Source organism: Argiope bruennichi, chromosome 6 (assembly GCF_947563725.1).
Source record: "Argiope bruennichi chromosome 6, qqArgBrue1.1, whole genome shotgun sequence".
In the NCBI taxonomy this organism is placed as follows: Eukaryota; Metazoa; Arthropoda; class Arachnida; order Araneae; family Araneidae; genus Argiope; species Argiope bruennichi.
The window spans coordinates 85439103-85681827 of NC_079156.1; the positions used below are offsets into that span (position 1 = coordinate 85439103).

The 242725-nt window shown below is 29.6% G+C and overlaps 2 protein-coding genes across 4 annotated transcripts; both read right to left on the minus strand.

Annotated features, from left to right (window-relative positions):
* Window positions 1-14972: 14972 nt before the first annotated feature.
* On the minus strand, window positions 14973-95178 carry LOC129971597 (extracellular serine/threonine protein CG31145-like). 3 transcript variants are annotated; one of them, XM_056085514.1, is made up of 11 exons: window positions 59823-59994; window positions 50697-51032; window positions 50103-50340; window positions 43575-43817; window positions 39212-39336; window positions 38550-38628; window positions 30384-30476; window positions 25172-25284; window positions 22108-22398; window positions 18918-18999; window positions 14973-16057 (listed from the first exon to the last, which is right to left on the minus strand). In XM_056085514.1, exons 3-11 carry the CDS (start codon window positions 50312-50314, stop codon window positions 15733-15735), a joined length of 1563 nt encoding a protein of 520 aa, XP_055941489.1. In that variant the 5' UTR covers window positions 50315-50340; window positions 50697-51032; window positions 59823-59994; the 3' UTR covers window positions 14973-15732. The 3 variants fall into 3 exon arrangements, with proteins under 3 accessions (XP_055941489.1, XP_055941488.1, XP_055941487.1); XM_056085513.1 differs by lacking the exon at window positions 59823-59994 and adding an exon at window positions 94891-95178 and having other exon boundaries at window positions 50103-51032; XM_056085512.1 differs by having other exon boundaries at window positions 50103-51032.
* Window positions 95179-98850: 3672 nt separating this feature from the next.
* Window positions 98851-212676, minus strand: LOC129971110 (putative ammonium transporter 2). Its single transcript, XM_056084592.1, has 9 exons — window positions 212326-212676; window positions 173014-173169; window positions 170626-170814; window positions 163003-163210; window positions 134769-134840; window positions 124117-124176; window positions 114434-114510; window positions 100987-101303; window positions 98851-100297 (listed from the first exon to the last, which is right to left on the minus strand). Exons 1-9 carry the CDS (start codon window positions 212453-212455, stop codon window positions 99905-99907), a joined length of 1602 nt encoding a protein of 533 aa, XP_055940567.1. The 5' UTR covers window positions 212456-212676; the 3' UTR covers window positions 98851-99904.
* Window positions 212677-242725: the final 30049 nt, after the last annotated feature.

Genomic DNA, 242725 nt, shown 5'->3' on the forward strand with positions numbered 1-242725 from the left:
TTATTGAGTAATATATATTGTATGAATAAAACATTAAAAGTATAGTCAGTTTAACTGTAAAAAAGAACATATTCAAATTTTATAACATTTTACACATTTTTGTTTTTCTTCAGCACTTAATTGCTGCAAATATTAGACATAAATTTTTATATGATACATATAGACAAAGAGAACAGTCAATGTAAAAATTTAGAAACAAAACAATAAGTAAGAACTGTATGTAACATAAAGTTAAATATAAAATTGTGATTTGCACATACTTAAATAACAAATATCAATTCAAAATTCATTGCAAATATTAGAAAAATTACTACTTAATAGTAAAATTACTACTGATAAAAAGTACTTTATGTATTATATATATATTATTGAAAATTATGATTTGAAAGACTGAAAAATTTATATAACATTTCTTTTAAAATGTAAATTCTTACTTCGAATAATCTTGGAGGAATTTCTTCAGGAGGAATTTTCCGTTTTTTAGCTGGTGACAACATTTTATTTTTTGAAGATTTCAATAACTTTTCTTGTGCGTGAGGTATACGCATATTAAAAGCCTTTTTCTGGTGTCTTTTTCTATCCATTGTGAATAAAAACAATAAAAAAAACACTTCTGTTTATCACAATTTGAACATGAAAAAGTATAAACTCATAGACATTTCGTTTACAAGCTTAAATAAAAATAATTTATTCTGTTTCAAATGAATTGACAGATGAATAAACAATCAAAAGCACAATATTACATTTTTAAGATGTTCAATTAAGTTAATTATTTCATTATGTGAAATTCGATTGTCCAAGCAAATTCATAATACAAAGTTAAAATCAAAAAGTAAATAAGAACTTCGCGCGGACAAGAAAACAAAAGCAGATAAAGAAACTTTAACAAACGTTACCATAGTAACAAGTAATCAAAGTTATAGTAGTTTTTAATGCATCTTAGCATGATATCTGTTCGATTTAGCAGCGTACCTTGGACAGATTTTTTTTTTTTTTTTTTTTTTTTTTTGTAAAAAAAGTAGAAGTTGAAAGACAAAATACACTAATTGAAAATGTAAAATCTTATATGTTTTTCGGAACATTATCGAAATAAGTCGATTCCCCAATAAATTCCAAAACAAATCAGATTTTTTTTTGAGATACCCTAACGCTGCTGCGTTTAGAGATGCATAATCCACGATTTTTTGAATAACAAATAATTTTGCAATTGTTACTTTTAAATATTCGTTCCAAATATCTGTTATTTCGATCATATTATTAATAAAAAATTATTATTTAGTATTAAATTTTAAACCTATTAATTATAATTAATACTTAATTTACTATTTTAAGTAACGTGTGATTGAATTAATTAATCTATTTCAACTTACTTTTTAATTTTGATTTTTTTCAAAATTATTTATTTATTGGAATAAAGCATTTTCTGAAAAGCTGAATTAAAAAAAGACAGTCATTTCTTTAAAATGTTCACTTTAGTTCTATATTCTGCCAATAGATGGTGCCAGCAAAGTGAACAGAATGTATGCTTTTAGAATGTCATGTCGCAAGCAATTAGAAATGATCTTCATGGGGTAGTGCATTGTCAAATGCGAATATCAGTAAGTCAAGCAGAGCGGTGACTTCATACTTATGAATAGGGATGACGAATATTTTAAGAGCGGTTATTACGTAACCAATATCAAAAAGTCACAAATATAAGTGATCAATACTTTTCAAAGAGGGGTGTGATTCAAATCCTTGATACGATCTTACTGATGATATTTCGATTACAGGTTTTGGATCACGATAGAAAGTAACAATCGATGCGATATCACTGAAATTTGCAGGAGCGTTGACTTCACTGGAAAGTAACAATCGATACGATCTGTTCAATGGAAGCTCTCGAAAGAAATCTGTGATTGGATTGAAAAGTGAACGGACCGGTTATTAGAATTATCGTATCCTATCATTGAATTGCATATCACTGAAATTTATCGGAGCGGTGATTTCACCGGAAAGTGCGAGGCTTCACTGGAAAGTGCGAAGTTTCCAGTGAACTTTACTCCACTTTACGGGAGTGACCGATATTCGTATTTGATGATGCACTATTCCATACAGATCATTTTTAATTGCTCATGATATGATTGACTTTGATTACATGTACTCTGTTTACTGCTGGCGCCATCTATTGGTGGAATATAGGACTAAAGTAAACATTTTAAAGAAATGACATATATTTTTAACTCATCTTTTCCAGAAAATGGTTCACTCTAATAAATAAATTAAATAAATAGTTTTGAGAAAAAAAATTAAGAAGTAAGCTGAAACAGATAAATTAATTCAATCACACGTTACTTAAATTAGTAAATTAAGTATTAATTACAATTAATAAATTTTATATTTAATATTAAATAATAATTTTTAATTAATAATATGATTGAAATAACAGATATTTGGAACGCATATTTAAAAATAACAACAGCAATATTATTTGTTATTCAAAAAATCATGGATTATGCATCTCTACTTATGAACACTTTCCTGTTATAACTCCCCTTTCAGTGATATGCGATACAATGATACGATAGTTCCAAGAATAACCGGTCCGTTCACTTTGCAACCCATTCACAGATTTCTGCTTTTCTCTTTACGACTTCAGTTAAGGGGATGAGACATTCCCTGAGAACACATGAGAAGAATCCTTTGTGTTTCTGGCGTTTCCTCTGTTTCCCCGGAAGGGTTGGGGATCAATCGTTACCCCTTCTTTTCTTTCAGAGGTGTCGGCTGAGGTTGCGTAATGTCAAAACGGGAAGTTCTTTTGCTGTTTTAGGTTGAAGGAAATCCGCGACTCTTTTTATTCCTTTTCCACTTACAACATATTTGCCTATTGCAGACTTTAAGATTTTACATTCCATATCGTACATAAAATTGAAATCGATTGATTCCTTTGATGTCTTTCCCAGCCACCCAAAAGCAGTGTCAGGACACCGGTTACTTATCGCGTCGAATTTCCGCTTTGAGTGTTCTTTTTTTTTTTTTTTTTTTTTTTTTTTTTCTTTTCGATTTCTGAGAAAAATTGAAATTGTCTTGTAGTTTCAAAACGCAGCAAATTTGTGTGCGAATTGGTAATCGTTCTTTTGTTTTCTATAACACTGCATAAAACTTATCTAAAAAAGCAAATGTTTATAATTTTTGCTTTGATAAGGGTCAAGTTATTACAAATTAAATCTTTTAATTTTTTAAAAAAATGTTTAAAATTACGAAAACATTTTTATTATATTGAATTATAAGATAATTTCTCGAAATGAGGGAGAAAGATTTACTTCTTGAAACAAAAAAACAAAAAAAAGTATATATTTGTATATTTTTTATATGGGGTGAATTTATTTCTTCTTCCGCTATTAAAATATTCGTATCTGTGTTTTTTTTTTGTGTGTGTGTGTGTGTGTGTATGTTCATTTTTAAGAATCAGTAGAACTGATTTGATTTCATAGTATCCAAAAAATAGTATTGTTACATTTTTTATAACCATTAATGAATTAAAATATTACTTATTTACTCTGCATTTTTATTAATTTTTATTATACCACATTTCTTTATGGTATTCACTAAAATGTTACGAGTACTATGTTTGCTTCTCCATAAACATGATTTTTACCGTATTAAAATTTTTCATTTTTTTTTTTCACTAATAGTCTTATTTTACTACACTATTCTGTAAGTTTACCGTAGAAGGACTTGGGATGTGAACTTTTTGCAAAATTTTTCTATTGGTTAAATTTACTGCTGCATTGCCATTCAATGAATGTGTATACTCTTTTGTGTACATAAAAATAAAGAAGAGACTAATTTGATTTTACAATACAATAATAATTAAGTAAGAATTTTATATGATGTGCACCTACATTAAAATTCAAATTATAAGAAATGGTATTATATAATAAGCAACAAATTTAATAATATTATTAATATTACTACCTGGAATGGTTTTCAAACAAATAAAAAATCCCTAGTGCCTATTCAATTGTCATTTAAACACATTTTTTAAGAATGCTTTATTAACTTTTTTTTTTGCATAAAATCCTAGTCTCCAGCAAACTTGCGTTTACCTTTATTTTTTTACATAAAGTCAGCTAAATTATATTTTAAAAACAATTTAAATTTAAATCGACAATAATTGCAATCAAGATTAGTAAATCAAATTTATTCGCCAAAAGAGATTCTTAAAAAATTATCAATTTAAAATTTGGACAACAATAAAATAAAATTATTCTGAGTAAACTTTTTATTTAAAATAAAAATTTGAAAAGATGTAAGAAGCTGAAAACAAAATAAAACAGAAAGAGTGGTGAAGAAAATATCAGAAAGAGTGGTGAAGAAAAAAACATATTCAAGTCTCCACATGTGTTTAGTAATTGCCTATTTAAATGAAAGATATTGATCCTCTTTTTCAGATAGAGTTTTTTTTTTCCCAGAAGTCGAAGCATGAAAGGTGGTAAAGGGCCGAGTAAACTCAGGAAGAGGGCGAATAAAGGACAGACCTCCCAAGTACAAAACATCTGCTGATTTTCCGTAAACAATATACCCACGTGCCGATTTCAATCAGTAAGCCTTTTGAAGGCTTTGTTTCATATTTAACACACTTAGAAAAACAGAGGGGAAAGTATCTGGGCGAAATTTCATTTGAAATAATACTTTTCTAATGCTTTCAAGTTTTAAATCTCAATTCTTATAGAAAAATTGGCATGTTTTGAAGAAAATTGATTTTAAAAAGATTTTTTTTTCTATGCCATTTACAAAATCATATATATATATATATATATATATATATATATATATATATATATATATATATATATATATATATATATATATATATATATATATATATATATATATATATATATATATATATATATATATATATATATATATATATATATATATATATATAAAAATTAAATATACAGGCTGTTGCCGAATTCGACCGACAAATTCAGAGGCGTGATAGTAGGCATCAGGAGGATAAAGAATCACCATACAACATGGGGTCCCAAACAACGCTTAGTTGTCGGTTCTGGTTTCAACGATTTAAGATAGTGATTTCGATGTCAATGACAAAAAAACAGCCCGAAAGACCAAGACTTATTCTACGAAAATGGTAAAAAATTGTAGAAATTTCATATTTTAAAGTTTTAATCGAAAAAACTTTTTTCAAAAGCACTATCTACAAATTTTTCTTCATTTTCTGAAGCTATTTTGTATCAATTAACTGTGATCTATGACTGGTATTAAGGGATAACAGCCTTTGCTTTTAGAAATCCCAATTTATACATTTCAATAATAATATAATAAAGAAGCAAGTACTTGAAAAGCCATGGCACTGGTGAATAATAGTTACGAATTATCATTATTACGAAATATATGTATAATCACGAAATATCTCTGACATGAATCTAGCAAATTTCCTCCGTTGTAGCTCAAAACGTTTTTAAATTATTGATAGACAGGTAGACATAACGAACATTCTTTTTATGCATTATAAAAGACAAATAGTAGACATAACGAACATTCTTTTTATGCTTTATAAAAAACAGACAGATTGATACACAGGTAGACATAACGAACATTCTTTTCATGCTTTATAAAAAACAGACAGATTGATACACAGGTAGACATAACGAACATTCTTTTCATGCTTTATAAAAGACAGACAGATTGATAGATAGGTAAACATAACGAACATTCTTTTCATGCTTTATATGGCAGGCAGATTGATAGACAGGTAATTAAAAAAATTGTTTTTCGTGCTGAGGGAGGTTTAAACAGTGAAGATTGCTCAAAATTTGGAATTTTTTTAGGATTGATGAGAAAGTAAAAATAAATAAATAAAATTTAAAAAAAATGAATGAATGAAAAGAGCCAAAATGAAGAGTAAGAGAAAATAAATACTGACGAAAATATAGATTAAAAATCAAGTAAATAAATAACTTTAAAAGCAATGATATTTAGATAGTTTCTAAAATAGAGTGATTAGAAATGGTTTTAAAAATTAAATAACTATATTATTAATGCAATACTATTTTTTAATCTTAAAGTATATAAAAAAAATTGCAATCAGTCTCTTTTTTTATCCAATAAAAGAAAGAAATTTTGACAATAATCATTTACATCAATCTTTGTTTTCCAATCCTTGGAAATGATCGAAAGGCTTTTTTGTCTGAATCAAGGTTGCCAGTATTGGGGAGCGGAAGAGAGTATGTCTTTTTTTTTTTTCAGAGGTGTATTCAAGTCGGGTACATCAGCTTTCAATAATATATGATCCTTTAAAATACTAAGAATAAGATTTTGTAGAATATTTCTATATAAATAAAAAAAAAAAAAAAACTCTAAATGCCATGAGTTGACCTCAATGACAGCGATTCTGTCTTTCAAACGAAACTTACCACACTTCATGAAGATCAGTGAATGAAATACACAACTTTTTTGTATGTTCGTAAAATAAAGCGGTGTATTATTTTATGTCTATTTATTAGTAGTAAGCAATGGCGATAAGAATAGTATGCACTGATAAAGAAATACAGGAATAGAATGCAAAAAGAATAAAAAACAGGTAATTTTTTCTCTCTCATTGTTAATATTAATTTTAACCCTAAAATTTTCATTTCTAAAAAATAAAAAAATAAGTTTAATTTTATATCTACATACAACAAAACTTGCCATTTTGGTTCTTATAGCGCAACGGCCAATCAGGGTCAAATGTAATTTAACAGAACTTTCAACGCTCTTGAATAATTAACAGAAAATAATCACAAAATTTTACAAAATTTTTCACTATGAATATTTCATCGTGAATGAAATAGCAATCGATTTTAAAGTGAGGATTGTAGCTTTGCAAATGCTTTTAAAGTGCAAGGAAGTAATAATAATGAAAAATATTATTACCTACGCGCAGAGAATATCTAAATCTTACGCATCTAAATATGGAAACAACCCCCTTGACATAAAATGTCAAATATCTCTCGATTTAATCATAGTAAATTAATCAAAAGTTGTACTTGGGGCAATTTTTCATGAAGAATCTATTAATGATATAAAAAAAAAGGTGTCCCCATAAGAAATTTCAAAGTTTATACAAATTTAAATATTTAGACTGCCCCCTACCAAAATTTTAGGCATATCATATTTTAGACTCATTACTATCTTTAAAAATAGTACTTATAATTTTCACGTAGGATGACCAATTGCAAAACAAATCTGGGTGGCTCTTTTTTAATTTTTTTTTCTGAGATGCTATAAATAAAGTTGTCCGAGCCACAAATAAAAGACCTCTTCCAGAAAAACATGTTTGAGGAACGGTTAAAGATCCTAGAGCAAAGGTGATATAAGCAGAGTTTTTTTTAATATCCTTCCCTCAAATAAACTTCATCTCATAAACAAGGATCCGAGAGGATATTAGTTTCCTTTCTGAAATTAACCAAAAATGCAATCATTATGAAATTCAATTAAAAATAATTTTTTTCTGAACCAAACTAATAAAAGATTCATTGTATTTAGAGAGCGCTAATGCTGCTACCACTAAAAAACAGATGAATTTAACCAAATTAGAAATAAATATTGTTTAATGCAAAAAGAATCAAAAAGAAAGAAATGATGGAAAAAAAATCCCTTTTTTTGAATCCTTGCCTGAGGGTGACCCTTGAGAAAGTCTTCAGACCGGATTAATCATTTTTGTAAGATGATTAATTCCTTTCGATTCTTTTTTGCATTAAATTTAATATTTATTTTTAATTTATTTCTTTATTTCTTTTCTGAACTGTTCTTCCGCCTACCTCAAAGAATTCATCCTCTCTGACAGTGATCAGAGCAGATGAGATAGGATTGACTCGCCACTTCATTAGGTTACAAAGTGCACCTTCGCAGTTTCATGGCACACAGAGAAACTAACGTAAATTTTCTAATAAAAACTGTAACATAGTCACCAACAACTTCCTTACCAGGCAAAAAGTTTACAGGATAATTAAATCCATCAGTGAAAATAGAGATATCTTCTTGCTCCTTTAGACTTGCTTGATGCTCCTCACATTTTATAACCAAGGAAAGAAAAGACCACGAGTTTGCCATGCTTATTTATATTTATTATTATTTTTAAAGAATTTCCACTCTCTTATTAGACTCTTTTTATTGCTTATTTATATTTATTATTATTTTTTAAAGAATTTCCACTCTCTTATTAGACTCTTTTTATTGCTTATTTATATTTATTATTATTTTTTAAAGAATTTCCACTCTCTTATTAGACTCTTTTTATTGCTTATTTATATTTATTATTATTTTTTAAAGAATTTCCACTCTCTTATTAGACTCTTTTTATTGCTTATTTATATTTATTATTATTTTTTAAAGAATTTCCACTCTCTTATTAGACTCTTTTTATTGCTTTTTAATCCAGAATTTTATAATAATAAGAGCAGTAAGCACATGATGAATTCTGAATTCTGGTTACTGGATTTTTGATTTTTTTTATAGTCATAGAACAGATATATTTATTATTGTTCCAGTTGTATTTTTCTTCCACTGTTACGTAGTAGAAATGATTTAATCATTCATAAGTATTTTATTATTACTGTTCCTTATTATATAAATTTGTAATTTCTGAGAATATTTTTCTGCAATTTTATTTGTAAATTTTTTTAGTTAAAATAAAACTTCTGTCATATGCTTATCATAATCAAGCTATTCAATGACAGGAATGACCGGTACGGAGATATTAGATGGCATTCTATTCTGATGTAGTTATTTTTACATCGTTACTTTTCACTAATATATGAACATTAATTTTTAAAGAATCTTGTAAACATCTTTGTAGGATTAAATTGTATTTCGTTCGTTTTTTTTTTTCTGTTTTCATATACGTACTATAGAGAAAGTATTTAAATCGTCAGAAAATTCGAATTCGAAATTTTGAAGAATCTTCACGTTTCATACCTCCATGAGATCGAAAAACACATTTTGAAAAATTTCCGTCTGCGTGTCTGTGACAAAAATAATTCAAAAACTTTTTGAGCTAGACGGGTGAAACTTGGTATGCAGTTTACGTATCAAATTTGAACTTCCTTTCAGAAAAAGCCTGTCTGTCCGGCTTTTCGAATATAAATTAACACGATAACTAAAAAAACGAAGGGAGAAAAATAGATAAAATTCGGTACATAGAAATAATATATATAGCATAGAACACCTATCAAATTTTGAGCCAAATTCAAACAGGGGGTTAACCGTCTGCCAGTCTGTTGTTTTAGAAACACGTAAACGTGATAACTCAAAAACGCAGTGACTTAAATATATCAAATTTGGTATGGGATTTTGTGACTACAAGTATAGTTTTGTGTCAAATTTTTGTTTTAATCGGCTTAGTAAAAAGCGTCTAAAACCGGAATTCGATTTTTCGGTACTATTAACTGTATGCCAGGGATTAATTGCTAAAAATACTCGCCAAGGATAACTCGATAGATTCAGTAAAAATGCTAAATTCACGCCAAAGGTTAATATTTTGTAACTATTGTACGCCAATGTTATCCCAGGCATTGTCTGAGATAACACCATTATTAGAGAGTATGCGAGGAAGTTTTGGGATGACAACTTCCGCTGGTTGTTTCGTGCTATCGGACTTGTCCAGATGTAAATATAAGCAATGAAAAATGAAGCATGAGCGCATTTTTTAACCACCAAAAGTATTCTTATACTTCTGCGGCATACCGAATTGACCGATATATTTTAAAATTTGGCACAGATTTACATATCAATACTGAAAAGGTATCAATAGTGAACTTCTTCTGGTTTGTTGCGTTTCTGTTCTATCGAAGCCGGCCTAGAGGGATTTGATTCAAAGTCGGAAACAATAAACAATTCTGATGATATTGTATACTAAATTTCCTTAATATAGCTCCTTCCTAATTTGAATCCTCTTGTTCATGAATAGACAAATGGCTTTCTGTAAGCCGATTTCGTTTAAGTGTACTTATAATTATACAGTTATTTATCGTCCCGCGGAGGACACCTCGTAATTGAGGAAGAGAAGCCCCCGGCATGGTATTTGGTTCTCGCCACCCTTATGGATACACAAAAAGGTGGAGGTCTGGTTCCTTCCATCGATGACGTACTTCCATAGGGAAAGGCTGTACCGTGGCCGGTGATGGCCCTTAGGACTCAACCACAGTTCCCGCCAGTGTTGCTGTTGCGGCGGTCAGGTCATTCAAGTTTTTCCGTATGCCTTCCGGAGTGGTCGGAGTAGCCAGTATGTGGTTACACATATTGATAATTTTGGTGTTAAGAACATAAGTGAAATTTTATTAATATATAGCTTGTTATATTTTTTCAAAAAAAATGACGCTTTTAATGCTTACAATATTTACTACAGGATTATAGCGAAAAAATTTATGTCATTCAATAAAGCAGTACAGAATCATTTGCAAAGAATTAGATGGCAAATCATATTATAATTAAAACCACATAAATAGAAAGGAATATTATTTACATTTTATTCCATAATAACTTGTTTCCTTAATGCAGATTGTTAATTATTTTACTTAAAGAAAGAACCACATGTTTGCACAGGGTGTAATGCTGAGATTCCGCAAGAAAAATATTTTTCCGAACTGAAATGTCCCCATTGATAAATATTACATAGATATAGCGCTTTCCCGAATCAAGTGTTCTCATTAATTCCATATTTGAACAACTGTTACATATTTATTTAATCGCATCTGACCCGAATGAGTTGGGTTTTCGATTAATTGGATAGGAAAGTTTGTTAAAATGGAGGTATGTCTAATTACTGATTTTTTCTAGATGTTTCACTTAGATCGCAAATGTTTTTTATTTAATCAGGCGTGATCAATTACATCGACAAATGAAACACTTCCCGTTTTTAAAGGTATAATTTGATGTTATTAAGCAAGGTTATTAAAATTTTCTCGTGCAGTTTTTTGATAAACAACATGGTATTTTTACGTTTTCGTATACGTAGTGTAAAGAAAGTATAGTAATCGTCAAAAAACTCGAACTCGAGATTTTGATGAATCTTGGAACACATTTTGGAAAGTGTCTTGGAACACATTTTGGAAAGTGTCTGTCTGTGACAAAGACAGACAAGATGACACAAAAACGCTTTAACCCTTTAAAGGGCCATTTTTTTCCTAGTCATATTATGTTAAAATATTTTTAGGCTTGAAATTAGAATAAGAAAAGGGATTCATTTAGCTTATTAGATAAATTTAATTTGATTAATTAATTAATTAGGTTCACTAATAATTAAGTAACAAATCAAGACACATCATTTTGTGTAAGATAAAGAACTGAAGTATCTTAGTTTTTGTTTTACTAAAAAAATTTGTCAGAACTGATGCCAACCTACATAAATTCATACAAAGATTGATAAATTTGGTGGGAAGCATACTTCCCACGGCCCTAGAAAGGGTTAAGCTAGACTGTTGGAATTTGTTATACAGTCTTTACAATTAATCTGCAAATTTCTGTCAAATTTTGAGTAAAATCTGTTCCGAGGACGTTCGTCCGTCTGGCTGTTCCAACATAAGTTGACACAATAACTACAAAACGAAAAGAGCTAGGCAGATAAAGTTAGGGACACAGATTTAACATCTATAGTGTAGAAACCTGTCAAAGTGCAAGCCAAATCCATTTATAGATCGACCGTCTGTCGGTCTGTACTTCCAGAAACTTATAAATTCGATTACTCATAAACGCAGTGAGTTAAATATATTAAATTTGGTTTGTAATTACAACTGTAGCTTTTTGTCAAATTTTGGTTTCAATCGGTGGGGAGAAACAAATCTTAAGAGACCACATGATGATGATGTCGTGTCCGCGTTACCACGGAAAGGGGGTGCATTAGCTTCTGAGGGTAAAGACCCCTGAGCACCCGAGGGCAGAAGTCTGACTTCTAGCTCATATGAAGATGAAACTCACACATTCGCGTGCACAACCCCTGTTTACAGGGGGGCACATTCACATACCTCACAGATAAAACACAGATGAAGAACAGCCATGCCCGAACCGGAATTCGAACCCAGGACGCCCAGATCACGGGGAAGATGCGCTACCCCTATGCCAGTAGCCGGCTTCGGATCACATGGTGATGATTAATTGCCAAATAACTCGCCAAAGATGACACGATAAATTCAATAAAAGTGCCAAATTCACGCCAAAGGTTAATATTTCATAACTATTGTAAGCTACTGCCATGTAAGGCGCCTTTAACACCTTTATTAGAGAGTATACGAGGAAATTGTGAAGAGACCACTCCCACTGGTTAATACACAAAGCAAGTTTTATTTGTGCAGTAGATGTTTGAATAAAATTATGCAATGTCAAAGAAAAACAATTCAGCCGAATATATAATGATAATAACTAACTAATGGGAGACTTTTCTCCTAGATTTCGTCGTACAATTCCTCAATTAGGGTCATTATTATCAAATAGGTAATTTCTTGAAGTACATTCAGTTTTGCGTACTCCGAAATTATGGTTTTATGGTGTTTTCATGGTTAGCTAATTGTGGACTTTCATTTTATTTACAGGGCACCATGAACTTGAACATAATTCAGATTAAAATCAAATAGCATTTAAATTTAAAACACATTTCTATGGGTTATTTTTCATGTTTTTAAATCCGCATATAAATAACTAACTAAATTTATTCCAATTCTTTTACGTTTGAAATATTGGCTTACAATGCAACAATCCTGGAAGAGTTTTGGAGTTTAGAAAGCCCTAACCTTCAAGTACGGCTAGGCGACGATTTCATGTCCCCAATATTCAGGATGTTTTTTATAAATATATTTTTATGCATCAAAATATATTACTGTTTATATTGCATCCGTAATAAAATGCTTTTTAGATAATAAACAAATAATCTAAATAGGGGTTTTTCTTTTTCTTTCTTTCTTTTTTTTTTTTTTTTTTTTTTTTTTTTTGCTCTTCAAAATGCATATAACCTGGTTCGTACAATTGCAGTTTACATGATTTTCCAAATTAAAACTGCGCAAGTTTCTTTTTATATTATTATATGAAAAGATATTATTATATAAATAGTTCATATAATCATAGATTCAGATATTCAACCAAGATATTTAATATAATTGTACATTATTATATGAAAATATATTAAATTAGTGAAAATAGGGATCTAATAGGATCCCTATTAGAATAGAACTAATAGGATTACTAATAAGACCACTATTTAGTGAAAATAGGGATCTCAGTTGAACATGATAAATATTATTCATATCAATTTTCATCCATCCTTCTGAATCGAACGAATAATTCCGAATACATCCTTATTAAAATTATCGGTTTCATTTCCAAATAACTATAATCACCATGTTTCAGATTTGTAAAATATTGAATCACTAGGATTCAAGATTTTAATGATGTGATAACACTGTCTTTATCGTCAAAATATTTCTTTTAATATTTTAGTCAGATTCATGTCTTTTACAAAGTGTAAATCAGATATAAAAGCATAAGCAATTGCATCTCAGATATAAAAATGAATGAGCAGGAAAATGAATTGGAAGTAGTTCCAAACATTTACAGAATTTCCATGCAAGGGATTGGACCCTGTATAGCCCTCTAGGGTCAAAACTAAATTTGAAATAATGCATATTAAAGTATATTTTTATTTGCACGGAGAAAGAACGGAATCGTAAGAAAAACTTTGTCTGCGCGAACCGTTTTAACGGACAGATATAGTACATCCATAGAAATTGTGGAAGCAGTATGCAAAGGATTTAAAAGTCTCATGAAATTTTTTGTATCTTTTTGGTTAAAATTGATTTTAAATTTGAATTAAATTTTCTTTATACATGGAATTTTGAAGCTAACTTTCTTAAAACAACTAAATGTTTCATTATCATAATTTTTTATAATATAAGCTGTTTATGTAAATTTTTTAAATTAAAATCCTTAAAAAAATCTTATTTTGTAAGAAAGGGGGAGAGACTGCTAAAATTTTCTAAAAATTCCTATTAAGATTAACTTGGTCCTACTCATACTATGGCGTGTTTTGTTTTTAACATCGTCATATGAAGAAGAAAATCATACTGTAGCACCTCTTTTCCCCCTTGAGAAAAGCGCCCCCTTGTGGCGTTTTACAGAAGCCTCTTGTGGCGTTTACAAACAGTTAAACGGGAGACTTGCATTCTGAGGTCGACTTTTTCCTATGCGCAACCCTTGCGCTAAAGCCGAATGCTTTCGGTTGGAAACGGTGGAGTCCCTCCACCATACTGTTTACTTTAACCTAATTGTTTATGTGTGTTTGTAAATTTTGTAGTGTAGCTGTGTTTGTGTAGATTAAAAATATTATATTTAAAACCGGGCAGTTCATCAGAAAATCGCAACACACTCACTATAATATACATTTTGGACTTTCCCTCTGTGACTATTGAGCTTTAAAATTTCATACGAATTCAAAATTTTGATGGCAAGATACCAGACTAAACTTAATTCCATTTTGATTCATACTGTAAACGTCAATTTAATATATTTAAAAGTCTACTGTAATATGAAATTTATGATTTTTTTTTCAAGTGTGCGTTGGCAACTATCAAAGCATAATTCTAAAACTTACTTATATCATAGTCTGCTGTGTTTATCTAGTTTGAAAAATATATTGATTAAATATACACAATATCATTTATTGACGTATAAATTGTCTTGTTTTACTTCATCAGATTTCCTAAAACAGAGGCTGTTGTGTTTCATTAGATTTCAAACTTTTGATTCTTTGTTCAAAAACTAATAACAGATTTTTGATGGTATATATTGATTTTTAAATGCTCAGAGGGTTCATAATTTAATATTCTATAAACATAATTAAAAATCTTAACAAATTTTCAGTAAAGAATACATTTTTACACTCATGTATAAAAAATAGCTTACAATATATTTAATTGGTGATTTTTATTATGATTAAATTTTTATTATAAATTCCCAACATGGAAAATAAGCAAAACATACGAGTATTATTAGATTCAATTCATTTTTACAATTGAAATGTGCCATTCTATTTTTAAAAAAATACAATTGGACATTTTGCAACATTTACTATACGATTGTGAAGTTTTGTAAATTAGTTTCATTTCTAATTTAGAGCAAACGATTTTTTTTCTCTTCAAATATTTACTGTAACTCCATTTTACTTTAATCATATGGTGACAGTCTAAATACATTTTGTGACAAACGTTATCTTTTTTTATTTCATAAAATTTATTCTTCACAACTATATACGAAATAATGCAACTTCTAAATTCATTATATTCAGCTTGGCATATAAGTATTAATTTTAAAACTTTACACATACATTATGCAAAATTATATTGCGTCAATTATATGATTATTCATTTCTTTACTTTAATCGATTTTGATAAATATATTCTTGCAAACGATTTCCATGCATTTTTGTCAAATAGAAATTATTGCAAACGATTTTTGTTTCGTATAAACTTATGAAACATATGTAATAAATTATATATTATTTTTTATAAAATTTAACAAACTCTTTAATATTTTTTGGAATGCGATCATTTAACATTTTAAGTTAATTAATTTGTATAGAAGTGCAAGAAAACTATAAAAAAAGTGATATCTTTAAATACAAGAATATGCCATTGCTCTTTTTATATTGTTCGTCTTCTGTTCGATTGTTCATCGTTTTCACTTAACGAGAATCATAGTTCATAAAGAGTTCAATTCACTGTAAGCATCTTTTTCTTCCTCTGAATATTCTTCATAATAGAACACTTCACTTGCTTCGTGATTGCTAAAACAGTCTCTGAGAACTCCGAGGACTGTCTCTAGCCTCCTATCCAAAGCATCTAGATGAGGATCGAGTAATATCGGGTTGAGTGGATCTCTGTACAGAGAACAGCGCATCAGATTTGATAATTTCATTGGATTCAGTTGAAGTTGCAGAAGGCGATAGAAGGTCGTGATATGTATGAAGCAGCATTGGATTAATGGGGCCAAAATAGATAATTCGTCATGTTTTGCTTTACCAAACCTATTAAAAACAAATACAGGTTAAATTAGATACATTAAAGGAAGAAGAAATCAATTCATTGTTTTGATATTAAATAATGACACCTATTTCATTTGATTTTCAGGCAGATAATTTATTTAAATACGAAATTATTTTTTGAAATTTTTTAAAAAAATATCTATCAATCTTTCTTTGCATTAAATTTAATTTTTAATCAGTAATGTATATCGCCAATTTATTAAATCTCCAAAATTATAAGCACATTTTAAAAATGGCAATTTTGAAACAGTTTAATTTGGAAAAATTTTTTGATGGCTTTTTCTTATAGATGAAATAATATGTTTTTTTTAAAAATCAAATCTATGTAAATATTAAAGCTTGAAAAATTGAATTAAAAAAATTAAATTATGGACAACATATTAAAAAATCTCATAACATATTTGAACACTCAAGAAAAAGAATGCAAATTACTTTAACTTCATTTAATCTGAATTTTTTTGAACAAATTAAAATTTATTAAATTTTATTAAATTTCCCGTCAAATTTCATATTGGAATTCAAATCTTGGATAAGTAGAGCATAGTTATTTTCAAAATTATTCGGATTTAAAAATTATCTCATTTTTTTCCCGATATTTTGGATAACTTATTGTTTTTTAGGTATACTTTTATGTTTCTTTTTTGTGACTTATTTAAATGGCTCCAAAGTGATTATATATTTCCACTTTTTATATTTCGTAGTTAATACTACACTCTTTTTGTTAGATAAATTAGTTATACTAAGATTTTTCCTATATTAAATTTTGATATTGAATACATTGAGAGTTCTATAACTTAATTTACATGTGGAGTAATATATTTTCCAAATGATATCATCATTTAGGCATAAGAGCAGCACAGTGCCCTTTCTTATCTAATGTCAAAAAAATTAATTTTGAAAAATACCATAAATGGATGAACATTTTTAACTAATTTGACCTAAAGAAGAATTTATAAGCTTTCTTTTTCATGATGCATTTTCCTGATGAATATCTCTACGTTTCATAGTACAGTTTTGCGTCATTTAATTACACAATTTCTATCAAGTTGAAAAACATTTCTCTATTAATCATCAATAAAATTTATGGAAGCTTTAATAATCTATCGAAACTACTAATTATAATGCGAAGATTTTATTCATTATTTCTCTAATATCATTTATATTTATTTATTAAAATACCATTTACATGTTTCTCCTTACACGCGGTATCATCCCAGTCTGAATTCCTTCGTAATCCTTATAATGACAAAATTTTTCATTTATATGACGCAAAGCATGAAAATCGTAATTATGCATCGTTTTTAGGATAAAGAAAACTGAAATCTTCTGAAAACAGAGATCACTTTTGACAACTATATGAAATGTACTATTGGTATAATGTTTTTGGAATTATTTACAAATAATGAACTAAAACAAATTTTCTGATGCTAATTTAAATGATGTCAAAGATGGACGTGAAAAAAATTATTTCACCTTGATTTAGCTAAGCAATGGGATATCATTAAAAAATTTCAAATTAAACTTTTGTCAAAAAGCTAATGAGAAAATATCATTGGAGACAATTCGATTCATGATGCTGTATTTAATATTCAAAGGCAATCTGATGCAAAAAGAATAAGATTCTTTTTATTTAGAGTATACTTGTATGCATATAAATTGTGTAAAATGAAAAAAAAAAATGTGTAATTTGTCTCAAGATATCCAATAAAGGAATTATTTTAAAAAAAACTTTTATTAAAAACACTGATTAAATTTTAAATTTAATTATTACTTTCAATAATATGCAGCAATATATAGTAATCTTTAAGTTTTAATATTGCTTTTTTTAAATATTAATATTAAACTTACAAAAATCAATTTTTTAAAATTAAAGCTTTGGTTATACGATTTTTCTAGCAATACGTCATTTTACATCAATCCTTCGTCGGCGTCCTGGCGTAGGGGAGCGCGTCATCCCCGTGATCTGGGTGTTCCGGGTTCGAGTCCCAGTGCTCGGGCATAGTTATACTTCATCTATGAGGTGTATGGATGTGTCTCTCTGTAAAAAGGGTTGTGCAAGCGAATGAGATGCGTGAGTAGCTAAGATATACTCTTGACCTTTGATGACGCTACTGAAACAAGAACCACTATCTTGGTTTAAAATCTCTGAATTCGTCAGCGGGTTTGTCTATGACAAGTGCTATAAGAAACAACAACATCAACCCTTTAAAACACATACTTTATTTTAATAGTTTTATAACAGAGGTCTTACTGTGTTTAATAGTTTTATACTGTATTTAATTTGTATTTTTATTGTATTTAATAGCCTTACTGTATTTTAATAATTTTATAACAGAACTCTTATAAAATGAGTTTTATATTTCTAATTTATATATAAATACCAAAATTCTTAAAGTTTTCTATAAAGTGCATTTAATATTCTTATATATATCGTATCGAAGTAGCAAGTGAATAGCAACTGCAAAGAATATTTGAGCGGTGGTAGGGTCAACAAAATTTATCTAAGGATCTGCGATTTGTAATCCCAAACGTGTGTTGCTTTAAGTAGACATCGTGTTTCAATGATTCTGTAACCGCATAATTTATGCTTACACTCGAATATCGTTCTTGCGTTTTATTTATTCAGTGGGCAACTTGTACTCTAACATTCCCCCAGAAAATCGACGCAATACGTTTTGCGATTCCTTACAGTTTTGTACATGGATTCGAAATAATCGTCATTGGTTTATTAGGATATTTAATGCGTTGTGATCTTTCCATGGAATATTAAGTTCTCAATAAGCTCAGTTGCTGATTTAATTTTTAAAAAGGAAAAAAAAAAAAGTGAAAAACAGTAATTTACCCTCTTCCATGGTCTAGATGCAAAATAAAGCTGTCATTTCCAAAAATTTTAAAGGTTTCATAGTGATGTCGATCCATATTACCTGAAAAAAATTAAGTGAATTAAATGACATTTGATAAATTATTATCAAAAGTAACCGATATATTTATGTATATTACAAGCCATTACAGACCTTGAAAACTTGAGAAATAATGATCTCTAAATTAATCGAAGTTAGATGGATACTTTAAAATGTTAATGTTGATAGAGATATAAAAATTTGTTGGTTTGAAAAAATCACTGACATACTTTTATTATAAGGTGAAATATCTCTATGCAAAGTAATGTCAAACATCTGTAATACTCAAAATATTTGAATTCATTCTGTTTACTGACCTTTCTGAGTTTCCATTTATCAGGCAATATGATTTGGATTTAAAACGGGCTAGAATCGCACGTTTATTGATTATAATAATTTCACTCGCCCATCGAAAGTGATTTTTATTGTTCAATCAACTTAATCTGATATTATAAGAAGAAATTAAAATGTTAAGCTTAATGTCATTTTTCCTTCAGAATTCGCCAAATTCGCCAATTTCATTAGTCTCTAATCTAATGGCATTTGTTCTATCCCTTTTCCAATCAGAGATGTTCTTAACTGAGTGCATTACAATTCACTCAGAAAGTTGATACCACTTTTCGTAATTATTCTATTTAATATTTGCCATTTTATATTTTCTAATGAGGATGTAACAAAAATTAAAAAAGACAGCATTCATCTGACTGTTGATATCTAAAGAGTTATTAATTCCAATTAAGCAAATAACTAAAATACAATCATTTATACGTCATCACAAATTTTATTAAAACTTTAAGAGTAAATTGAACACACGTCACACTTTGGCGCGCTCTCTCCGAGAGAATTAAAACGATCACTACATATCTTTGGAAAGCTTATTGTTTTTGGTAAGTTAATAACATGCGCGTCTAAAATATTTCGTTTGTATTTAATTATTTCCTATTTTATTTGTTCTCCTTAACATTGTTTATTCTAATCACTGTTGCACTTGATACTTTATATCATCAATCAATAAGGAAAATTAGGTATTTTTATTGATAGCATGACAGCTGGTGCTTTAAGGAGCTGGCGACCTGGCATAGAGGTAGCGCGTCTTCCCCGTGATCTGGGCGTCCTGGGTTCGAGTCCCGGTTGGTTGGCATGGTTGTTCTTCATCTGTTCTATCTGTGAGACGTGTGAATGTGCCCCCCTGTAAAAAGGGGTTGTGCAAGCGAATGTGATGCGTGAGTAGCTAAGACGTACTCTTGTCCCTAATTGGTGCTACTAAAACAAGAGACGCTCTCTTGGCTTAAAATTGCTACCATCGTCAGCGAGCTTGTTCATAATAAGTGCCATTAGAAACAACACAAAGATAGAGGAAGTGCTTAAGGTAAGAGACTTAGAATGCATTTTCCTAACATTTATTTCAGCCAAATTAACTAGTTATCCTTAACAGCTAAAGTAAGCAGTTCCGAAATAATAAACACTTTGTTATTTTCTTTTCATTGTATTTTTTATGTAAAATTCCAGTGTATACAACAGTTATTATATGACGTGGAATTGATATATATTCCACGAGTAGTAAGTATCAAGAATCAGATTATTCTGAAATAGAAAACTGATCAGAAGTCCCACAATTTTGGAATGCCTTCCGAGACTTTTCTGCAATATATTTATCATAATTTAATATTGCACTTGTAATTTTTATACTTTTTCATTACAAGGATAGTGTACTCGAACGAAATTTTAATTGAAATCAAGTATTTAGCATATTAATCAAAGATTTTTTTACATGCTTCCAATTTCGTTTGCAGATTAATTTGTTCCATTTTTAGTGAAGTTTACTGACTGAGTTATAAAATTCAACATAGATGACTAACTTTTGCATCAGAATATTTTAATTGTCTTCAAAATTATATATATATTTTTTGCTGTACTGTTTAAAATTAATTTGAATTCTTATATATCATATTCTGAAGCCAACTCTTTCGAAAGTGACCCACAATTACATGCTTTGCTATTTCAGCTTGTCCATTTTAAATTAAAATCAATAAAAATTATTTTACCTAGTGATTATTTAACAGAAATCATTATGTAAAGAAAATAGAAAAATTAAAAGGAAATCTACGATTGCAAATTTCAAGTTAATCATGTGAGAACATTATTATTTTTCAAGCCATTGTTTGTCTTAATTTATTTAAGTTAATTAACCAGTTTAAACCGATTTGAAACACGAGACTTCTCTATCGGTCTTTCCTCTCTCCCTCTCTCTCTCTCTCTATATATATATATATAAAATTTTTAAACTTTCATTTTCAATTTTTTTTTAGTTGTCAAACAAAGTTTTGGAGCTAGACCGATTTTGAGTTGAAATAACAGCTATGATGTCATAGTTCTTTTAAAAACGCATCTGCCGTCAAAGAAGCATACGTAATGATAAAGCAATACTGGTAAAAGCAGGTCAACCTTCTAAAAACGCGTTTGCTTTCAAAGAAGCATACATAATAATAATAATGCAATACTGGTAAAAGCAGGTAAAAAAATATATGCGATTAAAAGATGATGATGAAAATTGTCATTTATGCTTTATTCGTTGCTTACGCGATTTCTAACTTCAATATTCATTGCCTACGAGATTTCGAGTTTCAAAACCCCCTAACCAAAACAACATCATGTTCTCAGATGATAATAAAGAAATGTATGCAACTTTTTTTTGTTGTAAATTTTAATGTTGCTGCTGTGATAATGCATGTGAAGCGCGCGCGCGCGCATACACACACACACACAACCAAACAAACGATCACAATATTAAGTGAATCGTGCAAGTAGAAAAACCATAAAGCTTATGGAATTACATATTTTTAAATATAGCTGATAAAATATTAACCAGTTGATGAAAACAGATTTGAATAAGGGGAAAAGAAAAATTATTATTTCAATCTTTTAGAAATATGGGAAAGAACGAACCATAAAATTAAAAGATAATAATGCAACTTAAATCTAAACATAAGCATAAGAAAAAAAGAGAAAATATCAGAAACATGAACATCAATCTATTACATGAAGCATATTTCTCGATTGTTGATTATGTCACTGACATAGAGTCATTGACCCACATTTTATTAATCTCTGCTTTCTCAAACCACAACTTACCGATCATAAAATCCAATATGGAAGTGTCAATGAGATCTGCCAAGCGTTTAGTGTTGTCGTACAAGGGATGTTGCCGAACTGTCTGGCAATAATCATTGTTGAGTTCCCATTCTGCTTTTCGTCGCTTGTGGTACGTCCTTTTCCACGGATTCTTCCACGATTTCCTGCCACTCAGAGAATCGGGTGGCAGAAAGGCAGCCAAACTGCCTTCGATGGCGTCTGGCTTCCCGCAAATAGCATGACTGGTGTCACAGTAGTAGCTGCAGTGACCATGGAAGCATATATTCTGTGCTAAAAAAATAGTTGTTCATAATATTTTATTATTGAAATGTAATAAAGAATTAAAAGCAATTGTGTGAAAATAAAAAAGTTAGTTTAAAAATTTCTTATATTAGCACTTCCAATTTTAAAAGAATTAAACATTTTTTAGTGTAATATCTACCTATGGTTCTTTGAGATATCATTATCTCAAAGCTCCATATATGTACATATCTATGTGCGTGTTGGAGAAAGAGAGACTTTCTTTTTTAAAAAAATACTTCTTGAACATTACAAGGGCTATTTATTGGTGAATTTTTTTTAGATAACCTTGCATACATTATAAAAATAAAATAAAAAAATAGAAAATAAAGTCCTTAAATCCGGAGTTTTGTTATACACTTTACAAAATTTCGACTTAAAACTTGCTGCATTTATGGAGCATAGTATGTAAATTTTTTCCATAGTAAGTCATTTAATCATTATTTTTTTTCAATTTAGTATGGTGCAATCTACCTTTGGAAACTCAGAGAGCGTTTCCATATAGTTAGGATTCAAATAAATGATTAAAAAAATTAAATTGTTGTCTTTAATTGTTAATGTTTCGACAACAAAAATATTTTAAATCCTCTACTGACTTTTTCCTAAGGATAGTTTCAGAATAAATATTGTCACGAAGATGCAACGAATAACAGGTCACAAAGTGACACTAAAGTTTATTAGCTTTAAGCAACTCGTAACATGCAGGCGAAGAACTGATTTCACTGCTTGGGGAACTCAGAATTTATACTTTTACAGAATAAACTAGAATTATAAAAAAGGTTATAGAAAGTTCTAAAAACTTCTATAACATTAACAAATGAATAATAAAAATTCAAATAAAAGTTCAGCCTTTAAATTAATAAGACATGGTTTGGATTCGATCCCCCGCCCTTGTGCGTTCCAACCGCGTACTTTACTTCTGAGCCACACTTACTACGTGCAGATCTTCCTTTTGTGACAGTATTAATCTATAAATCAAATAGTTTTTGAAAAGTTTTAAATAAGATTACTTTTTCTATTAGCAAATTATAACAGGATAATAGGCATGTAAATAAAATGATATTTCCTTTCCTGACCAACGCAAAAATATAAAGGATAATCAATGCATTCCTGAATTGCGATCAGAAGACCAAGATGACAGAAATACTCCCTTATCCACCTGGGCCTTTTGGCCCAGCTGCCTTTTTGGTCCCAGGGCCTTTTTGGCCAAAACTGCTCTTTGTACCATTAAAATCTAAACAAACAAAGAATTCATGCGTCGCCTTAGTTTTCTGATCCTAGCTCACTGATCATCAATAAAACGGATACAATTTAATACAATTACATGGTAAATTTTATAGATGACTAATGAATCTTCTTTATTGTTATTGGGAAGGAAATTCCTACTTCTATATAAAAGCCGATGCCGTACTTCTTCCGTGCTCCTCTCATTAACAAAGTGAGATCGCCATTTTATTGTCGAAATAATTTCAACAACTAGTATTCAAAATCTTAATGAAACAAATAACAACACGAAATAAAAAAAGGTTAGGAACACCCAATTTATTAGTCCCTTTTTCTACAGAAGTAAGCTTGCATACACAGGCTTTTTTTTTAAATATTATACAAGTATTTTAAGAACACTAAATTAAAATTTAGCCTGTTTTCAACATTGCTAAATTGAGTAATTATTTTTATGCATATCTTCACTGCATATTTTTGTTCCTGTAATAAAAGATTTTCTTTACATATCAAAGCAAGACTCAAGAAAAGTGATTATGAGCGCTTGAATACTGCATTATTTTCAGTTATATTTACAAACTCATTTTTATTTTTATAAAAAAATATGATTCAATGGATTTGCCATAAAATTATGAACATTTCTATAAACAAATGGTAACAATTGACGTGTCTCTAGTACAATAGGTAATTACATAATTTTATGTACATATAGAAAAATCAATTAAACCATTTATTTTTATGTTGTTAAAGGCTCAAGAGCAGATATCTATGTATATTTTTTACATAAAACGGAAATTTCAATTTAAAAAAATTGCAGTTTTTCTATTTTTTTAAAAATTTACTCTCTTTTTTCCTTTTCTTCTTCTTAGAATTCAGTGGTTTATAAGTTAGCAAATATAATTCTTTCGTAGATGTTATTCTAAGAATAAATACTTATTTTGATATATTTTTAAGGAAATTTAAATATTTTTTTTTTGGAGATTCCAAAAATTAATGAAATATGATTCAATTTATATTTACGTTTAGTTATATATGCAATGACAATAATGTATGCATCTTTTTGGTTTCTGTGGTATTATAGCCATTCTATCTTTTATAGGTACGATAATATATTTTCTTCAAATTTTCGATGTAATTTTTATTTATAAGAAATTCAGAAAAGTATCTGCAAAAAATTTAGAGAACATAAACGACACTAATTAGTATGTATATAATTGCCATAATATCATTTCATAACTCATGTATAACTGTATAAAAATTCACTTTGCTCAAAATATTATAAATATCGTTTTCGCCATATTTTTACAATATTATACAATAACATTAGGCTACATATTTGTGATTAAATATTCCTGAGAATTCCTAACTGATAGCATGTATTCGATAGCTGCACCTAAATTCTGAAACAAAAATATTCGCAATTCGATTTCTTCCGCAACGGAGCTGTTCTTCAACCATTTTGCTAATTGCACTTAATTTTCTGTTGATAAAACCGAAGTCTCGAGCAAAAGTAGGTCTAAAGCAAAATTATGTTGCAACTTACCAGGCGAGATGAAAAATGTCTTGAGCAATTCATCATCAGCTACAGCATATATTTCAGTCGTAATGTTGAGTTTTCTTCCAACTACTGGAGGACATCGTCGGAAGCCAAGAATCCTAAAATGACAGGTAATTGATGATTGCTAATTATGATTAAACGTAGGCGGAAAAAATTCAACGCAGAAAATTAAATTAAATATTCAAAATTCAACTTGTTTTATTCTTTTGCGAGCTTGTAGAGGAGCACTTTCCACATGATGCATTAAACCACACGATGCATGATATATGGTTTTGTATTATATATCTTTAATAGTAAGCAAGTAGTATAGCAAAGCTAAAATCACTAACATTTTGTCTGCTGAGCACATGGCTGTCTTGTAATGCCAAGCACATACTTTTATTTGAAAACAAGCATATTTATAGAAAATATAAAATGACAAAAGAAATTATTTATTTAAAATGCAATTTCTTTTTATTTCTTTCTGTAGTTTAAGGCATAATATCCGATATTCTGATAGATAAATATATTTTCTCATATAATCTTTGCATGATAAAATGTTCTCACTAATAATGCTCATATAAACAAGTGCGTTCATTTTTATTGTTTCAAAATTAGATTTTATTTCTCTATTATGCAACATATTCATAAAATAGCGTGGTGTATATTATCTAATAGATGTACGTCTGCATTATTAACCGTATGCCATTGGTGATTATCTGCGAAAGAGCCTGTAAACATGCGATCATGTTAATTTTTTTAGCGATTGATCGTTAGGTTGTGATTAATACACAAATACCAGAAAACTGAATATGTATCTTGGATATCTATTTTTCATTAATTTTAAATGCCATACGTTTAAAATTTGATATTGTACTTTCAAATCGAATAGTATACTTTCAATTTATTTCTTTTTAGTATTTCTTTGAATGGATGTTACCATTGTATAATGTTCTTTTGAACAAAAGTTTAAAAAAAAAAACGTCAGCAGTCAGAATTGTTCAAATAATATGACATTTCGTTTTAGCGCCGTACTGAACGAGTGACATATTTTTAAAAAAAAGTTTAACGGAATAAATCTTTGACGCATTTCATTTTGCCGAAAAATGAAAATACTTTTGAAGTAGGTGAGTATTTTACTATAATATAATTATTTTTGGAAAGGGATTGTTTTCTTGAAGAATTGATACCTGCTTAAAAAACTGACACCTGCAATTTTTTGAAATACATATTATAATATAAACGTGTATTGTAATTTTTTAAAATTATTTTTCCCTTTATTATTATTATTTTAATTCTTGTAATAATATAAAGATACTGTAAATGTTGAAGATTTTTTAACTGATTTCTGAATTTTAATTACTTAATATTTTCCCTTCACTGCAGATTGAAAATTAAAAATTCAATAATTTGATACACAAGTTATACTCGCTATTTATGTGAAGGGGTTAATATCCTACTAAAATTAATTTAAGTTTTTTATTAGATTCCTTTTTTTGCTATCATCTTATTCATAATACAAAGCGACACTTCAAAACTATATCTCATATCTATCGTCAATTAGATAAATAATTCATTCTTTGACAAACAGCCACATTTCTATTCAATAATATTTCGCACACTTTTTAAACAATTCGCGTTTCTGTAATTTTTCTTCGAGCCAACAACAACTACTTTAGAACATTTGCTTAATATGAAGCGAATATCCTCCATTACCGGATATTACTGAAGTGGTTTGGGGGAAAACAAAATGTGAAATTTTAATAAATGATGAGATATTTATCTGATGCCCCAAACGCCCTGCCCAAACTACGTGGTATTTAGGTCGAGATGTCTCTAACTTATTTCACGTTTTCCCTTTATTTATTGCGTTTGATCAGATTAACAGCTGTTGTCAGTTGACTGATAAAACAGATGTTTTTTTCCAAACAGGAAATAAAGCTCTCTTTCACGGAAAAGTTTGTAGAATCATGAGATATTCTTTGTTATAATATAACTTAACGTCGCAATTTTTTAAAAAAAGTATAGGTCATGTAACATAATATAAACAACTCTAAGTGTTTCCTTTAATAAAATGAGTAGTTTCTGAGCTAAATTTTATTTACGTTACAAATTTTACTATCGGTTTAAAGCAAAATGTTAGCTTAGTAAAACGATTTTAATCATTCGTCTTAATTTTATAAGCCTTTATTTAAAATAGCAAGTTATCTCTAAAATTTGAACTTTAATGCAACTGTGGAAGGCTACAAATACTTTAATAACTATAAATTTCAACTCGCTTATAAAAAATTAATTCTTATTTTATTATATGAGTAAATTAAGGAACCAGAAAAAAAAAATTAATATTTATATTGATAAATAACCGCCACAATTTACTTCATTTTAGTGGAATATAAACTAGTTGATATACTAAGAATTGTTAGAGAATAATTAAATTAATTTTTTTCACTAATTGAAAATGAATTGCAATTAAACCTCGTTTATCAAGCACCTTGTATAAAGAGTACTTCACATAACAAACAAAGCGAAATAATAATAAAAAAAAAGTGACTCATTATCGTGTGACGTTTTGCAAAACGAGTGGGAAGAGGACAGTACGGCGTTACAGGTGACAATTGGGTTGTATCAGTTTCTGTTGTTTGAAGAGAGCTACATGGAAGTTCTGGATGGATTACGTTGTCGAACGCGACTCTGAGGCTGATTGAGCAGAGTATTTGTGAGGATTATTAATGGACCAGATTTTGTATCTGGCCAAGATTAAAGGTTTAAACGTGGATAGCAACAATACCGATGAGCTGATGGAAGAAGATAGCCCGAAATACGGAAGAACTTATGTAGCTACATTTTGTGCCACAGTAAAAAGCTGCGGAGGAGATTTGGCGAAGAGAGGAAGTTGTAGTAGGTACCACAAAGCAACAACCTTCCAATGAAATAAAGATGCTGAAAGTATGAAAATTATTGTATCGTACGCTGAGAAGCATCACCCTGGTAAAGAATAGCTACATACACCGCAAATTCATTTAAAGATAATGCTCTGTCTCATTTCGTCAAATATTGAAATTGATGCAAACACAAATGTCTTTAGAAGACATCTTTCAAAAAAAAAAAAATCTTGAATAATAAGTAATAAATTTCGTTTCTATGTATATGTATATTTATTTTTTCCAAATGGAATGCATTATCTTATTTTACATGAAATTCTATGGTAAAAAATTGTTTCGCTTATCGAATGCTTCGCATTATGACTAAGATTCAAGAACGAATTATGTTCCCTAAGCGAAATTCCATTGTGTTTAAATAATTGCCGCAATATATTTCTTATTCTTTAATAAAAAAAAGCAAAATATAAAATACTTACTACACGTATTTACACATATATTACACTTATTATAAGGTAGTATAAGTTATAAGTACTTACTACATGTATTATAAATTATTACTTAATAAACTAACAGCTGAATGCTGCATTGGTGTAAACTTTTATGCGAGAAAGAATAAATATATTTAATTTCCGCATTTGATGGAAACCTAGCGGGTCTTTAAATAAACGCAATTTAAATAATATGTAATTTTTAATAATAAAGAAGTTTTTATATGATATATTGTAAAGCATTCTTTTGTTGCCAGAAACTTTAGTTTTATTTAAAGTGAGATAATCTAACGTTCTAAAAATTGTTAGATACTTACAGTTCTCGGAAAAATTGCTAATTGCCAAAAGCGATTTCTAACAATAGCAATCTGCTAAAAATGCCAATATTTGCTATAAATTTTTAATAATTTTTAAAGAATTATATGAAAATTAATTGAACATTCCGAATGACAATATAAATACATATAGTTACAGCATAGAATAGGTCGAGAGTTATTTAAGATAGTTTATTTACATATTTATAGAAAGTTAAAAGCAAGCAATTCAGTTTTGAATCAACTTTGAAATAACAGTAAATCTTAAAACAGTTTTTAAGTAAAGATACATTTTAATGTATCATTAAAGAAATCTCATTTGAAGTCTTTTTTTCTTCATAATTTGGATATTTAAATTTTAGTTTGCTAAACAAACCTCAAAGATCGGCAAGCTGATTACGTATGCAAAGGAAACATTGTTTTTAAATAATCAAAATAACTTTAATTAATTGTTACTCAAATTTCATTAAAATCTTCCTTATGTTTCATTGCTTATTTGTAAACCAAACGATTTGTAAAAAAAACAAAGCTTATTTGTAAACAACAAGCAAACTTTGTAGAAAAGTTTAGATTTCTATAAAATACATAAAAAAACATAGCATTTTTATTCTATTTATGACGGAAAAATGTAGTTCTTGATGCGTGAGATAAATTGCCATAATGGTTAAAATAATCAATTTTTGAATTACATTCTGAATCGTCAGAATTCAGAGATTCTTTACGTTTGTGTGCCTCTAATAACAATGCAATATTTTCAAAACTTAATTGTCAATTAATCAATCAATTTCATTTCATTTTGATACATTATGAGAGAGAATCTGGCAGAGAATTTCAGAAAAAAAAGATTAAACATTCTAAAATAATGATATATAATAAAGGCTGAAATCTAAAAAAATAAAATGCCACTGAAAAGCCTGCTTTCATTAATGTTCTAAAATACTGAAAATAATGTTTTCGATTAGAAATTTAGAGGTTAAAACAAAAATTACAAAAACGTGAATTCACTGAAAATAATAAGATAAAAGAAACTAACTAAAAACAATAGGCATCAAATAAAAGAAAACTCTTAAACATTTACTAAAGATTAAAGTATATTAAATATGCTTAAATTATGATTTAAAGTATTTATAACAGCAAACCATATTTTTACAATTTTTGCAATGAATAAATTTTTGATAAAAATCTATTTCATACATTTTGATCCACTAATAACGGGTTTCTTAAAAACTTTTCTCGTATTTATTATTATAGAAGTTCCACATTGCAAATACTAAAATTTGTTGAAATATTTAAAAAAAAAATTCTTGTAAAATATAAGTAACGTGGGACTTTTATTTATCGATATCGATATCAAACGTTTTCCTTTTATTTAATTAATTTGCTTAATCTGAAATATTTTGAAAATATTTTAATTTTTTAATTCTTGTGTAATGATTTTTAAAGTTTTTTTCAGTGATACTTGTTCTTGCTTAAAAAATTTAATACGCAATTTTTAAGTAGTTATTCTGTAAAAAAGAATTCGAAATAATCTTACCTGTCTAAATGGAAAGCTGCGATTTCACTGACGTGCCTTTCATAATCAACAAAATAGAAGTGATTAGGTTCTGTCTCCTTCTGACGATCAAATCTAACTGACAGAAGAAATAAATTATCTTGATATATTTTGAATTATCTTGATTTTCGCAATCATGTCACAACATTGAAACAAAATATTTAAATATATCCAATTATTAGTATTTTTTTTTTAAATATTTTTTCAGTAAAGAAAAAATGTAAAGCAATTTTATGTATACTTATAAGAGTATGCATTTGTGAGCAGGCATATATTCTATGATCAGACGAATCTATCTCAATTACAACCGTAGAATCTGACGCACATTTGATCGTAATGGAGACTCAAAAGTACCACGAAGTTCGAATTTTGAAATTCTGAATAGAAAGTTTTTAATTTAATATTTTTGGCTGTTTTAGTTGAATTTTAGAAAATATTTATACACAGAATAACTGTTATCTAAGATAATAATAAATATGAAGCCATTTGTGTGAGTGTTTGTGTTCTACAAGCCAGACCGTTTGCCCTACAGCTAGTAAATTTAGCACATGTATAACCATGTATACCTTGGAGATCAGAATTGTGCCCTTCGGGTGCTTTTTTTGAAGTTTTAGTTAATTAAAAATTAAGCTGAATTTCGGCGCTTTTCTTCGATAAATTCCGAAAATATTCCCGCTAAAAATAAGTTTTATACAGCTTCAAAGTATAAAGAATTATTTTTTTTTCTTAATGCCAATTTAATAGTTATGCGAATTTTCGTTAAGAGTTGGCAATTTAAAAAAAAAATATTTTTTGTCTAATTTTTTTCAATAGATTGTATTGTTGCTCTGAAGAAATCATTTTCATTATTTCATCCACTATCTGATTGCTTGATATTTTTACACTGTTGAAAGATAAAGGACAAGTTTCCTATTTCATATCTGTGTAGTATGAATGGTATAAAAATGAAATTACAATATTGCAAAATTTATAAAATAGATGAATCGAATATTTATATTTTTAATTGCGTCATGATGTCATGGGACTGATCTCCATTAGAAAAAATTCAGCCGACGTCCTGGCGTAGGATTAGCGCGTCTTCCCCGTGATCTGGGCGTCGTAGATTCGAGTCCCCGTTTGGGCATGGTTGTTCTTCCGTTGTTCGATGTGTGAGATGTGTGAATGTGCCCTCCTGTAAAAAGGGGTTGTGCAAGCGAATGAGTGATGCGTGAGTAGCAAAGTCGTACTCTTGGCCCTAGTTGGCGCTACTCTAAAAACAAGAGACGCTCCCCCACGGGCTTAAATCGCTGTCTTCGTAACATCGGACTTGTCCATGGCAAGGGCCATAAGAAACGACAAACAGCAACATATTGATAGCTATACATACTTATCAATTTTGGTTCAAGTTAGGTTTTCTTCAAATTTATTATTCGCTAAATAATATACGCTAAAAAAAATTCATGTATGCAATAAACAGAACTTAAGACAGAAGTTAATTAAAATAAAGAGGTTTTAATGCGTGATAATTTGGCGGAATCTTGAGCATGAAGTAATATCTACTCGATTCAAACAAACTTATGTGTTTGATGGTCATAAAATAACTTTCCCAGTTTGGCGGCATCTGCAACTAAAACGAATAAACGCAATGGAAACACATTTCATATACAGTCTGTGGAAGGCATGGAAAAAAAAATTCCGCAGAAAAAAAAATAGTATCAAAATTTGCCGATAGGAGAAATATTGGCGCTGTGGGAGTACTGTTATGAATGAATTCCAGAAACGCACAGAAAATAATCTTTTATTCATCAGTATTAAGGTCCCCTGGACGCCGTGCAATATTCTGATCTTCTCTGCGTACTACATATTGTATACGGTGTATGATGTTTTAGCCGATTGGGATGAGCTTTGGTTGTGGGTAGATGGCGCCACAACAGCTGTACGAAGGTTCATCTTCCGAGGTCACCATGTAGCGATATGAGATTGAGTGAGGTCAGAACCTGGGACCTTGCGGTTCGAGTCCAGTAACATAACCAGGATACAAAAGCGTACGCTCTTGTAGCGTACTTTTTAACTGGCTTATATGCTATTCACCACAATGTTCTCTACTACATGTAAACTGTCAGTTTTGACGTTTATAACAGCCAGTTTCGTGTTCCGTTTTAAGACATGCAGGTTTGCTTAAGAGCACCCACTTCATTACACAGTCTAGTGTAGAACAGTTGTACCAGTAAAACATGTTGTGTTAAGGCAGATCCCATATTAAGCACACATCAACAGTCAAGGAACACTTCAATAGTTAAGAACGAACTGCTAACAGGTCATTAGTTCTTCCCTTTTTACAAGGAATGCATGACGCCGTTGTCACGCATGCAGTAAGAATTTTACATAATCCATCTCGATATGCAAATTTCTTCGTTCGTACGTGACAGCTGCGCCAATATTTCTCCTATCGACAACTATTAGTACTCTTTTTTGCGGAATTTATTTTTCTATGCTTTCTAAAGTCTGTATATGAAATGTGTTTTCATTTCGTTCAGTCGTTTTAGCTGTAAAAGCCCTTAAACAGGGAAAATTATTTTATGGACACTTTGTATAATCAATATACTCAGCGAACCAACTGGTCATCGGAGACGAATGATTTCAAATAAAAAGAACAGGAATTTTTCAAGCCATTCATTGACCGTGTCCCATAAATGAACTTTCATAATATTCAAATTTTCACTGGAAAGTTCCAATAAGACCACCTTTTTACCAAATCAAGGATCAAAATCGTTCTGACTGGCTGAGAGAACAGTGTTGAATGGGTATGGAAAAAGAAAAGATAAAAAGATTGACAAAAGGATATGGGGACAGAGATTGGGAAAGAATAAGCGCATGAATAACTAGACATTGGTCAGTATGACTGAATTTTATGTTATCCAGATTGATTAAATAAATGTATTTCATGTATATCGAGCGATTAATATGAGTTTTGACGAAGCTACCATTAGTGAACGCAACTTCGTTTGAGGAAGCTTTGACTGTGCTTTAAAGATTCACAGATAAAACACAGATAACACGGAAATTTAAAAGATCTTAAAACTAAAAGATTCTCATTGCTTCTGTTTTGGATCCTGAAGTTTTCTTGTAAGAATCAAAATCAGCTAAAATATAGTCCTTGATGAATAAAAGAAAAGCAACTAGAAAGGCCCCAAAAGTTTTTTCATTAAAATTATATTATTTTATTCAAAAGAAATTAATCAAAGTAAGGAATAGAATGTGCGAAACATAAAACGTATAGTAATAGGGACGAACGTTGTACCAGTGTTGCCTACATTACACATTTACAATTATTAATGTAGGAATTCTTTTTTCATGAAATATCAGAGACGTAAAAAACAACAACAACGGAAGTTGTCTCCCCAAATTTTCTCTAATAAATTTGTCATGCCAGAGAATGCCTTAAATGATTTTGGCGTACAACAGTTACGAAATATTTACCTTGACGTGAATTTAGCATTTTTACTGAATCTATCTTTGACATCCTTGGTGAGTGTTTTGGCAATTAATCACTCGCATGATGTAATAGTATCCGAAAATAGAATTTGTGCTTTAAACGCGTTTTTCGCAACTGATTGAAACAAAAATTTGATATAAAACTGCACTTACAAAATAAAAATCCCATACAAAACTTGACATATTTAAGTCACTGCATTTTTGAGTGATCGCGTTTACATATTTCTGAAAGTACAGGCAGGGAGACAGTCAATTTCTCATTGGATTTGGATCCAAATTCAATAGGTGTCTACATTATGGAGTTTAAATCTGTATATCGAATCTTATCTATCTAGCTCTCTTCATTTTATAGTTATAGTGCTAACTTATATTCGAACTGCCGGACAGACAGATTTCCTCTGAACGAATCTTGATCAAAATTTAATAGAAATCTATAAAATTTATTGTCAAGGCTGTATACCATCCTTGACAAATTTCATCCGTCTAGAGGAAAGCGTTTTTGAATTATCTTTGTCACAGACAGACGGACATTTAAAAAATTTTTGTTTTCGAACTCAGGTAGGTCTGAAACATGGAGATTCGTCAAAGTCTCGAGTTCGCATGTTTTTGATGAGTACTATACTTTCTTTCTCTATACTACATATACGAGAAAGTAATTCATTTCTGATCTTTATAAAAAGACGTGTGGCAATTCGATTTCTGTTTCCTAACTTTTTCTTTCCTCTTTTGCACCTGGTTTGTTCAGTTGTGTATGATTTACTCAATATTTAGATGGGGTTATTTCAATACAAGCGTTTCATAACCAATTTTAAAAGGAAAAAAAATTTCTTCTTTAGTATATATATTAAATGAATGACAAGCTTATTTGAGTAACACAGGTTCGGTGTCGAAAATATTTAAATTCAAGACAGATGTGGTGAATGCACAGAATGTTGACATTGAGTGTATTCATTGTCTCGAATCGGTTATTTTATTTCTAGGATTATAGAATTTTAAGATTAAATAGTGACATTTTTCTGTTTTCAATATTATATTTTCCAGAGGTCATGATATCATTATATATGCATAGTTGTAATAATAGTTGATTTTTTCATATTTGCATCTTTTCCGCCATTTGGTTGAGATATTTTCATATGTATCCTCATAATTAATTAAGATTTAATTAAACAAACACATAAAATCTAATGGATTTACAAAATATCACTCTCTGCCTAAATGGAATCATTCCATGTAAATTCCAAGTTTAGTTTAGTTTAGTTATATTAACGTCCCGTTGTAAAGCAACACTAGGGCTATTTTGGGACGGACCTGGTAATTTTGAACCACTGTCAGATGACGAGGACGAAACCTGAGCTGGCACCCCCCCCTTTTAAATGAATAATAATTTCATTTAAATTTAAATGAATAATAATTTTCATAAAATGTTGAAATAGATTTTAATAATATTCTTGTTTATTGATAAATAAAACTAGACTAAATCCGAGCACTTTGATTCCCTTATTAACCTTTAACCGTCGGATCTGTATACATATGGGAATCAGATAATTACTTTTCTAAGTTAAAAGTTGAAATTTCATCACTCAAAGGTGCCATTATTTCACGTAATGCACAAAAATCTCAAGTATTCGGTGGATTCATATATGAATACATGACTCAGTACATTCCACAAATGGAAAGTGTCTTTTAATTAGATTATGGAATAAATAAGACAGTTAATGGGTTAAGGCATTTTTCAGAAAATGTCATGTTAGTAATAATTAATTAAGTTCATCAAATTTTCGTGCATTTTAATGCTTTAAATGCCCTGTAGACTTGATAAAAAATGATACATAGGGATTCAAGTCCATATCCTTTTATTTTTATTATAATTTGATCCTATATTTTCAGTCGTTATTCTTTGCAACTATTATAATTGAAATTCCCTCAAAGCTTATCTGCTCAAGCTGAAAACTGACCTACAGATCCTACAAAAATATCAATTATTCAATAGATTCAAATAAGCATGATATATATCAAACTTATTAAACTGTAAAACACGTAACTCACTCTGCAGAAAATCGTGAAATCGGCAACAACAGAGTTCAGCACTTAATGAAATAATAGAAAACACAAATAACTCTAGTTATAAGATTTGGAATTTACATGTCCTCCCGCTGGTGTAGTGCGGTGTGGATAGGTGGTGGGGGGGGGTGCCAGCTCAGGTTTCGTCCTCGTCATCTGACAGTGGTTCAAAATTACCAGGTCAAAATTACCAGTGGTTCAAAATTACCAATATTTAGATGGGGTTATTTCAATACAAGCGTTTCATAACCAATTTTAAAAGGAAAAAAATTTCTTCTTTAGTATATATATTAAATAAATGACAAGCTTATTTGAGTAACACAGGTTCGGTGTCGAAAATATTTAAATTCAAGACAGATGTGGTGAATGCACAGAATGTTGACATTGAGTGTATTCATTGTCTCGAATCGGTTATTTTATTTCTAGGATTATAGAATTTTAAGATTAAATAGTGACATTTTTCTGTTTTAAATATTATATTTTCCAGAGGTCATGATATCATTATATATGCATAGTTGTAATAATAGTTGATTTTTTCATATTTGCATCTTTTCCGCCATTTGGTTGAGATATTTTCATATGTATCTTCATAATTAATTAAGATTTAATTAAACAAACACATAAAATCTAATGGATTTATAAAATATCACTCTCTGCCTAAATGGAATCATTCCATGTAAATTCCAAGTTTAGTTTAGTTTAGTTATATTAACGTCCCGTTGTAAAGCAACACTAGGGCTATTTTGGGACGGACCTGGTAATTTTGAACCACTGTCAGATGACGAGGACGAAACCTGAGCTGGCACCCCCCCCCACCACCTATCCACACCGCACTACACCAGCGGGAGGACATGTAAATTCTAAATCTTATAACTAGAGTTATTTGTGTTTTCTATTATTTCATTAAGTGCTGAACTCTGTTGTTGCCGATTTCACGATTTTCTGCAGAGTGAGTTACGTGTTTTACAGTTTAATAAGTTTGATATATATCATGCTTATTTGAATCTATTGAATAATTGATATTTTTGTAGGATCTGTAGGTCAGTTTTCAGCTTGAGCAGATAAGCTTTGAGGGAATTTCAATTATAATAGTTGCAAAGAATAACGACTGAAAATATAGGATCAAATTATAATAAAAATAAAAGGATATGGACTTGAATCCCTATGTATCATTTTTTATCAAGTCTACAGGGCATTTAAAGCATTAAAATGCACGAAAATTTGATGAACTTAATTAATTATTACTAACATGACATTTTCTGAAAAATGCCTTAACCCATTAACTGTCTTATTTATTCCATAATCTAATTAAAAGACACTTTCCATTTGTGGAATGTACTGAGTCATGTATTCATATATGAATCCACCGAATACTTGCGACTTTTGTGCATTACGTGAAATAATGGCACCTTTGAGTGATGAAATTTCAACTTTTAACTTAGAAAAGTAATTATCTGATTCCCATATGTATACAGATCCGACGGTTAAAGGTTAATAATGGAATCAAAGTGCTCAGATTTAGTCTAGTTTTATTTATCAATAAACAAGAATATTATTAAAATCTATTTCAACATTTTATGAAAATTATTATTCATTTAAATGAAAATTCTATCCCTAAATATTAATAATGATAATAATCAGAAAATTATTTGTACATAATTGAAGCAGTAAAAATCGACAAATTAATATTATCGATTTGTGAAAAAGAGAAAATTTTCTATTCCACAGTATGCTTTAAAATAAGGATAAATAAATTAATATTCGTAAAAAAGTGAATTATGGTGTAATTTAAAGTATGTCAGAAGCTCTTAGTCTTTATATCCAGCTTTTTTTCTAATTAATTAAACATAGTACACGCGAAATTTAACTTCAGTTTTTTTGAAAAACTGTAATTAAAATTCTATCCCATGGTTCGTTTAAGGCGTTAAGTGAAATTTAATGGAATAATAAACGCGGGATCGAACATGAAAAAAACAATGCTTGGGAGCCCGAGACCTTAACCACGATTCCATCTCTGACACACATGCGCCATTTATGTACAGCCCCATGCTGATATTTAGTTATAATTTTTTTTTCTTTTGAGAAAAATTGCGTTTTTTTTAGCAAAATACCTAAACTAAAAAAGGAAAAATATTAAATATAAATACATAAGTAAAAAAATATAAAGCCAAATGCGTGACTCGAAACGTGGACCGCACACGTGTCATTCATGTTGTTTTGACCTGTATACTGCACTGCCCACGCTTCGAAGCGGAACTTTAATATACTTATTCTAATAGTTAGTTATAAAAAGAAAATTTGCGTGTAAAATCGCGTTTTTGTTAAAGGAAAGACACTAACATAGTTAAATTTAAAAAGAAAAACCTTATTTAAATATAAAATTTGATCCAAATCGTTACTGCCATTTCCGACACACACACGCACACAAGACATTATTAAAAAAAAAAAAAAACTTTGCATAAATGTATATATGGGAAGTAAGAAATCTAAATTAACTAAATTAGACTTCTTTTAAAACATTTAATTCTATTTATGTGTAGAATTCTACAAACAAATCGTATTGATCACTTGGATGAAACTTATCAAATAAAATAGGTATGTTTTGTTGCTTACCTCATTGGTTTAAACATCGCTTGATTTCCGTCTTGGAAGGTTATCAGCAATTTCAATTGAGTCCCTCCTACTTTCTCTTCTGCAGTAGGTAGAAACATTGAACAAAAAAGTAAATGATTCAGCAATTAATAACGACAAACACAACATTTTATGAAGTCATATGTAAAAAAATATGCTTCAAAAGTTATTTTTAGTTGAAGAAGCCGTTGAAATTATTACGAAACTCAGTTGCTGAAATCCACAATTGCTGTGAAAATTGATAATTTCACCAAAGTATTGCCATTATAAAGAAATGTCAGTTTTTTTTAATCGCTTGCATTCAGTTTTGGATTAAAATTTAACATATTTTGATAGTAACATTTATTTTAAAAATGATCGTTTGGCTACTACAGTTCAATTTTTGCCCATGCATTTTTATAAGCATTTCTCGGAAAAAAAGGATTTTACTTTCTATTTTTTTATATTAATCTAATAGAAAAGTTTATTTATGGCTGTAATTTAAAATTATTAAATGTGGAATAACATCATATCTTCATAAAATATTTATAAATATCTATCCAGATAGCCATCATTCCTCCATAACAAATGTTCTTGATTATCATAACTTCATCACACTATCATAACATGTTTGTGACTCTCATTGAAAAAAGAAATTAACTCACCTACATGGACAATCGGCATTGTGGCCATATCTTTTAGTAACTCATCAACATTTGCGTCATCTTCTGAATAGAGATCTAAATCACTGATTCTTAAATGGAATTGTTCCATCCGAGATAAATTTTGCCTGAAAAAATAAAAGTAAAATTCTCAAAATCTTCAATTCAAAGTTCTTGAAAAATGCAGAGTGCCCCACAAGATATGCAGCGTCTAATATTTACAGACTCGGACAGAACATGTCAAGATAAGTATTTTGATGTATAACATGTGGGGTCTCCGAATACAGCGTCATAGTCTAATTAAGGTAGGAAGCTTGTGTCATGGAAACTTGCATAAATGAGAACAAAACTAAGTGAGAATAAATATTTACTTATTACAATATATTTTTGGCATGTCGGCCGTTCGAACAAATAAAATGGCGAAGTTTGGAATCGAAGTTCTCAATTGTTTTCTGCAAAATATCTGTTCCAATTTCCTTGACCTTGGTTTCAATTGCTGCTTTCAAGTCAACCAATGTTGAGGGCTGTTTGTGTCTTTCAAACGTCCCCATAAAAAAGTTGCACGGGTTAAGATCCGGGGAGGAAGGCGGCCATTCTCTACTATTATTTGTTTCGTAATGCAATCCAACTAGATCAGTTTATCGTAGAAATGTTCAGCTAAGAGATCGAAGTTTCGAGAGTGCGATGAGGTCTAGCACTATCTTACACAAACCATTTGTCATTTATCTTGTCTATGCCATGTAAGAATGGAATGTATCTGCCATTCAAAAACATTCACTTTCTGAACATTAGATTCTGTTCTTGCACACATATTTTTCCCTTCACATTTTCGCTAGCACATTGTCCAACACAGTGCCATTTTCCTTAATTCCTTCGTTCATTTTTTTTATCGTTGTGATTGCCGAATTTTTTCTACCAGACTATAATATGATTGCAATTCAGGATAAGTCAGCACCATGAAAACTCGTTCAATTGAATATTTGCTCATTTTAGAAACACAAAGAATACTGACATTACACAGAAATTTTTTAGCGAATAACGCGCGACTCATTCTCATCAAAGCTATTTTCGAGCCTTATATGCCGCTGCTGGAATTTGCATATTCACTTGGAGTCACGCATTTTCCTCTCATTGATTGTCACGAATTTGCATAATCACCTAGGGAAGCTTCCATGTTGAGCAATCGTCACATTGCATCGTAATTTGGAATATAAATTACCGGATTCATAATGAACGTTCTTCATGTAATTAGACTATGACGCTATATTCGGGGACCCCGCATGTTTTATATCAAAATACTCGTTTTAACATGTTTTATCCAAATCTGTAAAAATTAGAACCCTTGTGGGACATCCTGTAATAAATATAAATACAATTACTAAATCTGTGACAGCCCTACAGGAATTTCAAATATACTCGATTGCTTCTGATGTTCATTTCTTTAAGGTAGGTGCCTACGTTGAAAAGTCATTTATTTTTTTTGTAAAAATATCAAATATTTACTTAAATTTGATTTTCAGAATTTAATTTCTGAACAATTTTCTTATTAAAACCTTTTGATTTTCTTTTCTATCTATATGCATTCTTTGGGAAATTACATTAATTTTTATACTTGCATAATGCATGTCTTAATGCTATTTCCTCAATTCTAAACTTTGGTAGAATTTTCTTACGGAAAATTTCTACATTAAAATCTCATACCTATTTTTTTATTCAAATTTGGTATGAAAATTATTCAATATGTTCTGCAGCTCCTGAACGAATGAATAAGAAATTTGCTCCTTTAGAAATATTCTATAATTGTCTTAATACTACAAACTGAGAAAAAATGAAACTTTTATGTTATTTATCAGTTGAACATTAATATTTAAACTAGAAATATAGCTTATTTTTTTCTCAAATTTTGTCTTTTCCCTTTATTCTGGAATTAAATTCCGCCAATTCCACATTTTGTGTTATTACATAAAATTAACCCTCAAGAATTGCTTTTCGTTGGTTGCGTTTCGATATTAATTATCTTCTAATTTATGGTAAATGGTATGCTTCACCAAAAAATCTGACATCATTCCAGATTTATTTTTAGGCACAGAAATTCTTATAAGATTAAACATCTGTGAATCTTAGAAGCAAAAAATAACACTCTAGTCGTCTTTAGAAATTTAATTGATTTAGTATAAAATTGGAAACAAAGACGGAAAGGGAATTCTCGCAAGAGTTGTAAATCGAAAATTCTAAACTACTTTTTAAGAATTATCTTAATATTAATAAAAGTCACTGTGACTATATGTGTATGTATGTTCCACATCTCCTCCTAAACAACCAAATTTTTAACAAAATTGGTTGAATATGTTTCTGAATTCAATAAAATTTTCTGCATTTATTATTTCAGACAAAAGCAAATATACTGTCAACATTTCAAAGTACAAAAATTAAATAATTATCCAATTAATAAGAATTTAATCAAAAGTTTGTTTTTCTTCACAATAATTTCTGAGAAAAATTTTCCAGGAAATATAGTTTTCCACCATTTAAAAATTCGATATTTTAGCTATTCAGTGATACTGATTACATTTTTGTACAATTTATTCTCTATCGTTGCTATTTTTTTAAATATCGTCTTTCAATTGTCGTTTTAAAATGTCGTCTGCGCACACATCAAACCATGTGCAATACATATTGTAAACTGGTAAGAAAAATTCTATAACAAAATAATGGGAACTAAAAGAAATATGCATGATTTTTCTTGCTACAGAAATGACATTGTAAAACAATAAGAATACACCGCTTTTCGTTTTCTTTTGATTTGGTAGCTTTTAACAGTATACAGACGATGTGCAAAAATACAAAAAAAAAACTTTTCCTTATTTTTTTATTAATATTTTCCTAATTTTATTAATATTTCCTTATTTTTTTATTAATTTTAATAATTATTATATATTCAAAAAATTAAATATTATTGATTATTTCTTTTAATTAAGTATTAATTATCTTGGATTGATCTTTAAAATTATTTATGACTTTTTATTTTTGCTCATATATTTAATAGTTTATGAAGTAAAACATATTTCTGACTTTGTCGATTCAGCATCTTTCAGAAAATGTGGCCATAGATATCAAAAACTGCATCATAAGCAAACAAAAATAGGCAACTCAAACATATTTGGAATTTCTATGTTAAAATATTTTTTTTTTTTTTTTGCATAAATAGAAATTTTAGGAGAGAATTCAATAAAGAAGATAAACAGGATTCAATAAGATCATTTTTTTTTTATTTATCATTCGCTTAAATCTCTTTCCTCCGAAATTTCATGACATTATTTTTCTTTTGATTTTATATTTTACTGTTAAATGATATTTCTACAATTATAAAGTTAACAATATAAAAGGAGATATTTTAAATTCATTGTACTTATGATGCTTAAAATCTTCTTGTATGATTAATAAATTAATATTAATAATGAATCAAAACTTTAGAATAAGGAATCAACATCTTAATAGAATAAATTAAAAAATTTAATGTCCAAATCTCGAGTGTTCTAAGATTGTATTGCCCTTGCCAAGCTGATACTTGCTAGAAATCGTACTCGATAAGGTAAAAAAACAACTATGAAATACATTTTTAAAAACATAATTCATCTTAGTAACATAACTTATTTCCCATTGGCGATAAAAATTAATACCTTTTCAAAGTACGATTTGAATTTCTAATTTTCATGAATATGATGAGTATTAAGCCATTTGCAGCAGAAAATGATAGATATTATTACATACGTTTGATATAAAAAATTTTGAAATTTTTATTTAGAATACTGAAAAATATTGAGCAATTATTCGGTCTTCACAAGCTATACCCATGCTGTAGTAGAAGACTTTTCATTGTTGCTTATGGAACGGTAAGTATACTTTACCAAAAGGTCTTACAAGATTTCATTCTCTTTGAGACACTAATACATATTCTTACTAATCACATAGCAGATTATATTTCTACCTTGTCCAACTACATGAATATATAATTGTAGATTGACTTATAATTTGCAAGATTAAGTTATCTCCAAAAGTTGTGTAAATGGATTATGGAACTCATCTTTCAATGTTTTGAATTGGCATAGATAAATCTGTTGTTTTTTGTCAACCCTCTTCGCCCATTTTAAGAAGAGAATTTTCCGATTTAAAGGCTAAAGGTTTTTTAATGAATCTATGAATCCATTTTAATGAATCTATACCAATAATTTTGTACTAGTTTGCTGTTATTATGACACTAATTTCCAAAATGCACAAGCATAAGACCTTCAATATTTTTGCTCATTATATGAACCAAATCTCTATTTTTAAAAATATCTAAATAACTACAAAAATGGCAGCTTACACTAATTCTATATTATGAACTTCCTGCAATGTGATGCGAGTTTGTCCAGCAAGAGTCTTTTGAAGTTTCTCTGCAAATTCTTCATCTTTCAGCAACTGTAGCAGATCACGAAACTCTTCCCTTTTGTCATCAGGATCGCGAAATTCTTTCTTCGTCAAACATTCTTGCTTATATCTCGCTTTAGAGAACGTTTCAGCTTGTGGACGGTCAGTTGTTTTAACAAAAGGATTTTCTGCCAGCGTTCTGAAAGGCAATATGAAGAGTTATGTTATTATAGAGAACAAATGAAGTTATTTATATATGAAGTTGTCGAAAATGTTTCATTACACATAATTAAATTCTATGATGTCTAGGATTTCGTTGGTAATTCGTCCGAAAACAATCAGTTCGAAACCGAAGAAAATCAGGACAATTATTTTCATATGAATCAATGTTATCTTTATAGAGAAAAGATGCAGTTAAATAGAAAGGAATGTAAAATTAATATACAAACATAATGCAAACAGTAAATGGGACCTTTTTGCTCCGTCGGGATTATTTGTATCTTAATAAAGGGTGCCCCAAATTAATTTGAATTTGCGACCATTTGTGCAGTAAAATGTTGGCAACCGTATTAAAAAAACGATTTGTTAGCTGGTAGTTTAAAGCTTTTAAAATGGAGCATTACACGATATAACAGCGTGTTTTCATTATCGAACAATATTTCAAAAATAATGGAAGTATGGTGGCCACAGATCTAAAATTTGAGAATTGGACCCCTAGATCGTGTGATTTAACCCCCTTGGATTTCTTTTTATGGGATTATTTTTAGTCAAAGGTCTATACCAACAAGTTTATAAGCACGTGTGCAACTTAGGATGAAATTCAATCATATTTATGCAAAATGATCAGGAAAAGTTTTCACAAAAAAGTGCGTATGTGCCAGCAGTTCTATGGAGGCCATTTGCCCAATGTGTTATTCCATACATAACCCTATACTGTGTACTTAATAATTCAATAAAAATATAATAATTTGAAGGAAATTTTTTTTATTTAATTCAAATCATGCGTTAACACGTTCTTCTAGCATGTAACGCTTCATTTGTACTGAACTTAAACTGTCAGTTGTCAGATTTTTTTATAGGGTTGCCAACACTTTACTGCATGAATGGTGACAAATTCAATTCTTGCGTTAATTTTGGAACACCTTTTATATGGTAAATGATGCGTGTGGCATAGTATGATTGTTTTTGTCTCTTATCATATTTAAGGCATAAATACACTAGAGTTGTGCCTCTATGATGCTTGGAGCATTAAATCTTTCCTTGCCACAAGATAACTATACCACTGGAGAATTCTTCTTCATAAGGAGTTTAAGCATTAACTACTATGTGAGGCTATTTCAAAAAACAAGATGCCGAAATAAGTTTTCCTCGGGAAAAATTGACAAAAATTAAAATTTTTGATAACCGAAGTATTATTACATATCTAAATATGTTTCTAATGCATTTAAAATTGATTGATAAATATATTAATTACATTAAAACGGAAAAAGTATTTTTACACAAGGAAAAGACAAATTTCGGTAAAATTCCTCATAGACATTTAATTGACAATAGATGGCAACTCATCTCAAACAAGTCAAAATTCACTTTTGGAATTTTACAGATGGTTTGAACAAAACGTTGCCATGGCGATTTTCAAATAAGCAAAATTCTCTCTGCTCACGATTGTTTTCCAGCATATCAGAAGATGTTTTTCAATGAAAGGGAAAATTGCGAATGCAATAAACACACAGGAAATGTGAGACACTATAAAACACATAAGTCGGCTTTTCAGGTATTTCAGATAAATATTTTCGAAAAGACCGAGTCTGAAAATTTCGGAATTACAGTGAATTAGAACTAATAAATATATTAGTTCATATGACGCAAAAGTATTGTTGAATACTGAAAACTAAAGATAAGAATAAAGTTAACGAATAATAAAGATTTCCTTTCCTGAAATATTAATTTTAGTGATTTATTTTGTAAATAATATAAATTTTAGATATATATTTATATAATTTATTTATTTTTTTGAATTTGCTGTCTCATTTCCTAGGTCAATTTGTAACAACTAGAAAATAAATTTCTAAGTTTGTGATCTTCATGGGACGGATTGCACGTACCACATGCTCATAACAAAACGGTGAGAACTCATTACTATACTAATTGATTAAATTGTTCCAAACGTATTTTCCGAATTTCAAAGGCTATATTATCGTAACCGCATAATTTATAGCATCATTTTTGCATATCATTATGGATGGATATCCTAAAATTACCTTTTTTTTTTTTTTTTTTTTGGCAAAATATACTTCTGAAGAGTCCTGTACGGATCTATGAAGGATTTTAAAAATATTTTTAGTTGGAGCTGAAGGGGTGACCATCAAATAAAAAAATTCTTCTTACTATTGAATTTTGTGAAAACTTACATATTAAATTATTCTACGTATGTATAGTCATTCGTCCAAGAAAATGAAGATATGTTGGTTTTATAAATGTAATAAACAACAATACCTTTGAGAAGGCTAAATTTCTGATTGGATAAAATGTTAAAAGAAAATTTGAAATGAATTCAGTAAACATCATCGCACAGTCCAATTAAATTTTCAATTTAATCTTAATAGTTTAATTAAATTTTAATGTGCTATCCGATTGTGGAATATGTACAATTATATTATATATCATCGGCTGAGTATATTATATGTGTACCGACGATATTACATATCATCGATGCAATAGTATTTTATATATCGTCGGCTCAAGAATATGTACAATCCGGTTGACTTGGATTGTACATATTCCTCAGCCGACGACATATAAAATCTAACGAATTATATGTAATCGCAGAGATTATAACAAGTATAATGTTCAAAATGCCTCACTGGGCTCACTGTGAAGTAAATATTGTTCAGTCCCTCGCTTCGGTCACACTAAGCATTGACTAACTTTTGATATTTATAACTACAATTCTTTATAGAAGTTATTAAAAACAACCAAAGTTGTGGTATTCTTCATATTGTTAATCTAAGTGGTATTCTCCATACTGTTAATCTAAGTGGTATTCTTCATACTGTTAATCTAAGTGGTATTCTTCATACTGTTAATCTAATCTTTCAAACTTCAGGTATTCAATTATAATCACCCTTTATTTTGATAAAATTTAATTTTAAACAGTAGTTATCGATATTCCCTTTTATAAATTTTGCAAAATATATTCTATATTTAAAAATTAAAAATTTCAAGTTTTTGAAAAAATTTAATTTTTAAATATACAATTTATTAATTTTTAATTTTTTAAATTTCAATCTAATCAAATTTAAATTTAAATTTCAATCCAAATTTTTCAATTCATCTCACTATTTTTGCGGCATGAAGGCATTTAGAAATATATATTATATCATTCAATTGTATATCAAGCACTTTTGACTCATTTTGTGTATTATCTACTCGATTTGTCAACATTTTTCATTAACGTACTACTGAACAATACTGTTTAAATCAAGTTTACTAGGAAAAAAAGTATTAGAATTCTTTAGAAGATCAGTCCACGACAAGCTAACAGAGAGAAAAACTTTATAATATAGTTCAAACCTCACTTTTCAAACACCTCACTTTACAGTCCAAACAGCTTTTTGCTGTGACACAGAATCCACCTCCACAAGTTCTTTAAAACACTAAGAAAGCTCTGTGTTTTAAATATTAATTATTTTTATTTTAAAAATTCTACCTATAAAATATTAAAATTGTTCGAATTATTTCTAAGCACTTTCCACATTTCTTTTTCATTTGAACACTCTCAAATGTAAACGTAACTCATTATTAACATTTTGGAAAAGTTTTCCTAGGCAAGAACACAGGAAATTATTTAAAAATTCTGGACTGTCTCTAATAAAAATATTTATCACCTTTAAATTTTTAGTGAGAAATAATTTTTGTTATTATACTGAATATATATTTTTAAAGACATTTACCACAAAGATAAAAACTCATTAAAAAAATCTATTCCATAATTTTATGTCTTCCAAAAGGCATTTACAAATTATAATCTTATTGTTCTGTAAATATTTCACGATGAAACGGTCACACATTGTTATTTTAATAACAGAAAATACACCTGAAATCGATACTGATAAAGGATACCTGACATTTCTTAATAAAAAATTTGTTTATTGTAATCGCATCTTATTGAAACCGTTTCTTTTATAACTTTTAGTATCTTAACGATAATGCCTAAAATAAATAATGCCTAATATAAAATCGTTTTCACAGAATAATAACTTTAAAAAAATCTATATGAGATTTTTATACGTTTATCTTTGAAAATTCAGATGTGAATATAAATTTTAAGCAAAGTTTAATTATAATTCTTCATTTCAAAGAAAACATATACATAATTAAACTTTGATATTCAAATTGAAATGATTGTGATATGAAAAAAATTTATTCTCAAATTTGCTTCACTAAAAGATATGAACATATTTTTTTTAAATTGTTGTGACCACATATTATAAATATAATGTTTTATAGTTATAAGAAAATGTTTTTTTTATATAAATGTTGCTTAGTTTAGAATCAATAAACCAATAGTTTTATAAATAATCAAACATAAAAACAATAATGGAGAAATATCAAAACATCTATTCATCAATTCAATCTTTCTTTTTCGTAACTGTGTCCTGAATTCTTTTCTTTTTAACTATAAAATTCCTTCTTTTTAAGTATCGATGATAGGCTGATTTTATTTTAAGCAGGAATGTGTTACACAGATTAGGCAACAAATTACAGTCTACCAATTATAGAATATTTTTTCTTGCGAGAAATTCAAGAGATCTGTCATCAGTTTGAACTGATAATTCTATTATCTTTCATAAGAGTGTTTTCGACAAATATACATAAAGCGAATTTTATCATTTCTATTAGAGCCTCAGCTGACGTTCGGAGCAAATGTTTTGTGTGCAAATAATCGTTTAAACTAGCTTGTTTTTAACGAAGATATAATAAAAATTCAATTCAAAACTATTTGCTTGGAATTTCCAAATTTAAGTGATTTTATGAAAATATTTTGGGAACTTTCTTTAATCATTTATTACGCAATTAACATTTTTGTGTGTTATTTGAATTCATTAAATGAGTCAAACAGAAAAGATATAATATTTTCAAAGATATAATACAAATTCGATGCATAACTATTTGCTTGGAATTTCCAAATTTAAGTGATTTTATGAAAATATTTTAGAAACTTTCTTCAATCATTTATTACGCAATTAACATTTTTGTGTGTTATTTGAATTCATTGAAATGAGTCAAACAATTAGTAAATACTTTCTGTTTTTTAAATAATTAATAAATCTATGAAGAAAATAACTACAACAATTATTGAATAAAACCGCCTATTTTAAATGCCACATCAAAATATATTCAATACTAAAGCAACATTTAACGATTAGTAAAAAATATCCAATCCTAAACGAATGTATAAAGCATGTTAGGAATTTAAATTTTCAACATGTTCGGAATTTAAAATGAATTATCAAGTCGTTATTAAACATTAAAGATATTTCTTATTAAAAAAACAAAAATGATTTACTGCGAAATCAAAATTTTTATTTATCTATTTTAAATGTTTCTAATTTTATTTTACAATTCAAGATTTGATAAATTATATGTGTTATAATTACTGTTTCTTATTTCAAGCATAAAAAATATATTTTCATGTCTTTATTTTTCTAGTTCAAGGTTTCTTGAATTATAAAAGAAATAAAAAAAATATTATATGTCACTTCAATTAAGGAAATTTAATAAGTTATAAATTTTGATCTAATATATCATATCATAAAATGTTTATTAAATCATATCATAAAATGTTTATTAAACTAGGCTACAAGATTTCCGTGGATAATTTTTTAACAACATTTTTAGAGATAACCAAGAACGTTATGGAAACAACAGATACAGATTATAGGAACTTTACAAACAAGGAATAAAATGCCCATTTCTCGTATAAACCATAACTGCGACTAGATTTAAATACCCAGTTTTTTTCATATAAATTCCTAATCAAGGTATTGCTTGATTATTTTTTATTAGAAGTTAAAGATAAGATGATTAAATGAAAGAGCAACTGCCAAATCTATAAGTTAATAATTTTTGGATTAAATGAATATTAAAAACATTTATTTGATGATGATAGTCATTTAAGTCATGAAAAAATAATTGTTTTGTCTTAGGTTTTTAATATAAATAAAATGTATTTAAGAGTCGGATAAATAAATTTTACGCAATTTTTTGATGGATATTCATATTTACAAAATTAAAAATGAGGAATATATAAAATATCTTTTATATAATATAAAATGTAATATATAAAATAATACTATTTAAAATGTGCAAATTTACTAACATAAAAAGAGATACAAATATAAATAAAAAAACATGAAAAATAAGCAGAAAAATTTGAAAAAAAAATGGAATATAAATTTGAATAAAATTAATATACAATTACCTTGGCAATATCTTATTTTTCTCAATTAAATATTCATATTCTTTATCACTAAGAACCACTTCTCCTGCATGGTTACTGTCATCAGTGGTCTCGTTAATAATCCCATTTGTACTTTGTTCTTTCTTTTCTCTATTTTCTTTCTTCAAAGATCGCCTCTTTGGAAAATCTTGGGAAATAGTTCGCTTAAAGAATAATCTCTCATTCTCCAACATATTACTTTCACTAGCATCATTTGGTTCTAATTCGGAATAATAGAATACAGATAATGTAAGCAACATTATCAACATGAATGTTGTCAGACCAACAGTTGCAATAACTAGTCGTTGCTTTAGTTTCATGGTTATGTTCAAAACATTTCAACAAGACAGTGATTCTTTATGAACAGGCAGCAATATGTTTTTTTGCTTTTGTCTCTATATTAAATTAATAAAAATCTTCTAGAAAATATAGAAAAATATGATATCTACTCAAACATTTAGAAGAAAATAAGGTTTATTTTGAAAACATTTTATGACGAAAAGATACCCTACAGGCAAAAATTTGTCTTCAAGATGAAATTATTTTTAAAAAAATATACTTTTAATAAATACTCACAGATATAGCTTGATAATTGCCATTATTTCACATCGGAGAAGAAAATAATTCTGATCTAAACCTAAAGGAAATCTTCTGAGAATCCTATGATCATATGAATAATATATATCTCTTGGATTTTACTAATATTGTTCAGTTTGCTTTAAAAATAATTATTCTTTCGTACGATATTGTAAAAGGCCATCTTTTAAGAAAATGTTGCAGTATGATTTTCATAAGCGTCCTGTTTAGTTTTCAAGTGAATCTTTGGAATATTTTTCAAATATAGAATGAATCAAAGCAGAAAAGCAGTTAGATACGTCGATTCTGACGCTTTAAACAGGATTCTGTGACCTACTGAAAGATGAATGAAACGTATTAACACATATTCATAAAAACATTATGCATTCACAAACAAAACATCACTTTCACACGTTTGTTCATTACATATACATAAGCGCAGACAATTTTTTAATAGGAAAGAATTATGGAAATCAATAAATAATAAAGATTAAAACATGAATTGAAATGAAGCAATTCATCACAGCTGCAAGAATCTTATATATGCAACATTTTACTATCCTGTGTATTCGTTGCCCACCGTCCTTTCATCCTTTGTTTTTTAGACTGTGATGGCAACGCTCTGACGCTCTTTTGCGATTCCAACTGAGAGAAAGAAGTCACGATTTCGAATGTAAATAGCCTCTTTCCGAAACAAAACGCATGCCTGAACAAACTTTCCAACTGCCTCCAGTTCCAAAGGCAAGTAGAAAATAAAACGTAGATTTTAAGTCAATTGATTCTCTTTCTAAAAATTGTAAGAGAAAAATGAAATATTACTTATTTATTTCCCTTCAGATATTACGTGACAAATTTTAATTGTGACATTAATTTAAATTACAAATCGTCTGCTCTTCATACAATTTCTCTCGCAACAATCTCAAACGATTTCTAATTTAAATTTATTTCTTATTTGGAACAATTTTTCCTTTCCCTCCTTATCTTCTTGAGTAATACAATCCATGTACTAACATTTCAGCTTTTACTGAATATCATGTACTTTTTTTATTAATTCTTAAGCGAGTAAAATTTTTTTAATCTACATTTCTAAGTATATTTTCAATAGATAAAGGAATCCTTCATGTTCGTTAACATAATAAAATAAATTGTAATCTATATTGCATTAGAGGCTTTTGATTGAATAATATATTCAATTAATAACATTAGAATTGTTTATTAGATTAAATTTTTCTATTTTTGATGTTAATTCATGAATACATACATCAAAATGAGGGAAAAATTTGACATCTAAAAGAAAGCTGAGTACAATATGAGAAATCTAGATAACTTCATTTCATTTTCAATTTTTTTTAGTCTAAAGTGTGATAATTGAGGATTTCTGAATGAATATCTGAAAATTTTATTATAATATAGCAATCATTTTTACAGCCAAAATTTGAATACAGACACGTTTTTCTCAAAAGGATTGTGATATACAGTGGCTCAAAAAATTGAGAGTACACCTTACTTTTACTTCATAAATCCGACTTTCAATATAAATAAAACATTACCGGGAAGTGCAAACATGGTTTTATTTTTACACATAACAAATGGTTTAATTTAAAGTAAAAATAAAGAAAAATCAACGAAAAACATATAAATTGAAAAGTTTCAGAAGCATTTTAAATAAACATACTCAGAATTTTGCCTCAAAAAATTGAGAATACACCAATGAAATGTTTGCAATATCACGCATAGAAACAAGGTGTCACTATTAAGTTGCATGTCTTTTGGCTCTTATAATGGCCTCTAAACGTCATGGTACTGATTCAACCAATTTTTAATGGTATCTGATGATAATTTACCCCATTCTTTTTGCACCACTTGTTATAAATGGGTTTTGTTTCTAATTTTGTGTTTTTGAACCCCTTTTTCGGGTATGGCCCACGAATATTCAATGGCATTGATGTCGGGGTACTGTGTTGGTGTGTGTAACTGCTATTTACAATGAAAAAGACACCATATTTTGAAGTTACGTGTCTTCTGTTTGGGGTCCTTTTCTTACTGGAAAATGAAATTTCCATCTAAACCCAAATTTTTAGCACTTTCCTTTAGATTGCTGCGAAGTATATCCAAGTAAACCGTATCATTTATAATGCCATCTATAAAAATTAAATTTCCTACCCCGGATGAAGCCATGTAACCTCAAATCATCACGGAGTCACCATCATGTTTAACTGTAGGACGTAAATTTTTTGGATACAAAGCAGTATTAGGCTTTCTCCATACAATAAGATGGTTGTGACTGCCAAAAATGTTGTGGTTTCTTTCATTACTAAATATAGATTTCTTCCAAAGGTTATTGGTCTTCAATTGATGAGTTTTTGCAAACTTCAAATGCTTTTTCTGAATTTGCAAGCTGGTGAACGGTTTCTCTCTAACAATGCTACTTTTATATCCAGCTTGTTTAATGGCATTTAGCACAGTTTCAGCACTTACACTTCTGCCTATGATTTGAAAAGTTTCTGCAACAAGTTGGATGAACCATACGGTATCAGCAATCTAAAGGAAAGTGTTAAAAATTTGGGGTTAGATGGAAATTCCATTTTCCAGCAGGACAACGATCCCAAATAGAATGCACGTAACGTCAAAATATGATGTCTTTTTCATTGTAAACAACAGTTACACACACCACCACAGTACCCTGACATCAATGCCATTCAATATTCGTGGGTCATACCCGAAAAAAAGAGCTCAAAAACACAAAATTAGAAACAAAACCCATTTAAAACAAGTGGTGCAAGAAGAATGGGGTAAAATATCTTCAGATACCACCAAAAATGGGTCGAATCGGTACCATGACGTTTAGAGACCATTATAAGAGCCAAAAGACATGCAATTTAATATTGACATTTTGTTTCTATGCGTGATATTGCAAAAATCTCATTGGTGTATTCTCAATTTTTTGAGGCAAAATTCTGCATATGTTTATTTAAAATGCTTCTGAAAATTTTCAATTTAGAATTTTTTTTGTTGATTTTTCTTTATTTTTACTATAAATAAAACCATTTGTTATGTGTAAAAATAAAACAAGTTTACACTTCCCGTTAGTGTGTTATTTATATTGAAAGTCGCATTTATCAATCAAACGTAAGGTGTACTCTCAATTTTTTGAGCCACTGTATATATATATATATATATATATACATTTCCCGAATGATATATATATTATATATATTATTTTCAAAGTTGAGAATTTTGCTTAATTTTAATTAAATAAAATTTCAAAGATTAACTCCTAAATGAGCTACAGTAAAATCTAAATTATACCTTTGTCAAATTTGGCAATTCTAAGTCTAATCATTTTGTCTTGTTGAACATATACACGCAGATAAAGTAAAATGTTCAGGATTAAACAATAAATATATCTATATGTCTTTCCTTTTTCTGCATGTTACTTTGTTTGCATTTAAAAAGAATATATCTTAAATATTATAAATTTAATTTTTTCTTTACATAGGATTGCTAGTAAATAGAAATTGCTGAGTGAAGCACTATAATTATTTTGCCTCTATAGAATAAATGACGTTCCAGTACCGTGGATTATATTTTCCTTTCTCATTTTAACTCAAATGTATGTATTTAATATCTAAAGTATGTAATTAAATAAAATTTACAAAAAATATTTTGAAGTTATAACTATTATATTTTTCTTAGAATTGTAGTTTCAAAAGTAAATCAAGCAGAAATCTGAATTTTTTTAAGGTTTAAGAGTGTAAATAAAATCTAATATTCATAAGAGAAACTGAAGGTAATTGTAACAATTTTTGAAATAATTACTATATTTTTTAAATGCGTTTGCGAATTCTTGATTATAACTATTTTTATTACAACTTAACTATTTATTTCAAAAATGTTTAAAAATTTTATTGATTTTAGCTCCAGAAATATTGTTCCAAATCTTGCTCCCGGATATGGGGGCACGTTGTAACAATAACAACAACAATATTAAAAATTCTGTTCTCATTACCATTCTTTTATTAATTAAAGCACATAAAGTATTTGATAATTATTATAACTTGTCACAATTGTAAGAAATGATATCAAGAAGTTTACATTAAAATAACGATGAATTTGATTGGTTGTTCAAAAAAAATCTCTTCTTTGCCCATTTTCTTTCGTTTTTTTCTTCTTTTGGATCTTTTTGTTTTTACTTTTATCCCCTTTTCCTAATACTTTCTTTTTGTTTTCGTTTCGTATTAAATATGTTGCAATATTCTTTTTCTATTGATTCTTTATAAGGTGGGTAAAATAAGAACTTTTTAAAAAAATATAAATTTTTATTTTTATCGTTTTTTTAATAAATGAACTTTTTTTATACTTTTAGAGATCTGATTTTTGGTAGTGTTTGTTCATTTTAAAGCAGAATATCTCACTATATCAATCAAACACGAATCAAGATATATATTGCAATTTATAATAAATTACAACTTCCCAGAAGATTTTTATTAAAACTTGCCTCATCGTGTAATTTCTGACGTTTTTGCGGATTTATAAAAAAATAGTGCCATTAATAAAAAAAATTGAAGAAACTTTTTAAAAAATTTAATACTTGAACAAAATAAATAAAAAAAATATTTTTGAAAGATTGAAGTATCTTAATTTAAACTAAAATTTATAAAACATTTTTTTTTTTCATTTACTAACTAAATTGGTGAACATGATTACATTTCTTCACACTCTTTATGGCTCTATACTGACTGTGTTAATATTCTGCCATAAAAATCATGTTTAGCAAAAATTCTGATTAAAAATTTTGAAAACCATTGCGTAGCTTGCATGTTTCAACTTACTCCTGTTAGAACTAGCCCTAGGCTCTATCCTTACATAGAGTCAAACCGGTTTTTGTGCCGTAGATAAAGACTGCATGAAAGAAATCGCATAAAAAATATTCCGAAATTTGAAAAAATAGCTATAACAAAAAAATTGCAGCATATTAAAGAAAGTTTTTTTATGAGTATAGATGGGCGGCATAAAAAAGTCACATTAAAAAAATCTGTCGAAGATTTACGAAATAATGAGAAAGTGTCTTCCAAATAAAATAAATATTTAAATTACACATGGAAAATTTTTTTTAAAAATTTAATTCCTCATTCTAAATATGAAGAAATTTTCAAAATGCACATAAGTAAATATTACACGCCGTAATCCAAAACGCGCATCTTCTTGTGATGAACAGGTTCAAAATCACTTGAAAATATTAGAATTGATTTATTTTTGGAAAAAAATTATTCATTTTATTTTGGAATATTTGTATTGGCTGACGTGATATGTACATACAATGTATTAATGTTTCTTATGGCACTTGCCGTGGACAAGCCCGCTGTTCGAAGACAACCGGTTTAAGCCTAAGGGGGAGCCTCTTATCTTTATCGTAGAGCCAACTTGGGCCAAGCGTACGACTTGACTACTCACGCATCACTCATTCGCTTGCACAACCCCTTTTCACAGGAGGGCACATTCACACATCTCACAGATAGAACAGGAAGAACAACCATGGCCGAACCGGGACTCGAACCCGGCACGCCCCGATCACGGGGAAGATGCGCTACCCCTATGCCAGGACGCCGGCTTATTGCACAATGATAGGAAGCACAATACTATAGAATTCTATATACTGCATAAAAATACCGTATAAAAAAAGAACAGCACAAAAACAGATTTGATTATATAAAATTAAAATTAATAATATCAAAAATTTTGAGTTAACAAATATTTTAAGATCTTTTATAGAAGTAGAAGTTATAACTAATCTTTCACAAATATTACATTTGTTTATATAACAATATTTTTCAATAATTTTTAGTTCACATGTTTACAAGAAAATTATATAAAAAGTATATTGTAATCTATTCCTTATTAAACTGCTATCTAGGATGAATAATTCAATTAACCTTCATCTGGAAACTGTATAATTTAAAATCTTTTTTCTGTATTTTCTTAATAACGTAGAAAATTTTATTGCTAATATTTTGCTACATCTATTTTTTTCAGTGAATTTCTATAAAAATATATCAAAAATTACGCTTCTACTTTTATTTATTTTGTATTTCAAATTTATTATTACTTATTTCAAATTTATGTACATGTATTGAATAAAAAATTATTTATTAAAATAATTTATTATTCAATACATCTACCTTTTTAGCTTGAATAGTTTTTATTCTAGGCATAAAAAACAATTTCAACTACAATACAAATAGATTACTCTAAACGCATTTGAAAATTCTAAATAAAAATTATCTCAAATTTAGTCAGAATAAATAATATTGTTTACCTACTATTAAATGTATTCTCTTAATATTTTATGCAAATATCAATTATAACTTGACGTAATTATTCCTCAAGGTCAAAAATATTAAAATTTATGTGAAAGAATATAATTTCAAAATTTTTTTATCAATATTGTTTCTTTAAAGCCTTAATAAAATTTTGGATAGATTGCATATTTTTCAAGCAATATCAATTTTAATTCAAAAATAGAAAACAATTTTTATCAATATCATCTACAGAAGTGGAATAATAGAAAGAAATAACCAGAAAGAACTTCATATTTTCAATATTTGCCCAGAGTTTTATCATGAAAGAATTTCTTCAATTTATTTCCTCAATATCAAATATCTTATCAATGCAATACTGAGAAATGTGCATCAATTGGCCTAGATCCATTATTATTAAATTTGAATTTTCTAGTCTGTTTAATATGTTTAGTCATTTTTAAAGGTTAAATATTTACGTCTGGGATTTTAATATTTTCTATGGATTTTGAAGTCTGATAATAAATTCAAAATTTATATTACAGCGTCAAAAGAAGAAAGAAAGGATAGTTAAGCATAATTATGCAATTTTTAAAAATTCTAAAATTCACATTTTGACGTAAGTCTGGTTTTCAAAATATAATTAAAAATGTAGAAACAATTTTTTCTCAAATTTAATTATTATTTATGTATTATAAACTATTGTGAAATAGACAGGAATTGATTTGATAAGACATAGCAATCATTCACATGCTCGATAGAGTTAGAAGCAACTAATCTGAAATTCTTAAAATGATGATCAGTCCTATATGTATAAGCGCATCCTATTGAGATGATGTTTGCTTATATAATGCAAGATATCATAAAGTACATTATTTTTTAATTAAAAATAATATATAATTTTCCATTAAAATGCATGAAAATAGAATTTTAGTCCAAAAAATGCATTTAATTTATATAATAATCAATTACAAAATTCGTTTATATTAATATTTTCTGACAACACAGCTCATTCACTACTTCTGTCTTAAAGTTATAAAACATTTTTTTAAGATCTAATACTAACATTCTATTGAAGTTAAAAGATAATATTTTCTTTATTATTAAGAAAATATATTTTCAATGAAAATTGTAGGGAAACGCTTTAACACATATTTACTGAAAATATTTCAAAATGATTTCCTTTCCAGTTTTCAATTATTATGAAAAATAGTCCATAAATAGAGATAAAATATTACAAAAACATATTTTAGAAGAAACATATCTGCAAACTAAAAGCTATATTTTATTTTAACATATAACTAAAAGTACTCCATAATGACATAATTTCGTTTTCCCATTCTTCATCTACAAGTTTAATAAATATGAAAATTTATTTACAAATAAATCTCAGTTTAAGCAAAAATGTTTGTGTAAATTATGTATCATACTTAAATGCTTCTCTGAAAATTTTCGATAACCATGCCATTTCTGATTCCTTGTTATTATTCTAAAAATTTCATTAATATAAAAAGTGTATTGCAAATAAACTTTTTGTTTTCAGAAAAAATACTCCTGGAAATTTTACACTGTATCTTATTTCATTATATCCATTGGAAAATGAAAATGTTTCAGTGTTTTTTTTATTATTCAATATGTTCCATACATGAAAATCTATTGGAAATATTTTTGTTTTTTCAATATGGTAATCTGTAAATTAGAAACAATATCTTATGTTAATACACAATTGGTAATATGTCATAGTGACATTTCTTCCGATTTTCTATTAATATTAAATAAATAAGAAAATTCTAATGGGAATATAATTTTCACTTTTACAAAAAAATACCTCTTTAATTTAAACATCTATGCTTTATGTTAATACGACTGAAAATATTTCACAACGATGTTATACATAGACTATTCTGAAACAGACCGGACCTGATCCGGAGACACGGCAATCATTCACACTTTGGATACAGTTTGAAGCAACTAAGCTGAAATCTATAAAATGACGATCTGCCCTATTGAAATGAAGTTTGCATATGTAATGCAAGATATCATATAACATATTTTTTAATTAAAAATAAAATATAGTTTTCTTATAAAATGCATAAAAATATAATTTTAGTCCAAAAGTGCATTTAATTTATATAATAATCAACTACAAATTTCGCCAATATTAATATTATCTGGCAACACGGTTCATTCAGTACTAAGTTATATGCATTAGGAATGCTATTTGCTTAGTTAAGGAAGCTATGCTTATGAAGTTAAATAACAATTTTTCAAGGTCTAATACTAGTAATATGTTTAAATTAAAAAATAGTATAGTTATTTATTTTGAAAGTTTCAATTTTTGTTGTTTCAACTTTTTACTTTTATTCTGTATGTTCCATACAAACATTTATTGGAAATATAACTTTTAGTTTGTCAAGAAAACTTCTGTAGATTAAAAACAATCTCTTATGTTAATTCACAAATGAAAATATTTTTTTAATGACACCACTTGTAGTTCTCAATTATTCAATAAATTTAATAAATACTGGAAATGTAATTTTCAAATATATATTTCATTAAAAAATATTTCTGTAATTTATGCTGCTATAGTTTATGTTATTATGACTGAAAATATTTCACAATGATACTAATTCCAGTTTTGTACTATTTCTATAAATTACTTATTAAATTTTTTTATTAGGAATACAAATTTTATTTTCGCAAGAAATAATTTTATAAGTCAAAAATTATTTATCATTTTAAGCACTTTTCCTAAATCACTACAACGAAAAATTTCCTATTTATGGAAGGAAAAAAATCGTTTTCATGAAAATCAGTCAAGACAACTTACCTCGTAAACGCGAAACAAAGAAAAGCCGAATGAAAAGAAAAGCTTTGTTAATCTAGAGACAGTTTTATGAGGTACTTCGTCATTTCTAACCGCACCTCTGATGTAAACTGAGAATCCCAGCACCTCACACTGAAGATGGAGCTAGGATAGAAGATCGCAGTGATAAAACTGCCACCGCCAAGCACAAACAGCCAGTTCGATGAGCAAACTTTATCAAGTCCGAAGTCCATAACGTGCGACGTAATCACACATGGGCCACTTCAAGATATCAAATGTTCGATTTCGGAGTTTTATATCAGGACATTTCCCGCTATCTCTAAAATCGTTTGTTGTGTTTTGTATATGCATCTGTGCTTTCGCACTGGAAGCTTTGTCTTAATCGCAAAAGTCAATATTGTCTCCATATATTTTTGGAGTAGTTATACCAAGATAATGGTCGCAACTTTGTTAGAGACTTGCTAATTAAGGAACATTTTGCACCAGAGAAAAGTTTTCCTTATGTATAGATTTCACAATTAAAATTATTCATTGAGGTTTTTCCAAAATTTATACTTTCGAGGAAAGGAAACTGGTTGTGAAACAGAGAATTAACTAACAATGATTTTGGAATTCTAAAGGACAAATTAATTTTAAATGATACTGTTTCGCTAACAGTATCATTTAAATTTCTACGAATGGTGGCTGCAATTCCATTTAAAATATACTAATATTACTTAACAAATTGGACAATATTATTTTAAAAGCAGTGCAGATTCTAGTAAATAGCATTTTCAAATGATACTGGATTATTTTTTAAAATTCTTTATTTATTTGATGAAATTAGTTATCATAAATTATTTACTTGAGTTGAAACTGGAACTTCATAATGCTTATTTGCATTTTTGATCATATATCATAGATAGGTGAGTTTTTTTGTTTTGTTTTTGTTTATAGAAATGAGAAAATACGATATTTAAAGTCTCAGTTTACAGAGGGAAATTCGTAAATTTTTCAAAAGAATATACTGAATATATAATAGTCTAAAATGTAGTTAGTTACTAAACATTCATTGGAAGAAAAATAAATGAAATCTGAGGTTGTTAATTTGCAAAAATATCTGATGATTTACTGGATATTCTATATATGTAAATACTAAAATTCTATCATGTTTGAAAAATTCAAATGATTAAATTTCGCTCAATGAAAATGGTGAATTGAACATATCATCTGTTAATCACAAACCGATTTGTGGCAGAGATTAAAAATATATATAGTGGGCGTTTCATGTTAATACAGAATATGAAGTGGTCGATTGATTTGGACGATAGTAAATAATTTATTATATACATACAGATTGTGAAAGTAAAAAAAAGATCATATAATGTCGTCTGAAATTGAAAAAAGATTAGGATATTGTCATAAGATAAAAGTAGAGAAATCTAATGTAGATCATTTGAAAAAAAAATGCTATAAATTTCGCTGTTTTAATGAGTCAATCATTCGGATTGGATTTCTACAATCATCATAAGCATTATTGTTCATCCTAGTGAAATACAATAAGATCTTATCAATAGCAGAGTTACAACTGTGGCAAATATGTGCACAATTAAAAAAAACAGCGTAATTTGCAAAATTTAATAAATTTTACTCAAAACTAAAAAAAAAAAATCATCACAGAAATAATTTACTTCGATACTAAATATCAATATTAAGATAATGAAACAGAATATAATGTGTTCCATACATCAATTCCTAAATTCATAAGAAAATTTTTAAAAAAAGCAATTAATGTTTTTTATTGAGAGATCATGTTTAAAACTAAACTAATATATATATATATATATATATATATATATATATATATATATATATATATATATATATATATATATATATATATATATATATATATATATATATATATATTATATATATATATATATATATATATATATATATATATATATATATATATATATATATATATATATATATATTATATATATATATATATATATATATATATATATATATATATATATATATATATATATATATTATATATATATATATATATATATATATATATATATATATATATATATATATATATATATATATATATATATATATATATATATATATATATATGTAAAAATAATTTTGCAGATTCGTAGCCGAGAAGAATGAGCTTTTGAAATTCTAGCTCGGATTTATCTGATCCTGGAAGGCATGATTTTTTCAAAGAAGAAGCGATGATATAAAAAAAATATATCTGTTTACATCACGATACAAGAGCAAAGTAATAGAAATATTTCCCTTTAATGATTTTGTTATGAGATTCTGATAGGGATTTCTTTGGCACGTGTGGATTTAGACAATTGAATCTTATGCATCTTTGAAAATATGTGTAGTTTTTAGGGATTTTTATCTTTTCGTTCGAATATCAGAAAATGCAAAAGTCATCAGTTTTCTAGAGCTTGTGTTTGAAATAATTGAATACATTGTAGTAACTGGATCAGCAAATAAGAGAACATTTTAAAATGAACTTAACATGGGTTAATTTAAGATAAAAATTAGAAAATTAATTTATATTTAAATTAAAAATTATATATATATATATATATATATATATATATATATATATATATATATATATATATATATATATATATATATATATATATATATATATATATATATATATATATATATATATATAATTCCGAAATCAAACTATATTTATCAATTTTTTTTAAATTCTGATTCACAAGTATGATGATAAATTCATATCCAATTCCGAATGAGGACATTTACCTGAACTTTGATAATAAAATAATTTTCTCCCTTTAAAATTTCATTTTAAATTCTCTAACCTATCAATATATTCCTTGTCCTTTAAATGAAACATTTTCATTGTATCAAAGCGATTTATAATTTTGTTTTTCATTCTTCAGCAACACACTCATTTTCACTCACGCTTGAGTAATACATGTTGAATGGATGGTCTACAGAAAGCACATTCTACTCCATTTCGAAATGAGACATTTATGAGAAGTAGTTAATTAGAATATGCATGTTGATTTCAATCCCTACACATAAAATATTTAGAAAATTTAGTAGAAAAAAGTTTCTAGAAACTCTCAAAGCATCATAATGGGCAATAAGCTTTTGTAAGATGTCAGAAGTTGCGCCGTGTAAAGGATGGCCGAATAGTTATAGCAATGAACTGCCTCTTCCTTTTTGAAGGATACTGGAATTGGAATGATTGTTGAATCAGCTTGTAGAATGGTGAAAGTGTATTAAAAAAACTAAGATCATAAGGTCGATAAGATATTTTGAAAATCAAAGTTAATTCAAAAATGGCCGGAGTCCTGGCATAGGGGTAGCGCGTCTTCCCCGTGATCGGGGCGTCCCGGGTTCAAGTCCCGGTTTGGGCATGGTTGTTTTTCCTGTTCTGTCTGTGAGATGTGCGAATGTGCCCTCCTGTAAAAAGGGGTTGTGCAAGCGAATGAGTGATGCGTGAGTAGTCAAGTCGTACTCTTGGCCCAAGATGGCTCTACGATAAAAACAAGAGGCGCCCCACTTAGACTTAAATCGGCTGTCTTCGAACAGCGGGCTTGTCCGTGGCAAGTGCCATAAGAAACAGTAACAATTTAAAAATCCTGCACTTTGTTGTAAGTTTCATGATAGGATGTCTAGATAGTGTCTTATCCCTTAAGGATAGTTGTTAAGATTCAAAGCTATAAATGCAGGCTCGATTCTTGCTCAAGGGTATCTTTTTTTCGTTTCCGCAAAGAATTATTTCAATCCATTCTCTTTGAAAGCGAAACCGTGCATCTTAAAGTATCCGACTAGGTTGAAAAGATGATTTTGGATAAAAATAATTCATCTTTTCAACCTAGTCGGATACAAATATATATATATATATATATATATATATATATATATATATATATATATATATATATACTTTGCTATACCTTGCTTCTAATTGACAAAGTAAAGATGTCAATGAAAACAGAAACATGCTTATATATATATATATATATATATATATATATATATATATATATATATATATATATATATATATATATATATATATATATATATATATATATATAAAAGTATTAGAATCAAGTTAATAGGAAAAACAAAAATCAAATAAAAATTAAACCAAAAAAATTATTAAAAAATATTAAAAAAGAATCCGGCCTGAAGACTTTTTCAAGGGTCACCCTCAGGCAGGGATTCAAATAAAGGGATTTTTTCTGTGAGGACATACAGACATTAAGTCTAATAATGATTCCTCGTGACCCGAAAATCCCCCGAAATTATGCTCAAGAGATATACCATTTTAACAGAAAGGAAATACAAAATAACAAATTAGAAAAAACCACAAAGTAAAAATACAATAAAAACAATAACAATAAAAACAAAAACAGCATTAAAATTAAAATTAAAATTAAAAACGAAAAGATATATATATATATATATATATATATATATATAAGCATGTTTCTGTTTTCAGTGACATCTTTACTTTGTCAATTAGAAGCAAGTTATAGCAAAGTAATGCTTATTATAAGCATTTAGAAACTTTAATCGCATTTTTGAAGAATGGGCTTTTTATAATTCTACTGTAAGAGTATCGTCATATCCCAAAAAATAATCACATCTTAATGAAATTTATAATTACTGCTCATTTGTTATGCAAAATGTAATGAACTATGGATTTGATGTTGAATGCTCTAAAGTGGATTTTTAATTGTTTAATGTGAATATTGTTGAAAAAAATTCAGAAATTTCATAGATCGTTTCATATATTACGCTCAAAAATTTTATTTTTGAATATAATCCTTAGATGATAATTAGTTACATTCTAAGACATGTTCCACATGGAATGTTGCAAATAAAAATGTAAAACTGTAATTTTTTTCCTTGTAACAATCGTAGTTTTTGTAAATAAACGCCTAAATTTATATCAAGATATTCTTTTTCTTCAAAAGCTACATATGTTTTAAAATAATTTCACTTTAATTCATCGTTTTATCCTTATACTAACAAAAAATATCATATAAACGGTATATATATATATTTTGAAAAATCTCCTCCGAACCTAGTCAGATACCTTAAACATTTTTACGGGAAGTTATGAATGATTATGTGTATTTTTTACGATATTAAGCATAATTTTAACTCATAAAATGTTAAGAGGTATAGTAGAAAGCAAGTCTTTTAATTCTTAAAAAGAATATGTTAGAAGTTAAGATTTTAAAAATATCAGAAAATGTGCATTTGTAATTCCGTGTTAAATTTTGATTTCATTTGGTCGGAAAAAATGGTGTCCAAAATACTTATTCTCGATATATTCAGTAAAAAATGCTAGATTCACGCCAAATATCTATGTTTCGTAACTTTTGTTAACTAAGGCTTAAATCAAGGTCCACAATTTCGAACCGTGGAAGGAGAATAGGAACGTTAATGGAGAGTATGCGAGAAAGATTCTGAGAGACCACTCCCGCTAGTTTCGATCTCAGAATACGCCTTTCCTTGCAAATTTATTTTGAAATAGAAACTGAAACAAGCGTATCAAAACGAAACATTTGCGAAAATTTTTTTAAAAAAATTATCAGCTTACTTAACCTTGTTGCTGCTTTAAACGTCAGCACACAGGCGGGAGTTTGTGTGTCACGAGTATAAATATGCTTAGGACTTTTCATTTTATGACTATTGTGGGCGGGTCAACATGATAAAATAAAACCGTCGAGATAACTCTGTTTTAAAATCATTTAAAACTTTGTATCTAGGAGAACTTAAATTCATTATGCAAAACAGAATATTTGTTGAAGCTTCAAATTCTGTTTTTCGTCCGTTTAACGGGTATGATGATAATTTAAATAATATTTAATAAATAATGTTGAGATAAATAATAAATCTAGAGACTGAATGGAATTCCCTTATTCATTTATTTCGTATAAAGAAAGTATAGTAGTCGCGAAAAATTCAAAATCGAAATTTGGATGGATCTCCACGTTTTAGATCTTCTTGGGCTAGAAAAACATATTTTTGGAAAATGTCCGTCTGTCTGTCTGTGATAAAGATGACTCAAAAATGCCTTGAGCTAGGTGGTTGAAATTTTCTATATGAATTTTACATATTTTTATCAAATTTTGAGTAAAATTGTTCAGAGTAGGTCCGTCTGTCTGGCCGTTCTAATAAAAGTTAACAAGGTAATTACAAAAAGAGGAGAGCTAGATAGATAAGAATCAGTACACAGATTTAACATTCTATAATATAGACATTTTTCAAAATTTGAGCGAAAACCACCAAAGTATTACAAGTTTGTCGGTCTGTACTTTCAGAAATATGTAAGCGCGATAATTCGAAAACGCAATGACTTCAATATATCAAATTTGGTTAGATTATTTTGTAACTACAACTGTAGCTCTGTGTCAAATTTTTGTTTTAATAGGTTGGGAAAAAACGCGTCTAAAACACAAATTCAATTTTCAGATGCTATTAACCTTATGCTATACTTGGAATTAGTTCTGTGTCAGCCAAAATAACCAAAAAACTCACCAAGATTGTCACAATAAATTGAAAAGACACGCTAAATTCAAACCAAAACTTCGTAACTTTTAAACGCCAATGTCATGCAAGGCGTTCTCTGGAATAACACCTTTATTAGAGAGTTTGTGAGAAAGTTATGGAGGATATTGTGATGAGTGAGGATAGAATCTGGGACCTTTTGGTTCGCATCCCAGTAACATGACCACAATACAAAAGCAATTGCTCGTGTAGCGTAGCTGTTAACTGGCTTATAAGCTTTCACCACAGACTCTCCCTCCAGTAAGTCGGAGGTGAGACGAACGATATGGCTGTTGAGTGGTGATGTATTAGCTGTTGAGCCTAATGTACTTGTACCCATTTGAGTAACGCCAGGCGTTAAAGCGAGCGTGTGTTAGTTTGCTGCTGTTTCTGCTTCAAATGAGTCTGACGACTTCGTGTTGCTGCGTCAAGTGAATCTGATGACTTTCGTTTACTGTCGACAACAACTGTACGAAGGTTCATCGTCGGAAGTCACCATTGTAAGGATTGGGATGATCGAAAACAGAGCCTGGAACCTTGTGGTTCGCAGTCCAGTAACATGACCACAATACAAAAGCAATTTCTAGAGTAGTGTAGCTGTTAACTGGCTTATAAACTTTCACTACAAGATCACTCCAGCTATTTTTTTTAATTCATCGATTAAATTTTAAACTGAATGTACGTTTCATATATTGACAAAAAAAAAAAAAACATGATTGGCTAATGAAATTTATATCGCAAAACATAAGACTCTCAATGCAAGGCATTAAAGGCAGTGATGTCTTAAAATTAAGTCATGCTGTCTGCTTTACGTGCATTTGCTTTTGACAGCGTTAGACGATAGTGAAAGAATTAAATTTGAACAGAACAGAATCTCATTATTATTTCGCTTAACCTTACTTATTCCTTTGAATTTATTCAAAATATTAAAGTATGTGCCTACGTTCGGCATGAAATATTTTTGAGAAAAGTTCAAAAATGGTTATAATTTTGAATATTTGCCTAAAGAAACATTGAAAAAACTTTTATGAAATCAATTTTGAAATTATGAAATGAATTTTTTAAAATGGAAAAAAAATTGCCCCCCCCCTTTTTTTTTTGGCTAAAAAGAGATTTAAAGCAAATATCTTCTAATTTTGATTTACTTAAAATTTTGCATATAGTTAAAAAGTAAATTATGTAGTTTATGAACAACAAATAAGCCGTGTTTCTGCTCCTTCTTTAAATAATGGGGTTCTACTGATAAATAATATTAAATCTTTCAAATTTTTAGTATTGTGAAGCACTAAAAAACTATGAAATATTTCTAAGTGAATAGATTACTTATTCTCTAATTCAGGTACTGCAGAATATATTGAAAAATTATTATACTAAATTTCAGTTAAGAATAAACTTTAGATTTTAATTTATGAGAGTTTCCGTAAGAGAAATTCTATCTATATTTGAGAAAAAAGAATCTAAAGATGTAAAATATCATTAAAACGTATGTAAATACAAATATAAAAATCAGTGTAACCTCCCCAAAATACTTTTTATACTGTTTTATAACGAAGCCTGTTCAAACATTAAATAAAAAAAAATATCATAGTTTCGCCAAAAACCGGATTTTTAACGCAGTCATCTCCTTAATCGACAAATGTACTTTTAGCCTTATTACTTAGCAAATGTACTTTTAGCTTTGTATGTTATTTTTATGAGGTTAAGAAAGGGTTTCGCTTCTGTGGGAACGCCAAGATAAGGTGTCCATATGATACCTGATCAACCACAAATTTCAATATTAATTCATTATTAAATAAAAATGAGCTCAGGTATCGTCCTCGTCATCCAACCACGGTTCAAAATTACGAGGTTTGTCCAAAAATAACCCAAGTGTTGATTTAAAACGGGACGTTAATATAACTAAATTAAATCCATGCAACAAGATTTAAAATAACTCATTTTCTCCAAATAAATCTAAACATGTGCAGGAAGACTCATAACTGTTCAGAAAAGTTTTAAGTCCGTTAACATTGCATGATCGTTCCCTCGCTATCAGTTTCTCTTGGAGAACAATTTTCAATTAGTGTTATATTTTGCGATGCAAAAGGAAAGTAATACCATAGATTGGAAACTAGCAGTCTGTTGTTATTTATTATTAACAATGCCTTCTTTTATTGATTATTATTACTTTATGTTTCTTACGGCACTCGTCATCTTTTGTTTCAGTAGTGCCATCTATGGCCAAGGGTAAGTCTAATCTAATCATGCGTCACAGCCCTTTTCACAGACCGGACTTCATTCATACATTTCATTCACTCGACCACAAAACGTAATTTAGACCTGAATCAGAGAAACGACCGCTTCTGATCCAGTAGCCACAGTGGCATTGTCTCATCTTGGAGTACATTGCGACTACGACGGATTTCTGTGCGCTCTAGCCGCCATGCACACGTAGGGCCTTCTAAAAACGCGGTTCGAACTCACTACCCTAGAGATACAAATCCAACGCCCTACCAACCAGGCTACCTCGACCTTTCCGATTATTTAAACACCACAACTAATTTAATAGGATTATTCTTGTAAAAATACATTTCTTTTCAAAAAATAGAAAAGGTAATATGAAACTGGAATTGGAAAAAATATATCTATCTTCTTTCAGGAAAAAAAAACGGGACATACGGATGTCATCAGTTTGTAGTAACACTTCGAAGAAATTCAAGAATATAATAAAAATATATCACCGAGAGTGTCCAGGATGGCCGAATGGTTATGGCATCGGGCTTGTGATATCTACCGATGGGTGCTGACGCCGCGAACCTGCGATATCAAAGTATGGAAGTAAAGAAAAAAATTAAATTAAAAAAAAAGAAAAAAAGATGTAAAACGCAAAAAAAAAAAATGTCCAAGAAAACAAAAAGAAGCAAAAAGTAACTGAGGTTGAAAACAGTAGGCTAGTATAAAACACTTCCAGTGTTTGTCTTGACCGAAAGCAGTTTCGGCAATGGAAAGTGACCGCATCGATGACGGCAATTGCTACAGAAGGTCTGAAGGACAGCGAGGATTTGGTACGTGGAGGGTGGCCGATGAGAAGTTGTCCCCAACGTCGTTAGCACCCCCGGAAGATGGTTGAAATCCGATTCACATGAGTGAGCGCAGGTTCGAATCCTGCTCCTGGTACCTTTTTTCTTTTCCTTTTTTTTTTTTAACGTTATGAGTTTTGAAACTGAAGTACTGAATGATTATTCCCTCAGCATCTGTTTCCAGATTTTCATTGGAAAGCTGAAGTCAGAATCAGTTGAAACAAAGGAATTCTTGTTCAATTTTGCATTGTCATGTTAAAAACCTGCAGTTAGAAATTTTCAAAAATCTCCTCGAATTGAACAGCTGGGGTTGTAAAAATTAGGTCTGTGTTCGCTTTCTCATTCTATTAGCGAACTTGAAAAAGTAAGAAAAAAATTGCAATGGGCTAAATAAAAAATTTTACATATGAAGATATCTATATAATTTGGAATATAATCCATCTTTTAACGACTCTGCATGTGAATACGAAAACTGAAAAATTGTAACTTTTTGAATATCTTAAAACCTGGTGTACAGTTTTATTCAATGACAGAATTATGTACAAATTGTATCTGGCAGACATTTTTATAGACGTTTATTAAATTTGGCATTTACTCTATAAAAAACTCAGCAACCCCTTGTCTGTATATAGAAGTGTGTGTGTGTGTGTGAAAGCTATAATCAGAACTACAAAAATTTACACAAATTAGATTTGGCAAGTGGTCTTTCGACGCAAATTGCATAGCTGAATCAAATTTGTTTTAATCAGTCGACAAGAAAATTACCAAAAAGCTACTCTGTTTTTTCCATTTAACTTATGAACAAAAAAAATCCCCATGCCATTCCATGCAATTATTAGCGAAAGTCCAGAAATGGCATAACGTTTTTGTTGTTACAATTTTACCTTGGACATGTCTCCAAGGAAAATGAAAATCTAAGTACTCGCCTTGCATCTAGACTAACTTAAAGTTTGAATTTTTTATTGGAAAGGATAGTTTCTTTATTTATGAGTGTGTAATAATCTCTTGTGGACATGAGTATCTTGATATTTAAATGCTACAAAAGAATTTAAATTCAAATTCTCCAAAGCTAATTTTACTTCTGTTTATTCGTTTTTGAATCATGGTTTAAATACAGATTTCAACAACAAATCGAGAATTCTAAAATATCTGTAATTCTATCCAGAACATCTATCAACATGTATTTCATAGGACTTTTAAATTCTATACGGGATGACTGAAGGACATGTTATCTTGATACAAATTCTATTAAGTTCTTGAACACGTTTTGAGGCCGCGGTGGCCTGGTGGTAAGATCTCGCTTGTGAGTCGTAGGGTTTCAGGTTCGACACCCGATTCCACGGAAGAACAGTCGCGTAAGAATGTCTGTTGCACGTTAAATCCGTCATACCAAACGTCCTCCCGCTGGTGTGGTGTGGAGAGGGGTGTGGCAGCTCAAGTGTCATCCTCGTCATCTGACCGCGATTCAAAATTACGAGTTCCGTCCCAAAAATAGCACTAGTGTTGCTTTAAAACGGGACGTTAATGTAACTAAACTAAATCCATGCAATAAGATGAAAATTACTCATTTTCTCCAAGTAAATTGAAACATGTGCAGGAAGACTCATAACTTTTCAAAAAAGTTTTAAGTCCGTTAACATTGCAAGATCGTTCCCTCGCTCTCAGTTTCTCTTGGAGAACAATTTTCATATTAGTGTTTTATTTTGCGATGCAAAAGGGATATAATGCCGTAGATTGGAAACTTACTGTCCAGCGTTAATTTTTATTAACAACGTCCTTTTAATCGATTATTATTACTTGTTGTTGATTACGGTGCTCATCGTCTTTTGTTTTATTAGCACCATCTATGGCCAAGGGTACGTCTAAGCCGCTCATGTATCACAGCCCAGACTTCATTCATGCATTTCATTCACTCAACAACGGATCGTAATTTAGACCTGAATCAGAAAGTGATTGCCTCTGATACAGTACCACCAGTGATATTGTCTCGAGTTGGAGTAATTTGAGACTACGAAGGTTTTATGCGTGCTCCAGCCGCCATGTGCATGTTGGGTCTTCGGCCAGCTAGGTTCGAACTCACCACCCTTGGGGTGCTAATATAATGCCCTACCAACCAGGTTACCTCGACACACTTTAACACTTAAACTGTACAACTGATTTAATAGGATTATTCTTGTGAAGATTCATTTCTTTTCAAAAAATGGGAAAAGTAATATGAAACTGGAATTGGAGAAAATATATCTATCATTTTTCACACAGACACACACACACAAAAAAAAAAAGAAAAGAAAAGAAAAGAAAAAGTGGGACATACGGAAGCCATGAGTTTGTAGTAACACTTCGAAGAAATTCAAGAATATAATAAAAATATATCACCGAGAGTGTCCAGGATGGCCGAATGGTGATGGCATCGGGCTTGTGACATCTACCGACGGGTGCTGACGCCGCGAACCTACGATATCAAAGTATGAAAAGAAAGAAAGAAAAAAAATTAAATAATAAAAAACGAAAAAAGATGTAAAACGCAGAAAAAAAAAAAAGATGTCCAAGAAAACAAAAAGAAGCAAAAAGTAACTGAGGTTGAAAACAGTAGGCTAGTATAAAAACACTTTCAGTGTTTGTCTTGACCGAAAGCAGTTTCGGCAATGGAAAGTGACCGCATCGATGACGGCAATTGTTACAGAAGGTCTGAAGGACAGCGAGGATTTGGTACGTGGAGGGTGGCCGATGAGAAGTTGTCCCCAACGTCGTTAGCACCCCCGGAAGATGGTTGAAATCCGATTCACATGAGTGAGCGCAGGTTCGAATCCTGCTCCTGGTACCTTTTTTCTTTTTCTTTTTTTTTAACGTTATGAGTTTTGAAACTGAAGTACTGAATGATTATTCCCTCAGCATCTGTTTTCAGATTTTCATTGGAAAGCTGAAGTCAGAATCAGTTGAAATAAACGAATTCTTGTTCAATTTTGCATTGTAATGTTAAAAACCTCCAGTTAGAAATTTTCAAAAATCTGCTTGAATTGAACAGCTGGGGTTGTGAAAATTAGGTCTGTGTTCGCTTTATCATTCTGTTAGCGAACTTAAAAAAGTAAGAAAAAAAAATGCAATGGGCTAAATAAAAGAAATTTTATATATGAAGATTTCTATATAATTTGGAATAATTGTTTATTTGAGGTCTGCATGCATTTAAAACAGATGAAGTTAGAAAAAAAAGAGCCGAAGAGGCATTGGAAATTAATTGCAATGAATGCAATCCCTAACATACTGTGAAAGCGCTTGCCGTGTGTGCCATGACCAGTTTTCAGCAATAGAAAGTGACTAATTTCTTGACTGACGAATTTTGTGTGCGCTCTGAAGGGCAGTGGTAGTTTGATATGTCGAAATTTATCGTTGGTAAGCTGTTCCTATCCTTGTTAGCACCGATAGAGGGTGGTTGAATCCTTAATCACAGATGTGAGCGCAGGTTCGAATCCTGCTCTTGGCTGTATTTTTTTTGTATGTAATTAACATTCATATTAAGGCATATTAAATGACTATTATTTCACTACTTACCACTTATCTGAGGATAAATTTAAGCATAAACTGAATACGTCAAATATTTTGTAAGATATGAAAACAATATTGGACAGACTGTCAAAAAAAATGATTATCACCTCGTTTGTGTATTGGATGTGTGCGAACGTAACAACTGAAAATCGCAAGTAAGACAAAACAAATTTTACCTGTATACTTATAAAATTATAGGTTTTTTTATTACATTAAGTCACATTTTTTGTCACTAAGCTAGGAACTACAAAGAACGCCATATCATGTTATTTGCCGAATATAGGGGACATTTACATAACGAAATATTTCTCCACTGTTAGTGAGCACATAGCCTGTGCCCCTGTTTGCAAAAAATAGAAGATTCTATTCAAGAAAAATTAGAAGGCAGTTTTTTTACTAGTCATCCATTTATTCACATCGAGCCACTCCTTATTTTTATACATTTTCCGATAAGCAATTCCATATCACGGTTACGGATATTTCCTCAAGATAATAAAAACTATTATCTTCATAAAATACTAATTTTACACTGGGAGGAAATCGCTGGGTTTCCGCGTGAATTAATTTGCTCTGCTTTTCTTCGTAAGCTATTGATCGCTCACACTCACATGTGAACGTCTACTTTTCTTGACTGCCAAACAACAAGAAATCTTTTCTGTATAACTTTCAAGACAACGGGAATGCGCTGCCATCTGGGGCTAGGAAGGGAAACTTATCCCAACATTATTAAAGGGGAAATCGGCAGAGGAGAAAGGAAGGAGTCATTGCAATTTGTGTTAGACCACTCCAAGGTAATAAAAAATCAGAAACCAGCCTTACTCAAAATTGGCAATTTTCATGGGAAAGGGATAGTACTTTTACTAGGGAGTATACAAGACTGCCTAGTGACAATGCCCGCTAGTTTTGAAATGTTTCCAAAAATTTAATTCGCATCCAAATCTCGTTATACATCTATATATTGATTAATAAATAATAAAGTAATATATTTTATGATTGTTTTTAATTAGAGACATGCCATAGTTTTAGGTACTGCATGATTACTTGAGACAATGACAGTGATATTTGCTAATGGTGCCAATCACTTGCCAATGGAATCTGAATCGCTGATATAATGCTGTCTTGAATTGTAGATAGAAAATTCCAGAAATCTAATAAAAATAAATTACCTTTGTAAATAGGTATGTTTAAGCATTACGTGAGAAGATTGAAGATCATATTTTCATAATGAAAAGAATCTATTTCGTTCTTAACATGTATTGCGATCGAACATAAATAGAAGCAAATGAAATTATTATATACGTGCGTGCGTGTACGTGTGTGTTTGTTTCAAGTTGAGCTTTCAAAGGACTGTATAAAAAAAGAAGCAATAGTCAGAAAGATCTAATATTTCATCTCAGTATATATGAAGTAAAGGAAATTTGTTTTGCGAAAGAAAAAATTCAAAAGTTGATCGATAGATGGCGCTGTTGTTGCAGGATGCAAAAAAAAAAACACATGATTGGTTTAGAAGATATGTTGATTCTAATGAAAAAGACGCGGCATGCACACCACCCATTACATTTGAAATAAAAATACTGGAAATATGCAGTTCCTGTTATTCTGCATTTGAGAAAGTCGTCAAGATTTTATCACTAAAGGATTGGACTCTGCTTCTGAAGTTTATTTTACAAAATTAAAAATAAGCCTGTAAAGCATTAAAGCATGTAAATTTACAAATTTTACACACTTTAAATTTTTTATCATTTTAAAATTTATTTATTTATTTTAACCCGTTCGCTGCCATGATTGATGTCAGTGATTCGCACCACTATCTAATAAGATGCTTATTTATTTGCTTTTTAAATTGTAGTAGAGAAGAAAATATCTAATTGGATAGTATGTATGAATCACAGATGATTCACGTCCTTGGCAACGTGTTAAAACAAGGATATATAAACTAAATATAGACTTATTCTACTCGCATCCAATTCTGCATTGGCTGAGATCTTTTGTTGTCACGCGAATGTGAGTGACATGACGGCCAACATGCTAATTTAGAGATCTATTGTGTCAATACCAGCCTTCAACCATTCACTTTTTGGATCGTTTGAACATGGGCAGTTCTCTTTTTTTATGACGTGTTGTTACAGATTGTAGATTTTTAAGGGTTTCAGTTTTTTTTTTTCAAAACAAAAGAAAAAATATTTTTTTAAATTAAAATTTATTTCAATTTTTTTTTTTTTTTTGTGCGAAAGTTTCGAATCCGGAAGACTGCGGAATTCTGGAAGATTTGGATGCGTCCGTAGAGGCAATGTAATAATCTTGTTAGCAGTAGTCAAAAAGCATGATATTCAAATCAAGAAAACTGGAAACAAAAACATTGCTGCTGAAGTTTGCTATCTCAGCGTTTACAAAATGATCGAGTGGTTATGGCAATAGATTCCAAAGTTTGGCAGAGAAATGCTGACTGACTCCGTGGTGTTCGAAATCGGATTTGATGAAATCGTTGACCGTTAATTAGATGAAACCATAATTGTTAATCATGAACATATGACTTTATTTAACTTTCTAATTAGATGACACAACCTACTTTGGACATTTATTGTTATTTTTATTCTTATAAAAATATAAGGAGCATTTGAGATACTGAAATCTTTCTAAGTGATTTTTGCATTTTTAAAGACGTAATTCTGTCGCTTAATTGCTAACTTAGAAAAAATTCTGTAATTCGATGCTTGTTTTAGACACGTCATTGCATGCGAAGGGCTTAATAAAACTGCAATCAAAAAACATGAAAAGAGTAAAAAAGTGAAGAAACTTGAGTGTGAAACACCATGCTTCTTTGTCTTCACCGTGCGCGATGTCGGCAATAATGAATAAGTCGATCCAATGTTGGCAATTACGGTGAAGACTCCAATGATCAGCAATGTTTTGAAGCTGATTCAAAAACTTTGTTTTAAACTGTTGTTGGATTTTTGGTTTTAGGTTTTCTCGTAGGTGGTTGCCATCTGCTTCGTAGAAATAAGTTAAGGTTCGAATAACGTTCCTGGATTCTTTGTTTTTATATAATATGGATTCGTTTTTGCAGGAGGCAACAAAATATATGAATTAAAGTTTGCAGATTTGTCACTTTCCAAAATTTCGATTACTAATCAAATGATTAAAAATACTTTTAAAATTTTTCATTAATAGATTTTTTTATAATTTAAATTTTTGCATAATTTATTTCTTACACTTTGTTGCTTTGAACTTCATAGCGAAATGAAGAGAACCGAATATTGCGGTGCTTTCTTTCAGACGACTGTGTTCTAAATTTGATGGAGATTTGTAATGACAAAAATACATGTGTTCGATATTTCATGCTAATAAGGTTTTTGGTCAGTAAACATACTGCATGTTTGACTGCTGTCTTCGCCATTTAAAGTTAAGATCGAATTTTTGATTTCTAATATTATTCAAATGCATGCTAAATGGTCTAAGTTTTATGAATGTGTTTAGAAATTAGCGAATAAAGAAATGAAATCGAAGTCTAATTTTTAAAAATGTAATCTGGATATAATAACTTGCTATCAGAATCTTTCAAATTGTTTTCTACAATGTACACAATTCTTTCAGTAGAGATTCGAAGTGTTTTGACTAATTCGATAAGATCAGTTCACTACGTTTTAGATAGCTTTTCTTTATTTACTATAAATGTTCTCTAGTTTTCATCTCATAGTGCAAATTTAGAAAAAAAAAATACGGGTTGAATTGTATTTTAGTGCGCTCTCGAGTTTGTCGCCAATATGGTAATTCAACGAAACGATATTATAGCATACCTAATGCTGTTTTGTTTACCACTTTTTACAGTGGTTGAGTTGACAACTATTTTATGAAAAAAGTTAAAATAAAAATAGTAAAAAAATATCAATTAAATATTTTAATTTAGTTCTGTATTATAATTAAAAGTTTATTGCTAATAAGACGCTGTAATGTTATTTTTAGTGTGTATACGAACAGAAAATATTTATTCGCTTGCAATACTTATCGGTATGTGTTTTTGAAATTGTCTGAATTATTAATTTAAAAATCTTCTGTAATGGAATTCCTTACACTTTTCATAATTATTTTTCTGATCTGATGGTTTCTTTAATAATTCGTTATGTCACTTATTATTCATGGATGGATGTGTGGTGAATGGAAGGGCAAGAAATGTTTTGAACCTGCAAAATGTATGAAGGGTGAGTGGAATATATTTTTAGTTAATGAAGTTGGGAAAATGATGCTTGTTTGAAATTTTGTATGGAGAATGTTCCGATTGCTTCTTTCTCCGTTCTTTCTTTTCTTTTGATTATGTACTGTTCCTGTTATCCACACAGTCCTTTATGTTCGATGATCTAGCGAAGCTACTAGGATTCGGCTCCCATTGTTAGTAAAGCCGTAGGGTGTTTTTGTAGGCTAAAAAATTCTGCCCGGTGCCTTCTTTAAAGGTCGAAGACATCGCATGCTCTAAATTTTTTGTCAATACAACAAACAGGCACAGGCGGTTTGCAGAAGCTCTTTATTTCAAAATTGTAAACTAAGTCGAGATAGTGACCAAAAAAGTTAAAAAAAAATGCTTTATCAGATAAAACAAAACTTATCGGTAAAGATTATAATTTTAGTGATGAAAGTGGTAACCGTAAATGTTTTGCAGTATTGTTTATTTGGTCCGCCATCTTTATTGGCGGCTTGGCATCCTTGGCGTAGCAAGGGGCACCCTGAAGTACGATTTTTACCAAGCTAATAAAGAAGTAGGGGACATTTGATATTTTTTATTAAATTGCTCACATTGTATACAATTGTCGAAAAATACTTTACTTCGATAGAACTGACATGATGCTTAAGGAATTTGTTTCCCTTTTTTCCTAGAAGTTTTACAACATACCTTTATAGGATCAAGTCATATTTGCAAAATCAATAGAACTAGAACAAACTTTGTTTATATATTCCTCTCATACTGTCCTCGTTCCGTTTTTTTATTATCAAACTTTAAAAAAAATAATCTACTGGTAAGATTAAAAGATGAATCATCATCATTATATATATATGAAACTGCTATTATCATATCCAAATTAATTCTCTAATTCCTAAGATCTTTCAAAATCAGGTATTTCAGAATTCTAGAATGCTCAAGTTTGCTTTTCAACAATTGGAAAAATTTTCTACTCTCCTAAAAAAAAATGCATTGACAGACCTTTATATATCCGTTCTTGATGAAGTCCCCGCTTAATTGAAGACTATTAAGCAAATATATGCTCGGCATCTTGAAAAAGTTTTCAAAAAATCTCCCTATCTTCCAAACTCTTCTAAGTGAACGCATCTAACGAAAAGGGCACACATTTTACAAACACAATATTTGTCTGATACATTGAAAGAAATTCTAAATCTACAAAAATAATTCGGTGCGTGAATGTATAAATCAGTGCGTGATTGGATAATTCTTTTGGAGATTCTATCAATACAGAATGTACAATGTTGTAACGCTTCTGAAATTTTTCTCATAAATACGATATAATAGTAAACAACCTACCGTTGTTTGAGATATCTGTAGGCTATAAACTTCAAATGAAATAAAGAGACAAAATCAATGTGTTTGGGGGGATATGGGATTGGTTTTTCCCCTCTTTTCCTTCATTTTGAACAACATTGATTTTTAATGACCTTTTTATTGTTTTTTAACCTTCTAACCAATTGCAATAAAAAAAAGAAAACGTTTTTCATAAGTATTTTCTGAGAAACAGAAGAATTTGTAATAATTGTTAGTGAAATTTAGAGAACATTGTTACCATTTTGCACCAAATTGTGTGGCCAATCCAGTTACCGAAGAGAGAAGGTAACGTTGAGCCAACATGAAGGAGAAATTGATTTGAAAAATAGAAGGAGATAAGCTATCGCTGGGACATGCGAGGTATTGCCTTAAAAGTTGAACGATTATACAGGTTTCGTCTTGAATAATAGGGCGGCATTAAATTTTGTCTGCGTCGCCAACTAATCGAAGTGACTATGAATTTAGTTAATATGATACTGCGCATTGTCTATGAAGGCGAAACTTTAATATAATCAATATTTAGACTATAACACTTTGTACATTATAATCCTGAATAAACTTTCCAAAATATCTTCACTTTTTTTTTAAATTAACAAGCAAAAAATACACTGTGTTAAAAATTAAGGTGATAAATACTTTTTCATAATAATTCAAAACAACCACCAATAAAATGGATGAATGGATAAAGTTCTATTAATGTTAGCACTCAATTTTTAATAAATGATGTTGGTAGAATGTGAAATTTGACTGCCTAAGCGGTATTTTTGGCTACTATTTGTTTTAAAATCTACGAATTTGATTAGTAACAAAGAGAATGGATTCTCATGATCATTTATATGATTCAAAGAGATAGAAATAAATATCTTGAAGTTGTGGAGTCGATCATTACAAGTATTATCAAAAGTAGTATCCAAGTGGCAGAATCATTGCCAATTAAGTGGCACACTCGCGAGAAAGCACGACCTAGGCCTCGTCCACTAAGATTGATTGTATATGCACATGATAGATGCTGGGCACTAAGTTCATGATGACATAGGCAAACAGCAGCTGCAAAACTATCTCATAGCTTCAAAAAAGGACTTTCAAGGCAAACAGTATATATATGTCTAGCAAAAAGTGCCTTTCACGTACGGCTTCCACTAAATTGTCTTCCTCTGAATGTGTCCCTTAGGACAGCCAGCTTACGGCGGAGCCAAACACATAATTTTTGAACCCTCTAAGAATGGAAACGCGTTTTTTTTTCACTGAGTCCAGATTCAGCACACAGTCATCTTCGACGAGTCTTCATCTGAACCTGGAGCTCACTATTAACCCTTCAATATAAGCTATCAACCATTTTGGTGGTAGCGGAATCCTTATCTGGGACAATGTCAAGCTGGGTCCAACGTACATAGCTGCATGTCCTTGGTAAGGTCAGTATCACAGCACAGCACTATAAGTATAAACTCCTAGAAGCCTGTAGGAGGCTTTTCCGGGATGTTATAGGCCCCGACTTTCTTTTTATAGGTTAGTACAGAGGTACACAGAAATCACATTTTCGATGATTTTATGGAAGAAGAGGATATTTGCAGAATGAATATGTCTGTGAGTCTCCGGATCTCAATCCTGCAGAACATGTTTAAGATAGTTTGTAAAGGTAAAGAGTTATTATATCATTCACCTCTTTCTCAGAACTCTTTTGGCATCAAAGGCCATGCTTTTAGAAGAATGGGATTTATTGTCGCAAGCAGTTCTTCATAACCTCTTTAACAGTATAACTGCCTCACTGTAAGGCTATAATTAACACTCGGCTCTCACGCTTTACATTAGATGGACCTTTCTCGAAACGATATGCTTCATAATTACATTAAAAATTTTCCAGGATTCCAATAAAATTTCATACGATTCCATTTGAAGTCGCCATCCATGATTTAATATGACCTAATTTGAATGGGTGGAAATAGATACAAAAATTCGATTTTATAGCCAGAGAATCGAGATAAAAACTGTAGATTTGACAACTACAACACGAATATTATAACGATATTATAACGATTTTAGGACATTGCTATCCTATAAAATAAGTATAATTGATAAAAAGAAAGGTTTGAAGATATATGGATGGTCAATGAACCCCGATCTTGGCGATAAACTTAGAGGGCATTTGACGATGAAATTGAAAGTTTTTAGAAACTGGAAGAATTATAGGGCTTATTATTATTAGGGGTTAGGAACTGGAGTTGTTCTGAAGAAGCAGATATCTTATTCCGAATACTATGAAAAAGCGAAGGAAAGCTTAAGTCAGTTGGTAATTCTCTTTTTGGAGAAAATTCATTTTTTGCGAACAATTCTTTTTGTAGTGTTGATCTCAGAGTCAGTTTTCTAGCTATTGTCTGAGGACTATGATGCTATTGATATTGTTAAAAAATGATTTGCATTTTGCGTGAGTGTTTTGATTTCTGAAAGTATTGTTGATATATATATAATATGCGTGTTTGTCTCTCTCTCTCTCCCTCTCTCTCTGTGTGTGTTTGTGTGTTCACTATGTTTTGCTACTTGTATAGTTTTAGCTGTTATCGAACTTTCTGAATGTCTTAACATGCACTCCCAAAACATATTTTATATAAAAAATATGCTTTATAATTACTAGTAAAAAGTACTACAGTAAAAGTGCATTACTAGTAATTTTACACTTTTCAGTTTTTTATGGGGACTTCTCTCCATAGGATCTCTCAGTAAAATTATGTCTGATGACGATAGAAATATTTTGCATACCAGGTTAATGTTAATATAGAAAGTACTTTTAAAAGTAGTTTTGAGTATTAAACCGAAATACTATTTTAAAAAAGGCAACTAAGAATGAATATTAACGTCTCTTCAATAATCAATGTATGGAATAAAAATGAAATATTCATGAAATTCAAATATTCCCTATCAAATATTGCTTATAGTTTATGTTGCCTAATAGATAAAAATCACACTAAGATCTTGTATAAAAAAAAAATCCAAGACAGGCATTTTCTTATTGTACTGATTCTTTTGCTATAAGAGAATCTGGATGAGTGGGTTCCCTGTCTATTAATTGGGGAATCTGTTGAAATACATGTGGTGTTATAAGAAACTCTTTACAGAACCCGATGCAGTGTCCGATTTCGGGTATTCAGACAATTTTATTATTAGACAATTTTATTATTATTTTATTATATCAGACAATTTTATTATTACAATTTTATTCAGACATATTTATTATTATTTTATTATTAGACAATTTTATTATTAATCAGTAGTATGATTTGAGAATTTCAAGTTGCACCAATAAAATTTTAGTTGAATTCTTCAAGATATTAATATTTTCTACCTATTTCAATTATGTCTGAATCATTTGTCATACATAATCAATCTCTAATGCCTTTAATACTACGCAGTCCAAAATTTAGTTCCATTGTACACTGATGTCCAAAATTTAAGTCACAAATTAAGTCATATTTGTGATCGCTGCAGAAATATTTTGTTTACTGCAACGAAGTTTGCTAGAAGTGATATCACTATGAAATATATATATATATATATATATATATATATATATATATATATATATATATATATATATATATATATATATATATATATATATATATATATATATATATATATATAGCAACATAAAAATTTGGATGAGCATGATGATATGGGTTTTATTTTCACTCAAGGTCCTTCTGTGGGATAAATGTTCGATAAATAATAAAAATATGGAAAAGAAGTGAATAGTTAAGGTACAAATTATCGACTTGCAACATTTCATTGAAAATTGCTAAATTACTGCTCTATTTTTGGATTTTTTTAAAAAAATTGATCGCCGTAGTATTTTTAAAAATTATCCTTAATTATTTTCTACTTTTAAAATCTTGAGATAGTTTTTCAAACTCGCTATCAGATGGCGCCACTCATAGAAACTAGAGTACAGTTTAGTTAAAGAAGAACTAATAATTAAGCTAGGAAAAAAGTAAAGTAGAGCATTTCTACCAATAAAACACATGCATAAAATATTTTTAAATTCTAGTGTATCAGAAAAGGAATGAAAAATCCACCTAAGTAAATATTCTAAATATATAATTACCATTCAAACAAACATGATATAAATCATTTTAAATAAAAATGAAGTATCACAGTCGTAAAACTGTAGAATTTCAACTACAGCCTTGGAAGATCTCAGATTTTATATTAGCAATATTCTACAAAAGACTAGTTTATTAAACTAGTACATGCTAACTCTAGTATTATAGTCAAATGACCCTCTTTTGATTTGGAATTGAAGTTATCGTCCTAATTATGAGGGCAAAGTTTAAAATAATAATGTCAAAATTCTTGTTTCTAGTTAAATGACTTGCATTAATGGCAACGATGAAATGGAAAAAATAGTTTGTTTTCCATTACAAATAGAGCTTTCAAAATGTATATTTATAAATAACATTAAAGGTGTCCAAGCAAATATTTAAAAGCAAACTGCTAGCAAAGCTTTAATGACTTTAAAAAGACTAATATGACAACTTTTATGATACAAGAAAATTTTATTGAAAAAAATGAAAATAATGTATTAAAACATCAGAACTCTGGGGGAAAAAAGTAAAAGGGGGAAAAAATTCCGTTGAATGAAAAAGGGATGTAATGCGCTTTTTAATGGATGCCGCACGAACTCGCCAACGTAACATCCTTTTTTCTAGACATAAATCTTTTCTTTTTCTTGTCATCATGCATTAGAAATGCACAAGAAAAACTAAACCTGCCACCCACGCACAAGACCTTTTATGACACTATTCTTAATTGTTCCTAAATACCCTCTTGCATTTTTCACCATGTAATGATGTGTACTGTATTCCCGATTTCACTGGATGTGTACAGTATTAAAGATGATTTTATTTTCTTATTATGCAAAATGGAGCATTTCTTTTTTCCTTCCTTGAGTAATGGCCATTTTAAGTTGAAAAAATTAAAGGGACAAAAAAAAAAGAATAAAATTTAAAAAGACCCAGTCTCATATTTTTTCTAAAAAATGGAATAGTGTAAATCTGACATAATAATAAATTCGTCTGTTTAGAGAATATACTGTAACTATTCAATTCTTAGAAATTTTTATTAGTTATTAATGCTAAGAAACATTTTCTGAAAAATAAAAATCTGGTAAACAAGATTTAAGGTATCCGACTGCGTTGAAAAACACCGATTTCCTATCAGCTTGGTTGAAAACTTTTTTTTTTTTTGTAGATCACACTTTTATCTTTCTAAAACCACTTACAATTTTCCATATTTCCCTAAGTATATTAGAAAAAAGGCCATATCAATTATAATTAAGTCAATTAAGTTTGAAGTAAAAGCAAACCATAAGTAGGATTTCTAAACAGAAATTGGTCTGGAAATTGAAATATTTCGCTCTGTTTCTGTGTTTTTTGTATACAATAAATTTATGATGGGTATTTTTTGAAAATGTTAGAATGCATTCAGCATATGTAACGAAAAGTGAGAGCTTTTGTTCAAAACATTTTAAATGATTGATTTTTAAATGATAATATAATCATCAGAGATCTTGGTAATAATGTTATCTTGTGACTATGGCAATTAGAATAATTTTTATTGGCTTAGAAACTTTAAAGTATATTTATAGAGAGTGTGAAAATAGCACTAGAATTCGTAAATGGATTTTCCAGTTCAAAAATTGTGAAAATATTAAAGGATTAAAATTTTATCTTTCCATAACTCAAAATAGTAAAGGAAATAAGATGATTCAAATCAGTCGAATCATTACTTTATCATAACGAACAACTTTTGTAACGTAAGCTTTTTAATGGTCACAATTGCTTACAAATTAGGAGTGGAAAAATAATTTTAAAATTATAACTTAGATTGCTTTTTAACTTATGCTTATGATACGTAGTTGGAAATCAGCTGTATTCTCTTCATTTCTCATATATATCAGAGAAGAAAATTAAATTTATTGTTGTTGTTTCTAATGACACTTGTCATAGACAAGCCCACCGACTTTAGAAATCAGTGATTTTAAGCCAAGGGTACATCTCTTGTTTTTCAATAGCGCCATCTAGGGCCAAGAGTGCGATTTAGCTACACACACGTCACAACCCTTTTTACAGGGCGGATTTCATTCATGCATTTCATTCACTCATCCACAGATCGTAATTTAGACCTGAATCAGAGAACGGTCACCCCAGATCCAGTACCCCCAGTAATATTACTCTCGACATGGAGGACTTTGTGACCACGACAGATTTATACGTGCGCCAGCTACCACACACACACACGAATAAAATTTATTTTCTTTAAATCTTCAGACTTTTTTCAAACTTTCAAACAGGAATTTTTTAAGGTATGGTTTAGATAGAAAAACACAGAGGGAGTGGGCTGTTTAAATTTTTTCATACTTTCTAATAAATATACTTTGTGTATCATTAACTAAATGCTATTGGCGAACAATAGTTACGCAAAGAACTTTAGAGATATATCTTTGGCGATTTTGTTTCGAGACTGCTTACCTGTGTTTAATATAAAATTATCAGAAAAACCGAATGTTTCGTATTTTGGGCGCCATTTTCCCGATAGAATAAAACCAACATTTGATACAGAACTATAGTTATAGCCATAAAATCACACACCAAATATCGAATATTTAAGTGTCTCCATTTTTGTAATGTCATGTTTTCACGCTTGTGAAAGTCAATCAGGCAACCCTTTAATGGAACTGCTTCCAAATTTTAACATATATACACTTTTTTTTAAATTATAGCCAGTCACCCTTTTACCACAGAAGTAAGCCGTATAAACTGGTAGCAAGCAAATCTATACTTTAGGTAATAAATCTGCGAATCAAATTTTATTCCTCCAGCTCTCAACATTTTATAGCTATCATTTTTTGTAGTATCGCATTTGTAATTATATATTCTGATACCCGAACAGAAAGACTTTCTCTAAATGGATTTGTTCAAAATTTGATCTTCAAATTTAGATTTGAAGCCATATAAAATTTCACCCATTTAGGTCAAAACATTTGAGTCATTGTGTTCACAGACAGAAAGAGGAGCAAATAGACATATTTTCAAAAATGGGTTTTTCGGACACAGGGTGACCTGAAATTCGAAATTGTTAATGAATTGAATACTTTTTATTCGTATAGTTTGTATGCGAGAAAGTGAAGAAGATAATCTGTATAAGATAAAAGTCTTTTGCATGATTTATGCTTTGTACAGATTTTACGATTTCTTCCACATACACAGTAGAAATGATTTCTAGAAACAATCCGATGATCAAATATTGAGTATGAAACAGATTTTTTTTTCATTTAGTTCATTCTGGAAAAAAGGATTTCGAATAATTCTTTGAAGATTTTAAATAAATTTATAACATCTTACTCAAATAATTCGGAAATTTTCAGAAAAAAATGTTTTTAAAAAAAATCCACACACTTGCGCGCATGTGCACATACACATAATAATTTTTAACTTATATAAGCTCTAAATATAATTTTTAAATTCGAATCCAGGATTCACTGCAGTTTTTACTTCTGTGTTGTTTGGCTATAATTCTTCCCACGGAATCAAAATATTGAACAGACAAATTCTTTTCTAATATTACATATGCTCCTAATACTTTCTCATGGCCTCTCTTTCCTGCTTTCTGCCTTCATTTTCGATACGCTACATCATGCACACCATAGATTGAACAAAGAAATCTTGACAGAAGCGTAAAACTGGACTATTTCGTTAAATTAAAAAGAAAAAAGTATTTAACAACAGCATGATTGCTTATTCAAAGCATCTTTATAATATAGTGTGTAATGATGTTATAAAATCTAATTAAATCCTAATTGATTTCCAAATTTTCATCTTAATTTATGCCGTATTAACTTCATTCTAAAATGTTCTCTTATTTCTTGATTCACTGCCTGATTTTGGATAATTCTTCACGCGCTATATAAAACTGCTAGTCTCAGCATTTTCTCACGCTCCGAGTGAAGGAACAAAAATCCTCAATGTCTACAACATTCTTTTAGAAATACCTAAATTTCCCTTTCCTAAGACTACACTTGTCGAAGAAATATCTAACAAATTCTAATTGTAAAACCACCTGAAGGAAAAATTTTGGTCTCTTTTGCTCTTCTGCTCTTGTGTCGCTATGTAGATCGACATATTTCATAACGCATGTTCTTTGTACGTAAATTATCCCTCCCGTGGTGAAATAAATCAAAGTTTTAAAATTTCAAAAAGCTTCTTCTTGGCCAAGCAACTGTTAAAAAATATTTTACAAATGTGTGTGTGTTAGATAGATAGATAATTAAACTTCCTCTATAAACAGCATCCTACAACTCAAACGAGTGAACGGATTGCATCAAAATTTGGTATATAGACTATACATGAGATGCGCTCACGGAATTTCCAAAAATAATAGTTCCAAAATATCCACCGGAGGGCGCTTTTTCAGGAAAAATATTAAATTTAATACAATTAACGACCAAAACGAAATACAAAAACAATATTAACATTTATTTACTAGTTTCTGATCACTTTGTCATCGAACCACATTAAGTAAAAGTAAGGAAAAAATAACAGTACACTGTTTGATGGGGGGAAAACACAGTTCATTTTGCAGAAACAAGAACAGTTTAGGGCGAAATCGCACAAGAGGAGCAGTTGTTAATCGTGTCTAGGACGATGCAGTAAAAGGTGCTCCATGTGACCACCCTCATTCACCTGCAAAATTTCGAGTCGATGGACAGTGTGTTCAACAGCAGATCGTAACTGATCAGTAGTGATGCTTCCCACATGAAGTGTTATGCAGTTTCCAACTTTTCCCAGTTTTTCATTTAATTACTCATAATTCTTGTTCTGTGTTGTTAATATTGTTTCTGTATTCCGTTTTGATTGTTTATTGTGTCAAATTTAATGTTTTTCCGTAAAAGACGCCTTCTGGTATACATTTTGGAACTAAATTTTTTTTAAAAAAATTGCTGTGAGCGCATCTCGTGTATAGTATATATGCCAAATTTCGTTGCAGTCCGTTCGCCCGTTTGTGTTGTATGATGCTGTTTATAGGGAAAATTCAATTATAACCACCCAGTATATATATATATATATATTCCAAATCTTCGAATTCAGTGTTGAAAAGTAGTTGAAAAAAACAATGACGATTTTTTTTTCAAAATAAACATGGAAACAAATAAGAAACGTAATCTAGTGAATATAAAAAAAAGAATAAACTAACACTAACTGATGTTATTCCTTACTTCCTCCCAAGTATTTTTCAGAGTCCAATTTTCTTTGCATTAGAGAAACCCTTACACAAACACATGCATCCATCTTCACCCATTACCGGAAAACATTATTTGTAAACAAACTCGTAAGCGAGAGATGCTGATCAATAAGAACGAGGGAAAGACACATTGCCGGAGTTTATCAAGTAAACGTATGTAACAGAGAAGAAACATTGTTATTTTTTGTAAAGAATACACGATTAATTTGTTATCGAACAACAAGATCAGATGAATACAGTTTATCTCGTATGAAAGCTCGCAGAATATAGTTAAATGTAGTATCTAATTATTTTGTGTTTAAAATGAAATGAATATGTAAAAATAATTTCTTTTAATAAAAAAATGATTAATTATATACAGTTTTACAGTTTGTGATTTATTTAACGAAATATAGTGAAAAGACTAGATAAGTCAGGATTTCTTAATCATTTTTCTTTCCAAAGTCTCTTTGTGGTAAAAAAAATAAATCGTCAGGATTTCTTAATCATTTTTTTCCCTCGATACTCTCTTTATTGTGCAAAAATAAATCGTTAGGATTTCTTAATCACTTTTGTCTCGAAATTCTCCTTGTGGTGCAAAAATAAATCGTTAGGATTTTTTAATCATTTTTTTTTTCTCGATACTCCCCTTAGTGTGCAAAACTGAATCGTTAGGATTTCTTAATTATTTTTGTCTCGAAATTCTAATTATTTTATAAAAATAAATAGTCAGAATTTCTAAATCATTTTTCTCTCGAAATTCTTTTTTTGATGCAAAAATAAAGAACGATTGGATCAAAAAAATTTTTTGACTAGATCTCAAATTTGGGGAAGGAATAAAAAAATATTTACTTACTTATAAAGGATACTTTTTTAATTTTATTTTATGTTTAATTAAAAATAGTTGTTTAGATTATTTTATTGAATTAATTTTAATTTAGTATAATTTTTTAAACTTTATTTACTTTGAAATGTGAAAGAAGTTCCCATAAAATTTTTCAATATTCACCGTTTACGAACTATTCATATAAACTTAATTAGATTGCAACTATGTTTTAATTCATTTAATTAAATTTTGATTAATTTGTATAGCTAAGTAAATATTTTTTACATATTTCTTCCGTCTTTCTGATAAAAATGAAACCAAAGCGTTGTAAAATGATACAAAATCTTTCCAAATCTATGCAGATTCTTGCAAATGATAATTGAAAAAAAGTTGAACTCATCAATATGTATTCACTTTTTTACTGTGTCTTAGATATTATTTACTGCTTCATTTTGAGCGTTGTCAGTTTTAAAAACATGCAATGTACAAAAAAAATGTTACCCTAAAGTACTTTATTGATAATTCACTGAAGGAAAGGTTATTCATTTATTGTGCAAATAAACGTTGAAAAATTCACTTAATTTCAACTTTATTTTTCCAATGAAAAATAAATAAATTCGTATCTTTTCACTTCATTGAACTCCTCAGTCCCCTTGATTTTTAAAATTGAAGTTTGTAGGTAGATTCCTATAGGAAAACTATCTATTGTAATGGCTTTCATGACAAGACTTCGTGAACATTTCTCCTTTTCTCCACGGATTATGGTTCCTAGAACCCAAAACCACCCTTGTTCAAAAGTATATAATATGCTATCTTTTTGAACAGGATAACTACAGTAAGTTTGTTTAGATTTTAACTGGTTGGATAATGTTGTTAGAAATGTAAAATTCTCGGACTGCATGGAAGAACATCTAGCTCAAAAGGGGTAGAAGAAGTGGAGGGTTAAAATTTTCATTTCGCTATAACTTTTTTAATATTTAAGATAGAAAAATTAATTCCATCAGCCAAATTAGAGCCTTATTAAGACAAACAATTTTTGTATTTAAAGCGTTTTGATAATTGAAATATCTTAGAAGTTAGGGGTTGAAAAGTGATTTTCACACCCTAAATTTGACTACTTCTAACATCAACAATTTATGTTGCCAGAGAGTGACTCAGATGTAAAGGAATCTACCATTGCCTTTGCAGCTTGCTGTGAGAATTTTTTTATTTTATTTACATTGCTGTACATTAGCATTTGAAGCTATGAGTCAGAAGTCTAAGTCCACACTTACGTTGAATCCGGCCGGCGTCCTGGCATAGAGGTAGCGCGTCTTCCCCGTGATCTGGGCGTCCCGGGTTCGAGTCCCGGTTTGGGCATGGTTGTTCTTCTGTTGTTCTATCTGTGAGATGTGTGAATGTGCCCTCCTGTAAAAAGGGGTTGTGCAAGCGAATGAGTGATGCGTGAGTGGCAAAGTCGTACTCTTGGCCCTAGTTGGCGCTGCTATAAAAAAATAAGAGACGTTCCCCCTCAGGCTCAAATCGCTGTCTTCGTAACAGCGGGCTTGTCAGTGGCAAGTGCCATAAGAAACAAACAAACAAACGTTGAATCCGAGAACCGGAACACACTAGTTACGAAATCGTAAAATTTCAACAACAATTTAACTGACTGGGGGATGGGGACTCTATACTCCTGATCCTGTTTCCAGAATTTAGAATCACAGCTTGTGTCTCATCGAAGCCTCACTCAATGTCTCAGTGAAATAAAAAAATTATTCAATAAACAAAAGAAAACTAAATTAACTCTCTCGTCACATCGGCAAAATAAAATTATGTTAAAGCGAATCATTCAGTTGAAAGAGAGAAATATATTATCTCTTGGATTGCGCTATATTTTAAATTTTTACTATCTTATAATGAGAAATTATTGAAATATTTTTTTTGATATTTTGGTTCCAACATTTTATAAAGAGTAATAGAAGCACTTCTTTTTATAAAATTCTGGAATCGGTATATCATAAAAATAGATAAATTTCAAAATCAATGATAGAGAAAAAACATAAACTGAATGAAAAAAAAAAGACTTGTGTAATGCGAACAATAAAAATTAAATGTTTTAATTTACTTTTATATATTAGGTTGAGGAAAAAGAAATGCCATCAAAAACATAAGTTGTAAAAAAAACCAAGTCTCGCAACTCAGTTCTTTTATCGTAAAAAGTTGTGCGATCCATGTAATACCAAGTCGGTCCATTTATTCAGTCCCTACTTAAGGGTTCTTCTGTCTTAAGTTATTGCGTAATTAGCTAACCTAACAAAATCTTATAATGACCATATCAATATTAAAAATCTTTTATGGTTTAAATAAATAGATTGACTTGGCAATCGCACTAAACAATCAAATTTAATATATGTAAAGATACATTGTGTTTTCATGCGATGGCCAAGTCAATCTATTTATTTAAACCATAAAAGATTTTTAATATTGATATGGTCATTATAAGATTTTGTTAGGTTAGCTAATTACGCAATAACTTAAGACAGAAGAACCCTTAAGTAGGGACTGAATAAATGGACCGACTTGGTGTTACATGGATCGCACAACTTTTTACGATAAAAGAACTGAGTTGCGAGACTTGGTTTTTTTTTGCAACTTATGTTTTTGATGGCATCTCATTTCTTTTTGTATATAGTCCTTTTCTTATTTTTGTTTGTAGTCTTCCCCTTTTTCTTTTCTGGTACTACTTCTTGAGATTCAGCTACAGTTTTTCTCAAAGCCCAGTCCCTGTCTCTATGGGTTTTTCTCGTAAGCTTTGATATTACAATTTTTGACAAGTCTGGACGGTAAATGCTTCTTAGTCTGTTGTATTCACAAATTGAGGATTCCTGCGCTTTAATACTTCCAAAATCGACATTTATTAGATGTAAGCCGTCCAGACTTGTAACTTTAGGAAGTGCCACGTAAGCTTGACCGGATGTGAACGCTGCAGAACCGATATCCATCAGTGCATTATTTAGACTTAGACCCTGACTTTTGTGTATAGTTATATAGATAAATTTCAAAATCAATGATAGAGAAAAAACATAAACTGAATGAAAAAAAAAAGACTTGTGTAATGCGAACAATAAAAATTAAATGTTTTAATTTACTTTTATATATTAGGTTGAGGAAAAAGAAATCCATTATTTTTTCAGTAGATGGCTATAGTGATCGATATCTCGTAAAGTATCGATAGAACAATTTCAAATTTATGCTCGTTGGAAAGATGATTTCTCGCTCTAAAAAAAATTCATTTGCTAGTTTTTGTTTGGTTTGAGATATAGGGAGTTAAATATGGAAGACAACAAAAAGAAAATTCGGTACATTTTGCAGTTTTTCTTCGATAAGGCGAAAATGCAAGCCAAGCGGCTGAAATTGGGAATGGTGTTTATGATCCCGATACTGTAACTGCCAAATAGTGCAATTTTGGTTTCGTCGATTCCGTTCGAATTTTTGATGTTAAATTTGCACCTCGCACAGGTAGGCCCGTCGTCGAAAAAAAAAAATCACAGAAATAATCATAGATGACTGGCATGTCAGCAGTAGTAGCATCCCCAGGAGCTAAAGATTGACCATAAAACAGTTTTAAACCATTTGCACAATGCTGTATTCAAAAAGAAGCTTGATGGTTGGGTTTCACACCATTTAATACAAAAAAAACATTATAGATCGAATTTCCATTTACTAAGCCTGGGTCAAAAGGGAGGAAATAGATCCATTTCTTAAATGGATAGGGACTGGGGATAAGAATTGGGTCAAGAATTCGACAACATTGTGCGAAAACAATCGCGGTCAAAGCGCAGAGAAGGAGCTCAAATGGTGGCTAAACCAGGACTAACAGCCAAGAAGGTTCTGCTGTGCATTTGGTGGGACTGGAAAGGAATCATTGAGTTGCTTCCATATGGCCAAACGCTGAATTCGGATCTTTATTGTCAACAACTGCACCGTTTGAAAATAACGATTAACCAAAAATAGCCAGAACTGGCGAACAGGAGAGATGTTGTGTTCGATCAGGACAACGCCAGGCCACACACTTCTATAGTTACTCGCCAGAAACTCCGGGAGATTGGTTGAGAAGTTTTAATGCAGCCACCACATAGTCCGGACCTGGCACCAAGTAATTTACATATTTTTCTTGCGTTGCAAAGCTTCCTTATTAAAAATTGGTATCAAGAGAAGTTTGGGAAAATCGCTTATTATAGTTTTAAGCCGATAGTAATCAAGACTATTATGAGAGAGGCGTTATGACGAAGCTATTTTTAAAATGGCAACAAATTATAGAATAAAATGGTGCATATTTAACCAAAATTGATAATCCAAACCATGCTAAATAAAATCTTGAAGTAGACGTAAAAATAATTGATTTCTTTTTCCCCAACCTGATAAATCTCGAAATCATATATATATTTTTTTCTAGTTTAGAAGAGACGGCGTTTGTTAAGATGCTTTTTAAAATTTCTTTGAACAAACAATGCTCCGGCGTTGTTAGAATACTGAGGCAGAAAGCAGGGAAAAAGAGATTATGAGATGACATTTTGAACTTTTATGGCTTCAAAAAGGAATTTCACTGAAGCAAGGTTTTAAGTTCGATACATTTTAGACTCAATGTCAAAAAATGAGGGCAATTCACAATTCGGAAATGAAGCTCGAATTCAATTAATTAAAAAATTATTTTTAAATCGCGGATAAATTAAAATGATTACATATATATATATGAAGTATTAGCCTTTTGTTTTACTATTTTTAGTTTGCAGGTATTCTTTTGATGTAAAGTAATATCAACATACGTGTAAAACTGCTTTACATAAAAAGGAAGAAAGTAGCAAAATATATACAACTCAGTGTAAAATACGCACGTCATTGATCCGAACTTCTAGAAAATAAATGCAATCATTCTGAGAAATGATGTATTGAGTTGAAATTATTTTTTAAACCGAAAGATAGTTTTCAGAGAAAATGCAGTTGATAATGATTGGATCTGTAGTGCATAAAATATTTGTTCGAATGGTTTTTTTCTCTTGAGTCCGATGATATGATTTGAATTGCACGATTATATTTATTGGAAAATACAATGCTGTTTGTCATATAATTATTTAGTGAAACAAAATACTTAGAAACTGACTTTGTGGCGTCGTCGGAATTCAACATTATTAGGATTTCAAGTCCAATATCTGTTTAAATATTTACCCAGAACGTTACACTAAAAAAAATACTTTTGTAGTTGAAAATAATTTAATACTTAGATCTAAACGGGATATTATAACGGGAAGTTTAAATTGATTTTAATTTCTTCTCAAAGAATATTATTCTCAAAGAACTTTTATTATTAAGAAAAGGAAGAAGTCATTTATATAATTTCATCAGCATTTCGAATTCTAGCTATGATTAATAGTAAATATTATTCAAAGTATTTGCATACAAATGCTAATGGTTTCTATTTTATCTACAAAATTAACTTTTTTTCTCATTAATAAGGCAAAATGTTTAATTTTGCCTTATCGTTTGCCTGTTTTCAAACGATAAATGTTTGGAAACCTTCTGTCTAAACTTTTAATTTTGCCTTTATAGTAATGACATGCGATATTACATTGGGGATAAATGCGTATATATATGCATACCAATCAAAAACGAAAAATTATTTAAATTACGAATTATTTTTAATACAGTCCAAAATCAATATTAGATAGAGAAAAATGGTGCATAAAAATTATCGATACAATACTTTAGTAGAATAATTAATAATTGAATTGTTTAAGAAGTTGTTTCAATTTCTTTTAAAAAGGCTTCAAACCTTAACTGATAAATTTCAAGCAGAGATAAATAATAATAAATTAATTTCTGCCTGAAATTCACTTTAGTTCGTTCATTCAATTTTCTTGAACCATCAAATTTTAAACTTGAAATTTCAGTTTTTTTTCCCATGGCATTTATAAAAATAATTCAAATTTAGACTGTTTGAATTGTTACCGATATTAAATAAATAAATCAAATCAAACCAAAATTCAAGTAAAATTTTCACATTTTAAAATTTTATACCTGATGAGAACAGCAAAGAATTTTTCTATGGTCATTCTATTATTACAAAATCATAATTCTAAAAATTATTATGATTTTTATATTTTTTAATACGACCATTAAAAACCATTTGAAAGAGAAAAAAAGAACATATAATATCAACAGAAATACTAATATTCGTATATTAAGTTTCAAATGTAGATTTAAATAACTTACCTGATAAAAGCATTCCAATCTATGAAATGTGAGTCTAATTTAAAATTTACTCTTTTAGGTTAACAAATAAAGAATACTTGAGTATTTAATAACTCATAATGATCAGGGAAACTGATAGAATATCTTCCTGGCACTTTGATACTGATAAATATTCCAGTTCATTTTGCACTTAAATGAAAATGCCTCTATTTTTGGGAAATGTGTGAGCTTTTCACAATCATAAAATTCATATCGCAATAATATTTGCTTTTGAATGCGAGATTGTCTCATCTGTTTGAGTTTTTCTTTTTGCAGACGAACTGTGGCGTAAAAGAGCAAATGTAAATGATCAACATAAAACAGACAACGAGAATTTAATTCCACGTTGCGAAATCCACTTCAGGAAGTTTTTATTTTTTGGAAGATCTATTTCATCGTAAAAAGAAGTGTGATTCACTTTAATTAAGTTGATTCGCTATTTATTGCTTGAAAACTGTCGGGATGAAGGTGAATTAATCATTTATGAAAGCGGAAATTATTATTTGTTTTCAGAAACTAAAGTTTAGTAAGACTTGTTTTTCAATTCTAAACCAAACCAGAAATTCATTTGTTTAAGAACGCTTTTGACATTCATTTCTCAGTGATGTAGTTCTACATTTGAAATTTTTTCTTGCGTTAATAATTCGCCATGTCATCACATTTTCAAACAACACAGTTATATATTGTAAGTTATTTATTTCTGTAAACGCATAGTTGGAGTTTTGATTTAACATTTTTGTTAAACTAATTAAAATTATCACATTTTGTCGTTGATATTAGATATTCTGATCATAATTTAACTGTTTCAAGGTAATGAGATAAAATTCGTTCCTAAAGTAAGTTCATGTTACTTTCTTTGATTTAATAAATGACAAATTTTCAGTTCTTTCATGCAATTAAATTTGTCATCTGCTTTGATTTCGTCTTTTTTTTCAGTGTTGTATTAAAAAAACTTGCTCAAGTGCTGTATTAAAAACTAAATTATCTGAAAAGATACTGCTCTTATTTCCACAATCTACTTCAATCACAAAGTATTTTGAATATTATCATTAAGCAAATGCAGCCAATTTGATTAATATTTATGATTGATTAATATGTATTACATTTTAATTTATTGATTATTAATGTGTATTGCACTTTAGTTTATCGATTATTAGTATTTTTACCGATTTCCCTCTATCACTATCAATTCGTGGGGTTCGTTTACTTGTGTGTATTTAGTGGTTGTATATGGTGTGAAGATAACACAACACGATGATCAGTCCTTTCAGTAGACGAACACACAACACCTTTATTGACACCACGACACACAGGACAGCAAAAAGACGACAACTATATACAGCATAGAGAATTATCTTCAGCCAAGACGTGCACACAGCAGCGCACAAGACTGTACTGCAGACAGTAGCGCACAGCTTAGTTCAACACTAGCTTGACTCCGTCGCTTCTCTGCTAATCTCTGGAAGACACTTTGTTTACCGTGGATTCCGACTACTACGGGCAGCTGCAGACTGCCTCATTTTATAGGTCTCAGGAGGCGGGACTGAAGCTTCTCAACCAATCGGGAACTTTCGAGGCGTATCTCGGTTCCTAATGGACGGATCAAAAAAATTCTCGATGTTTCGGATATAATCTATTTTGGTGCCAAAGTCGCCAAATTCGTCGCCAAATGGTCGCCAAGCTCTGGGACCTCCGACGCGACACCCGAACTCCGTCCAATACAGATGACTGTAAAACAGTCTTTCTGATGATGGAACCAACTATGCTGGGAAGCAGCATCACAGATTCGTAACAGTATTTATAACATTTATTTCAAAGTAATCTCTTCCGATTGCAATACATTTTTCTCAATATTATCCTGATCCTCTAAAAGTGTTTTAAAGATATTTTTGTAAAATCCTTTGAGAGTTTCTAGATAATTTTATTTTATTAAATCAATGTATTCAAAAATCTGATAACGAAGAGCTAACTTCAACTGTGGAATTAAAAAAAATGTCGCAAGGTGCCATATCTGTGAATAAGGAGCGTGTGGATCCTTATATATTATATTGTCATATATTCACGAATAAAAATGACCAATTATGTATTATCACAATAACTATAAGATATGGCACCATAATTCATATAGTTTTCGATATTAGATAATATCTCTAGTTGCTAAAAAATGATTATTAAGCAACAATTGTCTGATATGATAGTTAATGATTAGATTAAGTGGAGGGTTTGACAGTGTGTGAATCATCTATGATGAATGTTTTTAATAAAAGTGGTCTTTCAAGGCTTTTTGTAAATAAGTATTTTTGTAGAAATATCATTGCACAATCGTTTTATCGCACAGTTTCACACTGTTCATCTACGTTCGCTATTTAGAAAATTGTCATAGTTAAAATTCTTATCCTATTAAAGTAAATTTATTTTCAGACAAGATTATTTACTGAATACAGACAGATATTTATAAAAGCATTAAAATATTACGCAAAGATTTGCTAGCTTGTGAGTATTTTAAATGAAACGTTCCTATCTTTATATATTTCATAGATTTGTAGCAGTTGCATTACTTTATCTTCTCTTTTGGATACTAGATGGCGATGCTTCATTCGGTACGCATCCCATAGTGCATTGCGATTGTAATGAGAATGAGGTGATATGCCGTTCTGTTAAGCTGCGCGCGTGAATGTCTTGTCTTGCTTTTCGTGTGTGTGTTTGTTTTGTGTGAAATATGATTATTAAAGAAATGTTCCCGAAAACGTACGTCCTGTTGCTTACATCTGCACGGATCATAATAATCTACTTTCCACCACAGATTTCATTTATAAAATCTTTGAATAATAAACAAGTGTTCTATTTATAACTTTTTCTAAGTTACAGAAATGATAAACAGAAATAAATGAAAGTGTAGTTATAATAATAAAAAATATTCTTCAAGTGAGATTTGATTCAAATGATGTGTAGAAAGGCGTGGTTTAAAAATTGTAAATATCCGCCAAAAAAACTTTATTTCACATATTATATAAAATAAAGTAATCCAAAGTTCTGCATTCCACACTTTAAAAATAAATTTAATTTCTGTTACTTTTGTATTTAAACATATATGAGAAGCTTTATATTTTAAATAACTGCCATATACTATAAAAAGTATAAGTTTAATTTCGAAGTTTATTTTTATGTAGCAATAAATACAACCTCTATGTTAAATTTAGATCTAAGAACATTCCAAAACGAAGAAAATGGGGCTAACACCATTATAATTTTATGTCATTCATAAGCCTTCTTGTGTTTATATATTATAAAAAATAATATCGAGTTGTTTGAAATGCAATAAAAAATAATTGAGAAACTTTATACAAAAAATATTTTTTAACAATCTGTAGTTACCATCCACAGAATTTTGCAATAAGTAGCAATGTAATAAAACACTTTTATCTTCAGTGTATCGCATTTCCGATAATTTTTATTTTCTAAAAGGTTAATGAAAATTTTCATTTCAAATAAATAAATATCCAACGTTATAAAAAAGGTCAATCTTTTATTTTTTTTATTTCAAAAATCTGCATCCATCAAATAAATAATTATATAATGTTAGTTAACAAATAATTATAAAAGAAATAATAATTTTAATAATTTGTAACAATATGTATAAAACCCAATATTCTATCAAATAAATTTATTATTTAAATTTGTAAATTTTCTACTCTTATTTTAGGAATTAGGAATATTTTTATCAGTCTAAGAATTTAAATTTTGTTTTTGATTTCAAACATATTACAACAAATAAAAATTATGTTGCAAATGAAATTGCATATAAAAAGACGTTTTTTTTTTCACAAAAGACATCTAAAATTAATTATATTTTCACTAAGAAAGCTGTTCATTAAAGAATATAATATTTTTATGAAAGAAGAATTTTTAAAAAATTTCAATATAGAGAATAAGAATACATGCGCTCCTAAAATTCACACTTTCTCAATGGCATATAAAAAGAGTAAGTCAATAAAATTTGTGTCAATTTTTGACACTTGGAACACTTTTTTTTCCAAATCATTTAAGCAGCTCCGTGAATGTTGAGATCCAAAATCACAGCTTATTTATTAAAAAACCCCGAATAACTGGCTTCTTTCAAATCATGTATATTCATTCCAGTGCTGTCTGAATTCCAGTATTCTATTCATGTCATCTCATTCCAGTGTTGTCTGAATTCCGATATTCTACTCATGTCACCTCATTCCATTGCTGTCTGATGTCCAGTATTCTACTCATGTCACCTCATTCCAGTGATGTCTGAATTCAAGTATTCTATTCATGTCACCTCATTCCAGTGATGTCTGAATTCAAGTATTCTATTCATGTCGCCTTATTCCAGCGTTGTCTGAATTCCAATATTCTACTCGTCACCTCATTGCAGAGTTGTCTGAATTCCTATATTCTATTCATGTCACCTCATTCCAGTGTTTTCATTAGTTCGTTTCAGTATTGTCCTTTTTCTTTTTTCTCTACTGTTACATTCATTCTTACAATGTTACATTCTTCTTACAATCTACGTTTAATTCATTTGTGTCCTTTCTAAACTTTTTATTCCTTTATGTATTTTAAGAATTCCCTCATTTATATTTTCTCAGTGCTTTATTTATTCGTTTTCTTTCAAATATTCCATTCATTCAGATTCATTCCACATTTTTCTTGCTTTTTACCAGTGGTCTGCTCGTTCGTATTCATATTTGTTCTTAAATTGAGATAAATTTAAGAGCAAATTTGATCGAAATGAAAAAATTTTCCACTTCAAAAATATTCCATTTTTTTCAATTGTCACTGAATTCTTTATTCATAGATTTTTTTACAAAACTTTGCACCTTGAAGATATATTTAGATATTTTCTCTTGATTATCAAGAATTTCGATATTTTTATTAAAAGTGACAATAAGTTGATAACACAAGTACGAAATAGTACCATAAATTGTTTTTAATAGAAATCTCTGCAACCTATAAAGATGACCCATTATCATTTCGGCAGCCTTTTAGCAATCATGTCCTTTTCATCATCTGACATCCAGGCAGTCAGAACATCCCTGTCAGTGCGGACGACGACAACTTCCTTAGGAAGGACAATGGTGGTTTCTACATCGTCCGGCTGTATCGAGATCTTAACTGGAGATGTATCCTCAGTTTGGGTAGCAGAATTTAGTTTTTCTGGCGGCTTTCCACCGGCATTTTGAGTTTGTGCACTCGATACTGATTCTATGTACATCCTGATGGTGTTAATAGTGGCGATGTCCAATTTGGGATAATGATTAGCTGAAGGGTCGTAGTCGTATCGAATGTTATGTTCCACAAGATCGGCTCCAGCTCTCTCTTCTTCCGGACTCATGCGAATGGGAACGAACTTGTTGATTACCTGAAAGGAAAATGCGAAATGCAAATTCTTTCAACATAATTTGCAGTTTCGACTTCAGCTTAAATAATAAATGAAATATTTGATTTAAGATTTTATCCCGTAAAAAGCCTGTTGCATGCATGTTTTTCACTTAACATTTATAGGGCATAACTCTGGGGCATCGACAAATAAAAAATAAATCATGATAAAGTGATAACGTAAATACTTAAAAAATTTATGAAATAAGAGATGGTAAATACACAGGGTGACCATAAAATAACTTTCCATGTTTGGAGGCTTATACAACTAAAATGAATGAACGAAATGAAACCGTATTTCTCATACAGATTGTGGAAGACATAGGAAGATGAATTCCACAGAAAGAAATAGTACTGAATCTTCCAAACATTTTAAATATCGATATTTATATCTGGAAAATAATAATCCCTGTCAATGGAATATCAATAAAATATTCCCAGTCAATGGATAGATATTCCTGGTAAAATGGAATATCAATTGATTCTCTGTCAAATGGAATGCATTCTCTGTCAATGGGTTGATATTCCTGGTCAAATGGAAAATCAGTTTGATTCTCTATCAAATGGAATGTATTCCCTGTCAATGGATTGATTTTTCTGGTCAAACGGAAACGTTTTACAATAGTCCCGGCTTTACAATGATGAAAAAAAATCTAATGAATTTATACTCACGAAAAGCAGTAAAAATGTTGCCACCATGCTCCACGTCGACACCACTAAGACAGCAAGAATCTGTACTCCAAGTAGCTTCCATCCGCCTCCTCTGAACAGCCCCGTCAAACCGTGACTCAATTCCATGAGGGTGTCTCTCTCCACGAAGAGACCAACGGCCAGCATTCCCCAAATAGATCCTGCACCATGCACAGCTATGGCACCCACAGGGTCATCCACATGAAGTTTGTCCAGTAATGGTACAGTACAGTTAGCCAGTATGGAACCTACGGCACCCACAATGAGAGCCTCCCAAGGATGATAGAGTGCACAGCCACCTATATACAGAATCTTAGTTGGAAAATACATAGATATGGAAATGGAAATACACCTAATACAATTTTAGTTAGATTTGACGTATAGTCTCCAAAGTTGAATTATTTGGAAATGATATTTATTATTTTTGCAATCTTAAAAGCCGTTTCTGATAGTAATCCAAGCTAGAGGACTTTTGGCAAGCTCTGGGACGATTGGCATGCTATTTATGTGCTTGGCGAGAAACCGCTCATTCATTTATGTTCAAATTATTTATATTTTAAATCTTCCCATTTAGTCCATGGTCTGTCAGATAGTAGAAGCTCAATTGACTTGGCCAACTAGCATAGTGCAAGAGATAATGAGAGAGTGAATATACTCAAAAATCTGAAACGTCTTTCCTTATCTCATCAGATTAAACTACAATGGTGTTGGCCTAGAGGGTAATGAGTTTGGGATTACCCTAGATATGGGAGAGCTTTTGATGCATCCATGCTTATTGGAACTCTTACCTACATGGGAATTTTCTCTAGAGCTGAAAGCCAAAGTAAAACCACTTGGCTTGTCCCAATTGTACATCAATGGTATAAGAGTGGTTGTCCAGGGGACTATTGATTGTAGTAGGCAGGATCAGGCTTCTCTTACTTGCTCTCTCCTTGGGCACTTTATAACAATGAAATATTCTGAGGGTTCTAAGCGCTTTGAACTTTGCCCCAAATGTTTCTTGCCAAGGAAGAGGCTTTACGTGATCACATTCTTATTTGTTAGGGCCTCTTCAGGCAGGATCTTATTGACAATACATTGTTAGTATTGAACTTCTTCAGGATTCACAATTTCATAGACTTGATATAGCTCTGCTGTTCTTGGAGATGTGAAACAACAACGTCTTACCATAGTTTTTGCACCTATATGTTACGTTCATACTGCATTTGGCCAACAATTTATTCGCCCGGTATATTGCCGCATTGAAAAGAGGCAGTCGACTTTCCATGGCCGAATGGTCATGGCACTGATCTCATAATCAAGAGGTCGTAAGTTCGAAACCCGCTAGAATCAATGCGATTCACAGTTTGTGTAAATATTTAATTCCTTGATTTTATGTTCCAGAAGATTTTGGGCATTTCTTTAGTTAACCAGACAAGTGTTCTGGACTTTTCTTACTGTCTCCAGAAAATTATTCTGGAACTTTTCCTGTTAGTATAAAAGCAGAAGATCTGTAAGTCACTGTGTTCTGAGTTCAGAGTTGAGTTAATAAATTGGTTTAGCTCTCCTTCTTGTGTGTGTCATTGAGTTCCATACTAAAGTACCTACGTGTCAATATTATTAAATTATTAATATGGTTTGCGCTTATTTGTAATTTCATATTGTTATTTGACAAGATGGTAAAATACGAATTTATGGAAAACAGTCAACTACAAACTACTACATTTATATTAAAAGATATATTTGTATTGCGATAAATATCTTATAAATATATACAGCCGAGGTGAAAATTCTAATTTAGAGTTAAAGTTTAGAAAAAAAGCTCATTTTTAAAAATTTTAATTTAACGTTAATAAAAGCGTACAGTTTAATCGATTGATAGAGTAATAAAGTTAATTTGAATTTCACCATACTAATTAAAAAGTTGTTAAATATTGCGTATCAAGTTAAATTTAAAATTTAGTAAAATTAGGAAAAAATTGTATTGATATGAAATTAGTATTATTAAAATAGTATTTTTAGTTTTAAGCTAATTTAAAAATCATATTTGTGAGATTATATTTTTGGAAGATCAAACTAGAAAGCAACAAGCAACTTTTTATTAATATATTTTTGTCAACTTTTCAAAGTTTAAAAGTTAATAATGACCTTCCTTTTACCTTCAAGAGCAATAACTGTGAATTTGAATAAACGGTATACTGACAAACATACATCTCTTTCTATATATATTTAATGACCAGCAGAAATGGTCTCCTAAAACCTTCTTCGCGTACTCACTGATAGAGAATTCGTTGCATTGCTTTGGCGTATAATAGTTTACGAAATATTAACTGTTGATTTTAATATTTTTTTTTCTGAATCCATCGTGTGATGCTTGGCGAGAATTTTGGCGATTAACCCCTGGTATGCGGTTAATAATAACCGAAAATCGAATTTGTGTTTCAGACATGTTCTTCCCGAAGGATTAGAACAAAAACTTGACATAAAACTAGACTTGTATTCACAAAATCAGATACTAAATTTAACTTATTGAAGTCATTGTATTTTTGTGTTATTGTATTTACATGTTTCTGGAAGTAGAGACCGACAAACAGTGAACCCTGTTTGAATTGGTTGTATGACAGATGCGTACAACCATTTGCGTACAGCTCATAAAAAAGCCAATAAATCACGCGTAGCTCTTTGAAAAAAGGGGGTAGGGAGTAATTAGTCTAGGTTTGCTAAAACATATGTTATTTGTTGGCAAGAGTATTTGGCGAGAAAATGTATTGGTATTTTAACTAAATTTTGATGCTTAAACACAGGGAAAAAACTTTTGTCTCTATGTGTATATGCTGGCTCTGTACACACCTTGCCGTCTGCCTATCAAATTTGGCAAATATATATTTTGGAGGGTAGGAAAGTGATTTTTTGAATTTTTAATTAGAATTTTAATTTATCAAAAAATAAGAGAATTATTTGATAACTTTCTAAAAATTTACAGTAAAAAATAGTTTTTACTTCCAAATCATATAAATTCTCTGCATTATTCATTCAAAATCAAAGTATGCTAAATATAGTTCTCATGAAAGGAAAATCAATAAACTTTAAAAAAATCCGAAATAGAAATTCCATTCTAAAAAAAAAAAAAACACCTGAACTTAACTATTACCATCACAAACGATTCCCATTGTTTTAAAATAAGTGGATCATTTAAATGTGCATTTCAGCTAATTAATAGCACATAAATCAATAAGAGAATTTAAGTGATAAATTTACTACTATTTGAAATTAAATCTGCTCAAAGCTTTTGAATTTCTGGAACTCAAATAAATAATTCAAATACACATGAAATAAATAATTTAAGAAGCCTGATATAATAAAAATACATCTTATCTTATATTTAAAAATCTAGTATTCTCTTTTATGTGAAAACTTATCTTTTCGTACGTAAATATAAACGGAAGATCTTGACTATAAAACATACATGCTATCTAAGATCTGTATTCTTTTTACAGAATAAAATTAAGCAAAGACTGATAAACCAATAAAATTAATGAATTTTTTAAAAATTTTAAGATAATTTACGTAAGACATAATATTTTTTGTATTAATGTTTTTAAATGCACTGAATTGCATATTTTTTTCTTCCAAATATACGTGTGTTAAATTTAGTATCTCTACGTTCAATGGTCGATATTTTAAATAGAATGATAGACGCATATATATACATTCACTTTCATTCTTGGAAGAAAATCTTATTTTGTTAATTAAAACTTTTAGATTAAAGTCGGAATATTCCACACTTTAATTTTTGAATAATTTTAAACGAAAAATTTGGAGATATTTGTGAAATTTAAAATATATGCTTCCGTGTTAAAAGCCAATTTCCCCCCCCCCCATCCTTTGTGTGTGTGTGCGTATGTTATTAGGTAATTTTTTATTTAAGTTCCTAAAACAGTCCTTATTTTATTTTATGAATTAAAAATAAAACTCAGGATATTTTAATGGAACATTACAAATGGAAATGGAATAATAATACGTAAGAAAGCATTTTTCACAATTTTTAAACTTATCCCGCATTTACTATTTATTTGATTTTTATAATATTGCAGTGTATTGAATACTATGATCTAAGAAATCATTTAATTTATTTTTTTGTACATAGTAGCATTAAAAAATTAATGCTTTGTGAAATATTCCTTCAAATCCAATACAAACTCACCAAACTTTTAGCCTATATTGAGAAAAAAAATTATAAATGTTACATAAGTATTATAATGCAGTTTTTTTTATTTAGCAATATACTAATAGGAAATTATTCATTTTATTTTAATTACAAGATTGCAAATTTCTATAATGGAAATACTATAATGGAATACTGAAGATTTAATCAAAGTTTCATGTATTATGAATGAAAGTAAATTACAGAAATAGAAGTGAATGTTCACTAATATAGTTATGAAGAAATAAAACATCTCTTTAAAAACTTCTTTAATGTTACAGCAAGAGTTTCTTCTGCAATGTAGTAAAAGAAGTCTGACTTTATTTTTTTAAATAAAGAAACTAATGTTCTAAATTCATTTGCTCTTAAAATCTTATATGGATCTCGACTGGATTTCTGAAAACTATGGGCTCATTGTGAGATAACCAGACTTTTTCCATAGCAAAATATCTGCAAATTGTGCATTGTTTTCACGAAAAAAATCGCTTAAGAACGTCCGAATCAATGGTAAAATCGAAAGATGCCCTTGAAGCCATTTCTATTAAATATAATTAAATTGTCAAGAGATTTGAATCTACTATACAGGAGCTGTTATGTCAACAGTCCAAAAAAATTATTTAAATAATTCTAATCTGGGGGGGGAGGGGACAAGATTTTTAAATAGGTAAAGTTGGCAATTGTCAAGTAACCCCTCAGCTCTTGATAATTTTTAATAGTTGTAGAAAGGTAAATAGTTTTATACTTTCATTTAATGACAGTGGGCCGTGCAGTCAAATTTATTCAAGTTATAATCAAAATTATAAATTAATTTTGAGACTTTACTCTAGTAATATTTCTAATTACCATTTACTCATTATGCTATTTTATAATTCTAAAAAATTTGAAACTTTACAGTTTAAAGAAATATATTCCCTCCTTTTACAATATTGTTTAGAGTGTTATAAAAAGTTTTCTTTTGTTTTCGATATTTTGCTTAAAATTAATTTTACGTCTTGACAGTGCACTTTTTTTATTTGTACAATATTGAAATGGACTTTTTAGAAAGGGACTTGCGACTTCAGTTTTCAAAATTTACTACTTAAAATTGGTGAATAAAAATTAAATTAAAATCAATAAAAAATTTGGAGGGAAAAAGGGGCTTTGAGATTTGCATTATCTCAGGGCCCCAGGAAGGTTTAAAACGGCCATGAATTCTTTTGAAATTAGAAATAATTACATTGTTTAAAATATGGAAAAAAACGCATAGCTAATAAGTAAGCATTTCAATAAAAGGGTAGATGTATATTGTTGAAGAGTATTTTACCAGAACTTCATTCAACACTATTTTTAATGACTTTTTGTACATATAAGAACGATCTTTAATGAAATTAAAGTTTCTGAAGAACATATACTACATATATTAATGTAAAAATCCTTTTTCTTAATTTTGTTTTATATTTAACAGTAGATTTCGATTATAGTTTAATGAATAGTGCAACTAGAAGAAAATTAAATTTGAATTCAGCTAATATTTCCTACAAATTTTAGCAGGTACAAAGGATCAGTTAGCAAAATATTAATATACTTCTGATTTAGTAAGCTGCTTATTTTAGACACCTTATACTTAAAATATTTCATACATAAAGTGCAAAGTTGTATAATGAACAAATAATTTATCTTTATCAGAGTACAGATTTTTGAAAAAAATGTAACAACATTTAAATTAAATCTACGATGATAAACAGAAAAGTTTAAATTTGAATGGCGTTCTACTCTGAAAACTGATTTTTTAAAAACAAATACAAATCCCTCCTTACAAATCCTTCCAATTCCACTAACCTCATTTAATTGTACTTTAAATTTAAGAAATAATTTTTAATTGCCTATATTTAAATAACGAACTTATTGAATTAAATAAACGAATCAAGAAGAAATAAATCAAAAATTAATGAAACGCAAACTCTTTCGTTTAATGCAAAACGTTATATTTATGTAAAGTAATGCATTTATATCTGAAATCTAGAAAAAATGATTGTTATTTCGAAGTGGGTACACTATTTATATGAGCAGAAATATCTTTCTCCAATGTTTTTATCTTACATTTTTAAATTTATACATTGAAAAGCAATCCATCTTTCATAAAAAGCTAGTAGAAATTACTCCTATAGTATTAAAACGCATGAAATTATATTAATGAACGTATCGTTAAGTATTCGAAATTGTGGTAAACATCAGGCTAACTCTCGCCAAATATGACACTTTTAGATAACGTTTAAGATGTTGTAACCTCTTCTAGAACTGAACCTTCTCAGTAACACAACCACATTGTAAACGAGACAACTGATTGACAGTTTTATGATTCGTACGCAAATGGTTGTACGCATCTGTCCCACTACCGTTTGAATTTGGTTCAAATTTTGATAGATGTCTGCATTATAGATGTTAAATCTGTGTACCGAATTTTATTCATCTAGTTCTCTTCACTTTTTTTAGTGATGGTGTTAATTTATATTCAAAAGACCAGGCAGATTTCTTCTGAATAGATTATATTCAAAATCTGATAGAAATCTACAAATGTGGTATAAACTTTGTATATCAAATTTCGTCCATTTTGCTCAAAGCGTCTTTGGATTATCTTCATCACAGATATATAGACGGACGGACACTTTCCGAAATGTGTTTTCGAACTCAGGGAGATCTAAAACATAAAAATTTGTCAAAATCTCTTTTTTTGACAAGTGCAATACTTTTTGTAAACTTATACGAAAACGTAAAAAAAATACTTTGTTTAAGATAAGATACTTATTTATCTCAGTCAGTTCAAATTATCTTAAAATGGGAAATTTGAATGTATAAACACAGTTGGAGCTATTTTGTAATTAACTACTATGTGTCAAACAGTAATAGTGAAATAGAAAAGCAGTATATATATATATATATATATAATAATATCAAAAACGTTTAAACAGTATCATAAAATAATTTTTCCTTATGATGCATTGCAGTCATTTGTGGATGAAAATGGTATCGATTAACGGATTAGTTAATATCTATTCTCACGTAAAACTCTCGATAATTTCATCCTTTAATCTCAGAATACTTTGAAATTAGAGAATTCAAAGCAAATGGATAAGGAATACAAGTTTTAGACATGAAGAAGCAATAACATAATTCATTTATTCTAAATCAATAATGTCGTACCATGTTAAGCATTAAGATTATTACTTTCCTAATTAGAATTTCTTGCTTATAAAATAACACTTCTTAATTCTTTGATGCAAAGGAAATAGCAAGAAATTGGATTCGTATCTTCCAACACATTAGAAATGAACCATAAATATATACTATTCAAGCTGCAGTAGAAATAATCATTATCTTCGAAAAAATCGTCATGGCTCATTTACTGTTGGTACATAAAGAGTAATATTATTAATGAAACGAAATAAGAAGTCCGTTTAGATATAAACTGTTATTCCCAAGGTAATCGGCTCTTTTCGGTTTTCAGTTACTTGATTAGAAACAGTTGATCTAGAGCAGTCGTTATCTGTATGAGCTGGAAAATATTTTAAAGAAATTAGAGATAAAGTAATCTATCTATAACCTCAACTTGATGTTTCGAATACTCTTACGTAGAACTAAATTTTCAAGGGAGAAAGTATAACTAAACACAGAAAAAAAACAATGCAAGCTTTGAAATCATTGAATAAACTCATTTCTAGTTTAGAAAATTTGGTTACCATTTTAAATATCGGGAAAAATAGAATCAACTCAAGGTCATATGATGTATGCCAGTTCACCAGACTAAAATAAACGTGAGATGGTGAACTGATATACTTGGATGTCTTGCAGTATAACAGTCTTCTATAGTAGCTCAGATTAAAACAATGTGCAATGAGACATCCTTGGTGATGTATATACTTGATTGTTATATCTCATAAATTGGTTCCTCAACTACTGAGAATTATAGTTGATTACTTGATTCATTGAAACTGGTTGCATGGCTGGCTTGTATATGGAGGCTGAAATGTACCAACTGGGATAGTAAATTCTTGCATCAACTTTTGAAAATTTTTTTATTCGCCTTCCATTAATTTTTTTTTCAAAAATTACAATACGAATATAACCTATTTTTAATTGTATATAGGATATAATGAAAATTTAATACTGCACAAATATTTAAAACAAGTTGCATCTTTCTACAAGAAAGGTAAGCTATCGATTCCAGGAGTGGTTTCCCCGAAAACTTCTATGTTTCTAGAAGGTTTCTATGTAGTATCTAGTAGCAAATGTACTTGCGTATTATTAATAACATGCCACTGGCGAACATTAATTACTAGCATACTTTCTCACAAATTTACTTGTATATTGTTAATTTTATGCTACTGAGGAATAATAATTACGAAAAAAAAAACCCTTTTGAAATGTAGTATTTGGCGATTAATCGCTTGTTGCTTTTAATATAAAAGTAAAGAAACCCAAATGTGTATGTTAGATGTTTTATTTTCCACAGATTAAAGAGAAAATTTGATAACTATAATTGTAGTTACAAAATACATAACGATTCTCGTTCATTTAAGTCGTTGTGTTTTTAGGTAATCGTAATTGCATATTGTGAAAGTACAGGCCGAAAGGCGATTCATCCCAGAGACGAATTTACTTTGAAATTCGATGCATATTTACAATATAGATATAAAATCCATGAACCACATTTTTTTATCAATCTCTCTTTGTTTTGTACCCATCGTATTAACTTGTATTTGGACAACAGGATAGATAGAACTTTCTCTGAATGGATTTCGTTCAAAATTTGATATTAATTTACAAATTTAGTGTAAAGACCATGTACCAGATTTCGTCCGTCAAACTCAGTCTTTTTAAGTTATGTTTACCGACGAAGAATAATTCAAAAAATATGTTTCAGGGAAATCTGAAATGTGAATATTCGTCAAAAAAGAATTTTTCGACGGTTAGTACTTTTATATTTCTTCGTATACGAGGAAATAAAAACTTTATGCTTTGTGTTCGGCGGAATATCCAATTTATAGAAACTAAACTAATCCATCTACACAAAATCAGAAACAGCCTATTAAGAATCAAAAATAGCGAACAGCTGAGATGAGTTCAAAATTCATTGCGTCGAAAAGTCTTATTCGTAATCGTAAATTTGCTATTCAAGTTGCAGTAGAAATTTAAGGAGCGTAATGGAAATTGCCTCTACTTTGGTTTCTTTTAGTTCTTATTAATTAGCTTCTACTACGTTGATTACAAAATCACTTAAACTGAAAAGTGATACAAAAATGAAATGAAATGAAACAATTATATATTAGGAATTTCAAGTCTAAAATTAAAAGGCTTTTTACAGCGGCATAAAAAATCCCATAGATCAAATATATATTATTATAACCAGTGGAAGTTGTTTCCCTAAAACCTTCTGGCTTACTCTCCAATAAACTTGCCATGCCAGAGAAAGCCTACAATAGTCCCGAAATAATTTTTGGTGGGAATTCAACATTTTTACTGAATTTTCCATGTCATCCTTGGCCAGATATTTGGCTATTAATCCCTGGCATACCTTAAGAGTATCAAAAAATAAAATATTTTTAGACATGTTTTTCTCAACCGATTGAAACACACGTTTGACACAAAACTGCTCTTGTAGTCGCAAAATCCCATAACCAAAATATAGGGTGTTCATTAATTATTGTCGGGGTTTCCGTACCTCATAACTTTTGAATAAAAAATATTACGCAAAAACCGATTACGTATTCGTAAATTACAACTCAAAGAATTTTATTAATGATATAAAAGTGTAAAGCTTGCACAATTTGCACTTTGTAGGTATTCAGCTGAAGGAGATTATGTATTCGTAAATTCGCTGAACAAATTTTGACTTTTGATAATCGTGCGGGTTCTCCGAGCCCCATATTCTACAGTTATGTTTATTCACATTTTCTGACACATGAAAAGTGGATTCGTCACTGAAGAACCATTTCCGAAGGTAATTTTCATCATCCTCAATTCGAGTCAAAATTTGTTCAGCGAATTTACGAATACATAATCTCCTTCAGCTGAATACCTACAAAGTGCAAATTGTGCAAGCTTTACACTTTTATATCCTTAATAAAATTCTTTGAGTTGTAATTTACGAATACGTAATCGGTTTTTGCGTAATAATTTTTATTCGAAAGTTATGAGGTACGGAAACCCCGACAATAATTAATGAACACACTATATATAATAATTGCGTTTACATGTTTCTGAAAATAAAGACCGGCAGATAATCACACCTTAATTATATTTGGCTTAGAGTTTGTGGTGTCTATACTATAGATGTTAAATTTGTGTATCGAATTTTATATCTCTAGCTTTCTTCGTTTTGAAATGATCCTGTTAATTTATATTCGAACAGCCAGACTTACTCTTACCATTCCTTCCATTCTACTCAAAATTTGACTAAAGACCATATACCAAATTTCAACCCTCTAGATCAAAACGTTTTTGAGTAATCCTTGTCACAGTCAAACAGACGGACGTTTCCAAAAATGGATTTTTCAAAATCAGTGTTGGTTGGTTGGTTATGAGTTTTAGTGGCGCAAGAGCCAACCTTAGCTAAACTGCGCCAGTGGTATGGTTAGAATAATTACGATCGTGGAGCGAAATAAGGGAGATCTAAAATGTCGAGATTCATAAAACTCTCACGTTCGAATTTTTTGACGATTGCTTCATTTTCTCTAAACTACGTATACGAGAAAGTAAAAAAATAATAAAAAAATTTTGGTATAAAAACGTAGTTATGTTTTGTTGAATTTACGGGATAAAAGACCAACAGCTTAAGTGAAATTATTTTATTTGAAATAATTGGATTCATGTTTTATTTTTAAGATGGCTAAAAGACATGAATGTAGTCAACAATTCTGAGTCAATTAAAATATTAAATCATATAAATATATAAAAATTAAACTATATTATAAATTTTGTGAATTTATGAATGAGCTATACTTTTTTATTATAGAAAAGAAAGAAAACAAGTATAAAAGAATAAGAATATCGCTTTTTCAATGAAATTAAAAAATAACCATGTTTTAATAGTTTTCCTGAAAATTCATAAAGCTTTTTACTGAATAGATAACGGTAACTACACGAATTATATTCTACATTTTCCACTCATTCAATCAAAATAAAAACGTTACATTCAAAGATTCTTAGAAAGAACTGATAATGTTGCGCTGTTCTATTTTAAATTGACAAAAACTTAATCCTTATAATACAATGTTGAAAAATAATTTTTTCTGAAACTATCACATCAAAAATAATTTTTCCGCGAATAGTATAATCTTTTATTTATTTATTTTTTTAATTTAATATGCACCTGGCAAGATATTTTCCGATGGAAGTTGTGCCAAAAGTGCTTAAGTTTCCATATTTTGAAAAATAAAACTGGCAGATGTCACACTAGATTGAATTTACATATAAAGCTGCTAATTCGGTAGGTGAAATATTAATATAAAGATGCTTAAAAATGTTCTAATTTCATAATATTTGGTACTTTTAACCTTCTTTGCATGTTTCTTTCTTTCTTTCTTTTTTGTGAAATAAATCAGGGTGACATAATTTATGTTCCAGATTAAAAGAAAAATCTTTAAAAATATCCTAATATAAATATATAATATAAAATAATAATAAAAAAAACAGTATGATGGAAATATCCATCATCATGCAAATTTACATGTTAAAATCAGTGCAAAATCTTCAATGTTTCTCTCTTCTAAATTTCTTCACTCGTTATCGCTTTTATTAGCAAAAAAAATCTCAAAAAATTGTATGTTTCTTCAATAGTTATAAAATATTCAAGAAATCGCACGTTTCTTCCAATCTTAGTAAACAACAGAATGACAAGCTTAAACCCGCTATAATGATTGCGACATTTGACTTTTTTTTACAGCCACTTCCCTTATTATGCAATAGTCGTGAAAAAATTTGCCAGCAACAATCAATTTACAGTACACCTGTTTTGAGTACAGATTTTTGTTCACTAAATGTTCTAATGGAATTTTCCCTCATCATGGAAGAAAAGATTATAAAAAGGAAATTTGCATTATTTGTTTTGACAAAAGAAATATCATGATATGGGTTTGAGAAATATCATAATATGAATTAAACGACAATTTTACACTAGTTTCCAAAATCCCATGTGGCTTGTCATTTTATCCCCACGTTTTACGCCTACACCATGTTGTACGATGGAGAATTCCAAAATCTAAATAGGAATCAATTTACTTACGACAAGGCACATTTGGTTTATGCCAATTCAAAGTTGATATATGCCAGGCATGACAATTTGATTTTATAATTCACTGGCGAATTTAAGACGGAGGGCAAATGTCTGACGTCAGCACAGCGCAATAACAGCATACAGTTACATGAGGAATGACATACAAGGTTATATTTTTCATTTTTGTGAGAAATATGAATGAATTCCATTCTCCTCTTTTTTATGAGTCTCGTCAAGAGTTTTAAAAAAATTGAGAACTACTCATTTAATGATGTTTTAGTGCGTTTTTAAGAAAATGAAAAAATAAAACCGTTCTAGTCACACAATAAATATTGCATCCTACCATTTCTTTGGTCCTATATTACTTGAACCGTTACGATCTTTGGAGTTCGGTTTATATGCGTACAGCTGAAATGCATTGTACAGATATTTTTTCTGATATTATTTATGATTTTGAAACTGATCTGTATAAAAGTGTTGACAAAATCTGTGAAAGTAAAGCTTACATATCCGCGCGTGTCCATATGGACATAACTCTAAAACATAACATAATAGAAAAATGAAATCTCCAATAAAATTCATGAAAATTTTAGAACTATATAAATTTTGGATCAAATCAGTTAAACGAGTTGATTGTTTATTTGTTGTACGTGAGTGTCATAACAAATAATTGCAACAATATAAGGAAATGAAATTCAGGATGTGGTGTCCTACTGTCAAACTCAGAGGGCCAACCGGAATAGAGAAAATGTTGTATCTTTATTGCTACATGTATCGCAATGTGTACGCAAAAAATAAAATCGTTTGCTGATTTTTTTAAAAAAAATTGCATTCTAATTGTTTTTAATATCGTATGATTAATTGAAGTATTAAACTTCAATAAAGAACAAACTGTGAGCAATTTTGAGCTTAATAATCTACCTATCAATAATGGACTTATCCTGCTAGAAAGAATCTTCTAATAATCATTAATTTCCAAAAAAAACAAACATTACCTGTAATCGCCACGAGTGATGCCAGGATGCCGTTGATGAGATACGTCACAATGAATTTTTTACGATGAGTGAAGTAACTGAAAAAAAAAGTGCAAACAATTTTTTAAAAAATCATTTTGGAAAAATTAATTTTTAGCAAATATATGAATAATTTGTAAAATCTCTAGTAAAATAAATAAAAGATTTGTTATTTTAATACGAATGGTAAAAGTTTGAAATGTTTTCTTACTTTAAAATACTGTTACATAATTGTAGCCAAATGGTCACTTTTTGAGATTTCTAGTTTGTTAATCATGGTTTTCCTTTTCACTTAATAGTAAACTTTCGTCTTTATACAGTGATTTACATAAATTAAGAACAACGAATAAATGCATATATAATTCTAAAAATGTATTAAATTTAATGTATTTGAGACAAATAAATAATCTAAAATAATATATAAAAAATGCCACATATATATATATTTTAGAAATAAGTACATGTTTAATATTAATGATGGTGTAATGTTATTTTTCTTGCATGTAGTGTAGTTGGTTACCAATAAACTTTAAAAGAGCTGCTCGTTGGTTTTCCTAATATTCTATTAATCGAAAATTAAATAATGTCATGCAAATGAACAGAGTATACTCTCTTTCTTAATAGAATGTTCTTATTTTAAAATTAATAATTGAATGATGACTGTTTGATGAAGAAAATTATCCTCATTGCATTTTTAAAGTGAATTACCCGATAATTTTCTCGCAGGCTCTTTAATAAGAGTATTGTCTCTAACCATAACATAAAAATTGCTGACCTTGGCCGTGATAGCCACGAATACTTAGAATTATATTTTGTGAATCCCACACTTCGACGCTTTATCATAATATAATGAAGAAAAATTATATATTTTAGAAGTTTTTTTTTCTTTTTGATCGATTAAAACAAAATCTGATACGGAATTATATTTTTTATTTAGATAGGAAAATTTTATGTGCGTAGAAAACTAATCGGTAATCGTCCAAAAAGTTGAGCTCTAGATGTTGAAGAATCTCCACGTTCTAGATTTCCCTGAGTTCGAAAACGCACATTTTTGAAAAATGTCTGTCTGTGACAAAGATAACTAAAAAATACTTCGAGCTAGATAGATGAAATTTGGTATACCGTCTTTATATCATATTTGTAGATTTCTATCAAATTTTGAGCAAAATCCGTTCGGAGAAAGTCTGTCTTTCCGGCTGTTCGAATATCAGTTCGTACGATGATTACAAAACGAAGACAACCAGATAGATATAATTTGGGACACATACTTCGAATCTATATTGTACACACCCATCAAATTGTGAGCTAAATCCAAAAAAAAGGTCGTTGATCGTTTGTCGGTCTGTTCATTTAGAAATATGTAAACGCGATGATTCAAAAACACAATGATTTAAATACATATGAAATTTGTTGTATAATTTTGTGTCTACAAGTGTAGATTTATATCGAATTTCTGTTTCAATCGGTTGGGAAAAACTCGCCTAAAACACAAATTCGGTTTTCGGATATTATTAACCATATGCTAGGGATTAATTGTCAAAAGAGTCGCGAAGGACTTGGCGACTCTTTTGACAATTAATCCCTAGCATATGGTTAATAATATCCGAAAACCGAATTTGTGTTTTAGGCGAGTTTTTCCCAACCGATTGATATATTTAGCATATTCGATAACGAACCGATTGATATTTTTAGCATATTCAGTAAATATGCTAAATGTACGCCAAAAGTTAGCTTTTCGTAATTATTGGACGGATTAATTGTCAAGGCATTTTCTGAGACAACACCTTTATTAGAAAGTACGCGAGAAAGTTTCTGGGAGACGATTACCCAAATTAAGTTCATGATAAGTTTTAAAAAATCACATACCAAATTTTAATTAACCATGTCTTTGTGTTTTCGAGCTGTCGCATGGGCACAGCACAGAGTGAGGGTTGTAGTTTCTAAAAGTATCCTTTGTTGGATTTAGTTTTAAACTCAATAAAGATCTGCTCTTTAGATGCTAAATCTATTCCCCCAAATTTTATGCATCTAGCTCTTTACGTTTTAAACTTATTATGTTCTTTGGTCTCAGATAGATAAACATTCAAATTTATTGTCAATAGAGATAGCATAAAATTTGATAAAAATATACCACCTACCAGATGTCACTTGCTTAACTCGAAACTTTTTTGCGTTTACATGAAACATAATTACAAAAACGTGTTTTTCGGACTCAGTCAGATTTGAAACGTGGGTATTTCGTTAAAATTCGTTCGATTTTTTTTTTATTATTTTTTTATTACAGCGCATACAAGAAATTTATAAAAGAATGAAAAATTTAAATAAAAAAAATAAATATATTTATGGAAAACTAAAAGGAAACGCGAGATGTTTTATACATGATTTAAGGGTAACCAATTTTATTCTTTTATTATGTACATTCAGTATTTGAATATTGAAGCTTTTTCATGTGGCGTTATCATATTTAATGGCGTTGAAACAATTAACATTAAAAAAAACTTGAAAATACAACTAACTTCTATTTCCAAAATATTAACAGAATATTTGGTAGTAGTGAATATTTTCTCCAGCTACCTGCTTTCACTATCATAATAAATTCGCTCCTATTTAGAATATAAGCTGCGTCGTTTTTTCACTCTCACGCACACCGATTGATAAAGAAGAAAGTTCAAATCTCGCGGTTGTCACTATTGCATGAGTGATATGTTTTATACATGAGTGATGAAGATACATTAAAATGTATGTTTTGTAAAATTTACGAAAAATAGTCGAAATTTAAATATGATACGAAACTTTGCGAATATTTTTGAAAACGGTTAAACGAGAATAATTATACTCCGATGAACTTGAACGAATATCATAATAATAAAGTGTATAATTTTTTTTTTCAAATTAAAATGAAGTATTTATCGATAAATATTTATATTAATACAATAACTTGATAAACGTAACGATCACCCATTTGGAACTTGGAAAAAAATTTTTTTATGCAAATTTGGTATTTTTTAAAAAATGAAATGAAGATAATCACATTTTATAAAATATATATATGTATATTATTTCTTCATTGTATATTGTATCATATTTGATAAATATTTTTCATATTAATAGTAAATATATTATTTTTAGAACAAAATATTTATTTAACAGTTTTTAAAATAGAAATTTAATGTAAATTTTAGGAAAGGAAGTAAAATTTTTAGTATACAATAATTTTTTAATAGAAAGTTTTGTCAAAGCTATTCCATTTTTATTTTTGAAGTATTTTTCTGTTTTATACCGTAGATTCTAATGCCAAAAACATTTTTATTTCGAAATTTAAAAATATAAAGTCCTTTTGAAGGGTTAATAAACAATTATAAATCAAGATTTAAGATTTCTTTTGTATTAGAATCATATTTTTGTTTTCTTAGAATACGAGCCGTAAAAATGTGAACACCAAAAATATTTGAATGAAAATTTTGTCAAATCAAGAAAAAATTTGGATGAAAATTTTGTCAAATCACGAAAAAATTTGGATGAAAATTTTGTCAAATCAAGAAAAAATTTGGATGAAAATTTTGTCAAATCAAGAAAAAATTTGGATGAAAATTTTGTCAAATCAAGAAAAAATTTGGATGAAAATTTTGTCAAATCAAGAAAAAATTTGGATGAAAATTTTGTCAAATCAAGAAAAACATTTGAATGGAAATTTTGGTTCCAAATCCGAAAAGAAATTTTTGATTATGTCATTCTTTTTGCTTGTGAACAATTCATTAATTTAATTCAAAAACAAAGCAAATTACAGAAAGAAACTTTGGCATATAGGCTTTACTCCAAAATTATATTCTACAGCATTTGGACAAAATCTATCTATGAGACCATTGTCTTTGCACAAGTTAACGACAAAACTGTAGCGTTGTGTATTTGTATTATTTTACTCCAAATTCATTGGCATGTTGATTGTCTATCAGTTTGTCTAAACCGTGTATCGAAACGTAGTAAATAAAAAAATTTAAAAAAACTCACATAGGCGGAATCGGTGAAATTTCATATGTGGTCTTCTCACAATTGTAGAAACGCATCAAATTTTGGAAGTAATCGACCAATAGGATATTAAAATATAAACTAGCATTTCTTCATAACGTTGAAGAGCTATTTCTCATTGGATTATGCAATGCGTTTCAAACAAAATTATCTCGCGGTCGAAAACAGAAAGAATTTGAATAACGGATGTGGGTATTTTAAAATCTCTCGTGCCATTTCACGGATATTAGTATTTTATTTTTGAATGCATTATCATTTTACTTCTTATTGATTACCCTTGCCGATCATCTCATTGGTTGGTTAAGTCCTCATACCTCAACGGATATAAATAATTCTTTCAAACAATGTTATTTGGAAATTATAATTAACCCATATAATTGTAGTAACCTTGCACCTGTTATGGGTACTGTATGTACATGGACCTACCTTATTTGGTCATGTAATATACAGTCGTAATTGATGAAAATCGTAACCATTTGCTTCATCTAATAGTCCATTTTCTTATGTGGAATTGTAATTTCACTTCTTATTCTTCGTTTAAAATGTACCGCGCATTCCAACATTAAAATGGTTTGCTGCATGAGCATGTGTTATAGCACGGTTCTGGACTTAAACATACTGGTAAAAAATTAACAGAATAATTTTTCAGCGTGTCGGATATATTACTTAAAGGACTTCGTTAGCTGTATTTCATAAATTAATAAAATAAAATTTCTTTATGACATTGCTAAAGAAAAGGAAAAAATTGAGATAGAATTGTAATTTTTTAGTTTCCAACAATGGAATAAAATTTGTTGTAAAAGTGTTTATAAACATAATGAAAACGATTCAAATTTCATCAAAACAATGAAATGTATTGCTTCCATTTATGCCTAACATTTCTTAAAAGAATATTGTAAAAATTAAAGAACAAATTGTAATTAATTTAGTAAGATTAGAAAGATAATATTTTTAAGTTTATGATGTTGCAAACATCTCTTTTATGCTATAATATTTTTAGAAGTTATCAATGAAATATACCAATATTTTGCGTTAAAATCGAATAATTATTCAAGAATATCAGTAAAATAAGAGTAAAAGATAATTAATTAAAATTCTTATTAGCATTTCAGACGAATCACCACCAAAATGCACATTTTCATCATCGAAGGTCTCCAATACTTTGCTCCTTAGAATGCTAACAAATAGATACACAGTACAGGCATTCACTTTTATTATTATCTAATATATAACCGATCTTGCTTGGGATTTAAATACATTCATGTACAATATTTTTAAAGAAAAAAATTATTTTTATGTGATCATAATATACAAAATCTTTTTATCTCCAAAAATATTTATCGTCTGTTTTTTTAATTAAAATTAGAATATCAGTTTAACCAAACGATTTTTTAAAAAACACTAATGGCTGATTTTCCAAATGAGTCATTAATATTTACTACATTAGCTCTGCAAATTTTATTTACATATGATTGTCTTCGTGCGGACGATTTACCTAAGTTTAGTTGTAAGTATAGTTAAATTAATATTTTACGACAAATAAAAGCATTGTCAAAAGACATGATAAAATAAAAACAAAAAGAATAATGGTAGAGCAGTTCAATGTGTAAAAAAGAAAGAAATTGTTAATTTCTAATTAATAGATTATTTAATTAATTTTGTCCTTTGAAAAGTTGATAGTTTTCTTTCTCGTATCTTGTATAATAAGCGTGAAAAATGTGTTTGAATTCCACCCAATTATTAAGGAACATATATGTAATATATATTTATACCTCTATACATAACCACAATGACTTTTATTTATATTAAGATAGATTTATTTCCCATTTTTTAAGGGCAATAACTTACATTAATATATTATTATTTATTGTTCAATTTATTACTATCCCTTTATATTTATTATTATTTTACTTTTCGTTTCTTCATGACGAGAATTTGCATTAATATTCTATTTTACATTTTAAAAGATTATTATGTAATATTTTTATCTGGATACATTGTTTTTGCGTCTTTTTTTTCATTTCCATTGTGAGATATCTGTAAACACAAAGGCCATCAAAATTTGACTTCTAAACAATAAAATGTCCACTTTCTGATTTTAATGATCTTCAGGTGATGGGAAATGAAAATAATCAGTTTAAATTCTTAATTAATTAACTAAACGAAATGGAAGAGAAATTATTATGTGAGAACATGATGTTGTTTTGATTTGGGGTTTTTGAAGCCTCAAAATGCACGAACAGGAAATTGGAAATTTATCGGTTTTGAAGCATCATTTTTTCGCTTTTAGGGTTATTAAAAATGATAAAGAATTTTGACATATTTAACGACTTATCACCTACAAAAGGTTACAATTTGGTGTGAGTATCCGACATGTACTTGATTCTCCTGTCTCGCCAATAAAGGGCAGAATCTCAAGAAGTTATCATCCGAAGAAACACAGAGAAGAAAATGAGAATGAAAGCGAAACAGCAAAGAGAGGTATCGGAACTTTATATTGGAACCATATATATTTAAAGTTTAAATTTTTCCAGCTGGCAAAAAAAGGTTTGGAGCTCAAACGATTTTGATATGTTAAAACATAATTTTTTAAATATCAACACGTGCGTAATCTGATAGTCACATGATTGTTTCAAAATGATTTTTCACAAAAAAAATTCTGGCCTCGAGAAAAAAATTTTAGAACTTAGAACTCGATTGATTTTGAGATGGTCAAAAACCATTACTTTTCTAAATGCTGGGAATTGCGATTGGATTGATACTACGTCAGTTAAAAAAAAGTAATGTTCTTCTATGATAATTTGAAATTTTCTATAGCAGATTTCAATTTTTATATTATATATATATTTTTATTTAAAAAACGAAAGATTTTTAATCGAAATGACAAATTGTAGAAATATGCCGTCATGGTCTTCTATATTCTTAGTATTCGTATTGAAACAATGTTCGTCACAATAGCTAAATATAGTTTTCACAATCTAGAGATTTAAATATCTTCATTTAAAATGATAAAGACCACAATGAAGTAAAACATTTTATTTTAGATGACATTGTTCGAATGTTTAATTCATTGTTAGCTGACAGGTAAATTCCAAACGTTTCTTTCATTTCATTTGAAAATAATGACAATACTTCAGGTAATTGGAGGTCAGATGTGCAGAAAATCGAAGATCTTTTGCGGAATGGCATTGATAGAAATCGATACAAAAGCACTGGCGTCGTGAGAATGTTTCCAGTTGCTTCAAACTTCAATTGTTAGACAAGTTGTTTTCTATGTAAAGAACTTATGGTACATACTGTTAATGTCCTCCAAAATTCAATAATGATTTCAACGTTCCTGTCAATGTTACGTTCGAATTGAAATATATTATTATTTTTAATCTGAAAAATATAAAATTCAATGAATATTAAATTTGATACATCAATATGCTTCATTTTGAACAAAAGTTTGTCATTTTAATTAAAATGATCAAGTTTGTTTTCGACAGGTCTTTCTTGTAGCTAGAGTGCAATAGGCCAACCTTTACTAGATCATATTCTTTTTTTGCACGAGGCCTTTCAACGTTGTTGCATTTTTCGATATAGAGAGATGCGATGTATTTAATTTAATTTTTTTGACCTTGGAACAACCTTGAAATAAAAAAATATATAATCAAAGCATAAACGTGTGTAAAAATATCTGTTTATCCAAGTGTTAGACTTTTAAAACCAGTTTATTCTTTTAAACAATCTGAAATAATAATTTACATATTTCATTTTTACTTTATCGTTACATAGTATAGAGAAAGTATATAAATCATCAACAAATTAGAACTAGAGATTTTGATTAATCTCCACCTCAGACTTGAAAAACACATTTTTAGAAGAAAACTGTCTGTCTGTCTACCTGTGATAAAGATAACTCAAAAACGCTTTCAGCAAGACGGTTGGAATTAGATATACGGTCTTTACACCACATTTGCAGATTTCTGTCAAATTTTGTGCAAAATCGGGTCGGAGGAAGTCCGTCTGTCCGACCTTCGAATATAAATTAACACCATAGCTACAAAATGAACAGATCTAGAGAGATAAAATTCGGTACATAGATTTAGCATCCGTACTGTAGACACTTTTCAAATTTTGAACCAAATATAATAATCATTTGATAATCTGCAGGTCTGTACTTTTAAAAGCATGCAAACTCAATAACATAAAAATGCAATGACTTACTTATATCAAGCTTGGTATGAAATTTCGTGACTACAAGTGTAATTTAGTGCCAAATTTTTGTTTTAATCGATTCAATTAATGCCTCTAAAATACAAATTCTATGTTCGGATAATTAACAGCATTTCAGAGATAATCGCCAAAACACTCGCCAAGGATGGCATAACGGATTCAGTGAAATTGCTAAATTTACGCCAAAGGTTAATATTTCCTTATTACAGTACGCCTACGCCATGAAGGCGCTCTTTGGTATAACATCATTATTAGAGTGTATGCGAGAAAGTTTTGGTGAGACCAGCCCCCTGGTTAAACAAGTAGTTACTTTTCTGCAAAATTAAATAGGTGTCGATAATGATATGAAAATTATTGAAACAGCAACGTTACTTTGGGAGAGAGCTGGTTTAATCATATATGAAATTACATCTTATTTAGTATTATTCAGTATTTAGTATTAAATGCTATTTTGTATTTAAGTATAATATTTAGTATTATTGTCTTTAAAGCTGTAATTCTTACAAAATTAACTACATGACTTAAATTTCTTCTGTATAAATAAACACATCAAAATTCCACAAATAAGGTTTATTTATTCTTTCTTTTTTTTTTTTTTTTGTATAACTTTATATTTCAAATCCTGTCCAAGTAAGGATATATCCGATGCAGGCGATTCTAAACCATGAAGATAAATTAAAATATCAAATTCAATTTTTCTTGAAAGTTCCAAAATTTTCTTTTTGCATATATATATATATATATATATATATATATATATATATATATATATATAAAAGAAAGTTCGTTTTATTCTGATTCTGACGTTCACTTTCAGTTCTTCTGAAATATGAACATATGTAAGGCACATTGCCATAAAACTTTTTTGACACCTCAAATTGAAAAGAGGATTGAAATATCGATTTCTTAATACATCTCAGTTTTAAAAGTTCTAAATATTTATGCACTTTAAAATAAGCCCTGTCCCATGTATGGTAAGGCATTTTAGAATATTTAATAAATCTCGCTTTGTTTTTGGTATTTAACACTTAAAATCTATTTTATGTAGAAATATCAGCCCTTATTTACGAATTGTGATAACTTTACTTTCAAGTATTTTAAAATCCCCAATTTTGATTGAAATAATTAAAATTATAATATTGTGTTCAATTTCACTAAGTGTTTTTTATTAAATAAAAAGTTTAATATTAATAATCTTACTTTTCGATTGCATTAAGCTAAATAATTAAAAAATTGAATCAAGACACTCACTTTTTAAAGTTACAAAAGTCAAAAGATACCAATTAAAGTGAGATACATTTTTAAATGTAGTATTAAAATATGAATCGGCTGGAAGTTGAAAGCAGATATGCTTGATTTGAATTTCTCATCAAAATTAAGAACTAATAAGAATTCTTCAAGAAAACTTTTTTTTTACCCACCTAAAAACCAGCGCAGCAATTCCTCCTCCTACAGAAGAATTTATCGTAACGATTGCAGATCTGAAAAGCAAAGAGTGATGTTAAATCATAAGAGTTTGTTTATTTTTAGAGAATAAGTACATTACAGACTGAAAATACAGTATGCGCCAAAATACACAGTACTAAAATGAAACGGCGAACCAAAATTACATTATTGTCATCTGTAAGTTTATTTTTCCCTCAAAAGAAATTAACATACACACATACTCTCTATTAGCATGTTGATTTACCACGGTATGTGTAATGTAAATGTTCAATGTGTGCACCGCCTCGCTCTAGACAGTGTTCATACCGTTCACGCCGATTTTCAAATATGTTCCGAAACAAAGGTTGCTGAAGACTCCGACAAAAAAAGAGATCACATAATGCACTTTTCTCATGTCATGCAGGCACAGTTCTTGGTGGATCTTCACAGTTGAACACACTCTTTTAACATTCTTTCTACAAGTTGGCCTCAGGAGTATAAGATCGGGAGAATGGGACGAGTATGGGAAGTCAGTGCCATGTGAAATTATTTGTCCTAAGAAGTTTTTCTGCAGCATGACTAGAGATTTTCAAGTGGTATAACTGGTCGCCCCGTCCTGTTGATACCCCTGTCTATTCATCTGAATGTTCCTTGCACTTCAGAACTTTCTCAAATCCTGAAGAAATGGATCGATCACTTATTAAACTACCTTATCAAACTTCTCTTAGAATTGTTCTGCCACCTTTTACAAATTCAGTTCCATTTTCACGGCCATTTCCGTACCAGCGGAAATAATGCTCAACTGTAAATATATTTTCCTCCGTCGAGAGACCACGACTGCATAACACAACTTCCTTTTCACTACTGCGAACATGTGTAGCTGGAGCTATGCCTCGTCGGCAAACGCAACCAAGTGTTCGAGATGTACAAGTTTTAGTACTGTATAATTTGGCGCATACTGTATTATTATTTTGAAAATACAATCTAAAATTCTATTGAAATTCCTTATATTAGGGAATAAATCTTTAAAAGAATTCAGATTTCAAGAATTATTAAGAATTTTCACTATAAAGCTCTAAAAAAACCTCTTTATTAGATTAAAATGCAAGCAAAATACGTTAAGTCCTTAGTGCAATTATATGTAATAAAATTTATTTACATTTGGAATAAAAGCAATGCATTAAGAAATAGAACATTAGGCAAAATGTGATAATGAAATCTTATTTAAAATTTTTAGTTTCTGCTACAATGCACATAGTTTAAGCAAAATGAAAGATTATTACAAGTTTGAAAATAATAAATTTAATAAAAGAAAGTTTTTTTTGAAAGCACGTTAAAATGTACAGTTTTTGATTTTTTTAAGATTGATTAATTCAATTGTTTTTAAATTGTTTTCAACTTTTTAATTTTTTTATTATTAATTAATCTTTATAAATATTGATAATTTAAAAAAAAATTCTTTATCAAGTAGCATTACTTGTCTGGAATTAAAATTTAATGGCATAAAGATTTAACATCTAAAGTGTATCGAATAAATTTAAGACGAAATCCATCGAGAGGTTAACTTTCTGTCGTTTCATACTTTGAAAAGAATATAAACGCGATAATTGAATAACGCAGCGAATTAAATGTGTCAAATTTGATATGTAATTTGGTAACTAAAATTATAATTTTTTATCATTTTTTTATTATTTGGTTGAAAAGAAACATCTAAAATACAAATTCTATTTTTGAGTACCGTTAATAGCTTGCCATATATTTATCACCAAACACAACACCGAAAAACACATATTAGATTCAGTAAAAATGTTAAATTCAGGTCAAAGATCAATACTTCGTGATTATTTTTCGCCAATGACATGCAAGATATTTACGGCCCTATCCAATGTCTAAAATTTCATGTTTGGAGGGTGTCGAGAGGGGAAAAACATGTTTTATTAGAGAGAACGCGAGAACAATTTTTGGGTGACCGCTCTCGTTGGTTTTATATATATTAACTACTGGAAATTGCAAAATTCCAGTATTTAAATGGAACTAATCCTACAAGTGCTTATTCCTCGTGTTGGAAGTATGTCTGTTTTCTGATGCATTCAGCGATTTTCAATAACTGTTATTATTATTACAGATTTGAATTATATTATTAAAAGAAAGTACATATATATTACAATTCGTTTCATTTTAAAATTAAATGGAGTCTCTTGTGATCGTCGCATCTTTATTGAGGATTTAAAAAACTCTGTTAATAAAGAGCTAAAAGTCTCTGTATCCATTATTCATATTCGCTTAATAAACCTTTAAACAAGTCAATAAATGTGAGAGTTTAAAAAGAAAGGAAGCAAAATCAACCGTTTTATTTAAAAATTGTCTTTCTGTAATCATTTACCACTATTCTTTATTATAATAATAATACACTCAGTATAATCCTTAAAGGCTTCCTCTGTAAATATAATGGTGTCTCTATTTATAATAACAATATTTTTCTGTTTTGAAACAGAAAATGCATTCACAATTATATAAAGAAGAACGCAAACACGTGCGGAAAATTAAATATTAAAATAAGTCATCAAAATATATAAAGTCCTCTTTGTCTAAACCTTCGATTAATAATTCAGTGAAGTATTTCTTAATCTAAAATTTCCAAGGGCATACTTTTAATTCATGAGTCAAAACTTTGAAATTTAAATGAGTTGTATAATAAGCAATCGATCAGAACCGCGTTAGAAGTTATGCAAATCAAACTCATTGATTATTTTATTCTCAACTTATTATTTATCTTACACTGTATAAAATTCATTGATTATCTTCGCATAAAATATCAACCTTCTTTTCTTTCTAATAATATTAGTGAAACCATGTTTGTAAATAAACTGATGAGAAATTATTGACAGAGGATTACAATAAATATTCTTTGTCCAATTGCATTAATTAATAATCTATATCTTCTATATCTATACTTATAATAAAGCTCAACGTGTGTGTGTGTGTGTGTTGGTGCTCTACAGGCCAGACCGTTTGACCTATAGCTACCAAATTTGGTACACACATACCTTGGATGTCGGGAATGTACACCTTGGAGACCTTTTTTTTTAAATTTTTTATTAGAATTTTAATTAATTAGAAATTAAGCAAAATTTTGGCGTATTTCCGTTTATCTTCCAAAAATATTACAGCACAAAATTGATTTTTACATTATGTTGAAGATCAAAAAATAATCTTTCTAATGATACTTACATTTTAACCAACTAATTAAATTCCGTTTTTAATGAATTTTTAAAAAATCTATACTATTATAAATGTGAAAGTTTGCATGGATGGATGGAGGTTTGTTACTCAATAACGCCAGAACGGCTGAACGGAATTGGATGAAATTTGGCACAAGAGATAGATTATAGTTTGAAATAGGACATAGTCTACTATTTATCCAGGTTAATTGAGTAGTTAATTTTTTATTAATTAAAAACTAACTTTCCCTCCAAAAATCTTTTCATTTCCCCACCGCCAAATGAGTAAGGCTTCAGTTTTCCCCCACGCTAACGAGGTTAGGCTTAACATCTTTTCGACCTATTATTTCAATCGATTCTGTTTATTTTCTTAATGTTTGTTGCAGTTAAAATTAAACATTGTTAATTAATCGATCTTTCGGATTCATTCTAAAGTACTTTTGAATTAAAATGAAACAGAATAAATTAAATTAAAAATTTCTAATCTGCATAGCGTTACCTCAACTGGAGTAGAAAATTCACGCATTTGGGTTACCATAACTGGCTTTGAAAATTCACACATGCCCAATTTGTTCTGATTATTGACAACTGTATTTTATGGATACGGACTTGATTTTGATTAATTGGTTTGCTGTTTTGATTTATTTGAGATACACACTGTAAATAAATTGTTTTTAGGTTAGTTGTGTGCTTTTGTAATTAAATTCTATTTATGTTGGTTATATATTTTTCGTATATGCTTATAGTTTTAAGTACATCGTTTTTTAAGTAGTTTTCCCCCACGCTAACAACATTAGGTCTAACATATTTTCGACCGATTATTTTAAACGATTCATTTTATTTTCTTAGTATTTGATGCATTTAAAACTAAACATTGTTAATTAATCGATTTGCTATGATGAATCTGAGAAACTTTTGTTGCCAAATTCTTGAGATATTACATAAATTAAGAAAGATATTCTTTAGTGCCCATAAAGTTTAAACGCTCAGTGACTCTGTTATCAGTAAGCATATTATAAAAAAATGCTTTGTTTCAGTAAAAAATATTATTATATTAATTGCAGATTAATCCTTTCCAGTTTAATTTAAGGCATAAATTCTAAATGAGCTAACAGAAAATTATAGAGATACATATTACGTTATGACTGAAGGCTTTTTTAATATTATGAGTGAATTATGATTATCAAAATTAGAAGCTTTAAAATATTTTGATGAAGAAGCTATTAAAATAGGAGTTACATAAAATATTTAATTATCAAAATTTTAACGAGCACTAAGATTGGCGAACCGGATGGTCATTAAAGGCGGCTAGTATAAAATAATTGTGCTACAATCCCAAACAGGAATGTAGGATTTCCTTTTACACACAGTTCTCCCATATAATTTTTAATTCATTAGTTAATGTTAATAGGAGAAGTGATGTGTGTACTATGGTAACCATAATAAAAAATTCATCTAATATACTATACAGGGAAGATTGTTAAATCTAGATCTTTATTGACATACTCCAAGAAAGAAATTTTCATAATTTAAATAGATTTTTCATTAAAAATGAATCAAAATTTTAACGTTTTTAATTAGATTGCCTCAATAACTTCGAATTATATTATAACCCAAATCAAATTTTTGCCACTTTAAAATTCAAAAAAGACTTTTCTATTGGTGGCAATTTTATTTCCATATTTTTATATTTTTATTAAATTTCAAAATTTACTTTTAATTGTGTTTTCCCTATTTTACTATTAGTCTTAGATTCACGCGGCTCTGAAGTGAATTTTTTAAAGCGATAAATAGACGAATCAAGCGTGAAACATTATTATGCTACAGTGTTCCAAACCAGAGATTCGAATTTGTTTTAAAAACTTGTTTTTATTTCCTTATTTCGTATAAAGAGTGTGTATACATAATATAAAGAAAGTGTACATAATATAAAGTGTACATATCTAGTGTACATAATATAAAGAAAGTATAGTGATCATCAAAGAATTCGAATTCGAGATTTTGACATATCTCCACGTTTTAGACCTCTCTCAGATCAAAAAATACATTTTTGAAAAGTGTCCGTCAGTCTGCCTGTAACAAAGATAACTCGAAAACGCTTTAACCTAGATGGGTGAAATTTAAATACGATTTTATACCAAAATTGCAGTGAAATCTGTTCAGAGGAAATCCGTCTGCCTGGCTGTTCGAAAATAAGTTGCTTCAAGTTTTTAAACTTCTAATGCTTCTACAATAGCATCCCTTCAGAAAGCTAATCCTCAGTTTTCTGTATCTAAAATGGCCATAAAAATTCCCTCCAATTTACTTTGGGCATCTATGAAGCTATTTCAGCTAATACTGCAATCTTTTCCGCTTATAACTTATCGAATTTTGCCGGTTTTAAAGCCGTGACTTTAAATAGCAAAAAAAAAAAAGTGTTTTAATAATTTTAATCGGGAAAAAGGATATTACGAATGTTTATAATTGACCAAAAATTATTATCAAATTATTCCTTTTCATATTATAAATGGAATTCTAATCCTTTTGATAGATATTGGATGTACTAGTACATTTAACAAAATAGAGCATTACAAAGTGAGAAAATGGTAAAATTAGAAAGCAAAATTTCTATTTTCTGAGTTCTAATGTTGAAACGTATGTAAAAATTTTATCTGCTAAATTCTAATAAATATCGGATGTATTATTAATTATTAATTACATTATTACTTTCATAAATTATTATTTACATTATTCCTTTTCATATTATGAATGTAATTCTAATTATTTTGATAAATACTGTGTGTATTAGTACCTTTAATAAAATAGAGCATAACGAAGTGAGAAATGGTGAAATTAGAAAGCAAAAATTTTTATTTTCTGAGTTTTAATGTTGAAACGTATCTAAAATTCTTATCTGCTAAATTTCTTTTTTTAGAATTTGTACAGATATATAGCTATTGAAAGCACGTAAAGTGCCGAAAAATGATTATATGCCTTTTTGAATAAAACAATAATTTCTTTAAATCTAAATTTATAATATTATTTGCTGTTTTCTTCTAAATAGGGAAATAAGTTGAATTTTAAATCTATTAAATTATCTTTTTTACAAAAATAACAAAATAACTTTCATAACAAATTAAAATAATTAAAAAAAACTGAGCATACATAATTGCTGAGAATCTAGTTATTTCATTACAATTAATAAAAAGTTATGTGTGGGCTGTATTCTAAATTTAGAACGAAACTCCATATTTTAATTTCACATCGCTACACAAAAAAATAGCTTTTCTATTTGTGATGTGTTCAGGATTTCCTTCGTAAAAAAGTCAATAACATTATTTTTTCTTTTCATTCCAACATCTAAGAGTGAGAAAAATAATTAATACTTATTTTTTATCTTGAGTTTATTGTTCAAAAATTAAATAATCCCAGTACGGACATCTTATTGATGAACAAAATTACAGAATGGCTGGCTTTTTTATGCGAACCGTTTTAATAATAAACTTAATTTGCTTCTTATGATCTTTAAAAGAAATAAAATAAAACCGATTAAAATTTCACGTTCCGTACATTCTTCTTCAAAAGTCCTTTTACATTGCAGAGACTTACAGTAATGAAACTCATTTCATTTTAGATAGTGGCATCACTTTTTTTTTCGCAGTTAATTAAGTTTGACTATTGATTTATTTCGACTGGAAAGAATTCACTTTAATTTTAGTTTTTTAAAAATATTTCTTTGCTCTTTTGAATTAAGGAGGATAAATGCCTTATTTGAACGTCTTAGTTTTGTTGTGGTAAATACCTGAAGCATTTTAATTTTATAGTTTTGAAACAAGCAGTAAAATACTGTTATGTGAAGTGAAGTGGCCATAGAAATTAAATATTTTCAGTTTAATCCGTAACTGGAAATATGAGTTTCCTCACACGGCCAGAGAGATGGAGTCAAAATGACTCCATTGATATATATATATATATATATATATATATATATATATATATATATATATATATATATATATATATATATATATATGATGATATTTTAATTCTAATTTCAATTTAATTAATTTCCAAGATTTTATCGTTATTTAGCCCATAGTAACTTCATTCTAAAAATATTCTCTTCTTTCGTGATCCAATTCCACTTTCGGTTTAATTAATCCCTCTGTAAAACTAATGCGCCATCAGTACTACGTATTAAATGAAAATGATACTTCATTTGATACTTTTGCCCTTGTCAAAGGTCACCACAATTGGCGCTTGTCCGGAATTCCTATATTATATAAGACTAGTGATCATTTGTTCGTCCCTTTTTTGCCTTCTGCTTTCTGTGCCACGTTGCGCCTTCTTGTTAAAATCATGCCTGCCACTCGGAATAGAATAAAACGAAATTAAAAATACAACGTCTGGTCTTGTGTTCAAACCTGCACTCTGCTTCAACCAAAATAATGTTACATATAATTTAGTAGATAGGATTCGAATTGTATTACATATATATATATATATAATATTGTCTCTTGTAAATAGCATTGGAAATTGTTTTGGAATCCCAATGCATTCTGGAAGTTATGTAGTTACCAAAAAATTTTAAAATATTAATATTAAAAATGTTAAATATTATAATATTAAATGTTGGAAAGATGTTACAAGAAAAATCTAAATAATCTATTAATGTAGTATTATTATGTAGTATTAATATTTACTTCTTTAGATATAACGGAATTACACTAATGCTAATAAATGTTAGAATTTAACAAACAAAAATGAAGAATACAATAAAATATTATTTTAAGAATATTCTTTTTGCATAATTCAAGCTAAAATTAGTTTCAGTGATACGGAGTCAATAGATTCCATAAATAACAACAAAAACTTTGAAAAAGAATAACTGTGTTATACGCACGTGTTCATACTTAGAGTTTTGTCAACATATTACTGAGAGAACAACTTGAAGGCACTGAAGATATTATTATATTCAAGGACAAAATACTACGTGATAATCAGAGCTAATGAACAACGCGGAATCATTTTGACAACAGTCTCCAGTTAGGGTTAACTAAATTGAACTCAAAAACTTTATATAAAATATTTACATTTTTTTAACATGTGTCTAAAAGTTGCTTCATTTTTTTAAAATTTATTTCTTTTTAAAAACATAAAACTGGTTAGTCGTTGCTTTTTTTAAAGCATTATGATAAGTTCGCTCCATTGTGTCGGAGTGAGATGATAATAATTTTTGACAATTCCATGAGTTTGAAGGAATCATGGACTTAAAAGTTATATCTAAATGATCTAACTAAATTTAAATATAATTGTTATATCTGTCGAACCAGCTATCTCAAAAAGCGTCAAGTAATCTAATATAAAAAAATGAATTTTTGTTTGTTCGTACCTTATGCGTTGCCATCCCGTTTAACCGATTGTGATGAAACTTGGTCAACTTAATGCTTGCACTTACGCAAAGATTATAGGATAGTACAGACATCATATCTAATATATAAAAAGGAATTTTTATTTGTTCGTACCTTATGAGCTGCCGCAACTGTAAACGGCAAACGGAACATGTCATTCGGAGTTAATAGCACATATATCAAACAAAATAAAATTATTACGATTAATGCTAATCAATGTGAGTGAAATGAAATCGAAAATATTTAGTGCAAGCGCTAATTTTTCTTTCTTCTCATTAATGAATAGTCATCGACACAGGAAGTTGTCAGTCAGCGAGCACAATATTTTGTCTGCGGCAAACCGCACATATTATTCAGAGTTTATCTCACGCATACAAAATAGAATTATTATTATCGATACTGATCAAATTAAGTTGTATATAATGGACATTTTCCAGTGCAAACAGTAATTTTTTTATTTACTTCTTCAGTGATTCGACAAACGATATTCCTGTTATACAAGCTTATATCGTGTTGATAGTTTCGACAAAAACATATGTCCCAAAACATTCGTCACTTAATAGATCTACAACACGTAGAAATAAATCAATTCAAGCTTCTCAAACAGACAAAGAACGGAAAGTAGGTCGTTCACATATTGCAAATTCACGTGCTTCAGAATCGAAAGATAATGTTTATATTCTACTTGATCACACGCATCAAAATCAAAAGATGAATATGCGGCAAGAAGCGAGGTAACTATTCTTAACGGAAAGTCGATTGGGGAAGAGAAGCTCATTCCGCACATTTCCATTATTCCCACGGACAGGCCTTTTAAATTCAAACGATTGCATTTCTCCATTCGGCTTGTATTCTCGATGACCATCAACAAGGCGGAAGGCCAATCACTTCGTGGGGTTGAACTTAGAAAATCCATGTTTTTCGCATGGCCAGTTGTATGTTGGACGCTTACAGCCAAGAAATTTATTTGTTTTTGCAGAAGACGGGAAAACAAAAAATATTGTCTACCCTAATAAAATCAAAAAATAAATTAAATAATAAAGTAAAAAAAAATGGAATAAATTCTATTTGTACTTTTCCTTTATATATCATTCAATTTCAGTGAATGTATTCATTGCCGATAAGAAAATAAATGTCATTCTTTCTATCACTCCTAATTAAACAAGATAGCTATTTCAAATTTCAAACGATATTTTCAAAATTATTTCTTCTGCGGCAGCAAAGCGCCGGGTACCAGTTAGTCAATATAGAAACATGTTGAAATAAAAGTCCCACTATTGAAATAGCAATTAATCTAAAATGAATCATTAACATGATGATAAGCTTAAAACGTGCGAAAATGTGAAAATAAGTTGACAAATTTATAAAAAATATGAGCTTTATACCGTGCCCTGTCGTGGCCATAATATGCCTAAACCCATCACTGATTGCAGTTATTCCGAGGGTTAAAAAAACTCATAATAAATATTCGATACAGTCTTGATGCTTATAAAAAGAATAAAATTAATTCGGTTTTAGGTTTCGAATTGCTTTATAGTATGATACCAAAAGACAATATTTACACTTTTGTGTTGCTTGAGTTCGAATAAGAAAGACATGAGCATCAACGGAAAAATTACATGATGTCGTGACTTGTTTAAATTCGCTGATAATTATTGAACAAAATTACATGAGTGGCCTCATAAATATTCTCTTAATCAATGCCAAAGGAAAAGTGAATCATATTTCCTTTAGAATCGATGACAACAAGAACAACAACAAAACAAAAAAAGGCACAAAATTCCATTCTTTTCACATCCGAGCAAATGGATCGATTCTTAGAGGATATGTTCAAGAGTATGCTGCCGACCTGGAATTACTGTGTTGTCCTATTTGACAACTTGATTAATGGGTATATGGAAAAGAATACACGTGGATATAGATTTGACAGCAGGTCAAAAAGATCAAATTCTAAATTACACATCAAACACCAGATATAAAGAAGGTTAGGAGAGAAATAGAATATCGATAATTAGTCTCGACGGGTATTTTTTTTACCTTGCAGCGTATTTCCACTTATGGCCAGAGACTCCAAATGTACTGCCGCAGTTGAATCCAAGCCATCCCCACCTAGAAAAATATTAAGTAAAATTCGAGTGAATTATTTTGTCAGGAAATCTAAGCTTCCAAAAAAAGAACGGAATGAAAAAAATACATTATGAAAAATTGAATAATTAGTAGACATACTAATTTGACGTCTCGTGCGCTTAAATAAAATTAAATAATAGATTCCTCATTTTATAGTATTTTTATTTCTATTATTTATTTCTATTATTCATTATTCATTAATTCATTTCTATTATTCATTATTCATTAATTCATTTCTATTATTCATTATTCATTAATTCATTTCTATTATTCATTATTCATGAAATGAATTATTCTTGCAAATTTTTTCATTTCTTCTGATTATTTTGTTCGTGTATTCTGTTTATCATGTTTTTTTTATTTTAATTGCATTTAACTGCAATATTTTTCATTATTCTAAATTTATTTATTCTTTCAAAATTGTTCACTTCTACTTCTTATTTCTTTCGAATATTCTGTTTAACATATTTTTCATCTTTTAGTATTTTTAATGGCAATAATTTATATTATTCTAAAATTATTTATATATTCATTCTAATTCGTTTATTTACTCTTCCTTATTTTCTAGAATTTTTATTAACATCAATTAATTATTAAATAAAACAATTTAAAGAAATCCGCATATTTATTATTTCTGCATAGCATAACCATCAAAATAAATCTTAGAATTATTATTGCTATCAAGATGTATTACTTTTCCTATAAAAGAGTAAGTGCAAAATTTAAAATGCATTACCAAGTTATTTGAATAACCGTACATTCCCAACTTTCCTTAGAAAAATTTGTCTGACGATGGGTTCAAAGAAACTATCTTGAAAGAACGTGCTTTGTTCTTTTAAGGTCAACTTTACTGCTTATCCTTTCTTCCATCTGCGATTTTTACCTTTTCGCAAGGGTTTATATTTTTTAGCAGACGTATTTTATGAGAAATGGAGAGTTATAGTAACTTTATTGCTTTTTGTCAAGCTCCAATTACGAAAGTAACTAATAAAACGTGATTACTTTCCATGGCTTTAAAAAAGCATGGACATAAGAATAAAATAAAAATAATATGGAAATCCTAGGAAATAAAATCATGATAGGTTAACCGCATGTTGTAATCTTTGCTCAATCATTTCTGAGATTCCAAATGAATTGGATGACGCTGAAGCGGAAATTGAGAAATTAACTACTCAATATTTTTATTTAAGAAGAAACAGAGAACGAAAGCAGAAAAAACACACAAAAAAATTGAAAATCAAAATAATTTTAGAAGAATCTATGTGTTTGCTTGAGATTTTTTGTCTTCATATTTGCTCATTATGTTTCATCAATTAATCTACATTATTTTGACTATATTTTTAACACTTTTTTTTTAAAAAAAATTGCTTTCTTCTCTCTCCATTTGCCTATTTGGGACAAATTTTGTAATTGATTTTGAACTAACTTCCCGATGAGCAAGAAACTTTATGTAAGGTTCCCATTTATTTTTAATGTTATTATTTCTGTATTCATAGATACTTTGTGGCAACAGCAGTTTGTTGTTATTAGTTTCGCTACTTGTATTTGATATCGCATAAGAAATGTTCTCGTCCTTTAATATTAATTAAATGTTTATTCTGTCAACTGCGCTTGTTGTATTTAAATATGTAACTGAATATGTATTCTTGTATTTAAATATGTAACTGAATGGCATTGCAATATTAACTCACTTGCATGCCTGTTTGTTGGATGCAAATTTTGCAATAAATTAAAAACCTTTATTATCGATAAGCGGTACTATGATAAATCTTTATCGCATCGAGAAGTTACTTTGAAACTTATTTCAACATTTCATACTCACAAAAAAAAATTAAAAGGCAGAAAATAATTATTTAAAAACATTTTAATATGTTACATTTCCAAGAGATCAAATTCGTCATCATAAATTTTCAGAAAAATCTGGTTTAAGTTAGGAAATTGTTCGATGATATAAATCTGCATGGAATTATAAAAAGCTATTTTATACGTTTTTAAAATGTAATATGTTAAAAAATTATTTCAATAATTATTTATAAGTGTTTACGCAATTAAAATTTCTACTTTACGTGTATGTAATTTCGGATTATGAAATTTCATCAATAAACACTAATGACAAATCCTCTTGGTGATGCATGGCTGTATATTTCAGCGCAAGCCTTGAATCTCATTAGGGAAGTTTCATTTCTGAAAACTGCGTTAATATTAATGGATCTGCCTTGAAAATTATTGTCGATTACATTTGCTACAGTGCGTGATTCATAAAAGCTATAAAAAATTGCATTAAGAGGGTTAGTCGTTAGTGTTATCAGCAATGAGGATAAACAAGGCTATTTAAGACACGAGTGTCCTAGATATAAAAGACACGTGTTTCGACAGCGAAAATTGTTCTCGACAATGAAAATTGTCGAAATTTCTGTTGTAAATAAGGATAGGCTTTCTGAAATTGACTATTATATCTCAATTAAATAACAAATATTTAGAAAGAGTATTAGTTTTCCATTATATAGAAATAAAGTGAATTTATCATTATAAAGAAAGAATGCGAACTTTTCATTATAAAGAATGAATGTGAATTTTTCATTATAAAGAATGAATGTGAATTTTTCATTATAAAGAAAGAATGTGAATTTTTCATTATAAAGAATGTGAATTTTTCATTATAAAGAATGTGAATTTTTCATTATAAAGAAAGAATGTGAATTTTTCATTATAAAGAATGTGAATTTTTCATTATAAAGAATGTGAATTTTTCATTATAAAGAAAGAATGTGAATTTTTCATTATAAAGAATGTGAATTTTTCATTGTAAAGAAAGAATGTGAATTTTTCATTGTAAAGAAAGAATGTGAATTTTTCATTATAAAGAAAGAATATGAATTTTTCATTGCAAAGAAAGAATATGAATTTTTCATTGTAAAGAAAGAATATGAATTTTTTTATTGTAAAGAAAGAATGTGAGTTTCTCATTATAAAGAGAGAATGTGATTTTTCATTATAACAAAATAATGTGAATTTTTCATTATAACAAAATAATGTGAATTTTTCATTACAGAGAAAGAATGTGAGTTTTTCATTATAATTTTTAATTATAAAGAAATGTGAATTTTTCATTATAGAGAAAGAATGTGAATTTTTCATTATAGAGAAAGAATGTGAATTTTTCATTATAGAGAAAGAATGTGAATTTTTCATTATAAAGAAGATGTGAGTTTTTCATTATTTAGAAAAAATAATTCTGACTAAAACTATTCCAGAATTAACATAAGAATTACCATAAGTGAGTATAGATTCAGTAATTAGTGCGGATACATTTTAATAATAAAAAATTAAGTAATAAATATCATATAATTTAAAAAGTAAATGACATTTTCATTAGAAATACCCTTTTAAAATGTATTGCCATCAACAATGAAATAAATGATGATAAATATTATAGTATAAAATTTCATATCCATATAATGAAATATAACTATAAATGTATAGTTAGTTATATTTCATTCATCTATATATTTACTATATTTCAACTAATACTTTATTTAAAAAAATATTTAAAAAAAACGTTTATTTTTAACATCTTGTCTTCTTTTATTTACATTGTGAAAAATTATGAGATTTTGACATTTCAAAACAATATATACTTTGAATATTATACATTTTTGAAATTTGTTATTTTTTGACGCTAAAATTGAAAAATTAATTTTTTTTAATATTTTGAAGAATACTAATTCCTATAAAATTCATAAGAGCAATGTGCACTATCGAAGTAATCATTGAATTTCATAAAATCCATTTTGACATTTTGGAAAAAAAAAATATCATTCTTAAAATTTTTAAAACTTGAATTAATTTTAACTCCTTACTCAGAATAAAATATTGGAAAAATTATCATCCAATAAGAAATACCTTATATTACTAGATTCGATTTTATTCAGAGAAAGTTTATTGAAATTTGGCGAAAACTGAAGAGCATAATTTAGTATTTTCAAAAATATTAACAACGAATTTTTTCAGGTTCAGTTTTTTCAATCATAAAACAATATTATTTGGTTTAGTTTCTAAAACTTAAGATTCCGCATAACATAATTCCTTGGTTTATAATATAAGGGCTTATACAAATTTTTAAAAAAATCAAAACTTGTTCAATGAGAAATTTTGAAGAATTTTATGATAATTGGTTTCTTAAAAAAATCACAAAAAGTGAATTAAATATCAAACAACACATTGCAATACTTAATTAAACATCTTTAGTACAGTATTTTGCTCTGATTCCATTTTATTCTTTATTCACTTCAATACTAAAAGAGATCTCTATAACCTAGCTGTTATTTGATTACATTAACTAAAACCATAAAAGTAAAATGCTTGAGTATACAAATTTATTTCTCAAAGATATATTTAAAATCTAAAATTAAGTGTCACCACTATTGCAATTAAGAGAATTTTTGTTAGAAAAGTTAATAACCGATATTCTGCAGGGTAGTCATAAAATAACTTTCCCTGCTTGACGGCTTCTATAGCTAAAACGAATGTACGAAATGAAAACATTTCAGATACAGACTCTGGAAAGTATGGGAAGATGAATTCCTCAGAAAAAAGAATTAGTACCAAAAACTGCCGAAAAGAAATATATTGGCGCTACTGTCATCTACGAACGAGGACATTTGAATATCAAGATGATTATGCAAAATTCCTAGAGCGTGCGTGACAGTAGCGCCATGCATTCCTCGTAAAAAAAGAAGAGCAAACGACCTGTTAGCAGTCCATTCTTTACTGTTGTCCGTGATTGACAATGAGTACTTAATATGGGCTCTACCTTACCTCAGCAGGGAAAATTGTTCTACACTATACAGTGTAACGCCGTGGCTACTTTTAAGAAAACCTGCATGTCTGGAAACATAAAATAAGACGGGCTGTTATGAACAACGAAATCGACAGTTTACAAGCAGTAGTGGAGGACTCCATACACCGTATGCAATATGTTGCACACAGAGAAGGTTAGAATATTGAAAATGTCACACGGCGTCCAGGAGATCTTAATATTGATGAGTAAAAGATTATTTTCTGTGAGTTTCATGAATTTATTAATAATTGTACTCCAACAGCGCCAGTATTTCCCCTATCGTCTTCTGGTACTAATTTTCTGGTACTAATTTTTTTTCCGTGCTTTTCACTGTCTGCATATGAAATGTGTTTTCATTTCGTTCATACGTTTTAGCTGCAGATGCCGCCAAACAGGGAAAGTTACTTTAAGGCCACCTTGAATATAAAATTCTTAATTTAATGAAATATGTCTCATTTTCTGGAGCTGTTTCTAAAGTCCTATATTAATAGTTCCAGGTATATAAGGAAGATAAGGAAGAATAGATATATCAAATTTAAGTCTTAACAAGTATTTAATGGATAAGAAAGTCTATCAATGAATAATTAATGCATTTATTAGAATATTTTTGAAAAGAAATACTCTCTAATCTGCAAATATGAGAAAAATGTCTTTTTAATCACTTTAGAAGAAAAAAATTTCGTAAGGATTAACTTTAATCCGAGCCGGAAGGAAATATAAGTTAATGAGACTGAATTTATTCACAAGTAAGCTCCATTGAAGCTTAAAGTCGGGTTTGTTTAACCAAATATAAGAGAAAATAAGAACTTTATAATAAGAGAGAAGAACAAATGCTTTATCCTTTCGAAGATTTCTTGCTTTTATTCATCCTACTTTAAGACAGATATAGTCTTATCAATGTGGAATAGAAGTTCACATTTTTTTATATCATTTAGTGAACCAAAGGTTTTAAGATTGTGGCTTATTCCAAGTAGAACCAATGTTAGCCTTTTTGATAGTTGGGATACTTAAATTCCTCAATAGTTTATTATTCTTAGAGTGTACATTTGAAATTTAGTCATCGTATCGTATATTCAGTATTACAGCACAAGAAGTGTTGCATATCAGAAGAATGGCGAGAATAAATTTTTCCAAAGTAATGAAGAATAAGAATGTGTAAGGAGACTGGAAATCAAAAACTATTGTACTAATGGATTTTATCAATATATGCATTAATAGGTGCAGTGTGTCCCACAAACAGATTCGGATTGAACATGATAAGACGAGTATTTTGATAAATGACATGTGGGGTCCACGAATAATCTAACTACACGAAGAACGTTAGTAATGAATCCAATGGTTTGTATTCAAAATTACAATGCATACGACGATTGCACCACATGGAAGCTTCCCTAGGTGACTATGCAAATTTGAGGCAACCAATGAGAGGAAAAGCGCATCTGTAAGTGAATATGCAAATTCTTTTGCTGCTCTGTTCCCTTACAAAATTTAAATCAATCATTAATGAGGTTAAATGAGGCGAAATTGATTTTAATCGGATCTGGTTTACGAGAACAGATCTGGAGGTTCTGAACTACTGAAAAATCTTCATCCTGCAATAATTCGGTCACTGCAGACACAGTGGCCGAACAGTTTGATGTGCGTTATCTACCGAAGGTGTCATAAGGCCAGTTTCTTTTATCGAAAATGTCACCGGTGAATCTTATTTTTACATCTTGAATGACGGTATCTTCCCATTCTTTAATGGCACAAACAAGGTAAGCGGTTATTGGTTTATGTAATATGGTGCTAGATCGCACCGCACTAGACGAAACTTCGATCTCTTAGCTGAACATTTCCACAATAGGATTGGATTCCGTTATGAGAACAAGCAACGGTATAAGTGGCTATCTTACACGCCGGATCTTGAACCGTGTGACTTTTTTATGGAGATATCTGAAAGACACAGTTTATTTCACAAAGCCCTCAACTCTGGGCGACTTGAGAGCAGCAGTTGAAACCGAAGTCAAGAAAATTTGAACAGATATTTTACAGAAAGCAGTTGCGAACTTCTATTCCAGACTTCATCGTGTCATTTGTTCGAACGGCCGATATTTCGAAAATCTGTTATATTGATGGTTCTCAATAAACATTGATTTTCACTTGGGTTTTTTTCTCATTTCTTGAAGTTTTCGAAACAGAAGCTTCACGCCTTATATTAACTATGACGCTATATTCGGGAACCTCAAATATTGTACATCAAAACACTTGTCATAACGTATTCTATCCGAATCTGTAAATATTAGACGCTGCATACCTTGTGGGATACCCTGCAAATGTAACAACAACAATTTATATATCCAGGAAACAATAAATGTGAATATATTTAGGACGCTATCTTCTCCAACTCTTCCCCATGCCATTTGAATACCTCATTAGTTTACAAAAGTGTATACCTCATTAGTGTATTCAAAAATACAAACATAAAAAATGGCAAATAATTTTTGTTTTCTTGGAATGAAATCAATGATTCATTCCTTAAAAAGAAACTTCCAGAAAATCTAGAAGATATCATGAAGATAATCTAGGAAATAATTGATAGAATGAATGAGGCTGAAATTTTTTCAAATATATCTATATAGGTCAAGATTTATCAGAAATTGACCAGTGAGAGTCAAATTTTTTCCGTGTCAACTGTTTTGTTATTGAAAGGAATAAAAAGTAAATTCCTTTATCCACAGCAATGCCAAACACGATTTCAAAATGTTTTTTCACAAAATATTTGAAGCGAAAGAGTGTGTCTATCTTGTAAAACTAATATCTTCGAAAAAAAATTTCAAGATATGAATTTCATAAAATATTAGAGACACTCAAGTTTCAAAGATATTAAACTTTAAAAATATGAATTTCAAATCTTTAAAGAAAATCAGTTATAAATTTGCCAAGCATAAAATTGGTGATACTAGCTTTGCTTTTTTGAGTTGGAATTAAAAAAATTATTTCATTTTATAATTATGCCATAACAATTAAAAATGGGAATCACAAGTATTATCTTATCTTCTAATTATGCCTCAGAAATTACAAGTAAATACTACAGTAGAGCGTAAATTAATTAATTAAAATGGTTTATTATGTGTAGTTATAGAGGCAAACTTGAAAGTGCATATGATTATTAGGCAGCAAAGGGTACAAAATCTACCATTTTCACAAATTTTTGATGTGAAAAAGTAATAAAACTGATTGCTTCGCAAATGATTAAATCGTTTTACTCATGAGTAAATCAGTTCTTGTCTTTTTTTATATGTGTGGCCAAGTTCATATTGATCAGATCAAGCTTAGAACAAATATAATATCTTTTCGAGACCCTTTTTTCTAACAAGGTCAATGGAAATTCGTTTCACTGTGGAATGAATGTCATGCAATCACAAGCAGAAATTCGCTTTTGCAGTGAAGTTGTATGTCTACGTTCATATGAACACAATGAAAATGGAGCGATATCCATTATGATGCAGTTTAGAAATCCCTACAAGAATATCTCGATAAAGATATACTCGTACTATTTTGCTGACAAATTTTATGTACCAGTACATTGTATTGTACTGGTACACCATTATACTGCTACATAACCTTTCTGGTACAGCATTGTATTGGTACATAACATTTAGGGTACATAATTGTACTGGTACATAATATTTCTAAAATTATGATATTTTTCAATTAATTTTAGTTCATCCTGTGTATTTAAATTAAAACATTTACAAAAATTATCAAAATAATAGTCACAAAAAAAACCTAATTAAGTTCTCATGCCAAAAGCCTTAAGAGGAATGCCAGAAGTTTTCTGGAATTATATTTTCAACTTTTCTTTGTCGAAAAAATTTTGTAACCAGTTTTTCCACACGATGTCAAAGAGAACACTTTGTTTGCCAAATAATTTGAGCATTAAATGCAACATTATTGTATAAAGCCGTAAAATACGATAGTATTGTGGCGATCCTGCTTTCATCAAAATGACTGTATTCGAAAAACTATTTTCCTAACTGCGCACCGGAAGTACGAAGCAGTTATCTACGATCAAGCGCGCAAGCTGTGCGAATTAAAAAGATAAATTTCCGGTCTTTCACAAAAATCTGTTGTCTGTCGATGTGTTAGCGTTAAAAATTAAAAAGATGTTTATTTTTATATAAAAAAAGTCGTCGCTCATTCTTTATGTGTGGATGTAACTTAACTATCCCAATTTGCAACCTTCTCCACTAAAACATCCCACATTTGGTGACTCGAAAAGTGAAAGGATAACTTTCCCAGTTTTCTTTATGCATTAAATGGCGCCATAGCGCATTTCTTCCTAATGGCGGTAAGCGTATCGTTGAATATTGTTTCTATTTTCACAGCCTAAATAATTTCCATCGGAACTTCTGTTATATAATTTGGATTAGCATTTTCATATTATTTACTCTGATTATCAGTATATTATTTGTATTTTCGTATTTCAAAGCAGTTTTGTGAAATTATATTTATAACGTGCCTTTGATTTCTTGAATAAAACATGCCAGGAGATACTCCAAATTCCGCCAACAACGACGCAACAGTTTCTCGTGTTGGCGTCAAACTTCCGCCTTTCTGGAAAGCTAACCCTGCATTATGGTTTGTTCAACTTGAGGCGCAATTCGCCTTGGCGGGAATTACTGCTGACGATACAAAATTTAATCATGTTATTTCTGCCGTTGATTCTGATATTTTGAATTGTGTAAGCGATATAATATTGAAACCTCCTGATACTGATAAATATCCAACATTAAAAAAACGTTTAATTGAGTTGCATTCTGAAAGTGAAGCTTCGAAAATACGTACGCTGCTACAAGGCCTAGAACTTGGCGACCAACGACCATCTCAGTTATTAGCTCGTATGAAAACATTGGCGGGCGATACTGTTGGCGAGCCACTCTTAAAATCTCTTTGGCTCGGAAGACTGCCAAACAGCACACAAACTATTTTAACTGCTTTGAATGAAGATTTAGCTGGTTTAGCATCAGTTGCAGATAAAATAAATGATTTGGCTGACCATTCAAACATTAATTCCGTTACTCCTCAATCTTCGAATAATCAAATAGCCCAACTTGAAAAACAAGTCGCCCATTTGACGACTTTAGTTGGCGAGCTTACTACAACAATGCGCCAATCACGCTCTCAAAGCAGAAATAGAAATCGACCTTTTAAAAACAGTCGTAGTTGCTCTCGTGATCGCTTAAAAAAATATAAAGAACCTGCTGATGGCATTTGCTTTTATCATACAAATTTTGGCACAAAAGCAAAAAAATGTAGTTTGCCTTGCTCTTTCAAGAATTCGGGAAACTAAATCGGCGGTCGTCCACTGGCCTTGGCCACGATCGCAAAATTAATAGAATTATGCTGGCCGATAAAGTTAGTAAATGGAAATTTTTAGTGGATACAGGCGCAGACGTATCTGTTTTACCAAACAATTATGCTCCTAAAGCTGATTCCTCTAATGAATTACTCCTCTTAGCTGCTAATGGCACAAAAATAGCTACTTTTGGTAAAAAACGCCTTACGCTAGACTTAAATTTACGGCGAAATTTTACTTGGTCTTTCATAATTGCAAATGTGAACCAACCAATTATAGGTGTTGATTTTTTAAAACACTATAATCTTTTGGTTGATGTTAAAAGTGGTTGTTTGATTGATGGCATAACTAAATTAACCACTCAAGGCAAATATACAAACACAGATTCATTAACTTCTGGTATATCCATTTTGCTTGGTGATTCAGAATTCTATGACATTTTATCGCAATTCCAAGACCTCACTAATCCATCTCAACCAACAAAAAGCAAAGTATCAACTAAAATACATCACTTTATTGAAACAACTGGTCAACCAGTATTTTCGAGACCTCGTCGCTTATCTCCCGAGTTGCTAAAAATTGCACGTCAGGAATTTGAATTTTTAATGTCTCAAGGTATTATCCGTCCTTCTAGTAGCCCATGGGCAAGTCCTCTACACATGGTGAAAAAGTCTAATGGAGAATGGAGACCGTGTGGCGACTACCGTCGTTTAAATTCAATTACCGTTCCTGATAGATACCCAGTTCCTCATATTCAAGATTGCACTCAAATGTTTTTCAATAAAACCATTTTCTCCACCCTGGATTTGATCCGAGCTTATCATCAAATTCCTATTAACCCAGCGGACATTCCAAAAACAGCAATCACAACCCCATTTGGTCTTTTTGAATATGTTTATATGCCCTTTGGTTTAAGAAACGCGGGACAAACCTTTCAACGTTATATACATCAAGTTTTGTCAAATTTAGATTTCTGCATTCCTTATTTTGATGACATACTGATTGCATCAAATAATGTAGAACAGCACAAACAACATTTAAAAACAGTATTTGAACGATTATCTCAGCACGGATTGAAACTAAACCCTTCAAAATGCGTCCTTGGGAAGCAATCGGTAAAGTTTCTAGGTTGTCTAATTACATCTGAAGGCGTGAAACCTTTACCGGAAAAAGTTCAAGCCATTTCTGATTTTCCCAAACCTCAAAATATATCTGAGCTAAAGCGTTTCTTGGCCATGCTCAATTTTTACCGTCGATTTTTGCCTCATGCCGCTCAGACTCAAGCTAGCCTACACGAACTTTTAAAAAACTCTAAAAAGAATGATAAGCGACTTGTTCCTTGGACTGACCTCACTACAGAAGCTTTCGAAAAATGCAAATCTGATATTGCAAATGCAGCTACTTTGAACTTCCATTCACCTAACCAGCAATTATCTATCATGGTTGATGCTTCAGACTCAGCCATCGGATCTGTCCTCCATACAACTACGTCTAATGGTCAACAACCTCTAGCATTTTATTCCCGAAAACTTACGCCCTCAGAACGTAAATACAGTACGTATGATAGGGAACTTTTGGCGATATATGCAACTATCAAACATTTTCGACACTTGTTGGAAGGTCAAAATTTCATAATATTTACAGATCATCGACCTCTTACTTTTGCTTTCACCAAAAAATCTGACTCTTCTTCTCCAAGACAACTAAGATACCTGATTTCATTGCACAATTCAGCACCGACATCAGGCACGTATCGGGCTCAAAAAACGTTGTAGCTGATACCTTATCTCGTGTTAATGAAATACAGTTACCAAAAATAGACTTTTCTGCCATGGCGGAAGCACAAGCATCTGATGAAGAACTTCAGACTATTTTGGCAAAGAATGAACTGTCACTTTGTTTAAAACCTCTCTCAACCGACCCCAATTCATCTAAACTTTACTGTGATGTCAAGCAAAACAAAATTAGACCTTACGTCCCAGAAATTTTCCGAAAGAAAGTTTTTCTATCTTTGCACAATATTTCCCACCCAGGTATCCGTGCCACTAAACATTTGATTTCAGAGAGATTCTTTTGGCCGTCCATGCAAAAGGACATTTCAAATTTCACCCGTTCATGTCTAGATTGCCAAAAATCTAAAATAGCTAGACACACCAATAGTCCTCTTAAATCTTTTCAATTACCTGCAGCCAGATTCGATCATGTTCATCTAGATCTCGTAGGACCTCTTCCACCTTCAAACAATTGCGGATACCTACTTACCTGCATAGATCGTTTCACACGATGGCCTGAGGCAATTCCCATTCCTGATATTTCTGCTGAAACTGTTGCGCGTGCATTCATAACTCATTGGATCTCACGCTTCGGTTTGCCTTCAATAATCACGACAGATCAAGGACGACAATTCCAAAGCAACTTGTTTTCTTTGCTCAGCAAACTCTTGGGTGTCCAAAAGATCCGAACGACCCCATACCACCCAAAAAGCAATGGAATAGTCGAGCGATTCCATCGATCTCTTAAACAAAGCCTCCGATGTCATGCATCTACGAAATGGGCGGAATCAATTCCTTTGGTTTTGCTCGGACTCCGAACCGCATTAAAAGAAGATCTACAGTGCACATCGGCCGAACTAGTTTATGGCTCAACCCTTAAACTACCATCAGAATTTTTTGAATCCCCTTCAATTAACGTCGAGCCTCATGAGTTCCTAATAAATTTACGGACCTTGATGGATCAACTTAAACCTGTTGCTACTGCACCTCATGACACCAAGAAAGTATTCGTTCATCCAGCTCTGGACACTTGCTCACATGTGTTCGTGCGCCACGATGCTGTTAAAAAACCTTTACAAGCGCCATACGATGGACCATACCTCGTACTCAAACGAACTGATAAAATGTTCACAATTGAAAAGAACGGCAAACAGTCCACGATCAACATTGATCGCTTAAAGCCTGCGTTCTTCGAGAACTCTCACCAGTCCTCTGCACCAGCAATATCACCACCAGTTGCAGTTCCGACTTCACCAAAACCAGTACCTGAACTGTCTCCATCGAGTCCTGTGTCACCTACAAATTCTACTCCAGTACCTTATGTGACCAGATCTGGTCGACGAGTTCGCTTCAACACTCGTTACCTCTAACTTCAGTGCCTGCTGCACTACTAGAGGGGGGAGTACTGTGGCGATCCTGCTTTCATCAAAATGACTGTATTCGAAAAACTATTTTCCTAACTGCGCACCGGAAGTACGAAGCAGTTATCTACGATCAAGCGCGCAAGCTGTGCGAATTAAAAAGATAAATTTCCGGTCTTTCACAAAAATCTGTTGTCTGTCGATGTGTTAGCGTTAAAAATTAAAAAGATGTTTATTTTTATATAAAAAAAGTCGTCGCTCATTCTTTATGTGTGGATGTAACTTAACTATCCCAATTTGCAACCTTCTCCACTAAAACATCCCACAGTATTTTAACACCTTTATGTGTTAGAGAAACAAGAGAAGAAAAAAATTTCGTCTTGTCCTAGTTTATTTTTTTTCAAACCCAGGGGAAAAGATTACTCTATTAATTTTTACCTTGTCTTGTTACGTCGACAAGAGAAGACTGTTTCGATGAAAAGATATTGGATAGTTGAAACTTACGGCTCAAAGTAAAGCACTTTGCTTGAGCAGAAAGGTCATTTATTTCAATCACAAAATGACCTTCAAGAAAGCCTGATTACAAGGTCAAGGTTTTCTCTGAAAGTAATACCAGTGGCAGCTCATCAACTCCAAAGAAAAAATCTACAGTGCTTAGACAATTTTTTCAGAATGCATTACACATTTAAAAAAATTTAGTGTTATCTTTTATTAATCCGAAATTCTTTTTTCGAAGCTAGTGCTATATTTTAAATTTCTATACAAATATTTCTCTTCTGAAATTCACAAATATTATTATTTAGCACGAAGATATGGCAACATCTACAGCTATAGATGGATTATAGGATTTCTCTTTCCAAATATTAAAAACCTTATGCGATTTGGTTTGAGTATTTTATGCTATGGCTTAATCATGATTATTATCATAAGAATTAAATATTATTATTATGTGCTATTAAATATTATCATAAGAATGAAATAAAACGAATGAAAGAAAAAAACAATTAATTCGAAGAATGGAAGTTTTGCAAGAGTTCAAGAAGAAGAAATAATAATATGAATTTGCTTGTATTAGAATATTTATAGAGAGGTAGTCTGAACTTGAGCAAAGTCATTGTGAGTTTTCAGTTTGTTAATAATAGTTTATAAGATTTCAATTTAGTAATAATATTTTACTTTTGTTTTGTTTTAAAATATTTTTAGATATATTGATTTATTCATTATTTAGATCACTGAAAATTTGGTGTTTTTATCATAATTCCATATTATTATTTTAGTCACTGCGAACTTGGTGTTTATATCATAATTCCATATTATTATTTTAGTCACTGCGAACTTGGTGTTCATATAATAATTCCATATTATTATTTTAGTCACTGCGAACTTGGTGTTTATATCATAATTTCATATTATTTTAGTCACTACGAACTTAGTGCTCATATCATAATTCAGTATTGTTATTTTAGTATTTCAGCTACTGATGGATTACATAATTTCATTTTGCAAACTGTAAAAAAACTAGTACGATTTAGATTAAACAATAGTTTCTACGAATTAAGCATGAATCTCAACGTACTATTAAAAAAATTATTAAAAGAATGAAAGAAAAAAATAAATAAATTGAAGAAGGAAAATTTTGAAAAACGTTCAGGAAGAAGAAGAAATATTAATATGGACTTGCCTGTACAATATAATAACATTTATAGAGATGTATTCTATGAGCAAAGTTATTATGAGTTTTCAGTTCGACCTGTGATGGTATTATTTTTATAAAATATTGATATATTTTAAAGTATTCTTAGGGATATTAGTTTATTAATTATTTATATCATTGCAAACGCGATGTTTATATCGTAATTCAGTGTTGTTATTTCAGGATTATATCATAATTCAATGTTATTATTTCAGGGTTATAACATAATTCTTTATTTATAATTATTTCGTTACTTTCTTTCCCCAGCTGAATGTTTTTATAATGTTGTGGTGATCCTGCTTTCATCAAGATGATGTCGCCGTTTAAACTGCATGTTCGCGCGAACTGATTAATCATGCGATGTCATTTTGATGAAAACATAATCACTACAATCTCTTTATTGTGCAGTAAAAGTCTCTTCAAGACAAACAAATTTTATTGTGTGTTATGCCAGGTTTACATTCGACCAGTTATAAGAGGGCGAGTAGGCAGCGCATGCACAGAAAGGGACAGATTTATTTTTGCAACAATTTCATAAGATAGATTCAGGCATTCCATGCTTGGCTATAAATTGATGTTTTGACATCTCTGCATTTTTCTTTTTTACTGTGTGTCGTATTAAAATTGTGGATATTAATACAAAGAAATATGGTAAAATGAAATGTCAACATACCTAAATTTAGAGAACTATAGAAAAATGACAAATAAAATGAAAAAAAAAAAACATAATCTGGCATCAGTAAGAACGAAGAGCAAAAAAATGTCAGAATTAATCTATGAAAAGTGATGAATTTTTTCAGATCAAACACGCCAAATTCTACAAACGCATGAGCAGTAAGACAAAAATACAATACAGCGGCATATTGTCCCATCTGCACAATTACTTGCCATGGATGGACAGTATTTTTCAGCTTTATTACACATGCGCTGCGTACTGGCCGAGTGTAGATCCGGCATTGAGATAAAAATATCAAAAAAAAAATAATAATAAGGATTTTTATAAATTTATGAAATTTGCTTTGTATGATACTTGTACTAAAACGGCGCACTACCAACTTCCTATTATTAAAGGCAAATAATTTATTTGTAGAATTTTCTTTATATAATTTGAAACTTTTATTTGCTTTATTTATTGCATATTTTCAATGTACATTTAAAGATACGTAAGCTTTAGTTTTTTAATCTTATCCAATGAAGTATAATTTTGCTATGTCTGTTAAACGAGATCTATCCCTTGTATTTCTTAGTTATCGTTTTCTTCTCTTTATACATTTGTCCTTTTTACTAAATTATTTGTTCCTGTGAATTAATAAATTCTAAGAATGAAAAAGAAAAGGTTTTGCTGAAAGTAAAAGTATTTATTTTAATTACACGGCTTTATCAATAGTACACAAAGCTCTTTTATAGCTCTTGAATATTTCAATAACTTTCATTTACTTATCTTTAAATTCTTAAAGTTAATCGTAATTCTAGTTGTCCTGAATTCTTAACTCTCCAATATGTAATATATGCTTATAACTGACGAAAACTTTCATTTTTTTTAAGGCTTTACCTCTAAAATAAAAATTGTTTTGAAATAATAATAGAAATGCTTAAAAAATAACGACTTAAGATAGGATATATTTTTATTATTTACTAGTCGCCTTTGGCGACCATCTGGTTCGCCGGGAATATTAGTTTTTACTTAATTTTAGTTAAATCGTTTAGATATATATTCATGTTTATAATTTCCCCAAATTAATCAGGTATTAAATACGTGTTATTTTATTTATTCTATAATATAATATTTGCTCTGTTTATTGAGTACAAAAAATCCTTCTGATGGAGATAAGTCTTATGACTTCATAGCTCTACTAAACATGTAGATATCCGATTAATCTATTTACATTTATAATTAAATGTGTCTAATTCTAATATATCTTAATTTATAAAATAAATATCTAGTTAATCTAGTTGCCTCAGAAGACAGCCAGTTCGTTGGCGATATAGGCTATATTTGATTTCAGATAAATCATTTTTGGTAACTCTTTGTTCATAATTACCTCAAAGACTTATAATTACCTGTTTCTATAATAACCCATTAATAACCCAATTTTTATTGTCATATTTATCGTGTACATGAACATTTCTAATGGATACAGCCTTATAACGTCATAGCGCAATTAAAAACGTAAATGTCCGCTTCACCTACCTTCTAAATTTCGCAATATTGTTTTTTCATTATTTTTATTTATCTAATAAACAACGCACATATTAAACAAAATCTTTCTTCCTTAGCTTTTAAAAACGGAATATAAAATCCCATCATTCAGTATTTGATGAAACAAAGAAAATGATTTTTATTTTTAGAGCAACATTGTAATTCATTGTTGTAAATAAGGCAAAAAATTATTTTTTAAAAATCGCCAAAATTCAGCGAAAATTGCCAAATTAGTATCATAAAAAAAAAGACATTTTTTAAGTTTGCAATTGAGTAAAATTTAATTTTATGCATTAATTTTTTGGAAGTTATAAGGAAAAACACCAAAATCCGGCTTAATTATTAATTAATTAAAAAAATTTTAAACGTTCAAAAGTGCATGTTTTCACTATCCACGATATACATGTGCAAAATTTGGTAGCTTTAGGTCAAATGCTCTAGCCTGTAGAGCACCAGCATGCACATATACTCAAACACTCACACATACATTCATGTTTATTAGTAGTCTAGATGTAAAATAAAATGCAGTTTGTCAAAAGTTATACTTTTAATATAGTGAAAGAACAGCTGTTTGTTGCGGTCGGCTGGTAACTAATGGTTTTCAATGTTTGAATTTTCTTTTTTTAATATTTGTTTTCATGTTTCAAGTATATAATATATGTGTTATACACATTTGAGAAAAGAGACAAAAAATTTAAGCGAAAGGAAAAAAATAAATAAATAAAATTTAAGCGGACAGAAAAAAAAAAATTACATTGTGTCAAAATTCTAAATAAACGCTGTCTCTGCTCCGCCCCCCTCTTTATACATCCTTTCTAAAATTGTGGAAAGGGATTTTACTGTCAAATACGATTTTATATTTCATTCCTCATTATAATCAGACTATGAGGAAGAAAAAAACTTTAAAAAAAAACAATTATTTTTTCCGGTAGAATTTGTTGCGTCATTTTATTCGTACGTCTTCCGCTTTTTTTTTTTTTCTTTTTTAATCTTTAAATTTTTTAAAACTTTTGAAAAAGCTAAAACTCTAACATTCAAACTATCAATACTTCAAATATAAAGATATTCAAGCCTTTTTTTTGTAATTATTCTCTTATTTTCTCCCATACAAAATACTCGATCATAAAAAAAAATTTGTCAAAAAAATATAACTTCTGATTTTTAATGAACCTCCTCATCAAACATAAGAGAAAAAAATTAATGCATTTCGAAATTTTCGCCCGAAACATCGTAGCATTATGATTTTCAGACTTGATTCTTCTATATTTATGTTATTTTTAAACTTTACTCTTAATTATATAGCCAAGATAACTTGTAGAGAAAAAAAATGTTTTTATTATCTTCGTAACAGGCATGAGTATAAAAGATGTCACTAAAATAGTATAAAGTATCGTTATAAAATATACTTAAAAATATTTATTAAAGATAGCGAAAATTTTGTGTGGATATAAAATTGTTATAGCTGAAAAACTTTTAATTTTTTTAAAATTTTTAAATTAATATGCAAATAATATTTGTGCAATAGAAAAAAACCCAAATAATAAGATAATAAAATTAACTAAAGATCCATAATTATTATCAATATCAAAAAATATAGCTAACTAAAGGTCCATAATTATTAAAAATATCATTTATTAAATTTAATTAGTCGATAAAATCAATGTTAAATTAGTTATTTAGTTAGATAATACTATTAATTTAAAATAGTTTTAATTAAAAAAGGCAATTATAAATTAAAAAATTAATTAAAATTTGAAAAACTCTTTTTTTTTTATTGAGCCATTATTATCTATGAAATATATATGGGTTAACTTTTGGACCAATATCTGTCTTATAGAGCTTCAAAACAAGTTTTTTTCATCATGTATGCAATATGTCGCATCCGTTGATAGTATGTTATCTTTCAAATTTTATCATCCTTAAATTAAAAAATAAAGATATTTTAAGAATGATAATGCTAAGGGACTTACTACCTATGAATACAATTATTTGAAAATAAGGCAAAATCCATCAATATTTTGATGTGGTCCTTCCACCAAAATTATAGATATAGATCAAATTCTAGAACAGATCCATCAAAGATTTCAAACTATTTTTAAAAAAAGTTTCAAATAATTAAAGAACAAATTAATCCATCTAAGATGTCAATCAAATTTAGAATAGATCCTTCAGAGATTTTCAATATTTGAAGGACAAATCCACCTAAGGTATCAATCAATTTTAGAGCAGATCCATCAAAGGCTTTTAAACACTTTTTTTAGGACAAATCCATCAAAAATGTGAATCCATTTTAGAATATATCCATTAAAGGTTTCAAATAAATTTAAATTAAATCCAAGTTGCCAATCAATTTTAGAACAGATTCATCAAAGGTTTCAAACAATTTTAGAACAAATCCATCCATGGTGATAATCAATTTTAGAATAGATCCATAAGAGATTTTAAATAATTATAGAACGAATTCATCTAATGGTTCAAACAATTTTAGAACAAATCCATCCATGATGATAATCAATTTTAGAATAGATCCATAAGAGATTTTAAATAATTTTAGAACGAATTCATCTAATGTTTCAAACAATTTTAGAACAAATCCATCCATGGTGATAATCAATTTTAGAATAGATCCATAAGAGATTTTAAATAATTTTAGAACGAATTCATCTAATGTTTCAAACAATTTTAGAACAAATCCATCCATGGTGATAATCAATTTTAGAATAGATCCATAAGAGATTTTAAATAATTTTAGAACGAATTCATCTAAGGTTTCAAACAATTTTAGAACAAATCCATCCATGGTGATAATCAATTTTAGAATAGATCCATAAGAGATTTTAAATAATTTTAGAACGAATTCATCTAAGGTTTCAAACAATTTTAGAACAAATATCCATCACAGGTGTAAATCTATTATAAAAGAGATTCATCAAAGGTTTGGAACAATTTTAAAACTAAACCATCCATGATGGTTGTCAGTTTTAGAAACCATTCCTCAGAGGTTTTACTGTACTGTAAGTTAGTCTAATAATGAATACGATAATTCAAAGTTGGGAAATTATAAGAAAAAAATGTGTGTCACCTTGATATTTTAAATTCAAAATTACTCAAATTTTGATTTAATCTCCAATGAGAAAAGATCAATATGGATTCCCTTCATTGTATTAGAATGCTAATCATGGAGTTTGCTATATTGTATAAGAATGTGAGAGAGTTGAGGTTTGAATGCTCTTGCAACTATTTTTTGTAATATTGGTTTATACTTTGAATGAATTACTATCAGTGAATCCAGCATCCTTACAATAAAAATATTAAAAAAATAATTCTTATTTTCTCTCTTGTTTTTCCTATGTAGAGCGCATCCATTTTGGAACTATACGACTTGCATGGGTAGTTTCTTTATGTTTTCTGAAACACTTCAAAAGCTTTTATTTTCTTATTATGAGAATTTTAAATCATTGCCATTAACTGAAATATTAAATTTTATTTCAAAACTGACAGATTCGTAATCGAAATAGACAAATATACGTGAAATTTCTATAAATTCAACTACAGTTAGATAAATGTAGAAAATATGTTTCGAAACTTATATACAGTGCGGGAACTAATATACGTAAAATACGAGCGTAAATACATTCTCCTCAAAAGTAACTTAAATAGTAATAAAAAAAGAATAAATATATGTGCACTGGTAGTGGTCTTTTTAGCGTTCTCGAGAGAAAAATTTGTTTCTCTGTAAGTCCAATGACGTCAGCTTTGAAAGAAAGACAGTTGGTTAAGTTTGAAAATTTTTACTATGTTTGCACGTTTAGATGGGCGTATTCTTTTGATTTAATAGCGGTAACATCTCTTAGTTTCATGAACCATGTCAATATTTAAGAAGTTTCAAAGAATAAAATAACCGAACCTGCCATAACTCTACAAACTTCTGCACTTTTCTTGTAATATTTGTTTAAGAGTAATGTTGAATCTTGGTTATATGATCTGATTTGGATACTTGAAAAATTTGATGAACTAAATTTTAAATCCTGATTTCTATTCTTTTGAAAAACTCTTGTTTACCTGAAATTATAAAAATTAATCTTTAATTAATATCAAGGAATACTATTTTAACGTATTTTTTTTAGTATAAATCTTCTTACATAATAATTCGAAAATACAACAATTTTTGCTGTTTCCTTTACATTTTATTAATTATTCTTTTAATTATGTTCTCAAAAAAATATTTTTCTTGATCAAAAATCGAATTTCAAATCTTTTTAATATATAAATATGCCGTAAAATAATAAATATGCCGTATTTTTTTTTCATGAAAGTGTGTGAAATCTATTGCTGTCACGACAATGTTACAATTCAACAGAAGAGTGGAAGACGAGACTACGACTGGAACTATATTTTTATCCTCTTCTCTCTCTCTTTTTGAATATTTTTCTTACTTCACAATGATTCTTTCCAAGCCTTCGTGTCGTGAAATTGGCCCCAACTTTATTTCCTATTATCAGAAAAACGTAGATTTTATTAACAAATTAAAAGAACAGTTCGATTTTCTAGTGCCAACACAGTTAATGACATCGGAGTTTCTCCCGCCTTATCAAAGTATTCAGAGAATTCTTTCATTCTTTGAATGAGCGTTAAAGAAATTCAAATATTTAATGAAAAAAGTAAAACGCTTTGAATTATGCTACAACAATGTTAAAAATTATTCAAAATACGTTAAAAAAAATTCAAAATTCAGAAAAAAATTACGGATGTAGCGGTTACATGACTTTTGAAAAACAGATAGCATTACCGTGTTAACATCAAAGTATATTTCTTCGTGATCCTTCTTGGGGGTCATTATTTGAGTGCTGTGTATTTTCGCGTTTGTGTTTGTTTTGTCTTGTAAAATATGGAACTTAGAAAATAATTAAATAACTGTTCCTGAAACTTGTCTATTATTTTCATCTACCTCCTAGAAAATAATTGAATAACTGTGCCTGAAACTTGTCTGTTATTTTCATCTACCTCCTAGAAAATAATTAAATAACTGTGCTGAAACTCGTCTATTATTTTCATCTACCTCCTAGAAAATAATTAAATAACTGTGCCTGAAACTCGTCTATTATTTTCATGTACCTCCTAGAAAATAATTAAATAACTGTTCCTGGAACTCGTCTATTACTTTCATCTACTTCCCAATGAAGCTATGAAACCATAAAGAGTCTCATCCCTTTACACGGATAGAGAAATTAATATCATTCGAAAGAAAATGTATTGAGTTTTCAAACATTGTAAAAAAAATTTTGTAGAATATTGTTTTCGGAAGTTTCGCATACAAGTATTAAAATATCACTTCCTTTTTAGTTAATGAAAATTCTAACTAAACTCAGATATTTTTCAAAAAAATTAAATCAGTTTGTGTTGCTGTATTAACTTGTAGACTATCAAATATAGTTTTTTAAAAAAATTTTTTAATCGAATTTCTGAATGTCTATCGAATATTTTTTTAAAGGAAAGAGTGTTTAAGAAAAGTAGCTAGTAAATTAGTTACTTCGTTCTATTGAAGATGCATTTGCATATCACTTAATATTTAAATAAGTATCTTGAAATTCCGTAATCTTTTGTTATTTGATCTATAGTTCCTTTCTTGTTATCTGTTAGGTTACAATCCACCTTTTAAACTAAATTATTCCCTTTTAACGCTAATTTAAGAGAAAAACATAGCAAAAAAGGAAAATCAATGTTTTCTGCCATCAATAAATTCGAATGCGATTTTGTGTGTGTGTGTGTTCTCTGCGGATAAAAGTCATTATCATATTAATTAAACTCGCTAAGTCTTATGTTTCCTTATAATATACTCGCCAATGTAAAAAAAAAATCTTAAATTAAAATCCACGTTTTGTTAATTATCCGTTTTAATAAAGATATTAAGGAAAACAAATCTGTGTTTGGAAAAAGTTTTAGCAAAAAATGTTGTTTTCCTATTTTGATTAAACAAGGTGCCCGTTTTAATCATGCATAGCTAATATTTAAACCGTTAGAGATAGGCATATATAGTAGACACCACTTAGAAATGATCAGTAAACCTGAAATGCCTCAAAAATGGTTTTAAAGGAATTTAAGGACAGCAAAGGCAGACCACACAGCATCATTCGTATTATTCATTCATTTTAATTAGAAAAATCGACACAATGAGCAGAATTGAAAGAAAATCGGACATATTTATATTTTTAAGTTGTCGAGACTAATACTTACATACATGTGTGTATTAGTCTCAACAACTTTACATACATGTGTGTGCGTGTGTATATGTGATTGTATGTGTTACAGTAAATTTAATGAACTATTGTTTATGTATAATTACCGGTAGTTATTCATAATCATCAATAATTAATGCTAATTATGTATGCATCAGTCATAATGCTAATTATGTATGCATCAGTCACAATGCTAATTATGTATTCATGTAATTATGCATGCATCAGGCATAATGCTAATTATTTATGCATGTAATTATGTATGCATCAGTCACAATGCTAATTATGTATTCATGTAATTATGCATGCATCAGGCATAATGCTAATTATTTATGCATGTAATTATGTATGCATCAGTCATAATGCTAATTATGTACAGGGTAATTCAAAATGAATATAGCGATTACAAACAACTATAACTAATTAATGAAAAAGAATTTATCGATAATATTAACACATGATGTAGACGGCAATTAAAAATTTTGTATACATACTTCATAGATGTTCTATGTGACTTCCCTTGGTCACACGAACAATATCTAGGCGGTAGTCCATTTCACACCATACACTCTGAAGCACGTCTGCAGTCACCGACACAAGCGTATTACAAATGCGTACTTTCAGTTCTTCAATTGTTTTGTGCATGGGAAGCACATACATTATAGAAGTATTTCACATAACCTCATAAATAAAAATCGTAGGGCGTCAAGTCCGGAGGTCCTAGAGGTTCCTCGCATTTGGAAGTTCTTGATTGTAATGCAGACAAAATCTTCTCTGCACTGTGATAACAGAATGACAATTGTTAAATTCTAACACACAGGATGCTTTCTCGCCGTTTTCACTAATGAGACGCCCGTAATGAACAAGTTTCTTGTCATTGCTACGTTTCAACTCCCACATGCGTAGGTTTTCTCTTCACTGCACCTGCCCGTACGTAAAGAAATTTTGAAATTCCGTCTACATTCTGCGTTAATCTTAGTCGATATTTAGTCGACATAGTTAATATTTAGTCGACAGGATTCCAAAAATATTTCATATATATGTTTACATAATATTTATATAAATTCATCACACTATGAGAATTATGTTAAAATCTTTTACCACCCATTCCATATCCCATCTTTCCCGCATCGCTTTCATTTAAGCAATAATTGTAATTCTTCCGAACTGCATATTTAGTATTACTCATACATTTCAGAAATAAGAAACAGTTGGGAAATTTTCAACTGTTTCAGTTGTTCCAGCAGCTTGATGTTGACTTAATGTGGGAAATAAATCGTACTCTTTCAGAAAAGTGCTTTTTTTTTTCATGCTCTATACGCGATATTTGCTCATCATGAAATTGATTATACGCTTTGGTCACTGTCAACTTAAGTGAAAAAAGATAGAGCACTGCAAAGGAGATTGCAATCTAATTTTCTCGGATAGTTATCTTGACCTGTCTTTAGACGGTATTTCACCTTACCGCCTGCTTTAGACTGCCATCCGACCATCTAAATTGATTGCTACAAGTGAATTGTTAGTCACTATAAGCGGCGAATTTTTTATGTATTTATATATGACAGATCCGTTCCGCTCTATTTTAATCAGTACAGACGATTCATCGTTACATCTTTGATCACTATAAGTGGCAGCTACTATATTTATAATCGGAAAAATAAATAAAATGAAGAATTGTTCTTATGCTGTGTAAATCAATAGAAGTACCTCTGAAAAATAACGTATAAAATCGCCTTGTCTTGTTAGAAGTACTCATACTAGAAAAAAGTATTCACAGTTTTGCGATAAAAGCTGACCAAATTATGAATATTTGAATTTGATTGTTTTAGTGTAAAAAACGGCCACCTCAGCAGCAGATCTTCCCACTAGACGATCGAGAAAGATCCATCAATCTATACCAAATACATAGTTCCAAAATAATAATATTTTAAGCTTTATAAATTGTTGAGGTTTGGCTGCAGAATCGAGGAAATATTTAGTTTAAAATTTTAGTTTATCAAAAGTATTTTTCCAAATATGATTAATAGGACCATTCAAACTTCTTAATTTATATATATATTATCGCATATATCAGACATCGCAATATTTTAGGTTGGGGAAAAACAAATCCATTATTTTTTCGGTAGATGGCTGTAGTGATTCATATCTCGTAAAATATCGACCAAACAATTTCAGATTTATGCTTGTTGGCAAGGTGACATTTTGCACTAAAAAAATTATTTTGCTTTTTTTTGTTTGGTCCATTTAGTTGTGGGTTATATGGTGTTAAAAATGGAAGTCAACAAAGAGAAATTTGGAACATTTTTCCGTTTTTCTTTGATAAAGGCGAAGATTCAAGCCAGGCAGCTGAAATTGTGAATTGTGTTTATGGTCCTATATTGTAAAAGCCACTTACGTGCAGTTTTGGTTTCGTCGATTCCATTCAAGTAGACCCGTCGTCGGGTATATCGATAATCGAAGTTGACCGGCATTCTAACAGTTGTAGTATCACCCAGGAGCTAAAGATTGACCATAAAACAGTTTTAAACCTTTTGCACAAAGATGGATTTAAAAAGAAGTTTGATGGTTGGGAGCCACACCAATTAATACAAAAAAAGATGATGGATCGAATTTCTATTTGCGAAGCATTGGCCAAACGGAATGAAATCGACCGATTTTTTTAAAAGGATAGTGACTGAGGATGAGAAATGGGTCACATATGACAAAACTGTGCGAAAATGTTCGGAATAAAAGCGCTGTGAAACAGCTCAAACGGTGCCAAATAGGGAGTAACGACCAGGAAAGTTTTGCTGTGCATTCGGTGGGACTGGAAAGGGATAATTCATTAGGAGTTGCTTCCATATGGCCAAACACTAAATTCGGATCACTGCCGTCCATAACTAGGCCGTTTGAAGCTAAAGATTGACCAAAAACAAACATAATTGGTCAACAGGAGAAGTGTTGTGTTACATCAGGACAACGCCAGGTCCCAGGTGTCTGTAGTGACTCGAAAGAAACTCCGGGAGCTTGGTTGGGAAGTTTTTGATGCATCCACGATATAGTCCAGACCTGGTACTAAGTAATTACCATGTTTTTCTTGCATTGAAAAACTTGCTTAGGGGTAAGAAATTGGCATCAAGAGAAGATTGTGAAAATCGATTACTAGAGTTTTTCTCTAATAGGGACCAAACCTTCTATGACAGAGTCATTTATAAGTCTACCTTTAAAATGATAACAAATTATGGAACAAAATGTTGCATATTTGACCAAAACTGGTAATCCGAAACATGTTAAATAAAGTCTTGAAGCTCATGTAAAAATAATGGATTTCTTTTTCCCCAAACTAATACATGAAATCAGTGCGTATCGCAAGTGGAATTATAGTATTTAAGCTGAGAGTATCAGGGATATAAAGTGAAACGATACCATCACCACCCCGAATGCTATAACAGATCAAATCTATACAGATGGAAAAGCGACATAAAACTAATATACAAAAATGAGATGTAGAATAAATAATAATAAAGTAATAAGGCTGCACCAAAAGGAAATAAATATAAATAATAAAGAAAAAATTTACCGAAGTTTTAGCGTGGGCGGAAGTATTCCGGTGTGTCTGAACAGTATAATTCCACTTGCAATCCGCACTGATTTCATCCCCTGTTGAGCAATTAATATCTTGTTTTGCAAATTTCACATTCTGTTTCAACTTTTTAATACTGATTTACTGCTTATATATATATATATATATATATATATAATATGCCCACTAATTAATAATAATTTATTAACTAATTTACAAAAAAGAAAGAAAATGAATCTAATAAGTAATTGAATAATAAATGAATAAATATGGCAAATTCTAAAAGAAAATTGAAAAAAAGACAATAAATTTAGATTTATCTGCAAAAATGATTTCGAAAGCAAAAAATTTTCCCTGAAAGTAGCACGTTACTGGTTTAATTACACACTGATTAAAAACTAAAACAAATCATTTCTGGAGTTTATAGTACCAATTCGAATTATATTTACCGAACAAAATACGAAGCAAAAATTTTTTTTATTTAAAATTAGCTGGTGCCATATGCCGCAGAAGAAACAATTTGGGAAAAATCGTTTGAAATAGCTATGGAATTAGGAATGATAGAAAAAATGGTATTTATTGTCTTGCCGACTATGAATATATTCGATAAAATTGATTGATATATATAGGAGAAATATAAATAATATTTATTCTATTTTTTGACTTTATTATTCAAATATGCTTTAGAGCAAACAATTTTTTTTTCCGTCTTCAGCAAAAACAAATAAATTTCGTGGCTGTCCGACACGTGAGCATCCGACATACAACTGGCCATGTGAAAAACACGAATTTTCTGGGTTTAATGGAGTAAGTGAGTGAAGTTTTATCGCCATCGGATGAACAGTACTATAGCGCATAAAATGCGAACAAATAAAAATTCATTTTTATATATTAGATTATACTTATTATCTATATATGTAGACCTATCTGTATTGCAGCAAGTGTATTTAACTGAAAATGCTGAATGATACGAGTCACTTCACACTTCTTGGTTGAGCATAAATAAGTTCGATTATAAGAGCGCAGTAATAAAATATTTTCTTAAAAAGATTTGCTTGTGAAATAGGCCGCATTTAACTATCTAGTATATATAAAGATATAGAAATAACTTGACTGTAGAATATGAAAGCAGATCTTACCATAACATAAACATTCCAACCAGAGCATTAGTGGGCGAACCCAGGGAGAGAGAGGAAGTGTTTTCATTGTCGTAGCGCCCCAACCGGGGCTTGAGCATGATAGCTGCCACCAGAGCAGAGGTTCCACCGACGAGATGAACAGCCGAGCAGCCAGCGATGTCGACCACATTCAAAGCACTGAGGAAACCTCTTGTGGTCCACACCCATCCTGGAGAAATGTTTTAAGTGGCATGAAATAAACGAATTTCAAAAAATCTAGAAATTAAAAGGTGCAACAGGAATCTGCAATAACTATTTGACTGGTTCAAATCTCTCTATTTTGTTATTTTTTTACTCAAGCTGATTTCCATTTGTGAAGAATAAGCATATTCTTAATCCAATATTCAGAACTAAACAATAATGTAAGAAAATAATAAATTATTTTCAAAAATAAAATAAAAATATATGTTTTCAGTGACAATGCAATGTTTTTCAAATATTACTCAAACTGATTTCCAATTCTAAAGAATAAGCATATTCTTAATCTAATGTTCAGAGCTAAAAAATAATGTAAAATAAGAATAAATTATTTTCAGAAATGAAACCAAAAAAAGTTTACTGAACAAGTTGTAATTAATGACTTTGGTTAAAATAAAACGATTTTTCTAAAATTTATTTTTTATTTCCTTATTTATAATTTATTTCATCTTTGTAAAGATGAATATAATAACGCATTTTTCATTCACTTCCTAATGTAACAAAGTTCTATATGTGTGTTCTCAATGAGAGTGTAACATTTTTGGCAACTTCATGTTGATTAATATATATATAACCAACGGTTTATATATAATATATATTGATATATAAAATATAAATTTCTGTAAGTGAAATTTTAATATATCTTTTAAAATTTCTTTGCAGTTACGGCGAAAGATTATATTTCTCAAATAAGCAATGAAGAAAATTTTTTAATTGATTTCTTAAGATTAATACTCTTTCCTGTAATATAATTGTATTAAATATATTATCATTCTTAAGATTTGGAAATTTCTTTCTAATTGTAGCAAACCGAATTTTATATTGAATCCGAGGAATTTTTATCGAATAATCTTCTGAGATATTACACAAATTATTAAAAAAAATTATGTGTACACATAAGATTTAAATGCTAAGTTATTTTACTTTCTGTACATATATTTTTAAAAAACATGTTTGATCTCAACAAAAAAAATGTATTAGTTGTTTAATCTCTTTCGTTTCAAATTAAAGTTTGAATTTTAAGAGAGAGAGACAGAAAATTAGGAAAATGCATAATGAAATTAACAAAACGGCGTAAGGCTTCTAAAATTGTATGAGTTATATATCTATCAAAATTTGAAGTTAAAAATTATTTTGCTGAAAAAAAAAACCCTCTTTAGAGCAAGTTACATAAAATATTTAATTGAAGCTTTTAGCGACTCCTAATCCAGATAAACCAACTGGACATCAAAAGCCTAGATAGAAATAAATATTTAAAATCTGCTTCGTATTTTTAAATAATTCTGCATACTAACTAAATCGAGTCATGATGAGTTGTATTCTTTTATCATGATGAGTTGTTACTAAATCGAGTCATCATGAGTTATAAAATAAACTAACTTACACTTTGAATGTTATACAATTGTGAAATCGACAGCATATAAATCTGAAAATATTGCTAATATAGGACCGATGCTTTTTTTGACAAATTACAGTTTTAAAGGAAACAAATCAATAAATTTTTACCAAATATCAAAATATTTATTTCCTATATTGAAATGAATCACTTATTACATAGCAACTTATTTATAAAGCGAACCTCTTTCTTAATTTTAATTTACAATTTCTACTGTCTGCCGACATTTTACGAGACCTCATTTAACGCAAATTTCTTAAATTAACGAATACACTACGCCAACGTAGCTACGAAATGCTTCTTGATAATAACCTTTGAGCTGATAAATGGAAGTAAACATCCGTAGAAGTTCAAACAATTTCGATCGCGTGAAATGGCGACACGGCATGATGAAATCTTTCAACAAAACTACGCAAGAATTTAATTAACTTGGTAGAATTCGTGGTAAGGATGGTTGGAAGAGCTTTTCTTGGAATTTTTAATTCGATTAAATGAATTCAAAATAATGAGGTGTTATAGGATGCGTGAATTTTGCTAACGAATACATACACTTTAGCTTCGACATTAATTTTGCAGTTATTTCACTTTTAACTCTTTCATTTTCTAATCTTATACAAATTATTCGAAGTATACAAAGAAGGAAAAAATACTGTGATCTTCAAAAAATTAGAACACGGGATTTTGACAAATTCACATATCCCACAGACACAATTTTGGAATTATGTCTGTCTATCTGTGAACATAATGCAAAAAAAAGCTTTGAACCAAATGAATGAAATTTCATGTATGTTTTTTTTTTACTCCGAGCTTATAGATTTCTATCAAATTTTAAATGAAATATATTCAGAAGTTTAATTTGAATTAAAAGGTTTATTGAATGGTTTTGATATCAAAATTCTCTAAATATCGTCAATAAGAAAAAATATTTCTCATATAAACTGGATAAAAAATAAACAGAATAATTTTCTTTGGCTTTCAATAAAAGAAAGTTATGTAATTAAAGTAATTAAAACGTTCAGTAGAAATAAACTAATACTCAAACTTAATCAATTGAAAAGAGAATATTTCGTATAAAATTACCCCTGTCTAAATAAAATTAGTTTTATAACTGTAAGTCACCTTGATACGGAATGACTTTCAAATAAGAATATACAAAGCGCGAAATTTTAATCGGTTTTATTTTATTTCTTTGAAAGATCATGAAAAAATAAAGTAAGTTCGTAATTGGAAAAGATTCGCATAAATAGGCCAGCCCTTCTGTAATTATAAGGGCATCATTAGAATCCCATCCTAGGAATTAATTTCAAAACATTAAAAAATTAAATATAAAAATATATTAATTATTTTCTCATTCTTAAATTTTAGAATTCGGGGGAGGAAAGAAAAAAAATTGTGGCTTTTGACAAGGAAAATAATAAATAGATAGGAAAAAAATTATTTTGTGTGTTAAGGCAAAATTAAAATCTTGAGTTTATTAATTTTCTTGAAATAAACTCTCTCATGTAACAATGTAATCATTGAAATAAAAGCTAACTATTCAGAAAATTTCTATACCTTTTTAAAAAAAGAATTATTTTATTAGTTTCTAGCCATCTTTGCATATTAGATGATTCGCCAGGAATATTTGTTGTGTTTAATTTCAATAAAAGATTTTCTATGGACAACAAGATGCCCTTGCTACATTCATCAAATTATTTTTATGTATTAAATTGTGTCAGGCATTAATGCCGTATTTTTTCAATAGCCTTACACTTGTTCTAATTATTGTATGTATGAATATTCATAATGAAATAGAGTTTCAAAATTGCATGCTGCCGTTAAAAATTTCAATGTTCGAATAATTTATTTCAAACTGCACGGCATTCAAAGTTTCCTGGTTACTTTTTGGGAAAATATATTTCTACTTCCTAACTTCTCATGTCAATTTTTCATGTCAAGAAAGATCAAAAAGGAAAAATCTTTATTTCTTAGATTTCAACTATGGAATACAAGCATGCGATTAAATATTTGATAAACTGTAAAAACGAATTGAACTTCATTTTAACAATAAAATTTATTATTGAAAATTATGCGAAAAATTATTTTTCTAATTTCCAGATTTTAAGGAACTTTTGGTGGCCAACTATCATTAAAAAGCCAAATTTTGAAGTTTTAAAATGATGCAAAAATCAGTTTTATCAATAGTATTTTCGGGAGTTTAGTTTAGTTATATTAACGTCCGGGTTAAAGCAACACTAGGCCTATTTCGGGACCGATCTCGAAATTTTGAACCGCGGTCAGATGACGAGGACGACGCTTGAGCTGGCATACTCCCTCTCCCAGTTTTCACATCACACCACTGTGAGGAAGTTTGGACCCGATTGATTTAACGTGCACCAGACCCTCTTACACGACGATTCTTCGTTGGAATCGGGTCTCGAGCCCGAAACCCTAGTATGTTCGAGAACTATCGCGGTAAAATACCAAAATTTCGTTTAGTTTTTGATTAAATGAAATTATAATTAAAAATCTTTTAAATTCGTTTCTTGGTGCATATATCCATCCTTCAAAATATGCTTTTAGCAAAGCATGGCTTGTTCAAAATCAGGTTTTTGCATTTTCTAGAAATATAATTGGAACTGCTTTTAAAAAATCCATAATCAGTAATTATTCATAGCTTTATTTAAATCCTTATAAAATTTGAAGTGTAAAATTGAACAATATCAATTAAAACAAAGCATTATTTAATTTTCAATACAGACGCTTATTATCCTTTTATTATAATAGAGGTTATTATTATTATGAGCAGATTATTATGCTATTATTGATAATTATTATTAGCTCGTTGCTATTAAATTTTTATTACTTCATTGAAATCTTAATGCTTGCCATTGACAAAGTGAGAGCATGCCAACAAGTAATATCAAATGTCCGATAAATAATATTCTTCAAACGGTTATCACGCATTTCGCTATATTAGCAATAAAAATTCTGGTAGCGGCAATTTCTTTTTGACTCTATATCTTTACAAGCAAGTTTTTCAAAAGATTAAAAAGCACAGTTTCACATATTTCTCATACGTCATGATTACTGTAACTGTTAAAGTTCTCTCTCTTAATTTCTTTCTCTTTTATTCCATCGAAAGTATTAGATAGAGTGAAAATTAACAATAATTAAAGAAAAAGAACTATTGCTAATACATTTTCATATTTCCACCATTGTCACATTCAAACATTCAGCACCTCACTATGGCACCAATGTACAAAATGATAACGCTTTGAAAACTTGAAAATATTTCCTCCTTCCTTTTACGCAATATACATAATTACAATGAGGCACAAATTTGTAATTAAACTTACATTTTATAAGACAAAATATTGCAAAGTAAATTTTATTTCGGATCTAATGCTAAATCTTTGAATTTCTAAATATCTCTTTAAGGGGACGGTGGACTCATTAGACACTTTTGGGAGTTACTCAGTCAGGGTTGTGAAATTTTTTATGCATATATATTAAAATATAAATACGTCAAATTTCTTTAAAAAACATTTTAAAACAAAATATATTATTTAAAAAAAATTTAAAACATTCATTATTTTTTAAAATTTCAAAATATTTCAGGCGACTTAATTTTTAATTTTTTCTATTATTTTTTTTTCTTCTTATTACCCAATATAAATTTATTTGGAGCAGAACTACATAGGATTTTAAAATTCTAATTAAATGCTAATTTTTTAGAAATATTTTTATGCTCACTTATTGAATTTTTATACGAATTTTATGTTTTTCTGAACTAAAATTAACTTTCAACAATTTCAAAAAACTCGAAACATAAAATGCATACCCTATTTATTATTATTCTTTTTAATATTTTACCAAAATCTTTATTATCAATTCTATTTAATTTCTTCAAAAATTAAGACACCTGGAATATTTCAAAGATATTTAAATCTAATTACAATATCATTTTGTGAAAAGTCATTAAAATGTACTTTTTCTCCTCTTAACCTTTGAAATATTTATTTTATTGAACAATGCATTTTATAACACTATTTTAGTTGAATGTAACCATATATTTTAGTGATGAAATGATAAAAATAAAATTGCACGTTTTCGTCCATTTTTTTGCCTATTTCAAAGTCCACTGTCCCCTTAAATCTTGTAGGCCTCTTTGTTATACCACTCATAACGTTATAATGTTTGAAAAATTTATTGAAACTGTAAAATTGCGACCCTTCTCCTGGATTCATGAAGAAATCCTGTTTGTCAGGGTTTTCACAGTTTCCGCTTATTACAAGATGACTTTTGCTCTCATGTAGAAGTCTGAGATCCCATATACTTAACGACATCCTGTTCTTTTACTCTTTCATAGCAACTTAGAAAACTTTCATCTTCACTAAGAAATCTTTGGTACAAAATCCTTAATAATTCATCTTACAAAAAAAATAATCATAAATATGATTAAATGCCTAATTGATCATGGAGATTTACACCAATTAGATTAACCTATCAATTTTTTCCGTGCAATATTTTAATGCTCCTCGCATTTTATCCATAATACATCCCTAAACCTCCAGCAGAATCTAATATTTGTAATTGCTTTATTTTTTCACTCATACCGTACATTATCATATTCATTCATCACGTTTTATTACTGCCAGATATTTTTCATTCTAGTTTTTACCATTTTTATGCTGCATGTATTCGTATTTCGTCATTTTCATGTTTATTTCAAATTGACTGCAATGTAATTTTTCTATAATAAAATCCACCAACATCTATATTTAAAAAAATGAAAAGATCCCATATGAGCTTTAGAAAGGGAGATGGGGTGTGGTGATAAGTGTTAAGAAACCCATATTACTTTATCATCAATTTACTGAAGAAAAGGCGTCTCATCATAGAATGCTGTGAAATTTGAATCTTAAAATACTTTGATCCAATGGATTGCATTGTAATTTTTCTATAATAAAGTCTCCCAACGTCTATAAAAAAACGAAAAAGGGCCATATGAGCTTTAGAAATGGAGGTGGGGTGTGGTGTTATGTGTTAAGAAACCCATATTACTGCTTCATCAGTTTACTGAAGAAATGGCATCTCGTCATAGAATGCTGTGAAATTTGAATCTTAAAATTCTTTCGTCCAATGGATTGCAATGTAATTTTTCCATAATAAAGTCTCCCAACATCTATAAAAAAACGAAAAAGGGCCATATGAGCTTCAGAAATGGAGGTGGGGGTGTGGTGTTATGTGTTAAGAAACCCATATTACTGCTTCATCAGCTTACTGAAGAAATGGCATCTCGTCATAGAATGCTGTGAAATTTGAATCTTAAAATACTTTGATCCAATGGATTGCATTGTAATTTTTCTATAATAAAGTCTCCCAACATCTATAAAAAAACGAAAAAGGGCCATATGAGCTTTAGAAATGGAGATGGGGTGTGGTGTTATGTGTTAAGAAACCCATATTACTGCTTCATCAGTTTACTGAAGAAATGGCATCTCGTCATAGAATGCTGTGAAATTTGAATCTTAAAATACTTTCGTTCAATGGATTGCAATGTAATTTTTCCATAATAAAGTCCCCCAACATCTATAAAAAAACGAAGAGGGGCCATATGAGTTTAGAAACAGAGGTGGGGTGTGGTGTTATGTGTTAAGAAACCCATATTACTTTATCAATAATTTACTGAAGAAAAGGCGTCTCATCATAGAATGCTGTGAAATTTGAATCTTAAAATACTTTGATCCAATGGATTGCATTGTAATTTTTCTATAATAAAGTGTCCCAACGTCTATAAAAAAACGAAAAAGGGCCATATGAGCTTTAGAAATGGAGGTGGGGTGTGGTGTTATGTGTTAAGAAACCCATATTACTGTTTCATCAGTTTACTGAAAAAAAGGCAACTCATCATAGAATGCTGTGAAATTTGAATCTTAAAATACTTTGGTCTAATTTCAGTCTGAAGTCAATAATAAGGAAAAAAGCTCTTTCTATTCATTATTTACCTGCAGGCAGGGAGAAGATGACGGTGTTGAAGAACGAGAAGAGGCAATAAGCCACGAAATTGCACCTCTCTGCCATGGCACCAGACACGATGGTGGTGGCCGTGGTGGCAAAGGATAGCTGGAAGATGTAAGTGGAGAACACCATACCCATGTCTTTTTCCTGGGCATCCAGGAAAAAGCCACCGATTCCTGAAAAATGATATGAAATCGTACAGTTATAATTTTTTGACTTCTGAAGTAGTAATCATTTTGTGTACATAACGTTCTGTAATACCATTTTTTAAAAATTATATTATAAAAACCTTTAACACTTTTTACCGTTTTAGCTTTAAGCCTCATTTAAAGAAATCCAACGATTTCGTGTCGAGCTTAAAATAATAGAACCAAAGACTTTTATCCTTTTATTTAGTGCAGTTGCTCAGAAATAACATGTGTTTTCATTTGCCCTTACCCAGATAGCGTTGATTGTTGCACAATATTGAGCGATATTATATTATATTATTCAATATTAAATAATATTGTACAATAATGCGAAAAATGTTTAATTTCATGCATATTGTACAATATACAATATAATTCCAATATTGCACAATACAACTGTACAATATCGGAAATTGTACAGTTATTATTTTTTGACTTATGAAATAGTAATCATTTTGTGTACATAATGTTCTGTATTACCATTTTTTAAAACTTATATTATAAAAAATTTTAACACGTTTTACTGCCTTAGCTTTAAGCCCAATTTCAAGAAATCCAATGATTTCGTGTCGAGCTTAAAATAATAGAATCATTTATCCTTTTATTTAGTACAGTTGCTCAGAAGTAACACGTGTTTTCATTTGCCCTTACCCAGATAGCGTAGATTGTTGCACAATATTATACAATATTGAGCGATATTATATTATATTATATTATTCAATATTAAATAATATTGTACAATAATGCGAAAAATGTTTAATTTCATGCATATTGTACAATATAGTTTTGTACTAAGGTATAGCAGATCTACATTTCTAAATATTTTATACTGGCATTGTAAGCATGTCATTGTAATCAGATTTCACATTAATAATTAAAATAAAGTTCTCATGAATAATTAAATTTAAATTAATTAATCAATAAAAATAAATTTCTAAGATTACATAAATATGTCATCCATATCCTACTTATTTAGCATGGGGATCTAATTTTTTTTTTTTTTTTTTTTGCAACTTTTCGCTTTTTATCTATTAAATGGTTAATGGAACAATGGAACTAAAAAGCATGAATTTTCTCAAGAATTTGCCATTTTCTATGCCATAATGGATATCAGAATTAGTAAATAAATTAGCTAATATATAAGAACATTGAAAATTATGCAAACAAATGGTTGATAGAATAGTGGAAATAAAAGGCATAAATTTCCTCAGGAATCGCCATTTTTTATGTCATGATAGATATCAAAATTAGTAAACAAATGAGATATCATATAAGATATTATAAATTATACAGACGAATTGAATTCTATTGCCACTTTTTTTCAGTTTTTGATATGTAGGTATTAAAGCAATCTGCGCATATCTCTTTTCTACTACCTATGATTTTTTTTCTGTCATAGAGCTCTCTAATTCGTAACATTGTTTCAAACATGTCAATAAAGTAGGTTACTGGATCAATAAAACTAAAATATATGCATTTTTCGATATTGCACATCAGGAAGTAACAAATTCCTTAAATCTATCGATTGTTCACAGATATGGTAGTGACTCATTTTTTCTGAAATTCTATAAAAACATTTTCTAACATTACTTGAAAATATGTTTAGACTCTTATTTCCCAAAACCATTTTCTAGTGCTAACTATCATCCCAATTAATTAATGTCGAGCTACGGGACATTTAATTTATTGCTTTGGCCCAACTAAATAAGTAAATTCAATAAACAACATATTATAACCATAAAACTAAAAGTGATTTTTAGCATATATAATTTCAAATTATTTATTCTTTCGGTAGAAATAATTTGTTTCTTAATAAAGAAAACTTGATTTCTTAAATTTTATTAGTTATTTCTCAAAAGTGATGAGGAAATAAAGGGAAAAAGGCTTATAAACCTCGCTCTTTATAGATTTGCATATTTCAGGTCTATGTAAAAATTTGAAATGACTAATTTTTATAAAATAACCAATGAACATATTACATCTTTATAGATTTTTCTATTTAATAGACAAGAGATCCACCAAGAAACAAAAATGAAGTTATATTTGTTCTACAAACTAAATACCTAGACGGTAATCAACTGTCTTTGCCTAGCTCAACATTTACATTATTTCGTGGCTAAGATCCATTATGAGCCAGAATTAATCTCTGTTAGCTGAAGCCGAATGAATATGTTGTTGCCATTTTACCTATAAAAAAGTTGGATCCCGGTTCTTCTCCGAAAGAGAAGGCGTATCCAAACATCCAATAGCCAAGGCCTCCGAAGATGACGTCAATGGCATTTTTCACCATGATGTTGACTTCGTTCTTCCGATTCACGTAACCTGATTCCAGAAGACCGAAGCCTGCAAAGAAATTGCGACACTTTAGATATTAAAAATATTTAAAAACGGATAGAGAGAGGGTATTTGTTGTGTTACTATTTTCGAGGGTTTTACTGAAAATCCTCGGAGAATTCGCATAGGTTAATTTGTGCTTTATATTTGGATTTGTGATTAAATATTGCTCACAAGAAATGACTACATAGTTAAAAAAATTAGAAAATTTACATAGACCATGATTTTACTTTCTCGTGTACGAAGTATACAGAAAAAATTGTAATCGCCTAAAAATTCAAACTCGAGATTTTGACGAATCACCACGTTTTAGATCTCACTGAATGAAACACATTTTTGGAAAATATCCGTTCGTCTATCTGTCAGTGACAAAGATTATTTAAAAACGCTTTGAGCTAGACGGATGAAATTTGGTATACCGACTTAAAACCAAATTCGCAGATTTCTAAGAAATTTTGACTAAAATCCGTTCAGAAGAAGTCTGTCTGGAATATAAGTTAGCACAATAACTACAAAATGAAGAGAGTTAGATAGATAAAATTCGGTACATAGACATAGACATAGACATATATAATATATACATATATAAATTATACAATATTAAATGATTATTACAACACTTTAACTGCGAAACTCTTTCTTAAATAACCATTTGTTTGGTTTTCCCCTCTCGAATTTTTGTTGCAGAGCAGACATCAAGATGCATTCTCATTATTAAGACATAGAGCAATATTTTTAAGCATTTAAAATTTATAGAAGTTTTATATAACATCTAGAACATATCGAAATTATAATATTAATATTCAACATCATAACTGTTTTTGTTGGCGTATTTTCTTTCATTTTAATTAAATTTTCAAAATTTTAATAATTTTTTTTTTCAAATCTTGATTTTGTTTCAAAGATATTTTTATTCTACATAATTCCCTTATCGTGACTCTCATTTTGGATTCTTATTATTCTTTTTCTTTTCAGAATTAAATTTATAATCCTTAAAATAATCGCCTATGTTTACAGACGCCACACTTTTGAAAACCTACAAAAGATGAGGATTTAAAAAAAAAGTACAAAGGATGAAATGAGATCCCAGCCCACCCACCCCTCAAAAAAAACGAGGAACTAATGGTAAGCGCTAATGAAGCTTTATTGCACTCAATATATGATAAAAGTTTCAAAACCTATTAAAAAAATTTGCTCATGTGTTTGATGCAAAATAATGATATTAATAAAAATGAATAAAGCTGTTATTAAAAATAAAATCCGATAAATATTGCTTGACTGGGCAGATTAAATATAATTCTTTTTGATGTTATCCTATATTTTCTTGGTTAATGTGTACTGTAAAATGTCAGGTCATTTTAATATGATAAATTGTAAGTCTGACGACATTTTGCTTTATTTTATAACCTCAACCAACTGATAGCAATTATTATTCTAAATTATGCCTTTTTTTTTGTCTATAACACCCAAAAGATAGAAAATTTAGCAAATAAATTTACTATCCTATATACAATTTACGAGACAGAGCATATATTGATTCCCTCTGGTTCTAGATGCATATAGTTATGAAAAATATAACATTCGAAATATCCTTGTTTAGTAAAGAAATTGGAAAAATTTTTACAATGCTTTCTGTAGATACAGTATATACCATAAATTGTCAGTTTTTATCCACAAATATTAATTTAGGGGTTGTCTCTAAAAGAGAAATGGTAAGAAAGGTATAAACAATCAATATCTGTTTTGTAAATGACAAATGATTGAAGTGGTATGAGATGCGCGTAGGATAGAACCTGGGACCTTGTGGTTCGCAGTCCAGTAACATAACCATTATACCAAAACAATTGTTCGGGTAGAAGAGCTGTTAACTAGCTTATATGCTATTCACCACAGTACTCTCCCTCCAGTGAGTCGGAGGTGAGACGAACGATATGGTTGTTGAGTGGTGATATATTGAGCTGTTGTCTAATGGACCTGTACCCAGTTACAGTAGAGAGTGTGTGTGGGTGAGTGGTTGCTGTGTCAAGTGAGTCTGACGACTTTGGTTGTGGGTAGAGGGCGCCACAACAGCTGTACGAAGGTTGAAGGTTCATCGTCCGAGGTCACCAATGAAGTGGTATGAGAATCGCGTAGGTTAAAACCTGGGACCTTGTGGTTCGCAGTCCAGTAACTAAACCATTATACTAAAACAATTGTTCGGGTAGAAGAGCTGTTAACTGGCTTATATGCTATTCACCACATGATAAATCAGAAATATGTGCTATTATTGTCCTTTTGGGAACAAAACTTGGAATTATTCTGCAACATAACTGAAATTTCCATTAAATTTTTTTTTTAATTCATATGTCCTTTCTGCTGCATTACAATTCATAGAACGCTACACCTTGAATGACTTATGAATTAACATATGATGCCATTGTGAAAATACAATTCTCAATAAAGAATTAAATTTTAATGGAAAGGCAGGTACATTTGGTATGCAAAATACCAAATTTTGAAATTGTGAATCTTATTATTGATTCTACGTTGTTCAAATATATTTTTCATTTAAATTTTAACTGAATTAAACAAGGAAAAGTTTCTTCAATTGGACGAATAATTTCTGTTTACACCGAATTTGTCAGGTTCATAATGGGGATTCCAAAAACTTTTACAGAAAAAGAGACAAAAACTCTCCAAAGACTTACACTTACGCTCAGGGTCGCATCTTTAGAAGTTCTTAAGATATACTTAAGCCTAATGCAATTTAAATCGCACATTTTGAATCAACCATGCCATAAAGTTATTCCAAATAAGTTTAAAGAGTGAGATATCCAATCAAGTAAGCGTTATTAATCTATACATGTTGCGCATTTTTACTTATTAAGTGAACAAAAGAATTTATTAATTATGAGGTGAAGAATTTATTACGTTTAAAAAGCTAATTTATGTTTGACACACTTTTCTATCTACTATAATATCCGAATAAGTATAACTTTGATACTTCAGCCCAAAAATAAGCTAATCATTTAATTAAATAAGCAGACAGTGTAATGTACTGTACAGGAATAATAAACAATTCATCAAATAGAACAGCACTATTATCACTAGATTTTCAAGGTTTTTTTCACCATATTAACAGAAGGTTTAGTATATATCTTGTCTTGACGTTAGCTAGCTCTAGGTGGAGTAGGGTTCGAAATGACATCAATGTGCAAGAAAAGATAATTTCAAACAATACATGAAAATAAGATACATACTAAAAATTTATCAAGGAAAAAATCTACGATTAATCTTTCTGAAAATCCGGTTCTAATCAAATTAGGAAAGATTGTGCAATAATCCAGATATCCGCATAATTAGCTTCACCCAATGGCCCAAGTTGCTTACGATTTGTCTGAATGAAGGTGGTTTAAAAATAAGATTAAGTCTGTGCATCTTTTTTTTTTTCTTCGTTAGTCTTTATTCATATAAAGTAAATGGCTTTTTTCATTATATTTATTCACCAAAAAGTTATTTGTTAAAAGTGATTGGCCAAAAATTATTATTAATCTTTAATGAACTATAAATGTATCTACCTTACATAACAATTCAGTTGTTTTATTTTGAATCAATTTATATCAAATGAATTCAAATCAATTTCAATAGATTCCTTCCGGGCTAGAAAAGTAGCTTTAATATATAATAATATATATATATTTAATATATAATATTAAATGTACAAGGTTGTCTTAAAATAACTTTCCATGTTTGAAGGCATCTGCAATTGAGACTATGAAAGAAATGAAACCAAATATCAAGTACAAACAGAGATGGCGCAGAAAAATGAATTCTACAAGCAAATTTAGTAATAAAAGATGTTTCAGTACTGTCGAAATGAAAACGGCTTACAATGAAAGTTCGGAGAATGGCTTATGAATAATTTTATTAATGTTCGAGTGATAAAAAAATGCGAATCTAGAAATAAATGTCTTGGAATATAAATTTCTCAGAAAAAATATTTTATTAATCTACATTTGTCCAGGAGGCTCACGCGCAATGAGCAAAACACTGCAGCGGCAATTTCTGGTACATTTCTCCTTTCCTTTTGCAAAATTCATCTTTCCATCTGTAATCTGTATATGAAATTTGGTTTAATTCCTTTCATTAGTTTAGATACAGATGGTCTCAAATAGGGACCACTTTGTATTTTTTACATTTTTTTATGATTATTCTGGAAGGACAAATAATTTGTAAAGAAAATGAAGATTTTATTAAGTAGATATTTTACAAATACATTTTATTTAAATAGATATTTTATGAAAACATTTTATTTACATAAATATTTCATTATTATTATTAATCTTTTAAAAATAAATAAATCTAAATAAATTTTTACCAAGCATATAGATACAATGCATTCCCTTATGTCATTAGCATGAAGATATATATTTTTACATTCAATGCAGTTTTATAAAAATCTCCAATTCTTTGCTTTGAAACAATATAATATTGGCACATGATGACATTCGAATTATTGTGGAGAAACATTAAAGATAATTGGGTAAAATCATTTGATACTTCCTTACAATATTGTCCTTCAAATGTAAATGCATATCCCAGATTTCAGAATTCATTTACATCCTGTTCAAGACCCTCATCAGTCTGCTTATCTGTTATTAAAGGTACTACATAACTGTTTGAACTGTTACGAAACAAGTTTTGAACCCAGGATATCTTAGACACTGCCAGAACTCTGCACATATTTTATTCCGCCCTGTCTTTAAAAGAGCAGCTGAGAGTTACTTCATTAGATATAGTTAAACGAATTTCTCTCTCAGTCATAGCTTGTTTAAACTTTTCAAAATGAAACGGAAGGAATGCCAGTACACCATCTTTCTTTGGCCCTTTAGTTCTACACATTCTTGTATGGTTATAATAATTATTTCAATAATTTACACCGATTTTGTAGGAAACGAATTTCAAAGTTAGAATTTTAATCATCGAACAATGGAAATGAATGTATAGTTTTCGCGCTTAAAACCGACGTTAGTAAGCTTAAGTAAAATAATATTATCCGAAGAAGATGATTTCTATACATCTTATAATTATCCTTCCAATGACGTCATTTTAATAGACATGTTCTTATTTTATTCTCCGATTTTAAAAAAATTTCTTAGATATCAGTTTTATAGTCGCTGTAAATTACGTACAAATATGTATTTTCACTGGGTGAAATGAAAATAAGTAAGTAATACCTGCAGTACATTCTTATAAGTAGACACAATACGAAAATAGAGTATAGGATCTTCCTTGGACATAGGAAGAAACATGTAAACAAACGAATTAAATGACGACAATTTATGTAAAGGTAAAAATATTGATACAAATCTACAACTTTGATTCCCAGCATGGTTAGTTCAATCACTGGAAAGACCGTTTTACGATCAGCTCTGTTGGATGCTGACCGGATGCCGAATCAGTGATCGAAGGGCTTGGTGACAAACATGGCGACCATTTGGTGACTTGGAGACGAATTTGGCAACAAAATAGATAATCCTGGAATCTTCAAGCATTTTAGGTATAGAGCCAGTAGGACTTGAGATATGCTTGATTGTTCCAGAACCTTCTCTGCCGTGTCTTGGGAATTATAAAAGGTCGTGAGATTAAGCTGGAGTCAGTCTTTGAGTTCAACTCTGGTTAATAGTTGAACAAATTCTTCCCTGGGTGGTTCGAGCTTCTTATCATTGCTGTGCTACTTGCGTACTGCTGTTTGCTACAAGTGCTGCTATGTATTACTTGTGTGCCTCTCGGCTGTGTATTTGGTGTCTGCGTATTTGTGACTTCATGTTAATACAGTCGTCGTTTGTTACTGAGACCAGTTGACTGTGCGTCTCCATACACCCACCCGTTGACTTTAGGGGACTTAGTGGAGGAAGTTCTGAGAAAACATATACAACATATCTCAATTTTGTATAACATGAAAAATTATTAACATATTCAATTTGTCTCATAACATAAAAAAAATTATTAATATGTATTCCAGAAAAATATCTCTTATTAAATATTTTACTCAAATTTCAATATTTATCTATAATTTTCGTTCATATATTCCATGTCTAGTTTTCATCATCCTGTTGACCACATTTGTAAACACTTTAATTTAACTTGGTATGTGTCATATTTATAAAGATAACTTTTATGGATCGATTTTTGCTTGCTTCCTGATTTACTAGAAAGCAGAAATTTTGAGTCAGTTGTATATTCTCGATGACAGCTTAATATTTTAACATTTTTAAAAAAAATTATTTGTTGATCATTAACGTAATCAAATTTTAATTCAACATGGCAATGAGTTTCAGAAACAATACATGAAAAGATCAAAACGTACAGAATAATTAAAATAGATGAAAATTCTTCTGTTTATAATATGCTGATGTAAGTGAGTTTTAAAACTCTTTTAGTTAAATTTATTAACTTATATGTCTACATAAATATGGAAGGACAGTATTACTTCTCCGAATCCTTGCAACAAGATAAATAGAAATTGCAACGAGATAAATAGAAATTTAAGCAACCGTTTTTTTTTTTTATTTTTTTTTTTTATTTTATTTATACTATAAAATCTACTTAGAGATTTATTGAAATCTCATGGTAGAAATGTTTGCAATTACAGTGGTATTTATGGACGGCTTATATTCAAACAAGTCAGAATGAATATTTAGAAATTAAAAACTAACAAAGACGTCTAGAAAATTTCATATATAAAATTAAAATTTTAAGGCGTTTTAGAAGAACAGAGGAAGAATTTGAGGAAATGATTGAACGAATATGTAAAGCATATGAACCTGATATGAAATGCATTTTTATATTACACTGCAGTGAAGCTCACAGCAGTTGATACTTTCTCAATGCATTGTAGCTGTCAGTTACAAGGAGTCATTCCAGTCGTAGCTATTATTCATTTGATAATTAATGTCAAACTGACGGTTTGGTGGCCATGAAAAAATGAAAAAAAAAAAAATAATAATCGTTTTCAAATAAAAACTGCCAATATATTTTTTCTCTGCATAAATTAATTGAAATTAAGACATGGTCGCATGAAGTTTTGGGACTTTATTAAAAATATTTAATAAAACAAATCAGTTGCTCAAACCAAAGTTTTATATAACTTTTTATAGATAATGTGCATTGTTATAATGAGTTTTATTTTATGAATGTCATCATATTTTGATTCTAAACGTCTTGCTTTTCTTTTCAATTTTCCATCGAAATTAATATAAACAAATAAGTGTAAGAAACATACGAAAAATTATTCTAAAATTTGAACTTCGTGTTGCATTTTTAGTTAAATTAATTAAAACACTTCTTTAATTAAATTTTTTTAGAAATTTATTTTCATATAAAAATGTAGTATCTTAATATTTTTAATAATCAAAATTATCCAAAATTACTTTTTAAAAAAGCAAAGAAAGGATAGCAATGCACACATATATATAGTACTGGTGTAATGATCTAGATTTCTAATATCTTGTCAGATACGTTATACAATTTACATATTTATAAAAGTTTTCATTGATGATTTAAAATATTAATCTAATTAAAGAATAAAAAAACAAAAAAAATCATGTTTTGAAGGTGATACAATTAAAATGATGATTTCCAAATTATCAATTTTTAAATTTGGACATGTGCAGTTCTTCTGTATTTATTCAAATATAAGTCATGGTTTGAACCAATAAAAGGAGGCTAATATAATATTTTATAAGATGTATTGTTTAAATACACATTTATCGAACTTCTCTGGAGTTGTTTTGAACGATATTGCAGTCACATGACGAACAAACATGACATTGTATGTCTTTTAACAAATTACTGCATATTGTGTTACGTTTTGTTGCGACATAAAGTCGATTTTCCTGTTTCAAAAATATGAATTAAATTCCGAAATCAAAACGATCAGAACCTCTATCTGGTGGACTTAATTGGATTCCATTTTATTAGAAAATCGGTGCAACTTCCAGGATTCATTTCATTCAAAATGGACTAGCTAATTAAAACTTAATATACACCAATATCCTATGTATTCGGCCTGTAACTTTTCAAATATTTCCTGTACTTTTTATTTATTCAGCATTCCAAAGTATTCCGATTTAAATACTAAACCTCATTCAGTAATCTTAACTCAAAACATGTAGGAGGGGAAATTAGGTTAGTGACTTCTAAGCGAGAATTTATCCCTTTTATTAAGGGAATTCCTTATTTATCTACCACTGGATCAAAACAAGATATTGTATGAAGAGATCTTGTAGGTCTTCCCGTACCGACGAAATGGGCGTATTCTCCCTTCTTTGTGCAATTCCAATGAAACGAGGCCTAATAAAGACGAAGAGATTTTTCATCTAGTTCATTTTATTTACTCGACGCGTGAAGCGGATGTCGAAAATGCGATTCGGAGTCGCTTGCCTCCAAGCTGTGTGGCGTATTGATCGTTAGGGAGAGAAGTTGTTGACATCGTTTGCAATTTTGTTTCGTCTTTCAGCGCGCTAAATGTGAGACTGTATTTCTCAATTTGAGGAAGAGCGCTGCGTCGGACAAAATATTTCAAACACGACAGTGAACTTTCTTTTTTTTTTTTTTTCTTTCCCCCCCCCTCTCGATTTGATGGGATAGAGAAAAAAGAAAGGATACGCTTTTTTGTGTATGTCGTATCTAAATATTCAAAAATAGAACTGCTTAAAATGGAATGTCAATCATATTTCGCTTTTATTTAGTTAAGTTTCTGCTGTTAAATGGTTATTTAAATAAGAGAAGCTTTTTTTATTAATTTTTTATTATTTTCTACTATGTGGCAAAAATCTTGCTGTTTTTGGAGAGAAAAAACATATAAAAATTGTTTTTATTGCTGGCTGATTAAATAATTATATTAATGTCAAACTTGAAAAACTTTTTATTTTATTTTGATTTTTTTTTTTTGTGTAAAATTTGTTCTCTAATATAATTCAATTGTACAATATATTGATAAATACTAATTTTTGACTGTATTAAAGGTTTTCCATGTAACCAACATTATTTTTTTCAGTTTAGAATCATTTAACTTTCAATATAATTTAATTAAAATCGAAGGAGTAGGGAGAAAAGAAAGCATATGTTTTTTTAAGCGTCAATAGCGTCTAGATAATCAAAAATAGAACTGTTGAAAATGAACGTCCAATAAAATTCGTTGTTTTTTTTTAAGTCTTGCGTGTGAAACGGTGATTTAGAAGAGAAAAGCTCTTTTTGCTGATTTTTTTTTATTATTATTTATTTTCTGACTAGCCGCCTTTGGCGACCAGCCGGTTCGCCAATCTTAATGTTCGTTAAAATTTTAATAATTGTATATTTTATGCAATTTCTACTTTAATAGCTTCTTCATCAAAATATTTTAAAACTTCAAATTTTGATTATCATATAATTCATTCATAATATTATAAAGGCCTTCAGTCATAACGTAATATGTATCTCTCTCATTTTCTGTTAGTACCCGTAGAATTTATGCTTTAAATTAAAGTGGAAAGAATTTATCTTCAATTAATATAATAATATTTTTTACTGAAACAAAGCATTTTTTTATAATCTGATTACTGAAAATAGAGTCACTCAGCGTTTAAACTTTATGGGTACTAAAGAATATCTTTTTAAATTTATGTAATATCTCAAGAGTTGGTCAACAAAATTTTCTTAGATTCATTATGAGCAAATCGATTAATTAACAATGTTTAAATTTAAATGCATCAAACATTAAGAAAATAAAACGAATCGTTTAAAATAAACGGTTGAAACCGGTAGAATTTATGCTTTAAATTAAAGTGGAAAGAATTTATCTTCAATTAATATAATAATATTTTTTACTGAAACAAAGCATTTTTTTATAATCTGATTACTGAGAGTCACTCAGCGTTTAAACTTTATGGGCACTAAAGAATATCTTTTTTAATTTACGTAATTCTCAAGAGTTGGTCAACAAAATTTTCTTAGATTCATTATGAGCAGATCGATTAATTAACAATGTTTAAATTTAAATGCATCAAACACTAAGAAAATAAAACAAATCGTTTAAAATAAACGGTTAAAAACAGGTTTTAAAAAAACTATTTAAAAAACGATGTACTTAAAACTATAAGCATATACAAAAAATATATAACTAACATAAATACAATTTACTTACAAAAGCATGCAACTAACCCAAAAATAATTTAAATCATCCATTGATAACGTTGTCATGGCAACGATCAGAACAGAATGCGCATGCGTGAATTTTCTTCGCCGGTTGCGTAATGCAAATACGTGATTTTTTCTACGCCAGTTGAGGTAACGCTATGCGGATTAGAAATTTTTAATTTCCTTTATTCTGTTTTATTTTAATTCAAAAGCACTTCAGAATGAATCTGAAAGATTGATTCATTAACAATGTTTAATTTTAAATGCATCAAACATTAAGAAAATAAACAGAACCGATTGAAATAATCCGCCGAAAAATTTTAACCCTAGCCTCATTACTGTTGGGAGAAAAAAAAACTGAAGCCTTTCTCGTTTGGCGCTGGCGATAATGGAAGATTTTTTTGGCGGAAAAGTTGGCGGTGGGGAAAATGGAAGATTTTTTTGGCGGGAAAGTTAGTTTTTAATTAATAATTAAAATTCGAATTAAAAATTCGAAAAAAGAAACCCCAGGTGCACATTCCCAACCTCCAAGGTATACATGTACCAAATTTGGTAGCTGTATGTCAAACGGTCTGGCCTGTAGAGCGCCAACACACACACACACACACACACACACACACACATTGAGCTTTATTATAAGTATAGATATAGATATAGATATAGATTTGTGGCAAAAATCTTGCTGTTTTAGAAAATTAAAAAAAAAATCTGCATTTTTTTTATTGATTTTTAATAAAATCTGATATTAAATATCAGATGTAAAGGCTTAATACTTTATTTTGATTTTTGGATACAACACGCCTTGATTTTTTTATACAATTTAATAATACAATATATTAACAAATAATTGTACTCAGTGTTTTTTTAAAACATTATATCGCCAGTGTTCGCTTTTCTCAATATCAGACGCATTATGTTTTTGTTTTCAAAGTAATTTAGTTAAAAATAAAGAACTTTGCCATTTTTCAGCACTTTAAGAAAGAATGTTGAGAGATAATTTACAATTTATAATAAAGTTCTAATGATCAAAAGCAAAGAAAAGAAAACTTTTAAGATTTATTGGAAGAAAAAAAAATCAGCGGAAGAAATAAAAACAACTACGCAAATCAAAAAACAGTCCTATTTTTATAAACAATAAAAAATACCTAAAACAAAGAAAAAATTTACTTACATTAAACTGAAAGTGGATAGACACAATTTTTTTACCAGTATATTTCTTGATAAAGTAAGTAATGTAGATACGATATATAGTCTGAATTATTTATGCTTTTATTTTTCAAGAATGAGCGCATATTTCTTTTTTTTTGTTATATATAATTTATCTTTAATATTAACCAAATTAAATATCTACCAAATTTATTTAATATAAACCAAAGCTCTAAACGTACAATTCCCATTACTATATCCTATGTATACTCTGCTCAGAAGTTTATACTTGGCACGATAACATTTATTATCTTGAGTATAGTTTTCCTTTGTGACTATTTTAACATACAGGCTGCAACAGTGATAACAAGAAATTATTTGTATGTAAACAGCTGAAATGCATAATAACCAAACAAAATGCAGAATAATACAACGGTCTGTAAATAATAATAAAAATAATACTAAATTGAAAATAATCTTAAATAGTCGAAAAAATTGAAAAAATCGGCAATAATTAAAAAAAATTTATAATAAATAAAAATTAATCTTATTTTATTTTTCTAGCAAGGAAATATTAGAATACACAAGATGATTGGTAAAATTCTTACTAATTTTTTTTTTTTTAATGAAGCGATATTGCGAAGATTAAAATAGAAAATTGAAATGATTTCTTAATGCACTTTCAAAGATTCGAACTCAGTGTTCGTTTTATCATCCCCCCCCCCTATAGAGTGTCTCTACTTAGTGCAGGTATTTATGCCTGTAAGTGAAAAAAATTGATTTTTCGATTTTTTTTGTCTTGTGACTATTTAAGCCGAATTTTTCGGCAGTAGCTTTTGAGGGAAGGACCCCTGAGCACCCGAGGACAGAAGTCTGACTTCTAGCTCAAATGAAGATAACACACACACACTCGCTTGCACAACCCCTTTTCACAGGGGAGGGGGGCTTATTCACACACCTCACAGAAACAACACAAGTAAGAGAACAACCATGCCCGAACCAGGACTCTAACCCGGGACGCGTAGATCACGGGGATGACGTGCTACCCTTAGGCCAGGACGCCGGCAATTTTTCGATTGCAAGATAATAAAAACCACAAAAGCAAATACAGATTTATTGTTCTAAACTATTAGAAAAAAATATTATAAAAAAAGAAAGAATTCGTTTCATGTTCATAAAAATTTTTGGAAAAATTATCTAAGATGTAGAAAATTGTTTTCTTTTAGATTTTTCCAATTTCTCAAGTTCTCTTACATGATAAGTTTTTGTTTCTCCAATGAATTCATAAATTAAGTGCTTTATTCGATAAAAGTAGATAAAAGTTCGATTTTGTAGTGGTTTTAGACACGCTTCTACCATCGTAAAATGAGTTGTTATTTTCACTTTCCCATAAAGTATAATATAAAGTTCAATAAACTCGACATTCATAAATTTCTGCAATACTGTTCTATAAGACCAGATTTAATATCATTAACTATAAAATCCTTGAAAAATTTTCAAGAATTTTATGAACAGTTCTTCTATATTTTGATATTTAATTGGCAGTGTAAATATTCATGAAGCTCTCTCTACAATGGCTCTGTAGAGCACGAGTCATTGTAGTGACGGCTTCTGCTCTACAATGTGGTGAGAGTACTTTAAATTACTCAATTCTACTTACTGATAATTTTTGACATTATTTAAATTTTAGCTTTTTAATTTATTTTAAATAAGCATTCTTATTGGATAATAAAAGTAATGGTTAGATTTTCTTTTTACTTTATGAAGGTAAAATTAACAAATAAGCTATAAACAAGCAATTATTAATTTTTAAAAATAATTTTAAATAAAATATAACTGAAATAAATATTTTCAATTATTTTCCTCTAATTCCTAATTCCCGTTTATAAATATTTATTCAACTTTGATTAAGCAATAAAAAAAAACTCATGAAAGTGTGAAATTGAAATAAATGCTCATGCAGGAATGTTACTTTTATATTTAATTATAAAGCATGCTATTTGGTATTATTAATTTTTTGATCATGAATTGTTCTTATTATTTTATTTACACTCATATTTCAAGCTCGCGAAAAAATTTCTGCAGTGAAAAAGCACCCAAAGCTTTGCTGTCTCTGGAATTGAGGAAAGTGCTATTTTTTTGTAGTACTTTTTTCCTTTCTCATGAGAATAAATGTGCAGAGAAACAATTACAGTTTGTTACGGCGCAAGCGCAATAGGCAAAATCGACGCCACTTGAAAAACCAAAGAATAATGTGTAGAAGTTCATTCTCAGCTGTTCTTGCTTTCCAGATCTCATAAAACCTATGCTTTCCAATCAACACTGAAGTTTCTTTAATCCAAGACAATGATGTGCAAGTGTTAACGGTGAAAACGATGGAGATATTTTAGAATATTTTACTCCAAGTGATCAGAGTGATAAGGAAGAGACAGGTAACTGTTCTGTCAACAAAACTCAAGTGTCAGACAAGTAACTGTCAACAAAACTCAAATTTCTCCTGAAGATGCCATATTTTAAATTAATATTTTGTTGCGACAAACAGTACCAAATGTTCATGAAATGCATCTGAACTTAAATTTTTCACTTCAAAAACTTACATTTACACTTTTCATGAAAAAAATAAAATTAACAGATTTTTTTTTTTTTTTTTTTTTGTAAATTAATTTGTTTCGCAATTTTTGTTACAAAATGAACTAATTTTTATGTCTCTTTCTTTTATGTACATTCATATATTGTTTACTTATTGGTAATAAAGTTTTCATTTTGAAGTTCTCATAAAAAGTTTATTTAATTTGAAATTTATAATACGCAATGTTATAAATTTAAACTTCTGTAATATAACTTGTCAATAGCAATATTTTATCTACGTCATTACTGTCTCGTTATAGGCAGATTTCATTGCATATATTTAATATTTATTTTGAAGGTAATATTCTGCATCGTTTGGCACATGTTGTCAGACGCTTTAGTTAATTTGACAATACTCTGATCTGACTGGCATCTGATATCTGACATCTACTCTGATCTGACATCTATATTTATATCATATATATAAATATAGTTGAAAGTATGTATGTATATAACATGTATGTATATAATATGTATGTATATATTTTTGTAAACATAATTAGATGCGAAGCCGAAAAGAAGAAACTATTGACTTCAGTTTTAACTTTTATTACCTGTAAATTAATTAACTTCAGTTTGTTTTACACGGAGTCACAGGAGAGAGGCAATGATAAAATGACGTCTGCTCATATCTCGGTGCAAGGGAAAAGTGCCCTAAATCATCCCCTTCAATGATTTTGTGATGAGATTTTGATAAGGATTTCTTTGGCACTTGTCGACTTAGGAAAGAGAATCTTAGGTATCTTTGAAAGGCATGTGTGAGTTTTAGGAATTTTTATCCCTTCGCTCGAAGTGTGAGAAAATGCAAAAGTCATCAGTTTTCTACAACGCGTGTTAGAAATAATTAAAAGAAAAAAGTAGGAATTGGATCAGGAAATGAGGAGACATTTTAGAAAAAAGTTGACATGAGCTAACTTAAGATAAAAATTAAGAAATTGATTAAGATATAAATTAAATTAAAAATATAACAATACTCGCACGTGTGTGTGTGTGAGTGTGTGTGTTGGGTGGGGTGGGGGTGGGGTGTAAACATATTTTAGCTGCGGGGTGAAGAAGGAGAAACTTTTGAAACTTTTATTTACACTACGAGAGGCATTTTATATACAAGAAGTGCTGATAAAACTAACGTCCGTCTACATAGCGATACAAGAGCCAAAGAGACCAAAATTTTTCCCTTCAGTGGACTTTTGGAGGCATAATGAGTTTTGAATCGCTGTTTAAAATCAGATGTAAACAAAGAAATGTATCGCATATGCATACCACAGCTCTTACTATTTGCGCTTTTGCGCATGCGCAATTTGAAGTTTACGCACATGCGCGGGTAAATGTATTACGCATGCGCAAATAGTAGTAGGAAAATAATTAAAATCGCAATTATGAAACTCCTTTTTTTAATTTTGATATGACTTCAATATACTAAAACATTCTCCAATAAATGCCCTACAAAATGGTACAAATATTTCCAATATCATCTAACTATTTCTGGGGTTTTTCTGGTTTAAACATACAGGTGCTTATTAAAGCAGTTTTACAGAGCTTGTGTTGCATTAATTAAATAAAAAAAATGTGGAGTTGGATCAGGAAATAAGAGAACATTTTAGAATGAAGTTAATATGGGTCAAATTAAGATAAAAATTAGGAAATTAATTGGGATTTACATTGCATTTTAAAAATATCATTATATATATAATATAATATAATCTATATACTTATAATAAAGCTCAATGTGCGTGTGTGTGTTGGCGCTCTACAGGCCACGTCATTTGACATACAGCTACCAAATTTGGTACATGTATACCTTAGAGGTCGGGAATGTGCACCTGGGGTCGCTTTTTTGAAATTTTAATTAGAATTTTAATTATTACTTAAAAACTAACTTTCCCGCCAAAAAAATCTTCCATTTTCCCCACCGCCAAATGAGTAAGGCTTCAGTTTTTTTTTTTTTTTTTCTCCCAACAGTAATGAGGCTAGGGTTAACATTTTTCGGCGGTTTATTTTCTTAATGTTTCATGCATTTAAAATTAAAGATTGTTAATTAATCCATGTTTCAGATTCATTCTGAAGTACTTTTGAATTAAAATAACACAGAATAAAGGAAATTAAAAATGTATAATCTGCATAGCGTTACCCCAACTGGCGTAGAAAAATTCACGCATTTGCGTTACCGTAATTGGCGAAGAAAATTCACGCATGCGCATTGTTTTCCGATTGTTGCCATGACAACCATTATCAAAGGACGATTTAAATTATTTTTAGGTTAGTCGCATGCTTTTGTAAGTAAATTGTATTCATGTTAGTTATATATTTTTTGTATATGCTTATAGTTTTAAGTACATCGTTTTTTAAGTAGTTTTTTTAAACCTGTTTTCGACCGATTATTTTAAACGATTCATTTTATTTTCTTAGTGTTTGATGCATTTAAAATTAAACATTGTTAATGAATCGATCTGTTCATGATGAATCTGAGAAAATTTTGTTGACAAATTCTTGAGATATTACATAAATTAAGAAAGATATTCTTTAGTGCCCATAGAGTTTAAACGCTCATGTTTAGTTAAAGTTTAAACGCTCATAAAGTTCATGTTAAAGTTTAAACGCTCATAAAGTTTAAACGCTCATGACTATTATCAGTAATCATATTATTAAAAAAATATTATTATATTAATTGCAGATTAATCATTTACACTTTAAATTAAAGCATAAATTCTACGAGGGGTAACAAAAAATTAGAGAGATACATATCACGTTATGACTGAAGGCCTTTATAATATTATGAGTAAATTATATGACTATCAAAATTTGAAGTTTTAAAATATTTTGCTGAAGAATCTATTAAAGTTGGAATTGCGTAAAATATTTAATGGTACGACCGGAGTTTAACCCCCTGCTTGGCGCAATTTTTAAAAATCGCCAACAACGGCCTTGCGAAATGTTCAAAAGCAAAGGAGCAGATGTTCAATTATAGTGCATAATAAAGATTGCCAGCTTTGGCGCGTTATCGCAACTTGGCGAAGAAGGGGGTTAAATTCCGGTTCAACCTATTTAATTTTTAAAATTTAAACGAACATTAAGATTGGCGAACCGGCTGGTCGCCAAAGGCGGCTAGTATAATATAAAATTCAATAAAGTGTCAATCTGAGTCATAACGTCGAAATTCTTGTTCGAAATACTATATTATTTTTCGCGAATATAAAAATACACTCTCCATGTTTCGTCGAAGCTACAAGTAGGATTTGTCGTTAAAGAAGCGTAGCATCGATCGATTAGATAGTTTTCGAGCCAGAGACAGAGAACCGAAGCTTTACGATTCATCATCTTTAGATCACTGGCGCTGACTAATTGGGTAATAAATTTATCTCATTTGCCAGACAGGCCTCTTTTAAGTACCAGAGACCTCCGCGATTGTCTCGACTGCTTGTTTTGTTCATTTGGACAGATGATTCACTTAGCGTCAGAGTATTTAACTTATTTAAAGATTGTTTGATCTTTGGAATGGACAATTGCTTTTACGGGTTTTTGAAAAACTTGTGTCTTCTTTATAGATGATTTGCATACAAAACGAACCAAAAAGTTATTATCATGTGAGAACATGATATTGTTTTGGTTAGGGGGTTTTGAAGCTCGAAATCGCGTAGGCAATGAATATTGAAGTTAGAAATCGCGTAAGCAATGAATAAAGCATAAATGACAATTTTCATTATTATCTTTTAATTGCATATATTTTTTTACCTGCTTTTACTAGTATTGCATTATTATTATGATGCATGCTTCTTTGAAAGCAGATGCGTTTTTAAAAGATTGACCTGCTTTTACCAGTATTGCTTTATTTTTACGTATGCTTCTTTCACAGCAGATGCGTTTTTAAAAGGGTGATGTAGAAATATGACATCATGGCTGTTATTTCATCTCAAAATCTGTCGAAATCCAAAACTTTGTTTGCCATCTACAGAAATTGAAAAGGAAACTTTTTTAAAAAATTATATATAGATAGAGACCGATAGAGAAGTCTTGTGATTATTTTAAACCGGTTTAAACTGGTTAATGACTTAAATTAATTAAGACAATTAATGACTTAAAAAATAATAATGTTCGCACATGATAACTTGAAATTTGCGATCGTAGATTTCATTTTAATTTTTCTCCAGTTTATAATTAAATTTTATGCATACATTGTTGTTTTTTTTAATTTTCATTTATTTTGTTTTTGACATTACTACTGGACTTATATTTTCCAGTACGATCATCGAAATTAATCACTGCAAGCAAATTGTTGATAACTAGAACCGTTTGTACTTAATGCGGGAGATCAGACTCATACCATTTTGATCTGTACAACCAAATGATCAGTATGTTCGTGACCATTCACAAACGGTGACAATTGCATAACTGCGTTTAGGAATTCGATAAAATTAAATAAACCCATGATATTTCGTTGATCTTTCCAAATGTGACTGGAAACTGTATGCACTAGTGAAATATTATTTAGAACTATTAAAACAAAGTACTTTTTAATGAGTGAAACAAATACTTTTGTACATATTATTCTTAATAAAAGTATTTGTACCCCATAAAAATTTTAATGAAAAAAATAAAAGGATGAATGGGTACGAACAAAGAATACTACCGGGGTGTACAATGTGTGCATTTAAAATAAGCATTTAAATTGTAAAACTTCTGTATCTAATAAGCGTATTGATATACACCATATTAAAAATCATATTGAAAGAGTTCAGCAACGAAACTTAATTGACTTTTTGCAAACGAATTTTTAGCCCAATAAAAAAAAAAAAAAAAAAAAAAAAACTTATCTGTTTTGTTGAAATCTACTTTAATATGTTCTTTAAGTTTGTTGCCATTATAATAATAAGAACAAACAACCCTATGCATTATCCCTAAGTATTATTATTATCTTATTGATGTTTATATTGTTTTAAAAATGTTGACTTTCAGCGACGGATATAATTAGAACTTTTTCGTGACAAAGCGCAATTGTGGCAGCAAATTAAATTGTGCGACGCAGTACTAAAAAAATAAGAAACTGTAATGTGGTCTTCATGTTTATGTATCCCGATAATGATTTTTCTGCTGATTGCACTTCATTTGAATTATTCTTGCTGCATTTTCTGTACTGTTCAGCAGCAGATTTTAAAGTCCTCTGCGCTTTTGCGCATGCGTTAGGATGGGTTTAATCCTGTCAAAATAGGGGTGAAAGGAAATATGAAAGGAAGAGATCTTTACATTTACTAGTATCTAATAGGGGAAATCCAAGGTCAAAGGAATACCGAAAATGCACTTATCGTTCCGCGTCTCAACCCTTAATGAGACGGAGTCGTCGAAATGTGGTCGTCTCAGAATCCGTTGACGAACAGTACTTAAAGATTTAATACATATCAATTTAGAATGCGATTCCTTTTACTTTTGAGAAATTTCAGTAGGAAATATAAAGGCAATTAAATTTTATTATTTAAAGAAATATATTGTTTATTCCTAGCTGTATTTTAGAAATGAGTTTAAAAAGCAACCAGCTGAAGTAGTTTCCCATAAACTTTCTTGCGTACTCTTTAGTAAACGTTTCATGCCAGAGAATGCCTTACAATGGCATTGGCGTACAATAACTACGAAACATTAAGTTTTAGCTTAAATTTAGCATTTTTATTGAATCTGTTGTGTCATCCTTGGCGAGTTATTTGGCGATTAATTCCTCGCATGCTTTAATAGTACCCAAAATTTGAATTTGCATTTTAGATAAGTTTTTCCCAGCCAATTGAAACCAAAATTGTGGACAGAAAATCCCCATATCAATTTTGATGCATTTAAGTCACAGTGTTTTTTTATTTATCGCGTTTTCATGTTTCTAGAATTATAGGTCAACAGAGAGCCAACCTGTGGTTGAATTTGGCTCAAATTATGGCAGAAGTCAACACTATAGATGTTAAATATGTGTACTATAGATGTATAACGCTATTGTAACACTATAGATGTTAAATATGTATACTATAGATGTATAACGCTATTATAACACTATAGATGTTAAATATGTATACTATAGATGTATAACGCTATTATAACACTATAGATGTTAAATATGTATACTATAGATGTATAACGCTATTATAACACTATAGATGTTAAATATGTATACTATAGATGTATAACGCTATTATAACACTATAGATGTTAAATATGTATTATCGTGTTAACTTATACTCAAATAGTCGGACAGACGGACTTCCTCTGAACAGATTTTACTCAAAATTTGATAGATATCTGCGAATTTGATGGAAAGACCGTATACCAAATTTCAACCGCCTATCTCAACGCGTTTTTGAGTTACCTTTGTCACAGACAGACAGGCAGTCAAGCGAACATTTTTTTAAATGCTTCCCCCCCCCCTATCTTATAGAGGTCTAAAACGTCTAGATTCATCAAAATCTCGAGTTCGAATGTTTTGGCAATTACTATAGTTTTTCTATGTTACATATAGTAGAAAGTAAAAATCAAGTGTTATATACCTATACATGACTAGCAAATACTCAATATGTAAAAATTATTTAAAGCATAATTTCCCTCCTAAAACCGTAGTTTTTAAATCCCCCATAATTTATATTAAATTTTAATACTATTAACTTATTTACTTTCTTCAGGAGCCACTAACATTGTTTTAAGGGAACTGGGACATCCATGTCTAAAAAAATGGTCGAAGTTTCATTGGTATATAAGGAATGAACTTTATAGCTTAATGCAAATGAACTTTATAGCTTATTTAAAATTTGATAATTATAAAAAGAAAAGATAAATTTTATTATAAAACAGAAAAGTATTTGTTTCTTAAGGTATTTATTTTGTAATAATAAATCGAGAATATGATGTGGTAGGATAATCTTTATGATCACAACCACAAATTGGTACATTAAAAAAAAGTGCAAAATTCTTTCAAAAATTAATACAATATATGAGTTAAAAAAATAAAGCAATTATAAAAATTCAGTACTTAAGCATGTTTTTCTTTCTTTATTTTAAAATAAGGTTCACTTACAACTATATCCACCCGGAATAGGCTCACATGAACTTTAGAAGCGCAGGTGTGATGTTGTTTTAAGGGTTAAGTATAATATATGAATATGGGTTCAATCCTTGCAATGAACTTTTTTTCATTTAAATGAACATAAATTTAAAATTTATTTTTAAATTAAAAAATTTATTTTATTATGAACTTTTTCATTTAAGTAAACTTAAATTAAAACTTTAAAAAAATTATTGGATGTCATGTAGTTTGAAAATATAAAAAAATACACAATTTGTTTTTATTAAAAGTAGCCTCTTAAGATTATTCGTTATTAGTGGCCTGTTAATATAAGATTTAGATTATTATTATGTAGAAATAAATAAAAAAGAGGCTTCATAATTATTATAGTATATGCAATCGTACGAAATCGTATACAGTTTTTTAAATTAATAATAATAAACTATTTCTCAGTTGGAAATTAATAAAAATTCTCTGTACATACCAAAATTTAAAAATACATGTTTTAAGAAAAAAGCAAGAATCTCTTTCTTTCTATCCTAGGGTCTCCTGTTAGATACATTGTTAAAAGATAATCTATAAATTTCAAATTATCTTTAAACAATTTTGTTTAAAGATAAATTTTAAATTACAAATTACACATTTTAGTATTCAATGAAATGTCTAATATTTTATAAATTGAAATTGAAAAACTCATATTTGAAGGTACAAATGTTTTCAGTTCCCTTAAAAAACTATCCGCTTTTATTAGTAGTTTTTTATTATCAATGCTTTTCGCTTATTCTAAAAAGAACATCACTTTCCTGTTTTCCCATTCAATTTTAATGAAACTTTGTAAGATTCAATAGTATAATTATCTTTCATAAAGCTACATTTTTCTTAATTTCTCATAACATCTAAACATTTCATCTATTCAATTTCAAAGAGCTCTTTTGAATCTCAAATGACAGAACATAAATATAGATCATTATTTTTTACATTTAGATTTAATTTACGAAAAGCTTCAAATAAAAATGAATAGCTTTAATTTTAAAATAGGTACATCAACAAAGAATATTTCTGGATATTACAATTTCAAAGTCATCAACATAATTTATATTATAAAATTATATATAATTAAAATAAGGGGAAAATCCTAATTTCAGTGAGTAAAATACATGAGAAAAGCGAATACTTCAGTTCTTTCTGAAATAAATGACTATTTTAATGTCATTTTTTTTATTATTGAAAAGATATATTATCTTTCATATTTTTACAATAATAAACATACAAAAAAATATATGATAGCCTTAGCAACGAAAACGAAAATCTAGCACAACAATTTATTTTTGATTTATTTTTTGCAAACATTTACGATCAATCTTTGTAAAATTGTAAGCTGTTATAATTTTCTTATTCTTCTCTAAATATAAATGTATCCAATACATCTTCACAATAGAAAATGTGTATAACTTTAAACAATGACAAAATTGATATTTCTAATTTAGGAGAAAAATATACAGATAGAAAATTAATAATAATTTTGAAATAATAATTGTTTTTATTTTTTTTTCAGAATGGAAAAATTTTTGATAATTAATAGTAATTTTGTTTTATCTTTGATATTGGAATTGATTTTTTCAAACTGGTCACAGCTAAAATAACTGCTCTTTTTTTCTTTTAATCCTTTCTTTTTCTTTTTTTTTTAAGAATTCGTTTCGACTTATAATTAATTACTTTTAAAAACTCACAAAAATAATGCTTTAGAAAACTGCAACTATTGTGAGCACATATCACAAAAAGCTTATAAAGAAGAAAATGATTTGTAATAATATGTAAATATTTTAATATATACAGCAGATAAAAATAGATTACTTTGGAAGACACCAATACATAACATCATTATATGTTTCTATTTACTTTTCCGATGCTTTTGATTATATTATATTCTGATATCAGATTAATAATTCCCTGCATTTTTTTTTCGTAGGATATTGCGTCTGTTAGATTTATTATATTTCACTAGTTTCTAACATTTCCATATTGAAACTTTAATTATTTTTAAACGAAATAGTCTTTCTACAAGAAAAAAACAATGCATAATTGTTCGTTTAAAATGTGTCGTCAAATTTAGACGAATTCAAATAATGCAAATAATTCATATTCTCAATCATTGAATTTAAAAAGCTGGCAAATATAATTTTGTCTAATAAATAATATTAGCCAAGAAAACTTTTTGCTGTGGAATATTAACATGAAAATGTTTATAAGATGGCATACTATCTGTAAATCGGTCATTCGACATGCACGATAAAAAATCGCTCATAGAACTTTGCAAGATAGACATTGGAGCTAAGCTATCACATTTGACATACACTTAATTCTTGAGTAATAGATCTTCATTCAGAATATTTCAAACTTTTAATTAGATTTTTTATTAAAAGTAAATCACAATGTTGATGCTTTTATCCTTAATAAATATGGAACTTATTAATGCATAAATACCATTTTTAGCAAAAATTTAAAATTTTAAAAAATAGACTTCCAGTAGTACCAATAACTTGGTTTTAATTTATGTAAATTAATATACAATCAAATATTTTTAACCATAGATTACATCAGTAATTTCCGCATTTTTATTGAATGTATTTAGCTTCCTTTGTGCTGCAACGATATTAAATACGTTTGAGGGCATTCATTATTATTGCCAAAATGAAAAGTAATTTTTTCAATTGATGTGTACATAGATGAATCAATCCTAAAACATTGTCAAACTACTGTGGTTTTAAGATTCGATTCTCCTTTAATTTGAATTTATATGTTTATTAACTTTGAGTTAATATTTATATTCATAATGAAGTTTGTATTATGTTTCATCTTAGTTTTAATTAAAGCATTTGTGACAGAATGACTATCGGTGCATATTTTTTCTGGTATTAATTTTCTGTATTTGAAATTGATTTGCTTTATTTAATCTGTTTAAAAATTTATATTTTGCCAATCAGTTAGAAAAAAAACTTATTCTAATGCAAAATGTTTGCTAACATGGCAACCTTTCAACCCTTTATAACATTTTGCCTTAGACAACCTTTGTGTCGAAATACTCTGTATACTGAAAATAATGTAATGGTGTTTTTTTTTTTTTTTTTTTTTCACTTAAAAGCTTCGAACTCCATTTATAAAATACTTTTTGCTGAAAGTGAAAGTAAATTAAAGAGAAAATTTTTTGATTAAATGCTTTTTAATTCCGAGTAAAGGGATTTTAATTAGTTCTTAAAATCTACTAATTTATTTAATATTTTTCAGTTTGCATATATATCTTTTTAAATCTTCATTATTATCACTGGAATTCTGGTCTAAATTGTTTTGATATTTCTTTTTTAAGTTTAGAAAATATTTAATTTATTTTAACATTAATATTTAGTTGTTAAATTATTTATTAAAATTATAAATTGTATTTAACTGATAATCTCTTAGCTATAAGATCGCATTACTTTCTTATTTGATTTATACTTGTTTGGGAAAAAAAATTAGCATCTTAAGGAAAATAGCAAACTATGGGATGTAAGATTACTTTTTCTGTTGCGAATTTAGGAATTTTGGGGAATATTATGACTCCCTTCTTTTAATAAATGAGTTAACTTAATTCCATATTTTGATAATACATTAATGATTAATTTTAGGCTCATTTTTTTTTAGTAAATTGGTGAAAATATATTTTAATTTATTTTATTTACTAATGCTTTTGGAGGCATCTCCGATGCTAGCAACATTATTTAAGCAGATTCTCTCTATATATAAAATCTGCTATAGTAAAATGAATGTAATGAAACAGATATGAATTTGATCTATTGCACTTGAAATGTTAAAAATATCCTAATATTTTAACATTCATAGAATTGTTATCATTATTTTTTCAAAATTGTTTGGCAAGTAGAATTATATCTTTTTAATCAACCTGGCACCTGCAGTTCTTTTTCTACCTAGCAGCTCTAGTCTGCCTTATAGGGTCCCTTTTATACGAAAAATGAATTTTTATCTTTCAAAAAGCGATCGCTTTTACAATTAATGCTTTCATCCAGATCATAGAAACATTTATCTGCCCAAATTACATTTCTGAGTTGGGCCGTGTGGCCTGGTAGCAAGACTCGGCTTCGGAAACGGAGGGCTTCAGGTTCGAGACCCGATTCCACCGAAGAACTGTTGTGTAAGCAGGTCTCATACACGTTAAAGCCTTCGGTGCCAAACGTCCTCCCGCTGGTGTGATGTGGAAGTTTCGAGAGGGGGATGCCAGCCCAAGTGTCGTCCTTGTCATCTGATCGCATTTCAAAATTACGAGGTCCGTCCCAAAAGAGACCTAGCGTTGCTTTAAAAACGGGACGTTAATATAACTAAACTAAACTAATTCCTGAATGAAAAGGATTTGATTCTTCTACCTGAAGTAGGGCCAATTTTGAAACGTAATAAGTCGTACATGATCTGACGTCATCTATGAGATTCTTAAATTCTGTATGGGTACTAGTTTGTACTTTGAAGTATTCTCTGCACTGCCTTTTATTAGAATTTTGAGTTCTGAGTTGATTGTTTGTACATAGCATGAGCAAAACTCAAAAAAAACAAAAAAAAAAAAATAGTTCAAAATGATAACTTCTGTGTTACTTGCAAAAATTCTCATCCTCCCCGCTCCTAACCGGGGAAGTAAAGATCTTGTAGTTCGCAATTGCTGAACTGTTAAATGTTACTAAAAGAATGTCGTGAATTCGGAAAAAATGAAGTTTGTGCTCTGCAACAAGGCCAGAATTATGATTCTGTACAACCTACATTACTAGCATTTCAAAACATTCCCTGTTGCTAAAATACGTCATTCTTTTAGAAAAAGTAATATCACACTGCCAAAGGCAAACCAATTTTCTTGTTCAGTATTCACTATTTATCTGAGATATCTTAAATATTCAACATCTCATATTCCATTTCTCTTTCTTATAAAGTCGAAGTTGCAACTGTTGATTAATCATAGGGAACTACAGTATGCCTGATTTTCTTTGCAAGTAGGCAAATTTTTTGTTCAAATCATGGTCACTACTATACAAATACTTGAAAACGATAGTTTTTCTGTATTGATTTAATTTCCATTTATGAATTAAATGTTTCGATTTCATTTTATGATTATCCCCTCAAAATTTAAAAATTAACATATCTGTGCTAATTTTGCTCAAAAGAGGTGAGAAACTTTGTGTATGCATAAATAAATGCAAAAGAAAATTTTACTAACGAAACTTTTCATTTTATGGGGCATATAAAAATTCAGTAGATAAAAATTGATTAAAATTTATTTTCATACAATTATCCACCTTATTTAATTATACTTTGTAATTGAAAATATGAATGAAGGTGCAATAATTTAGGACTTGTTCCACTTTTTTTACGATTCTCTGTAAATGCAAAACGCTTCTTGGTATATTTTCACTCCATCTAGCACTATCTCATTTTATTCTACAATTAATAACGGCTTTTATTGAAATAAATAATTGAAATTCATAAAAAACAAAATCTAGTAATTGAAAGCATTGTTTAGGGCTGGTTTAAGAAAATTACGACTTCCAATTTTAGTCGAATATATAGGTAAGCAAAAAATAAAAAACTGTTTTCAGCACATTCATCTTGTTCCACGTACATAATATTGAAACTGTATTTGTAAATGTACTCAAATTTTCATACTTTTGCTTTATTTCAGATTTATTTATGTTATTGCAATATTTTTTATTATAATGTAACATAATGAATTCAACAGTAAAAACTGACATCTTCTGAATTTAATTTTTTTTTTTTGTCTGCAAAAAGAATGGCGTTAAAGAACACGAATAAAAAAAAAATTAAATTAAAAAAAATTGAAATTTTTAGTTTAAATTCTGAAATTTTTTAAAGATAGAAAATATAGTGACAGAAATGCCAATGGGTCATAAAAATATTTGAATCAGGAAACAAAGAAGCCCTTTTCAAGTAGAAAATATCATATTGATACTTCACGGACAAAGAAAGGTTTACTTTTATACTAAAAATGTTATTGGAGAAAACCCTCACAACTGTCTCGTGAGCTATCAAAACATTCAGGATACAGAAAGCATATTTATATATATATATATATATATATATATATATATATATATATATATATATATATATATATATATATATATATATATATATATATATATATATATATATATATATAAAAGCGTTTAATACAATGATATGAAAGTCAATTGAGAAATATTGCGTAATTTAAAAGAACCGTAATCTCAAGTTGAGAATCGTTATTATTATGTAAGAGATTTCATATAAAGTGAAAAAAATTAAATCGTCAGATAAGGATAAAGAATAGATAATGTAGTAAAGTAAAATAGCTATTTTTGCTAAAATGTCCAAAATAATCGTACTATAAATGCATTAAGTGCTGGAATATAAATATATTTCGAAAGAAAGTAAATTTTACACATTTAACAATAATGTGTAAGTTCTGATCTGTAGAATATGCAGTGCAATATCAGCTTAAGTCCACTCGAATATAGTGCTTTACATTAATCCTGATTATGTATGTATTGAAACCACAAATGTTAAAATTCAGATTTATATTGAAGATATATAGTTTTTTAAATAATATTTAGAAAAATGTATCGAAGATATTTTCTGCTTTGTAGTGCTTTTATTATCTTACGAAAACATTATTTCTATGGCAAATATCTTCCGATGTACTGCTGCAGAAGCAATCAGCTCAAGGCCCTGAAAAGATGAATCAATTTTGCTTTCTCGATTACGAAGTGTATAAAGAAAAACTATTGAATTAGTCGAAAAATTCGAACTTGACATTTTGATAAATCTCCACATTTAAGACCTACTTCCATCTCTGTGAGTCCGTAAAACATATTTTTAGAAATATGTCTGTCTATGAGCATGATAGGCAGAAACACTTTAAACTAGACGGATAAAATAGGTGTATTGTAAATTGCTACCAAACTTTAAAGGAAATCCATTCAGAGGAAGTCTTTCTGCTTGAACGTCCGAATATAGGTTAACACGGTAGCTACAAAATCAAAGACAGCCACGTAAATAAAATTTGTCAGGCAAATTTAACATCTAAAGTACATCGTATCAAATTTGGAACCTTTTCCGTTAAAGGATTGGCCGTCTGCCGTTTATGGTGAAAGCTTATAAGCCAGATAACAGCTACGCTACACAAGCCATTGCTTTTGTATCGTAGCCATGCTACTGGGCTGCGAACCACAAGGTCCCAGGTTCTACCCTCGCTCATCATAAATCCGCCACATTGGTGACCCCGGATGATGAACTTTCAACATTCGTACAGTTGTTGTGGCGCCATCTACCCACAGCAAACCAAAGTCGTCAGATTAATTTGACGCAGCAACAGCATCAACATTAGCAAACACTCGCCCACACACGCTCGCCATAACGCTTGGCGCTACTCAAATGGGTACAGGCACATTAGAATCAACAGCTAATACATCGCCACTCAACAGCCATATCGTTCATCTCACCTCCGACTCACTGGAGGGAGTGTCAGTGGTGAAAGCTTATAAGCCAGATAACAGCTACACTACCCGAGCAATTGCTTTTGTATCGTTGTCATGTTATTGGACTGTGAACCACAAGGTCAGAGGTTCTATCCTCGCTCAATTCAATTTGCCACACGTTTTGTACTTTCACAAGTGTCACACTTATCAATCGGTCGATAAAAGACATCCAAAATGCACGTTCGAATCTCTGTTACTCGAGAATTAATGCGAGAATTCGCCAAAAATCGCATGGTAATTGTCTGTTGCGATGCTATTGTTCGCCAATGGCATGGGATAATTAAATAACGCACAAGCACATTCATTACAGTACGCAAGAAAGTTTCGCGAAGATCACTCTAACTTAGGTTTTATTCAAATTTCTTCCAAGTTTAAAATCTACGTATAGGATTAAAAAGCTATAGAATGATATATATATATTTAAAAAATATTACATTTATTTAACAGTCTATTTACAGGATGAACCAGTGGAAGTTGTCTCCCTAAATCTTTCTCGCATACTTTCTAAAAAACTTGTCATACCAGAGAGCATCTTACATGACATAAGCATACAATAGCTCCGAAATATTAGTTTTTGGCAGGAATTTATCATTTTTACTGAGTCTGTCATGCCTTTCTTGGCGAGTTACTTGGCGATTAATCCCTAGTATACATTAATAGTATAAAAAAATGGAATTTGTATTTTAGACACGTTTTTCTCAACCGATTGAAACATAACTTTGATGCAAAACTGCACTTGTAGTCACAAATTCCAATACTGAATTTCATAGATTTAAGTCAAAACCTTTCTGAATTAAAGCGTTTACTTATTTCTTAAAATACAGAAAGACAGACAGTCACCTCGTAGTTGGATTTGACAGTTGTCTATACTATAGATAATAAATCTGTATACCGAATTTTATCTATCTAGCTATCTTTGTTTTCTGATTATCCTGTTTACTTATATTCGAACAGATGGACAGACGCACATCCTCTGAACAGATTTTACTCAAATTTTGATAGAAATCTGCAATTTGGTGCAAAACTGTATATCAAATTTCAACCGTTTAACTCAAGTCGTTTTCGAGTTATCTTTGTCCCAGAGTTATAGACTAACGGACAGTTCCCAAAAATGTATTTTTTGAACTCAAGGAGGTCTAAAACGTAGAGATTGTGTAGTGAATAGCTTATAAGCCAGTTAACAGCTACGCTACCCTAGCAATTGCTTTTGTATCGTGGTCATCTTCCTGAACTGCGAACCAGAAGGTTCCAGGTTCTATCCTCGGGCACCATCTACACCAGGTTGTGGCGCCATCTACCCACAGTAAACCAAAGTCGTCAGATTCACTTGACGCAGCAACGCAAAGTCGTCAAATTCACTTGACGCAGCAACAGCATCAGCAACCACTCATCCACACACCCTTGCCATAACGCTTGGCGCTACTTAAATGGGTACAGGCGCATTAGAATCAACAGCAAATACACTCACCACTAATACATCACCACTCAACAGCTATATCGTTCGCCTCACCTCCGACTCACTGGAGGGAGAGTCTCTAGTGAATAGCTTATAAGCCAGTTAACAGCTACGCTTCCCGAGCAATTGCTTTTGTATCGTGGTTATGTTACTGGACTGTGAACCACAAGGTCCCAGGTTCTATCCTCGCTCATACCAATCCCCTACAATTGGTCAAAATCTCGAATTCGAATTTTTTGACAATCTCTACACTTTCTCTATACTACATGTACGAGAAAGGAAAAATCAAATGAATCGATAATTACCGTGCAAAAATGCCAGTGTCTTATACAAGTAAGGTAAACAAGCTAAATGCATTAATGTAATCTACTTCCAAGGTTCATAAAAATAATTTTTTTTAAAAAATTAAGAAAATATAAATGTATTAGAATTACATTCAGATTCTGAAGAAAAAAAAATTCAATTTTTTAATACTCATCAGAAATACTCATGTGTATGTTTAGTCTTCAAGCAAGGGGAAAATGCTCAATTATTTTGAAACTGAATTATTATTTGTGCTTCAGTCAGGGAACAAAGACCGAATGGACTTCCACAAATTCAAATACAATTTCTTTTTCACATACATTTTATTAGAAAGTATAGCATTACTTTCGCATTTTGAATGAAGACTTAAAATCACATATTCTCTTAAAACTCCAAAACTATATTTAGTTTTTAAATGAAGAGACGGACAAAAAACTACTCTTTTTTTTTTTTTTTTCGTGTAAACCACATAAAGAAGACAAAGACAGTTTTTTTCTCTATTACATCTGTGCAGTTTCAGTCAATATCCATCCATTAAGCGCTGAGTTTTCGCATGCTTCTGTCTGCTACGGAAATATTTGCGATATAATTAGTTTGGAAACGGAGGCTATTTTGAGCAGATGAATTTTCCATTGATGAAAGGAAATCCTTTGAGGCCTTTTCCTTACTTTCACATATGTCATTTATTACATTAGTGTTCTTAAATGCTCAAATATCTGATGTATATATTTTTGGAATCAGTTCAAATAACGAACATCACATGAGAAACATTTCTGCGCATGTCATTTAACGTTATGTTGTCTTACAAAGCAGTATGGCGTTATATCATTTTTCTACTTGCAAAATAGGTAATGGAATTTAAAAATAAAATGGTACAGATTATTTGATTTATGCCATAGAATACACTGCATTAAAAAAACCCAATACAATTAAATATTCATAATGTAACCATTAAAAATTTATTTAATTAAATTTTTATAGAAATTTAAACATACGCTTATTTTTAGAAAAGGCAGTGGAGTTAGCTCAAGAAGGATCCCCCCCCCCAAAAAATGAGCTAATAAATTCACTAAATGATATGCCTTAATATTGCAAATATCAAATTAAAAATGCGATTTGACAAATAAACCGATATAGTGCACGTTTAAAAAGTTAAATCACAATTTAGTCCTTAGAAGTCGCTTATATCTTTTGAAAGAATCGGACTGTTTTGGTTTAGCACAATATGAAAATACTCGCAACATGTTAGCGTATGATAATAGCAGAATAGTAAAGCAATACGTACAAGGTCCCACTCTCATCGGTGCCTAACAACTGATTTATAAAATTTCAGGGATAAGTTTATATTACTTCCAAGTAGAAAAATGTTTTTAATAACATAAAGAATTCGTTTATATTGTTTGATTCAAGATTATTAAATCTAAACTTTTTACACGGTCCTCTTTCGTTTCAATCATATTTATTAAAATATTAACGGCATTTTAATATTTTGATCAAAAAAGTTCCACTCTTCTGCTTCTGAAACTGACTGAGTTATGAAGCTTTGAATTTTATTATTGTTGACAAATCAAAGATCACCTCGAGCAAGTATCATTCACTGAATGGCGATTCTTTCATGACGTGTTCATTAAAAAGTATTAAAATCGCTTGAAATGACAATATTTAAAGCTTCATATTTCCGCCAATCATAGTTTTAAATGAGTGGGTTTTTTTTTTGTTTGTTTGTTTTATTTTAAACTAGCCGCCTTTGGCGATCAGCCGGTTCGCCAATCTTAATGTTCGTTTAAATTTTAATAATTAAATAGGTTGAACCGGAATACTCCGGTTGTACCATTAAATATTTTACGCAATTCCAACTTTAATATATTCTTCAGCAAAATATTTTAAAACTTCAAATTTTGATAGTCATATAATTCACTCATAATATTATAAAGGCCTTCAGTCATAGCGTGGTATGTATCTCTCTAATTTTCTGTTACCCCTCGTAGAAATTATGCTTTAAATTAAAGTGTAAATGATGAATCTGCAATTAATATAATAATATTTTTTACTGAAACAAAGCCTTTTTTTAATAATATGATTACTGATAATAGAGTCACTGAGCGTTTAAACTTTATGGTCACTAAAGAATATATTTCTTAATTTATGTAATATCTCAAGAATTTGTCAACAAAAATTTCTCAGATTCATTATGAACAGATCGATTCATTAACAATGTTTCATTTTAAATGCATCAAACACTAAGAAAATAAAATGAATCGTTTAAAATAATCGGTCGAAAACAGGTTTCAAAAAACTACTTAAAAAACGTTGTACTTAAAACTATAAGCATATACAAAAAATATATAACTAACATAAATACAATTTACTTACAAAAGCATGCAACTAACCTAAAAATAATTTAAATCATCCGTTAGTTGTCATAGCAACAATCAGAACATAATGCGCATGCGTGAATTTTCTTCGCCAGTTACGTTAACGCAAATGCGTGAATTTTTCTACGCCAGTTGGGGTAACGCTATGCAGATTATACATTTTTAATTTCCTTTATTCTGTGTTATTTTAATTCAAAAGTACTTCAGAATGAATCTAAAACATGGATTAATTAACAATGTTTCATTTTAAATGCATAAAACATTAAGAAAATAAACAGAATCGTTTAAAATAATCCGCCGAAAAATGTTAACCGTAGCCTCGTTACTGTTGGGAGAAAAAAAACCTGAAGCCTAACTCATTTGGCGGTGGGGAAAATGGAAAACTTTTTTGGTGGAAAAGTTGGTGGTGGGGAAAATGGAAGATTTTTTGGCGGGAAAGTTAGTTTTTAATTAATAATTAAAATTCTAATTAAAATTTCAAAAAAGGGACCCCAGGTTCACATTCCCGACCTCTAAGGTATACATGTACCAAATTTGATAGCTGTATGTCAAATGACCTGGCCTGTAGAGCGCCAACACACACACACACACACACACACACATTGAGCTTTATTATAAGTATAGATATAGATATAGATTATAGCATTCCAAAAATATTATAATAAATATGAATTACTTGAAATTGCATAAAAATTTAGATTTCGCATTTTCTCTAGCATTACATTTATTGATCAAATAACTTCTGAATTTAAATTAATCGTTATTTATTAGTAAAATTTACTGATAATTTTTATTTAATTTTAATTATTAGTAAAATACTAATATTTCACATGATTTAAAACATTTTTTTCAATTAAAAGTATGTATTTATCTCTTACATTTTAGAAATAAGTTACTTTGCCACGATTATAAGTTTTATTATGCTGTTTTTAGAGTATGAAGAAATTTAAAAAATCTACTAATCTTTTAATCATTCCATTATTATCATGAGCAGTTTAAATGCGGCTTTTTTTATGAATCAACAAACAGAATACAAAAGATATTGCGGAATTTTACACCAAATAACGGATAAAAAACTGTGTCTGTATTTTTGAACTATGATCATCAAAAAAAAATTACAAAAGATTTCAAAATATAATAAGAAATATAACAAAAGTAAAAAGACAATGGCTTCACATATGCAAACGATTTTTCTCTCATGAAATTAAACTCTTATTATTTCATTCTAATTATCTATTTATTAAATTTTTCTTCTATATTCAGAAACAATGCACTAATAATCGTTATCTGATAACCCAAGGAGAAAAAAATTACTTTTATATTAACTTCAAAAGTCTCTTATATAACTACCATTAAACAAGAAATCTTTTCGTTAATAAAGATTGAAAATTAAATATCTAATTATGATTTTTAAAAAAGCTAAAGCTTGATATTTTAAAATTTAAAATTGATTTTCTTGGTAAAGTTTTAAAATTCAGAATCATATTTTACTTACTCAATTTATTTGCATGATAAAGGCAAATTTACTCAGATAATTACTTTCTCTTGCATTCTGCCAGATAATGCACATTCTAAGCTCATTTTAGCACATATCTTATTTACGCAATATCATATCACTTTTTTTATATATATAATATATGTCAGCAATTTAGTGAGCATTCCGTGTTACTAAAGCTCGAATCACCTAATAATAAAACATTTCCAATATTAATAAATGATGAGCTTTCGTGAGCCTATTATCTATGTCCAGCTAGAAAATACATAGCAATGAGAATTCTGAGAATGCTTCATAGATTACTCTCTATTTCGTAATTCGCTTCTTTGCATTTTTGCTAGCTTCTGTTAAATTAAAGAATTTATAGATAGCCACTCACTGAATTTTTTTTTCTTCTTTTTTTTAGATATTTCCGAACGACTTTCCCTGTTACCTGTGAAACATCATTTACAAAAATTAAATTATCGAAATTTTATTCATGGTTTGATGAGATATGATCATGACATCGATTTTAATTATAATGCAGCAAATAATAACGTTCTTTTTGAGATGAAAATTCTGAAAATCTATCGTGCTTGTCTAAAAATGTTGCTTAACGATATAAAGTACCACCAAATGGCAACACATCAATTTTTAATTTGCATCCTAATGCATAATATATGATTTCGTTAACTCAGTGCTTAATAGAATGGTTAAGTTGTTTCTTAACAAAAATTCAAAAGTCTTAAGTAGTCTTTTTGCACAAAGATACAAGTTAACTATTAATTTAATAAATGACAACTATCTATTAAAATAAAGATGATTAAAAATTTCTTTGACATCACATAAGATAATTCAAATAAAATGGCACTACGCTTGCGTTTAAGCTGTCTGATGCATCTAAATAACCTGCAATAATAACACCAAGAATAATAACAACAATGCCATAACGATAGGAGAATTGATCCATTGGTGCCATGTTTATGGACCTCCATGCATACAAACAAATATTACAATGAAGCAGAAAAATAATATTTTATGTAAGCTATCATTTACTCTTATTAAAGCACTGGTGTCGACTCGGGGGCGAAAAAATTATATTACGCCCCAGGCGTCACTTACCTTCGATACTCTGTTGATTCACACAAGTGCAAAGGTTAGTTTCAAAATAACCATAATGAGTCTCAGATTATTTGAAGTAATGAATAAAATTATGATAATTAATGAACTTTTTATGTACTATTATTATAAATTGAAATCATATCAAATCCATCTTTTTCATTAAATGTGAATCGAAAAGTAATTTAATAATTTAAATGTTTCGAAAAATATATTATTATTTTCAATATTTTAAGCATATTTTATTTGCATAAATCAAGGAAATTCATTTTAATTCAATTTCTATTAGTTATTAGATTCACAGATTGAAAATTTTAAATTCTGAAGTTAAAATTCAAGCTGGAATCCATTAAACTATTATTTTTTCCAGTGCTTTGTTTCTTTTAAATAAATCATATTCTGTGTGGGTGAAATGATTGAAAATTTATCAACCACAAGAATGATGGATTTATTATACAAGACCACTATGAGTAAGAAGATGGGAGGGCAGAATATCAAAAATTGTGCACTCCCCTCTATAACAAACATAATAAAACAGGTATAACCGAAAAGCGCTTCGAAATGTTGTTCAAATACAGATGCTGCAGCAAAAGTTCATTTATAGGAAGTTTATTAATGTTCATTTATAGGAGGTTTTCTAATGTTCGTTTATAGGATGTTGGCTAATGTTCGTTTGTAGGATGTTTGCTAATGTTCGTTTATAAGAGGTTTTCTGTTTTTCATTTATCGGTGGTTTTCTGTTGTTCATTTATAGGAGGTTTGCTAATGTTCGTTTATAGTAAGTTTTCTGTTGTTCATTTATCGGAGGTTCTCTGTTTTCATTTATCGGAGGTTTGCTAATGTTCGTTTATAGGATGTTTGTTAATGTTCATTTATAGGATGTTTTCTAATGTTCGCTTATAGGAGGTTTTCTATTGTTCATTTATAGGAGATTTGAATGTTCGTTTATAGGAGGTTTGTTAATGTTCATTTATAGGAGGTTTGCAAATGTTCATTTATAGGAGATTTGAATGTTCGTTTATAGGAGGTTTGTTAATGTTCATTTATAGGAGGTTTGCAAATGTTCATTTATAGGATGTTTGTTAATGTTCGTTTATAGAAGGTTTTCCGTCGTTCATCTGTCGGAGGGTTTCTGTTGTTCATTTATCGGAGGTTTGCTAATGTTCGTTTATAGGATATTTGTTAATGTTCGTTTATAGGATATTTGTTAATGTTCATTTATAGGATATTTGTTAATGTTCGTTTATAGGATATTTGTTAATGTTCATTTATAGGATGTTTGCTAACGTTCGCTTATAGGAGGTTTTCTGTTGTTCGTTTATAGGATGTTTCTTAATGTTCATTTATAGGATGTTTGCTAATGTTCGTTTATAGGATGTTTCTTAATGTTCATTTATAGGATGTTTGCTAATGTTCACTTATAGGAGGTTTTCTGTTGTTCATTTATCGGAGGTTTTCTGTTGCTCATTTATCGGAGGTTTTCTGTTGTTTATTTATCGGAGGTTCTATGAAGATATTTTATAATGGAATTCAATTTGTATAGGTACGATACATTTCAAATCCCAACCACATTCGATATTATTTTAATACTCGGTAAGGAGATATTAGGTAACAGTTAAAAGGTGTGTGATCTTGACTCATTTAAATACATTTTAAATTTTAAATTTAAATTTATTCAGTCAATTTGAATTACTGCTGTAAGATAGCGGATACAACATTAAAAAATTATTTTTTAATTACGATTAAATTTTCAAATCTCCTAGTTATAATTTAAGTTTCAAGCGGAACCCGTTATGCCTAGCGTGGATTTTTAGGGTGGTTCGATAACTAATGCTCAATTTTACATAAATAAACATTAAAACTTTAAAATTGTAGTAATCTATCCTATGCTATTATTTGAATTTGTTATTAACAGATGAGAGCTCATAAATCCCATAATTGCGTTCTAAAACCATTTTGTTTTTATGTTCTACAAGAATTACGCTGTTCTTAATGACAAGAAGAAAGAAGTAACTCTTTAAAATTATGAATAATTTTATCTGTATTTGATATGCGCACTGCTATTAGCAATTTTTTAACTTGCGTGATTTTTTTATTGATCTTGTAGCATTTTAAGATAGTCGCTTTTTAAATGTGTTTAGTTAAATACAAAAATTTTGTATTTGTAAAAATGTTTGAGCAGATGATTTTCCAAGAAGAAGAGGCTTTTGAAATTTTAACTTCGATTTATTTTATCACCTCAAGGCTAACTTCGATTTATTTTATCACCTCAAGGCATTTTTTTTTTTTTTTTTTTTTTGTGCAAGAAACAAACGATCTCAATAAAAGCGTCAATCTACATCTCGTCACAAGAGCAAAAGAGATAGAAATTTTCCCCTTCGGTGATTTTACTATTTTTCCGCATTTTGGAAAATGAGAATTCGCATCGATTACATATATCGAATATCGATTACATATATCGATTGGAAAAGAAACTTTTTTTGACGAGAAACACAATATATAAAACAAAAAATATTATTTATTATATTTTTTATTAATTTTTGCCATTTTTAGATTTATCATTTCTTTCCTTTAAATAGCAATACATAAAAACAAGGAATGCTGATTTTTCTAACCATTAATCTTTGATTGTTTATTGTATATATCTGAATACATTGTATATTTCAAAGAATCAAATCTTGCGTTTCCAAATTTTTTTAATGTTTGTGACAGAAACACAAACACAATCACATTTCAGAAATAGTTGCTGTTTTTAGTAAATATCACAAATTATTTATCGAATACTTACTTGACTTGATATTTTTATTTAAAAATCAATAGACTGTTCTTTAATAATGTTGGTCAAGTCAAATATTTTAATAACACACAATTCTTTTTTATACCATACTTGTAAAAACATGTACGTTCTAAAAATGGATTAATAAATATAAAAACCGTCAGTATCTTTCAAATTTATCCATCATTATTCCGTTTTAAAGACAGCTTAAAAATACAATAATAACTTGATAATGATAACTATTATAAATATGAATAGAATAATAAGTTCAAAATAATAATTTGAAATTTTGCAAAAAAAGAATGCCATGTTTTGACAACTTTTTAAAAAATAAAATAAATTAAAACAAATATGAAAATAATCAAAATTACATGTATGAAAATAATCAAAATTACTTTTATTAGCATTTCTTAAATAAATATCATAAATTCCAAATATTAGAATTAAGAACATTCATGTATAAAAACATTCTAAAAAAATATTAATAAAAGTATTAGAAATGAGGCAGATTTAAGAAAAAAAACATTAAAATATTTTTTAAATCATTTCTATTATTTGAATAGAACTGAAATCACAGTTTCAATACAAGGATCAAAATTATAACTATGATGAATAAAATGAAAATACACTTTAAAATTACTTTTTTCTCTTGGAAACAAATCAAATTATTCAATTATATTTGTTTTCAAACTAACAAAGTTTTTTGTCATTGTTTTTTTAAATTAAATTTTATTTACTATATAATATTAATTAAATAATTTTGATATAATATACAATGGTTATGTTTTTTTTTCCTATTCTATTCATAGTTAAATGTTAGAGAGATTTTTAAGATGAGAATTAACATCATAATTATTTTAAATTACAGAAAAATTTTCAAATTTCTTTTTTCATTTCACTGCAAGTCAAATTCTTCGGTTTCCAAACTAAAATTATAAAAATAACCCGCTTATTTTTTCAAAAAAGCTTTTTTAATGCTATCTAGGAAATATAATATTATACCATTCGCATGCAATAAAAATTAGAATTCATTTATGTTATTGCCATTTACTAAGACCTAAATAATTAGAACATCAATTTAACAGTTCATTCTAAAACATAATTCATACATTAGTTAATTTAAGAAAAACTGCATTACCTGATTGCATGGTGAAGATTATAAAAGAACTGGTCATTATCCATGTTGCATCGTCCCATGAAATATTTTTAATCGAATCCGTGGTATTGTTAGGATTGTTTGGAGCAAGAGGACTCGTAGCGTTCATCATTTTTAAAATCGTCTGTTTATATCCAATGCAACAGAAAGAAATCCAAATATCTGAGTGAATCAGAAGACACCTGCCAGTAATTTTTCACTCCAGATTAATTCAAATGTCTTCTTTTCATATGCTCCTCTTTTGTTGATATAAGAATATATATATTTAAAAATTTATTTTTCTTTTTGTATTCGTCTGCAAGAATTGCCACAGATAGATGCACTGTAAGTGTTCACATCTTCCTGTTACCTTACAGGATATGAATAGAAAGCAATATGTATCACTTCAAAGTCACTTTGGTTTGAAAACTCCTTTAAAATGCACATATCTCAAGCTGGTATGAAATGAAAGTTTTCAACAAAATGAAACTTTATAAAAGGTATTTTTATGGCTTGGATAAATCAGATATTTCCACTACAAAAGGTGGACTTTAAGACTGAATTTTCTCACTTATTGGACATCTTCGTTGAAGAAAAATTTGAAGAAAATATATATTATTATGTATCACTTCATATATTTTTCATGGCTTTAAATTTTATTGTCCATATTTCTTATTGTTTGTATTATATATTTTAATAATTGTTTTTAAAAGAAAAAAGCAAAATTTCAACATAATATCTCGTTACAAAACAATTTTAATTAATTTTGTTGTATAATTTAAGATTACGAATTTCATAAATATATATTGGGGATTTTTTTTCTATCAATTAAAAAGTAAAATTTTAAAATAAATCTTTAAGAATTTTAATTAGATTCTAAGAATTTTAATTAGATTCAAAGTAAGGCATATTATGCTGAATAAATTTAATTGTAATTTTTATATTCATCTAAATTGCTACGAAAGTTATTTAAAAACAATTAAAGCCGCCTAATTTTGTGCTTTTTTCATCGCTAGTTCCGTAAAATCAGATATTAACAATAATATTTTCAGCAATTAAATACAATATATTTAAATTTTTCCCAGCGTCAATAGAAACAAATTAATTTTATCAAATACATAAAATAAATATTGTATAATTTCAAACAGGATTACTGTACTTTCACAAACATTTAAATTTTGAAAATTCATTACAGAAATATAATTTTGTTAATAATAAACATTTAAGAGAATCGGGAAAATAAGCCCGATTAAGTTTCGAAATTATTTTATGAACCACTTAATTAATATTTCAAATATTTAGTGAAATAAGTTTATTTGATATTTTTGTATACATTTTCATTTTTATAATCAAAGATCTTTCAGCGAAAAATTCATTATTTCACCACTTTTGTGATTAAATTAATTAAAACGTATTTTAATATTCAGCGGAATTAAATAATACTTTAAATGACATTCGATTTAAAGACTTTTAAATATTTCTGTTCAGCTGTTTATAATTTTCTATTTTTAAATTTTTTAAAAAATTAATTCTTAAATTTTCACGCTGAAAATTTAATATTCCAAAAGTTGCTTGACAGAAAAATAAAATGCATTTCCAATGTGTTTGTAAACATACACACAAGAACCTTCGAAATTGTTTGTTTTGAAGTCTTCACCAAGGTAAAACGCACGTGAACGATGCACAAGTTTATCTGCCTTAAAACTGTCCTCTAGGTTTTGTCCTCCAGTCGAGCCCCTTTGCCCTGAGAGTAGAACCAATGAGGACCTTCCGTTTAAGTGACGTCACACCGGCTTTATTAGTATCCGGTCCGAATGCCCGGATGTTCTCAATCAAGGAGTCGCGCCACACGTTCTTTTTCGAGTAAAAGAAATTTCCTGGGGATTTGCGTGTAAATCCAATTGCTACTGCGTTGTCAGATTGGCCTTTTGATCGAAAGGAAATTTCACAAATGAAACCGATTAATCGATTGTTAGTTAGTTTTTTTTGAAAAAAAAAATCTAAAATCCTTGTTTTTAGTGATGATTCTTGCTCTACTTATAAATACAAATCAGGTTCATTGGTTATTACCTGAGATTTACAATTTAAAGTAAGCTGCAAACAACTTTATAACAATAAATTAAATAGTAAGTGTTACTAAAGTTATGTGGAAATGTCCGTACAATCACACACATTTTATTTAAAATGAAATTTTGTAACATAAATTATTCACAGTTGGTTTTAGAAATAATTCTTTTTCATAACTATTATTACACCCAATATATATAGGGCCGCGGTGGTAAGGTCCCGACTTAGGAACCGGACAGTTTCAGGCTCGAGACGCGATTCCACCGAAGAATCGCCGTGTAAGCGGGTCTGGTGTACGCTAAATCCGTCGGGTCCTAACGTCCTCTCGCTGGTGTGATATGGTAAATTGGAGAGGGAGTACCAGCTCAGGTTTCGTCCTCGTCATCTGACAACGGTTCAAAATTACGAGGTCCTTACCAAAACAGCCCTAACAGCATTAAAACGGGACGCTAATATAACTAAACTAAACTAAGCTCCCAAATATATTAGAATAATATTCAGGACTATTTCACTAAACGGAATGTTTTCCTTAATATCAACTGGAGTTGTCAATCATAGAAAGAATTATTTTGTTCTATATAAGGAATGGAGGATTTCTGAATAAACAGATTAAGTAGCATCCTATAGTCGCTGTTTGAGTCAGGCCATAAGGAGGTTGATTAAATGATGTCATTAGCATGATTGTTAAATTAAAAAATTAATAAAAGAAAAAATATCATGAATTATAAAATTATGTAAAAGCCTTATATATTTTCAAATACGCTTACCTACCATTTATTACAATCATTTATTTATAGTGTTTATAAATACGGAGTGTCTGGTTTAATTATAATGTATTTACAAATGCGGACACCAGGTAATCATGAGTCATATTAAATGAATAAAAATATGATTTTAACAAAGTTATTAAATTAAAAAATAATCTAAAATAAATAAATAATAAATTATTAAGTTAAAACTGCGCTTAAATGGGAAATTTCATGGACTGTTAGTTTTTGACAAATGTTATTTTAAAGAAGTCATCATAACGTACAATACATTGGGCCTAAAAATGCTTAAATTTGCTAATAAAAGTCAAAATAAATTTTGGAAATGTAGTGTCTTCTCGATTGGATAGTTAGAATTTCTTAGGATATTTCCTTTAAGAATAGTAAATGGTATCGAGACCATATTGTTGAGATAGTTTTGGGCGAATTACACGCAATATTTGCAAACATGATGAAAAGAATCAAGCAATGAATTTCTGCGAGTGTTTGAAATATAATATTTCCAGTGATGATGCTGTGAATTGGTGATAATATTTCTATTTGGAGATTGAGAATCGTAAATTCAAACTGCTGAATCTATTGAAAATACAATCCGCTCGATTGATTTGTGGAAGCCAAATCTGACGCCATTAGTCAAAATTGTTCACAGTGCTGTAAATGGTAATAGTAATCGATACTTGCACTTAATGCAGCCGAACAGACTTCCTCTGAACGGAATTCATGCAAACTTTAATAGAAATCTATAAATTAAGTCATAAGTCCTTATACCAAATTCCATTCATCTAGCTTAAAGCATTTCTGAATTTCTAATAAACAAGGAGAAAACGGACAAACAGGGTGACAAAATATCAAAAATGTGCCTTTTGAACAAGTGAGATCTGAAACATAGAAATCTTGAGTTCGAATCTTTTGACGATTGCAATATTTTCTCAGTATTTCGTATACGAAAAAGTACAGATTTTTAGTTGCATAACACTTACTGAAACTCACCAAAAAATAGTCTGCACGGAAATAGTTGACCTTCCAAGCATTCTGAGCATAACTGCGAAGAAAAATGTTTAGAAGAGCTCCAAAGCACCCATTTATCAAACCGAAGACATTAGCCGCCGTTGTCGTGTCAGCATCAGAGGTTTTAGGAAGTTTCTAGACTATTATAAATGTCCTCGGCCGTACCAAATTTATGGTAAAATGCTAAAGAAAAATCGCGGTATTTCTAGCGTTACAGCGAAAAGAAAATCCATAGAATATACAAAACCACAAACAAAATGTGCTAATAAGAGAAGAAAATTTTTAATCAATATATTTGTGAGCTTTTAATTCAAAACTAATTTTGTTGCATATTAAAATAATTGAAAAATTTGAATAACTATTTCCATCACATGGAGGAAATGAATTAGCATATTTAATATATATATATATATATATATATATATATATATATATACAGGGTGTCTCAAAAACCATGACCGCAGCTTTTATTCGTTAAATATTGATGGTAGACATATACTGTAAATTACAAAGTTGCGTAAAAAAAGGTGCAAATTGCTATGAAATCAATTAAAGTATTCAGGAGATTAAACTTTAAAAAATCCAAATTTTAAATTTTTATACAGACTCTGTATAAAATAATTCCCAGTGAGTAAAATGTGCCGCATCCTCTAATAAGGTCATGTACGAAATTTCAGCATTTTATTACAAAAAGTCTCAAAGATATGAAACTACATAAATGCTGACTTAAAGCACTTTTCGATGCCTGGATATGAGTTCGCAAAGAGAAAAAAATCATATCGGATGTTCCTGTTTTAGAGTTCGTATACAAATTAACAAAGAAAATAATAAATAAATAATAATTTTACTATTTATTGGTTCAAAAGTATTAAAAATGTGTAGAATTAATAACTTAAAGGAAAGATTACATAACTTAAAGGAAAGATTACTTTAATGAAAGATCACATAAGATTTTTTACAAGTTCACTGACTGTGCTATTTTTAAGTTATATTCTGTAATTCATGATATAAAATTTTAAAGTATTTTTCAGGAAGCATAGATTTAAAAATTTGTATTTAAAACTAAAGATATGAAACATATTTAATTTTCTTATGATGCATTCCTGCATCGCGTCATCTGCACTAAAATTGTAAACATTCGCATTTTAATTTGTGATTGATCCTTCTCCAACTTTGTTTTAGCATATATTTGAGAATTTCCATGATAAAATTCTGAAATTTTATACATGACCTTATTAGAAGATGGGGCACATTTTACTGATGGGAATTTTAGAGTACGGGGTTCGTATAAAAATTTAAATTTTGTATTTTTTAAAATTTAATCCCCTGAAAATTTCAGTCGATTTCATAGCAATTTGGACCTTTTTTTACGCAACTTTGTAATTTATAGTATATGCCTACGATCAATATTTAAGGAATAAAAGTCGCGGTCAAGGTTTTTAAGACACCCTATAATTATCAGCAAATTAAAAGATTTTTTTTTTTTAATATTGTACATCCCGTAACAGCATGTGCATTTTGACACCTAAAAGATTAACCACGCATCCAAAAGCAGTTTATGAAGAAAATTCTTCCCCGTGTAAGTTTTATTGTAAAATAAATCCTAGAATTCTAATAAAACCGCAGCGAATAATTTATAATCACTTAATCCTAGTCAAATGCTTAGCGCAAATTGAACTTTAGAATCCATAGTGCTTCTTTCAGGAGGAAAATGCAGCATTAGGAAATTTATAATTACATATTACATGGCATGCGCAGTAGCGTTTGTTTTAAGAATTAATTTCGTAAAAAAAAAAAAAAAAAAAAAATTATATTTTATTGATCGGAAATTCGTGAATTTCTGATTATGTAGAATTTATGCAGAACTTTAGTGTTTTAAATTACGAAGAAAATATCTAAAGGGTGAGTTTGATTGATTCTGATAATCGAAAGAGGGTGATAGTAGAGCCCATAGGGATCATAAAACAATATATCAACCCTGTTCCATTTCCAACCGTTTTCAAGTTGTGGCAAATACACTAATTTTGCTCAAAATCATGATAAAATCAAAATTAAAAATTTGGGGGGCTTTTCCTTCCACAACTTAAGCACATATTCTGAAAGGACAGTTAAATTCTTTAAGATGACACCAGCTTCATGAAAATACATGGATTTACAACCGAGTAATAAACGCTGAAACACTATCGAAATTCAAAATCAAAATGTCGCCAAAATTTTAAATTCCGAATTCCGAAAAAACAGTACAAGCTACAATTTGAAAAATTTACCAAAAACTCTTCCATACAATAGGCTTTCGAATGAGTCCACCATAAACCATATAAGAATTTTTTTTCAAAAAAAATTCCTTTGTTGGCAACACATCCCTGAAATCGGCGTTCGTCAAAAAAAGAAAAGTTAAGAGAGGTGATTGCGACTCCTGATTTTAATTTCCTATTTACCGTCATTCCACTGTTTAAATTAGGAGCAAGAAAGAACGGCCTAAAGTCAAATAAAAAAAATAACGCCTTCATTGAGAATGGTAAAAAAAGTACAATAGGGGAAAAAGTAGCAGGACTTTTCATAAAGAAATGTGCAAAAATAGAAAAGAAAATGTTGAACATAAAACAATGTAATGAATTTAAAGCTGGTGCTGTAATTGGTTGCCGCCGCACCTAATACATGCTCGTGCTCTTTTCCGAATGGATTTAACAGCTTTTTTTAATAATAGTTCACCCTTCCGTTATAATATCGTCTCATCGAACAGTCTTATATCTTCTGAACTGGCAACTTCTTTGCGGTAAACTTCTTGCTTGATAAAACACCAAGCAGAGAAGTCCATTGGAGTCAACTCTGGTTATCTAAGTGGCCAAAAACTCGGCCCCCTAAGACCAATCCATCGTGGATAAGGCTCATTTAGGAAGTCCTGAACTGTCGTTGAAGAATGTGTAAGGAACCCAGATTGCTGGAGAATGATCTTCCTTCGTTTGGGGGAAAGAGGACATCAAGTAATCCTAGTAGATGACGTTAAAAGAATTACAAATATCCATTGCTTGTCAAATGATCCTTGAAAACAAATGGACCAATTAAGCAATCGCCGATCATTCCAAGCTAAACATTTAAGCTGAATCGTATCTAGAACTAAGATTTTCATGCTACTTGCGGATTGCACGTAATAATGCAAATTGTGCTAATTGAAAAGGCCATCTCGAGTAAAAAGTGATTCGGTCCATAGTATCATTCTCAAGAAATGTCTTTCGTTGATATTTCTTTGTAACAGCCAACGGCAAAATGTTATCCGCTTGTGGAAGTCTGAACTCCGTAATTCTAAGCATATGTGTAAAATGGTATGAACGATATTCGTTTTCTTGCCAGATTTTCATCACCCTAGTTTGTGAAGTTCCAATTTCTGTAGCAAGTGTATGAGAACTCACACTTGGATTTTCATTTAAAGTGTCAAGTACACTTTCCTCAACCGAGAGAGTTCGGCGATTCTTACTTTTTTCAAACATCTTACTAAACGAACCAATCTCCCTTAGCCTCTGATGAACTGCAGCAAAAACAGCAGTGTTAAGTATACGGTGATTTAGTGATACGCAGGTGATACTCTTCCTTAGTAGCTATCGGAGAGTTACCATTGCAAAAATCTATACAAAATGAATACCTGCATACTCTTCGTTTGTAAGACGAGACATATCCTTTAAGAGGCAAGTAGTAATAAGCTCAACGTGAAAAAAAAAATCGGTCGTGCTGAAGCGATGTCCTGAAATGTTGAAGCAGTAATAGCAAGAAGCAGCTAAAAAATTGACAAGCTGATGATGTAATTAGTGGGTTGTCTTCTCTTTTGTATCTGTGTGAGAGATGCGCGCGCAGGTAAATTACAACACATCTGCCCGTCCAAAAACGTTCATAACAGCGGATTTGCATGCTTTTCATTAAGCCGTAATTGTTTTATTTTCGCGAATTTTCGTCGAATGTCTCTTTCAATGAACACTGATTTCCGTGATATATTGCCAACGAAATTTTTTTTTCTCTAGAAATAAAATACTTATAGGATTTATGGTAGTTTCATTCTAAAGCCGATAGCATAAACAAGTTTTTGGAATATTTAAAAAATTGTAGCTTGTATGGGTTTTCCGGAATTCGGAGTTAAAAATTTTGGCGACATTTTCATTTTGAATTTCTACAACGTTTCAGCGCTTATTACTCGGCTGTAAATCTACGTATTTTCATGAAGCTGGTATCATCTTAAAGAATTTAACTGTCCTTTCAGAATATGTGCTTACTTTTTATTAAGATATGCCTCAAAAAAATTTTTAATTTGGATTTTTTCACGATTTTTAGCAAAATTAATTTATTTGCCATAACTTTCAAATGATTGGAGATAGGATAGGATTGCTATAGAATTTTATGATGAGCTGTTCTATCACCCTCTTTCGTTTGTCAGAATTCATCAAACTGCTACAAATAATAATCAACAATTATTTATTTTCAGAGGTATAAACTACCTCTTCATTTTTCGTTTACTTTATTAAAAGGAAATACTTCGGTTTCTCCCCCTTTAAAACAGAGCATCGCATTGCTATCTGCATAATTTATTTTAAAATACTTTAAATGAATATTATTGGAGAAAAATCGCCCGTCTTCATAATGTAATTCTCTACTAGATCGTATAAATTAATAGCCGCTGTGGCTTATTAATGAGGCCTCAGTTTTCGAAGATAAGATGAGGAGGATTGAGATGATAGAGGATAGAACCTGGGACCTTGTGGTTCGCAGTCCAGTAACATGACCACGATACAAAAGCAATTACTCGTGTAGTGTAGTTGTTGACTGGCTTATAAGCTTTCACCACAAAGGTGTCTTGTTCGCTTGTTAATATGAACTATGCTTCCATCAAATATCCATCATGCATGGTGGATACTAAATCTTATGTCAAGAATCATGTGCATCCTCCTGTTGGAGTGAAGAGGAAGTTTGGAAAAAGGATGGCATCTCATATCCTCGTCATATAACCCATGTTCAAAACTATGAACTCCTTCTCAACGAATAACCCTATTGTTGTTTCAAAATAAGATGTTAACATAACAAAGCAAACTATTGATTCAATGATTTTCTATAGTCTTTCCTAGACTTCCTATATGCCTAGCTACCTTTAATCAGTATTGGAGAAAATATATATGGGCTCCCACTTTTATATTTATTTGTGCTGGAATAAATAACCGGAATTAAATCTGGTTAGTATAATCTTCAAAGTGGTATGGATATTGTTATTATAATATTGCATTCATTTGAATAAAGTAGTATGGCAAGATATAAAAAAAAAAGCTTCTCTTTTTTGAAAAAGTCTATTCTCATTTGCCTCAGGTTATTTTTGAGGGGAAAACATATCCATTATTGTTATCATTTATTTTAGAAATTTATATATTTCATATATTTCAAAAAATTGCACGAAGGCCTGAAATATCCAGTTACCCTGCCTTATCTTACTCAAAACGCAAAAGAAGTCACATTTTTCCAATAATATTTAATGTTGTGCATTTCAATTATAGTATAGAACATATTTAGTTTTTTGTTTCGATATATACATTATCCTTGCTTTCCAAAGCTTTATTATCAGAAAATCTGAACAGTCATTTAATATAAACCTTATTCTATCCGTATGTGTTTTCTTTCAAGTTCTTTCCATAACATTTGTGTGCAAGTTTGATTTTTCATTCTTGTCTTATTTTGATTTTTTACCTTGTATGTGGTTTACTTAACCTATTAATTCATTTTTTCATATATGCATTAATAAATAATACATAGTATGAAAAAGAAAAATGTGAAACAATATTTTAATTTTTTCCACTAAAGAATATAAATGATGATAAAATATGAGTATTGGATATTAAAATATTTAAAAAAAAATATTTTCTCAAAGTATCAGAAATCAATTCTAAGCCATTAAATTTCAATACTCTGAATAAATTACCTAAAAAATTACCTAAAAATTACCTAAAGATTGTGTATTTTATAAATATATATTTTTATTTTGTTCTGCGTTTTTTGCTTACTTCAAATCGGACCGAGCATTTATTAAATTATAATTAGATTACTAAATTATAATATATTATTTACTGAAATGACTTCCGAAAATTACCTTTTTATCATTTAAATTTTTTTCTCCCTAATTAAAACAGACACATTTTTCTGAGATTGTGTTACTGAATTGATTCAAAAACATACATAAAATATTTGAAAACTTTAAATGTGTCGTATTATTTTTGTTATTGGTAAGTGAAGACTTGGAGGATTAAATTTTAAGTTGAAATTCAAACGTCTACTAATTAAATGATAGTGTATGATTAATTGAAAGATTTTAAAGAGTAACCGTTGCTATTTAAAAAGAAAAGTAACTATAATTTTTCTTAGATTTCTAGAAAGCTAATTGCAAAACACATAAGCTGTAATATGTTTAAGTTACAAAAATTTAAACAAAGACAAGTTTAATTTGAAATTAAAAAAATCATTCGTAAAAGTAATAAAAAATATTAAGTACTATCAGCATCTCTTAATGAACTTCTTCATCATAAATACATTTTCATTTTATTTTCCAAAATACATTTCATTTTCAAAATAAAAACAGTTATAAAATGAACGACAAACATCGCAAAATATTACAGTTCTCGCATACATCAGGCTGTCATTTTCAGCACGTAAACAGCTGAGATAAATCGCTACGATTCCGTTTTGCAGGCGATTATTTTGTTTTTCTCTGTTTACTAAGTGAGAGGGCGCATCTCTGGAATGTACTTACTTTCGCGGTGCAATCAAGTAACGCATACCAAATCAATCACAGAAGCAAATTATCCCAAACCACAACGCGAGTCTTGCTAGTTTAGAACCGCATATCTCTAGGAATGAAACTGAAATTAGAGATTTTCAATTAAGTTCACATTTGTGATTTGAGGAATGTAACACAGGACAGTACTTTATTATTGCATTTAGCATTTCAAAACTGCAATTATATAATTGCATTTTTGAACGATATATATATATATATATATATATATATATATATATATATATATATATACAGAGAAAGAGAGAGATAAAAGTCTGTATGTTTTTTTAAACAAATCTACAGTTTTTGTTGGATTTTAATGGAATTTGGTAGTATATATGCTCTTTAAGACAAGTGGATTGTTACTGTCAGCAATTTAAAGGTCCAAAAGTTATTAAAAATATGTAAGTTGAAAAGTGAGCAGTGTTGTTGTTTTTTAGCGTTTATCAATTAAATCATCCAAAAACATTACTTAACAAAAATTATTTTTATAGTGTCATAAAATTCAAATCTCACTTTTTAAGTGATGTCAATTTTATTTCTAAATAAAGTTTTTCTCTAATTTTAATTTTTTTTTAATTTCATGTTTTATCATTAAGAACATGATATAGTTTTAGTTCGCGGTTTTTGAAACCACAAAATGCGCATCAATTCTTCGCTTTTAGAGTTTTTAAAAAAATGATAAAGAAGGTTATTACATTTGGCGATTTATCGTCAACAAAAAGTTAAAACCTTGCGTGAATGTCCGCCATGTACCCGATTCTCCTGTCTGGCCAATAGAGGGCAGGGTCGTAAGAAGTTATCGTCCGAAAAAGCACAGGTGTATATATATATATGGCAAAAAAAAATTTCGAACGATTTTGAAATGAAAATAGAAGGAATCCATCGTTTTCTGAATATCGACGCATGCGTAATTTGATAGTCACGTGATTGTTTCAAACCAGTTTAAAATGTTTTAAATTAATTAAGACAAACAATGACTTAAAAAAATAATAATGTTCTCACATGATAACATGAAATTTGCGATAGCAGGTTACAATTTTTTTTCTTATTCTTATGGGGAAATTCAGATTTATTTAATTGTTCCATTAAAGTATTCATTTTATCGTTCCATTAAAATTGGTTTTTCACTTCTTTTATTTTGTTGTATATGCATTTTTTAATTTGCATATACTGTAATATGTAGTAGATTGACTCTCTTAAATCCGTACTTTTTCAGTTTTATCTAATAAGATGAATTTTTTAATAAATCCATACTAATAGTTTTACAACCAGGAAAGTCAATATTCCTTTTGAAATGTACCTTCCATTCGTCCATTACGTTTTTACAACTCCTATTAGCGTAGGAGAATAAGTGTCTCTCTCTACAGCTCTTTTCTAAATCACTGAAAATAGGAATAGTGGTTTTCTTTCATAAAAACCATTCAGATAAATTATTTTCGAGTTCATAAACAACAAAGGTTCTTCTCTCATCCATAGTAAAAATCTTGAAAAAATTTCTATTGAAGATGCTGAACTTTCAGTTCCGCCCTTATTAGCTGCACTCTTTTCAGTTTGACTTCCAAGAAGGAAAATCGATTGACCATGGTTCTTCTTAAATTTCAAGAAACAAAATAAAATAATAATATTCGATTCTCCTCTCAACAGATATTAAAGAGGTATTCGACCATCTTCAATATCACACAATAAGAAACAAATTTAAGTAACTAAATATGAAAACATACGTAAATGTTACGAATCTGTAATGCTGTTCCCAGCATAGTTGGTTCCATCATCAGAAATAATGTTTCACAGTCATCTGTATTGGACGGAGTCTGGGTGTCGCGTCGGAGGTCCCCGAGCTTGGCGACAAACTTGGCGATCATTTGTCGACTTGGTGACGAATTTGGCGACTTTGGCGCCAAAATAGATTATACCCGAAACATCGAGAATTTTCCCGATCCGTCCATTAGGAGCCGAGATACGCCTCGAACGTTCTGAGGCTTCTAGCCCCGTCTCCTGAGACCTATAAAAGGAGGCAGCCGCAACTGCCAGAGTAGTCGTAGTCGGAATCGACGGAGAGAATTGTCGGGATCGACGGTGAAGAGTGGTCGGAATCGACGGTGGAGAGTAGTCGGAATCGACAGAGGAGAGTAGTCGGAATCGACGGAAAAGAGCTGGCCTTCCAGAGATTAGCGGAGCAGCGACGGAGTGAAGCTAGTGCTGAACTAAGCTGTGCGCTACTGTCTACAGTAGAGTCTTGTTATATGCTGCTGTGTATGCTGTTGTTGCTGCAAGTCTCGGCTGAAGATAATCGTCTTCTATGCTGTATATAGTTGTCGTCTTTGTGCTGTCCTGTGTGTCTTCGTGTAAATAAACGTCGTTTTTTTTCTACTGCCGCATGCTGATTGAGCGTTCTCCACACCATATCACTTCCACTATCCAAACGAACCCGGGAAATTTCGTAACCGTATTTAAATACATTGAATGACAAGTGGGTTCTGTAATAAATCTAGAGACCGGCTTTCTGATCACCGAAATAAGACTGTCCTCAGTATTCCGCTTCTGGATTTTTGTTTTGAAAGTAGATATCTAGTGAGTTCCAAGCTGCAATATTTTTCACCTATGGGCTCTTCCTGGAAATTTCATCTTTCACATTTGCTCTAAAATTAGAAATGACCTCAAACTTAATACCAGCTGCAGAGGTATACCTCCAAATATATTTATATTCTGAAGGAGAAATTGGTACGAGATCCGACCATCAAAAAAGGGACACGATTTTTAAGTCGCAGATTAAATATCTAGAAATCACTCTCTATGTAAAACTGAAATGGGCCACACAATCAAATATTAAATCATGAAAATTACGCTCATTCATCAAAACAAGGAGGGCAGGACAATCTGGGGCCTCAAACGAGAACAACATAAGATATTATACTTCACCTTGGCAGAGAGATAGAGTCTCTAAAGTGCAAATGCCTGGGGTCCCAATGTCATTTTCCATCAGAAAGAATTATTCCTGCTTTTCCAAAAAATGTTTTTGTTATTCATCACCAAAACTTATCGTATGACTTCACTAGAGACATTACAAATAATAACCGAAATTTTACCTTTTCACATAACAGCGGAACAAGAAGCCAATTACATGCTAGTGGTAAAACTGAGAGGAAAAGCAGACATCCTAGACAAAAAAAACAAAAAAAAAAACATATCCCTGAAGAATTCAAAGCCAAAGATCACAGTCTCAGTCTATATCCAGCTGAACTTGATTTTGATAAAGCAATTAATTCTCTGTAACATTAGAGTTTTTGAAGTACATATACCCAAATGGCCCCAAAGTGCCGAGTAGGGAAGATAGTACGTACTTTCGTAGCATAAAGTTACACGAATGAATGGCTAAACTGAAACCAGGAAATACAGCTTTCCAGGAAGAACTTTGGGCAGTACTTGAAACTTTGATGTGGGCAATCGACCAAAATAAAATTAATAACATCTTAAATGAGAGCCAGTCTAGTTCCTCGGCCATCAGATTTTACAAAACTACCAATAAAACAGTTAAAAGAACTCAAACTTTGCGCTCCTTATATCCAAATGTAACTCTTTGCTAGATAAAAGTTCTCAATGACTATTTCGAATATGAAAAAGTTCATCAATTAGTGAAAAACGCTAAAATTAAAGGAACTCCTAACAACTCACAAAAACCAATAAGTTACTTCAAGATAGCCTTCATGCAGATGCTTACAGAATCTTAGAAGAGATAATTGGATGAAAAGAACAATTAACCAATACAATTTTGTCCATTTCCGAGCTATTTCGAAAGATTCATATTGATTAAATCAAAGAATTATACATGTGATAATGAGATTCCACATCCATTATGCCATCTCATGTCCTCTTACCATATTTTGAATTTAGTCTCAAATTAGCATGCAAGAAAAAGATTGAGCTTTCTTATGAAATTTACATGGACAATAAACAACTGCTTAGCTGATGAAACATGAACTTGTCATCATTACCTAAATGCAAACTTTGACATAACATTTAATCTCTTCTGATGACACTTCTTATTTTTAAATTTTGTTTCCTCATAAGCTGTTGTTTTTTGGTTTGGTTTTTATCTTTCGTAAATCTTTTTTTTAATATTATTATTCTATTCTTCGCTGTTCTATTCTTAAAATATGTGTAATTAGTCCACAGCATTTGTAACTTATCCTTTGTTTCAAAGCTTAACAAGCTTTTACATATGTATGTATCTTCAAGTATTTTTTTTTTCTTTTTCAGAACTTGCTTTGCACTGATATTGCTTGAATCCTGTCAGCCTGAATATAGAAAAGCTGTACTTTTAAGTAGATTACTCTTCTTTTTATTTGTATTTATTTATTTGTTTGTTTGTGTTCTTTCTTTTTAACTAAATTTCGAAATCTTATTTTCTATTTTTGTTGCAACATTATTCTAAAATACATATTTAACCAATGTGTGAAATTTTTGTTTTTGCATACATTTATGCATATTTAGATTTTTATCTCTCTGTCTTGTTCATAATTGTATGTAAGTTTTCAATGATGGCTCAGTAATTGCTGATTTCCAACCATTAAGTAGAGTTCAATAAAAGAATGAATGATTTGAAATGCTAGCTCATTAGTACTATTGCTGTTCAAATTTTAAAAACTCTCATGTCATGAAAATGATTCTATCCTTTTTAATTTTATTCATATAATTTACATCATTTCCTGATCATAAATAAATATTGTTACGAAATTTCCGGGGTTCGTTTGGATAGTGGAAGTTATATGGTGTGGAAAACGCTCACGGATCGGGACGGACGGGAAAATTCTCGATGTTTCGGGTATAATCTATTTTGGCGCCAAAGTCGCCAAATTCGTCGCCAAGCTCTGAGACCTCCTATGGAACCAACTATGCTGGGAAGCCGCATCACAGATTCGTAACATTGTCCCCCTCCTAAGGACTGCACGTTCCGGGCAGTCCCACTTCAATCCAACAGCTGGCGTAGGCTTCCGAATGATGTGATGATGTTGATGCGTTTGGCGACTTCCGCACTTCGAAGATGACATCATTCACTAATTTGGCGGCGACTAACGATCCATCCGAACCTTCTCAATGCTTTTGACACGGACCTCTTCGTCGTTTCGGATGGTACACCCAGACTTGATTTCACTTCTTAAAATGCAATGTGTCCCATGGAGCGAAACGCTGGATCGTAGTAGGGGCTTCCGGAATGAATTCTTGACAGGATGGTCGGTTGGTCACTTTAAACTTCTTCCATCGAACCAATCGTATATCAGGATGATCCAACGGTGCCTTCTGAAGTCCACTCGAAAGGCAGGTATTCGTTCATCGCCAAAGCTTCCGCGGGAATATCTCCGCCTATTCCCGGCTTATTCTCGACACTTGAGAATTGTCCGCAGCTCTCCACACTGGATCTTCTGAAGAGGACATCTGCCTTTACGGGAAGGGCTCTGCTACAACGACACAACTTGACCGGATAGGAGCAGATTCATCGGCTCCTATTTGCATGACACTCCTCGAAAAATCCACAGCAAATCCGAATTCTTGGAGGAAATTGAGACCCCGACTACAGGGATCAGCGATTCCAGCCACGTAGACTTCTTCCGTGTTACTGTGCCAGGAGATACCAAGAGTCTTTCAGAGAGGTAGTTCCTTTAATCTTTGGGACGAATCCAATCCAAACAGGGTCGCATCAACTCTTGCATCCATAGGCATCGAGCACGGGTCGCCACCAACAGACCCGTCCGAAGAAAGTACATCTTCTCCATCCCCAAGCGCTTGCACTTTCGGTTCCAATTCAGGGGACTCATTCGAAGAAGACTGTTTCAGTTCCGAAATTATTTGACATTCTCCCTGTTCGCTCCTCTCCTCATTAAACCTCGGCTCATCCTCCGGATGGCTAAGCTCCCTTTCGGCGACACCGGTCTCCATTCGATCCTCAGTCTTTTCCTCCACTTGGCTCTCGCTGCTTCCTTCCATTTCTTCTGTGATAACTTGGATGTCTTTAGTTTTGTTAACTTTATGTTCTAAAATTTCTTTCCACGACGAAAGGCCTTTCTTCAATTCACTCTTCATGTCTTCATATCCGGTTTTCATTTCTTGCAAAAGTTTCTCTTTTCCAGCTTCAGCTTCATCTCAGCCAACAGAGCCAGTAACTCATCATTGCCGTTATCAGCCATCGTAGCCTGAGAAACTCGTTTCCACCATACACTGTTGACCACTATCCCACTCCTGACACCAAATGTTACGAAATTTCCGGGCTTCGTTTGGATAGTGGAAGTTATATGGTGTGGAGAAAGCTCAATCAGCAGGCGGTAGTAGAAAAAGAAACAACGACGTTTATTTACGTGCTGAGACACACAGGAAAACAAAAAAATGACAAATATATACAGCATAGAAGACGATTATCTTCAGCCGAGACGTGCAGCATACACAGAAGCATACAACAAAACTCTACTGCAGACAGTAGCGCACAGCTTAGTTCAGCACTAGCTTGACTCCGTCGCTGCTCTGCTAATCCCTGGAAGACCAGTTCTTCACCGTCGCTTCCGACTACTCTCTGTCGCTTCTGACTATTCTCCACTGTCGCTTCCGACTACGACGACTCGAATACGACCACTCGGCAGCTGCAGGCTGCTCCTTTTATAGGTCTCAGGTGGCGGTGCTAGAAGCCTCTCAACCAATAAGGAACGTTCGAGGCGTGTCTCGGTTCCTAATGGACGGATCGGGAAAATTCTCGATGTTTCGGGTATAATCTATTTTGGTGAAAAAATCGCCAAATTCGTCTACAAATGGTCGCCAAGTTTGTCGCCAAGCTCTGAGACCTCCTATGGAACCAACTATGCTGGGAAGCCGCATCACAGATTCGTAACAATTTTTAAAAATAGCCGCTTCAGACAAGATTTCCACCTTCATTCTTCCAAAACTTCCCAGTAGTGACCTATGAACTTGGAAATGAGAAGTGACGTGGCGTAGTGATAGTCCTCCTATGACGTTTTGACTCTTAACCCTTAATAGGTTCAATTACCTAATTAGATGAACTTTCTGTTTGGAAATATTTGGTTGTTTTGAGATATTTATGCATTTTATGTTATTTTTATATGGCATTACAACATTTATGACACTTATAATCATTGTTTAAATATTTTTAAATGAAATAAATCGACATACGCAGGGCATTCGGGCAAATTGGTTAAGTGATTAAATGCGGGTTCAGTTAAAAAAAATCCCAGTCAACCTGTCAGTTTTGTATAATTAGTAATAATTATTTTGATATTTGATTTGAAATTTCTTTAAAAAATTTATTTTAAAATTCCGTGATATTTATAAAAATAAATTATAAATTAAAGATTAAAAAATTAAAGTAACTAAAATCAAAATAATTCCAAATATTTGTCACACTAATAAAATGTTTTCTATTAAATTTACTAGAGTTATTTTCTTTATAAAAAAAAACGGTTTATTCAAATGCGTAGCGAATAGAAACTAAATCATCTACTTCATTGTAAAGATATCTTAAACGAATATATACTTCGATGTCATAAAAACATAAATTTCTTTTCACGAGTGAAAACTTTTGATAGCATTGTTTCTTTTAACGAATAAATAGAAATATATTGCACTGTATAAGCGAAGATATAATAAATAAGTTTCACTGTATTTCGTTTCTTTAAATTATCTTGAATACGTTTCTAGATTCAGAAGAAAAATGTTTTTCAAATGTTTTTGCACATTCCTCGATTTCCATTTTGAAAAAAAAAAAAAAAAAGAAGAGAAACAAATTTAGAATAGTAGTAATCAGATAATTCGTTTCTAATTTTTTGATTCAATAATCTACATAAAATTTACATTTCCTCCAAGAACAAATCTTTTCGTAGAAGCGTAAATATATAGATTATTGTTTTTCAAGAAAATGATTTAGCATTAAAACACAAACGTGTCTAAGCAATTTCAGCGTCTGTGGATGAAAAACATGTTGAACTGACTCCAAATGAAAAACGTGATGTTTTTAAACTGTGTATGATCATGGAATTAATACAAGAAAGGACAGATTTTAAATCTTCTTGCGGCTTCCTATAAGGGAAAGGTATACCTCTGGATAAGCTGCATATTACTTTATTACTCATGTTCTTGTTCATCTAATCGCTTTAGAGCAGTTCAGGAAACCTGATATTATTATCATAAATTTTGCTGTTGCTTTCAAGAAAAATTAATATTTACTTTAAAGTGAGTAAATATTTTTGTTATTATCCTTAATGTTACATTTTTACAACTGTTGATTGCGTTTAATGTAAAAGTGTGAATTATAATTTTGAAATATACTTAAAGGTAAGGTTATTTATACTCTGTAGTTAGTCTCAAATAGTTTTACGAGTGCATTTCAATGGAAGTATTTACACTTTAATATAAATTACATGATTTGTCTTAGGATATTTCAAAGTAAAACAGAGTTTGCATATAATATATTTGATTTATACATAAACTGGTAACAATTATTATATTATATAATTAACAATTATTATATTAATTATTATATATTTTATTATGTAAACAGCATATAATAAACTGATTGAATTTATTATAAATAAGCTTATAATTATTATTTCTTAAACAATTTTTTTAGAAAAGGAATAAAAAAGGTAATATACTCTTTAGGTTATTAAAAATGACAAACTACTAATAATAATGATAATTACTGTATTTCGTCATTAATAAAGTTCTAAACTAAATCTTTTTTTAAAAAATTATTTTACTTATTTATACCCAGACACAAAATGCCACTTGATTATACTTTGAAGCCCTGGCAAGATTGTGGGGAAAATATTTCGCCCTTTTTTATATATGATATAATTAAGTTAAAATTGTCATACATTTCTTAAATATTGACTTTAATTGATTTTGAGTGATACAGCTTTAAACTCTATTGAAGTTACAAAATATATATTTATTTATTAATTTGTCTATCAAAATACAGCACCTTCTTTTTTAGCATAAGTATCATCACTCATTCTTCTTGTCTATTTGCTGATTCTTATTTCATTGCCTGCGTTTAAAAAGGTTTTTCTTTATCATGGGGAAAATCATTTTTCAAACTGCAATCTATCATCCTGTCACTTTCAATCAGATCACAGCCGACGTCTGTATAAAATACATCGAAATCCTTTCTCCTTCTTTTTTATTATAGCACTAGAAAAGAAGACAGCTCTATTTTGGTCATTCTCGCTCATCTTTGATGAAATAAATTAATTTCGAGACTTATAGATTGCATATTAGGCCTGTAGTTCAATACGTTCTTACGAGAAATCCTTCATAGTACTTACTTGAATTATAGAAACTTTCATTGCAAAAATCATAATTATCAGTACTTAAGCAGTAGCTGAATTATTTAATGTTCAGCATATTCAAAAGTGACACAAATCCGGTTCTTACAGGGGTGAGATTTTTCAATCTTTTTATAATGAATTGTTTAGAAGTGGACATCAAAGAAGGGTATTAAAAAATCTGTTTCTTAAAGATGTGATATTTTTTAACCTTTTTTTTATTAGAAATTGTACATAAGTAGTATTTTCTGTGGAGGGGGGAGGTGTCATTTTACTTGCAATGGTGGTTTTTATTTTCTAACATCATTAACCTTACCGGATTTCACTCTTTCCAATAAGCAAATTTGTCTACTCTCAAGATATCACATATAAGGTGTTCTGCGATGGACCGACAAACTCAGAGGGTTTTTAACAGGCATCAAGAGGAATAAATTTACAATGGAACATGGTATTGCAAAGAAAGTTGAGAGGATAAAGATATATAGGCGCTGAGTCTAGAAGACATTTTCAACACACATAATGCACACATATGGGTGCCAGTATACTATGAAAATCTCAACAACAGCTTAATGTGAATGTGCGGGCAGGAATCCTCGGTGATTATCTTTTGGAACCGTATCTGCTGCCTGAACGCCTCAATGAATGAAAAAATAACCGGATTTTTCTCAGAAATCAACGAAAGTGGTCTTCCTCATTTTCATACTCTCTATTAAAGGTATTATAAACCGTCCCCCATTTTCCTAAAATAATGAGATTCGTACAAAACCGCGAGGTCTCAAATTTTTATTTTCAGAGTCTCACACATGCGAGATAAGCTTCGAAGTAAAGAAAAATTATACTTGGGTATATTTTGTATGGCATTGGCTAACCATCGATAAGATATCGATATTTGGTAGCAATTTAACTAGCAAATCATTGCCATTTTTTTTGGCGATTAACCATGCTTGTGAAATTAATGCACAAGATCTCAAAAGTAGAATACGTTTTTGGACACCTTTATTCCGAACGATTGAAAGCAAAATTTGACATGGAACTATAACTGTAATCGCAAGATCACAAACAAAATGTCATTGATTTTTTTTTTTTTTTTTTTTTTTGTATTGAACATTTATGAATCCCCCGTGCACCACAAAGTATCACACGGGGCTTACAGAAGTAAGTATGTAACACATTACAAAAAGAAAAATAAGAAAATTTAACAGTTATGAAGGATTACATATGTCAACAATAAATTTACAGAAATTTTCAAAAGCACTTCTAGTGGAAATAAGTTGGTAAAACTCTGTAGGCCAATTTAAATTCATGTGCTTGAGAGCCAGTCTTAGGATCTGTCTTTCTTTGACAAACTTGAAACATAGAAGGAGCACATGTTCAACATTTTCCTCCCCACCAATATCACAATCGCAGGAAGATGACGGAAACAAATTAAATTTGTACAAGTAACTTTTAAAGTTACCATGACCAGTTAGAAATTGGGTTATTTTGTAATTAGTATAAAAATGATGGCATGACAGTCTCTTATTAATGGATGGAAAAAATTTCTTTGTTAAGCTCCCTTTATTTGAAAGGAGGTATTCTTGATTCCAAGACTCCACCATTTTTTCTCTCGTAATCTTCTTGTAAAAGGATTTAGGAATATTAACGTCAATGTCGATTTTGCACTTAGTGGCAGCTGTAGCAAGCCAATCGGCCCGCTCATTTCCATAAATGCCCGTGTGTCCACGAACAAATGCAAAAACTATTGAGATATTTTTATCTTTCAGGCTTTTAATTTGCTTTTGGATTTCAACGATTATGTTGTTAAACGAAGAAATTTCATTGATTTGTCACTGCGTTTACACGCGTGCGAAAGTCCAAATCTTCTGAAGGCCAGCCTTTTGATAGATGTGGTTCAATATTTGATAAGAATCTACATTTTGAATGCTTAATCATGCACTATATATTACTTATCTACCTCTCTGTTTTGCATATTACTACTTGTACTCGAACAGACAGTCTTCCTAAGAATGAATTTAATTCCAAAATGGATAGAAATTTACTAATGTGATATATAAAGTCAACATATTGAGTTTCATAGATATAATTCCAAAAATGTGTTTTCCTGCCTCATAGAGATCTGAAGCATGGAAATTCATTGAAATCGCGAGTTCTTTTTTTATTATTTATTATTTTTTAAGGTTATAATTTATTTATTTTTTTTAATGTTGGTATACGAGAATGTAAAAGAGCATTTTTTTTTCAAGTAAAAAGTATGTAAGAAATTTTTTTAAACTAGGCTATTCGGAAAGAGAGCATGATTTTTAATAAAATGTATGTTTATATAATTCAATTTTTCTTAATCTTATGTGCTAAATGTATCAAAATTTTGGTATGTGTTGGTTATAACGGCGACTAAAAAGCGCCAAGAAAAAATTTCGCCAACTTGGCAATTTTAATCTATTTGGCGATTTTTTTTCTTTTGTATGAATATATATTTATGCACTTGAGTATATATTTATAATTTGACGAAATTTGTTCTTTGCGCTGTTTGGTTGCCATTAAAACTGAATTGTACCGAGATTTATCTCGATTATGAGAAAAAAAAAAAGGGTGTAGTGGCCCGTGATATGGTCTTTTTTTTTATTCTTCCAGTTCATCTATAGCAGTCGTTTTTAGACACAAATCCTTTTTAAATTCCAATTAAATGTAAATACATATCTCCTATTTGTAAAATTAACTTCAGAAAGGATGTAAATTTGAACATTCCATTTATTTATTTTCCTGTCGATTTAGTAGTGGAACATATTTCACACACAGATACAAAAATTAAAAAAAAAAAAAAAAAAAAAAAAAAAAAAACAGAATGTGTTGATTCAGCATTATGATTGTATTGCAAATATCTCTTTTTGTTAATAAAAAATATATCACATGCCACTATAAATAACATATTTCCAATTTCACTGCTTTCCATTCATTCTGACAAAAAGCATAAAAGCTTTATTATTAAATTTTAAGTACTATCGTTTGCATTATTGCATTATTTATTATAAATGCATTTTCGCTACGGTTTGATTATATACAAGATTGGATGACGCAGTTTTCTCCTTGGTATGTCATTCAAAAGTAATTTAACTCAAGAAAATTGGATTTATCCTGTATCGCTTCGAAAATTCATTTATCAGGTAACTTAATTCTTCTATGTATTGTCAAAACATCAAACAGTCACATTCGGCTCCTACTTTTATCTTTTCACGGAAATTCAATTCTTTTCAGATTTGTTTGCCTAACAATCTCTCTTTACTTTTCATCTTCTCTGTCTTTCCCAAAGAGAATTTTGGAAGATTTTATTCTCTTTGAAGTATCATTTCGAGTAATTTTATATATATAGAATGTTATTTGTAATTTTGTTTTGAATGTTATTTGTGTTTTTGATTTTGACAATTGTGCTATGGCGATTGCTAAAAAAATATAACCATCCCAATGTATGATTTCGTAGCTCATATATCGTGTTCATAAAAATTAAATGAAATTTTGGTTTAAGAAATTTTGAGATATCTACTCAAGAATCATATAAAAAACAACAGTAAAACTTTAGAAGTTACGTTACAGTGGCAAAATTTAATAGATTTCAAATGACAATATTTATTTTTTCTTTTTATTGGAATGTGACCTCCATAATAAAAAACTATAAACAGCAATGGAAATGATACGAAAATCACCGGCGATAGACGGATTAAGGAAAAATGTGCAGACGTCCTGGCGTAGAGGTAGCGCGTCTTCCCAGTGATCTGGGCGTCCTGGGTCCGAGTCCAGGTTTGGGCATGTTGTTCTTCCTTTGTTCTATCTGTGAGATGTGTGAATATGCCCCCTGTAAAAAGGTGTTGTGCAAGCGAATAAGTGATGCGTGAGTAGCTAAGACGCACTCTTGGCCCTAGTTGGCGCTACTAAAAAAACAAGAGACGCTCCCCCACCGGCTTAAATCGCTGTCTTCGTAACAGCGGGCTTGTCCATGGCAAGTGCCATAAGAAACAACAACAACAAGAAAAAATGTCAAAATAATTAGGGCACTCACCAAAGCACGACTTTCTTTTCTAATGACATCACATTCCACATAGTGTCTTCAGCTCTAATCCCAAACTATTGAATCTTGAATCTATTGAATGCTGAAGACGAGACCAAGCTATGCGGATTTACTGGTTCGGCATAAGGCATCATCATGACTGATTCCATCACATTAAGAGAAAGACAAGATAGCGTGAAGTGCTTTTCTCGTATCTTACTTTCTTTCACTTTGAACAACATATCGCTCACAGGCCAACAACATTGGGAAATTGTAAAGATTTATTGCCTAAACGGACAAAAAGCCGCAGAGGGATAGCGTGTTTACCAACGAAATCATGAGTTACATCCAGGCACGTAATACTTTTGTTGAGGTAAAACTTTTGTTAATTCTTTTAATAGTTAAATTTTAAACTAAATTGTCAAAACAAAACTCTTTCACAGATGCATATTCTCATCTTTAAAATTATATTTGTTCCAAATTAGGATGTTCTTGGTCTACTAATTTGTCCAGGAGAGAGATAAAAGGACACTTCATTTTCTAATTACTATGCAAATATAAACTTTAATTATAGATCTGTTTAAATTATATTAGAGAAGCTAACAGTCTTGTTGAAAAAGAGAAAATACAATTATTTAATTAATTCAACAGAAATTTCTCTTTTTACTAAACTCAAATATGAGATTAAAAAAATGCTAAATATATCTCATTGTGATTAATGAAATTTTTCCCCAAGAAAAATATTCTGAATAAAATGTTTTATTACGACTAAAACAAATATTTGAGCCTTCATCTTTAAAAGAAATAAACTATTAATTTTTATGCTAAATTTTTAACGTTATTCTTCCATCTAAAACTTGTTCAATGTATAATGAAAAGGAAAAATAAAAAACTGCAAAAGTAAATTTTCTAATTCTTCATCCATTTCCCCCATAATCTTTTTATTCTCAAGTGGATTAAAAAAAATTTTTTTTTTTGATACATTATCAGAAAAAGTTTTTTGTTTTTGTTTTTATAAATTATTTCATATATCCTTCTTTTAAGCACACTACATGAGCTTCTAAACTTTATCATGACATTTCATTTCCTGCAGACGATAGTATAGACAGCTGTTCAAATAATTAAACATTCTATCGACTAAGCCTAAAATCACACTTTCAGTTTGCCTGTAATAGAACAGTGAATCTTAACTGATACGAAGCTGACGGACAAAAACAAGAATTCGATTTATTATTATTATTATTATTCAGAAAAAAAATGTGTCTCAAAATGTATGTAGTAATAAAATTTAACAGCTGTTAAATTAAAAAGTACCAATAAAAATTATGACTTTTAAGAAATAATATATAATTAATGAATAAACTATAACAAATTTTAATAAATCTTATATTTAAATGATTATACTAAAATTTCTTAAAATAATATATTTAATAAATAAGTATTTTTTTAATAAACAAACAATACGCTGATCGCTGATTACAAGAAATGTACTGTAAAATTTACTTAAAAGGATACAATTCACATCCAATAAAATAATTTTTTTAGAAGAGAGAAAATTTTATTACTTGGAAACCAACATAGAGTTACCAAAATGGAGTTTTGAAAATTTTAATTAAATTTTAAATAAATTAATATTAACATTATTTTTGGTAACTTCTTATATTATCGCATAAAAACCATTACTACACGACTTTAAAATAGAAAAGTAGCTTTCTAGTAATGTCAATTTTATTTCAGTATAATTTCATCTCTAATTTTTTAAAAACATTTTTACATTAATTTTTATTATTTTAGTAATTGCGCTGATGCGTATTCCTGTAGCAATAACATTAAAAGCATTTTTTGTGTTCTTTTTACAACTATTATGATTAAGAGAAAATTTTTAAAACCTACGTAAATGGTTTCCTGAAATTTTCATGTAAAGTTATTGTCCTTCACCTTATCCGAGCAAAAAATTGTAATAATTTGCTTAAACCGTAAATGTCCAAAATGCTCAGACTCATGTGCAAGGTTGTTGTGCACTTCATTCTGCAGCAAATAAAACAGGTATTTTTGCATTACTATCTGCATGCCATTAGGGGAAGATTAGAGCCTATTAGCATAGGAAATTTGGCGATTAATTGCTGGATGTTGTTAATGTATAAGTGGTAGAAAATCGAATGTGTATTTTGGAATTCATTTTCCAATCGATTGAAACCAAAATTTGATATAAAACTACAACTGTAGTCTCAAGATCACATACGAAATTTCATCGATTTTAAACATCAGTTTTTATTTTTTCATCTAGAGAAAGTATAGTAATCATCGAAAAATTCGAACTCGAGATTTCGACTACCCTCCACGTTTTAGATCATCCTGAGTTAGGGAAATGTCCATCCTGTCTGTGACAAAGATAACTCAAAAACGCTTTGAGCTAGACGGATGAAATTTGGCATGTTGTCTTGACACTAAATTTGTAGACTTCTATCAAACGTTGACAAAAATGCGCTCAGAGGAGCACTGTCTGTCCGTCTGAACGAATATAAACTTCGATAACTACAAAACGAAGAGTTAGATGGATAAAATTAGGCACACACATTTAACATCTATAGTCTAGACACCTATCAAATTTTGAGTCAAATCTAACAAGGGATTGACCATCTGTCGGTCTGTACTTTCAAAAACATATAAATGCGATAATTCAAAAAATGCAATGACTTAAACAAATTTGGATGGGATTTTATGACTACAAGGGAAGCTTTTTAACAAATTTTTGTTTCAATCAATTGGGAAAAGCGCATTGAAAATACAGATTCGATTTTCTGATGCTATTAACTGCTTAATCGCCAAATACCTCGGCAAAGATGACACGATAGATTCAATAAAAATGCTAAATTCACGTCAAAGGTTTATATTTCATCACTATTGTACGCCAATGGATGCAAGGCATTCTCTGGCATGACACTTTCATTAGAGAGTATGCAAGAAAGTTTTGGAGTGACTACTCCTGCTGGTTGCAAAAATGTAAACAGACGGTAAAACCTTATCCTTGGATTTATGTCCAAATCTATCCAGATGTTAAATCTATGTACCAATTTTCATCCATTTAGTTATAAGACGTAGAAATTCGTCAAAAGGTCGAGTTCTAATTTTTTTTACGAGTACAATATTTTTTCTTTGTGCACTTTGTATCTGAGAAAATAGTGATATAAAGATAGATGAATCATCCTTAACATAAACGTGATGCTATATTTCTACAATTTCGAATCTTTTTTTAATTTTTTTGTATGAAAAATGTTCACCTTCAAACAAACAAAAAAAAAATCAAATCCTGACACCATATTTAGATGCATAAGACCATATCGGAAGGTAATCTAATAACGAAACTCTGGTTTTCAACTTTCGCTTACTTCTTTCAGTCTAAGAGATAGGGTAATCCCGTGGTTCATTCGTGCGAGATAATCTACGGCATTTCTTATCAGACAGACAGACATAGGTGAAAAAGTTGAATCCTCCCAAACGTGAAACTGTATCAAACATTGCATCTGAGCAATCTGAACGTGTTCGATCCCAACTGTATATAGTTAAAGCATATGTTTGAAGCATGGGCAGATATATATAGTTATTCCAAGAATATTACATTTATTTTTTTATGTCTAAAAATATTTTTCAAGCAAACCTTGAATTTAGGATATACTGAAATGTTATTACATTTTAAAGGTGTTTGGTAAAAAAATTTTAAAGAGGATTTCGATTATATTTCTGATATAATGTCTTAGAGAAATTAAAACTAGACAATGGTTTTCATATCGGGCACGAAAATATATTGATTATAGAAGAATACAAATAAAGAAAAGGCTTTATTATTGTGTATAAATTGAAACATCCACTAGTGATCAAAAGATTATCTTGTCAAATATTTGAAAACGGAAGCAATTCAATAACACAATAGAGAATAAATGAGAAATAAATGAATAAAAAAATTTATAATTGTGGTATTCAGAAATTTAATTAATTCAGTAATGTTTGAAACACACATCAAATCAGCAGGAATGGTCCCTTCCAAACTTTCTTTAAGATGATCCTATGATGCTAAAAGAACTATCAAAATATATTTTTCATGTACAGTGATAAAAAATAATTTTAATTAAAAAATGTAGTATTTTTTTTTTATTTCTATTAAAGATTATTTGACTAATTTTTTTAAGAAATAAAAATGTTAAAATAATAAAAAAATAACATATTAAAATTTTGCTATCAGTTCATTTAAAAAAAAACTGATTTACAAAATTTAACCACCGATTTTGTAAGGCACAATGATAACAAAAGTATTCTTATATTCGCATTTGAATCTAATGTATAAATTCAAATACAACATTTAATCCATTGCATCATATTATTTCTTCACATATGATACAAAACTACTTAGTGTTCTTATGAATGGATTTTGTTAAAAATTTGATAGAATATAAATTTGGTGTAAAGACCATATACCAGCTTTCTATGATCTATTTGAAAAGTTTTTAAGTTTCAGTATTCATTGAGTGGTGAATGTCTCTCTGTTCAACGTTTTTTGACCAAAAAAATTACATTTTTGAGCAAAAATCAGTTTTTTGGTGATGTGATGGTTTACGAAAATCTCGAGCCGCATTTCTTGTAGATTCTTGCAGATTTCATAATAAATTAGTGCTTTTGTCTCTATTTATGGTTTCACATGACGCAGTCTTGGCCAAAGAATCAGCGAATCTTATCAGAGGCAGAGATTGAGGAGGGTCTTTTAAATATCCGAATTACTCAGTTACAATAGTATGTTGTTGTTGTTTATAGTACTTGTCATAGACAAGCCCGCTAATGAAGTCAGCAATTTTAAGACGAGTCTGAGCGTCCCTTGTTTCACTAGCGCCATCTAGGGCCAAGAGTACATTTTAGCTACTCATGCGTCACAGCCCTTTTCATGGAGAGGACATCATTCATACATTTCATTCACTCCTCCACAGATCGTAATTTAGACCTGAATCAGAGAACGATGTCCTCTGATCCAGTATCTCCAGTGGCGCCATCTAGGGCCAAGAGTACATCTTAGCTACTCATGCGTCACAGCCCTTTTCATGGAGAGGACATCATTCATACATTTCATTCACTCCTCCACAGATCGTAATTTAGACCTGAATCAAGGAACGATGTCCTTAAATCAGTATCCCCAGTGGTATTATCTCGACTTGGAGGACTTTGTAGCTATGACAGATTTATGCGTGCACCAGCCACCATATACACGGGAGTCTTCGGCTGGCTATGTGTTCACAACCCGAGGGATGCGAATCCAACGCCATACGAACCAGGCAATAATAATACAATAAATAAAAGCGATCTAAAAATTTTTTACAATTTTGTGATTTTTCTTCTTTTTGAACCATTAAGAAGTGCATTTATTTTAATCCAGATATTAAGTTCCCTCGGTGCTGTTTTGAATATATTATAATGGAAACATAATCATTCATTTCACAAATTCATATCATATATGGAGTATTCATATGTGTAATTTTATGTCACAACAAACATTTAAGATAAATAAAAAAAAGAAGTATATATAAGTTTTTATATGTATGCTAATCTTTAATTAAAGTATACATATGTGCCAAATTTGGTAGAGGAGATATAGAGATTTATAGTAACATACATACAATTAATTTCCCTTCAAATAATATATTTGATGATAGTGATGATGCGATATTTTAAGAAGGGAGTAGGTATTGTAAAATTCCAATGTCATATGATATTAATACAATATAAAAAGAAACTATTAGAATAATTTTGAAAATTTTTTAAAGAAAATCCTTAGAATACTTAATAAATATATGGACTTTTATTTTAAGCATTTGCAGAAACTTCCTTAATTATTTTATTTCCATGCACTGCATATGAAACTTTATTATTTTACTTCACATTTAATATAACACAGAGTAAAAAATAAAATATTAATGCATATTCTTAAGAATTACTATACTGCCTTAATTTTTCCGATTCGTCAGAATCGTATATTAATTAATTATATATTTTTAGAAATTTTATTTTAGTATTTCATGATAAATGCCTTTTCCTTGAAATAAAATAAGCCTTTTCAAATTGATATCAGTGTGTGCTTAAAGTTCATCAATATTTCAGATATACAAAAAATATTTTTAACTTTTCTAGAATTGCAATTTAAAATAACTGGGTCCCTTATTTTTCCTGTATTCTGAAACAACCTGAACAATTTCAGAATGATTTGAATTTGGTATCAATGCAATTATGCAAAATTATACAATTTCAAAACATTATGAATAGTAAACTAAAAATATAATATTTTTAAAAGAATTTCTGCACTATGACATAGGCATACAACAAGCTGTATTTTTGTTTGTAGTTGTGACTGTTG

What these genes read in the sequence shown, in the direction of transcription:
- LOC129971597 (XM_056085513.1), bottom strand. Translation starts at nt 50,440, where the DNA reads ATGAAACTAAAGCAACGACTAGTTATTGCAACTGTTGGTCTGACAACA. An exon ending in AAAAATAAGATATTGCCAAG is followed by an intron (nt 43,818 to 50,102) that starts GTAATTGTATAT and finishes ATTGCCTTTCAG; the next exon opens with AACGCTGGCAGAAAATCCTT. An exon ending in GTTCATAATATAGAATTAGT is followed by an intron (nt 39,337 to 43,574) that starts GTAAGCTGCCAT and finishes TTATTTTTTCAG; the next exon opens with GCAAAATTTATCTCGGATGG.
- LOC129971110 (XM_056084592.1), bottom strand. Translation starts at nt 212,455, where the DNA reads ATGATGAACGCTACGAGTCCTCTTGCTCCAAACAATCCTAACAATACC. An exon ending in GTTGGAATGTTTATGTTATG is followed by an intron (nt 134,841 to 163,002) that starts GTAAGATCTGCT and finishes ATATTTTTCTAG; the next exon opens with GTGGGGATGGCTTGGATTCA. An exon ending in CAACATTTTTACTGCTTTTC is followed by an intron (nt 100,298 to 100,986) that starts GTGAGTATAAAT and finishes TTTTCCTTTCAG; the next exon opens with GTAATCAACAAGTTCGTTCC.